The sequence below is a fragment of the Numenius arquata genome, chromosome 6 (assembly GCF_964106895.1).
Source record: "Numenius arquata chromosome 6, bNumArq3.hap1.1, whole genome shotgun sequence".
In the NCBI taxonomy this organism is placed as follows: Eukaryota; Metazoa; Chordata; class Aves; order Charadriiformes; family Scolopacidae; genus Numenius; species Numenius arquata.
In genome coordinates, this window is record NC_133581.1 from 32,846,238 (window position 1) to 33,134,595 (window position 288,358).

At 44.2% G+C, this 288,358-nt stretch overlaps 5 protein-coding genes and 1 pseudogene across 7 annotated transcripts; 3 read left to right on the forward strand and 3 right to left on the reverse strand.

Moving 5' to 3' along the window:
- Positions 1-37,676: 37,676 nt before the first annotated feature.
- SLC38A6 (solute carrier family 38 member 6) lies at positions 37,677-83,022 on the reverse strand. Its single transcript, XM_074149126.1, has 16 exons — positions 82,865-83,022; positions 81,923-82,044; positions 81,074-81,147; positions 76,862-76,914; positions 73,767-73,806; positions 62,553-62,631; positions 57,709-57,791; positions 57,181-57,239; positions 52,483-52,548; positions 52,240-52,293; positions 50,610-50,689; positions 49,782-49,882; positions 45,790-45,914; positions 44,783-44,927; positions 44,588-44,682; positions 37,677-43,573 (listed from the first exon to the last, which is right to left on the reverse strand). The coding sequence occupies exons 1-16, from the start codon at positions 83,003-83,005 to the stop codon at positions 43,493-43,495; spliced, it is 1,398 nt and encodes a 465-aa protein (XP_074005227.1). The 5' UTR covers positions 83,006-83,022; the 3' UTR covers positions 37,677-43,492.
- A 90-nt stretch (positions 83,023-83,112) lies between these two features.
- Positions 83,113-89,587, forward strand: TRMT5 (tRNA methyltransferase 5). The gene is made up of 5 exons (XM_074149636.1): positions 83,113-83,195; positions 84,920-85,569; positions 85,984-86,108; positions 87,642-88,296; positions 89,274-89,587. Exons 1-5 carry the CDS (start codon positions 83,191-83,193, stop codon positions 89,336-89,338), a joined length of 1,500 nt encoding a protein of 499 aa, XP_074005737.1. The 5' UTR covers positions 83,113-83,190; the 3' UTR covers positions 89,339-89,587.
- A 2,529-nt stretch (positions 89,588-92,116) lies between these two features.
- On the reverse strand, positions 92,117-233,208 carry MNAT1 (MNAT1 component of CDK activating kinase). 2 transcript variants are annotated; one of them, XM_074149844.1, is made up of 8 exons: positions 232,582-233,208; positions 195,284-195,436; positions 193,543-193,616; positions 183,529-183,632; positions 175,830-175,970; positions 167,778-167,903; positions 132,059-132,180; positions 92,117-93,348 (listed from the first exon to the last, which is right to left on the reverse strand). In XM_074149844.1, exons 1-8 carry the CDS (start codon positions 232,668-232,670, stop codon positions 93,228-93,230), a joined length of 930 nt encoding a protein of 309 aa, XP_074005945.1. In that variant the 5' UTR covers positions 232,671-233,208; the 3' UTR covers positions 92,117-93,227. The 2 variants fall into 2 exon arrangements, with proteins under 2 accessions (XP_074005945.1, XP_074005946.1); XM_074149845.1 differs by lacking the exon at positions 167,778-167,903 and having other exon boundaries at positions 92,124-93,348; positions 232,582-232,716.
- LOC141465276 (echinoderm microtubule-associated protein-like 1) lies at positions 136,075-139,720 on the reverse strand (annotated as a pseudogene).
- A 414-nt stretch (positions 233,209-233,622) lies between the features above and the next one.
- Positions 233,623-240,189, forward strand: SIX4 (SIX homeobox 4). Its single transcript, XM_074149846.1, has 3 exons — positions 233,623-234,494; positions 236,084-236,772; positions 239,393-240,189. The coding sequence occupies exons 1-3, from the start codon at positions 233,623-233,625 to the stop codon at positions 240,187-240,189; spliced, it is 2,358 nt and encodes a 785-aa protein (XP_074005947.1).
- A 28,057-nt stretch (positions 240,190-268,246) lies between these two features.
- On the forward strand, positions 268,247-270,346 carry LOC141465490 (homeobox protein SIX1). Of its 2 annotated transcripts, none has more exons than XM_074148929.1 (2): positions 268,247-268,806; positions 269,768-270,346. In XM_074148929.1, the coding sequence occupies exons 1-2, from the start codon at positions 268,247-268,249 to the stop codon at positions 270,054-270,056; spliced, it is 849 nt and encodes a 282-aa protein (XP_074005030.1). In that variant the 3' UTR covers positions 270,057-270,346. The 2 variants fall into 2 exon arrangements, with proteins under 2 accessions (XP_074005030.1, XP_074005029.1); XM_074148928.1 differs by having other exon boundaries at positions 268,247-268,812; positions 269,768-270,340.
- The last annotated feature ends 18,012 nt before the right edge of the window (positions 270,347-288,358 follow it).

Here is a 288,358-nt window from a genome sequence, read left to right on the forward strand (position 1 = left end):
TCACCCATATTCTCTCTCCCTTTCTGTGTTATTTTCTCAAGGCTGGCTCTAAGCACACCTCCGGCTGCAGCTCAGGTCCCTCGCTGCCTTTTATGTTTGCTCCCTTGCCCACTCTGATGCTCCTTTCATGTACAGGCACACCATCACAATCAGAGCTGTACACTGTCCTGCTTCTATCGTTAGAGATGGTTTTGTCAAGTTTTTCCATGGAAATTTGAATTTTCCAGTGACAAATATGTCCATATCAAGTACAAGACATGGATATTAAGCTAAGAATAAGTCAACAAATAGCAAGACAGTAAATTATTTCTTAGTCTCTAAGAGCAGAAGTGATAGTTTGACAAGTGTTCTTGCCAGGCTTTAAAGGATGAACAAACCCCATCAACGCTCTAAACACATAGAAAGTAAGTATACACACAAAAAAGTAGGCATATCCTCTAGCAAAAATTTGATTGAGAAACTGCATTGCAAATATATTTTCAAAGCCTGTTCTGTAATTACTCTGCTACATGGGAACACAGCATGAATTTGTGGTCTGCTCCTATTAGTCTTCATCACAAAGCAAGCAAATAAAATCAGCCATTTAGACATGCTGAAATAGCTTTAAGGGCCTGGTAAATTTGCAAGAGCAATCATAGTTGCAAATCAGAAGTTACTTAAAAAAATCAAGGTGCGTCAGTCTAATTCAAGAGCCTTCCAAAGACCTGTTTTCTTATCTACCTCCAAAGTCAGGAAAAATTGAGTGTGATAGGTTCTGATAACAACTTTCACAAGTTCCTTATCTGAGCAGAAATAGCACAGGGACTGTCTCACTAAGGTAACCATAAATCAAAACTGAAACAACAGTTTTAGTGGAGCCTCTGGGATTTGTATCAGCTGAAGAGCAGGCCATACCATTATAGCATATAAGCTGGCCATAAAGACAGTGTTAAATGAATCTTTAAAACTTTGTAAGAGATCCAGTTTACTTTCAGAAATAATCCATGATTTACAGGATTCATATTCCTGTATTATCTTTATTATAATTTTATTGCATAGTTCATCCAGGGTCAATCAAGACTCCAGAGCTCTCTGAAGCTGGGCTGCGCGTGTTGCAGTGGCACGTACAAGACCTAATACTGAGGAAGGGAAGTCCTTTCTGTCTGTCTCATAACTGGGCATACATTTATGCTGGGGACTGGGGTGCTGCTTGATAGGGAAGAGGGTATAGTACTGTGTTGCAGACAGGCAGGTCTGGGGATAACTTCTCTAGAGCATAGCAAACTTTGTGGGTCCCAACAGGAGCACTGAGATTGCCCAAACAGAACTGTTTTCAGCAGCATAAAACACTCTTAGGAGGTACATCCTGCTTGGTTCCTGAGTTACTACTCTGTGGTAATAGAAAATAATCCTATGTAAACTAGAGGATGGTTTGTGGACATCGTCCCACATATCTGCTCAGGTTCATATGAATCTGGTGATCATAATTAAAAAAAAGAAGGACTACATGACACAAGTACACACATGGATATCCTATTCTCATTTAGAAAGGCCAGAAAACCATAATTCCCCAGAAGAAAAATATTGGGCTAAATCCAAAAGACCTCTTTGCTCAAAACCATTCCACAAAGACAAAAAGAGTGTCTGTGGAGGGATCACAAGCCATATCCCTTAGCAAAGCTGAAATAATATGGCAAAGTAGTTTTATAGGCTGCCCTATTGTATACAGTTGGGGAATAAATGTACACAACCAAACCAAATATTGCTTGCTAGTGGCTGAGAAGCAGAGAAGATACAGTTTTGACTCCTTTTTTCGTCTCTTTCTCTCTCTGTGCCATCTTCAGAACAGTTACAGATAGCCATCCAGCAGAAGATATCAATGCTGAAACTGAGTTCTGCAGCCTTTTTGTGGCTCAGTTGTGCTCATTTCTCAAGATACTTTTGATACTTTGAAAAGTATATCAAGATACCTTGTAATAAGTGATGCTTTCATGATTATAAGCAGCAGTTGTCTGGTAGGCTGAAAACAGTCACCTGTTTTACCCAAACTGTGTTTTTGACCCACAGTTGTCACCTGGATAGATGCACTGCACCGTTGAGGTTGTAGCAAGGCGGGGTTTGGTCTCTTTTCCCAAGTAATAGGTGATAGGACAAGTGAAAATGGCCTCAAGTTGCGCCAGGGGAGGTTTAGATTGGGTATTAGGAAAAATTTCTTCACTGAATGGGTTATCAAGCATTGGAACAGGCTGCCCAGGGAGGTGGTTGAGTTGCTGCCCCTGGAGGTATTTAAAAGACATGTAGATGTAAGTGCTGAGGGACATGGTTCAGTGGTAACTTGGGTTAAGCTGGGTTTACAACTTGATGATCTTAAAGGTCTCTCCCAATCAAAACAATTCTATGATTCTATGATCAGTTAGTCCTTATGCCTGGAAAGAGTTTGGTCCCTTCTATCCTAAGCCCTGACAGACAGGTGGACTTTTGCCATCAACCTGGGGGGAAGCTCCCCTTCAATTTCAGATGCATGAAATTAAATCTGTAAATTCTGGTCAGTATTGCCATTGCTGGCTTTCACAGGGTTGTTCAAAAGGGCTGTTTCCCATTGTTTTTCCAAGGACCTGCCCAAAAATGTTTCCATCCAAACCACCATCACACAAGACTCCAGCAGAGGAGTGAAGAACAATAGCACACACGCTTCCAAGTTCAATAGCAATTTCAAGGATTTCAGCTGTCACAGTTAATTAGTGGCAGTTTCTCGCAGGCCTCCTTTGCTTAACCCCTGAAGGATGAGGCTTGGAAAACTGCTGGTTGAGAGGGCAAGAGAGGTCAAAAGACCAATTTTGTAGCAGCCTGGAATTATTAAGAAAGCAAAACTAAAAAACGGAATGTGTTGTGAAGTGAAAATTTCAGACAAAATGAGATTCAACTGCTATTTCCACTTTTGCTAAAGAAAGCGGCATGAGCCTGGAGGGTGGAGTCCGGAGCCTGGATTTTGGGCAGGGTTATTTTAGAAAGCTGAACACAGTCCAACTGTTGTTCTAGGGCAAGCACTTCCCAACTTTAGGGTATTTAAAAAACCCCTGGATCCTGATCTGAAATCTGTGGCTTGGGCTTGTTTCTAAACATTTCTTTTTCTTGCAAAAAAGGAAAGGCATCATATGGTAAGCCGCCGGCTTACTGTAGACACACTGGCACTCTGTTTGCTTACAGGAAACTGCCTCGGCATGCCTTCTCTTCCAAAAGGTGTGGTGTGGCTGCTAGATACAAGTCTGAAAGTCTTGGGAAAAGAAAAATTGGGAAATCCAATGTTCCCAAACACTGATGCACAAACAACTTCTAATGATTGTCATTCTAAATTATTTCATCTGGGATGGAGTTAACTTTTTTTTGCTAGCAGCTGGTGTAATGTTACGTTTTGGATTTGGGATGGGAATACTGTGATAGCGCACTGATGGTTTTGATTGTTGCTAAGCAGTCAAGGCCTTTTCTGCTCCTCATACTGCCCTGCCAGTGAGTAGACTGGAGAGGGACAAGAAGCTGGGAGGAGACACAGCTGGGACAGCTGGCCCAAATGACCAAAGAAATACCCCATGCCATATGACGTTGTGCTCAGTATATAAAGCTGGGGCAAGAAGAAGGAAGGGGGAGGATGTTTGGAGTTATGGCATTTTGTCTTCCCAAGTAACCTTTATGTGTGATGGAGCTGCTTTCTTGGAGATGGCTGAACACCTGCTTGCTGACAGGAAGCAGCGAATAAATTCCTTGTTTTGCTTCGCTTGCGTGCATGGCTTTTGCTCTGTCTATTAAACTGTCTTTATCTGTACCCACAAGTTTTTTCTCACTTTTACTCTTCTGATTCTCTCCCCACCATCCAAACTGGGGGGAGCGAGTGGTTCTAGACGCCAGCTGGGGTTAAACCATGACAACTGATACACCAGAGCAGTTCCTTACTCCTCTGTGTGAATACCACTGACATCCTGAGCAAGCACCTCCATGCAGACTGTGTCGGAGGATGTTGTCTGGGTGCAGCTTCTTCCCTAGCAGCTCAGGGAAGCACTTCTTCCCCAGCAGCTACCAACCTGCACCGTGAGGACTGTTGGCCTCTTGTGGCCACCACCTCCAAAATAATAAGGCCCAGGACACAGTACCCTTACCCCAAGTCCATAGCAAGTCTCATGACAAGGGGCAGTCCCCATCACGTGGACTGACATAGGACAAGCATCACCTAAGCCAGGTTTCATGAGAGTGCCATGTCCCCTTGCTTGGATCAGGAGTCATGGGGATCCCCCTGAAACAAAGAAACCCCTATCACCCCTTATTTCAGGTTTTACCACACAGTGCACATGTCAGGATTAAAACTTGTCCCCTGACACAGCCAGGGGATTTTGAGTGCTCCCCAGGCCAGAGCCTGAGAGAGGGGTCAATGGAGGAAAACATGGCACAGGGATTTCGACCTGCTATATGAGAAGGCCCGTATTTTACGGGAGGTTAGCAGCTCTGCCAGGCATTGCTCGCTATATACAACCCTCTGAGTCAGTTTGTTACTCGTGCAGCAGAGAGGTGGATTAAACCTGTGGGACAGATGGAGCACCTGAAGCAAGCAGAAGACAACAAGACTTAGTGCCTCTGCCTCTCCCAACGCTGAACACGGCCTCGTGCATCATTTAGAATTGTGGAATCATAGAATCATCCAGGTTGGAAGGGACCTTTAAGATCATTGAGTCCAACTGTTAACCTAACACCACCAAAGCCATCACTAAACCATGTAGTCTCCAGACATGTTACTACCCCTGCCCATGGGCTCGTCCAGCCTCTGCAGCTAGTGGCAGGACCTGTCCAGGAGGAGTCCATCGCTGCCCCCTTGTTTCCCCATGCTCACACACAACTGGTGAGCAGAAACAGCAGCTCAGCTCTAGCATAGGGGATCGGTACAATTCTCTGGCACAGTGAGATTGGAGTTTGTCCTAGTCCTAGCTTGTCACGCGTTCCCTACCGGAGTGGGATCAGGCGAGTCCCTTTGCCTGACTAGTGAAACGGGGCACCCTGCCGCTGTCTCACCCCGCTGCCTGTGCAGTGCATTGCAGAGCAGGAAACCGTCAATCCACAGAAGCACTGTCTCTCCAAGAAGCAGCCTGAGCTGGCTCTTTGCCCAGCTTGCTTTTATCCTGAACACAAGTGATGGCAGGGGATCTCTTGTATAACATGGTTTTGCCATGCTTTCCTGCACCTCGCTGGGGTCTGGGAGCCAGCAGTGCCCGGTCTTTGCTGGCCCCATACAACATAGCACTTCGCCCCCTCTGTCTCCATTTTAATGCATTCATTTCCCATGAGCACGAATGGTGTCACAGATGGGAACAGACCAAAATTAGGGGTTGTCCTGCGGGACACAGCAGAGGTAGCTCAGTAAAAATCAAGGGCCTATTCAGAATATCTGCACTTTGGTGCTACCCGAGATACATCGCTTATGGTTGCTGGTGGTATTCCTAAGCCTTCTGTCCATCTTGCAGACAGCAACAGCTGAAGCGTGAGTAAATCCTCCAGTGCATCTCCAGAGAAAACAAGAGGCCCTCACATTCAAGGAGAATGCTTGTCACAGTCTCTCTGTGACAGCTCAGCATTTGATATGAGTGGGGGTGGGGGGAGGGAAGCTTGACAGCAGGTGGAGATTTTTCAGGCTAATTACCTTGAATAATTTGCCTGCAGGTGCTGTGCAGGTGGTCTGAGCCCTTAGGCGTTGACCTAGGAAAAGCAATGGGAATCCTGCACCCGCCACTGCTCCTGTCGGAGCTGCAAGCCTGGGATGCTGAAAAAATCCAGATTCCACATTTTAATTTACAGTTAACAGTTAAGGGTTGTTTCCCTAAATGTTTTGAAGGAGGAGAAAAAAGTTTGATCCCGCGGAAAAGTTTAACTCCATTGGCTTTAGTAGCTTGCTGCATGTCAGCTTTAAAATAACCCCAAAGTGGAGAAGTTTAGAAGGGCATTCAGCAACTAAACCCTGTAGGCGTTTAAAAAGCACACCAAAACACACATTCTTTCCTGAGGCTGGCAAGGCAGCTAGTAGGCGTCACACCCTCTTGAACAACCGGTCTCTGATGTTTTACAGTATTCTGGAGTTTTAGTTAGTGACAAACACTCTGCTTCCTTGTGAGATGTGCTGGAGTTCTTCTCCAGCCTGCTGACTTGAGGGCTACTGTGACTGCGTTAAGTTTTAAAGCTATTTAACAGCTCTTTATTTTAAGCCAGTGTCTCAGTACGTATGAACCTTGAGAGTCACAGTGATCTCTAAGGCGAAGTAGTAATTTATACCAGGGAGAGCTAGACTCTTGGATTATCAGGAAAAAAAAAAAAAAAAAAATCTCATTTCTGGAAACAGATAAAAAAGCTACACCAGTATTCTATGCTTGGACATACAGGAATATGTCGTGAAATAAGGTTATTAGTTTATGCTACATGCTCTGCTGGTTTCTAAAATCAGATACATCACGCATTTTTTAATGTTGCATGTGCAATGCTTCGGGTTTTTCCCAAGAAGCACTTACAAGCCTTTCCAGCCTTTCCAAGCCTGTTCCCGCAGAACGCGTTGGTCGAGACTCAGTATAGGCTGATCCCAAATTTACCAAGAAACTAATGGCTTTGCTTACATGCTCAGGGGCCAAACTTCTGGGTGGGGTAAGACAAATACTTCTTGGGGAGTTCTCATTCAGATTGCAGAAGATTGCCTTAAACCCAGCATGGGTTGGGGATGTGAATTTTCCCCCATGAATTTTAGGGTGAAGAAAATCTAAGTATTCAAAGTCTACTTCAAAATTCACTTTTTTCACAAAAGTTGTCCTCTGGTATCAAAAGCTGAAATGCAACAAGGAGGTACAGAAAAGAATCAAAGGCAATTACTGTTGAAAGAAGTAAAGAGCAGGAATATTGAAACCAAAGAAATTCCAGGATGTTCAGCATATCTGAAATTCATGTTCCTCCTTTACAACTGGGAACTGTCATAAAGAAACCATTATTTTAGCACCCTCTTTGTGATGGGCACCTTGCGCACACAGCGGGCTAGACCAGACCCAGGAGGAGATGGATTTTTAAGGTCTTCGGAGAGAAGCTGAAAGCAAATGGGTTTTTCTTTTGGTGCAGTTACAGGGCAATTCTGTAACATGTAATTTTTCACTAACAAGTATGTGGAGACCTGTAATTGCCAGTGTACGTATATGTGGGTGTCTTATCACCTCCCTCGACCCGGATGGTTTCGGAGTGTTTCCACTAGGAGAACAGATATGCTGAGTTGTCGTCAGATGCCACTTCACTGCTGTTCTGTTTATTTTTAGAAAATGCAAACTGATCCCCATTTGCCAGGACACGGTGGGATCAAACAGCAGGAGGCCACTTCTTTGCTCAACCTTTAGGCCTTGTGCTCGCTACCACGCTGCCCCAGAGCTTTTGTTCTTTGTTCTTTGTCAGGATGTGCCGTATGTTTGCTTTATCCCTTGCTGTTCTTGCCCACTCGGCTCTATCAGATAGCATCAGCTCCTTTTATGATAGGAAATAGAAATGTCCTGGGAATCTCTTGATATCCCTCTAGCCTCACCGCTTGGTGTTTAACCATTTGCCCTATGTTCTGCACTCTTCTGTTCCAGCTGCCACTAAATAAAGGAGCGGTTACGCCACCACCACTAACCTGAGACCAAACATGCTCTTTGGGAGCCTGTTTTCCAGGTGAACAGCAAGCAAGCTCTACCCATCTTCTCCTGCCTCTTGCTGGGTCCACACCAAGCAGAGAAGAGGACCATGGACAGATTAGAAATGGCACAAGCATAATCAGGCAACCACTATTTTTTTGCCTGGATATTTTCATACCACGAACTCAGTCTGAGCTCTCTCCTATATAAACCTCCTGGGGGATTTTTAATCTTCCTGCTTGTTTTTGTTCCATCAGTCTTTTCAGAGAGTCCCTGAGGAATATTTATTCTTTCTTCGGAATCTGCTGTCTCTTTCATAAACTCTTTCTCACTTCTTCTATAAAAACAAATCCAGGACAGAACTCCTTCCAGTTTCCAATTTAATTTTATTCCTGGGTAGTTTATACCCAGTTGTTTCCGTGCTGTGCTTGTGCCTTAACTTGAGTAGCCCTTTTCCATCCCTGGTGTTCTCCCCCACGATGTGTGAAAAGTAAATTATTTCTTTTCAGGGCACCTCACATTTCTTTTTGTTTCAGATGGGCTGCCTTGAGCTTATCACAGACCACTCATGAACAGTTTATGAGTTCCCCTTCAAAGACTTTGGCATGCGTCAGGATATCATCTAGATACAACACACTGGGCAAAAGACACGTACCACGCAGCAGCCTGTTTATTAGTAGATGGTGCGTTTTCAAGCTGAAAGCTATTTCTTTAAATGAGTTCAAGCCTTGTCCTGCACTAAGGGCAGGGATTTCTTTTCCTGTCTTTTGTATCCGCCACTATTTTTCCACATCTAATAAGGAAAGGCTGGCTGAATCTGCTACAGCATTCTAAGCACCATCCCTTCATGCAAGTAATAGCTGCCTTTTAAAATCACTGAATTTAACTTGCCAACATTCACTCGGAAACTCGTGCTGCTGTCTTATTTCACAGTAAAAACTCAATGAAGGTCAGGGCTTGACTGCAGGTTTAATTAGGCTTAGTTAGTCCATATTTTATTTTGTTACTGGTAAGTGTTAAAGGTGATTGGTTAAGGAGCCTGTTTCTGCCAGTAACTGGACCAGTTTTAACACATATGCCTCTACAGGAGCTGGAAAATAAATACCAATTCCTTTTCAGAAAGTGTCTTAGACTGTTGTTGTTCCTCATTTGGAGGTACTGGCCTGTGCTGGCACTAGTCCAAGGACAATTGCGAGAATTTACTTGCACTCCACCTTCCTCTTCAGCCCTTGGTCCCTCTACACACACATCTATGATAGCCGTGTTTTGCAGTCATTCCTCATTTTATAACATTCTGCTGTTTATCAGAAGTGCTCAGTAGGCGAGCAGGAATCCATACTTGCTCCACAAAAGCCCAGATTCCTCAAACCTCTCTGCAGGTCTCAACCAGGTTTCCTCTTGGAAACCTCTCCCAGGAGGGAGCTGTTATGGTTATTTCTGTCCCTGGAGGTGAAAGGAGTCATGCACGGCAAATGAGGTGCACGTACCTGCCCTGCCAACCAGGAACCATACGTTAAAATAGGAATTTCCACCAAATTATTGTGAACACCTTTCCTCACCCTGGCCTAATGAAATTCAGAGCGGTCAGTAATTCCTTTGCTACTTGGTTAATCAGTCATTGGACTCAAACCCCAGAGATCCAGTTTTTAAGCCCAGTTGAAGCTCTTTTTGGACAGATTTTTGGACCCCTTGATCTCTAGCTGTTTTGACGTGCTTATGTCCACTGTCTGTGTGTTCTCCCGACAGTTATGTCCAGTTGCTAGTGTACCTCTCTCCTCTGCTTGACTGCCATTGACCTAAATCTCCATGATCTGACTTTCCAGCTTTGTGTCACCTCCTCTAGGCCTTGTTGGGAGAGGAGCTTGTACTGGGCACTTCTGAAATTCTGTTCTGGATTATTTTTAATGGTTAAAGGCTTTTTCTGCAGCCAGGATTATTTTTTTTTCTTTAATTGCAAATTGAAATACTGTAATAGGACATTTTTTCCTCTTTTTTATGCCAGTGCTGTTTTTCTTGTTTTACAAGGACTGAACAATGTTTCAAGTCACGAGCCACCAACTATTCCCTCTCAGCAGTACTACATTCAGAGCGATCTGCCTGTGTATTCCTCTATAAAAGCTGCTGCTGCTTCTAATGAATAGCTGCAAAGACCAAGTCGTGTTCTGTAAACCATTTTCACAGCCTCTTGGGAGTGCCTTTTTTTCTTTCACTGATACTGAATGTCAAAGCCCCCTTGTGAATTTATAAATAGACCCATTGCCAATTCATCCTGGAAGACCTCACTGTGCCAGGAACACACATTTCCTCTGCTTCTCTGCCCTTTCAAGTAGGGCATCTCCTTTCCCTCCACTTCAAGCTTTTGACTCTTCCCAGGTCAGCTTAGGTTAGTGGCTGGTGCCAAACTATATACCGAGGACTTGCACAAAGTCTAGATAATTCAGATATGATGTTTTTTTTTCAGTCTGGCAGTAAGTCTTGCAGCAACATCAAAGCTGGGCTACTTGAGTCCATGCTTACAAACCCATCTGTGTTCATCCCTCCCAATAATGTTGAGCTAAACTGGAGTCTTCCCCTCCCAGTGCAATTTTGCATCATCTGAGAAAATAAAACCTCCCCTATTCACACTTCTCAGAGTTAGTGATGGGTACAGAAAAATGCTACAAATGTCCTTTTAGCCAAATGCTCTAGCTGGCCCAGCTCTCACACCAGGACGACTGACTTTCACTGGCCTCTCTTACCCTTCTCTTACCTTAGTCAGATGATTTTTCAGCTCCCAAAGAGCAATTGCAGAATCAGGAATTAATTTGCTGCATCATCATCTTCTGCATCAGAAGCTGGAGGATATATACAAAAATACATTGGTCTTTTTTTTAGACTGTATTTTTAGGCTTTTTCAGGTTACATCAATCTATTTTTAAACTAAATAACTAACCTCTTCACTCACCTTCTGCTGGTTAGTCCTGACAGCAGCAGGATTATTCAAAGAGATGTATGTAGTGTATTTGGAGAAGTGAGTGTACAGGGCAGCCTCTCGTCCTCTCTTCCAGCTGCCAGTACTCTTTGTGACAAAGTTGTGCATGGGGAACAAGCATAATGCAAAAAGCATATCTGGCCACAGGAAAGGGAGGAGGGGACCAGCAACCACCACATTTCCTTCCACGTAAAGTTAAAGTAAAAAATGTAGCAGATAGATAGATAGTCATGTTTAAATGTGGGCTGCCATTCACTTGTCAAGAAGGTCCTCAGTGCTTCATAAGAAATGGGAGTTCCTGTAACGCAGCATGATCTGAGATGAGACTGGAATTTGGTTCAAAGTTGGAGTTTGGTTTTGGAAAGAAAAATAAAACCACTCTAAAATCAGTGATGCAGTTTTCTTATACAGTGTAAAATGTCTGAGCAGATGAAGTGGTGGCACATCAAATGGTACTTTAACATAGAAAAAGCCATGGTGAGAAGCAGGGACTAGATATGAAATCTCGGCAAATCCACATGAGCAGCTCTGTACACGTGTTTAAGTGGGGGCCCGTAATCATTGGAGCAATCCCCGGAGGGCAGGGCTTTGTGTCTTGTCATCTCTTCAGATGAAGGGATGGAGTTTGGGGTTAGGGGGAAGTTATGTGTTAGGCAAACACCACATAAGCTTTAGTCAAACCTAAGCTATTTAGCTCAGAAAGGAGGTAAAAGTGGATGAAATGCAATATCTAAGACATTAGAGTAGATGTTAAAGTCCCTCCGGACTCCAGCCTGTCTGTTCATATGTAGTCAAGGATTTTCTAGGTTAGAGCCAGTTTTTCCAGTGCAGCACCTTGCTTGAAAAATCTTTGGGGTCTTTTACTCCTTTGGGACACAACCCAAACACTGCTTATCTGAACTTGTCCACTTTGCTCTTTTCTTTTTGAGAACCCGGCAGGGAACATATGACCCTGTAAAAGCACTGCAGGATGTTGGGGTTCTCCCCCTTCCTGCAACAGAAAGCCCATTACATACCACCAAAACAAAAATCAGTGCAAAAGGAGATGAGTGGTTTATAATCAAGACCCTTTAAATAGTTTTCCTGGCTCCATTTTACAAAATCTGACTCACCCTGGCTCAAGGTGGGAGGAATTAGTGTTCAAACCTGCAGAGATATTATCTGCCTTTGAAATACTTAGGAAAACTCTCAGCCTTATTTGGAAAAGTGAAATCTGACGGGATAAGCAAGGCCTTGATTTTCTCGGAGGAGAGAGGGGTCCTAAACAACTTTGCCCTCCAGATTAACTCCTGCTCTGTCTGTGCAGCACCTTGTGGGGCTGCTGGCACCTTGCACATCTCCTACTTGTTTCCAGAGCACCCCACAATGTCCCAGGCAACCTCCCCGAGACCTAAAGCCCTTTGTCCCCTATTAGTGCAAGACCACGTAGCACACGGTCCATATATGCATGGATGCGCAGCCCTTCTCCCATGCCTGCCCTCCGGGATCAGGGCCACAGGGCTGGGCTCAGGCTGTGGGAGGGAGCCAGGGAACACAGATATTCCCCTTAGCAGCCATAGGATATCACCACCCTAGAGCCTGCATTCTCCAATGTCTCAGTCTACTGCACGCAGCATGGGATGAGAGCTGGACTAGCAGGTCACATGCAGGAATAAAGGACACTTTGGGTCTTCTAGCAGGGACAAGGCTGGAGAGGGGGAGCGTGCCTTCTCCTGAGACACCTTTGACCATAGGGATTCAAGACTTCATCCTCCCTAGCACCACAGTGCCATTGCCCTGCTCTTTGCTGGGGACTCTGCTTTGGCAGGTGGGTTAGACTAGATGATCTCCAGAGGTCCCTTCCAACCCCATAGCATTCTTTGATTCTGTGACTCCAAACACCAGTGGTCCCCCATCAGCTTGAGGTTCCAGCAGGATTACGGTGCGGGGGTCGTGCTGTGACAGCAGGAAAGCCACCCTGGACAGCCAGGGCTGGGAGCTGGGAGCTGGCTGCGCTCACAAGAGCTGGCGGGGTGTGTGTAATGGTTCTGCGTCCAGAAGACTGAGAATATATATCACTTACATTTACATAGTCACCAGTAACACAAGACCTGGCACCTCCTCAAAGATGAGCAGAGGTTTGGAAATCAAAGATATTTTTCATTCCTGAGCATTTCCATCATACCCACTGGGTGTCTTTGATTATATTCTGCAAGGAGAATAATGCAACCAGAAGTGTGTAAAAATGGTGGAAAAATTTGACACAAGTTTTTTACCATTTGCTAGAGGATGGCAACACCTTCCCCCTTAAATATGAGTTTCTTTCATTATTTTTTTTCCTTTAAAAGCCAATGGAATGTGGACAATGAACAATTTCACATTTAGAAGCCAACTTTTCATCAGGGTTTATCCTTTTGATTTGGAAACTGGCTCCTTTAAGCTGGAAAATTCTGTGAAATGTTGCAATAAAAGAGACTCTATTTTTTGCATTAGCTAAAATATGCACACACAGAAACCCAAGTGATACAAAAGCAAGCAAAGCCGTGCCCAGCCCGTAAGCTGCAAGTTGCTTAAAATTTCTTATTTCAAGTACAAATGCCAGATAGATCCTTGCCATCTCTAATAATAATGCAAGCTGCCACCCAACAACAGCATAACATTTCCACTAGGCAGTATATTTTTCCCTGTGAAACATCATAACTTAGCAAATGTGGCTTCAGCTGCCTAAATGTCATCTCAGTCTGTTGCAATCTGCTGAAAACTTTCAAGATACTAGTCATGTGTTACAGACTCACAACAGTTTCTGGATTTGCTTTAGGCCTTAAACGTTCCTGGGTAAAACCAATTCACTAAGGAAGAAATCCTATCCTCTGGGCTTTTTTCCTGATTCCCTAGAAGTAGCCTCTCACTGATATTTTCCCCTTTCTTGCCGACTTCTGCGCATTCCATTTTACTTTATAAATCAGATCCATCCCGGTTCCAGTGATCAGAAATGGGAGTGTCTTGCTTTTTTGTGTTGCAAAGTAGAGCAGTAATTGCACATACTGTTTGAGGAAAAAAAAAAAAAAGAAAAAAAAAAGGAGAATCCAAATCCAGGATAGGCTTCTGGCCAAAGCAGCTCAGATTTTCCATCTCATCTGCAACTGGCATATGAAAAGTGCAGGTTAGGACCGGGCAGCAGCCTCCAACGGCAGAAGCCCCATTTCTGGCAATCTTCTTTCCAAAGTTTGTGCGCGTGACTCAGGTTATGGCTTTCAGACCAAATACAGTAAAGCTAGGTACAAGGATACATTCAGACACTGAATCAAAGTTTGACGGAAGGGTAGGGCTTTTGCATTCATATGAAGCTCAGATATATTTGCCGGCAGATATTTATAGAGGATGACTGTATTGACTTTGATCTACAGTCAAGAAGTGGGATAAGTTACATGAATCCAGTGCTGCCAGTTCAACATAATTTCCTTTCAACACCATGACCAAATTGCCTTGATTTTCACACCTGTAAAAGGGGGATAATGGGTATCCCTTTTACAGGGGATAATGTTATAAACATTAGTTAAAGTATTTGGAGAAGCACTGACTTTGTACTGTAAAATAACTTGATCTGTACTGGGTGATGTTAGACAGGAGGAGCTGAAATCTAAACCAGGAAAGTGCGGGAGAAAGGAAGCATAATTTCCTGTCGGTATGATGTACTCTGCAAGTGCGACGGAGAATAAAAAACCAAGGGACCTTGCGAGAAAAGGTTTTTCAGCCTGCCTCCCCCTTTCACAAAGTTGTGCTCGTGCAACGCCACAGTCCTCAGTAAAGGCATTCCTCATTTACCCAGGGTGAGAGAAGAACCCAGTTCTTTCACCTAAAATTGATTTTCCTTAGATTCCAGAGCAGCTATGGTGCTATGTGCCAGCAGCTCCCTCCTATCTCGCAGTTGTCCCCTCCGGTTGCAGAATAAATTAGAGGAGCCACCACAGTACAGCTGAGAAAGCAATGGAAAATCCAGCCAGCCAGGAAGCTTTTTCTTCTTGATTTCTGTGAAGTTCTCCACATTTGGCAAGCTTTGTAAACTCAGTAGCGGGAACTGAAAATGAAAAACCATCACGTACAATTTTTCTGTGGCTTGCAAAAGTGAAATAAATCAAGAGATAAAACAGCAAGGCATCTGTGATACAAGATTTGGCTTGTGAATGTTCAAAGCATTTAATCATTGTCCCTCTGGCTTCCGGTTCTCATTGCTGGGACTTTATTATTTTACCTATTTTGTAAGGTATAATCACTCATATCTCAAGAATTTTCCGGCTGTGTTCCATATTCCCCTTTCCCGGACGGTGTTAGCGTATTTCCCCTCTGCATGACTTGGATAAATCTCCATAATGCTGTCCATCTGTCCCGCTTTACTGCCTTCTGATTTATCACCTGAAAATTGTCCATGCGACACCAGTGAAGTCCCTCTTACCACCAGTGGGGCCGCCCGTGCCTTCTCCTTATTTCCATCCCTTTACTGCCTCATCAGAGCTAGGCCAGATGGCTCTACCTGACCCACAGTCACTCTGCTCAAGCAGGTGGGCACCCCTGTATCCCCCCATCCAAGGAGAAGACATGACGTGAGCTTACCGTTGCCGCCACAGTCCTGTCCATCCATCTGCTGTGCCATCCTACATCCCCTTTTCCAGCTCTTCACCAGAGGGATGAAAAGTAGTGGAGTTTAGGTTAGCACAGGGGACCTGGGGAGCCACCACAACCCAAGCATGAAGCTGAGGCTTTTCCCCACAGCCCCTGGCCCTGGCAGTCTGTCCCGATGAGACCAGCAAAGAGTGAAAAAGGGTTGGCAGACAGCACAGTATGCATTTGCAAATTAGTGGGAGACCTGAAAATAGACCCTGCTGCTCCACCTTTGTCAGTTCCACAGGGGCTCCTCTCTGTCTCCAAATTCTAGTTACCACAGAGGTCATGCAGGGACCCTGACCCCAGTAGGTCTCTGTCGTGCTCATTGTTAGATCTTGGCTACGGCAGCTTAATTCTCATTAAAGAGCCAAGTTTCTTTTAATCTTCTTCCAAAACAAGGAGCTTAAGCTTTACAACATCTCCTAGGAACTTTCCGCTCTCCTTTGGGGAGATATTCCTTTCTAATGAAGGGAAAATTTCCCAATAACTCTCTCCTGCTGCAGGCGCTGAGACCAGGGGCGGTGCGGTGCCGCTCCCTCATCATTTCCTAAGGGACCCACACAGCCCGGGCTGTGCCCTCTACCTTTAGTTTCCCGTTCTCATTCCAGCCTGTCTGCTTGAATTCATTCCAAGGTGTAAGAAAAAAAAAAAACAAACCAAAAACCTCTTGGGACGGTCTGTCCCACGCTGCACCCACCACCGTAAAACCTCAGCTGCCGTGCTACTGGTTCTTATCAGCCATCACACCTTAAAGTAGAGAAGGTGTGTCTAATACTAGCCAGGAAACGTCGTGGTGAAAACCTGGACTTTTTCAGCTAATCGGTATTAATAACTTCCTATGTTTGAAGACAGCCCGTAGGAAATGCAGCCTGACTCATCTACCCTGTAATTAGATGAACTCCTCGAAAAAGTGCAGGTGGCTGCGCTGCAAAGGCACATTAGCCGAGGTGCAGAATATGCTTCTGACCAAAGGGCAGATAATAGCCGCGATAATTTCCTCCACTGATATGATATAAAAAAGCAGTATTTCTGACAGATTTGGCATCTGGCTGAGGCTGGAAACTCAAGCAGGCATTTTCTTTCCCTCTCTTACCTCACTCAAGGGAAATCTGTAGTATGGCACAAAGCCTTGATTTATTTTTCACACTCTCACAAATTACTGGAAAACAGCTATGCAGTGACATTCCATGAAACACAGAAGATACTCAGGCCTATTTGCTACATAGGTTATACCTCGACTGTGATTCTTGCCAAAGATATTTGTTTCCTGTGTTCTTTTTTCAAGCCAAGTTCAGCCATAGATCACTTTTATGCATCTGAAGGCCGTGCTGTAATGCAATATGGAGCTATGAATGGCATAAGGTTACATATTCTCCATTGATTTTCCGTTGTGTCCATTATCTTTAAGGCAGGAATGCAGGTTAGTGTGAGGGATGGAAGCCTCTGCACCTCCGCGCGCTGACTGCTGCCTTACAAAAAGCATCCCTGGGGAGCAGATAAAATCAGCTGCAGGCTGCAGAGTGGAGACAGGAGTCCCCCAAAGTGTCCAGCTTAATGGGGGAAGCGGGTGGCTCGTCCATCTGTAGGAAAGAGAGAAGGAGAAGGTAGATTCAGGGAGGGGAGGGGGGACAGGAGGGGCTGAGAGGAAACCAGAGAAGGGCTGGAAACGAAGGCAGGGGAAGGAGAAGAGAGAGGGAGAGGAGGGTGCGTGACAGATCTCAGGGCTTCCTGGTGGTGGAGAAATGCTTTTTGCATGTATAACAAAGGAGGAAAAGAAAGAGATTGGTGGTCCATGATGCTGTTGTTCCCTGCTGCGAAGTTCCCCCAGGCGCCACCAGCACTGCCGCCCGGGAGAGCAGCAGGGTGCCAGCCAGGGGATGGGAGGTCCTCAAAAGCTTTTGGCTCCCCAATCTTTCGTCTTGTGAAAGTAAGCTGAGGGCTCACTGCCGTTGCTGCTTGGCCCCGTGGGTCAGGATGAGCAGGGAGGGGGCTTGCAGGCAGCGCCAGAGGCTGCTACCGCAGCAGCTCCAGCCAAAGGCTGAGCGAGGAGGGTGAGTGGGATGGGAGGAAGCAGCTGCATGGTGAAAGCAGGACACTCGGGAGGCTTGCCACCCAGATGGGCCCAATTGCACTGGGACTAGATGTTAACACTAGCTCTCTAACAAGCTTCTCAAATCACATTTTTTTAAGGCCATGTGTTAACAGAAAACAACTGTTCAAATTTAGCAAGTTCCAGCACCACTTTCACCCTCGTTACGTCTGGGCCACAGGCGTAAGAAACACCACTGCCACTTAATTTTTCATTCCTCTTGCAAGGGGTTCGAGTGGTTAGTCCTGCGAGTGGTCGCCTTGGATAATCCCACACAAGCAATCCCAGCAGGACTTCTCCACGTGTGACTAACTGCTCCTCCCTGGAGCTTCCCGTCGGGAAGGCAAGGGACTCTCCATTTTAGCAGGAGAGCTGTCTGCAATCTTAACTCTGCAGTCACCACTGCTGCCCCTGTAATGTATTTTTAAGATCAAAATTCTTCTGCAGGACAAGTGACCTGTTCATCTTTGCCTGACCTTTACTGTTGTGGCTACTCTTGTTGACACCTGCGACTAATTTGTGATCTGTGAAACTGAGCTGTGACCAATACAAAAAATCTTTATTAAAACCCTGTTCGGTTGATAAGCAGGGGTTTCTCAGGAGAGCTGCTCCAGAAGAGCTGGCTCCGAGTAACTCCACGGGATGACGTTTCTGGAACAAGCGTCTCATCCCAGCTTGCCTTGAAGCACAGCAGCTCCCAGCCATGGACGAGCCACCTTCCTTCCTTCACCTGGGGACCCAGCTTAGGGACCTTCAAGCAAATTTTCCTTCACTTACTGGGCCTGGTAAAGAAGAGGCTCAAGCCAACACAGAGCAAACCCTTTCCAACTAGCATGAGAAAAATCCGGTACCTTGCTTTGCTATTTTAGTAGGGGGAGAGCGTGAGCCGGGCTCCTTCCTGCCTGCCCCCTTGCTCTGTGTGTGTGTGTACGTGCATGTGCTGCGCAGCAGGACCCCTTTTCTCATTTAAACAGCCAATTAAAGCCTACTTTGGCACTTAGCACATGACATCAACTTGCAGTACTTAAGCTGCCTAGCACAGTGTGAATTTAATTTGATAAAGGGGCAACTAATAAAGATCTTGGAAGGCTGGTTAAAGTTCATTAAGCCTTTCCTTTCAAGGTACACTTCCCTCCAGTGCAAAAGCTTGTGTCTGGTTGTTTTTTTTTTAAAGTTGTGTTATATCCTGCCACCAGAAAAAGGTGCCTGTGTCACATCCCGACAGGGTATATTTAAAGTCTCACTGTCAAAGTCATGTTGGGCCTTGGTTCTTTGCCCAGAAATGTGCAGAAAGAAAAAATAAAAGCCCCTTTCCCCGAGCGTGGAGCGAGGAGTGCAACACGGGTTGGTGCAGGCAGGCTCCTGAGAGGGGAATTGGGCTTCTGTCACACTGAGCTGCATTCATCCTCCCTCTCTTGAGCCATCCGTAATTCCAGATGGCTTTCATAAACAGATGAGGAGGCTCCTCGGAGTTCACTGGTTTAATGAAGCCCGTATGGCTGACTCATGTAGTAAGTATTTAATCATGCTGATGAAAATAATTTTAAAAACTTCCACCACACACAGTGCCATTCCCTGCACAGCCATGGAGCTGGTAACACAACAGCAGCACAGCAAAGGAAACCCCGTTTTCCAGAGCATCTCCAGCTGCATGCCTTGACTTTCATCCAGGGGTTATAAACGAGCGCATGCGTTTGTGCATCGCCCACCTCTAACAAGGACATGTTCATCTTTGAAAATATTCATCAAATCACCTACAGAAGTGCCACAAAAGGAATTTTTTTTAAAGCTCCACACTCCCTGTGCAGCTGTTTTCAGAGGTCACACAAGTGTTAACACTTCAGTGTTTACATCTTCTCATTAGTTTCTGTTTGTGCTCTCAAATGCCCATGCCTTAAAAATTTGCAGAGCTTAAGTGGTCGCCATTTGTAAACAGAGAAATGCCACAATACCTTGCAAATACTGAGTCATTTTAGGTGGAAATTGCTCCTCTTGTCAGCAGAGGTCATCATCAATGCCATGAAGGACATGGGCCTTCATCACTTCCAGAGCACGGACCTAAATAAACACATGTAAGTCCATCATGTGGCAACTGGCAGTCCACACAATTTCAATATGTTTTAATCTAGCTCCAAGAAGTCATTTCTCCTCCTCTTCTCCAGAGAAAACCCAGAGTTGATGGTCCCTTCAGAGCAGGCTACATGCAGAGGGTGGGGGTGACCCTCCCTGGGGCAAGGTTGGGGCCTTCAGACCTGTTCTCGTGTGCGGTTGTCACCCAAATAGTCCCGTGTGGGCTGGAAGACTCAGTGTCAAGATTTGAACTTATTCCCTGGGGGCCAAGGTCTGTAAATTACTACCTTGGAGGGTCAGGAAGGGCTCGAAAAGTCAATGAGGTCTGAGAACAAGAGCAGGCACCTTGCATGGGCTGTAGCACTGAGAAAGTTCAAGGTGCTCTGCCAGGTGCTGAGTTTGATTCCATGAAAGGCCGAAAGAAGAAATATTAACTCTAGGGCTGGATTCACATTGTGGTGTTTGTCCTTACCGTCACAACGAGCTCGTCACGGTACAGCAGGACCAGTCACTTCTTCTGAGAGCTCTGGGAAAAGGAAGATGACGAAATCCATCCTGTTCTGAACAGACTCCTGGTCACAGAGAGAGGTACCCCTGGTTTTATCTACCTGGAGTTTTGTGGATCAGTCCACATTTTGATGGGCAGATTTTTTTTATCTTCAGTTGAATTAGATTAAAATTCCAGTTCCCAAAATTTTAAGTGTTGGGGGCAAGGTCACTTGAAGAACTTTGATTTGTAAGATTATCTTTTCCAAATTCTAGAAATGTTGAAAGCTGAAGGTGTGTTTGCAGTATGTTATCAGTTACACGATTGCTTACATCTCGATGGAGAAAAGGCTTATTTTCTGACACGAGACCAAGCAAAACCTCCACTTTGTGTCATTAATAGCTGGTTACCTTTTGTAAGAAATTTATTGTTTAAATGACTGGAATATAGCACAGTGTTCATGCCCTTAGAAACTGAGTTTATTTTCACTCACTTGGTTTTACAGTAGACATTTTTTCACTTCTAAACATGCATATATGTTGAAAAGATACCAGTACAGAACAGAAAGATGCCTGCGATCCTGCCTCATCCACTTACAAACAGTGTGCCCAGAAATTACCCCAGGCTTTCTGCCTGACTGAGATGCCCTTTGTGCATAGCCTTTTACAGCTATAAATCCTTGTTTCTTAGTGGTGAGTGTTTAAGTCTTCAGATTGGGAAGTCTTCTGGTTAGCTTTGAGTCAGATTGCTGTAGCACCTAGATATACACAGCTCCAAATAATTGTTGCATTACAGTCTTGAGAGGCTTGGGAACAAAATCCAGAGTTTGCTTTATACAAGTGCTTCATCCTCCCGTTCATGAGCTTATGAATTTTGGAGCTGCAGGATCAAACTCTGCAAGTGCAAGAATTCTGCCCCCCCCTTCTTGTATCTCACTTCAGAGCACCTAATTAAGATGTCCTTGTGACTTTCCAGAATAGCACCTTAAATAGAAAAACACTGGAACAATGGAGAGGTCTCAATTTCCTTGGTTATGACTTCAAACTCCGGAGCTAAAGGACGCCAAGAAGAGAGCTTAATGCCTATAAATCTTGCAGCGTGAACTGATTCATGACTCAGACAAAGTGCCCGAGCCCCTAAGAGTCAGGAGAACAACCCTTTAAAATACAGTTCGCTGCTATCACTGGAAACTTTAACCCACTGGCTTCACACTCAGAGGGTTTAAGCTGCAAATGGCAGGAGAGGATTTATGTGTTCCTCTGAACAAAATACGTCAGGGTAGGAAAACTTGACCCGACAGTTTTGAGACATGCCTGCTGTAAATAACCAATCGATTGGCTGACTCTCAAAGCCATTAGCAGGCGTGAGGTGCCTGCTGAGATTCAGACACCACATAAAACGCTGGAGGTGCCAGCAAAATGGACACGGCAATTTGCTCTGCAGTCATCTTCCAGCAGACTGCGCAGGAGGGCTTCTGAAAAATGGAGAAGCTTTCGTCTCGCTTATTTGACACCACGGCTCTGGAAGGGGATTGCGCGTGGGATACAGCCTGTCATGGGCAAAGGGTGAAGAAAAGAGAGATAAAATGACCACCTTGTGCTTGAGCAGTAAATCATCTGGAGCAATAAAGGTATTTCAAATGAAGTTGGAGATCCTGCCTTGACAGTTGCAGATGATGAGTCTTTTCTTCTGTAAATCACCACAGCTGCCAAGTGGCATTGGTAGGCCTGAGTTAATGGGGCTTTCCACCCCGGGAAAAGTGGCAGCAGCAGTTATAGGAGAAGGGAATTTGATGACTCAGATCACAGGCTGTCAGGTGAGAGGACCAGAGGTTACGTTTTACTGTCTGAGAATGGGACATTTTTACCTTTTCCCTCCATCCCTTTTCCTTCCCCCCAAAATGCACGTGATGCACCCATCTTCACTCTCACTGCTGCAGCCACACTTTCTGGACCTGGGTTGATCTTTTTGCACTCCCACCCTGATGGCAAGGGAAAGGGTAAGAGCAGTGGAAGTCCCCTGGAGCTCTGCCTACCGACTCTTTCATTCTGGAGAAGAGCAGGCACTAGGACACAGAGCAGATGTGATGCTGGTCTACTCCAGGCACTCATTATACCAATCTGAGACATATGCACCATGCAACCGAGTAGGAATCTGGGTGTAAATGGCTACATAAACAGCAGCGCAGTGATGAACCAGAGCCAGCTCCTCAGGGAGACTGCAGCTTCAGGCGTTAGCCTTCAACGAGCAAAGATGAGGCTTTGTTCCACTATCAAACACAAGATGAGAAGGGATGGCTGGGAGATGAAAAGGCAGGTAGGAAGAACGTGGGTATGTGAAATTACATTCAATCTGATCTTTCTCAGAGTTTCAAGTTCTTTCCAAGCTGTTCCTGCTCAAGGAGATAGTGGGCCAGCACACAAGGACCTGCTCCCTGGGTGCGTATGTTCTCCTGTAGTAGCGAGATTGCCTCGGGTACTGGCTTTTAAAGGAGCGAGAAAGTCCTCAGTCCTGGCACCGCCATCACTCAAACCCATTTGCTCTTTCAGAACTAGAGGATTCCTTCACTGTGTAGGACTTGGTTCCCCCAGACAGGTTCTCATTTTATGGATTAGATTCAACAGCTTTTTTTTTTTCCCTGCAGGAGTGAAGGCCCGCAAGGGAAGAATTAGTTCCAAATAACTGCATTTACACAGTATGCAAATATGCACTGGCTGCATATTGACGTGCTGCTGCCCAGGTGGTTTCCTGGTGACTCCTAAAATGTCAGAAATGGTGAGCACCAAGCAAAGGATTCATCTGCTTACAGGAATCTGGCCCTATTCCTATAAACTACAAGCCTGTACAAGCGTGACTCATGGTCAGGTAATAAAACTCAGGTTTTATTACAGTACTGTGCTATCCCAGCAACACCTTTCGAAGAGGCAAAAATACCTTAATCTCTCCAGCCAGCTCTAGTCCCCCTATTTTAATGCCACCAAGGCACATACTTGCATGCAGTGCTGTCAGAAGCAGCATCTGCTTAAAAACAGACCTTCCAGCAGAGCAATCTGCAGGACAACGAGCATTGCTGGAGCGGAGACCTCGTCCATGCTCAAAGCACCGTCCCCGGAACTTACGGCATCGCTTCAGTCAATGCATTCAAACCACCGAGGACTGGCGTTGCTGGAGGCTGGTATTCGTGACACATTGATTTGGCCTGTGGTCTCTAAAACTGGAAGCTGAAGCAACGGGTACAGGAAAAAGAAATCAGCTAAGTATTTCCAGTCTCTGGAATATGAGATGAAAGATGGGAGGTTCCCAGGCTGGATGGGGTGTCTCTGCTATCAGGAAGAAAAGGGAAGAGCAGGTCAAGGGAAGGGAAGTTTGTGTCTGAAAAACACAGAGTAAACTCCTGCCAAATACTTTGAATTTAATCTCCTTTTTTTTTTTTTTTTTTTGTGTGGTTCTTTTTTTCAACTGAAATAAGGCTTAGGGAAGGGATTGGAGGAAAGAAGCTTTGGGATCTTGCTTCTGTTTTGCAGGCAGTATTTCCTTTGAATTCATGGGCTTTTCATAGAAGTTAGGGAGATGAGAATGATCATATTCAATAAGAGCAGGAGCTCAGCGTCTCACCTCTGACAGTAGTTCGGAAACAAGGGGAAGAGGGAAAGGGAAGAGCAGTTGTCCCTCACCCATCCAGCTTCTAGCCTGCAGTGGTGCAAGGTCCTCTCAAGACTGATGTTGCTTGTTATATGGGTATGGCTTCTCAGGGAACAGGCACTGTTTTTGCTGGTTTCCATGACTTTGTTCAATCCTACCCTGTGAAAGTTTTAGCATCACCAGCGGGGCGTTCTGCAGTGCCCTGCAGCTGGTTAGAGAAGTGGTTCCTTTTGCTTGCTTTAACCTTGCTGTTGGGCAATTTCTTTAGGCACCATCTAGTCCTGGTTTTATGGGATAAAGTGAATAATGGCTTCGTGTTCACTTCATAACTACTGAGAGCTCGATCCATGTCCCCTCCTTGCTAGCTTCTTTCCAATAAGCGTCTTGCTCTCTTTGAACTGCCCAGTTTTGGGGAACCTAACACTACATTTTGTACAAATATTTTGCTACAGGAGAGAAAGGACTTGGTTTTGAAAGTGTCATTTTAATACACACAGCGCAAATGTTTATAAATACATACCTGCACACAGACACAGTGCTTGTCAAAACACATTCAAAGGATACCCAGGTTCTTTCATGCATTACATACTCGGAGTAAAAATAACCAGCTATATTTAACCCAGATCCAAGTCCAGACTAAATTATTTTAAAGGTCAATTAAAGAACAGAAAATCTCACTAGCTAAGAGATAAAAAGCTCCCATTCATCTGCAATTCCAAGAGCTTTAACAGAACTAAAGCAGAGCATGAGAAACGATAATTAAGTACAATTTCATATAAAAATCATTGACAACTCCAAGTTTCTATACCTGCCAAGACCTGAATTCAGATGACTGCATTTGGCCTACAGCAGTTGATGGAAACTCCATCACTCACTGCGCTGATGTAGCTGTTTGGAAACCAACGACTCTTGGCAGAGAAAACACATTTCAGCTTCTGTTGAATGACTGCACATGTGATGAGCAGAAGATGAGATAGACCAATAGGCAGCGCTCAAATTTGGATTATGTTCTGGCTGGTGCTTAAAGTTCAGGTCTGAGGCCAAGCGAAGGCTAGAATTTAGCCTGCAATGCAGTCCTGAAATCACATGGACTGATCTCCTCAGGTATTGGACTCGGTGGCAGAGACCTGGGGGTGTTTTCTCCCTTGCGATTGCTAGCCTATCAGTTTGGCAGGTGCCGCTGTGCTTGCTGCATTCCTGTTCTTTGGCCCTATGTGAGTCACTTCTGGAAAACTCTGACTTGACCACAACTGGAAAAGAAAGACAGAAAGAAAAAAGAAACAAGCCAAACCCCACAGATCAGATCTGTAGGCTGGGTTTGAACCACAGAGTCCAGTTTTCTACCCCAACAGCCTGCATGATCTCTGCCCAGAGATACCGGTGCAGTCCCCGTAACAGCCACAAAGAACCGAAGGAAGCACTCATGGAGCAGAGACCTCACTGCAGTCATAGAATCATAGCATGTGTTGGGTTGGAAGGGACCTTTAGAGGTCATCTAGTCCAGCCCCCCTGCAGTGAGCAGGGACATCTTTAACTAGATCAGATTGCTCAGAGCCTCATCCAGCCTGACCTTGAATGTCTCCAGAGATGGGGCCTCCACCACCTCGCCGGGCAACCTGTTCCAGTGTCTCACCACCCTCATTGTAAAGAGCTTCTTCCTAATCTCTAATCTAAACCTACCCTGCTCTAGTTTAAAACCATTGCCCCTCATCCTATCGCTATATGCCCTTGCAAACAGTCCCTCCCCATCTCTCCTGTAGCCTCCTTTAAGTACCGGAAGGCTGCTATAAGGTCTCCCTGGAGCCTTCTCCAGGCTGAACAACCCCAACTCTCAGCCTGTCTTCGTAGGAGAGGTGCTCCATCCCTCTGATCATCCTCCTAGCCCTCCTCTGGACCTGCTCCAACAGGTCCATGTCCTTCTTGTGCTGAGGACTCCAAAGCTGGACGCAGTACTCCAGGTGAGGTCTCACAAGAGCAGAGTAGAGGGGTAGAATCACCTCCCTCGACCTGCTGGCCACACTTCTCTTGATGCAGCCCAGGACGCAGTTGGCTTTCTGGGCTGCAAGCGGACATTGCCAGCTCATGTCCAGCTTTTCATCCACCAGTACCCCCAAATCCTTTTCTGCGGGGCTGCTCTTTATCACATCACCCCCCAGCCTGTACTGATAATGAGGATTGTCTTGATCCAAGTGCAGGACCTTGCACTTGGCCTTGTTGAACTTCATGAGGTTCTGAACAGCCTTGTTGAACTTCATGAACAAACTGAGCCAGACAGGCGACAGCAATCCAAGCAGCAGAGGAATGAATGCAATGAGCCAAATCCCTGAAGAAACACTGGGATTTGTTCTCTCTGGCTGCTTGGAAAAGCTATTTCCAGAACTTATCTCAACACCTTCCTTCAACCTTAGAACATCTCCTTGGGTAAACATAATCACCTTCCAGGTTTGAGCCTTACACAGCAAGAGATCAGTCCACATAGGAATGATATTTAGCACAGGTCACAGTTTAAAATGCCATCAAAAATATCTGGAAGGGCGTTCATGTCTCAGCTTTGCCATCAGCTCTAAGGTGAGGACACCTCGTCACGTCTGCTCAGGACGTGGATTTGTGATGTGCACCAGAACATTTGTGCAATAAGCAGAAATGACAGCCCAGCTCCATTTCTCGTGTAGTCCACAATTTCTTAACGTGTCTGACACACTGGGAACCCATTGGAAAAGCAATAACGGAAAACTTGGAAAGCAAATGGAAGTGAAGAAAAGTCCTTGGTGTAATTTTACAGCGTGTGAAAGACTTAAAGCAAGAAACACAACCAGATGCCACAAGGAAACTACTTTCAATTAGTTCTGCTTTGTGTTATATCTACTGATGAAAAATAAAAACAAATTCATTCTGTCAACAGCTCTATCTATAGCATAATCCTTAAATGAACTCATCCGTCAAACTGGCCTCCTCTGGCAAAACACATTACAGTCCCTGTTTCTCAGCTGTGTGAATCAATCATCTGTTTCCCAAACCCATTGGTCAACATCTTAGGAACCCAATATATTTTTATTGCGCTAACAAGCCAGTTGCAGAGCACCACCTTCACCACACCACCTACATACAAAGTGCTCATCTATTAGCAAACTCGTTGATTTCAGGAGAGCTATTTCCCCATCAAGGTTACATGGTAAATGAGCCTGACCCTGGAATAAAAGCAGACCTCAGCCTCCCTGCCCCAGCAGCGGACATGGGATGTGCTGCTGCTCCCAGCTGATGAAGCAAAAGCACCGAAGAACAAACCAGAGGTTTTTTTCTAGGTAGACAGTTCAGAAAGTGATGTTTGAACTAGAAGATACAGAGGTATATATATGCATTTTTAAGACAGAGTTAACGGTTCACATTGAAGTTGCAGCAGCAGAACCCCACCAAACAGCACAGACATCACTGGCAGTCTTCAGTAGCATTTGCAATATTTTTCAGTTCCCCATCCTTGATGCAGGAGGATCTTGAAGAGGGGCTCCCTTCCCAGGGCTCTGAAGGATGCTGCAGCCCAAGAGCACACCCCTCCTTCAAGGAAAGGGATCCTGTGAGAGGAAGACCTGCTCTCATTCCCGTGTCATCAATGGGAATGTACACATACAGCCATACTCTACCCTGGATGTACAAAGGGATGTAGGGATGGGGTTTCCAAGGATTTCGGTGCCAGGCTGAGAGGCAGAAGTGGCCAGGCTGAGCTGATACGTGCTGTGCTCTGCAGGAGCCACATCAGGATGGTGTGGTCAGAGAACAACTTTAGTCAGCAAGGCCCGAAACATGCCTCAAAGTCATCCTTGATATGCTGTTTCCCACCAAGGCTCGCTCACGCTATGAGCAGAGACTCATGCAGTTGTTGCTTCTGGCTTCACTATATTGGCTGACAGAAAATCTACCAGAAGTGCAATGCAAACCTATTTCTTGCAGACGTATTGGCTTAGCCAGGGAAAACTACAGCAGGGGTTTTTACCTGAGGCCACCTCATGAAAGCTTATTACTTCGTTGTATTTTAGCTGTTAAAATGACAACATTTATCAATGTTGATAAAATAACAACATATATCAAAACAAACTACGATGTAGATATCGGCACAGACATCTAAGGGATTTTGAGCAATGAAGACATGCAAGGACTTTTTGGTCTTACTGTCCCATCAACAGTACCAGCTACTCTTGGTGTTACAGGTGCAGCAATATCTGACCAACACTGTAGGAAGCTGACCAATTTATGATGCTTTAAAAAAAAAAAAAAAAAAAAAAGAGAACATGAACCTCTTAGCCACGTTTATAACAATATCAGTTTTTATTGAAAGGCTGTACTACCAGCAGGTTGGAGAAAAGCAAGGTATGTTCACTGTGTGGCAACCTACCTCTTCAGGATGAAGACTGATCATGGCCAAACGCAAGGGAACTGTGTGTCGCCCACTTCAGCAGGTGCTAAGTCTCTGCTGCAGGGGAACACTCAAGTGTCCAATTGGTGCATAGGATAGCAATAAATTTTACTGCAGAAAGCAGCAAAGGCAACAGGATCATAGTTTGGTGTGGATTTCGACAGCTCAGGCCGGTCTCAGCGCGGGCCTGGCAGCCCGAGGAGGAGGAGAGGAGGAAAAGAGGAATCTGTCTGAGCTGAAACCAAAGTCAGACTTCCCCGAGGAACAAATCCACGGCCCCGGACAGGCGTACGCCAGGGGAATCTCAGGGCAGACAGGTGCCTGCCCACATCCCGCACCAGGGACGGATGGGGAATTTTGTCAGATAAATGTCTCCAGCACCAATACCCTTGGAGGAATGAAAAGTTGCCAATAGCGCTGGCTGCAAAACAAAGCAAACAAGGCACGTATCGCTGGAGGGTCAAATAATGCCCCTGCGGCGAAGCAAGTCAAGTTCGAGGAATGAAACCTCACTGCTCGCAGGCAGTGGCTGCTGAAGGCACATGTGCTGTGGAACCAGCCTCTGGAAAGTCAGCTGGTGTTCACCTTCCCTAAACCCACATATAACCACCCCAAATCCCCTGGCATCGCTGTGAAGAAGCAGCCCCAGTACCCTTCCTCTGTCGGAGGAGCCACACACCCCCCACCCTGCCAGCAGCGGAAGGGATGCGCTTAGCCCTGCCCAGGAGCTACCTTCACTGAAGGACCTGCTGGAAATTCCCTGCCCTGCACCATGGGCTGAGGCCATCCATCCCTCCCTGGCTCATCATGTAAACTGCTCATCTGTAAACGAAGTTCAGAGACCCACTGAGGGCATCACCAAATCCAGGCACTCAAACCCTTACTCATGAACCGGCATGGAACGCCGTGAGGTGTGTGACAACAACGCATTGAACACACCTTTGCTGTCCTTTTCTATGTCCCAGATCTGCTCTACAATCACAAGAAGTAAAACAATTTTTCTTTCCATAGATGAAATTGTGTCTACTGGCAGGACGGACTTCAGAGCCTCCGTGTGAGTACCAGGTATTGCTAATTCATGACGAAGCAGTAAAAATGGGCACCGTGGCACAGTTCTGCTGCTTACCCCAGGGCTCCAGAGGCAGATTTCAGTGCAGACACGGGATCACTTATTAAAAAAAAAAAAAAATCACATCAATGACATTAATGAAGTATCAAGCAGATACTTGAATTCTGATGGAGATAAACATAATCTAGTCTATTCAAGGTGTCCTGGTTTGAAGTAAAACAAACAGAACCAACTTTCTGTTCAGTAATTTTACATCTTAGCCAGGCCTCTTCCAACTCTCTGAAATTAAGGGCGTGTTGTGGAGCAAACTGCTCGTTCCCAGAGCGATAAGACCGATGTTTGTGCTCCATGCCAAGGGATGGTGGGCAGAGAGGCTCCTGCTTATACTTATTGCTGTAACAACCAAGGTCAGCCGATTTCCTTATTTGCCCCGTTAGAGGATTGGAAACGGAAAAGCGTAGAGGGGTCACATCAGTGGGGAGGAGGGGACAGGAGAGGTGACCCAAACCTGATCAACTGGGGTATTCCATCCCATCTGCCCCATGCTCGGTGTAAAAGCTGAGGGATCCAAGGGTCAACTCTCTTCCTTCAACAGCCAACGTCTGAAGAGGACTCTGTCTGTTCATCTGCCTTTGATCCTGATCCGAGCATTCCTGACTCCAGATTCGGAATCCAGCTCCTGTCCATCACCGAGTCCAGCCTGGGACTTTCCGCTGTGCCTGCTGGTGACCTGACTGTCATCCTGGGAGCTTGACATGGTTTTGTATATACTGTATCTATTTTCATTATTTTCGTCTTTTTTTTTTTTATTTTAATATTAATTCTTCATTAAAGTAGTTTAGTTCATTCTAAACTCATGAATCTCCTTATCTCTTCCTCTCCTCTCTTTTGGGGGTGGGGGAGGGCCATCTGTCAAATCTGGTTTTGGTAAATTTGGCTGAAACCATGACACAAGGAAAGGTGAAAAATATCCTAAATGTTTGTAGCCTTTTCAAAAGGAAAAAATTAATTATTTAGACAAGGCAGATGCTGGGGGCAAGGACAACATCTTCCTACCTCAAAACAACCCTCGTTTTGCTGAGTTTTTTTGGCATAACCAAAGCAGCACAACCCAAGGCAAACCATGCAATCCCCAAAACCAGATCAGATCGGCAGGAGGGCAGCTGCTTGCCTGTAACATTGAAGGAGGGCCTGGGGCCGTGCGGGGGACTGTGCCACAGACCCTCCGGCCTTACCCTTGGGACATGCGTGCTCCTGGTCCCTGCCTCCCCCCGTCCTTGGGGAGCTGCCCTGAACACTGGTGCCCTTCGCATCCCCAGGATGGCAGTCGCCCCCCCAGGCCCGGTGCTGAGACGAGCTATAAATACTCCTCCCAACCTTTCCTCATCATTCAAGCCCCTGGCACCCCGGCAGTGGCCGCAGCAGCCCATGGAGCAGCCCGCAGCCCCGGGCCGGCATGGGGGCACCACCTGCTTCCCCCTCCCAGCGGGTTGTCCATGGATGCTCCAAGCCCTGGAGGGGTGACGGGACGGGACATCCCGGCAGGCTCTCCCAGAGACACCGGCAGATTAGCAGCTCTATTTTTCAAGCTGATCCTCTCCCATCCCCTCCAACTTTCATTCAGCTTACTAGAATTTAAGACAACTTGGCAGGACGGACAGGGTCTATATATAAACCCTCAGTGGCCATTTTGTCCAACGAGCCCCCGATGAGCAAATGGCCCCTGTACCTGGAATGCGGGTTGATGCAAATGACAGGTCAGCAAAGCAGCTGCCCTCTTTCCTCACGGCACAATGGGGATAGCAGAGATGCCGGCAGCACTATTTTTTTTTCCTCCCCTGCTGTGCACTAAAAAAAAAAAAAAAAAAAAAAAAAATTATTCTAGGAACATTAGGGAGCAGGGGAGTAAAAATAGATAATGCAGGTTCAGCAAAAGGCTCCCTCCACTCCTTGTGTTTCAACCTTTATCTGCAGATAATAGAAGCGAAAAAGAGTGGTGCTACCCTATTAAACTCTGTGTGTTTGCTCAGCAGCTCCTGATAATGACACTCGCTGCTTCCTGAGGTAATTTTAAAAATTCTTCCAGCAACCTGGGCATTTCTGCAGTTCCAATTAAATTAGAAAAGTTGGGTTTTTAGAAAGATCAGCCTGGGTGGGAAGCGTGAAAACGTTTGCTGTAACGGCCCCACTTGAAGCTGTTTTGCTTATCACTATGGGCAGCAACTAACATTAACAGCATGGTAAATAAGGTAGAAATAAGGTTTACTTTGCTCCAAGACCTCTTGCCCGGGGTGAGCAGCCTGTCTTGGGTATTGGCCCCAGTACCTTGTGCTCTTGCCACTCTGACCCTGAGCCACACACACGTGCCAAGGCCAGGTAGGAGGCAACCCTCAGAGACAGACCTCAGAGGGTTGTTATTAGGGGCACAGAATCTGGCTGGAGGTCTGCAACAAGTGGAGTCCCCCAGGGGTCAGCACTGGGTCCAGTCCTCTTCAATATAGTCATCAATGACCTGGATGAGAGGACATTCAAGTGTACCCTCAGCAAGTTTGCTGATGACAGAAAACTGGGAGGAGTGGCTGACACACCAGAAGGCTGTGCCGCCATCCAGGAAGACCTGGACAGGCTGGAGAGTTGGGCAGAGAGGAACCTGATGAACTTCAACAAAGGCAAGTGTAGGGTGCTGCACCTGGGGAGAAATAACCCCATGCACCAGGACAGGTTGGGGGCTGACCTGCTGGAGAGCAGCTCTGAGGAGAAAGACCTGGGAGTCCTGGTGGACAACAGGATGACCATGAGCCAGCAATGTGCCCTTGTGGCCAAGAAGGCCAATGGCATCCTGGGGGGCATCAGGAAGAGTGTGACCAGCAGGTCGAGAGAGGTCATCCTCCCCCTCTGCTCTGCCCTGGTGAGGCCCCATCTGGAGCACTGGGTCCAGTTCTGGGCTCCCCAGTTCAAGAAGGACAGGGAACTGCTGCAGAGGGTACAGCAGAGGGCTACAAAGATGATGAGGGGCCTGGAGCATCTCTCTTATGAGGAGAGGCTGAGGGACTTGGGTCATTTTAGTCTGGAGAAGAGAATGCTGAGGGGGGATCTGATCAATGCTTACAAATACTTAAAGGGAGGGTGTCAAGAGGAAATGGGCACAAACTTGAATCTAAGAAGTTCCACCTAAACATGAGGAGGAACTTCTTCACTTTGCGGGTGGCAGAGCCCTGGAAGAGGCTGCCCAGGGAGGTGGTGGAGTCTCCTTCTCTGGAGACATTCAAACCCTCCTGGACATGTTCCTGTGCAACCTGCTCTGGGTGGACCTGCTCTGGCAGGGGGGTTGGACTAGATGATCTCCAGAAGTCCCTTCCAACCCCATATCATTCTGTGATTCCTGAGGCAGCTCCCGTAGCTGCTCACTGGAGTTTCAGCTCAGTACAGCTCAGCTGAGAGCAGCCGGCTGGAGCTGCTGGGATGCAGCAGCAAATCCTGTGGCTGCTGGGCGTGCAAATGCCCCTGTCACAGAGGGCTGTGATGGACAACCTTCCCTGGTCCCCAGAGAACTGACCGTGGTTAAATATTCCCAGCATGAACGCTGGTGGAGTCATTTTGGTGAAGCAGCCTGGGAGGTGCCACACTGGCACTGGGAGCATCTCCCACCCACTGAGCCACCCCCTGCAGCTTGTTTAGATGCTCGGGGACAGGCAAGTATGTTTATGGCCAGCTCAGGAGGGACTGAGTGACAGGCTTTGACCTCTCCTTTGGTTTCCTTGAAGGCAGAGAACGAGGCTAGAAATGGGTCACCACAATAGGACCATTGCAGGGGATGGGGGCAGACCAGGCAACCATCACAGGGCGGCGCGGGCAGCTGAGGCATGGAGGGTGACAGAGCAGCGGGGCTGATGTCCCCATTCCAGCCTTGCAGACCCTCTGCACAGCAGGGCCAGTGCCATGTGCTTTTGATCACACGCTCTGCTCTGGGTTGGCAAAACACCACGGTTGCAAGAGGCAACCCTTGCTTCCTCCTCTTTCCCACTCTTGGCCACCTTCCTCCTGCCCCCAGAGACAGTAGGGCTGGGGAACCCCTTTGTCTTGGTGGTCTTTAGCCTTGGCCTCTGCAGCTGGAGCAACCTCCAGTAGTCCTGCAGCTCCAGGACCAGCGTGGTGGTGCCAGAGCCCAGACCGGGCAAAGGGAGCCCCTCTTTAGGAGCTGGATCCCGTAGATTCAGGGTTCATTCTGGCTTTTAGACTCCTAAGTACTTTCCCAGCAGCAGAACACCACCAGAAAAGGTGACAGACCCTTGGGCATCCATGTCACCTGCTCAAGCCCTTTATCATCACTTAGAGCCCCCAGGCTGGCATGGGTCAACAAAGAGCTTTTAAATTCACCAAATTACCAACAAAACCTCGTGTGTTTTTACAGGCAACATCCACCGGACTCTGCTTTTTAGATCTTCCCAGGCAAGCCTGCTCTCTCTGTGGCACAGAAAGGCACTTCAATCCCCAGCTTCCCAAGAGCTTGTTTAACAGCAAGCTGGAGGGACAACAAGGAATTTTAATAGAAGGCAAATTAAGCGCTTTATAACTCACTTCCAAATTGATTTATATGGCCACGGCTGCTACATTCCCCTTTCACGGAGGGAAGATCCCTAAAGCAAACACCTTCAAAGGACCAATCCAGCTCTACTTGAAGTCAGGAAAGGCAAACCCTGCAAGTCAAAAGCTGGGGCTAGAACGTACACAAAACCCCCAAGCCCATCAAAATCGCCATTTGATAGCTCCCTGCAGCTGTCCCCTGAATCCCAGGTGCCATAGGTGGCTAACGCTGGGCTGTCAAAATACTAATGTACATGCAATTTCCTTATGCCTAACGAAAGGCTGCATTTAGCACTACATTTTTAAAAGAGACAGTTTCTCAGCATTAAGGTTCATTTCAAAGCAAGGAATTTCACTTGGGTCTCTCCTGGGACCCCTAAAGCCCTTGTGTTTGTGTTTCACCCCCGCAGAGGGGGCGAGGGGTGGCGGGGAAGTGCTCAAGCCAAATATTTCCCCCTTTGCAGCACCCTTGAGAATGTGCGGTGACACCTCCACTCTCAGGGAAAGGCCTTGTTTAGACAAGACGTGGCAAACACGAGGCCCCTGCCCTGGTGGAACAGCTTCAGTGGCTGGAAGAAGGTCAAATATCAACTTTCAGAATTTGTGGGGGGAAAAAAAAAAAGAAAATCTGCCCATGGTTTCCATGTATCTCCAGCCTTAGGCTTTGCATCCCCTGGGGAAACGTCATTCCTTGGCTTCCGACCCACCAAATTGAACTGTCAGATTAAGGAATGGCAAGACAGACCTCTTTGACTAACACTTGGCAGCCAGGCCGAGACAATGTCTCTCCACCATCATTTGAGTAATCTCCCTTTGGAAAAGGGCCAGGCGAATGTTCCCATTGTTCAGATGGTTCCAGAAGAAACAACTTGTAAACAGCAGCAGAAACCGTGCCAGCAAATACCAAAAGGAAAACTGTACCATTTCAGCAATGATTTTGGAGCCGATTCCAGCAGCAATGCTCTGATTAACATTAAAAATGACCGTATCCGCACAGCTCCCTGTCCCACCACAGCTGCCAGGGACCATCATGGAGCTAACGGGGTGCATCTTGTTGTGCAATGCTGCTCCCCGGGACATGGACCTTTCTCTCTAAGCCCATCTGGTCATCACGTTGTGTAAGAGGGCTGGTTGCCCTTGACGGTGTCATTGCTTGCGTAACTGCTGAGGCTGTTCTTACTCATTGCCACCTCGAACCCTTTCTGACCCTTGGGGCAGGATGTGCTGTGCAGTAACAGCTGGCCACGGGAATGACTCTGGTGGCCTCAGCACCCACCAAACCTGAAGCAGCCCACTTTCATGCAACAGAGTTTATGGATAAATATTCATTGATAAAATAAAAGGGCTTTTAGCTCTTTGCTCCACCTTTCCTTACTACAAGTGTCTGGCAAGCTGCAGTCCGCAAGCAGGACCTCGCTGTGCTGCATCGCTCCTGCATGAGCACACATCCAGGACGGGTAAAGGGACCATCGTCCTGAAGATGCAGCAATATTTGGGGTGTAAATTCCACATATCTTTGTTGAGGAAAATACACATGGTGACCCTGTCAAACACGTAGACAACATCAAAAGGGCAGTGAAAGCCAAAACCCACCTCTGGAGCCCGGGCAGAGCGATCGACTGTGGAAGTGTTGAGCCTTGGATGCTTTCTGGTGACCTAAACTCTTCCTGTTGGAGCAAAGTCACCTGCAAACAGACCTTCCATCTGCATCTCTTACCTACCACATGTGATTTTGCCTACAGCTCTCCATACTGCTGAACTCCAAGCCCTGAAGAACTGTCTCAGCATCCTGTCAGTGAGCAATAGTGGAGATGGCCGTGCACACCTACCCAAAGCTCAGGGGTGAGGCAACCTCCAACGACCACGCAATGACCAGCAATTAAAATGGACCAAGAGGAGGAGAAGGTTCATGTTACTTCAGAATTTCGCCCCAACACCACACCCACGCAGGTTAACCCCCTCAGCACTGCTTCTGCCCACACTGTCTCTCCGTCTGCATTTGGTACCCACCAACACGAACCTCATTCTGTCCCACAGCTCAGGCTCTTCAAAGCTTAGGCCTGAAGGATCAAACATTGATTTAGGCATTTGAAGAAAGAGAATTGAATCATCAGCAATAAAAACCATTAATTCACCTATTTCTCCCTTTAACAGGGATGGAAGCTGTTCATCAAAATTGTGAAGCAAACATCGGAACATGCATCCCACAAGCTATGCCCAGTGCCAGACCTGCAAGAAGCGGTAAAATGCACAGGCTACTTAAACCCTCCCTACAGGGGATTCACAGCCAGGAGCTGCACAACGCCCCTGGGCAAACGCTAGGCTAAAGCCCCGCTTCCAGATCAGTGCACAAAGTGAAACAGCAGAGCACGACTGGAGGAGGCAAGAACAGGGCCCAAGACTTTCACAGCCCTCGATTCCAGCCCTGCGGGTTCTGCACTGTCATAAGCATGTCCCAGATCTTTTCTCCATCCCCTGCATGTAAATCCCATTATCAAGCAGAGCTGCCTGGGAGGGTGGAGAGACCAGGCTCCCAAGAACATCGTCCCACTCCTGTGGACAGAGCAGCGAGACCGGGCTCCTGAAAGGCAACAGCCTGTAACAACCACCCTGAGCTTCCAGGGCTCGTTAACTCTCCTCTGGCCAGATCCGTGATTTGCTACATGATGCGTGGAGCAATGATTTCCACCCTCCATCTCCAGAAAAGTAGTTCTGCAACCCGGGCTGATCAGCCACCGCACCCACCTCCCCATCCGTCATATAAATCTAGTGCCTTCGATTACATCATGCCAGAAAACCGAAATGCAAGTCAGATGGTGAAGGCATTAATGGCAGCACTGTAAAGGCTTGACGATGCAAACCTTCTCAGAACGAACTGTCTTGACCTTCGCTGGGCTGACAATAAAAGTGTGACATCATGTGCAAACAAGCTTTAAATTTAACCCAGGTGCAGAGAGCTGCCTGGCGTCACGGGGCTGCTGTGTGAACCACCAAGATGCGAGGAGCGATGCTGGAGGCAAGAGAAACACCAAGCACAGACAGGACCCACTCGGCAACAAAACCGGGCAGGAGCAGCTGGGGCAGTGCAAGACCAAAGCTTTGTGCTATTTGGTAACGCTTCTGGTTGGGGCAAACGATTTTAAGCAAAACCACAAAATTTGCTGATGCTCATTTCTACGTGTGTGAGTATTTGTACAGCTCTGGAATCGAGCCAGCAGCACCATCATGAGGCTTTTTTTTTTTCCCCCCCATTTTTTGCTTCTATTCAAGACTCCCTTAGACCTCGCAAAGCGCTTGGAGCTGTGCTCACAGGTTGTCCACCACAGCTAGTAGAGAGCACCATGATTTACAGCCAAAAAAAAACACGTCCCTGCCCCAGAGCCCTTCCAGGGGTAGCCCTCATCCCTCATCACTACCCCGTAACGAAGTGTTCTGCCTTCCCTGGCTGACCCTCACCTTGCTGCACAAGAAGGCCCTTCCCAAAGGTGTTTCCGTGAGTTTTTCACCCCACTCTCCGCTGCACAGCCACTGCCTCCCAGATCTCTTCTGCTGCCTCCTGCTTTACAGAGGGGAGCGGAACAGCACAGAAGGGGAGGGTTTGCTGTCAATGAAACCAAGACTCGAGAGGACATCAACTGCAGATCTTGCCAGACAAGTTATTTTCTGCATCCTTTGTGTTTTGGAGAGCACAGTTCAAAGAGCAAGATCAAGCACTGAGAGGAGACAGGTCTGGGAGGAGCAATCGATAACAGCTTCCCTGACCACATCTCGCATCCATTTCAAGCTGGGTGCAGCAAAACACCGCCTGCAGAACTGAGCCAAGGTCACACAGAACTACCTAGGTGAAGGAGAGCACACAGAAGCACATAAACGTGCTACCACCACCAAACCAGGAATGATTTTTTAAGAACGACAGCCTTCCCTGGGGAAAGTGATGCTACAGCCAGAGCTGGGGCTGGCAGCACCACCACTGCACACCAGGAACTGGCTGCAGAGACAACAATGCTTCGTTATTTCACTACGCAGGCACCTCACACACAATTCAAAGATGAAAGTCACGAGTCACGCAAAAACTGTTCTTTATTTTCTGGATTTTTTTTCCCCTGGCTTTTCCCACAGGAAATCTGAGGGAGGGAGAACTCGAAACAAGAAATCTGTCATACAACATACAGGTCTGACATGAGCTAGGCAATTTTTACATATAGATACTTTTTTTTTTTAAAAAAAATTCCAATTCCACATGAGGCATGGTTGAGTGATCACTACTGAAACAGACACAGAAAACACCACCACAAACTGCAGAAATTAGGCAGCACTTCTGAAAATTCTGAAAATTTAATACTGAATAATACTGAAAATTCTCTGCCACTGGCAGTCAGCAGAAAGTAGCAATAAACATGTCCAAAGGTTTTTCAGCCTGCGGAGCAACTACAACTAATGTTTTCAACATGAAAGTCAACTGCAAAACAACAGTTTCAGGTAAAGCATTAAAATTAAACCTAATTGGGAAAGGAGTTCTACAACAATCAATGCTATTTTAGCTTCTGGGCTGATCTGAATTTCAACCTTTAATTACAGAGCACATTAGGATGCCCATTATAGAAATAAGATGATTAATTTTCATCTTCTTAAGTAGGGACACTTGGAAACAACCTGATTAATCTTCAAGTATTTGGTAGTGACATACTGGTAAATATATCCATCTCTTTCCTTTTTTTATAGAAATATCAATGTAAGCCACATGAAGACCCCAGGCTGCTGAACTGGCAGGACTCTGAATTCCAAAGCTCCCCTTGGCTCATTAAGGGCTCAGGAACTGGCCCATCAGGAGAGGCGATGGGGACATCACTGATATTTCTATCCAGAACAGAACTTCTCACCTATCACGTGGAACACTAAATGCACATTGGCTGATGCTAATAAAAGCTTTTTATGTTCAAATAATCAAAAAAACTAATTTTAGGAATTTATTTGAAATGAGATGGGCCATATTGGGGCAGGCAAAATACTGACATAGGTCCATAACCCTGCTCTACTTCTGTCCAAAGGAGATGCCTACAGAGCCTCAAAAGAGACTGAGAGCTCCCCTGCATCCTCACAGCCTCCACGGACTACAGCAGTTGGAGCACTGACTTCATGATCCACACCAAACCAACACTTTGTGCAGCACGAGAAATACAGTAATGAAGGACAAGCCTCTATTCTCTCTCACACAAACAATGTGCACATGAGCTGCTCAAGGATTTAACATTTGCCCCAGCAGCTCAGCCAGACAGATCCCATTGCCCCATTGTGTTTTCATCCTCGTTAGGACGACTGCAAGGGTAGGGAATACGGCACCTTGAGTATATTACAGGTGACATAAATCATTTAAGAACTCCAAATCAGCACAGTCTTCCCACGTTGCAAAGTTCAGGTGTTGCCATGTTTCAAAAAAAAAAAAAAATCTTACAAGAACAGACACAATGGGCACACTAAAAAAGGTCTGCCTACGTGGAACATCGACCTTCAGTGATGATCAGTGGTGGACATTTAGTGAAAATTAAGCCTGCAGGGCACGGCCAAAGCGGTGCTTTCCTAAGCCATACCTTTCACCCAGGCTGCGCTCCCCCTGATGATCATTCGCGCTGCTCAACTAGTGGCACATTCCTGCTCAGTGCCCTGCAACTGGTATTAATGCAAAACTGAAGTGGAGGGGAAGGTGAAAGGAGGGACAAAGACAAGACAGGATAGTTTCACAGTGTCTCAATTTTCACTATACAGGGACGCAAGAGAGAATTTTAAACTTATTGCCATGAAAATCAATACATTAAGTTACAAACTGCCTAGAAACGTGGGAATAAAACATGAGCATCACCCACAATACAAAGGGAGGTTAAGAGTGCTTTTGTTTTGCAGCACTCATTCCTACAATGCTGTTTACAAAAGACACTCTCCACACCCAGCTTACCACAGTCCATCTGAAATTCAAGCAGCCTTCAAATGGACAAGGAATGGAAAGAGGAGAATGAGAGAAAACAAATCAAAGGCTACCAATTAATTTTCATCTCTTACATTGTTGTGCTTGTTCAGTTGGGCAAAGGGAACCTTCCCAAGTGAGTTCAGAAATGCCGTGGGCCCTTTCATCCATTCCTGTCAAGTCCTCAGAAAAGAAGGCTGGAAAATGCTAACTACAGGTAAAAAAGCAGAACCACTGAAATTTATAAATCTGGAAATTCAAGGGGGGGAAAAACCTGTACACAAGAATAATGAAAAAATACATTTAGCAACATGTGAATGAGCAGAGTGTTCCAGATGGAGGCCTGTTTTGCTCAAAAAATTCATGCTGGTGCACAGTTGTTGTGAAACCTTTACACGAACACAACAAACAGAACAGTCTGTGGGAGAGGTGAAGGATAAAAACAGTGTCCTTATTCTGCGTTTTCATTGTGGCAAACACTCATACCTTTTCCTAAATTTGGAAATAGAAATTCTTTTTGACCCTCTCCCTCTCTTCATATTTAAAGTAGCAGTATTTGTAAGTCTTTTTCAGAATAAAGATAACACACATTCTGTAACCCCCGCGCTGCTATCCTTTCTGCACTGCAGCCAAAATGTAACAGAGCTCCAGCAGAGGTGTGAATTGCTTCCATTCATCCTCACCAGAGTATTAACTTCATACATTGGTATTCACCATTCCAAAGTTTACCTATTAGGACAGTTAGTTAATAGCCAAGCTAGTTAGGAAAATACTCAGGGATTAAAAACAATAACGTAGTGATTTCTGTAGCATTACAGGAATCAACTGTAAAATTAACATTGTATTTCAGGTATGTTCTTAGTCACGTTTTTAAGGTGGTGCACACAAACCCAACCGCCTGTGCACGAACAGGGCATTACAGTGCATGGCAAGACAGCTTTTTCAGGGGGAGGAGGAAGAGCAAAAGCTTAGCAAAACTTTGCCAACTTTCTGCACCTTCACAGATAATCTAAGTCTTCAGTGTTAAGAAACTTGCTGGTTACAGTTTCAAAAATTGACTGCAATGATTACATGTATTACTCAACAGCATGCTACAAGAGTGTATGATAAATGAGAAATAACTTCTGTAAAATTTCTAATAAATACTCCTTCTAAATCTTAGTGTCGGAAAAAACCCTATAGTTCATTCACATGAGTGTAAGGTCTCCCGTTCTCCTAAAAAGTTTTCGTTCAGATATGAAAATAATTTCCTGTTGTACAGCTGTCATTGCTTTCTCCAAGGTACACTTTTAAAAGGTAAATATCCAGCTTTTTATACTACTGCCAGAGATCCACCTTGAGTGGCTGAATCGCTGTAGTGTAACAAAGCCTGTGAAACGCTACCGTTCAAGGGCAGCCACAGGCAGGAAGGCAGCTACAGCTGGTTATCAAGAGTTAGACAAGCTGGGAGAACCGCAAGAATAAAGGCAAGATGGGGAGCCTCCCCTATTAATACTCACACACTGCTGAGAAAGTCTGATCAATGCCCTGATCAAAGGAGGCCAGAGACCCCTCAAGTCTGAAGGATCCTCTGTGTGCACACACACGCTTTAACCTGCTGAAGCAAAACTGCTGGGCAGAGCGTGAGAGAAAATGAGAAATATGTGCACTCTAATGGCTGCTGCTGCTCAGAAGGGCGGTCCCACTCCCACCACCCCCTCACTTTTCTCATCCCCTAGGTGAGCTCACTCAGTTCATTTTTTTGGCAGATAACATGTCACATCTCTCAGTCATGGTGGTTTTCTGCTAATTAAACATGCTGACCAGGAGCCACTGCCAGTGCCACAGGAGCAGTCAAGAACTCCTGGCCAAGAGTGGATGTGCTGTCTCTGTGACTGAGTAACTGTTAGGTGGCTCACCTTGCATCACGAAACCTCTGCTAGAAACTTTATGATAAAAGTAACTGCAGTCTTTTCCAGAAGATAGTGTACCAATTCCTGCAGAGTGGGGATCCTACCAAAAATTCTGAGTTAGTTCCCAGGCATCACCATATATATCTATTTCTATATTAACCTCATAAGCAGAATAGTATGCCCCAGGCAAAAAGAATTCCTGAAGCAGTATCAAGCTGCACCACCTGGGTGCCTTCAGGCCATTTATCAAAAAATGAAAAGTATCTATGGATCCTGAGAGAGCCAAGTGATCTGTTGGCATGAGAAATTCTTGTTTGTCAGCACAGGAGGTGGTGATTCCAACTCTGCTATTTTCTCCTTCTCCCTATTAGACAGGTGAGGACCAAGTCCATTCAATCAGGGTTATATTAAAGTTAGCACATCAATCAGTGCTTTCCAAATCCAATGTGACACAATTAAAAAGGTTAATAGCACAGACCCACTGCCAAGAAATTAGAAATGCCAGGCTCTGGGGCATCTCCCCTATCTCAACTGATAAAGCGTAAGTCAACATATTAACAGAACTGTCTCAGCAGGACTTTCTAGCAATAGTCAAGTAATTTGCTAACTGTGCACTTTTTTGACATTTAAATGTATTTAAATGTCATTTAATAGCTGCTTTCATTACTTTGCTATCTTTCACTTGTGTCTTACTCCACTTCTCTGATGTAAAAGTGCTAAGTTAAATTAAAAGAAATATTGCATCTGGAAATAATGAAGAACTTTCCCAATCTCTAAATCTTGCCATTTGATGCTGAGGTCTAATTTCTTTATTTTACACAAGTCACTTCTGTGGAGGCTTAGCTTCCTTAAGGCATAAAGTCTCTGAAGAGATTAGGTTATTTTAAAGACATCACACTCCATCCAATAGAAACAAATTTTAAAAACCTTACCATTATATCAGCCACTGCTTTCATTCTACTAATATGAGAAACTTCCATGGTGGGCACTCGATATCATGCTTAACAGAGCCCAGTTGTTGTTGAAAATTGCCTTAACATTTCATTTAGGAAAAAAAAAAAAAAAAGGAGGGAATTATAAAAGGATACATGGAAGTTTACAAATTTAAGGTAAAATTGGGGTTCCATAAATGTAAAATTCCTTTGTCTTCAACAGAAGCCCAAACCTTCTCTGACACACAATACACAAAATATAGAAACATTCTATTTCAAATACGAAACAACTGTAAAAATGGGAAGAAGAGAAAAAGAGAAAAAGTCTTTCACTGGGGGGAATACTGAGGTACATTGAATAATATTCAAAAGCAGATATTAGCTGAAAAATGTCTATTATTAACTGCAAAATGGAAACACTTTTTAATGCTACTAAATGCTAGATGGGCAAAGCCTTCTAATTTAAAAATTACTTCAGTATGATTCAAGTACACTGAGGTATAAAAACTGTATTAAAAAACCCCACACAATTAACAAGTATTATCATGATGTGCCCATTAAACTGGGCTAAAGCAGTTGGTTTCTGGATCCACGTTAGGATAAATTAGGGTAAGCATCTGGAATCAGGAAGTTCTCTTAATATGAACTGGCTGAAATTTTGGAAATTATTCAAGCAACAGAAGTCCCCCATGGTTTAGGATAATGTATGCATTATCCTAAATGCATACATCATGATATGCACATCATAATTGATGTAATATCTGTCTCACCGTCTTTAAAACAGAAGTTATTTCAAGCTTCTGCTTTTGTTCACCATGCGCACTAAAACATTTTTGCATTGCAAAATTCTCAAGAGATCTTTTTACCTGTCATAATTACATCATTAAAAAGTAATACTTTAGAATGGCAAAGACTAATTGTCCAATAACTGAAGAAGGAACATCACTAGCGCAGTTAAAATAGAGCATTATTTCTTCCAAAGACAGCTTTGGTCAGCGTTTCCTTTAGGATGTCCAGCATTCTTTTCAGTAGCTTTGACAAGTCTCTGGTTCTTGCTGTCCTTCTGAAGCCCAGTTCAGACAGTGACAACAGGCTGTTACTGATTAATCCAATTGAAAATTATTAGAACTAAACTAAGAAGGCCAACACAAATGCCAAAAATAACCAATGCACACGCCTGTGAAGAAAGAAAACCAAAAATTAATGTTTTACTGAAGGAAGCATTTTACATTTCTAAGGCTTATGACTAACAACAGAAAAACCTGTAAGGACACGTTTCAACAGTGTCTTCCATTTGGGAAAAAAAAAAACCAACTATCATTTGCCCTTTACAACTCTGAATGAATTAAGAAATTGAATTTCTATTTTACTCAAAATATAATTTCAATAACAGTGAATTCTTTACATTTTTGAACAACCAGATTATAATAAAACCACATTTCAAGAGCTAGTAGATTGCTGATTTATAACAAGGCCCCAAATCTCTTTGATCTAGTCACGACTTAAATGGTCACAGAGCATCATGATTAGATTTTCTTTCAGATTCCCTATTTTGTCAATACAAGAGCAGCCTTATGAATCTTAAGAATGGCAGAACTATGTATAAGCAGTTTGTCAGCATTTTAGCCACTGTCACGGAGTTGCACTGCTGAGCAGTGGTTAAAATGAAAACAGTTACAGTGCAAAAAGCAGGTTGCTGCACAAATTCCAACTAGAACTTAACCTACTACACCAAAAGAGAAACCATGAAGAGGAAGAAAAAAAACACAGGAAAGGAAAAAAAAAAAATTGATGTTTTTCAGAAGGCGTATATAGAAAACAAGCATAAAAACTGTTTCACTTAAATGCAGTTTGGATTTGTCCCAGCTGCCCAGACATCAGAGTAATGCATAAAAACTGAGGAGAAATTGGATTAAAAAAATCAACATCTGAAATCTATAGGGAAAAGCATGTATTCAGATCAATAATCTGGCACATGGGCAAACTCCTACTCAAAAATCCCTTGTGAAGAAAGAGTTTCAGAAAGACGAGATCTATGATGATCTATCTAGAAAGAAAATGCTCACAGTTTTTGTGAACTGGAATGAAAACAGGAACTCTGTCCCTTGGATTACGTGCTCTACAGTGTATCAAGATGCATCTGAAATGAGCCTGTTTAAGTACAATTAGCACACGTGAATTAAAAGCATACCCCAATTTTCTGTGGCGATAAAAAGTCCTCTCTGCTAAGTTTAAGATAAAATAGTCCAGGATATACAAAAAGCAAACATGTTGATGTGGTTGAACCTTTAAAAAACAGAAAACAAGGTTTTACTCAGAGCAAGAATAATACTGAATTTTTTGAAGAAAAGTTTAAAAAAAAACCCCAACAACCAAAACAACTTACCAACTACTCCAAATACATTTTTTATGTCTGGCACATACATTGCAAACAGAACAACAATTGTATTCAGTGTTAAAGTGACAAGGATATGGCAAATCCACGACACAGGAAGATGAGAGAAAAATACCATCAATACAGCTTTCCTTGCCTACATAATATGAAAAGAAACATTGCATGGGTAAATACATACATATACATATATTTTCACCTTATCTCAATTTCAAAAACTTAAGAATTACATCACTCTAGATGTGAAAGAACATTTTAAAAATCAAAATGCAAAAAATTCACTAATAGCTAAATGTTTTGTCTTTCTGTAGCCTTTACTTTAGTATTAAAGCAGTACTTATCCTGTGGCCATTAGCCTTAAGGAAGTACTCCTCTTTTGCAGGGACAAAAGAAGTCTGGGGGCTAATGCTTTGTCTCTTTGAGCATGCTTGGTAGCAAATGTCAGCATGTTGCCAACTGATACTCAATCCATACACTACTTCTATATACACAGTTTTGCATGCACAATTTTTTTGGTCATAACTGGATGGATTTTCAGCTCTACCATAGTATTGATAAACTCAAGTAGAGTTTTTGGTGAAATAGGTGAATGTGTGTTTTTAATTTACAATTAAATTGAGTTTTCAAGTATAAGTGTGTTTGTGCGTGGGTGCGTGCATGTAGAAAGGAAAAACCAAGTCAGCAAAACTCAATTTAAGAGGGGAAAAAAAAAAAAAAAAAAAATCAAACTAAATAAACTTTAGAAGTTCTGAATTCTCTAAATTAAAAACAATGCTGTGGGCTAGTTTTAGTCTGAAGCCTGTCTCAAAAGAACAAATTAGCTTAGTGGTTAGCTGTTATTTTGGAGCTCTCATGGAACATATGCAAATATGTGGTCTTTGATCAATCACTTGACAAGTGAATAAGATACACAAGACTAGATGCGACTCAAATATTGCAGTCTGCAAAGCATTAGCGTTACCATTGCTTATGCCAGCTTCAAAACATTGAGGAGTACTTACTGGGAAATGGATTAGAGGGACTGTCAAAAGCACAGCAAACAGTATGGCTACTTTAACAGTCATGATGACAGGATCATGGGGCAGGTACCTGCTGTAACCTTGCAGCAATTCAGAGTCCACTTTGTCTAAAAAACAGAAAAATTAATTGCTTTGTTAACGATTTGAGAACTACAATAATTAGCAATGCATATTAAGCTTACATTCCAATGGATCTATATGCTTGTGACTGATGCAGAGTTGAGGGGGGTTGCAGAAATGCGTCACTTTTGCATTACTGATACACCAGGATACATAACCTTGAGAAAACCAAAAAAACTTCAGGAGGTAAGTCTCTGTAGAGACTCAGCTGAAGACAAAGTTCTCAAAAAAGATACAAATATAAAGGAGAAAGCATTAAAAAGAAAGATGATGGGACATGAAGCCAAGTACACAGTTCTGTAAAACTTGGTCTATGTGTCTGAAACAGCCAACGCTAGATTCTTTTGGTTCAAGTAGAAGCCAGAAACAAATTAATTGTGATAAATCGGCTGAATTGCATTTCCTTTTTTATTTTTTCCCCCCAGAAACATTAAGTGATAGCCAAGGTAAAATTTCATTATTTGAAAGAAAAGCTGCAATTCTAATTTAAAGGAAGAAAAAAATGTTTAAAACTACACTAGCGTATGTGCTTTTACTGATGATAGCAATATACTGCTGGATGACATAGAGAAGGGTAACTAGCATCAGCTATACTTCTAAAAGATATTTCTTATTACAAAAAAAAGCCAACAAAACACACCTAAATGATTGACAATTGAGACTGATTTTTTCCCTATGCCTATGAGTAGACAAGTGCAACAGAAGGACACCTGAAGGCTGTTGGTCTGGATTCGTACAGCACCCAGGGAATAACAGCAGACTGTGCTGGCAACACACCCAACAAGGCCAAATGCTTTCACTTGACAGCTCTGGTTTCTTCAGCAGTAAGAATCTCATGTGGTCTCCACCACATGCATATTTAGCTTTACAAAACTGGCCATTCTGGAATTACTATAGTACCATAGTCCATGGACACACCATCACAAGCATTACTTGTGTACTATTCAAGGCAGAAGTGGGGCAAGAAGTGATGAATCCTTTACCTTTTGCCCTGCTAAGAGGAAAATTTTCCTAAGGTAACAGCAAAAGTCAGAGCCCTGAAAAGTAGTCTGCTATCCTGACTTTTTTTTTTTTTTAGCATACCTTAACTCAATGTTTTTTTTGGACCTCATAATGGACCAAAATTTCCACCAAAATCCAGTCGCCCTATGAAGTTTCAAATTCACAGAGAACAGAATCAACCATCTGAACCACAGAAAGATGAAGCATGTCTCATTTCAAAGAGGGAACTCTTTTTTTTTTTTTTGTTTTCAATTTAAAATAAAATGTTTTACATTTTCTCGGACTGGTGTTTTAGGAACAGGGAACAGATTCTCTCCATTTAAAGAAATAAGTTAATTAAACAAGACAACCAAAAAGTGAAAAAGGAGGAGCAGCTTACAAGGGGGAGAAATCTCTTACAGACATCCACTGTTGGTTCCAGTGTTTTAGGCTCTTGAGTCTAAGAGTTACTAAAAGAAACCACTAGAAGACTATGGTCAAGACAGGGTCTTGTCCCAAAGAAATCATGACAGTCAAGCTAACAGGAACTGGGATGGTTTCTAGGACTACCACTGTTTTAGCTTTTTTCCCCTTCCCCCCCCCCCCCCCCCCCCCCCCCCCCGGGCCCCTTTAGAGTTGGAAGGGACCATAGAGATCATCTAGTCCAACTCCCCTGCTGAAGCAGGATTGCTTAGAGAATGCTACTCAGGACTGCATCCAGGCGGGTCTTGAAAATGTCCAAAGAAGGGGACCCCACAACCTCCCTGGGCAGCCTGTTCCAGGGCTCTGTCACCCTCACCGTGAAGAAATTCTCTCTCATATTTGAGTGGAACCTCCTATGTTCCAACTTGTGCCCATAATGTTTTCATGTGCCCACTTAAATGTGCCGCTGAATTTTTTCAGGCAGTTATGGTCAGACATACACTTGTACTTGGGTGGAAAAAAAGTGCAAAATTCCCTAGAAATCTGGAATTGTTAGCTGCTGAAAGCCAATATTCTTGGTGCTTTGTCAAACACTATCTCAACCCCGCGATCAAGAAATACAAAACACTGAAAGGAGAGGAAATCCTAATTGGAACACTTTTGTCTTACTGCCTTGCTGTCCCTTATAAGAATTTTTATTCATTCCAATCAAATCAAGTTAGCATGTGATCATCTCATAAAAAGGGCAAGTTTTCAGAAGACATTAGAAGAATCCTCATAGATGACTGTGATGCATTTACATGACAGCATTTGTACGAAACTACTCCAGAAGACTAATCGCCAAGTAGAGGTGATTCAATTTGACAGTGTGTGCTATGTGAGCAAAACACACCATAACACAAATTTACAGCAGGATACACAGAGCCAAATGGCGTTTCTTAGAAAAGGCGTCACACTGTGATGACAGCGTCATGACTTAACATGACAGAGTACTAAAATTGCTGTATGCAATAGACACTCACCTACTTCTGCCAAGGTTACGACAGACCCTTAAAAAAAGGCCACTGTGTAGGTAAGGGGCCTGAAATCTGTGTACTTGGGAAATGCAAGAATACCAGACAGACGAAGTCCTCTATGTTAAAACTCAACAAAAAAACTGTACTCAGGAGTATTCAAAAATCCAAATGTATTAAAGTTACTAGATTTGTACTGAAGCACATTGCCATGTAAACCCTACAGCAAATGAAAATGTAAGATGTCTGCAGAATTTGGCAGGGCAAGTGCCATAACCCACCCACTTTTCTGTTTGGTAAATAAAAAGGTATATTTACTTTATCAACCATTATGTCAACATCATCTCTAAGAAATGTGCATTTCTTGGTTCAGTGCAAGTATCAAACAGGCATCAACTCTGGGTCAGGAAATGCATGCAACACAAATTACTGAAGATCAGAAGTATGTGCTAGGAAGCCCAACTCAAAGCTCATCCTTTTAAATTTTTAAATCCTTCCCTAGTCTTTTGCCATTGCCCTCCACTAGATAGGTGATTTCTCCAATTCAGACCTGCTGATTTTCTTATGTTCCTTGTAATTTTTTTTCTGGAGTCCTCTAGTTTGTCTTTATATAACACATAAACAAAGGTATAATGAAGAAGTAACTTTGTGCAATCCTTTAAGACAAAGCTTTTCTAAACTGCACGATTCATGGGAAAAAAAAATTTCCCACTTCCAGCAGAAATAGCTAGGGTTAGTTCCAATTAATTTGTAAAAATACAAAACCAAAAGAAAGCCACCATACATGCATCATACCCAAGCTGTATGGGACAGGGAAAACATGCTGCAGACCTTCATGCCTACCGAACGTTAGGGCTGGCTTGCTGTGAAATTCCTCTCATAAAAGGCAACTGCCTCAGAGCTCCTTAGAGGCTACAAATCAAATGTGCTGGAATATCACAGGGTTAATAAATGATAAACGTTGTTAGAAGATAGAGCCTTAGAACAGACCTTTCAGACTTGTTGTACAAGCAGACTATTATCAGATGTCAAAATTTCTCACAGACCATGATAAATCCGTTCGCAGCTTTTAAATGAAAATATTACAAGGTCCAACACCTAGTGGCAATCAGTAGTCTAATTACACAGCATTAGACAACATCAATAGATCATCAGCTGCCGTGCCAGCTATCACTGGTACGTGATACGTACCAGTATCTTGTCTGTATAGCATTTGAGTGCATAACCCCTGCTAAGTTTAGGTACATTACACACTGAGAAGTCAATCAGACTGTAATACTCTGCAGCGTTAGGCATATTCTTAAAAGTCTCCAGGAACAAGATTTCTGAGGATTCAAGCGTATCAATGCCCAAACAAGCCTGAAGTACTCCAGACAGAATGCATTTATCATTTGTTATTAGTCTTTGTTCTAAAGAATACTTGAAGAATATACTTACCATAAAACGTCAGGTATCCAAACAGGGCAGAAACCAAGTAAATCAGGAAACTCAGACCAATTCCTGTGACAGTTACATTCTGCATTCTACTTTTGGATGGACTAAAACATAAAAAAATCCTCAGAAAATTAGTGTTGCTTAATATGTATTGTGGACTATTAAACACAAAGCAATCTACATTAAAAACCAAACACACACACACACACACACACAAACAAAACCAAACACGAAACTGCAGCTTACCTTTCATAAGAAAGCACCCATTTAATTTCTGGCCAGAGTATTCGCTAAGGTCTGTGCTGTCACTGACATTTAGGGGTTTTTAAAGTATTTTTAATCTGGTAATTAAAGGGCACTTTTCATGCAGACAACTAACATTGTCCCTGTCTTGTAGGGAATTTAGATATACCACAGTTATTTTTTTAAATCAAAATTTTGATTTATACAGGATGATACATATTCAGAGCCAGGAACAGAACCTGGGTCAAAACAACCTACCGAATCAGATGTGGCCAAATGCAGATTCAGTTACAGCAATAAAAATTAACTAGAAGTACCTTAGCAAATGATCTTTTTTCTCCAGATTGTCCAGGCCAGGACAATGTGCTGACATTGATGATGGAACCATATTTGCTACTTTTGTCTCCTGTAAGAGGAAAAGCCAGTACAGACTATAGCTGTACATTTCCCCAAAACATGAGAGCTACTTAGTTTGCATTGTTTGATGGCACTGACTTGAAAATAAAAAATTCTCAAGATTAATTTAGGGAAAATATTACAGAAATACTGTAATTATATTTTAATATTGCATGTGTTTTCATACATTACCTTCGGAGCTCACAGTAGATGGGTAAGACTGAGGTATGGCAGAGAAAAGAGAAGGCCATAGTTGGTATTGCATAAGCACTCTACAATAGAAGAGAAACATCTTGTAGGTTTGTTTGTTATTACAGATGGCAGGAAAAGTATCTGGATGAATTCAGAATTCAGTCCAAGCGGTGGAAATTAGTGGAACTCTTTCCACAATAATGCTTTGAGATAAAGCTCCACAACACAGAATGGCGTCTCTGAATCATTCCATGAAAAATGGACCTTTTCAACTAGTGTCTCTTCAAGTGGTGGTAATAGCTTGCCATTTCATGATCAGGAAGGGTCATGCTGTCTGTAAGCCAACAACTGAAAGATTCTTTTTTGGCTATATTGAGGCCAAGTACTTACCTAAAGAGAGCAGGATTTGGCCCCCAGTAAGCGTATCATTCATGAAATTTTCTAACAAGTCTTCTAAATTCTAATATCCATAGCTACCTCTCAAATTACTGATTCCTTCATCCTGACTTCACTATTTTCTTACTACTCCTTCGCAAAAATTTGGATACAGCATCCAGAAAATATTACATGCTTTGGCATCTAAAGTTTTAGGATAGTTATGTAATTAAAGTTGCAACCACACAATTAATGGTATATTATTCCAAAAATTTGTAATAGAAGAGATGAATCATCTAGTATAGCTTACTTCAATTGCCAAGTGGAACAAGCTGAACTGCAACAAACACTTTTGTGCTGACATAATCAGGCCCATACTGGTAAAAATATGCCACTTTCTACTGATAAAATGAAAATGGAAGAAGAAGCAGATATGAGTCCCAAGATTCTTCAAAGCACAAAAGGCCAGAATCTCACAATAGATGTTTCTGGTCAAAGCAAAATTTCTTCTTTGGTCTACAGGTAACATTTGTCTCATGTTTACATTGCACAAGCTCTTCCCCCCCCCCCCCCCCCGCCTTTTTCTTGGGGGTGGATTTTGTTTTTTCAGACAAATGCAACTGTGTCCATCCTAAATTCCATGTTACAGGCCTGTCCCAGAATTGTTCTTCCCTTTTTCCCCTTACTCTTCACATTGAAGAGACTAGAGTTCTACAGGGTATTTCCTCTCCTACAAGCCTTGATGGGTGGTGACATGATTTAAATGCCACATTAATTAACAAATACCAGAGCCGGCATCCAGCAAAACACATAGGATTGCATTTGGTCTGAAGACTTAGCTTCAGGTAAGAAAAAAACTACAGTTAGGTCCAGGCAGTTTCAGGAAACCCATTCTACCTCACAAGGAACTAAAAGTGTGCATACAGCCAAGTGGCACTGACTTCCAGCCCAAGGCATATTAAGGTGGCTTGATCTGACTTCATCGTGAGGCTGATCACCACTGCATCTGTTATACTTTGGTCATATTTGCAAAATATTTTCATAAACGCTAACTTGGACAGCCAGCCTCCACATAAAAAAGAAAGACTGGGCGAGCGAGTGAGACTGGGTAACACTTGGCAACAGGTATAGGAAATATTTCAACAGCCTATAACTACTTTTACAGAAGAATAGCTTACCCTGGCTAGAGTTTAAACCCCAATTCTTTAAAAACCACACCCCCCCTTTAAGTTTGCGTATTGTTAATAGAGATTACCTCTTTTGAAAGATGAAAGAGTTTTGCTTTACAATCCCCAGTCGAATTTGAAACCTGTAAGACATACATGCAAAAAAATGGCACAATGAAAGAATAAGCCCAAACCACAGACATGAAACTTTTTAGTTTCTGTTATGATTAAGAAGGAATTTAAATTACAAGTCATTCTGAAAGTGCTAATGTAAAAAAGGCATTACAGTTACTAATAAAATTAGAAGAACTTCAAAAGAGCACGGACTTTACCTGTAAAGTCTCTATGGCACTATTTAGAGGTAGAGGACAAGGGATTGACCATTTTTTTATCATAACCTGCAAAGACAGCACATTTAATCCATGAACGATACCCTAAAAATGAGTTTAAATTTAGATATACGTAGCTAAAACATCAGACTGTCGGTATACAAAGCAGGGAGTGAGGCCCATAATAAATTAACAGGCTTGACTGGGAGATAGTTAGGCCACAAGGAGACTTGACAGCAAAACTTGTCAGTGCCATTCCGTACAGCTGCTTCCTATGCACAGCTGGCAGCCTTATGGTGTGCCTGTCTGGAGGTAGTGCACTGAAATGAGCTCTGACATGAACTGAAATACAACCAGTGCGCCACAGTCTCTCTCTCTGTGCTCCACGCTAACTGCCACATAGAATAGCTGCTGTGTTAGCTATCCCAGGCTCTTTCCCTAAGTAGACAAGCCCTTAACAGAGATAGAGCAGAGCCTAGGGCTAATCTTAAAAGGCAGAAACATATGGTTTGGACTAGAAAGCAAACGAAAAACAATAAATGCAATTATTGTCCCAGAATGTCATTGGGGCTTTAGCTACACCCTGCTGGTTTAGGGACTGCCAAGGAACAGGGCTGAAAATCAAAAGGAAATTAAAATAAGAAGTGTTACCTCCTTTTTCAGGAGCCTAGTTTAAAATGATAGTTGCATTGCTCTCCTCACCCTAATTAATTTCCTATTGTAGTTGTCTGGCTTTAGAGGTTATAATTCTTTTGAAGCCTAGAGCAAATAATTAAAAACTTTAATTAAAGACTCGGATTCATAAGAAGAATAACATGGAAGAGAGTGCTTCCCCTGGCTCAGAAAAATACTTTTTGCTTGCAGCCAAGTTATTTTTCCCAGAGGAAATGCTCCCTCTTCTCACCAGTGCCAGGAGAAGCAAACAAATGCTACCTCCAGACAAAATGTGGGGAAAGGAAACTGTGGGTACACATCACGCTGAGTCCACTGTGGCAATAATGCACAACAAAGAACAACTCACAACTCAAGGCATGGAACTAGGTAGTAGCTTGCTCAACAGCAGTCTGCAAACTTTGTGAACAAGGATTATCAATGGAAACCCTCCAAGTATATTTCCAACACTAAACTAGCACTGCTTTATACCAGGAGATCCGTTCTTACCTGCTTATTGATTAGCTAAACTGCCTCCCTCTATGCAAGGTGAACTGCAACCTCATCTGAGGAAGGGTCTAAGAAGGGACAAGAACATGCTGGTAGTACGTCAAGAAGTTCAACCAAAGAGCCAGCAAAGGAGGAGGAGGAAAGGACCAAACACTAAAATATAACTTGGCCCTGTGCTGTACATATGCATGACTCCGCCATAGGTCACCTCTGCTTCATCTCCTTTTTGTGCAGTGAGAAGCCATGAGCTGAGACACAGATGCAGACTGCTGCTGCTGCAGGACCAGAACTGAAGCCAGCTGAAGACATTTATGAGGCTGAACGTCATTTTTAACAAGGAGATCTCTGTATTTAAAGGTACCCAGACATGGAAAATGAAGGAGACATTTGAAGGCTCCAAAGCGGAAGGCTTTGTGGGAGCTCTGGCTAAGGTTGGAACAGGCTTCCTGAGCAATGAAAAGGGGAATGAAGCTAAAGTGCAAGCTTTGGGGAATATTGGGGACAGGGTTTCCTGCAAGCTAAAGAGCAAAGATATATATAAACATTGCAGAGGGAGGACAATACAAGCCAAACCTAAAAAGCTGAAGAACATTTTTTCTAAAATGAAATTAATACAGATTAAGAACAGATTAAAATGGAAACAAAAGATGGCAAAATAAAATACACTATGTGCATTCAAAATCTGTAATTATATTTCCCACCTGCTTAATTATTCAAATGTGTTTGAATAGGGTTTCCAACTCTAGTCTGCTCTGTATTTCTAATGAGGTCCCAGCAACAGGAAGAGATTTTTAAGTTGGCAGCACAGCCCAGTTAGCTGAGCAGTTATGGAGACAGCACAATCTTTCTCTGGAACTTTAAGCCTATTTCATATAAACGCTGTCTTTCGAGTATAACAAACATTTGGTTTTAAGTGAAAAAACCTAAAACCTGAAGAGAGGTTCCAGTGGAAATAGGGTATTTTAAATCCCACAACAAAAACATTGCTAAAAAACAAAAGTTAGAGGCTCAAACTGTTATAATATTCTGTGATGCTGTTCTTTGTATCCTGCGGAGGGAAAACAGGAATCCCTTTATTCCAGCAGTACTGGCCGCACTCAGCAAAGAGGGGATCTCTGTGCATAACATCATTCATTACATATGGCAGGTTCCCAATCTGCATCACATTTTGTTCTGGGAACATAAACAAGAGATTTAGAAAAACACCATCAGGAATCATTAACATCTTTGTTGAACAAGCTAGCAATAGGGCTGTCTCCACAAAAAAGAGAAATCTGTCTTTACTCCTCACCAATATTCAATATAGCAAGAGGGGAGGCAATTAAAAAAAAAAAAAAGTTTAACGATCACATTTAATTTCCTTTCACTTAGGATTCAAGTCAGGAAAGTATTCAACAACCAGAAACAAAAGTGCTCAGGACCTCACAGAATACGGCTTTGAATGAACAGTTACATATATTTGTTCTTCTCCCATATCAGCTCACCTCAGCGTTTTCACTTTTTTCCAGAGGACTATAACCAGTATTTAACTTTAAAGAAGAAAGATACTGAAGCACAGGAAGGAGATATGTGCCCTGCCAAAGCCCCACAGCAGAGCACAGCGCACAAAGAGTAGTCTCTAGACCTTTGCTCAGTGCGCCCGCTACACCATACTGACCAAGGTACTATAGACAGCATATGTCTATCTTTTCTGCAGGCTGTATTAAAACTGCAGCTTGCTGGCAAAAAGCTGAACAGATGGTATACACTTGAAAATGCACAGAATTGTTGTATATGCAAAATATAATTGTATTACTTCCATATGACTAACGTAGTTTTCTCCTGGAACAAATTAAAACGTATCTGCTATACAGAAATTAACATTGTGCAAACTAAAACACCATTTCAACAGCACATATCACCCACTTCAAAGCCATTAGATATGAAAACTAAACCGCAGCTAATGCCTTTGAGTTTCAGTGTCTAAAGAAGTTGGAGAAAATATTCTGTGAGGAATATTAGTTTTCTTTAAATATCTGTAATGGCTTTTAAAAATTGTGACCTCAGATTTACTGTGGGTTCTTTTTTGTCACTTAACAACAAAAAGCATGCAAACATAATAATTTCGTAAGAAATCCAGTAGCATTCATTTATACTTTCTACCTACTTTTTTGACAGAGAATCAAAACTAAACCCTAGCTTAAATCATCCCAGCTTGACATGTCTGCACGCAAGTCTTCCTCACACACTTGCCTCTTTTGAGTCCAAAACTGTTTTTGAATGCATCCACCCATTACAACAGCTTTCTCCAGATATGTATACACAGTCCCATTGAAATCCAGGAGATGAACTTGTTTTAAAACTCTTGCAACTACCTTCAGCCAAAGGCCTATTTCAGCAGGCCTCTTTTTTTTTTTTTTAAGATAAATTTTAGGAGAGAGGTCAAAAGGTAAGGTAATTTATAAATATTACAAATGAATTTCCATTAGCTCTGGAGAAGCTGTGGCTGCTTCTCAATGCTCAGCTTAGGAAGTATTCTTCCCAAGGTCCTACAAACTGCAAGTTCCCCAGGGATACCCAAGGGAGATGTTTTGACAGCTTTGAAGTTTGGTTTTATCACATGGTTTAGTTCCTAATGGATTGCCTTGGTCTCCTGGATGGCATGTTTGCTCAACGTGCCTTCAACTCTGTTTATCCCTTTGTAAAACAGGTATTAAATGCAAGTCAGTGCAAGCCAGAATGACAGGGAAGAGGGGGGACATTTTTCCAGGCTCCCAAATAAGATTCTTGTTTGTATACCTAGATGAAAGAGTGTGAGTTGCTTGGTTGTACTACATATTACACATGTGCATTAACACACTTTTTCCCTGTAAAAAGAAAAATAGGGCAACTTAAAGGCACATTTTCCCTCTTAGATCTGCCTAACAGGTCTCACTTTTGATATTTGGAAACATCTACTTCACAGGGGCCTTGAGAGGGTGAACATCAAGGTCAAAAACCCCCATATGGCTCAGAGAAAAGAACTTTTCCTTTCAGAGGGAAAGAAGAATAAGGTCATTGACGTATTAATGAATCTTGTAAACTGCCTTAATGAAGTTCTAGTTTTCTTTGCCTTTTTTTGAACTCTGTCACTCCATTATACACGTAAATTTAATTTATTTGGAGTATATTAAATTTTCTTCTGCACTAGTTGCAGTAAGTAATAGTTAGAAGCTAAGAAAACAGAATTCCATTCCACTACTAGAAGGGAAACAAAAGTATATGTGCCAGCTCTCTTCACTGCACCGTCAGCAAAACAAAAATATTGTTACATTTAGCAGTCCAAAAAAATAATTATTTTAAATATTTTCATATGCTTGAAAGTTCATATACATTTCCATGCCTCAGCAAAACAAATGTAATCTTTCCAAGCAAGCACATACTGAACTAAAGGAAAACTCTAAATTTCACATAAAAAGTTAAGCAGCGAGGGGAAGACAATTCATTTCAAAAAGGGCTTATGAAAACATTCAAACAATAAGAAAAAAAAGTAGATAAGCTGTGCACAGATTTTTAACTTACCACAAGAGCAAAGTACACCATAAAGAAAAATGATAAACTACTTGTGTAGCCAAGAAAGCCTGTAAAATAACAGTAAAAATAAAAGTGCATTTATAAGGAAAGTGATCCTAATGTACAGCTAAAGCTTTACATTTTAGGCATGTTTTCTATTACAGTGCTTGGTATCTGGGGCTTAGGACTCAGAATAACAACATTCCAACTGCCTGTCACAGATCATTTATGTAGTTTTGTAGGGCAGAATTAGAACTGGCTTACCACTAATGGCATGCTGTAAGTAAATGCAGCTCTTTAATGTTCTGCTGTAAAGATTTTATTTTAGTATTGCAGACAAAATACTACTGCAACCCAAGTAATAGGTTAACTAGGCAGGGCTGGAAGGCAGAACACACTACAGCAGCTTAAGTAATCCCCACCATCACCAGCCCCCTGCCAGTTAAAAAAATAAATAACCCATTAAGGTTTTAAAATCTCCAATAGTAATTGCTACTAAAGTAGAATAATATTCGCTTCTCTCCTTTAATTACTTACCAATTTTAGGAAGAAGCGCAAGGGGAAAAACAATGCAGACTGAAGTAATCAGTAACAGCAGTCTCCCATCAAGGTACCAAGACCTGTTGGAAAAATCTATTTACGATTGATACAAAGTTCAAGAGTTCTAAAAACTACGTTCTACTTTAAAACTGTGATCTTAGACAAAATAACCGCTACAACAAGAAAAATAATTTCCTGTCTCACATGCTATTTACATGAATTTGTATCCCTAGTTTCTATATTGTGACATAAAATAGAGTTCCCAGGTAACAAGGAAGCAGAGCACCATCCCATAACAAACCAGCATTGCATGCAATGCTGCATAGGCAAGTGCCTGCTGAGAAATATGCAAATCCCTGCCTTTATTCAAAGCAATGATCAGAGAGGGCAAGGGTATTTCACACTCTACGGATTTCCAAGAGAAGTACTTATACAGTACGCTACATATATCTTGGAGTACACTGAACTGCGTATTTACACAACTGGAAGAAACAGCAACGTTAATTTCCACTTACAGCTGAACTTCCCTTTTAGTTTATTACTCCTACATGACCTTAGTTCCTTACCATTTCCAAGAGATGTGAAATAGAAAGCTAAGCTACCCAACCTACTTGTTGTAAATTGTGAAATTCAGTTGTTTTCTAAACATACCAACTCTCTCTTCTGTCAAAGTTTCATTACACCTATCACCACAGGGTTCAAATAATAGAAGAAAACAAGTAAATCAACTTTCAGTTAATCTGAAATCATGTTTGCTGTCCAGAGGTGGTAAATGAAAGTACAGAAATAAAGAGGACTTTCTTATCTTTAACTCTGCACAAAGTGATCACTCATTCTTTGCATACATCCACACAAGGATTAAAGGACAGAAGGGATGGAAGTTACGATAATGAAATCTGTTATAATGTTTAAGCATAAAACTATGCATATAAAAACCTGACAACATTGTAGAGGCATTTACAATCTAAGTATCAAAATCTCATCTCCAAAGCAAGGGAAGTACAGATGGATAAGCTGTTAAGAAACAGAAACATCTTGAGGGTGGCTCCCCCTAACTTGGTAATAAGCATATTCTGTACTGATAAACATCTTGCACACCAGCCTCCAACTTTACTACCTATAAACACCTCGGCCTTTGAACTTCAAGTTTATTTAGTCCAGGATATGGTTAGCACCTAATAAACAGGCAGCACCTCAAGTTATCATAAAGAAAGTAGCGTAACACCTGTGTTAAAGAAAAATTACCATAGACATATATTAACTACTGTCATACATCATGGACAACCACTAGTGTCACTCATTTGAAAAAATATGCAATACGAACAGAGAAATTTCAAGGTTGAGGGCATCTTCATACCAAAGTAACGCTTAAGTGACAATGTCTGTATTAAAAATTACTCAAAATACATCACTCTTCAAAAAAATGTATTACTAACCTAGGTCTGCTACTGCTACAGTGAAAAAGCAACTTTGCCAAGATCAGCTCCCTGCTGTAGTATTCTTCACATTGTTATCATTCAGCGTTCATTTATTTTTAAGCTTTTTCTTTCTTTCTTTCTCATATGGTGGATGTTCAGATTAGGAGGAACAGCATCATAGCGGTAGGCAAAAGAATAATGAATGCTGCAGTACGCGTACTTGTGGCACCTCTGTTTTAAGTCTCTCAATTGTAAGGATGCAGCAAACCCACAGCTGCCATTGTAGCTCACAAGCTCAGCAGGACAGAGAAAAAAAATTATTTTTGTTACTTTAAAGCAAATGAAAAACCATTTGGGAGGGAAGGAGGGAAGAAAAGAGAGAGGAAAACTGCAACGATGTGACGAGAAGGAGAAAAAATTTTGTAAACTGCTGCATTTTGGAATACCGATTCTTTTATTTAAAATAATCTCAAAAAACTGAATAGTGGACCATTTACAGTTATCAAAAAACATGTCCATTCTTTCTCAAAATACTGCTGTTCCAAATGCAGAATAGATGTTTTGATATTGCCTTTAAAATCAGTTTGATCTGCAAATTTAATCCTGTATGATGAAAGCGTTCCAAATATGAAATATGGCATATAAATCGTTGACTCTACTGAAAATGCTTTGGCATGCAGATGTTCCTCCTCCCTCCCCCATATTTTAACTAAAAGCAGACATTTATAAATCGCTTTAATTTCATTCCTGAATGCAACAGGACAAGAGATTCATATGTTCTAAATTAGGATCTTACTCTCAGTCCATATCAATTATATAACACACAAGCAAGACAACTTAATTGCATCAATCATATCCTCCTGACAGGGTCATTAAATGGTAACAGAGGGCTCACAAATTACAACTTCTTAACACAATCCTTGTTTGAAACTATGTTCATGTCATCAAAACTATGTGGAATTCTTGTTCTGCAGACAGACTGAAACATCTCAACTCGCAATTAACAAGTGTTCATATTGTATGTTTTTTGTTTTTTAATAAAGACATGAAGATGTATTAAGATATGTTACACACCGGCTCTGACCCTTTTTAACATACGCACACCTGCTAGCCTTTATCTATAAAAATAATTCCACACACAAAACATTCTCTAAGTGGCTCTTCCAAATGTATGGCTTGGGAGGGTTTATGCATATAAAATATTTTCAACAGCTAGTTTAACTGACATTTTTGATACATTCTGACTACAGTTAAAGATAAATTCTGCACCCTGATGAAAGCGTATCAGATGCTGTAATGACTTAACAAAACCAGAACAGTTGTGCAAGCACATCTGGAAACAAGTGGTCCAATTATGTAAGTTTGATTAAACTAGTCAATATTTATGCCCTTTACATAAATAAATTGCTACTTAGGCCTGATATTTGATTACCTATTTTTGTTGAACAATTTCCTACAATATAAAAACTCCGTTAGTAAAAAACTACTCTTAACATCTGCAAAGAAATACGCAGAAACAAAAGATTATGATCTACCATGGCAATTAATATGGCAAAATATATTAAATACAGATGCGCGCATTCAGAGGAGGTCAGCTGTGTGCATGTACCTGAAATACAGCTTGACCACTGCATTTGAAACATTTGCTTGGGCAAAGAACAGGGGAGTTCTGTTGTGTCGAATAAACATTTATCAATGGAACAACTCCCAATAACAGAGGCAGAAACAGGGTGAGACCCAGACTGACCATCAGCTTACCGCTTGAGCTGTGGTTAGTATTCCTATGGACATCTTCAGCTCCCTCTAAATGCAAAATTGAACTTCATTCCCATCTCAAACTGTAATTTCAGTCAAGGAAGATGTATGATGCTGGCAGTGCTGACAGTGCACTGAGAATTACAATGGCTCAGAGGACTTGTAATAACCAATTCAACTTCTGTAACCTGTCTGTGCTCACCAGTGTTCACATCCAGAACACCCTGATAAACAGCTAAAGCTGGTGGGAGGGTTATCAAATTAGGCAGCTTAATAAAGAAGTTGTTTATACTACCTTTTTTATACAGATCAATCCTTTGAGCAGTATGCATGCATCCGGGACCTCCAGATTCTACCTAATATGAGTCTTCATAAGCTGTTTGTTCAAAAGCGTACTTTGTTGGTACAAGTCACTTTGCATAAACAGAGCTGACAAAGTTAAAAGCAGTAGTAACTGATGTTATATGCTAAATTTGGGGACAGACGGACTGGAAGAGACATGCAGCAGATACAGTAGCAGGCTCAACACCACTGTCTATGAACAGTGGACTAGAAGTATGATCTTGAAGGAAAAGGTGATAGCACCCGAAAAAAAAAGCTGATGACCACCACAGCTGGAAGAGATACATCAGCAGACTGAAAGCAACATACATAATAATCAAAAAAAGGAAAAAACAAAAAAGGCCCCTTACTAAAAACGTATTATTGCAAGGGCCAGGATGGCAGAAAGACAGAAAGCAAGATTACCACCACACTTTATTTCTCAAAATGTTATAAAATGGAAAAGCTGTAAGTGAGAAAATAAAAAATGAATTAAAGTACCTTTTAAAAAACTAATTTCAAACCTAAAATTCACCCACAACGCTCAGGAATAATACAAGCATCACACAGCCTTGAGATAGTTTCACCACATTTCAATCCAGAGAAAGTTTTGAGCTCAAAACATCTGAAAATAGCAGCCTGGAAAAACAGCCGTAACACAATCTCACAATCTAAGATACACTGTTGTGAATGACAGCAGCACTGGAACAACTCAAACAAGATATTTCAGTGCAGAAGCTGCAATGTTTGTCTTAGCACAGGCACAGATTTCTTGTGACAGTTCTGATAGAAATCTGAGGGACACATTCCTTTCATACAGCTTTAGAGCTCAATTGCGAAGAATTATTTCTTTACTGGGAGCCAAGTTACAGAATTATAAACCAAGTCTGGAAACCTGGCATTTTTCCCAAGACAAGTCCAGTTACTGGAGCAAGACAACAAAATATTTAAATTTAAATGTCTGCTGGTTTTTGTACTGTGGTTTTGAAATATGTGAAGTGATAACATGACAGCAGTTTAAATGTTTCTCCTCCTCTCCCTCCTGTCCCCTCTTGCTTCCCCTTTCAAATTTTTACAGAAGGGAGATTTCTGTAGATGGAGTTTTGCCACTGACTTTAAGGTCGTCTGATAGGAAACTGCTAAGAGGAAAGAATCACACTCTGCGTGTGTGCGCTGCAGGCGGCTTGCACATGCCAAATACATTTCATACCCCAGGAACTCCTCTAAATAACTGATTTTTTTAGCATGTGAGATCAGAGGGAAGTGTCTGTACCCATCTCCTCCAGCAGTCCTGAACCACTTTCTTCTTCAAAACAAACACAGAACGTGTGAAGCATTTTTCCTTACCCACTCTCGTTTCCACTTAAAAACCCCGCAACAGCACCAGGAAGTTCAGACTTCACAATTAAAAGGTAAGATGACATAGCTGCAAACAGAAGCAGAACAGATTTACTAAAGGAATACCAGTATCCCCGTTTGTAACAATTAGCATGGCTTAACCAGAGTGGCTATGACTGGAACATCTCAGCTATATATTAGACACCACGGCACCAGGATCAGAATTTATTTTCTCATATACTTCCTTTAAAAATAGTTGCAAATCCCTGAGTATTGTACTGATGTTAGCTAATACCTCCAAAGAGACTGTTACGATGTGAGTCTCGAAGCAAGGAAAACATAATCCAAAGGATTAAAAGGCAAAACAATATAAAATATAGGCCTGACCTTTTAGCTGGGATTATGGACCTACAGACTAAAGACAGACTACAAGGCTGCACCACTTCTCCTTCCTCTTTACTCTTTATAAGATGTTGTTAATGACAAGAGTAAATAATAAAATCTGTTTCTATCAATACTATAGGAGTTTCTTTTTAAGACTCAGTTTTAATTGTTGCTCAGTCGCTGTTGCACTAAATAAATCTATGACAGAAATTTAGAGACAAAAGTCAGATTTGAAAGGTTCTTTATCTACTGGATGATTTGACTCTTGTAGGTAAGAGGATTATCAGTGACAGATTTCTATTGCTCATGCTAAACCCACCACCAAGAAGATCCCAACAATAACACAAAGTGCAAAGCTATACAGGAACTGTGAATCAGAAGAGAAAATGTTAGTTACTCTTACGGGAGCGTCAACTTGAAATTAAGCATTTATAATTCTATTCAGAAGAAAGCAATGATACATACACATAAATCCAAAAGCTACTTCACTGTAGCACTTTTCTCCTTTACTATATAAAATTATCAAACGCATAAATAAGAGGATTTTTTTTTAAATTACAACTTATACTAATCTGGTACCTTCACACACTGTTCACGTAATGTTTTTCTTTTGCACAAGCAGCAAGTATTTATATGAATAAAAATCAGCAGAAAATTACTCAGAAAAATCAAGCTTTATTAAGAGCTTCAATGAATATCAAAGCCTACATGAAACTCATTTTCATCCTTCAGCAGCAAGCAATTTTAATAATGAGCCAACAGAAGTTTAGTTACATTTAAAGCTTGACAAAAGTTCATCTGTTGTATTCAAACTTTACTGTTCTATATTTATTAATTCTCTAGAATTTTATCGTGGTTTATTTATTAATGCTTTAAAATTAAAACATAAGTTTTAAAAAGGTAAACCAGCAAACTTACATAAACTGATTTTTGAATAAGTTTGCTTGGGTTTTGTGTGGTTTTTTTTTAAAGGAATGTTTTGAACATTAAAAAATGTGTGGACTCAGATACTACTCTATTACAGCAGTTAACGTTAAATTTTGCAGAAAGGGAACGTGGTCTCTATAAAGAAAGCGAATTCTGTTAATACAAAGTGACACCTACCTACCGCAAGGTTAAATTAAAACCATTTGGTAGGTCACCAAATAAGAAAATATTCACTTCTTCATAATTAAAAGCTCTGTTTTTTAAAATATTCAAGTATATTTCCCTGTTGACATGTAGCTGTTCGATTGTGTCTAGTGAGATATTTATCTGCTGTTCTCATTTTACTCTATTTGCATACAACAGAATATAGGTTCAACCACAGAGAACCTTACAACATGTATTTCTAAATCACCAGCATTTGTAAGTAAATTAACACAATTTCTCACACTAAGCTACAGGCAGATGCATATTTCACCCTAAGCAAAGACAGATTTTTTAAAAATTAGGGAGAGGGGGGAGGTAAATTCCTCTAAATTATAATTCAACTTCATTTATCCATTAGCCACCTTTCTTGTATTATTCTTTATATGCAAGCAAGTCAGAATTCACATACATACATATATGACCTTCAGAAAGATTTCAAGATTAGTTCTCTTACAGCCTCAGCTGCAGAAAGCTTTAAATTAATTTCCAGATCAGATTTCCTCCTAATAAGCAATCTGTCACTCTTCCCTTGCATTCCTATTAGCCTCTGGCTAATCATTTGATCACTTATCCTTTGTTGTGCGCTTACTCTTTGTTTTTAAAAGAGGTGTCCTATTTCACTGAATTCCACTCCTAAGTAGGGAGCCAATCATGCACCCAGAAACTTGCACATGCTAAACATTTGTATGCATCTTTCTTCCTTTCCCTGGGCATATGGGAAACAATTTCACATAGTAGGATTTTTTTTCCTCTGTTTATATTCTCGTTTGTTCTAGAAGATGAAGAAAATAAACAATAAATAATTTTATTTATATCATAATGCTTGGATAAGACGAATCTCTTTGTTTTAAAGCTCCAACTGAAACAGCAAAGGGTCTTGAAAAAAGGTATAGCAACTTGAAAAAAAATTATCTCAAGTACAAAATAAAGTGCCTACGGTATGACAGACAAAAGGTCACGTATCCTTCGCTCCAAATAAGAAATTTTACTTAACTTCCCTGACGCCCACCACAACCAAAGGCACATCAAGTTATATTGCAAAAATTAAATGTCAGCTATCCTTAGCAGTCTTAACATATAATGGAAGAAAGAGATTACACAGACACTAGGCTAAACTGTGACACAAGCGAGCACAACAAAATGCCTACCTTGTGCTTTCATTTATTCCACTTTGAGATACTGACTTCCTCTGTTATTTTAAAAATACTTCTACTGTTTTAATGGCTAACTTTTAAGGCACCTTTTATCACTTACAAGAATTACAATAAACATACATTCATCCTTAGAAGTTAAGCATTCAAAAAAAATTAGCATCGTCAGAAGCAACATGCCCTTCAGAGTTCTCCCCTCTTGCATGCACGTGGTACGAGAGAGCAGAACTTACCGCTCTGGCAACCCAGTCTCATCCCCTGAACTGAAAAAGAATGTTATGTTTTCTTCTTGTCCCCCTCTCTTTGCAATGCAATACATCTGTCTTTAGCACTGAATGAGACAAGTTTCCTGCAGAACAAACGGTGTACGGTGATGTAGTTTGAGGCTTTAGCAACACGCAGATGCACCAAGCGCTGAATTACAACCATGGGAGCAACCTTCATATAGTCACTTCCTAATTTTTAGGTCATAATTTTGCATATATTATGTTATAATTAAATAATTTTCAGTATGCAGCAAGAGGTACTTGATGGAAAACTAATGGCCTTGTCACAGAAATGCCATAAAGCAGTATTCTGCAGAAATAAAAAAATTATATTACTACTTTATTATTCAAGAGGCTTACCACTGTCTTGAAGCACCAAGAAATTACATTCTTAAAATACTTACCACTTTGCCATGTTCTGAAAATTTAGTATTAGTTCTTTGACAGAAAAAAAAGATGCTTGTAAAATATAAAATAGGGTACTTGCTTTACACTTTCATTATTATAAACTGCAGTGCCACCATGAGAGATATGGCTTCCTATAAATATACATACCATGCATGTATTATTCAGAACATCCTTATTGTGCTGCAATATTGTTTAACACTGAGCACGTGCCCTACCTGAAAAAACATTAGTGGTTGGAGAAATGGGTAGACAAGGTTGTTTTTTTAAAATAGTCCCCAAAATATCTCTTCTGAGGCAGCCCAATCTTAAAATCAAATATGTGAGTGGCTTTTTGGTTACCAGAAAAGGAAGTGAAACTTTTCCTACACAAAAAAGATCCACAGCAATGATGTAAGAGAATATGTACATTAAACTTATGTGTAAACATGTAATTTATGCCTGCCTTAAAAAATGGCTGGTGATAAATCTCTTCAAATCACTTCCTTGAAGGGCCTGAATCTAACTCTTTTGGTAGTTTTTCCTCATCTACCCCTGCAGCTGATCATATTAGAGTGCTATAAAGATGTCTCACGTTATTAAGCACTGTGCAAAAATGGAACTAAGCTGCCCTCCAAACTTCACCCAGGAGAAGAGACAGGGGGCTGGGGAAAAACAGACTATCAACACAGCCACACTGGCTCTTCAACTCCTACTTAACAAAGAGGAGTGCCAATCTGGGGGTCAGGACAAGTAGACAAAGCAATTTTGATTCTCATCTGTGGGAGTACCAGGTAAGAGATTCTTCACAAATGCCTACAGATAATTAAGATAAAGATGCTTGTAACTCTCAGTCTCTCAAGAGTTCAGTTCCCTATTTTTCCCAAAATACTGAAAAGATTAGAGGCTGGAAGACAGAAATAGGAGAATAAACACTACCGGTCGCTGCACACTCCAGCCCAACCGAGCTGGACCTTTCATAGCAACCGCACATGACAAAGCCCTTTAGGCTTGCGCCTCCCTTTGCTGGTATGGAGGTTGTTTAAAATTTAATCTGTCCTAATCCAAACAATGTGACAAAGTTAAAAGGGAAAGCAGGAAAGGATTTCAAGAAAGAAAGGGAAACTAGAGAGGATTTTGGGGCAAGGTCCCATTTTTCCTCTCAAAGAATTAGAATGGAATAGTAAGATAGGAAGTACTTCAGTATTGTACTGAGCTCCTTGTAAGTAATTTGAGTTGTGGAAAGATCAGGAATGATGCATGGATGCCACTGAAAACCATCAACTATTTAAGGCCCTATGATACAATGGCTAAAGAGCATGCTCTTTTGTTTTCATTTTGCAATGAATCCCCCACGTATTCAATTTTAAGAAGTCTCCCAATTACTTGATGTATTGTTTTTAATATTTCCTCTTAGTGGAAACTTAAAAACAAACAAACAAAAAATTGTTAGGAGCATTAGTTTGGTTTTAAATACAGGTGTAGATTGGGGCGTATCAAGAGAGCGGTAATGCTCGTTCACATGGAGAAGTTCTAACAGCAGAAATCGTTTGTGAACTTCTTTGCCACTCTTCACATCATGGGCACTCATCCTGATGAATTTCCACTCCCCTGATTCCTTTTCCTTCTAAGTCTAGCTTTTATCTGAATTACTATGGCAAGCCTAAATTAAAAAAAAAAAATTAAAAAAGGAAAAAAAGTCCTTATTCTAGTGGGAACACATGGGCAGCAGACTTCTTTTGGTAAAACTTCATTAGTTTAATTGTATTTGTACAGTTATGCTAATAAAACTGAAACGTTTTCTGTGCAGATCATCGTACCTTCCATTCTGAAGTATAGTTCAAGGTTAGGATTTTTTTGTGTGTGGTTTTTTTGTTTTTTTTTTTTTTTTTTTTTTTATTTAAAGCAGGTTTAATTTTCCTTACAATATCAAACCCTGCAACAACCACTCACTGCAATATAAAAACACAAGAGCATGAGTCATCAATTGTTAAATTAGTACAGGAGCTGACAAACCTGCCCTTAATTAAGGCAGCTCTGCACTGGAAATCCTTACTTTGAATCAGTAAGGATAATTAGGCTTTCAGGTCAAAAGCAAACGGCACTGTGAAAACAAACATTCAGGTTTGTCTGAAAACAGAATTAGATTTTCCATACATAAAGGAAGCTCAGTAATTTCTTAAGGTATTAACGATGCAGGTTTCAGCATGTAACAAGCTGCATTTTATTCTTCCATGATTTGCACCATCTGTTTATTTTCAAAGTTTGTAGAGTATTGTACTCTGATTACAAGAAGGAGGATATTCTCATCATCCACTCTCAAAAAAAAAATTTGCTCCATTTAAATTTGAGACAAATTTTGTACATATTTTTAAAACTAAGTTTCAGAATGGATGTACTCAGGGGGTGCAGGGAGTGGGACTGAGAGGAATAACATGCCCAATTGATAAGACAAGGTAGCTTTGGTTGTGGGTTTTTCCTAATACAGGCACAGCATTTATAAGTACTGACAGAGAATACACGTATACCCTCCTTTCCCCGGGCAAATTCCTAAGTTAAATATTTCATTGTCTACCTCACACACACACACAAAAAAAAGCAGGGGAGGAAGGAATAAAGCGGAAGGCTGGAGGTTCCCGGGAGGTGGCCGGGTCGTGCGAGGCCGGGCGATGCCAGCAGAGGGTGGTGCGGGAGCGTGGCTTCTCCCGGCCGGCCTTGCCAGCCCTCAGGATTTACCTCAGGAAGCTTGAAAAATATGAACTACCTAAATGTAAATACGTATTTACCACGTACTACATTCATAGCAGGGTTTCTGTGTATTGTCTGTCACATTGACTGTATTAACGGGCCGTAAAATCCAGCGAAAGCACTAAATCTCCCATCAGAACTAATCCCATAACTTCTATTTACTGCCTAGAGCATTCAGGCAGACCCGAGGATAAAACAGCGCTCGAGGGATACAGAACAATCTTTTTTTTCCCCTCGTTGCTTATTCTTATGAGGAAGAAAAAGGTGTACCTCTGAGGACATGTTAATTGCAGAACAGTGAAACAAAATCCACAAACACCAGAAATTACACTTAATTAAACTGTATTTACACTAGAAAGCAAGTGACTCTTTGTAAAATTAAGACAGCTGACTGGAAAGCTTATCTCCAAAGAGTGACTGCAATGACCATTTCAGCACATGCCAAGACAGGCTCGTTAGTTACTCATACGGATCTGCAGCACTAGAATTCCCCTGTGTATCTCAGCCTATCGAAAGAAATTGAAAAAAAATAGTGTCTGTTGCAAAAAATCCTCCCGCAGACCACCTATGCTACATGGCCGTACTGCAGGTTCTACTGTTGCCCTTAATCCCACTGCTAATAAATTTTAAATAATTAAACTCCTGTTCTCAGCAGTTTCCATGTATGTTTCTGAGTATCACAGCTACCTATGGTACCTCCTGCAGCAGTGACCTTCAGCTGATACCAGCCCGCAGCCCAGAGGAGTGTGCTGTAAAACTGTCCGCATACTTCCTGCTAGACCTCACTGCTGAAGATTTGTTAGTATTGGCAACAGACTGATAGCTGCGCTTGTGCAATACTTTATTGTGTTTGTCTCCATTTTTCCACCAGCCTTGCTAAAATAATTCCTTCTCTAACTTCATCACAGATGCTTTAAGATTCCTACCGATTTTCCCTTGGACACAGCTGTGGACTGTCCTCCTTTTCAGTCACATCCGCAGAGAGAACAATTCCAGGAGGAGAAATTCCTGTCTTCCTTCCCCGCTTCAGAAAGGATCTAGGAAGCTCGCAGAAGTTCCCTGGTGGGAGAGGGGGAAGGGCTGCGTGACGCCGAGCCACGGCTTTGGCCCACTGTGCCTCATCCATCACTTCCTAGAAGCACACCATTAAAACAATAGCGGGGACTCCGTCCAACTCCAGGCGCTCCTGGGAAGGATTACAGAAAGAGCCAACCGAGCTGTACGTCTGAGCATTTTCCATGGCAGCCTTCCTCGCCCCTTCTACACCTCCAGGCGTATGACTTCCCCAAGGGCCCTTGCTGATCTTAGAGGGCATGTGACAAGACGTGAAATCGTCCAAGATCATCTTCTGCATGTGTTGTGGTTTGAGGAACCCACAACAATTTACTGTTGTTTAGACAACTATTCTCTCACCCAATGACCCCTCTGCACCCAGGAAGGGGAATCAGGGAAAAAAAACAAGGAAACCCGAGAGTTGAAATATAAACAGATGTAATAGAGTAAGACTAGATAATTAACATTAATAACACTAAAGAACCAGTATCAATACCAGTATAAAATATACAAGGATTATACTTAGCCAATTCTATCAGCAGGAAGCTGTGCATTCCCACCAAATGTGGGACACTGTGAGCGCTACAGCTTTGAGAGGAAGGGAACGGCTCAGGGGTCCAGCACCGGGGCAAGAAGTTCTTAGGATGGCAGCCATCAAGGGAGAGAGAACTCCTCAGCAAACTTTCTAATTTATATTGAATGCAACGTTCATGGTATGAAATAATCCCATTGGCCAGCTTGGGTGGAGTGCCCAGGTATTGCTCCTCCTCATCCCCACACCTGGTGAGCTCAGAAACACTGAGACCTTGAAACCCACACACCATAGCTGGCTATAAAGTAAATATTTTCACAAATTCAGACACTAGAGTCTTCTAAAAGCACAGTTTTCCCAAGCATTAGAAGAGACCTTACCAAAAAAGTGAAATTACTGAAAGAGAAATTAATCCTGTGCCGCTCAAGCTAGGACAGCTTGGCAGGCAAGAAACGGACATTTGGAAGATCATTCCACTTAGATCTGGGGTGAAAGGAAAGGCTCAGGAGCAGTGGGTGAACAAAATAACAGCCTGGAAGCATGCGATTTGATAGTTTCCTCTCTAGTATCCACTTTGCAAGCCCACAGACACGCTAACTAGCTCTTTCAAGAACACGGCAGTTCACATGTAACTAATCACTAGTTATTTAGACTAATAGGCTGCTGGATTAGGCCAAAATACTGACAAATAGAACAACATACAAATTAGTCGCACTGGCCATCCCATTCAACCCAAATGCCTATACTGCAAGAACAAGTACATACTGATATAAGGAAAGCTAAGCAAATATTCTCAAAGCTTAGTTTGTCCGTGTTCTGTAAAGTCTTTAAATCACAGTATTTAAGATGACCTTAATTTACATTTGGATATTGCAAAGTTACTGCATTATCCTGATGCATCCTTAGTTAATCTTTGATACTGAAATGAATTTTGGTATTTGACTTGTGTTACTTGGATTAATATAACACAGTGTTCCAAGAGACGACTAAAAATCCACAGGAAATTTGAGAACTACTGTTAGAGATACATGTTAAAATTCCAAACAATGTACTTGAAGTAATTTTTTTTAACCTTTTAAATTCCAAATTTGGCTAACTAGTGCTTTCCTGTAACTGTAGAAAGATTTTTTTTTTTCTTCTTCAGGTATCCTGCTAGTAGAAAAATCAACTCCCCTATCTACACAAATCCGTAAGTGTATGCAATTAGGATGTCAAATTCAAATCTGCACTTTAAGCTTTCTTTTTAAAAAGCACAGATGACAAATTGGAAAGCATAAGTACATTAAAATGATTACTAAAAAGCTCTCTCCACCACAAATGAATGCTAATCACTTCCACACTTAAATTATTTTTAGAAGTGATCAGACCAAACTTTAAAAAAGCCCGTATTAGATGCTGAGAGTGACAATAACCCCAGCAAAGTTGCTTATTTTAATCAAACCATCATTCATTACCTCATGCTCTCTAATCACTTTTGAAATAAGATACTGGATGATGCAACATACCCACGTCTGATGGTGGAGGAGGTAACAGAAAACAATTTTATTTTTAGCCTTACTTTGAAATTAAAGATGTTGACAGTCTGGAAGTCTGCCCGACAGGCATGGTGCTGCTGGTTTCTTCAAACGGGCAGAAAAACAAAAAGAGGGGAACTCCCAGAGTGCACCAAGGGCAGAACCTAAGTTTCACAATTAATTCCGGCATGGCTCCCATGCAGGACAAACTATGCTCCCCAGTTTCACCGCTCCAATTTAGAATCTGCAGAAGGACAAGAAAAACTCCTTTCTTTCTATGTATTTCTTCAAGAGTCATCTTCAAAGACAATTCCTCACACAGTGCTGCTCTGCTGACTTGGACTGCAGCATCACAGAACTCTGCCAAAGGCAGTCGTTAAGGAGAAAAATAATGCAGCTGGGAGCTCTGTTCCCAAACAGGAATCTAAATACTAAACAGAAGCTGCAACAGCTCCTTGCAATGACAGCACAAAACATCTTCTGTATGGGAGAAGGTGCCAAGGAGGTCCAACTTGCAACCCACGTTTCCACAGATCACACTTCCTCACGCTTGGACGCCGCTAACACTGACTGACTCAGAGAAGGAAGGTCAGCTTTCTCTTTTCAGTGCATTTGAAGCTAAGCGATCTTTGCAAATGAACATACCGGATGCATGAACTACTACCATTTTCTTACATGAAAGATATTCCCCTTAGAACCAGAAAAAACAAAACGGAGTTTTGAAAGCTTCCATCAAAATGAGTTCACTAAAAATATTTGAAAGAAAAGTTTCAACTTGCAAAAACCTACTTTTTAGCTAGTTAAATGGAAGACCACTGATTGGTAAACCAGGCCCAACTTGTTGGCAGAGAAGCTGCTGCAGAAGATGCAATAAGTAGTTTGATAACATCCAGCATGCAATAGTTTGGGGCTCTAGAGTTACTGACATGAATTTTATCAGAAATGACAGAGAATGTTATGAACTGCTATGAGGAAGAAATGAGTCATATTTCCTCTGACGAGAGTCTTACACGTGATCCCAGAGTCTCCAGAACCTGTACCGTGTATACCTCCTTCTCCACTACTGTTTATTTAAAGGTCCACTCAAACGGGAAAGGAAATTAAAAAGTTTGTTCATTGATACAGAACATCCTCTAAAACCTGTATGAATAAATAATCCTTAATCTTGGAATTAACGTGTACACTCCTGCCCAAAATTAGTGCTTGAGTTCTCATAGCATTTCAATTACACACTTTTTATTATTGAAGCTTTTAGTACAAGAAAAGATTCCAAAGTATCCAAAACATTTATGGCCAAAAAAAAATTTAAAATTGTTCTGTTAAATGCTGCCTATGTTCAGACAAGTAATTTCTAAGGGCACTGTTACTTAGTAACTTTCAAGTACGTGAACATACCTGAGTAAGAGTTTAAATGCTTAGGCGATTTTTTTAATACAAAGACAGCTAGTGTTATTTTATTATGTCATGCACCAAGGAAGACAAAATACAAATAATGTAACTGGACAACCCAGCATATGACAACATAGATTATCAGCTCACACAATGAAAATGAGCAAACTAAACAACCACTCTCAAAAACCAAGGTATTGAACTAACAAGAGAAAAAAGCTACCACTAATAAAGAACATATGAAACTCCATGGCTAAGTAAACATTCCATTGTTACGCAAATCACGAAAATGCATAAGCAAGTTCCAACAGCAAAAACCAAAACACATGAATGATATGATAAAATGTAGCTACCAGATGGAAATATAGAGAACAGTGGAGAGGAGATTATACTTCCTCAGCCCCTTCCAATTAGCAGTGCCAGCTCTAACAGATGTGCTCCACATCCTGTGACGCAGTACCAGGCATCCAGCCCCTGTAACTCCCCCCATCTACCCAACAACTATAACACTTCCGCTTTGCATGATTGCATAAGCCTTTTCTTTAAGTTTTCTGTCCTTTTAAGCTGTGTCTTAAGGATACTTTCATTTACTTATTGCCTTTGGTGTTTGTGGAGCTATGTAGACTGTAGAGGTTATACTCAGTTAATATTGAGCATATGAAGTTTCTTACCTCCAATATTCTGGATAATTATTGTAGTTGCAACAAGGACCTATAAAAAAAATTTATTTCTTTAGAAAGGTAAGGATAACTAAAATCATATGTCTATAGCAGTAATAAAACACATATGTATTATCTTAAACAGACCAGATGTAGAAGCGATGACTAGGGCATCTTCTCTTTACTGAAGAGTTTAACGCATGGAAACCAATGCAATCTAAAATGAATATAAAAGCAAAAAATCCCCCTGAAAATACTGCATTTCCATTCTGAGATGACAAAACAAGAGAAGTTACAGTGTGAAGCCTGTTCTGCATCCTAATTGACACCAGGTCAAATGAAAACAATCAGACAGCAGAGATTTGTACAAACTACTACCTCACTCCAAAAACCTGAGTATTTTTAACTGCCATGAATGTCATTATCCTTTTAAACTACACTAGATAGACTTATCTTTAGCATTTGTGATTATTCATACTGGACTGATGCGGAAGTAAAAATAAACACAGGCTATTAAAATATTTGTCTGAATCCAAAGACTTAACTTCCAACTGAAAAAACCCTAAAAGCGTCTGAAGTTCTCCCAGTGTTTTCTTTTCAGTTCAGTTCTAAAATAGTACAATCGTCTGGTACAGTTTTAGTTTTTACCCGCTGCTCTTCTTGATGTAGCAGGACCTTCCTACGTGAGTGCTACCATTAAGTCAACTTGGAAGAAATTAAGCCACAGTTATGAGAACAAAACCGAATCTGTACTCTTGACTAAAACCTGAAAGCAGAGTTGTCATTTTTTTCAGTTGCTCAGCTAAAAAAATCACATCAGATTTTAAACTAATTCAAAGTCAGTTCAAAAGTCACCAGGAAAAGGAAGGGGAAGAAAAAAAAAAAAAAGTAGTACAGTATCTTGGAATTTGCCATAGATGGAAACAAACACTTCGTGCCTTTGGAAAGGGAGAATCAGCAACCCTCCAACAGCAGAAAATATCCAGTCTCATATATCTCAGAGAAATATTTTTGACAGGAAATCACCATAAGGTTGAATAACTGCTCTACTTTAAGAGCAGGTAACCGGTAGTTTACTGTCAATCTAAGATGCCAGTTCAAGCAAGGTCCTACAGTGGTCTGTCTGTATCATTAGCAAATTACTTGGGTGAGGGAAAAGTACTGCTTTAAAGAAAGGAAAAGAAAAAAAAAAAAGCCATCTGTGCCCAACTAAAGTGAGGAGAGTTCAAGGAAAGGATTAGAATTCAGAATGGTTGTGGTAAACTAGAAAAGTCTAAAAATCAACAAGATCAGTTAAAAGCGATGCGTGTGGGAAGTAGACTTTAAATACACAACAGAGCTATTAGATTACAAATAGATGAAATAGTCTGAGATCACACAATTAGGAGCATTAAGCACCCCCAGAAACAGCAGATCTATTTTTGGGACGTAGTACCAGCCACGTTCTATCTAAAATACAGGTAATAATTACATTTCTTGTCACTGTCAAGTTCTCAGCCAGCTTACTGTGTTCCATTTTGCAGGCCAGTTTTCAGAAAAGTGTACAAATATCAAAGATACTTCAAGAGAGAAAGATAAGTGTTCCAGGAAATATCAGTTCATAAGGAAAGCTTGATGAACTTTGGTTAATTATTTTATCAAAACAACAGCTTCCTAACCCAGAAATATTCCAGCACTCTCCATGCACACTGAAAATAAAAGACCAGATTTTTAGCACAAGTTATTTAAACCGAGAATTATGAAAAAGTATATCAGGGAGAATAAAAAAGGTACTGATGTTGACTACACAGTGAAGCTGTGAAATCTCCTTCACTTAAGTTTTTAAATAACAGATTAGACAAACATCTGCCAAGAGTAGTTTAGGTATGTTTAGCCCTGCAAAGGTAGACTATAGTCACGTTTTAGTATCTCCTTAAGCTCTACATTTCTATGACTTCTGCTTCTAATGGCTTGTGGTTATTGTGTACAGCACAGTTCCTATAAAAATAATTTTATTTCATATCTTGCTAATATCAAGGTTTATTATCTCTTGAGGTTGATCACATCCTAACATTTATCGGTAAACATTGATCCTCACAGACTACACTCATATCTGCTTGTTAATGTTAATGCAAGTCTTACAATCACCTAATAGCTTAAATTTAATTTCCAGTTACATTAAAACAGAAGAAGTCAGACTCTAGCCTGTTAAGCAGAACTCATTTTAAAAAAGAAAATTACATTGTTTCAGTAAACCATTAAAATTGCACTTCTGTGTGGTAGAATCTGCTTTTGGTATCATGTAACAAGCACAGAGCATAGATGTGCAGTATTCACAAGTAGTATTTCCTGTGCACCCAGTATTACTGGACAACATTGCCTACTAGGAAAACCAGACACAGTACACACTACTAAAAAGGCATGGCATTGATTACTTTTATACCAAAACTGGTTAGTTTGCTGGTGGTTTTTTGTTGCGTTTTTTAGGTTTTGCTGGGTTTCTTTGTTGGTTTTTTTTTTGGTTTGGTTTTGGTGGTTTTTTGGGTTTTTTTGTTTTGTGTTTTTTTTTTTTTTTTTTTAATCCTGAGATAAACAACAAGTAAGAAACATTCATCTGAAGTGTTTATTAAACAGAAGAAAAAAATATAACATGCATTAATTGTTCCCACTGTGGAAACTACACGAAAGGCAAACGCTTCTCTTGGATCTCTAACAAATGCTAGAACGCCAAGGGTAAATCACTCACCTGTATCTCAACAGTTTACAGCAGAGGTACGATGGGACTCTAACAAACCTCAAATGGATTGTTGAGCCAACTCGACAACAATGCCAGTGAGCATGTTTTTGTATATCCAACTAAAAAATTGACATACTGACAGGAAAGCAGTACAAAATCTTGTATTTAAGGAACATCTATTTTACAGTTAATTAAGTTTGGGCTTCCACAGATCAGACAAAATAACTGAAACGTAGCAAAATGCTTCAGGACGTAACAGATTTTTCGGTATACTAGGACACAGGAATTTTACTACTTATTTCATTTATATCTCTTTACTATGGAAAGAGCAGTTGTACATCAGAAGCATGAGAGCAAGAACTAAAATATACAGGTAAAAATAAATACTCACCTTTCCAGTTGATCCAAATGCAAACAGGCCAAGGTCTTCATAAGAAGTGACAGCTGTTAGTAAGGAAAAAAAATGCTAAATATTTCTAACTAGAAAAATCACTTAAAAGCTTTACCTTTGCCTTTTTTTTTTTTCCTTTTAAAATGAATGTAATTCAGGACAGAATTAAAAGAGTAATTTATAGTATTTTTATTTACAAAATAGCTTTCATGTATACCTGTACTCCTGTTACAAAATACAGCTATGCTCCACCATTCAGAGACTCTCCAGAAACTCAATTTAATATTAAAAAAGTAGTATTTAAAAAATACATTAATGGCAAGTTGCTTTATCCCAAAGACTTTTGCAAGTAATACTATAAATGAAGAATTCTGAAATTAGCCTCAACAATTAGATACAAGATATTCCCAAATTTTATTTGTTAAAAGGGTACACTTCTTTTTCAAATGAAGATGGCAACAGAGGATTCATTTTCATCTTTCTACGAATATAAACATCAATCACCATCTTGCCAGCTTTAAAAAACTCGGCACTATTTATTTTCAAGAGAGCTGAAGGTAAACACCTTCCTTGGCTGAAATCTATTGCTAAAACCAAAACAAAACAAAAATCCTGCCCTTACCTGCACCTGTCTTACATAATGACATTAAAATAGCCTGTGGTTTCCTGTATGCTTTTGTTGAGTTTTAGCTGAAGCTCACTTCTAATACTGCCGGTAACTCAAACCAATCCCTTCTCAGAAAGAAGGAAGTCGTATTAAACTCTTTCATCGTTGCTCTGTATTTTGTTATTAGAAACTCAAGCGATATCAAAAAGATGAAAGTTTTCTGAGACATACCACTCACTTTCTTGGTATATAATAAAACGGTCCACAGTTGTAAATACCTCAAAGGGTAAAATTAATCTCAAACCCACGTAATTTTATTGTCAAAACACTTGGTTTCTCTTCCTTGGTTCTACTTGGTACACTACTGCTTCTACTCCTGTCACATTTTAATTTAGATGCTGGGGGGAGATCTGCACACCTGAGTGAAGTCCCACTGAAGTAAATAAAACAAGACATAGGAGACACGGGTGGTTCACAAAGATCAGATGATGGGACTGGAGCCTCAGACTGCCAACTGCCCAAGCTTAGGCATTTTTATTTCACTGAAGTTCTGCACATAATCAGATCAATGATCCAGAGGCAAAACAAACAAACAACCCACCCAACAATAAAAACCCAACTCCCCTCCCCCAAAAAACTTCATTAATTTTCTCATATGATTTTCTCAAGGGCAATGTTTCACATTCTGCTCTACTGACACCAACATGCTATGACAAAATAAACAGAAAGACAAAATTGAATGAGCCATAGTCAGTTCTCAGCATAAACCTGGACTAATCTCTTAGCATCAGCCATTACACTGATGCTAGTTATATACAGATACAATTAAACAAGAAGTATGTCTTACTAGATTTTACCCTGTATTTTTCTTAGATTTATATTTATAAAGTTGTTGATCACAAAAAAAAAAAAATGTAGCATTTTAGAAGGCCATCTCCAATGGCATAAAAAAAGAAAAATCAGTAAAACGTTAAACAAATTTAGGAGAGAATTGCTTTTACCACATGGGAACACAGCACACATGTATGAGAAGTTACCAAAAAAGAGAACAAAATCTTCCACACACTTCCAAAACAGCACTATGAAACCTTAGAATATTTTCTATAGTAACTCTGTTTCTGTATCAATTTAATCCTGTGAACACTGGGAAGCCCTAATACTTAATCACATTACTTTCATAATTCAAGAATATATGGAACAACATATTAAGCACAACTGATATAAACGTTTTGCCTGATTGGCTTGATTTCTATTATGTTATTAACATAAATGGGTATTATCCACTTAAATACAAAGTGAAATTGGCAAGTAAAGTATGAGCAATACCCCTGACTAACTAATAAAATGAAAAGGAAAAAAAGCCACGAAACTTCAAAGTACATCCCGCTTAAATTCCCAATTCCTCTGCTTTACAGAATAAGCTTAGCCATTGTCAGCCCAAACCCCAAAACAACGTAGGTCGTGCTGAATTAATACCGGGGGAAAACACTAAGCTAATCCAATTCTAACACTTGACATTTGGGAATATTATTTTTGCTAAGCCTTGTGGTCTACACAAATAGTTTGATTTTGTCAAAGTCCAGACCAAACTGAGACACTTTTTTAAACTATAACTAAAATGCTTGTGCTTAATAAATCCTGGTCTTCTAATGGAATTAAAATTACATCTCCCTTTTCAGAAGGTATTTTATAGGTCAGCTCTTTCCTAGGACTACTTTCAGGTATTCAAATCATAAAAGAACAGTTTACAAACACTTTCAAAGGTTTTTTCTTCTCCACCCGTTGAATTTTTCTAACTCATTTTTTAATGTAAAAGTACTGAAATTTCTTTCCAATTGCTTGCCATGGATTAAGCTTAATACTATAACATTGTTCACAAAGGCATGTAAATTTTATAAAAAAAATGTTCAATTGTCTACTTTGGAAGCAAACACGTACACAGATTTTACTTCATCAATGCATACCCAGTTATATTTCTCACTTTTTAAAGACAACGTTCCAAGGGAAAACTTGGAATGCTATCTAACATTTAATTACTTCAATAGTTTAGAGGAATTACAGTAAATATAATCCGAGAGAAATCTCATTTAAAAAAAAAAATCAGAACACAGAAGGCTGTAAATCCAGCAAATTTATTTAGATAGTAGTTCTGGTGCTGTCAACATTACATTTAATAATTAGTTATCACCTAAAGTGCAAGTTTCAGATGAGAAATACTTCATCCTGTCATTTCAGAGGTATTCCTTGCTTTCAGTTGTGTATTTAAAAAACGCTTTTTTGAGGTGGCATGTTGCCTTTGGACAATAACTGACAAGTTCAACCATTCTTATATACCAGGTCTCCAAGTTCATAACATTGAGACTTTTCTTACTTCAAAAAGCTTAAACCCTTAGTTTTTCCTCTCTCAGCAGTAGTTCTTTTGCAAGGATCTCTTTAATTATTATTTTACCAAACAACAACATAATACCACTTAGTGCCTATTTAACACAAAACTTTTCAGCCTCAAATAAGAGGTAAACTAAAATCATAAGAAATTACCTTGTTTCCCCTTTTTGATGTATCTTTCCAGCTACTTATTTAAGGTTCCAATTCCTTTCTAGTAAGCAGAGCTCCAAGAGGAGAAAAAAATTATCAAAGTCCCAAATCATCAAGCAGCCAACAATATCAACCATAAAAGTAACCCTACCTCTGAAGAATATTTTTTAAGAATGTATGAAGAAGATCACTCAATAGGTGAAGACAGGAGCAGCACATCTAAGAAAAAAATCAGGAAGCAATCATCTGAGAGACCAAAGCTAGCTATAGAAAACAAAGCCAATAAGGAAAGAAACGGAAGCTTTCTCCCACCACCTTTGAAAAGAGAAGAAAACAGATGAGAAGGGAACAATAACCAGGTGACTGAAAGAGATGGAGACCTCCTGCTATAGCGTGATCTTTGTGTACAAGAACTCAAGGAACTAGTCAGTTGTTTCAGTAACAATTAAAAGATGCAAGGACTAAAACATTAGCAGGTTAGATTGCAGATATTAGAATCCACTGTTTGAACATTCTCAAAGCAGTGTAACTTCTAAGGACTGCAATGTGACTTCTCATTCAGTACCAAAAATGCTGTAAAAACCTGCATCTATAAAGTGCCACGAGAACTATGATAATTCAGTATGATTACAAAACCTGAAAGGCATCCATTTCAAACCATAAACAAAATATGTATTACAAGTATAAGAATGAAAGTCTGCTATTTTATTGCTCTTAAGCCTTTTCTGGAAGCAACAGTATACACTGAAGTAGTGTGGTTCAGCCAGCAACAAAATAATTTTGCTACAGAAATACAGGATCTATCTTTTTGGAAAGATGAGAGAGGCACTTCGAAAAAATTAAAACTGAAAATGTAGAAACCAGTCAGTTTAGCATTGACTTTCCATAGGAAGTTTCAAAATCATATTTTTAAATGGTAAACAGTAATTGTTAAAAACGTTAAATATTTCAACATCAGTGAATCAGACACAGCTACCTGTTAACAGGCTGTTAATTATAATAATTATACTGGGTCATGTCTCTGTGATATAGGTGAGGAAGTATTTCAGAAATAAATCCTTTCCACTTACCAGTCTGGGTGCACATACTGAGCAGAAGAAATACAGAGTAAGAAGCAAGGGTGGCGACAATCAGCAGCAAGATACTAAAAAAAATCCAAAACGTTCGCAATTAAAGCACTTTCACAGCACAATACACTTTCTATCTTTAAGAATGCTACTTTTGCAAGAAGTAAGCTACCACAAGACAAGATTTCCTCATCTTATGGCTTACATCCGCTGACTATAGTTCATCTGTCCTCTGACCTTCCCGATAGCTGCTAAGTTCCACTGCTTTTTACGCTGTTCACCAAAAAGCATATCACGTACTATACAGGGCGAAGGTCTGAGGAATTACAAAGAGAACATAAACATAGGAGTGTGTGTATACATATGCACAGACAAGCATGTATCTTCTAATGAAGTAAATCTAATGCTTAGAAAACTGTAAATGTGACAATTCTGGTAACTTTGGCCCTGTTATCCATAGGTTAGTACGTACAGCGAGCGGAAATGCAAGAAAAACCACAAGCTGATGCACATTTTTCAGATATGTAGTCATCCTACTCCAGAAGCTCATTTGTAGAACTCAAGGAGATAGCAGCTTTGAAACCTAACTATTAATCTATTAGGAGTAACGGCCAAGAAATTGGTCAAGAAATTGCCACCATGTGGCAATTTAATGCAATGCCTGGGCAGTACTTCTGTTAGGCCAGATTTGAATGACTAAACCAGAGAGGGAAGATCTTATTCAACAATGCTGGAAGAAGCTATTTGCTTCTTCCTCAGGTTTTGCACAGAAGTCTTAGTAATCAAGCTTCTTTCCATTTAAAACTGCAAGCCGAGTTTAAAAATAAGTGTACATAAAAACCAAGAACTTACCTAAACCCCATGATCCCCGTGTTGGCCATAGCATAGGATAAGCCAAGTATCCCACTTCCCATGACTGCATTCATTAAATTAAATACTGAGAAACCAAAGGAAGAACCATGACTTGGAGGATTCTGTGAAAAAGGCACAACAAAGGACAGTTAGTAGGAGAGGTGTTTTGGTCTTTCATAAAAGGAAATTTAAGGGAGGGAGAGGCAATCAACTTCTCCTTCCTTGGTCTAAATCAGAAAAATCTCAGTCTAAGACCACGCAAACCCCCGTGCACATAAAATAACACGATACTGCCCCATAAGGATGTCTAGATGCCTACAGCCTCCGAGTAGGGCGATACTAGATCGCAAAAGGAGAGCCGCGAGATTTATGCCTAAAAGCTGGCTATGCCTGCCTGCTCGCGGCAGCAGCGAGGGGCAGAGCAGACGGCAGCACTCCCGAGAGCTCTGCAACCCAAGCATCACAAGGGGCAGAAGAATCACCGGGACCAGACGTTCAGCTCCGCAGGCCCCGGCACTGTGCCCTGCTCCTGTGCCCGCTGCCCTCACCAGGTGTGCCCCCGCCAGGAGCCCTCCTGCACGGGCCCGTGCACCCTCCGCCTCCACCAAACCGCATCGATCCGCCCGACCTTTGAGCTCGAGGTCCCCTCCTCTCTCCCTCCCTTCCTTCCCCCGTCCGGGCCGCGCTCCACGAACTTCTCAACACCAAGCACGGCCGGGGGCGGCCGTCCCCGCAGGCTCCCGGCCCGGGGGAGCCGCCAAGCCGCGGGGAGGGGGACCGCCCTGACAAACTACACAGCGCCCGGGGAAGGCAAGCGAAGTAAAACCGGGCCGGCGCCCGTCTCCCCGCGACGGAGCGGACCGGGCAGCCGTGGGGCCGCAGCTCCCCCTCAGGGCGCTCCCCTCAGAGCCTCCCCTCCCCACCGCCGAGCCGCCCCCTCACACTGCCCGGCGGCGGCGGCAGTAGCGGGGCGGACTCCCCGTCCTCCTCCTCCTCCTCCTCCTCCTCTTGCTGTTCGCGGGCCGACAGGTACCAGCCCCGCTCGGCCAGGAGCCGCCCAGCCCCCCGCGGTGGCGGCACCATGACACCCTGCGCCCCGCCGCCTCGCCTCTGAGGGGACCAGGGGGGCGGAGCCACCGCGGGGAGGGCGGGGCCGCCGCTCCAGCCCCGCCCTCCCCCTCCGAGCGGCCACAGGGAGCGGCGCGGCGCGCGCGGTGTGACGGCAGCGATGACGTTCCAGGGCGCCGGCGCGCGTGGCGGGGCTCGGCATGAGGTGAGGGCGAAGGGGGGGCTGGGGGAGCGGTAGCTATGGCGACGGCGCGGCCATGGCGGCGGCCTGCGGGTCCCCGCGGCCTGACCGGCCCCACCGCCCCCGGCCGGGCCTGCAGCCCCCTGGCCGGCGGCGGGAGGCCCAGGCGGTGGTGGGCCTGAGGCGGCGGCTGCCAGCAAGCGCTCCCCTCGGGGAGGGGAGAGGCCCTCGCCCTCACAAGTCTCTCTTCCCTGGGTGAGGCCTGGCCGGCGCCTCTGCGACCCGCCCAGGGGTCTCTGTGCGTGGTGCCCGGTGTGGAGCTGGGGCCGGGCAGAGCGGGTAGCAGCCCTCCAGCAGCACCCCCCGCCCCCGCTTCACCTCAGGTTACTCTGAGGGAAGAATGGGGCAGACCGGGATCTCGCCGGGACCTCGGATACGGGGGAAAGGCGGGTCTTTCCAGAGAGAACGTTGGGAAGATGTTGGTCCTGCGGCGATGGGTGACCTCCAACCAGACCCAGCGCGGGGGCTTTTATCTTGCAGGCTTAACTCATACCGAGAAGCGTGGGCAAACTAGGCCAGCAGTTTCCAGCTAGGGAGAAGGGGAATGCTGAAGAAAAACACTGGGGTGCTCTGGCCTCTGGATGAAGTCTTTCTCCTCTGTGGCAGATGTGAAGAATGTAATGTTTATTTTTGAGTCAACAGGGAAAGGAGGTGTGCTTTGCCAAAACCTTAGCATAGGGAAGTGAGCTGGCTTGGAGATGTCAGGAGCCACAGCGAGGAGCTGTGGTCTGTCGGGGAGGGAGGATGGGAGCAGGACCAGCTCTGCTAAGGGTCGAGCACAGCTCCTTTTGGGAAGAAGAGACAGCATGGCTTGTTACCCTGAAAGGGGGGCAGTGATCTCTAGTTGGGGTGTAGATGTCTGAGGTGGGCAAGAGAACCGGTTTCCTTTCAGAGCTAGTTTGCATCTCTCCTATCAACGCCCAATCTTAAATTTTCCAAGAAGTCAGGAGAAATGTCAGCCTAATACATTATCTAAATCATTGGTTTCTGCCTTCGAGCAGCCAATGCAGAGTCAGAAAATTTGGACCCCTTTGGACTGGCTGTAGTGGAGGAAACCATTTAGAGAAGCATAACGCTACTTTTCAAGTCTCCATCCTGTGAATGAACTGTGGACAGGGGTTCTGTCACTTGAACAGACATTACTAATGTTTCCTTGTACCTTTAGGGGAATTCTGCATTTCATTCATTGTCTTTCTGGCATGCAGCTCATGGAGCAAAGACACTACGGAGTGTGTAATTCCTTACCACTGGGGGTATAGGAGGCAGAAATAGCTGAAGAGTGATTATGACCACTGCTGCTAATAACTGTTTTCTAGCAACCACTGCTTGGTAATGAATTTTATCAGAGACAGAAGGGATCCAACAGTAGGATCAAACCAGAAATTTTTCCATTTGGCTTACTGGGATCAATATCACATTTATTAGAACAAAGAGAGGTCATTGTATTTTGGCAAGGGGGAGATTATTTCAGTGCTTAAAATTAGTTAATGTTTAAATCTAAAAATACATTTGTAAAAGAACAGAAATTCGTAATTTATAAATCATAATAAAGAGCTTTACTAAACTGTTGTGGATTGTTTGGTACAGATGGAAATTCTAGTTTACGAGAACAGCAAATCCATGTGATTTGCAGCCTTTTTAATGGAATGATTACATAATGTCTATAAAATGAATAATTTCTCTTCTAGGACTTTATGGAGATTTGGATACTCTGCCAGACTACTGAAAAATAATCATTTTAGGACAGCTGCATCAAATACATCATTTCCAGCAGTTTGGATGTTATTGACTCAATATTCTGGCAGAATACCTGGGTGCTGTGTAGTAGTTAAAAAAAATAGTTTTTTTACAATGCCTGAAACTGTGGAGGATAAAGCTAATCTAGAACTGTATTCACCGCATCCTGAAGTGCGTGGGATGACACTACTCAACAGGGAAGCTTTTAAAAGGACAGTTGTTGTTCCAGTTCTTAAAGTCAAGAAAGAAATTGTAAATACATTGCTAAAGTCCCTAAAACATACAGTCCTACAGCGTCCTGGTCTAAAGCGCGTGGTTGAGGATCCAGAAGATGAGGACAGTAGACTTGTTATCCTGGATCCTCATAAAATACCAGAATTCTCATTGGGAGAATCGGAGCAAGAGGTATTAAAACAGCTTAATGTTCGTCCTGAGGTGTCCAAGTATAACTTGGAGCTGACTTATGAGAATTTCAAGTCGGAGGAGATCCTACGAGCAGTCCTTCCCGAAGGTCAAGAAGTCACCTCTGGATTTAGCCGTGTTGGTCACATAGCTCATCTTAATCTTCGAGATCATCAGCTACCATACAGATATTTGATTGGTAGGTAAAACAACTCTTCTTAAAAAAGCAATTAATATATTTTGTATATTGTTAAAAAGATACTTTTAACAGTTATTCTACTGGTAAATTATTACTTGTGCAAAGAAAACTTTTGAGCACTTTGGTTTATATTTTGACTTTAAATAGCCCTGTGCTGATGCTGTAGCTGTGCACAGAAGGGACAGTTCTCTCCTTTTACAATAATTGTGGTCTCACTTCACTGAGCGTTGGGTCAGGGTGAAGTATGTACCTTAGAAGGATGTCACATTGGCAATCCTGAATTGTTAGAGGAAGGTTGTTCTAGTACATGCTTACTTTTGTTAATTTAACTGTGAACAGCAGTGTTTGTATCTCTTGTAGAACATTAAGAAGTTGTAGTCCCTTAACCAGAATATCTTTTGCCCTCTCTTTCAGGGCAGGTTATAATTGACAAGAATCCGGGAATCACTTGTGTAGTGAATAAAACCAGTATTATTGACAGCACGTACAGAAATTTTCAAATGGAAGTGCTTGCTGGAGAGAGCAACCTGGTAACCAAGGTACAGTTTTTTTTTTTCCCTTGTTATTTTTAATTTAATATGTTAAAACCCAAAGGCATCTACTGGAAAGATGTAATGAAGAGATGCTATTAAGACCATTCCTTTGCATGTTCTACGTTCATTTGTCCTGGTCTGCCAAGACCAAACTCACAACCATCAGGATCATGAAGATAACATATTCTTTCAAGTTTACAGCCTAGATTTTAATGATAGGTAAAAGCAGCTGAAGTAAACTTTTCTTACAGAGATACTAATTACAAACTTGTAGCGAGGGGTGTTTCTCACTCTGAAGCCAAACTACTTAGTGGATCTAAGAATCTTAGATTTAAGAAAGTGTTGTTTTTTAATTTCACCAACCCTTGTCGAGTGGCTGGTATTGAACATAAGACTGTTTTTAAATCTCACTGGCTTTGCAACTTAGACAAGATTTTGCCTGTGCCTTTTTCCTTTCTGTCAGCAGCAAGACAAACCTCATCTCTCCTGTTTTGACATTTTTCAGGTATAAAGCACTATGTAACTGCCAGCTATTCTTCACGTAGCGTTTCTTGTCTTTAGCTGGAAACTTGGCCACTAGTTTGACCAAGAAGTATTTTTCCTAACTGTTAGCAGTTTTATGCTTTTAGAAGAGAAAATGTTAAATTATCAAAAAAGTTGAGTAGCTTGGTAGAACATCCTGTACGTGCACAGAGAAGGCATTTGAATCGTCAAGGCAGAAGCAGTAATCAAGTATTACGCAGATGGTGTTAGCTCATTAAGCATGCATACCACTGAGCTGCACACCGAGGAGTGCAGATACATTTCAGGATGTTTCTTGCTGGCAAAACAAATGATGCAGTGATTGGGATCTGAAGCTCCTTTACTTCAGAGTCACACAATTCAACTGTGGTGGTGCAAAGTCAGTATTATCTTGCATCCCACTCTCACCTGAATGAATACTGTTTCTTTTTAGGTCTGTTCTTAAGATAGCGGTCATCCCAAAGTTTGGGTTTGGATCAGTTTCCAGACTCTGTCACCTTGAGAGATAAAGCACAGTATTTTTTCAAACTGCAGAATTGGCTCCCAGTGGCTTTGAATTTGTCTGACTGTTGCCATTCTTGTGCCGTATCATTCTCAAACGCTTATTTACTATGTGGACTCTGCTAAGGAGGGCTTGAGGCATCTTCCCAAGGTCTGCTTTCAATAAAGGAGTTGTCAGCTAGCCACAAAGCTCTGGAAAAGCCACATACTTTTTCATACTTTTTTTTTTTTTTTTTTTTTTATGGTCATTTTAAGTTGCTGCTTTATTTCCACCTGATGATTGAGACATGCATAAGCCAGCCATCTGGACTGACAATTAGAACATTCCTTATGGCTATTTCTGATGAGTAGATCTGTTTATACGAGATTCATGTGTACTACTAATGGGACAAATGCCAATGTATGCATTACTTTTTGATAAAGGACCTCGTTTTTTAGCAGTCTTAATTACTGATAATGTTTAAACTTGCCTGGAATTTGAACACAGAGGCTTAAGCAAATGTTTTGGACTTTCAGGTCAAAGAAAATAATATTGCATATGAATTGGACTTTTCCAAGGTCTACTGGAACCCACGTCTTTCCACAGAGCACGGCCGTATCATTGAGCTTTTAAAGCCCGGTGATGTCCTTTTCGATGTCTTTGCTGGGATTGGACCTTTTGCTATTCCAGCAGCAAAGAAACAGTGCCATGTATTTGCAAACGATCTCAATCCTGAATCCTACAGTTGGCTCCTGCACAACTGCAAACTAAACAAAGTAGACAACAAAATAAAAGCATTCAACATGGATGGCAGGGACTTCCTCCTGGGGCCAGTAAGAGAAGAACTAAGTAAAGAGCTCCCACTTCTGAAAGAAGAACAGAAAACCTCTTTTCATGTAGTCATGAATTTGCCAGGTTTGGCTATTGAATTTCTAGATGTTTTCAGGCACCTCTTGGTCGGAGAGCCGTGCAGCACTGCTGGCCTTCCCACAGTGCACTGCTACGGTTTCTCCAAACATGACAACCCCGCCAAAGATATTCAAGAACGAGCTGAAGCTTCACTGGGAACCTCCTTGGATGGACGCTGTTCTACTTACCTGGTTAGAAATGTTGCACCAAACAAGGAGATGCTGTGCATCAGTTTCCAGATTCCGGCAGACGTGCTGTACAAGAGGCCCTGCCCTGATGAAGGTAAGGAATAAGTCTCCCGTGTGGCACTCGGATTTCAGGCAAAACCTTTTGCTGTCTCATGCTGGTCCCACCTTGTCAGCCCTGTGGGCCACTTTAGCAGTGTGACAGCGATTCTGTATTTGGTTGTGAGCAAGGAGGTGGCCGGCAGGACTGAGCGCGCATGTGCAGCAGCTGCAGGGCTTCGTGCGCTCTCAGTAACAGCGGTTCCGCTCCTCTGATCCCAGCGTGAGCCTCCACAGAAAAAATGGTGGACTGGATAGGATCATCCCATAGGCCATAAACCAGGCCATTATGTGTTAGATTCCTACTGGGGGAGGATGGGGTATCTAACATCAAGCACACGTATCCGTTAGCTAAATACTTGAGAACTGGAGCTTCATTTTCACCCAGGGTAGAATGGCGGTGAACTCCCAAGTGACCACTCCCAGTTTTGACTTTCTCCCTTATGCTTGCCCAGGCTCACTTTAGGTCTGGAGTCACTACATCAGCAGAATCTGGGTTCTGTGCAATTTAATTGAGAAATGGATATCCTTAGAGATCTTTAATGTTGAATTTGATTTTTATTTTTCTTTTCATAATTGGTCTTTTCTTGAAGTACTGGTAGAAGGTAGTTGGTTTCAGTGATCTTGGGCTTTGCAGTACGTGACAAGGGGGGAAAGGGAGGAGCCTTTCCGTCTCCATGAACTGGAGGAACAGAGGTTTTGATAAAGCTTTAATGCCATGAAACTTATTTTTAGGCTGTTGTTGGGTAGCACTGAGTTGTAGGTCAAAATGTAGCTCAATACAGGGTTTTTTTAAGTCCTTTCTGGCATTTAGTAAAGATCCCCCATTATTGCTGTAACAGTTTTCATTCACAACTGTTAATCCTGATTTTAACTCTCACCTCTTCCTGTTAAATCCCTTAAGTGTTACATGGCTTGTGGTTTAGTTCTGTTTACTGTACATTAAATAACTTACTTTTTCTAACCTTCTTCCAGCAAAACCAGCCTCTAAACGTCTGTGTACCAGCAAAGATTTTTCTGAAGAAAAGTTACCGAGTTGAAGACTGCGGTAACTACCTTAGTATTTTGCGTAGGGTTTCCTTAGGTTACCTCTGGTTTACCCCTTGAGTTATTTGAAGCAGACCTGTGTCACCCGTCTCAGGTGCCGAGATGTGTAGCGCGTGTCGCAGCTTTCCTTTGTGAGCCTTGCTTCCTGCATTTACCTTTTTTTTTTCTTTTAATTGTGAGATCAATGAGCAGATTGAAATTGTTGTTACTATAAAAAATAAAACTTCACTTTTTTTGTAATAAATGCGTTTTGGTACTTTTCTGCTCTCTATTGTTTCACGCCCCGTGAGAGTTCAGTGGCACAGACTGGGATAGTTTTCTGCTGTGTCATTTCCATAATGTGCGGTTTGTGGCAAAAGCAGATTTTTATGTTCTGTCAGGTCTAGCAGGATGACTCGCAGAACCCTTGTGTTGGATTCTCTTTGACAAATGGTTTTGGCGTTTAAGAATATTGGATTACTTGTTAGCAAATGCACAAACAGCTCTTCTGTAAGCAAGATAACCTTTCTAAACCTTAACCCAAGATACAAAAAGGCCCAAATAGCCATATATACTTGTTCCTAGGCTTTTGGAGTAATAAATGCTTTTTAACACTGAGATTTAGTTAGGGATTGGTTGACTCCTAGCTTAGCGTTTGCCCACCATTAAAGCAGGAAAGACTCTAATGCCATTTGCAGATTAAGTACACGCTTGCGTTGAAGCGCCGGACTGAAACCCAGTACCTGGCGGAACAGTCCTGTCCTCTTGAAACCGCGTCCTCCTGTGGTGGTTGTGCCTCTGCTGTCTCCCAGCTCTCCCCTGCCTCCCCCACTGCTCCTCTGCTGCGGTCCCTGGATGATCTCTCCGACGGGCTGCCTGTATTCTGCAGGGATTCGAAAAGCCTCTGCCTTTGATTTCCTTTTCTTGCCCATCCAAACTATTGTTGGGCAATGTCAACCACAAATAGTTTGTCTGGCCAGAGAGCTTGGATCAGCCTCTCTGTTTCAGGTGTCTTCCTTCGGTCCAAGCTCAGCGCTCACCCCAGCAACTCGGTGACCAGATATCTGTCACCCTCCCTGGCTCTGCTGCTGTGGCTCCATCACTGGGGACTGTACCTCGATGCTTTGGTTCTCACCCAAACAACCGATAAGGCCTGTAGATTTGTTTTGCTCGGTGGCTTTATGCTGTAGCCTCGCCCTTGGCGACGCGGCCGGTGCTTTGGAGCCAGCCTTCACAGCTTGGTTACCGCTAGATCGCGTTTATCAAACCGGGGGAAAAAATTATCATGACTCACTCGTACTATTTTGAAAGCTGCTGTAGAGATTACTTCCCTGGGCTGCCCCTCCAGCCTCAGCATTCCTCCACTGGCCTTTAAAGTGATGGTGCAACAGCTTTAACCTATTTGTCCTCGCTGTCAATGACAGGCACGTCATCTCCTCTTCCCACCAGTCACTGCTCCTCTAAGAGCAAGCGCTGGACTCTTGCCTCCAGCCTGCCGTGCCATCTCTGCTGCCTGTGACATCGGCTACCGCCACCGCCTGCTTTCCTACTGCCGCCCTGTGGGGTTCCCATGGACACCAAAAGCTGCTCTTGTTCTTTCAGAGCCGCCACGGACACGTCTGTAGCGATAAGGCTCTCCACCATCCTGGAATGGTGTGGTCACCTGGTGACCTGTGCCAACACACCTGCCTGTCCTGCCGGAGACGGCAGGTCCCTTGGACTGAGTGCGTTGCCTCACAGTCCAAATTTAGGGCTTCTTGGCACAACTGCACTTGCAGAAACCTGGCTTTGATCCCCGTTTTTGTGTTAAGCAAGTCAACTACGTAACTCATGTTCAGCATGTGACTGAAGTACCCCAGGGCAGGGAAGGATTTTTAGTTCGTAGAAGTTTCGTCCACGTGAGGATTAAATGCCATTGTAGTTTTAGCAGCAGAGCTTTAGTTTGGGTGGCAGTCAGTGGATTAGATCCGGAGCTATACTCCTAACCAGGGGCTTTTCCGTATTTCTGTGCGTTGCCACGTCTGTGTATAACCCTTCTACATGAAATAGCAAACGACAGATAACGTGCATGCAAGTTGTATGAGGGTATTTAAATGATACATATTAATATGCATATGCAGTTCTGCATTCCTGAGGGCGATGACCCGAGGCTGTGCAACCCGAATGTGAAGCAGGTGGTGGGGGAGGTGTCTTCACCAGCCTGAGCGACCCCAAAATTGTACACACAGGCCCCCCCATGGTTCCTGCTACTCCCTCCCAGAGTCCCAAGCAGAATCCCGGAAGGACCATGCTATTCTGTATCGGGGGAGAGGAGACGGGCTGTCAGGCGTGTGTGACAGAGGGAACAAATTCCCTAGCTGGCTGCTAGGAAAACGATCAGCCTGGCGGTGGTGGCAGCCAGCTACCCCCGAGTGAGGGAACAGATAAATACAGGGCATGTCAAGGAAAGGAGGAAGGGCCGCAGGCAGAAAGCAGCGCTCGTCCCTGGGCCAGGCTGCAGCACAGGCGTGCCGGCGGTCTCTGAGCCGCGTTGTGCGGCTACACACAGAATCCTACTACACCCAGCCACAGGCGCGGTGTCTCCAGGCAGGCGACCTGCCCCTGGCAGGGAGCAGCGCTCCACAGGCTACAGCCTGTTCCGCACCCCCGCCTTGTGTGCAACTGTACCTGCGGGCAGCAGTGCCTGTCGGCAACTGGGCTGGGCACAAACAACAGCATTTCAGAGAAAGGGCAATGGGAAAACTGATACCTCCCTCCACTTTCCTTAACATAGGAAGCACCGACTCTGGAAGAAACCTTTTTCTTCTCTTTATTACAACACAGAAAAAATACATTCATTTAGTACACTCCTCGGAGCAGTGTTCAGCAACTGCTAACGGCTGACCCATAAAGCCTGGTCCCGGCTTTCCTCCAGAGGTGCTCGCTGTCCCGGGCCGTTTCCAGGCTCCTGCAGTTTATTCACACTCACAGCGAAGACCAGTCCTGCCACGGGAAGCCCACCTCCGCTGCAATTAGTCTACCTCCCACCACAAGGAGAAGGGAAGGAACATGTAAAAGCAGCAGATCAAGTGGAAAGGGTCATCCCAAAAGCCAGACAAAGGGATGTTCCTGCCTAAAGAAGCTCCTGAACGTGTGACAGGAAAGTTGCAAACGGAGCTAAACAGGAGAAAAAACCTAAGCCAATTTTGACTACTTTAATGACCGAGCCTTGTATCAAGGCTTCTTAGATTGCTTCTACAGGAACAAAGTTGAAAGATTTTGAGCTAAAGATTTGTTTTCCAGACAAAGGTAAGAACCAAGTGACATCAGGAAGGACCCTGCATAAGAGTTGTGTCAGCATAGTTCCAGGGTTTCTCATCTCATCCAGCTGGCAGGAGGAAAAACCCACTTGTGTGGACTGGGGAAACTAGTTTTATGGGAAAAAAATGCAGGCTTGAATATTGACACTAAATGTTATAATCAAAATGGCATTTAAATGCTTGTGCAAATAAAAGCCTGCAATGAGAGTAAAACCACAAACTTCAATAAAAAAGTCTGGCTTTATTTAAAAAAAATTTACAAGTGTATTTCTTTAAACCTCAAACATATACAGCCGAGTTATTCACATCTTCCATTAGATGTGGCTTATTGCTTCAGCCTCCCTCAGCAAAGTGCCACATGACTAACGAGTTTCCCCTCCACAAAAACCTATCTGCCATTTCACAAAGCTCTGGTGCAGATGGGTTGGGGTTTGGTGTTGTGTTTTTTTTTTTCCTTTAACACTTAAACACAGCTGGTTTGACACAGAAAAGTGACCGGAGCTTAGCTGTTGAGCAGATGGCAGCAAATTTACCCGACCTTTGCTGGCCTGACTTGCTTTCCCCTGTGTTCGGTGTCCCCTGGTCACAGGCTGATGCTCACCGGCTAACAGGGCTGCCAGAAAAGGCCACTGAAAGCATCCTGTAAGGCCCGGTGACAAGCAAGAGAAGAAGTGTAGCCTCCAGCAAGATCCTGCGGAGAAACGGCTCGCACGTGGTTGAGATACCTAGAACAAAGAGAAGCATTCTCTTAGAGCGGAAATAAACACCTGCGTAGTTCACGGTACAGGGCGGTCGAGGCTGCTTTTGGGGAGAAAGGGAGGAGACGGAGCTGCCTGCTGTGAGCCACCTACGAAGGTGTCAGCGTGAGACTGCCCTTCGTTAAAACAACGACGATGCTGCTGTACCATCAGACACGCTGCCCCGCCGGCACCGGAAAACATTCCCTCTTCGCAGCAGGTTGCACAGGGTTAAGCACACGCACTGGTTTGTGTTTTCTGTGCTCGTTCCTGGGGAAGGGTTTGCGTTTCTCCCCCCCCAGCAGTTCCTTCTAAGGTGACACCACACAAGCTTTCCCGCGCTCCCACAGGAACCGGGGGGTTTCAGCTCTGCCCAGTTTCTGCTGGGCGCTCCCCAGAGCTGCCTGTGCCGGCTGCTCCCATGGCAACAGGGCTGAACTTTTTGCTCCCGGGCCTATCTATCTGGAGTAAGTCCACCGACAGCAGGGAATTAGATCCGTAGGAGCCCGTCATCAACATTTTGGCTGAAGAAGCCTCTGGACTTCCCGATTAATTAAGCATCGTCAGCCATTTGCAAAGCCAGCTAATTTTACAGCAAACCAGCCAGACTGATGAGTTGACGTTGAAACAGGCTCCCCACGCCGGCGCTGCCGTAAGCTCTTGGCTCCCCTTTAGCTCCTTCTGAGGGCTCCAACCCAGCCGTGCCCACCCAGGGCTCCCATTAAAGGTGTCCGCTCCAGGGGGCTTGAGTGGTTTCATTCAACGCTGGGACCCTATAGTTCTTGCACCCCATGTAAGGCAGGTCCAAGGCCAGATCCTCAGCTAGTTCTGCACCCAAACCCCATCCAATACAGACGGACGCAGGCTGTAGCCTCTCAGGGTCAGCACAACCACCATCTCAAATTCTGAACGCCGGGTAAAACACCACAAATGGGAACCACTCTTCACAGTCACCGCGTCAGCCACTGAGCTTCAGCTGGCTGTTTGGATTCATCACTTGGTACGTGTTGCTCCTGGGAAGGTTGAGTCATTCCACCTCTGGCTTGGCAATTCAAGCATAAACTTGCAGAACGCATACAGCCTTTTATAATGTTATCCCGAGAAACCTAAAACAGCTGCACTTTTGGCAGGAAAATACAGGACCACCAGTAAAATATCCAAAACAGTTCCATCTTTTAATTTATGACTGTACACTGTTTCCATAAAGAGTATATAAAACAGGTCAGATTTTATAGGTAAGACATAATAAACAGTCATACCCATTGATGCCATAAATGTGTAGAAAAAGAGGTTACTTAGAAATGATTAATTACAGTTTTAAAACTTTATTTCTTGCAGCTAATAACCACAATGCACAGACATGAGCAGCGTTTCTGGCTGATTGTTGGTGAGACGCTGAAGCCGGGAGACTGAACTTGCCTCCTGTGGCCAAGTTCAGCCACTTTGTACCAACTCACGCTGGAGTCTGGTCCTCGCTTCTGTGCACGGGTTCCCGTTGGGACGGGCATGGACAGTAGGGGACAAACCCTTTTCAAAGTGTTTAGTCCAAAGGGAATCTACAAACACAGCGGCAAAGCTGGTCCCATCTCTTAATTTGCATGGGAAGACGGTCTGCAGAGGGCTCCTGTTTTGTGGGAGAATGCATTTAATGGATTTTTATTCTTATTTTTAACATTCTTTTTACTTGTCCCTTAATATTTCAGGAGGAAAATCTCATCCTTCCCAAAGGTCTTTTACAACTGCTGTGGGAGACATGAGCTCCTTTTCCCAGCCAGAAGTGATGAAAGGTGACTGACAACAACAAATAATTTCCTTCAAAATACTGGTGTGAAACTACCTCCACCTCCAAACCAGAGAGTCTTATAAAAATCAAATCCCATCTCAGATTTTACTTCTATCGCGTTTATTTCATTGCACAAACTTCACTTTCCACTCATGCACGGAACAGCTCAGAGAAAACGTGATTACTTACATTTCTGTATTAACAATGGTTGGTTCTGTATTTTTCATTACTTTTCTTATCCTTTGTTAGTTATATATCACTAAAAGGAGAGAGGCAGAGTCTATCATAGAATAGTTTGAGTTGGAAGGTATCTTTAAAGGTCATCTTGTCCAATGCCTCTGCAGTGAGCAGGGACATCTTCAACTAGATCACGTTGCTCAGAGCCCCGTCCAGCCTGGCCTTGAATGCTTCCAAGTATGGGGCATCTACCACCTCTCTGGGCAACCTCTTCCAGTGTTTCACCACACACAGCGTAAAAAAATCCTTCCTTATATTTGGTCTGAATCTACCCTCCTTTAGTTTAAAACTATGACCCCTTGCCCTGTTGCAACAGGTCCTGCTGAAAAGTTTGTCCCCATCTTTCTCATAAGCCCCCTTTAAGTACCGAAAGGACACAATAAGGTCTCCCCAAAGCCTTTTCCAGACTGAAGGTCCCCAACTCTCTCAGCCTGTTCTTGTAGGAGAGGTGCTCCAGCCCTCTGAGCATTGTTGTGGCCTCCTCTGGACCTGCTCCAACAGGTCTATATCCTTGGGGGCCCCAGAGCTGGACACAGGACTCCAGGTGGGTTGTCACCAGAGCAGAGTAGAGGGGCAGAATCACCTCCCTTGCCCTGCTGGCCACGCTGCTTCTGGTGCAGCCCAGGATGCAGTTGGCTTTCTAGGCTGTAAGCGCACATTGTTGGCTCATGTCCAGCTTTTCACCGCCAGTACCCTCAAGTCCTTCTCCTCAAGGCTGCTCTCAATCCCTTCATCCCCCAGCCTGTATTGATACCAGGGGCTGCCCTGCCCCAGGTGCCAGACCCTGCACTTGGCCTTGTTGAACCTCATGAGGTTCACATGTGCCCATTTCTCGAGCCTGTCCAGGTCCCTCTGAACGGCATCCTGTCCCTCAGGCATGTCAACTGCACCACTCAGCTTGGTGTCATCGGCAAACTTGCTGAGGGTGCACTCGATCCCACTGTCTATGTTACTGATGAAGACACTGAACAGTACTGGACCCAATACGGACTGCTGAGGGACACCACTCATCACTGATCTCCACCTGGACATTGAGCCGTTGACCACTACCCTCTGGATGTGACCATCCAATTGTTTTCCCTTTTTTTAGGTCATCTGAAATTGGGGTATTAGTTTCATAAGAAGGCCTGATTTACAGCTATTACAGCATTTATAGTTAATTGGTATGTTAATTGATATGTGATATAATTGATATATCACATATCAGTTATACATCATCATTGCCAAAAAAGCTCAGATCAACTTTTACTCCAGCAACCCACGTTAATTCTCCATACTCCTGCGAAACAAGCCCGACGTGCTGCTGGCTGTCAAGTGAGGTCTTTATTTTCTTGTTAAGTATCTAAACTTACTGCTCTTGACCCATTTAATTACTGTGGTACACCAGGCAATTGCAAAGAATCTGCCACGCTGAAGCCACACAATGAGAAGCAAATGTCTCACCGACTTTTCCACACCGATCCCCATCTGCGTTGCCTGAATCCATTCCAGCAGCATCCCTCTGAACCGGGCTCCCGGGGCTCTGGCAGAGCTCAGCGCATCTTTTCACGTACACCTTCACAACGGCAGCAAGAAGAAGCGCTTGCCGAGTTTTATTTCCAAAAAGTCCAGCTCTGTTAGGCCTCGGGACCCAGAGGTAATTGCTCTCACTAGTTAGCAAATTCCAGCACACTGGGTCTGTTTTTCATGGGTTTATTTTAAGTACCTGTAAATCTTATAAGCAGAAACCAGGAAAAAGACGTTTGCTTTTTCTGGTGCAGTTTTTTAATGTAACTTGTTTTTACTGAGGGCAGACTAAACTCTGAAGTTAAAAAAAGCCTGCACTATTATTTTTGAGGAGGGCTGAAGGGCTGTGTGTTCCCTGGCCCAGGGTTTCACACTTCCCCTTCACCGCAATGCCCCCGCTCTGCTGCGGGCTCTGCCCAAACAAGCCCCCTCTCCTCAGCTGCAGCCATTGCATGTTAATCTCCCCCATTAACCTTTCACATCAGTTAAAACACATCGTATTTTGTTCTTCATGAGCCTTTAGGGGGCTCATTCCTGACCTTTAGTTTCTCATCACCATGTGGGGAAAAAAAAAAAAAAAAAAGCCTCCTGTTTCCAAGGCAAGAGGTGTGATTCACACTTGATCCTGACCAGCCTCAGCACCAAGCCGGTCATTCCAGGGGGTGGGTTTCCTTCGTGTTTCCTCTTTTCCAAAGGCCATATCACCATCACTTCATCGGGAACGACTGGGACCGCTGAAGAGTGATGCGGAAGTGCTCGGCGTGGCAGTGGGCACCATCTCCCGTGCCTTTCCACCTCTGCCCAGGCTGCCACAGCACCGCTCGGTATTGCCGTTTGTGAAAGCCAGAGGACCCAGCAGCAGCTCGTCAGATTGCAATGGCCGAGACCAGAGACAACTGCCAAACGTGCCCCCCCAGCTCAACAGAACAGGCTGGCTTCAGAGAAATTCAGGAAAGACTTCAGAAACGGAGAGGATGGAGATACAGCACAATCAAACCAGGCTTAAAAATGCCCCCAAAAAACCAAGCCAAAAAATAAAAACCCAACCTCGAACATGCAACCAAGAAGCCAAATAAACCTCTCTGCACTTTCCTGTACCCACCCAACTGAAAGTATCAGCGCTTGGGATTATTTCACACCATCTTCCACCATCTACCCAAGATAAACACTGCTCCATTGGTGTTTCTGCAGATGCGTTAGCAGAGAGAGACATGGAGTACCCTGTATTTGGCGTCCAGATTTTACTTTTTTTGATCTATTAAGTATTTTATGGGGGTGAAGAAAAGAAAAATCACTCACAAGTTGTTTGACACACAAAAAAAAAAGATAATGTAATGCTATTCCACTGAGCAGATTTACTGCTCATCTGATTATCCACAGTATCCAAGACACAAAGTAATGCGGCAGACATTAGATCTGGGAAATTCTCCAGATTCATCATTTAAAGAATATAGTGGTTGCATGAAAGCAACCCAAATACTCTTGTCTGGAAAACTGTGTAAAGCATTAGCAAGACAGCAGTAAGCAGTGTGTTCCTCAACCTTTCTGGAGACAGTATTTTCATTAGATTTACCAAGTCTCTTAAAGGGGGCTACTGATGCATTATTCAGAGTATTCTCGCAGAGACTGGGGTCTTATCAGATGAGACAGGCACGTAAGAAACTGGATTTTCTCTGGCCTGTTTTTTGTTGAGGAATGTGTGGCCTGGCTTACTCTACAGCCCCTGAGCAGGTGAAAACCGAGCTCCTCCGCTCAACCCTGTTTTTGTTTGAACCAGTTCTACCACAGTCGGTCCATGCAGCCAAAGAAGAATTTGCTTATAAAATGAGCCGAGTTCATTGCTGTTCTTCATTAAATTGCCCTGGGAAATTAATCTGGGAACAGGCTTTCGGCAGGTGCTGTTCAAATGTGGTGTGGCTCTCCCTGTCTAAGGTAGGACAAAACCACAACACACAGGAAGCTGGCACTCAAAGCAATAGCAACTGACACCTCTACAAAATAACCCTGATCCCAAGTCCTCAAAAGTCAAAAAGCTGCCTTTCATCTATTTTAACAGACACTCTTTGGGCACTATTGTCATATTCAAATCTTAAAAAAACGAGCCAGCTATTATTGGTATCAGAAAATCCTGCCAAACACCAGCCAGTACGGCCTGTTCCAACATACAGTGTCACTTTAACACAACCATGAACTCAGCAGAGGCTCCTCACAGCCCAGCTCAGTCCGTCCTGCAGCCCTTGCCCCATGCCTGAGGTCAGGCTTCCAGCCCCGATGGCAGCAAGGCATCTACCATCGGCCACTCTTCTCCACTCTCCAGGACAGCAAGAACTAAACGGGAAAAAAATGTATTATGTTCCCTGTATTGTTCCCTGGAAAGGAGTAGCTCCATGGCTGGCTCAAGGAACCAAGACATCATTTGGTTGATAAATACAGCTTAACCGTTTTAATCACTTTAATTTGAAATAATCCTGTTGGCCAGTCTGAGTCAAATGCCCAGGCCTTGCTCCTCCTCATCCCTGCACCTGGAAAGGCTCGAAAACACTGAGACTTTGAATTCCACATAGCCTTGCTGGCTATAAAGTAAATATTTTCATGAATTCAGACACCAGAGTCTTCTAGAAGTGCAGTTCTCCCCAGCATTAGAAGAAAAGTTAGTCCTGTGTCACTCAGTATTTTTTTCCTCCTTTACTTCAGAGGGAAACTTCAGCCAACTTTCTAATAAGGAAAAGTTAAAGTCTTCATCTTGCAATAAATTCTTCAAAATCAGATTCCTACTGACTCTAATGGGTCTCTATATATTAAAATGAAAATTTAAGAAAAAAATTCTTAATTGGGATTATGAGTTCATGCTTCCTAGAACTTTTATTTTCCAGTTTTAGGTCTTCTAAGTTCTGTTCTACCAGAAATAACTCTTCCCAGCAGAAAAGCCAAGAAACCTCCCAACCCACAAAATCAATAAAAGAAATCTAGGACCTCTAGTGATTCTTTTTAGCCTCGTCCATCTGCTTTTTCTGAATATCAGTTTGTTTCAAATGCTGTCAGATTGTCTCTGGGCAGGAGTACAAGTCAACTGCATGTGATGAAACAAAGTTCTTTAAAATGAAAATAGAACAGGTCTGCCACAGCCCACTTCAGCTAAGACGAACAGCACAAAGGTGTGGTACCGGACACTGAAGGAGAGGAAAAAAAAAAGCCTAGAAAAGTACTCTTAGTCATGAAACAGCTGTCTCTGATAAATCCAGTTCTGACTCTCCAAAGCTAGAGATCACGGATGAGTTATTCCTCCCTCTTTTCCCCTTCTCCCTTATATCAAAGGGCAAACATTTCAGCCACACGTGCCCAGCAGCATCCCGGGGCTCAGTGCTCTTGCTCTGAAAGCAGCAGCTTCACCCCTCACCGTTCAGCTACTGCAGTGATCAATAGAAGAATCTCCGCAGTGTTTAACGCAAAAACTAAGGCACTTTTGCTGTTTCACATAAACTGTTTCCTCTTTTAATGGTGAAACACATACATATACTGTAAGATATATCTAATTATCTGTACCAGAGATTTTATTAAAAATTACCTAGGACATTGTTAACTACAGTTGTGAATCTTGCAGCAAAAAAAAATCTTTAAATGCAAAGACACAAAGTCGAAGAAGCCATGCTTGCTGGGGGGAAGAGAACAGAATCACATTTTCCCATACTGCTTTCCCTGAACACTTCCTCTTTTTGTGATGAAATCCAGACTCCAGAGACCAAACATTTCCACTGGAAAGCTAATACATTGGGGGATGGAATGGAGGGAAATTTTCTTGTGACAGCCATCTCAAAATACATCTTCAGTGCTCCTAAGTGAATGAGTCATAAAAAAACCCCACCAAAACAAAACTCTTCTACTGGTAAAAAAAAAAGTTTAAAGGAAGAAAAATTTGCGAGAGCACCTGGTTCTCCAGTATTTTCCTAGCACTGCAATTCTAATGCTGTTCTAGTTTTTGAGACCAGAATCGGGTACCCACATTTATTTTAACACACAGATCAACAACAGCCTTTGGAGTAACTGAGAAGTCAATGCTGTTGCCTGAAGGTAAGATGAAAAAGCATGGAGAAATGAAGATCAAAGAACAAAGAAAAATGCCTTCTGCCCTACGGAAACTGATATAATTTAAAAAAAAAAAAAAAAAAAAAAGTAGATGTTTTAAAGTGTAAAGACAGGAAACTAATGATGAAAAATGTTTTATAGAAAAAAAGGAAGCTTCATACTACTCTGACCTCATATGCATTTTCTACATTTTCTGTGCCGCAGGCTGAACGACAGTCCCGGGACACCACTCGCAGGTTGTGCGTACAGGTTTCTGCAGTCACTACTGTAACAAAAACTTTTAGACAACTCCAGTCCTGCTGCAGGGTCCTACCTAAGAGGGCGCCAGCCTTGATACAACTATTTCATGTGGAGAAGAACCATAGACTCAAAGTACTAAGGACTATAGACTTACAGACTATTGACTTTAAGCACTGCAGACTATAGACATAAAGCCTACAGACTTAAAGCCCTCTGAAATGGGACATAAACCCCTTAAACAGCACAAATTGACCTATATCCGTCTTCGACAGAACTGAAACTCCAATTACACCTGTAGACAATATGTTAAAAATGTTAACAGGTTAAATAAATCTTTTTTTTTTTCCACCGAGGAATTATCTGAGCTAGAGATTTATATTCAACGAGAATTCACATGTGCAAATCCAGCCTATGTTTGGTAAACACATTTTGCACCCCACGTGAGCCCAGAATTCACTGTGGGCATCTGTGTATTTCCTTTGATAATAAACAAATGCTACATTTAATCAGGTTCTCTTAACATTTGACCCATCACTTGTGTAACAGTTTCAACCTTTGAAAATGTAAATACAAGAGAGCAGCCATTCCCGTCTTTGCAGGAGACTCGGTGATCTGAGCTAACGCTGGAAAGCTCGAACACACTTTCAAAAGTTAAAGCATTGAAAGAGGTCAAATTGTTTTCCTGGGTTTGTTTTTGTTTAAAACAAAAGAAAAAAAAAAGAACGCCCTGAAGCTGCTAGAGGACACCATAATCCCCAACAGGCGAACTTCGGAAGAAGGAGCTGGTCTCTCAGCTGGTCTAAGTCAACTTGTTTATAGATTTCTGTGCCGTTACGGGGCAGATTCAAGACAGCGATTATCTGAAAGTTCTCATTTTAGCAAGTGACTGCCTGTTTGAAAATAAAAATGGGAAATGGAAAGCAGAACCTGCAAACATATTAATCCTTTGCAAGCAAAGGAAAACTAAAGGCTACCCAATTTCTTTTCATTCACGTGTTTCAATGCAATAAAGGATACAAGTTCCATGCTGACTTTTCTTTCTCCAATTGTTAGGGGGCTTCCTCACATCCCACTTTCCTCCCAGTAATTCCTTTAGTTGTTTCAATGGCTCCATGCAAGTCAGCCAAGAACCATCACGGATTATGCTGTGTAAACAGTTTGCATCTTGTTGCCCACAGCCCATCTCAGCACCACGCTCTCCTGCTGGCCTTTCCAACACCATTTCCAAAATATGCACAACCACTACCATTTGGATTAATATTTTTTTTTGGTTTTGTTTTTCTTCAAACTAAAAGGTTTTCTGCCTAAACTCTTTCCCCAATAGCTGCTTGAATCCATTACGCCTGCGTCCTTAGCTGGCAACAAAAGGTTAATGTTGATGTCTAGAAACCTTGCTGGGAGGAAGCTTTCCTTTAGCGCAAGTGACTTCCGTAACTCAGGTTGCTGCGAGCAGAGGGGCTGGGAGCACTCCTGGACCATCGGGGGCACCTGGTCCCCCATTTGTCAACTTCCTGAGGTCACCCACCAGCTGTCTGTCCTCTCAACACCCAGCCCTTGCCACCGCGGCGAAGGCGTTCTCCCTTGCTCGGGTTTCCAGGTCTGAACTTCCAGATACAGTAAATCAATCAGCCACCACAGAAACTGCTCAAACAACTGCAAGTAAGCGTTTTAGCACCCTTGAGCAGCCTCGCCGCGTAACAAGGACACTGCAGTCCCAGCTGGAATCCAACAAAGCACTCGCTCTGCATGACTAGTATAGATTACACTCTGGAGGGCTGCAGAACTGCAGCCACATTTAGTCTGTGACTAAATCAGGCTCCACTCATACTTGACCCCGGGAAGAATGTCATTGAACGCAAGGGCCTTTTCTCAGCTATGATCTTTTCTCTTTTCAATGCCTACATAGACCATTAAGCCATCATTTCTGTAATTGTAAAGTAGTTCTCTTTTTAACATATTGCGGAAATGTTTTGGGATGGCTTGATCTTCCAATTTTTCATCTTTCCCCCCGCCCTCCAACTCCACTCTTCCTCCCACACATTGTGTTCAGGACAAATTCACCAGGAGAACACGGATAGGTTTAAATAATAATTATTACGCTGAGGAAGCCAACCATCGCTTTGTAACTTACTACCTGAGTCAGAATCGTTTTCACAGGCTTATCTTTTTTTTTAAGGGTAGGGCAAGTTCAGTCTTAAAGACATCACTGTGCCTTTCCCCACGGCTAGGGGAACGCTTCCCTGGGTTCAACTCCAGGAATACAGCACCTCTTCTGTAGGTAAAAAAGAGAGAACAGAACTTTTATTCTGAGAAACAGTTCTTTTCGACACACAAATTCTTCTTTTAGGATAAAAATTCCCTACAGTTCCTCACACTCTGCCCTTTTTCTCTGACTTCCACACACCCCACCATGTACCATAAATCCCCCAGCACATGGCAAGCAATCCATACTGATGAACTGGGGCTTTGAGCAAGCTACATGAAAGAGATTCCTCCTGGACCAGCTTCCATGTAAATTATGCAGCTGTGAAGCGAAGGGAGCCCTTTCCGAACAGAGCGCTCAGTCAGGAACACCTACAGAAAGAAGATGGAGATGCACAGAGACTTTTCACCCCCCTTTTTCAGTACATTTTGCTTGATGCACAGCTCTGTGGCAACAGACCGCAAGGACAGTTATGGCTGTACCACGACTGCAGAGCACAGGACGCCCTGCCACAAGCAGAGAGGAGACATTATTGCCCCGGAAGCCTGGTAAGGACCTTGACTTTGGGCCTGAGGCTGGAAAATGGACTGGCTGGCGCAGTATTAGAGTTTTTTTCCAAATTGAAGGAGCATGTTTTAGTCCCAGCAGAGGAGGACAGAGCCCCTGGGTGACTCGGGTGTCAGGCATGGTCACAGCCGGGCTGCATAATAAGGGAGGCCAACAGCCTCCTTCCCCCCTATGCCCTCTCCTGGTTTGCCTCCTCCATCTACCTGCACAGCTCTGAAATGCCACTGCAGGGCACCAACCTCAGCCAGAACCATGAGGCTGGGCCTAAGGGGAAAGAAACATCACCTTCTCCCCGCTGCCAGCATAAAGGACCGAGAGCAGGAAAATAACACCAGAAATACATTTACACAGCCACAGGCTTTACCCCTAAATCACTTCTGGTGGAAAAAACATCATTGGAACAAAGAAAAAGCTGTATATAACCTCAGCTTTGAAAGTACCGTCTCCTCAAGTCAGCCAGTCTATTCTGTTTTCGCTGTGACACAGCATGCTCTGCTCTGACAGAGTAGCAACGAATTCATGTGGTAAGGTAATTCCAGTTTGATATGGCTCAGAAACAAAATAGCAGAAGATGCACAAGAATTTCTAGAGGGTTTTTGACCTCTGACTGATCGGGTAAGTTAAGTCGCCAAACCTAATAATTATCTCAAATGAATAACTACGAGCGCAGAGCAAATTAAAAACTTGCTCTGTGCTTGTAGTTATTCAAGATAATAAGAACCTAAAGTTATTTTCTTTAGGCAGTATTTGAAAAGCATAATTGTCGAAAGCAAAAGATTGCAGTTTGAGCACTATTTAAAGAAGATGAGACTGTTCAGGTCAAAACAAGGTGAAAAAAACAGCCCGCCTGGTATCCCAGCTGACTAATGCTTTAATGCAGCAGACCCTCTGCTTCTTCAGGTTCTGGTTGCTGCTGACCAGGTCAGCATTTCAGCCTGATGCTGACGATCAAGTTTACAGCTCTCAGCCATGCTGGCATCTGCTCCTCGGGAGGGCCTGGGAGAGGTGGGAAGGAGAAGAGAGAAGAGGGCAGGAGCCATGTGCAGCCTTTGGGCTGAGCTCTCCAACCCCAACCTGCAAAGGAACCGTCTGGTCCCCCCTCTTTCCCAGAGCAGTCAAAGCTCCGAGGGGGAGGGGAGAAGGGGAAAGAGTTGTTCTGTTCTCATAAAAATATTTTTACAGGGGAATGAAGGAAAAAAAAACACTCCATCAATCCTAAGCAGTTTCCTCCTATCTGTCAACATATGGTAGGAGCTATTATTGTTTGGCTCAAATATAAAGTATCATCAAGCCTACTTTCCTATTTTAACAGTTTGACATTTCTATTGTGAAACCAGGGTGTAATTCTCTGGATTTTATTGTCCTTCTCTATTGTGCCCTTGTGAAATTTCTAGAGGGCAAAAAGCAGTGATGATGGGAAATTTTCATTTTACTCTTCTAAAAGACAATGAGTTAAGTGTCTAAATGGCACCGTTCTTTGTTTTATATAATTTCTGTTGAATTAGTTTTTATTCTCTGCCACTTTCAGTCTAAGATAATTTCCCGAAACAGCAGGAGCACAGATATCAAAGCAGAAGTGTGCTGAGCTAGGCAAAATCCCTTAGTTTCACCTGGGGGACAAAAGTGCTAACAGAGTTGTTACAGAGGAGTGACATTCACGATTACTGAAATTCTCCATGGGTTACTTCACAACTTGACCCACCTTGTAAACTGCATCCTCAATAAACGTACCCAAAGCAGTTGCACATACTGATGGAATCGATTCTGAAACCCTCTGCCGCAAAACCTGCATTTTTAAACGTTCACAGAGAGTGCCTGGCAGTTGGGGGTGATTATCATTAATAATGACATTTAATAAATTATCTGGTGATACCCTGCTGAGGAGAGAACTCACATTAACACTAGGTGGCAGAAGGCTCTGTCACATTGGAAACACCTGCAACCAGATACACTCATAGACTTAGACTTAAGCCGAGAGCCGATTTTAGAAAAGCTAAAGGAAAAACAGTTGAAAGAAAAATAAGCTATAAAATACCATTTTCCATCCACGCTTCCACTTCTAATTTTGTCTCCTTTATCTTCAGTTCACATCATTTCACTGTTTAAAAGATCTTTCGCTATTCCTGAATCTGAACACACCTTCTAAACCTGAACCCTAAATCACCCCTTATTCAATTCAGGTGAAATTCTGTATGTGACAGGTGATTCCATTACGCTTTTCTTTAAGTAAAAGAGGAATTCACAGTTAAAGATGAGGCCATTAGGGCAAGTACACCATAAAAACATACACTGCTAGTTACCTTGACAGATAACTTGAAACTGAGCTTGTAGTGCTATAGCAAGCACACTTCTGCAGCTGAAAGAAAACCAGCAACCGGCAAGCAAACTCATTCAGAACTTCTCCAGACTCACCGTGGAACAGGGGTCCTAAAAATGGCAGCTGCTCCTTCATGGAGATGCATTTTCAGGAGATACTTTTGTAATTACATATAAAATTCCACGGGGTCAACTGGTTGCTTCTAGTTTTGATTTTCCTTTATTCTGGTCACTCTCTTTTCAACCACTCCGTAAGTTTCTCTCTCATCTAGTTTAAATCTAATACATATACGGAAACAAAAATTTTAATTTGCAGTAAAAAAAGAACAGGTGAAGAAATATCAGCTATCTCAACTCAACGGCAGTATACGAAGAAGAATTTGCTGCATGGGCTCAAACAACCTGGATAGAAAAAAAAAAAAAATAAACAGCAATGTCAGATGTGAGGAGGAAGCTGTAAACAGAGAGGGGAAAAGTGGAAGACAACCGACATCTAGGTGTTGAAAAACAAAAGAGGGTGGGGGGAGAACAACATGCTATTTCCTTAAACAAGTAAGTTAAGAGTTGACAGAAAAGATTTCTTCTGGATCACTGCAGCTCCACTGCTTTTACACTCGCCAACCAGCAACGTCCCAGATTTAGAGTGCTGCAGTTGGGTTCTACAAGTGTAGCTGGTGCCAAGGAAGAGCTCAGTAGCCTTGTGGTGGGTTATTTTGCACCTCTAGACATGGAGGCTCTTTGTGTTTAAATATAGTGTATTTTATCATTCACAGTTGTCAGCAGTGGAAATTGTCATCTAAGCAGTAAAAGATGCTGTTGAAGAAACAGGAGGGCTTGGTTAGAACGTGAAAAATATTTTGGCCGTGACAACTCATCTCACTGCCCATTTTGAGGGTAAGGGATCGAGCCACCCATTGCAAATTGCTGCCTGAGAGTCAGAAAAATCAATAGTAGGTAGGAAAGCCTACTTGCCAAGGCTACAGCCACTGCCAGCAGATTATGAATGCATTTGTTTGCATTCTTTAATGTTTCCTAAGAAGTAACTATGTTAACTGAAAAGGTGTGATGTGTCAGCAGCCCTTCTCTTCTCCCCTCTTCATTTTCTCGCTATATTAAAACCTTGGCTACCAAAGAAAACAATCATGTTTCACCTCATCTTTTCCCAGCTTTTTTGAAGTCCAGTTCCTGCTCTATAGCAATATATACAGTCTAAGTACTATCCCTGACAAGCTGTTTGACAACCCTAAGTTGCACATCTATTATACTCCCGGAGCTTTGGAGTTGGTATGGCTTAGATGGGAAATGGAGGCCAATTAAAACAAACACAGACAATGTCAATGAATTCTTCAGAAACACACTACACAAGCAAAATGAAACACTACTGGCTTTTGCCCACAATTAGAATTCAGCCCATCTCGCAGGCCGAACACTCTGGCTGAGGTCCAGAAAGACACTTATGCACATGTCTTATTTTAAGCATGTGAGCAGTCTCATTGATTTTTCACTCGTGCCAGTAAGAATATTCAATGTGCTTAAAGTTAAGCACATTGTTAAGTGCCTTCCTGGATCAAGGCCAGGCTATTTAGCCCTTGTGAGAGTTAGTCTACAGAATATTTACCACTATTTTAACTTCTCAAGACTTTCTTTGAGATAAAGTTTTATGGTGTATGGATATATTTCATTCATCAAGTATCCTATGAGCAATGACTGGTTTACAGCAACCTTCAGGGAACAAGTATTCTTCCCCTTCCCACATCTTCTGAAGCAGTAACTGGAAGGATTATCAAGACACACAAGCAAATACACTGATAAAGAAAATTAGTTTTGAAAGGGAAGCCAGCAGTCTTACTGATCTGGAAAGCAAAACTAGCATCAGTGAAAACTAATAAAGTCATATGCCAATACTCCGTTCCAATAGCAACTCCTGTACAGCAACTTTGCAAAAGAACCTAACTGTTGATTGAAATGAATTATCACAATAAGCACATATTAAATTCCATTTTTCCTTCTTCCTTTGACATTGAGTTGAATAAAAAATTCAAGGAAAGACCTGTCAGTGCTTCCTCAAGATGATCTCACCACATCAGAGCAATTTACAGAGATCAAAGGCACAACAAACACTATCGCTTTTTGATACAAAGAAGAGAATGCCATTCCTTTTGCTACAGACAATTGGATTAATTGCCTGGTTGGCATTACTCAGCTCCATACTGGTACCCTGGATAACAGCTAGAGAAAGGCGTTTAACATCAGGAAAGCTGTAGCGGGTCAGACCAATGCTCCCTCCACCCCAGCCATCCCTCTCCAAGAGCAGGAAAGGTACCACAGGGGAGCCTGACCACACCATGAGACCAGCAGGACAATACGATGGCTTGCTCCTATTTTATGAGCAGAAGTGGATTTTCATTTCAGTACTTGTTTCCTCCTGGAAAGTTTAAAGGGTGAGGTATGAACAAAGCGAATTTAAGACTAGATCACCTCTTTGAAACCTCAGGTTGACTCATAGCTGTATTACTCACCATGCCTTACACCACTGCACCTCCACTGATTCCACGTCACCAAGCCCATACCTGATGGCCACTGCAAAAAGTAACTATGAAGATAAAGGTAGCCTGCTGACAGACGCCTTCCAGTGGATTCAGGTTTAGAAGTTCTCAATTTGAAGGGAATCACCTCTCTCTTTTTTATATCTAGAGGTATTTTACATGTCTTGATGCTGCGATTATTTGATTAATTTTTGTCATCTTGTCATGCAGAGTCAGAGCAGACAGACATAAAGGCCATAAAGCAGAGAAAGGTGAAGGCTGGAAGGCTCATCTGGAGACCATTCGGTCCAGCTCCCCCGCTCAAAGCAAGTTGCTCAGGACCTTGACCAGTCAAGTTTTTAATATCTCCACGGAGAAAGATTTCACAAACTCTCTGGACAACCTGCTCCATTTTTTGACCTCCCTCACAGTAAACGTTTTAATGGAACTCCCTGTATTTCAATTTGTGCCCACTGCCTCCTGTCCGTTCACCGGGCACCACTGAGAAGAGCCTGGCTCTGTCCCCTTTACTCCCTGCCCTCCATCAGGTATTTTGCACACATTGACAAGATCCTTCCGAGCCTTCCTTTCTCCAGATTAAAGAGTTCCAACCCCCTCAGTCTCACCTCACGTGACAGACACCCCAAGTCCTTACTCCAGTGTGTCCGTGTCTCTCTCACTGGGGAGCCAGGACTGGACACGGCACTCCAGATGCGTCTCACCAGTGCTGAGCAGAGGGGAAGGATCATCTCCCTCCACCTGCCAGTAACACTCTCTCTAGCACAGCCCAGGAGGCTGTTTGCCTTCTTTCCCACCAGGATACATTGCTAGCTCATGGCCAGCTTGGTGTGCTCCAAGGCCTTCTGTGCAAAGCTGCTTTCCAGCCCACCAGTCCCCAGCCTGCACTGGTGTGTGGGGGCCCATTCCTCCCCAGTTGCAGGACTTTTCTCTTTGTTGAGCTTCATGAAGAAGCTCTTCTTATGAAGAAGAGTGGTCAATGGTTCAATGTCCAGTTGGCAGCCAGTGACGAGTGGTGTTCCTCAGGGGTCAGTACTGGGACCAGCGCTGTTCAACATCTTTGTCGGAGACATGGACAGTGGGATAGAGTGCACCCTCAGCAAGTTTGCCGACGACACCAAGCTCGGTGGCGCGGTCGACATGCTGGAGGGAAGGAATGCCATCCAGAGGGACCTGGACAGGCTTGAGAGATGGGCTCGTGCAAACTGCATGAAGTTCAACCAGGCCAAGTGCAAGGTCCTGCACCTGGGTCATGGCAATCCCAAGAACAAATACAGGTTGGGCAGAGAATGGCTGGAGAGCAGCCCAGAGGAGAAGGACTTGGGGGTGTTGGTGGATGAGAAGCTCAACATGAGCCGGCAATGTGCACTGGCAGCCCAGAAAGCCAACCGCATCCTGGGCTGCATCAAGAGAAGTGTGGCCAGCAGGTCACAGGAGGTGATTCTACCCCTCTACTCTGCGTTCGTGAGACCCCACCTGGAATACTGTGTCCAGCTTTGGAGTCCTCAACACAGGAAGGACATGGACCTGTTGGAACGGGTCCAGCGGAGGGCCACGAAGATGATCAGAGGGATGGAGCACCTCCCCTATGAAGACAGGCTGAGAGAGTTGGGGTTGTTCAGCCTGGAGAAGAGAAGGCTCAGGGGAGACCTCACAGCAGCCTTCCAATATCTGAAGGGAGCCTACAGGAGAGCCAGAGACGGGCTCTTTGTCAGGAGATGTAGTGACAGGACAAGGGGTAATGGTTTTAAATTGGAAGAGGGGAGATTTAGATCAGATATTAGGAGGAAATTCTTTACTGTAAGGGTAGTGAAGCACTGGAACAGGTTGCCCAGGGAAGTTGTGGATGCCCCGTATCTCTGGAAGTGTTTAAGGCCAGGCTGGATGGGGCTTTGAGCAGCCTGGTCTAGTGGAGGTGTCCCTGCCCATGGCAGGGGGGTTGGAACTCAATGATCTTTAAGGTCCTTTCCAGCTCTAACCATTCTATGATTCTATGAAAAGAGACTGAAGGAGCTGGGACTGTTTAGTTTGAGGCAGAGGAGGCTGAGGGGAGACCTCATCACTCTCTACAACTACTTGAAAGGACACTGTAGAGAGGTTGGTGCTGGTCTCTTCTCACAGGTCATTAGCGATAGAACAAGAGGGAATGTTTTCAAGCTGCAACAGGGTAGGTTTATACTGGACATTAGGAAACAAGTCTCCACAGAAAGAGTGGTCAGACACTGGAAGAGGCTGCCCAGGGAGGTGGCTGAGTCACCATCCTTGGATGAGTTTAAGAGTTGTTTAGATGTGGTGTTAGGGGATATGGTGTAGGGGAGAACTTTGTAGAGTGGGATTGATGGTTGGACTTGATGATCCCAAGGGTCTTTTCCAACCTGAATGACTCTATGATTCTATGAGATTGCCGTCACACCACTTCCCCAGCCTGCCCAGGACCCTTTGAAGGGTAGCACAACCATCTGGTACACAAGCTGCTCCTCTGAACTCTACATTGCCTGCACACTTGCTGAGGGTGCACTCTTTCCCATCAGCCAGGCTATAATGAAGAGACTAAGCAGTACTGGTCCCAGTATTGACCCCTGAGGTACACCGCTAGGTCCTGGTTTGCTTTAAAATCCACAACATAACAGGTATGTCAATGTCACTAGATTGCATGGGTTTAACTAGTTCCCATTTTTAAATACGATGGTTAAATGAGAGCAATATTTTAATATATGCAAGAATCAAGTTTGTTTCTGAACAATATCTGCTGTCTTAACTCATTCTTAAAAGGGAGTTTCCTTTAAGAAAAGTTCAAAAATAATTTAGGACTTCAGAGGGAAAGAAAGACTTTTCCTTTTGAACTGCTTTAGTCCGTAACTAACCCAAATGGGGGACTTTATTAAGAAATCATTTCTGTGGACAAAATTGCACCTTCACTTGATGAGAGCAACAAGAAAGCTGTATTCCTGAACTGGGATTATAGCCAGTTTATGATGGAAAAACATTGAATGTTTATGGCGTAATTATAATGTTAGAGCATTTGCTGCCAGAATTACAAAAATTATTCTTAAAATTATGCTCTAAATAGAATGTTGTTTAGCTAAACTGAAAGCGCATTCCAAGAAATGTGAAAAAACAAACACACCATGATTCCAAATCTAAATTATGCATACTAAGGGCTTCTTTTAATAAAAGTACACTTAGTGGCTGAATAAAGTTTCTCAAAAAATTATTTTAAAGATAATGAATTCCTGATGTCCAAAGAGTGTCACATGAAATTTCATCATTGACTCATGTAAACTAACCTCAAATTTAACCAGATGCAACTGTGATCAATATTGTGTCAATCTGAAAATATCTGGGTTTTAAGGCAACAAAACCAGATGCAAGGATGAGCAAAAAGTTGGAACCCACAAACTGAATGGAGTTCTTCGCCACTGAAAGGTCTGGAACAGTTATACTGACAGGGGGAAGCCAAAAGAATGGGAAGTTTTGATAGCATTGCCACACTTAGCAAGGAGAGAGTCAACTGCAGGAGAAATAAAAGGGAGCTACTTTGTTCCTGTAGTGTGTTGTTCGGTTGTTTTTTTTTTTTCTTTTTTAAGATGGCATCCTCCACTTTTAGGCAGTCTGAGGCACGGACTGTTCCTCCACATGCCCCTAAATCACTGTACAGTGTCTAGTATGATGGGCTTGCATTGTATGTTCCTTGACACTTCTGTAAAGCCAACGACAGCAATAAATAACAAAAAAAAACAACCACAAAATATAAACACTGTCAGATTTATCAACATGCTCTTGAAGAAGTCACCAGAGTTACTGAACAGTAAGACCCAAAAAGACTGGCTATAATGTAGTAGAGTTGTGCTACAAAAGCAAAAGACATTGGAGACAGATTCTACCTTCACTGCGGAAAAAAAAAAGAAGACTGGGTTGTGATTTATTTTGATCTTTTTTCCCCCAAAAGTGCTGATCACCTCACAGCCTTAATTATTAATGGCAACCACGCTCAGCCTTGGTGACTTAAAGGGTTCATCCAGTGAGAAAGAAACCCATCCAGTGAACAGAAACTTAACGTTTGCCAGCCGGGCAGGTCTTCTTCGCCTGTAAAAAACTAACTCCTGCAATGGTTTCGTATTTGTTGTGCTGCAACATGCGACCACCAGTAGTACTTAGAGGAGAGAGGGAATGAAGTCTAGTTACCCTGACTCACTACAGATCCATTCTCATATATCAGAGAGACACAGATCCTTTTAATTGTAGTTGAGACACCCTGTTGAGCATGCTAAGTGATTGTACAAATGTGTGTACACACATTTGTATGTGTATACGCACATGCGTGTAGTGCCCACCACTGTGCTCTCTTAGGCATCCCAATCTCAGAAGAAAGTGATACAGAATAAAAAGTTGCATACAACAATCCCTTTATATTATTGTCTTTATCATTTCTTGGCAATAATACTTATCATGAGCTGCAGTGGAAAAATTCATGAACTAAAACCAAAAACTGAGCTGAGGGAGGAAAAGGTGTCAGCGGAGAAAATGGAGTTTCATTCCTCGGAACAATAACCCCTACCATGACAGCCTTGCTGGCTCCTTCTCCACCGACAGGAAATTTCTGTAAAAGAATCATGTGGTGCTGGAACACAATCCTGCAGAGCTTCATATATGAGACAGGCTACAGTCCTGACCACGAACAGAGTAAAAAGACCAGTCATCTCTCCTTTGGCTTCCAAATGCTTAAAATCTAGAATGTGACAGAAACCTGTTGACTTTGACAGGGTTTAAGTTATACCAATATGAAGTCAAAGAAGGAGAACAGCTAAAACTGGCAGAGAAATAAAAACTCTATGACTTCCCTGCCTCACAGAGTCTCCTGCAAGTTTCTATCTTCATAAAAATAGGCAGAAAATCCTAGAGGACCATAGAAGGGCAATGGATTTATGAGCTCTGAGAATCCCAAAACAAAGATGCAATTGAGGCAGTTGATTTTATCATTTTATCCCTGAAAGCTTAAATAAAATAATAATTTTTAAAAAGTAAAAATAAAAATACAGCACAGAAAGCAGCTACTAGAAAAGCACAGTGTCGGTATTGTCCTTTAGGCATGTTTCCCTCTCCACCTCTGAAAAGCTCTCTGGCATTTGACATAATTGGGAGGAAGAATCTTCTCCCCTGGCGAAGTCAATTAACTTCACTGTATTTGTATCATCTGTCAGAGCTGAATCTGTTCTCTTCTTCATGTCTGACACAAGCTCCTACACCTACTTGACAGATCAAACGGGTTTAAAAGAAATTACTGTGCTTTAAAGGGAAGTTCCATGGCTATGTCAAGCCAAAAAGCTGCAAGACAAGAGGTGAGTGATTATTATATTAGTATGTGATACGCTCCCCTACAATATTAAAATACAGTGTAACTTTGTACTGGAGTTTAAGTTCTTTCATGCGATTTGCTATTTCATTACAAAACCCCTGTAGTCTTCAATCATCATAAACATCTGTAGCAAGTTAAAGAAGGTCATTTTCCTGCTTTGTGCTATTGAACTGCTTAATTTCTCATATAATTAAGATATAAAACCAACTTGCTATAACAAGAAATTTAAGAAACAGTATGGGCCACTGCTTTAACATATAGCCATAAACAGGTATATGCATGTTTGTGCACAAACATACACTGAATCTTAGAATCAAGCTTTTTTCTTTGTTTAAAGACTACATAAAATATTAGTGCTTTATGTAACACTGTACGACACGATGTCATTAGATGACATGTCATGCCACTCTGGCATCATTAAACCAAGTGCCAGATCTCATCACGTTTTATGGTCACTATAACTCAAGCCCAAACTCATTTCCCATTAGTCCCAATTTAACGTTTGCCTTTGTTGTACATCAGTGTACAAACCTCCTAACTAAAGGCAGCAGAGCAGAGAAAGATAATGTATACTATGTGCTTCATGCAGTTCTTTAGTTAAAACATAAATGAATAAATATGTATCAGCACGGTGGGTAATGCAGGTGTTGAAAAGTCTTCCCTATCAAAACGCATTTGCTCGTAATCAACCATTAAAAGCAACTGGACCAGTAGTGCAGCTCTCCCACATGGCAGCCAGGAACTGGGAGCACTCACTGGGTACATAATGGGACCTATACTTCTTAGTTTTTAAGTCCCCAAACAGCATGGAAGAGTGTATCACAGAAGAAAACCAACCACTCTTACTTGAGCATGGATCTATTCTGAAGTAAAAAGCTATATTACCCTCACCAAAGGCACTCTGACATTCTGGTGAGAAAGAGGGTTTGGTCAAACAAAATTTCTTTACTAACTAAAATAAAGCTAGTAATGTCTAGTGAGCTGGCCAAGCACAGTGCACCACATCTGACAGGCTGCTGATGTGATTCAAGGGAAGAGAGCAAAGGACCATATTGATTTCTCCCATCAGCAGGACGAGCGCTCCGATAAGTTGACTTTAAAACAGCTACACAGAAGTATCGCATTATCTGCCACACAAGTGCTAAGGAGGTTTTCAAAGACTTCAATAATATTTTGGCACATAACTCTACTATGGGCTAATGAGATGCCGTCTGCGACCGAAAACTTCTCGTACTGCAAAGGTTCTACCAGCTGGAGCCATGGAAGAGCAAATACCACAGGAAAAGCAGGGGCGGCTCGTCCCAGACCACCTCTGTGCTACTCCAACGCACACCGGGGCACAGGCAGGTTCAACCTGCCCTAGAAGCCATCTCAGTCGTAGCCCACACACACACACCTTACTTCAAGTGCAGTTTTACACAATTTCCCTATAACTCTTTAAGGAGCTTAAAGCCATATTAATGCAAATTCCTCACTTTTTGTACAAAAAGTACGTTCTATTTTTTTCAAAGAAAAAAAGATTTGGTAAGATTTCCGCAGGAATGCTATGAGTCTCCTTCCGGTGTCGGTTATCTTTCTGCATCAGAGTTATTATCCTTTAATCCCACTAGAGTGCAAAAGCTCCCACTATATGCTCTGTCCATTTAATGCACTGCTGCTGAATATATTCCATGCTGACCTATGGATTTGTGTAACGAACCCTGGTCTCATATTTCTTCATCCCAAGAACTAACACGTGTCAGAGACTCATGTCAATGAAAAGGAAAGATCGAGCTCACCTTTGAGTTTGTAACAAAAACAGCTAGTAATTTTTTTTTCTCAAGGTACCACATTCAAATTAGTTTCATAGGTTCTACACCAAGAAAGTATTTAAGCACAATTTACACCGATAGATCTCAAGAATAAGTGTAAACAGCGATTCATCATCTGATGAGGTATTTTCCCTGCAGGGATCTCATTTTATCCCAGTGATACTCAACACCTTTCATCTACAGTTTAAAAGAAAATATAAAAGTCACCCCTTGTAAAATGCACAGCTGTCAAAAAAATCTGAGGGGGCTGAGACAATGGTAAATTATTCAGGCTAATCTGTAGCACTAACTAATACGGACTTCTTCCAACTAGAGACAGCTTAATAGCAAAGGTCATGCAGCCAGGAGCAAAGAACACAAGACACAGCACTACATAAATTAATTAATACTGGAAACAACACAGAGATAATGGTGGTCAACTTACAAACCGTGAGCTCTGGTTACTGCTGCAGCTAAGGAGGTGGATACATGCACAAAGTAGTATCAAGCAGGGGAATGGGGAGGGTTAAAAAAAAAAAAAAACACAAAAGAGGGGTTACATGTGGAGTGAAGCCAAAGGTATTTTGATGCTTAACTGCCTTAGAGGACTTCAGTCTACCTGACTCAGCAAAGAGGAATCTGAGATAGGATCAGAGCTGATCCATCTCTCCATGTGGTCGGTCTCTTCCTTTGTGGCTCTGCAAGTGCCTTTCCAAACCAACACCTTTCCTTCTCTAGTGCGATTATCCCAAGCTAGTATGTGTTTTTCATCAATTCAGAGCCTACAGTTCATTAAAACCCGCAAGACAGACTCTTTATTCAATTAGTTGCTCTAGAAAATGCTACCTTTGTCTATTCAGTATTCAACCTGTTTTTCTGCAGTAAATTCTCTGAGCGTTACCTTCTCTCTTCTGGGGCAAAACACCTATCTTCAGCTGTAGTTGCTAAAACAATCAATGCATTGACATGCCTACAGAAACACCTAATAATATGACAGCAATAACAACAGTGAGTTATTACAATGTAAATGCAAAATGATATATAACGATATACTCATATATGCACACACACACACACATATATATATCAATATAATAATTCCAATAGAAATCACCAGCTTTTCTTGGGTGCACAGAGCACGCCCTCAAAGCAGCTACTCTTGATGCCCTAAGTCCTACCCTCTTCTTGGAAGAATTAATGGTACCACTGCAGTTTCTTCACCACTTTGCAAGGAAGTAGGGAGTTCTGGGGAGCTCTCATTCCCTCCTACATTTACCCCCACCATGTGGCAGCTATTATTCTGGGACTATCCAAACCTTTTACCAGAAGAAAAGCAAAATTTTCGGACACAGCTCAGTAAGAGAAAATGAAATCAATGAGTTTATGTGTGGTTTGGAGAAAAGAGGGGAAGAAAGAAGGTGAAGGGACTCAAGGAGCACACATGCTTATTTAGATGTCTTTTTCCTAGAAATTTCGCTAAATTTAGCACGTCTTCTGAACCTTTTCTGTTTAGTTTAACGCTTTTTTTTTTTTACATCAGAAGTATTGTAAACCCTGTCTTTTATTTGTATTTCTTGCTTTTCATATTGTTTTTACTTTCTTAAGGAAACTGGCAGCTGAAATGCTGTTCTAAAAACAAGTCACAAACATTTAGCATTGTTGCCATTTCAAACACTAGACTCAGCCTAAACTGCGGTGTGGACAGATGATGCTGTTTCAGCTGTTGGAGCCTTCAGAAAGGGCAAAAAATGCTGAATAAACCCAAAATATAAGTCATGAGTCAACAAAACCTCGGGGATTTGTTGCAAATAACCATCTTTCAAAGCAGCCCAGAAGAGAGGATGTACTATTCTTTGAAACCACCAGCAGCCTGTATTATCACCTCCACCCAGCCACTCCAGCTTACGTGGTCCTCTCTAAGTGCCTAATGTTGACATTTCAAAACAGATAATCCCCGTTTTGCAAATAACAAAACAAAACACTAATGGGGAAAAAGAAAAGAAAAAAAAAAGAGAAAGAAAAAAATAAAAATAAAAATAATTGAAGGGCAGGCCTGTAAGGAGCTTAGACATGTAACTGCCACAGATTTCAGAAATTTGACCTTCCTAGCCTTCCCAAGCTCACCCAAAACCAGCAACATAGTGGGGAAACCAGCTCCCTCTCCAGAGACCTAGACTGGAGCCCTCCTGTCACCCCTCAGCAGGGCTGCTGGGCAGATGCTGACACTTCCATTAAACTCCATCACTGCCCCACTACTCCCATGGAACAGGAGGTGCCCACATACATGAGGAAGGCATGAAATAGTCCCAGATACAAGCACTGAAATCTCATGTATTTGCTATCCTCAGTCACAAAGTATTTTTCTAAGAGGATAAAAACAGCATTAAAAGGCAAGACACTGATTTTATTTTCTTTTCTGATCTTAAATTCTCAGGGTAGACTACCTGTAAAACCTGCCACCGTAGGACATACGGGCAGTTAATTACAGCAGATAGCTCCAGGTGCTTTTTTCAGAATTTCTGGTTTGAAATACAGGAAAGTCAACTAGCAGCCAGTAGCTCCCGGTAAAGCCAAATACCTACTGAGTTGGTCATGCTATCACCCCGATGAAGAGCCTGCAGCACTAGAGCACTGCTTCACTGCTGCGGCTCTCCATCACAGAGGTAGCCACATTCCTTTGCTCCATTTGCAACCATCCCTGGGCCATGCCAAGCACACTCCTCCATTATATGAAAGTGCCTCCGAGCACACACAGCTCATCCACTGTGTTGCAATGCAAAACAAAGTAGTATTCACACATACTGCCTAAGGGGAGGAACCTTAAAGGCACTTCTGTAGGCCTAAACCTATTCCCACTGAATCACAGAATCAATCACATGGGGTTGGAAGGGACCTCTGGAGATCATCTAGTCCAACCCCCCCGCCAAAGCAGGTCCACCCACAGCAGGTTGCACAGGAATGTCTCCGGAGAAGGAGACTCCACCACCTCCTTGGGCAGCCTCTTCCAGGGCTCTGACACCCCCAAAGTGAAGAAGTTCCTCCTCATGTTTAGGTGGAACTTCTTAGATTCAAGTTTGTGCCTGTTTCCTCTTGTCCTGTCCCTGGGCACCACTGAAAAAAGACCGGCACCGTCCTCTTGACACCCACTCCTTAAATATTTGTAAGCATTGATCAGATCCCCCCTCAACCTTCTCTTCTCCAGACTAAAAAGCCCCAAGTCCCTCAGCCTCTCCTCATAAGGGAGATGCTCCAGGCCCCTCATCATCTTTGTAGCCCTCTGCTGTACCCTCTGCAGCAGTTCCCTGTCCTTCTTGAACTGGGGAGCCCAGAACTGGACCCAGTGCTCCAGATGGGGCCTCACCAGGGCAGAGCAGAGAGGGAAGATGACTTCCCTTGATCTGCTGGTCTCACTCTTCCTGATGCACCCCAGGATGCCATTGGCCTTCTTGGCCACAAAGGCACATTGCTGGCTCATGGTCATCCTGTTGTCCACCAGGACTCCCAGGTCTTTCTCCTCAGAGTGCTTTCCAGCAGGTCAGCCCCCAACCTGTACTGAAGCTACTACAAATCCCCTCCGCCAGGGATGAGAGCAGAACTAGACCTATGTTGAGGTTTTTTATTTTTTTATTTTTGGGTCTTGTGTCAAAACTAGAGCCAAAAACAGGCCAGGGAACACATGAACTTCCTACAGCTTTCAGGAGAAGGCAGGGAAGGAGCGTGGTGGCGTTAGCTGCAAGAACACATGAAAACAGTGAGAAGGGCAGTTGCACTGAATTATCATTGCTCTCATCTCCAGGGTCACGACCAGCTGTTAGGACACTAGTGATTGCTCCATATGTTTGTGGAATTAGACACCATCCATTTTATATGTTCTTCTGCTGGCCCATGCTTTTCCAAGCACATTCAAGGGCTAGATAAATTGAGTGAATATAGCAGAACTAAAAAGTCTATAAATCACTTCTGGGTGAGTAAGAACGAGAGAGCAGTTTCACAGAAATAGTAACTTCAATCACTGGTCTTAGACAAAAGCCGAAAGATCAAGAAGAAGGATCCCATGACCTGGGCTGCTCAAGGCAGAGTCCTGCTCATTCACAGCAGGCTCTTGAAAGGAAACTCCCCTATTGTATTCACACCTTCCCAACAATACCTGCTTCTCTTCTGGTGAGAAAAAAGCAGGATGCACCTACATCATGGAATAAGAAATTAAAAAAAAAAAAAAGAAAAAAAAAAGGCAAGATTTTCTTTCCATATTTCAGATTGTTTGCAGACTCTGTATCTGTGAGACTTTTCATTCCAAAATTAACTGTGTGCTGAAGAGATTCTGGAACAGCAGAGGCTTTACGTTTCCAAGTTTTGAGATGGCCTCGGAATGCAGATCTCCTCTCTCAGTTCTGGAATACTTTTTGACAATTAACAGAATCAATGACCACAGAGCAAGACGTCTGCCCAATCCATCAGGGCCTAAATGTGAAAAGAAGAGGAGAGACGGAACCTTCTAACGACAGGAAGGGGAGAAGAGGTGTAGGTTTTTTTGGCTTTATTCATGAGCATTTCCTCCTGAATTCTGGAAGAGAAGCAGGAAGTAAAGACAGCAGCCAGAACTCCACTTTGCCATCTTTTTAAGGGAGAGCAAGCCAAATGCAGCAGTAGCAAATAAGGGAAATACACAAGTAACTTTCACTATGCAAGGGCAGATGCTACCCCAGCACACAGAATCAGCATAAAATCATGGTTTAGAGGTTGTTTGGGAAATTCTTAATAAATATTAAGAACAGTAAGATTCCCAGGTTTAAGGGAAAGAACAAAGAGATGGGAGAAACTACTTGGTATCTTGAATCTCTATTAATGTCTACAGACTCCAGAGAAGAGCATCTGCATTGGAGCCAGGACCACAACAGCTTTTCTGTCCTTCCGGGAAGGCTCACCTGACTCTTTGTAATTAAAGAGCAGAGGTGACTGGACACAGGCCTGGCGGACTGATGCCAGCAACAGCCAACATATGGGACCTCCTCTTTCTACAGGGTTTGCCCTCTTTTCCTTTCTCCTCATCACAGGTATGTGCATTGCTACTCTCCAGCCTACAAGGACAGAGGAGAAGGAAGCAAAAAAGAGACCACTTTGTTTTCAACAGAAGGTGATCCTCGTGCTGTGAAGTTACACAGAAGAATAGCTGAGAGCAAGTAAGGAACCACCACGTGAAATTAGTAGGGCATTAAGAGCATAGAGAATGTGCTCACCTTGAGCAGCGTCTTAGAGGGAACACCCCCTCTCCATCAGGAGAGCAGCTGACTGCATCCCTAAGCAAAAAATTTATCCCTGCAACAAATCGGAATTGATGGGTCATTAAAAAGCATGACTAAAATAGACTTTTTTTTGGTAGAAATATTTAAAATATAGAAAAACACAACCACTTCCAGTATGAAAGTAACCAAGCATGTAGCAAGTGTATTACATCAACTTAAGTAATAAATCTAACCTGCTAAGATTTTCAACGCTATACTTTGTTCTCACACTTTTGAATTACTCTAACACTATTTTTAAACAAATCTTTTCATTGAAGAAAACATCAATAGATCAAAACTATTTTTTAAACTAATGAGTTTCCTCTTTTGCAAAGCAATTATTTTAAGTACTGAAATTTTAAGTACTGAAGAGGTTTCCATGGCACCCTCCACTTCCAAATGACAAGTATCGGCAATAGCTGGATCTAAAACAGACAAACTGAAAACCCCACATCAGCAGCATCTGACTCAAGGAAAAACATTCAATATTTTCAAGCAGAAGAATTGAAAAAACTTATTCTTACTGAAAGAAAAAAAGTATGTACGCACACCTGCTGTTCTATCAATCTAAGCAGGAAACCATTTCACTGTTGCATCATAAGTAGAAGAAAAGTGCTTATTAAAACATTAATCACAGTCCATTATATTCTGACTCCAAGCCAGAAGTTCTCATTACATCACTGAAAATATCTATTAACCAAAACCTGATTCTGACGAGTTACAGAAGTGTAGTGTTTAGGATTTAGTAATGTAAAAGTCAGTTTTAGAAGAACAGTTACACAATTGATTTTGCAGTGGCAAGCAAGTATAATTAATTGTTTTTGTGACATTTATTACTGCAATGGGGTTGATTTAACTGGTGTTTCTACTGTAAAATTATTCAAAAATTATTTCAAACTTCATCTACTTTTATTAAACACATTTATTGTGAAGGTATTTAATACCTGGGGCCGGCTAAACAATTTTAAAATGTGCTGGGTATACTAGTACATGTGAAACCGTATTGTCTTGTGTAAATGTGGGCCTTGTTTAGAACTACGTCTCACAGGAAATTATGCCAAATGAAAACCATCTCCCCTTCTCCTCTCCCACTGGAAAGGATTTATGTTTTTACATTTAATACCAGTTAGGTAAAGAAACAAAAATATGGTGGCATTACCTTCAAGCCTGAGCAATAGCTCATCTGTGAAGTCTGATTATGCTCAGACCCCTATTTGGTTTTAGAAATGTGGCCCAACTCAAATGCCTCCACCTGGGAGAGAAAGAAGTGAACAACTCAATCCTTTCTGGAAGCCTGGCACTACATGGCTTGTTTACCTAGAACAGTTTTCAACTACCTATTAGCAAGGCTTTAAAACCAAAAGCCATGAAAATCGGATCCTAAATGTGTGTATATTATCTCCAGCCAACCAACTTAATTGCAGGTACTCTCCTCAACCCCCTGTAAGCAGCCCCGCTAAAAAATAAAAACGACCAAAAAAAAACCACCCGCCAACAAAAATCTCAAAGCTATAGAGCACGATAGGAAATACGTATTATGTCCCTAATCCAAGGGAGGAGAAAAAAAGGGCTCATTTTAAAAAACGCTGAATTAATCATCGCCTCTGTTGCTGTCAAGTTTAGTGTGACCTATCTTCATGAGACCACTGTTGGTTGAGGGGCCAGTCCTCCTCTTCTCAGCCCCAGCGGGTGCTGCCGCAGGCTCCGTGTGTGTAGACAGACAGGTTTACTGGCCTCGCCGTGGGGTGTACTGGCCTTGCCAAGCACTGCGCAGACGGTACCCCAAACCAGCATCAGCATCTCCAGCGACATTACTGTGTGTGACAAGCAAGCATTAACATCTCAATCGTGTGATACAGAGGCTAATCTGAAATGAAAGAAGGGGATGCTTATAAATGACTGGTATTTAGAGAATTCATTGATTATACCTCCATCCTGCAAATACTGGCATTTAAGAGACTCATTTTGCTAAAGCACCTTGTGTCATTAGTGTTCATGAGGAAAAAAGGAGTCCAGAACACACAAAGGGACTTTTAGGGTGCCCCTCCATATCCAACTGCTCCTTTTCATGCAGCAGCTTGGGTCATAGTTATCCCTGAGATCTCTGCCACTCCATGAAGCGTGACTGCAATCAGCGAACAGATGCACAAACTGCTGGAATGCAGGGAGGTATCAACTCCAGTTCTTGGGGGTAAGACTCCGAGGAAAGTTCTCTAGTTACACTTTTCCAAAAAGTTCCTCCAGCGTGATCTAATCTGGGGGACATCAGGGTTATCAAAAATAAGAAAGCAGAGACTACCAGCCCAACCCTTAAAAATCTCGTCATCCATCGTATCAGGTGTGAGACCAGTTACACACACAGGAACGAATTTATGAATGGAATTACTGACTTTGGCAAATAGCATTCTCCCCTGGGAAAACATCCCTCGCTCCCACCACCTAGCACTCTCCAGAGAAGCTTTAAACTTGTTGACTCCTGATCGCTGTGAAAAATACTACTCCTCAAGAATAAAGCTGCAACAAAGCTACCTGAAGGGGGTTAAAGAACCACAAGCAACAGGTTGAAAAGCTGCATAAAGCTTCAAGCAAGACTCCCCCATGCTTCTCTCTGACATTTCAGGAAAGTTTTAATTCACTTTTTCAGTCATTTGATACCTGAACATGCAATTTTCATTTGGAAGGCTGCTTTACAACTATGTTTATCACTGTCAGAGTCATGAAGGTGCATCATTTCTGGCTTTATTTTCCCTTTAGTGGTCTTTTTTGCAGGCTGCCCCACTCAGTCGAATTATTTTCACTATATGTAACTCCCCCTTCTTGAAACAAACGCTGAAGGGTCTAGGAAGCCTCTCTTGCTTCCTCTTTTTCAGACTTCCTACTTACATTTTTATTAAAATAGATTTTTACAAATGCCTTAGAGGTCCAATTCAAAACAGGATGCTCCTCACCTTTCTACTTCAAGTACATCTGAGACTAAATAATTAATTTAAAAGATTAGTCCATCCAAACAGACTCTTCAGAAAACCATGACAGTGCTTGCCTAGACTGCCCCAGAGCAACTCCTCATCGTGACATGTCTCTGCCGTTCCTTACAGCCAAGTACAAACCAGGAGTGATGCTCAGATGTCGATCAAGAGGATAAGCTCTTTCTCTCAGCAGTGGTCCTCAATGAGCTCCCATGTTCTGTAGGGTTATCATTGGACAGACTTTGCTCCTCATCGCTGAGGTGTTCCCGCCTCTCTCACCAGGCTTAAAGAAAGCATTTTGGTGCTCTGTCCTGGGAAGAACTACAACAGCTGAGGACACCGATGCCCTTCTGTTGCTGAAGAGATAAGCAGGAAAGATCACCCCTGCACATGCAAAATGGATTGTTTTTCTTGTGGCAACTACGCAACTCCCAATGCAATTATACATATGGCTGAGGAGTCACAGAAAGACTCAAAAAGAGCAATATGATGCAGTGCAGGAGCAAGGGAAAAAAAAAAGTAAAGAAAAAGGAAACAGCATAAAAACTACTGACCTCAAACTTACCACATAATTTCAGAGAAGCAGCAGAAGACCCAAAATCTAACTTTTACAAAAATTGTATTTTGCTAAGCTGATGGAGGACAACTAAGGAGTAAAGCCTGCGGACATATGAAGCCACAGGAGAACCATACATCAATAGTGATATCAATGCGGGGCATGAAGGGAAGGATAAAAGCAAAGAAGGGCTTTCAATAACAGATAAGACATATCACAGACCATCAGATATTTTTAAGTGGCTGATTTGGTTTTTTAATTTGGCGAGACCCAAAAGACTGCAGAAAATACGGCATTTGGCCCACACGACGGCAGGATGCCTCCTGCCACGTTAGAATCCACCAGCAGCCAGCTCTGCTGACACCTTCGGCTGCCTGCTTAGCCTCATTGCCTCTGCACCTGCAGAGACAGCTCAGGATTTGTCTCCTACCAACTTTCAATAATAAAGCAAATATCACCATCCTGATTTTTTGAAGCAATTTTAAATATTCACCGGTTAATCCTGTAGCACAGTTTGCCAGGCAATTCTCCTTTCCTTATGCTAAGACTCTGAATATTTTTTTCTTCATATTATATGTATTTTAATAAAGGCATGATTTAGTATTCTGCAAGCCCACACTACAAAAAGACTATTCTGGAATAAATGGTATAATTACATTTCCTACAGCGACCTTGTAATCTCTTGAGTATTTATTCTAGACTAAACAGCCTTACTCAGCTGCCCAGTGTCTGATTGTCGATGAAAGAAGCTTGTTTGACAACTGCTTCGAGCAGAAACATATTTTTTCCATGATTGCACGAAGAAGTAAAAAAACATTACCAGACCAGTATGAGTACAGAAACTCATGTTAGATCGATGAGTTAATTTTGAAGCCAAACGCCAACAAAAACAATTACTATGGACATTCTGCTGTCACGGCCAGCTTTTGAGGTTAATTTAGTGGTACATATACAACTACAGCCAACTTTACATATAAGAAACTACACGGTGTATTCAGGCTTCCTTCTTTGTTTCTTTATATGTTTTCCATATTCTCTGCTTTTATAACCCTCCTGAGACCTTTTACAGTTACAGAACCCACACTATACCCACAGGTGGGAGGGCAGGAAGCAAAACTCTCCATTTCATACGCAGACCACTTTTAATATATTCATTTGCTAATGACCTTGACAGAAGAGCTCCATGCAAAACACCATATACTACAGGGTGTCGTTTGAAATGTTCATAGACATTTTTGCCAGAAAGCTGATTTCTTAAACAGTAAGATTTCAGACTTACTAGAGGCTGCGCTCCTTTCCTCGATTTCCACTCAGTTGGAAAAACTGGCGCTAATCTACCTCTTCTATATTAAATCTGTGTCCTTCTAAAAACGTACAGCAACACCTGTAGGATTTCTGTAGTACACTAAAGCAATAGTTTCTACATCCATGAGATGTAGAAATAGTTTCTATGAGTTTTTACATCAAACCAAATTAAGACGGTTTACACACAGGTCTGTTTTCCTTGTTCCTTTGGCACACTTTGCCATATTCACTATTCCCAAAAAATGCACCCCCCTAGTACTTCTGTTGCCATTCAAAGGTTTTTGCCATTCAATTGCTCATGATAAAATGAGAAAAAAATGCTTCACTTTAAAAGGCTGCATGCAAATGGAGCTGTGTCTTCAAAGCAGTAATAACTTCTTACTTGATAATTCTCATTCATCAGGTGCCTGATTCAAAATGCACTGCGGCCAGCAGAAATCCTTCTGCAGAGATCAGGCTCTGCAGCAGGAGACACTGGGAAATTCAGACCGTATGCCTTGGTAGCCAAGAGAGTTCTGGCAAGAAGGCATGCAGCCCTCTCCACATGCTCTCCAAAGCAAGACAAACTTCCCTTGCTCTTGCTCAATTTTTTGATTCTGACTACTGAGCTCACTGAGAAACTATATTCTGTTCAAAGGAGCAGAATGAATTGACTGTTCAAAAGCAATTGGTCAAAGCAGATCAAGTAAGCCCTTAATTTGTGGCTTTTTCATTTTCCGAGATTCAAGAAATATCTGCATACCCCAATGGCAAAGAGAGCAGATGTGAAAAATCACCTGCTACAACTTTTAAAGCCCAGTGGTTCCTATCACCCATTCAAAATCAATTCTCAGTTATTTCACTGTCTTGAACCCAACACGGACACTGACGGGATTTTAACAAAAACCAATCCAGCCAAAGACCAGATCAACTATGGCTTAAGAAGAGTTTTGAGAGCATCCTTACTATTGCCTCACTTTAAAAAAAAAATATCATCACTATGATTGACAGTAAAGAAGTTACACGAGTCATTTCTAGATTAACTGCCAGAAGTCCACATGTGTTTCAAATTACACTACAACGCGGTACCAGAAAGAAATATGCAGAAATTTTCCACTTGAAATGAAGGTTAAAATTTAAACACTAGCAAAACTCTAACAGATATGAAATCCAACCTCCTCATCTTAATTAGAAATTAAGAATGACTGAGCTGTCCTACACTAGGAAAAAAAAAGGAACGAATCAGGGCAATTTTTTATAAAAAGCACAGGGGGCTAAAACACATTTGTTATATGTACAGACTTCCACAGGACTCTGCTGTACTACTTATCCTCAACTCTTAAAACGACATTTTGCTTAGATTTAACCCTTAAATTATCAAGGTGTACTACCTATTCCCATTAGACTAGTGTTCACCATTGAATTTTATTTTTGCATCATATTTAAACAAAGCACTGATTAACTGCAGTGCTTCTAACGATGTGGTTATACATGAAAACAAATTGATAGATCAAAGGGAATTTACATTCTTCCCTAAACAAAAGCAAAGATTTTTGGAGCAAACTTGATTTTTTTTATACACCCACATATATATTCAGGATGTATCTCTCCAAACTTAAGTAAGCAAACAGAATTTGATTTTAATCAGCCCAGGCTTGACTTGATTACAAGGTCTGCACAAAAGTTTTCTGTTAAGGCGGAGGATTTTTAAGAAACAAAACAGAAATTTTTAGTCTTACTTGTAAATGACATCTGAGAATGGTGAGACTAGAACTGGCACTGTGTTAAGAGCAGAATCTCTTACAAGAGACTGCTTCTAAACTTTAAGACGTGAAATTCACACATCTTTACCCAAAATGTTAATCACATAAGCAGATTTTCAATTTATAGTCAGTTTTGTGTAGCTTGTGTATGGCTCTTCCACAGCTGTAAATACTTGGTGTGAGAAGGCAGTGTTGCTGCTCCTGCGAGCCGTACGTACTTAACAATTAATGCCAAAAATGTCTTTACATTTTTCAGGACCTCAAACAAACATAATTTTGACCCTCGGGGGTTGCTTTGTTTCATTTTGGGGTTTTTTGTTTGTTTTTTTTTAATCAAAACAACACAACAAACATACATTTTTAGAACAGCAAACTAATTTCCCTCCCCATCCTGTTTTGGTTCTTTCACTACTTGGCATGTCAGAGTTTGTTCTAAGTTTCATTTCTTTTGTTTTGCAGCAGAAAAATGCAGACCTCCAACCACACAAATTCAGTGTGCTCAGCTAAAACATGGCGGGGGAGGAGGAAAGGCCTTTTTTGCCTCTCTTAGAAAACCTCAAAGTAAAGTAATTGCAGTGAGTGCCCGAGCATCCAGACCCTCATGCTCTCTCTCTCAACCACATACCTCCTCTCCCCGAAAGCCACGGTAGATCATGCAGCCTTGCAATGACTTCAGCACTTCAACAAATTTGGACCCAATTTGAACAAAAAGATGACACTCCCCACTTTAGTCAAACCACACCACCCCAACCATTTCTGGTGACGGCAGAAGTACCGGTAGCACCTTGACACGGCAGGGCTCTCTAAACATGACTCCCGTCAGCAGGTTGCCTTCAACTCTACCCAGAAACCAACGATTTCTTGACGCACATCACTGACCGTTTCAGTAATTAGGAGCAGTGACCACGTCTAGTAGGTCAATAGTAATGACTATTGATCATTACAGAAGGACATGCAGCTGTAGAGCCTGCCTCCGGGACAGGTACGTTACAGTGATCCAAGACCCCGCTTCTCTCCAAGGACAGACAATACCACAGGTCTGGGAGACGTTCTCATACATGTCTTCTCCCCTTCTTCCTTTCAAGTCACATTTCTGATGGACAGCTGATGGGCATGAGCTCGCCTCACAGGCTGAACACCCAAAGTGACCTCTGCCAGCCAGATCAAACCGGCACCAACCTGAGATGTTCAGCGTGTATTCATGGGACTACCAACCACTAAGACTTCCTTGTAGAAACCTCACGGACATGTAGTCAAGAGACCTTGTATCCGAGGCTGACTCTGAGAAAGGCTCAATGTCCCTAACAGAAGGTTAAATATTGTCTACAAGTTATCATAATACACATTGCTCCCAGAAAGCCATTTAATTCAGGATTATTGCCTATATTTCATTACTTCCAGAAAAATCCTCCTGCACTGAAAAAAAGCATGGTCTTCCCTGAAGGACAGAAACCCCTACACGTTACATCCAACATCTGTGTTGGAAAAAAAATAAATCTATTTATTCGTTATTCTCAGACTTCCAACACAATAGCAAAAAATGCATCACAGGGATGTTAATGGGTTTTTTTGCAGTACATGGAAAGAAGAAAGAGAAAGTGAAAACAAATTTCTAAAAACAGTTTGAACATGAATTTCCTTTTTTGCAAAATATGCAAAATCCATACAGAAGGGCAGTGGGAAGATGCAGAATGAAGTTTACTGGACTGCATGCAAAATTTTCTGTAAAGCCTAATGAGCAAGTACTATGAGTCATCTCAAAAAGCAAATTTTTTAATTACAAAAGATCCCTAACAAATGTTCTAGAAGATCCCTAAAGAATTATCCCTTTGTCTCACTCTGCTAGAAACCTTGCCAGCTGTCTCCCTCACTGCAGCGGTTTACTAGAAAGAACAGCTACGCTGATGCTGAAACCTAAAGCGAGTCTCGAGAAGCTAAGAACTGAATATTCAGAAAGCCCATTCTACTGAATGTTTTGAAGATAACAAACTGTATCTCAAAAAAAAAAAAAAAAAAAAAAGGTCAATAAATTATGCTACCAGAAGTGAATTAACAGTCTCAGCCTGGCAGTGTCTTTGCAATGACTCTGGCTCCAGAAACTCAGACGATAACAGCCAGCCTGCACATTTGCGGGAACTATTTAGCAGCAATAAAGAGCCAGACTGCAAAATTATTTACAAGAATATGAAAAAAGAAGGAAAAACAAACAAACAAAAGTAAATGTAGAGTTAACCTGTCCTTGTATGAGTCCAAACGAACAGAAAACTAAAAATCTTTAGCAGGAGAGGAGAACATCGTGCCCAGCTGTACGCAGCTGCCCGAAAAAACCCGAAGTGAGGAGCGAGGCGCGTTGGTTGAGCATTCATCATCAACAGGAAATGCGCATGAGTTCATATAAACACAGAAACACAGATATATAAACAAATAGCCTTGCATGGTTTAAGATATTTCAGACGCCCCATGGCCCAGGGTTAGAGTTGTACCGGCTGGGAACCCCCAGCATCGGTATGTCTGGTTTAGAATGGCAAACAGCCTCAGGACTCGGGAGAACTCCGCTGGTGGGCACCACCAACCCACCCGCACACCTCCCCTCTTCCCACAGCCACCCAGCACCCCTGCCACTCTTAACTCTTTCATCACCTCCAGAGCCAAGCCCTTCATGCTTGGAGGGGTAAGACGACGCGTGTGTCAAAGTGTCTCCAAGAAAAGGCTGTGAGTGCTGTTTGCAAACCCTGCTCTGACCGTGCTCGTGCACAGATGTTGTAACGCAGCTGCAGGATTTAAAAGATTTTGCTTTGCAAGGTGTTGGGTTGCCTTCAAACCAGTGTCAGGTGGTTAGACGGGACAGACACAGATAGCACAGAGTTCCTGATGGATCTAGACATCGGCACTCACGGGGGCACAGCCGAAGGGACTGGGAATCCTCCCTGCACAAGTCATCTTTCCCCCCGCAAGCATTTTCATTTGTGATGAGGCTTAGGGCTGAGCTCCCCTCAAACTGGAGGTCCCTCACAGCTGTGCTTCATCCAAACAGGTGGGGAACGCTGAGTCTGGCTCTGCCCAAGTTTAAACTGCTAATTAGTATTTGGTCTCAGAAGCTTGGTATCAGATAATAAGTTAGAGGCATCAGGAGGACATGGAAACAACAAAAATGAAGCTAATGAACATTAATTCCAGATAGCCTTGAATTTTTTGAAGCACCATTAGGTTGCTTATTTACTTTTTTAATAATAATAATAGTAGTAGTAATAGTAATAATAATAATAAATCATCTATCTAATTCTATCATTATCTGGATGAGATACAATTTCTCCTGTGCCAGTGAACCAGATGGGGTTTCTGTTTGGGTTTCAGTGGTCTCTGAAACTGCACACTAAAGTGTCTCAACTTTGTTCTGTACTTTGGGGCTTCAGGTTTCCTATATTGCACAGTCAAACACAAACTGCTATTTTTTTTAAACTCTTTCTTGCCTTGCCAGTCTGTGCGTTCATTCTGCCACATACTTTTCCAGCACCACTGTAAGTGCTGCTGACCTTGAAAGTCAGGCCACGATGGGTTGGGTGACACTCACTATCCCCGTGTACACATTTTCAGGTGTCGTTCAGCTCTGAACATATCTCTGGAGAGAAGACACGTCACTTTTGGACTTCCCAGCCCCCATTACCCAGGTACATCAGGCTCCCAAACCCTCTTCCAAACACAGCTGCGCGCCAAGCTGCTGGACCAGCCCTGCATTATATTTTTTGACCAAGCTAAGCTCTGTGCTTCATTTCTCACAAACGCAGTTTGACTGTAGACAGCAGTCGACAAGTAAACCTACTCTTTTCCATGGCAAACAGCCCAACTTTAATATTTTTACTGGCTTACAGCTGGGTAAATTAAGCCCCAGCTTTTTATTTATTTATTTTTTAATACCGTGCAACTGAAAATGAACAGCTACTTCACTACAACTGCCAAGGACAACGTTAAAAACACTAATACAATCCAGTCCAGCTCTCAATAGATCTATAAAGGGTAAAGGACCAAAAATTTCAGCTTATCCACCCAAACAAAACGTTGGTTGGGCAGGAAGTCTAATATTTCGTTGAGATCCTTAAAAAAAAAAAAAAAAAAAAAAAAGAACAAATCAAAAAAGATCCCTACAAGCTGTGGCAAACTGAAGATGGTAATAGTCCCAGCTATAATGCCATGAAATGGGAATTAAAACTTGCTGTGTTACTTACCCCAGCCTTCCCAGCATTTCAAGCTCTGGAACTTGCGGTCCATATGTCTCCACTTGCAGAGGCTGATACTCGTACAAAGTTTCCTCTAGCTTTTGAATGGGAGCTAGTGAAATATGCTGACCCTATTGAAAAGAAAAAACAAATAGTAAAAGATTTCCACATACTGGGTCAAGGTTTTGTTTTGACTTTTTTAAAATGCAATGCAAGAACAAACTTACACCCTTAACCTGGTCCAGACAATGACCATTCAATTAAGAACATACTGTCTACTATATCACTTGTTTCTTCATGATTTAAATATTTTACTGGGACCTCCAGTTTGGAAGTAATGCTTAATTAGCTATACCTGTTTGGACAAGGTAGGAGGAAAGAGGGAAGTTTTATTGGAGGCAGGCTTACCATTACAGAGTGCAGCTGCTTCCAGTGTCACCGGTAAAATTATTATTAGGTAAAAATTTTGTTTATCAGAAGTAATATCAAACAAAGGTCTCCGAGCAACCCTATTTGATTCTGTAATCAATGATTTCCTGAAAGCCCTAATTAGAAAAGGAAGCCGCTTCCATTTCTCTCTGCAGGTTTTGTGAGCTCCCATATATAATGGCTCTCAAGATAGACTTCTACGGCTCAAAACAATTAATTCATTCAGCAAATTCCCACTTGTTTCATAACTAAAAACACAGAAATGTAAAACTTTCATTCCAGATCACAGAATCACAGAATCGCGTAGGCTTCCAAGACTTCCTTTACCCTCTGCAGGTTTATGGTATGCTGAGAAAGATATCTTTAGACTTGGTCTACTCAGTCTTCAACTACAAATACACAATATCCACAAGAATAAAAAAGTAACGCTAGATTTCCTTACCATTTGTTATGAACTGCTAAAATCTTATACGTGTACAGTAATAGCATCATGCTGATTAATATACATATTAGTTAAATATATCAACCACTAATGAGGATGTGGCCAAGCTTTTTTGTTTTGTTTTCAAGAAGAAATTGTTCAAATACAAGTAAAAAGCCTTTTAATTTAAACTCACATGGAATACCTGAACCACACAGACACCTGTAAATCCTGCAAAGATATTCAGGTCAAACTGGGGCATAACTTGCTGGAACACAACTCCTCACAGGTGATACCCAAGGTGTGCTATTCCCAAGAGAACACAAATTTACCAGCAGTCACATTTTCAGGTCTACAACACTAATTTTTGCATCTGCCATCTCAGTTTATACTTTTTGTACCTATTTTGTATGGAAGATGTATTCATCATCCTCCAACAGAAACAACTCGGTACCTTGACACTGTCATAGATTTTTCTAAGCAAGGAGATACACAGTACAAAATGGAGACAGTGAAACAAATAAGCACATATATATAGTCTTTGAAAGGTATTTTTGTGACCATTTTAGCAGTGTTTATAGGAAACATTTAAGACAGTCACATTCATAGATTCATAGATTGGTCCAGGCCGGAAGGGACCTCCAAAGGTCGTCTAGTCCGACCTCCCCACAGTCAGCAGGGACACCCCCAACTAGACCAGGTTGCCCAGGGCCTCGTTGAGCTTCACCTTGAATATCTCAAGGGAAGGGGCCTCAACCACCTCCCTGGGCAACCTGTTCCAGTGCTCCACCACCCTCATGGTAAAGAATTTTTTCCTAATATCCAATCTAAATCTCCCCTTCTCCAACTTAAAACCATTGCCCCTCGTCCTGTCACTACAGGCCTTTGTAAACAGACCCTACCCAGCCTTCCTGCAGGCCCCCCTCAGGTACTGGAAGGCCGCTATGAGGTCTCCCCGGAGCCTCCTCCTCTCCAAGCTAAACAACCCCAGCTCCCTCAGTCTGTCCTCATAGGAGAGGTGCTCCAGCCCCCTGATCATTTTGGTGGCCCTCCTCTGGACCCGCTCCATCAGGTCCATGTCCTTTCTATATTGAGGGCTCCAGACCTGCACACAGTACTCCAGGTGAGGTCTCACCAGAGCAGAGTAAAGTGGCAGAATCACCTCTCTGGATCTGCTGGCAACACTTCTCTTGATGCAGCCCAGGATGCGATTGGCCTTCTGGGCTGCGAGTGCACACTGCCTGCTCATGTCCAGCTTCTCGTCCATCAACACCCCCAAGTCCCTTTCCTCAGGGCTGCTTTCTAATACCTCATCCCCCAGTCTGGATTTATACTGAGGATTGTTTCTTCCCAGGTGCAGAATCCTGCACTTGTTTTTGTTGAACCTCATGAGGTTCAACTGGGCCCACCTCTCCAGCCTGTCCAGGTCCCTCTGGTGTATCGACAACACCACACAGCTTGGTGTCATCTGCAAACTTGCTGATGGTGCTCTCAATCCCTCTGTCTATGTCTTTGATAAAAATGTTAAACAGTACTGGTCCCAGGACGGACCCTTGAGGGACACCACTAGTGACTGCTCTCCATCTGGACTTAAAGCCATTGAGTACCAATGAGTACCAATTCTGTTGATACCACTGCATTGCAAACTGTCAAGCCACATTTCTTATCATAAACTCGTACCGCATTGTATATTGTACGACAGAAGAGAAAATGATCATTCTTAAGGTGTGACACAATGAAAAAAAAAACCAAAAAACACAACAAACCAACACTAGACTGAACTCCCTGGTTCCGGCGGGGCCAGGCTTTGGCAGGGACACAGCTATCCCACACCATCTGCCCCATGCCCCCTCTGCGGCCGGGAGCTGCCGGGGGAGGGGGCTGGGGCATCCTTGGGTGAGTGGTGGTGCCGTAATCCCGTTTGTACATTCCTCTCTCAGCGGTGGTGTGGCCTCCTGGTTCTTTGTTGCTGACTGAGGCCAAACCACTGTCTTTTTTTGTCCTTTTTTGGTGCCCAAGGTGGGGCTCAAAGGGTTGAGATAATGACAGACCTGACTAGAGCATGCTAAAATGAATTTTTGTATGCATTTATTATATTAGTTAAATAGTCACTGGTCACCACGTTACTTCGCTTGTCCTCGTAGCTGTGTTATGTAAATTCCCATATGGTTTATATACTCCTCATGATGCTGTTTGTCACCTCTGGGAGAGGGATCAGCATCATCATTTTGCTGTCCTGTGTGACATCAACTTATGATATGATAGCATCACCGTTCAGACCGTTATGCTGGGGGGTTTATGGGGCGTTGGTGTCCTGCCCATACCTTGGGCACCATCTCTTGAAATTTATTAATAATCACACTCAATCTATGGGGGAAGGGGGATGCTTTCCCCAGCTCTTTCACCTCCCTATTCTCCTGCAGGCCAGGTAGGACAACTTTTGAGAATTTTGAATACCCTTGGAATGTTCAAACTGGCCTGTCTTATTGCTACATCTCCTGAATGTGTTTCAGTTCTTGTCTAGGGTTTAGCAACTATTTAAGACCACCACCCAGAGATCTGCCCCGATGCTGGATAGTCTCGGATGGCACAGCATGTGGGAGAATATGGCAGGTATCTAGAGAGCTTCTCACCTCCAGTGGTCTGGGACTTCATCCCCGAACAACTACAGAACCCTGATTAAGTGATAGAATATTTGAGAGGAAAATGCTGTGGCTCCAGAGAGGCACAATTCCAGAGAGGCACAACTTACTGCACTGTGCTGGGCCCTGGCCAGTATCTACCAAGCACTGCTCGATATTGTACAGCATCCTCAGGGGAAAGAGAAGGAAACCAGACTGACAGACACTGCGGCTACTGCAACCCCTGGGGCAGGGACAACAGGAGAGAAAAAGAAAATAAAAAACCAAACCTTCTTAAGGTGTGACACAATATAAAAAAAAAAAAAACAAAAAAACCAAACCAATACTAGACTAAGGTAACCAGCACAGGGCTTACTTTTCCTGAGGTTTGTACGAGTTTTTAAAAAAAAAAAAAAAAAAAAAAAAATCACAGTGACCAGGCTAAACTGCAACCACACTGTCACATTTTTAATATTCCTAAGTTTATTCCTAAGGTCTGTGCATGGTGAACTCAACTGTGTATGCCCACACTGATGTTTCCTCTAAATGCCTCATCACAGCATAATACTTCTACCTTTTCCGCCTGTGGAGATGATATGGGTGTCTTCACAGAGAAAATCTACATTAGTTACATGACTACTCTGTCCACCACAGACATGGCTTGGAGCCCTAAACTGGATGGATATGAGATGTACTTTGCCAGAACGTTGATAGCAGTTTTCTCCCACGTGATCAACAGACAACGTTGATATCTGTTCCATCTGAACCTCCAGGCTATACACCAAAAACATGGAATCCTGAAGTACAGGTGTAAGTGGCCCATTCTATATCTCTGGCTGTTTCAACACTCACAACTTGTTTACAAGCAGAGAGGATCTAGTATAAGATTTCATAGTCTCCTGAATTAGACACAAGATGCTGTGAATGAACTGACCAATCCAGATGAGTAATGAAGCTGGAACGACACAAACGTTTCCCAATTCTTGGGTACTTTCTTCCATTTTGACTTAGGCCATATATATACAGCTAATATATACGGTATATATATGCAATAAATACAGTTGTCATAGGAACCTATTGCCAAGAAGTTTCCATCTGGTGAGTAAGACATTACAGACAGCTGTTTGTTTCCATCTGTGTGTGCAGTGACCACGGCTTTTGTTGTTTCTGTGTCAAACACAAACCACCTTCTGGTCAACCTTCTGCAACAGCCGATGCTGAAGGATGAAAGCCTGAAGACTCTGCTGGATTCTCTATCACCTTCTTCCAGATATGACAATGAGTGGTAGCATTCTAGAGGGTAATGTATTTGTCATGTCCACAAGTGAAGAACTGAGGTGCAGAGGAATGGTGTAGAGGAAGTCCCCAAAATTCATCAGTGTGATCCTGGGTAATTGGGAAAAAAATTCTCCTGATAGCATGCCCTGTAGGATGAAGTTTCTAGTGGTTCCTATCAATACAACATCCCCTTTACCTTCTCCTACTGCTCTTACTGGGCCAAACTGCTCTGGAATCTCAGTTTTGTGAAGTTTTTGGTAATTTCCATTCCAAGATACCAGCTTTTGGTCTTTTCCACCTCCTGATGCGAGTGTGCCATCTTGCAGCATACACAGCGTAAATATCCCACCTTCATGTGCCCCCTGAATTGCATGGCTTATTCTGTTGGTACCTTCCCCCCAAAACACAATGTTTCTGCTCGAGTGTCCTGTAATAGTATCACCATTTTCAGAAAAGGTCACACAAAGGACAAACTTTGGCTTCTTTTGTTTCTCAAATAATCCTTGCTTTTCCATGAGGGAATGGCCTTCTAGTGTCCAAAAAGAAAAGCGTCATTTTCCACAGGTAACTACTGTATTTGTATGAGTAGGGTGAAAATCTGCAGCAAATACAGCCTCATTAGAGCACTTGACATTTGCCAGCTTTTCTTCTTTCTGCCAGTCCCACACAGAAAGCGCGTGGTCGTTTGAGTCATCCACGGAGCACAGGCTACATCCTCCATTAGATTTAGAAAAAGCAATGCAAGTGACAGCTTCGTCAACAAACCCCATTCTGATGACATGCGGTGTATTCAGAGCTACACAATTCCAGACATGCACCTCTGGTGGCAACTGTTTTCCATCCTTGCATGTCCCTGCAACTTGACCTGTTACTATGGTGGATCCTATTAGGATGGACAGCCAGGCACTTCACATCATCACTACGACCATGTGTAATGTCTCTGAAGTTGCTTTTCAACACTGAAAAACACAACTACAGATGCGATGAAGACAGGTTACTGCAACAGTCCCCACCCCTAGATCCATAGACCCATTCCAGTTTAAGCCTCTTGGCTGGTAGTTCTACTTTTGCTTCCAAATTGTAAGATCCCACTTGCTCTTTGGGCACGTACATGGTAACGAGACATCCACAAAGAAACATCTTTACATATCCTTCCTCTGCACTGAACACTGGTTCCTTCCGTTTGCTTTTACTGTTTTGGCTTTTTTTACCACTAGGTGAACTGCTGGTGGATCCAGTGCGGTTGTGACTCCTGTGGAATCTCCATAGCTTTCCCTCCAACGGCCTGGGGACACACGCTCAGCTGAACTGGTTCTTTCAATGGTGCTTTTTGCTGCTGGTGATACAGTTTCCTTTCTGGTTCCTGATGGGGAAGGTAAAGAGCCACTTTGTTTCCTCGTTAACACAGTTCCATTACTAACAGCAGTTCTTAAAGGCAGGGTTTGTACCTGTGGTCTTGGTCTGGTCTTCCTTTCTTCTTCTGCACAGCTGGCTGTTCCTCCGTAGCATTCGCGTGTCAAACCACGTGAGCTAAGGCAGATTTGAGCCACTGGATATCATCTTCCTGCACCTGGAAACACTGCTCCGGAGAGGCAACGGGATCTGTCACCTCCACACTGGTCGCAGCAAAGGCACTGTCATCGATGGAGGACTGCAGCAGCAAGGAGGTGTCCTGGAGGCTGCTCTTGCCGGAGAAGCCATCCTCTATCCTGCCGCTGCCAACCTCCTCTCCATGGTCCAGTGGCTGCCCGCCTCCTCACCCACAGGCTGGGGGACCAGAGGGAGCTCACGCAGTAGCCAGGGCCACTCGGTTGCCATCACAGCATGGTGACAAGGACAATGCGGGGGCTTCAGACCTCTGAGAAACAGACAGACGTTCCCCCCCCCCCCCCAAGTCCCTATCACTCCATGCTCTCACAAAACAGGAGGCCTGTGGCTGGAAAGGAGGGGTCGGGAGGATATGAGGCAGAGCCAAAATTAACAGATGTTGCTGCGTGACATTCTATGCTTGTTTGTTGATCTTTCACACAGTTTCAATTTTCTGCTGTATTCTATGGTGCTCACAAAATTTAGCAGCAGCAGCAAAAAGACAGAGCACCGTGAGCTCAGCCAGAACAGCCGGCCTTCCCCTGTAGAAACCAAGCTTCACATCTGCAAAATGCAGGCATTTAGGAAAGTTATAGTATTGTTGTTGTAGACATTTTGTCTGCCCCAGGAGATGGGAAGCTTTGCACGGTGTAACGCCGCGTACAACCCCGGCTCCCACTGCTGATCACTCACTGAGCATCACCGCCCTGGGGCTGCTCGTGTCAGCATCTACCCCCTCAAGGAGAAACTAAAGGCTCCTAAGGTGGGACACTGGCTGGGAATTAACTAAGGAGGGGGGGAAAAAAAAAAAAAGTCAGTGGAAGGGATACTGATAATTAAATTTGTGGTTGAGGACAGTTACCTTTCTGAATTTGGAGCATGGATTATTATTTTTTTTAGAGAGTTGCAGAATATAGCTAAGAAAATTGAAGACTTAAGTCCTTGAGATGGATCTAGGCCAATACCTATGGAAATATCAGCAGTACATGTGTACAACCTCCTCTGGTGAGTGAAAAGTCTCAGTCTTTCCAAATCCAGAGCAATTTTATTCCAGGCAGAGAAAAGAAAATTCCATTTCAGGTAAAAATCAAAACCATGGTAAATATTTTGGGAAATCACTTGTATGTGGGAAAAAAGGAGCAGCTCAGATTGCAGGAGCCACATCTCTGGAGAGCATCACCAGAACAGCTGCTGGCTGTTAGTGGAGTTGCCACTGCTGCGTTCCTAATGCTTTTTTTAAGAGAGCGACTTCTGCCAACACCGGCAAAGAGGTATGAGAAGGTTCCTCACAAATGGATCACACTCATCACGAGCCTTTTTCACCACCACCACCATTTACGCTGTTACAGACGCGTATCTCTGTCTGGGAACTCATGGGAGGATGGGATGAAAATGATTCGTCTTCCTCTCCTTCTGGGGTTCCCAAGGCACCAGGGGTCAGAAGGGATCATGATGGTCATTCACTCTTCGATGTGTGAATCTGGTAACTGTGAGGGAGCTGCCCACGCACAGCGGGGAGGCTGACTGTCAGCACTCCAGCTGTATGGTGGGCACCGGGGTATACGTTATGGGGAAAGGAACAGAGCCGCGCCAGGACCTTTCTGTGAAGAGCAGAAATAGAACTATAGAAGAGGAGCAGCATATAGAAAATGTCCATCTTTGAGCTGGTCTGACCTCATGGCCAGCAGAGGCCAGGAGATACTGGGTTCCTGTACAAAGCCCGAGGACTGGCAGTTCAGCCAAAGCACCTTCTTTTCAAAGGCATCCAATATAGACTTAAAGATTTCAGATCATAAAGGTCCAGGAACATCCCCTGGGTAAGTTGTTCCAGTAGTTAATTATCTTCACCATTAATTATTGGCAGCTCATTTTGGGTTCATCAAAACCAGTTTCAAAACATTGGCTCTCTCCTGTGTCTTTCTGGCCTTTGCACTGGGACAAGGTGGAAGCGTTCAGAACCAGTATGTACTTTTATATGGCAAACCAACTGCGTTGGTTTGTGTCCAGCCAGCAGACCCGCACCTCAAGGAGGTTGTGCAGCTGTATGACACAGCTCATTTCTTTTCATTTCCCAAAATCACAACTTCAGCTGATGGGCTTTGGGAACATGGATTACATTCCACTCAGCAACAGGGCCGGGGGGGAAACAAAGCCCCAAAACCACAACCAGCTATTGTTCCTGTCCTATAGCTGTCTGGCCTTTAGGTAAAGGCTTTTTCCTCTAAAGTGGATTTTAGTTTGCCTTCATTTGGGGAGGGTTAGATGGAAGCACAGGAGTTACAATATACATTCCCACCTGAAAGGGGCTGAAGCCTGGTCAAGCCCTGCTACTGCATCAGCTCCGTGGATGTTTTGGATGTGAACAGGCGGTATCTACACTGCTGACTCCTCACAATGCGAGCAGGGTGGCATGGCCACGCAGGCTCCAGAGCTCAGGGGCTTCCAACTTGTTCAGCCCTGCACAGATGATGCTGCACTCACAACACGGGGTCTGGCACAGACTGGTGCGACAAGGCTGGGATGGAAACCAATGAAAACTCCCCAGTGAAAAGTTCTGCTTTTCCTCTTTTCACTGATGTTGTGGTAAGGTACATTTACAGTAACTCTTGTTGAAGTTAATAGATTTAATTTAACCAATATTATCTCAGTTACGAAACATTTGACCAGTAGCATCTCAGTTTTGTGTCCCTGCCCTGAGTGGTCCCTAGCCATTTCATAAAAGACTGGTATAAAGGACACCACAACAGACAGTAACTGTTACTTGTGACTTACACGGCACTTTTACAGATCCAGAAACCATTTTACATCCATGAGGTAAGACTTTTAAATTTCCAGACAGACAGCCTTACCTCTTTCCAGCATTAGGAGGCATTTATCAGCATGCTAAAACCAAAATGAAAGCAGTTGAGTCCAAGATCCTGCTTTTGCATTGCTTTCCCCTGACAAACCTAAGATCTGACGCTGTGGTCACGGGTAAGTATTTCTAATCCCCCTTGGACGCTGTAAGGTTTGTGTAAAAGAAGCTGACAGTATCTAAATGGAGATAGAAAAGGTTTCCGAGAACATAGACAACAGACTTCCCTGCCTCCTCTTCCTCTCCCCACCCCGTATCTTTGTGTCTTACAAGTTTTTTCTCTGGGATTATTTTAGGCACCATAGCCGTCTGTTACGCTTTGGAATGTACAGAACCACAAAACACACTGTTAATTAGAAGGAAGGCATTTGCTTATCCTTATGACTTTGTTTTTGTAAAAGACTGCACAGCAATGGATTTGTGAGCAACTCACTTTCCAGTCATGTACTGAATGGTTTGAGAGGAGAGAAAGACAGGATTAAATTAGGAGGGGAGGTTAAATAATGTCTTTTCATTACTAGTAAAACTGACTGGCTGATTAACTTTTCGCTATCCTAGATTCACTGGTTGAGGCATCTCTCAATTTAAATGATAAGAAAGAAAAGCAGTAGCCAATTTTTGTTTCGGAGTGTGATACAACACAGCATTAAGAAAGAAAAAAAACCATGGATTATATACAGAGAAGAGCTGCCCTTGCAATGACAAGGAGCTTATTTTAAACAAAAAAAACCCCACAATTCTTTTAGAAAAAGTCACAGCTCTTAGAACAACAAAACTACAGTGTATCGGTGCACCTCACACTGGGGTTTGGGGAGGGACTCTTGCCAGGTATATCTGTACCGGCCTGCTAGCAGAAAGAGGTTATTTTAGCACACAGAGCCCAGAAATATCAGCTCAAGGTGCAGCAGTCACACCTCTTTCCATCCTGTCATCTCTCCCTTTCCCTGTCTCCAATACAACGTTGCCTTCCTTCACCTCCTTCCCTCGGCAGCAAGAAGCAATAACAGCTGACAGTCTGCTCAAAACTCTCTCAAGTGCCGAGGAGGAGAAAGGAGACTGACACCAAAAATGTACTACTAAGGGAAAGAGAAGGAACAACTATGCCACAAAAACATCCCCAGGCAAGAGACAGCAGCAGAGACCGGGGTCATTAAAACTTGTCCAGACAAAGCATATTTCTGTGCTAGAAGCGGCTGGAGTAGATGATGTAGCCAATCTTTTTGCTCGCGTAATTTCTCTCTGCTTAGGAACTTGCTCAGGTCTGCTATTGCCACACTACCAGAACACAGCACACATGTCAGACAACAGAAAGAATAATATTTATGTGCTCTCGTTAAGTCAGTTTGCAGCAATGTTATTTTTATTGAAGTCTTTTCACCATCGGGTTGCCCTCCCCAGCCCGGCACAAGGAGCACACGGCTGGCCGACAAGAGACCGAGCACTGGCGGATGCCAGGGCATGATGCTGCTAAAGCATCTCCCGAGCATCGTTTCGATCATATGCAGCACGAGAGAAAGGTTAACACATACCCTTTTTGATACACTGTCATTTCAGCGTGTTATTATCCAAATGCTTTCAAGTGAATGTTAAAACAATACTATGCATTCCTCGAATTTTTCAGTATGAGCAGTCTTATAAAACTATTTTACTGTTAAGTTCACAACAGAACTCAGGTTTTGGAAAGATTTCGTGTTAATAGAATTTCTTACAAAACAATATTAATGCAGATATCTTAGGCAATGCAGTCTGAGCCAAAAGCTGGGGTTTGTTGGGTTGGGTTTTTTCAGTTTCCACCCTCCCAATTCACTATTGATAAATCCATGTCAGCGATGCTAATACGGCTTTCTGATTCTGCTTAACTGCTTACTTTGACTCCAGCACTATTCAGGAAACAGAGAATGAAACTGATAGATTTGGAGGACTCAGTTAATATTATTTTAATCCTCACCCTCTCTGTCTTCCACAGCTTTTATAAATAAACACGAAAAATGTTCAAACTAAAATGCATAATTCCATTCCTTAGTCTACAATTCCTGTGCCAGTGAGGCTTTTCCAAAGATTTAAATATCTGAAACCAACCGCTCTTTCTTCTGTTCTTGAAAGCCAATAATAGATCTAATTTCTTTACTCAATTTTGGAAAGTGCTATGGGAATATCCTGGTAGCAAGACAGAAAGTGAACGAATGATCTGACAAAAACCAACAATATCGATGTATGTTTTCCCATTGATCTCAAAAACAGACTCTGATCACAAGTGGCAGGACAAGAAAGGTAAGACTGACACCCCCATTCTCTCTGGGGTAGATGATTTCAGATGCCTAGTAACAATTTCACTAAATTTTTTACTTACACACACACACAGAGTATCTTCATTTGATTTTTTTAATGCCACACCAGGTTCAAGAGATGTGCTTTCTTTAGGTACGGCAGAAATACAGCAGGAGCTCAACAGCACTGAAGAAGCTATTAACAGTCACACGTATGTGTTTTGTTACATGGGAAATTACCCATGGAGTGACGTGGGCCAAATCACACCATCAGTTCTACTCGCCTCCAAACTTTTCTTTTACAATTTTCTGCCATAAGTAATTACTCAATACAACTTGTCTTTAAGCTCCTGCCAAAAAGCCCCGTTTCTCTAATTTCTCAGAAGAAAACCCATGTCCACCTAACTCACGGGAATACAATTCCTCTGGGTCAGTGCCAGTACCAGGATTTAGTGACTACTCTCTTCGCAGCAAAGCCTGCTGCCCTTTCTTCACATCACTGGGTTGCGGTGCCTGCATGGGACTGTCCACCCCAGCACTGGCTGCTGGAGCTCGGGTGGGATTCAGGGGACAGTCTGGATGTTTGCTGCAACGAGTCACTCAATTCGTTTTCAATGAGAGACTCCAGAGTTCCGGCAGGAACTGCCAAGCTTTCCTCAAAATCTCCGGCACTGTTAAAAGGACACAGCCCAAAACACAAGGCAGCACTGGTTTTGGAAACAAAGAATTAAAACACAACGGCATTTTCACGTAACAAATAATTCCACGGGTCACCCTCCTGGTTTTCAGCTCTTGTTTCTCAATCTTGCTCCCAACTTGGTCCCAGCTTCTAAGCTCTTACTCGCTTTTGTGCGATCCACCATGCTGTAGAGAGTTGTTCAGCTGCTTCCGCACCTTTTGCTCTGGTTCCCACGTGCTCTGCCCTGCACGCAATACCTATTTGGCCACTTCCAGCTAGATTGAAGAGCCAGGCCATGAACTCGCTGCTGTGTGGTATTTGAACACCCTGGGACTGCCAATTGCATTTGCAAACCTCGCTATCAGCTCAGGCATTCTTTTTCCTACTGTGGCTTTCATGGATTCAACGTGGCCCTTCTCAAGAGTACAACCACAGGTTCTTCCCATTTTTCAGAGATAAACTTTCACTTCGGATGACTCAAAGTCAACGTTCAGTTCAGTTTGCTATGCCAATTCTCAATGTGCTGTGTTAGTAATACAGCATTAAGCAGAACTAAGGAAATTTTTGTTGCGTTTCTACCATCAGACTTCTGAAGCCTTGATCATTTTGATCTGGCTATCAACAAAGCACAAGCTCTGCAGCAGCCAGTTTCACTACCGCATTAAAGGCCTTAATATAATATTGTTTTAAATACTCACATTGAGGGCCTATGTTTTTCAAAGGATGTGAAATAGAAATCAATTGGACAAATTCCACTTTGTGTATCCCGATGCATCACATGAAGCAAGGGACAGGCACGGCAGCAGAAGTCAGAGGCCAGCAGTAGCTGCACCGCTGCTCACCAACCAGCGAGAACTCTTTGAGCCTGAATCTGCCTGTGTTCCCATTTGGCTGCAGAAAAGCTGAGCGTTACCTTGATATGATCCCTCCATTACACAAGAAAATTATTTAGGATTTCCTGGAGAGCAGTGGAACCTGCAAAAATTAGCTGCTTTATTAGTAGAACAGAAGCTCATAATGAGCCATGAGCTGCTGAACTCCACTCTCTCCTTCTTCCTGGGACCCTCTGAAGCAGCTCCCCCCCCCATCAAAATAGCCACAGCTATACAATATCCTTTTTAAGGAATGTAAAGTCTGATGGATGATTTAAAAAGAAAGACTGATTAAAATAACAAAACCGAACAGAAAGCTGACTTCAGTCTATAGAAGATGAGAAACTCTGTGTATGTGAAAAATCAGTGACATACTCCCTGTTTCACTGAGCGTACAGCCTAGACCCAGACAAATGTTGATAAAGATGCAGAACACCACATTCAGGATGGCTTATGTCTGCTCGGTAAAGAGAAGAAATAAAGTGAGATTCCTTGAATAGCTAGATTTTAAGGAGGGACCGCTAAAGGTTGATAACTGTCTGGCAAAAGAAAGCAGGGAAGTTTTTATAGCAACAGGGACCAAAAAAGGGGAAGAAAACATGAAGAAAAAGACAATAAATGAAAGGAAGAATATGAACAGAATAGGAAAAACAGGAAGAAAGAACATCAAAAGTAAATTATTAGAAACAGGCAAGAAGATAAAAAGGAGGAATTTAGAAAAACTGAATTTTACAGTAGAAAAATGAAGAAACCTTCATCAGGCATTAGCAGTACGTGAGACACCTTCACAATATTTGTGGACTACATTTGTGGACAATTTTTAAATGTAAACTGAAACCTGTTAGCAACATATGAAAAGTGGAAAGTAGTTTATTTCTAGGCTTTTTTCCTTCATTTGCAGAGTGCACAAGTAGATGTTACAGACATTAGCCGATTATTCTGGGGACAGGAAGAGACACACTGCAAACGTTAACACACAGTTGCTGGCACTGCTTTGAAAATGCACATTAATTTTGTCAAACTAAACAAAAAACCCCCCTGGTGCAGAAGCAACTGCATTTTTAATCTGCACAAAACATAATTTGTCCTTCCAGGGAGGTTTAGTTACTTTCTGTGCAAGCTTCCATCTATGTTTTAAGTGGTTATATCAAAATGATGCTTAAATCTGAACAACAGACGCATGACAGCTTTTAAAGTTGTGTCTACTTCCAGTGGCGCCTGAATTTTAGCTGTACTTTGGACAGGATTTGCAGACCTTCACAGGATCAGAAAGTCTATTTGTAAGACCTGGCTGATCCCAAGAGCCTCACAGAAAGAGTCCCTCCATGAACCCAAGAACTGCCACAGCCTCCTGCATTACTCTGGTTTCAGTGGCTATGGCTTTGTAACTCCATATGCTTTCAAGCGCAATAACCAGAAACATCTAAGACTAACAAAGAAAAAGGAATGGTACCTGACGTGAAAAATCTACAATGTCACTCAGAGAAAATAGAAGCTGGCAGCAAAACAACCATACAATCACACAGTAATTTCACTCAGTCCCAGAAAAATCCTATTTATCTATTTATAAAATAAAGAGATGCCTTATCTGTTTTATTTTGTTCACTGGCTCCTTTGTGAATCCTTTTGCTAAAATACTTGTATCTAAATAAAAAAAAAAAAAAAAAAAGCGTCACCCCAGATTCTGAAAGGGGAGACTGCTGTGAAAGCAACTGCAGCACAAACATCAGGCATTGAGCAAGTTAAAGAGGCTGCCCCAGTATTTCTTGCTATAGGCTTCTAATAAGACAGCTTTGCCTTCAAAACAAGCCTTCCATTGTAGAAAGGAAGATGACTGTATGCTCTGACAGAAGTACTGGATGAACCCACATCAGCGGAATGCCCTGAAACTTAATAATATACAACACGGGGAAAGAAATCACTCAAACGTAGCGTATTGAAGATCAGAGCTTATACTGACATCGTATGCCACAGCTCCTCACTGCTTCTTGGGAAACAACACAAACAAGCTGTAATCCAAGAAAAAGGAGGCCCCAAGAATAAGTATTAAGAACATTTGTTAATCAAAGGACTAACCATATCGGAAGGTTTTCATTTCTTTGACTTTCATATATTATTTCCATACAGTAAAATGTGTACTAAGCCTACTGTCTCCACAGAGGATGCAAATGTCTTATCCTGGCTCTGGGCAGCTGCTGGTCTGGAGAAACAAACCAAAATGAGCTGATCATTTGAATTCCCTTAAAACTCATAATATCGGGCCAAATAAAGCAAAGTAGAGCTTACTATACAGTCTAACAAGCCATGCCTAACTTTTTTGTGCACTTAAAAATAACAATTTAATTAACTTTACCTTACCTGGGGGGAGTGTGAGGGAGAAAAAAAATAAAATACAAACTCATTCTCTCCTCAACTCCGAAAATAGTTCAGGGTCCAAATCCCTATACAAGAAGTAATAAAAATAGTTTGGTTTCTGGTAGCAATAACAAAAAAGAGGGCAAGATTAATTCTTACACTTTTATGGCAAACAATCTAAAGCAGATGTTCAAGACTAAAAGCAAGATGTCAAAGTAGTTAATAAGTGCTTTTCAAAACCAAACACAACAAGACAACTTGCAGCTTTATGTGCGCATATAAAACTAAATCATCTCAGTCGGCTTCCACCCTTAGCCCTTCTCTATTCTATGAAGCTTCACACTTACCAAAAATGTTATATTCAAATCTAAACCACCACGGATTGGTGTCTACTGAAGAAAGGACACGCTAGCGAGGTCTGCTCATAAGAGATCAGCTGCTGAATCTGCCCTTGCAAACAGAAATACGTTTCCAGGGTTAGAATATCCAGGATCTCTGGAATAAAGTCCCTGTCTTTAAGAGACACAGTGTTATTTTAAAAAAGTTCAGACTGTATTTACATTTCTGCTAGAATGCTGCAGTTTTGAGACAGAGATCAAACCTCACATTGTAAGGTCAAAATCAACATAAGCATTCCTTAGAATCAGACTTCAAATATCTGTTTGAAGTTATCCACACTTTCTTGCTTGCGAGTTCAAAGAACTGCTGATCATAAAGCAAACTTGAAGATATTAAATCTTCTAAGTACAAATTTCACGAAAGACAATGTGTGCATGCAGGAGAATTGAGTCCTTCCACATTTAATACGGCAAAAGTTTGTATAAGGTACCCATAAGCACACCCTTTTCAAATGAAACTTGCTTTTATTATGAACACGAAAGACACTGTGTTAACTTAAACCACCGTTCACTTAGATGTGCTTTCCAAAAGGCCTTAAGCAGGATTATATTGATTTAAATAAAGTAAATCAGGCAAGTTTTTGCACTTGAGCTTCCCACAAATAGGATTTGCCAAGCCTTTGGAGTCTAATCAGTGGTACAATCACACAGGTATATAAGAGGCTGACTCGGTGCGCACTCACACCTTTAGACTTACCAGCAAGAGCTGATTTTTGGCTGACCACAGAGAATCGCCTCCCACGCTGGTCAGCCCAAGCCTCCATCTACCTGGAAGCCATCCATCCAGCAACTACTGAGCACCCGTATCACTGTTCCGCTTCATGGCATCGGAGTAACTGAAACCGTATCACTCAAGTCAATGGGAGCAAATCAGAAACTCAGAATACGTAGGAACGATAATAGGTTTTTGTGTTTCCTTTCCCACGTGCTGACAATTTGGAGGGGTATTTCCACCACCACCCTTACTGGACTATAATCACATTAATTTCATTGTGCCAAGGCAAGCCATTCAAGAAGCTTTCACAGTACATTTGGCTTAATAATACAGGGTGAGTTTTGGAAGGGTTGTTTTGATTTGAACTGTCCAAGATTTTATAAGAAAAAGGAAATGAAGGTAAGATGTATAACTCTCCAGAAAATCATATTTCCAGGAAAAGATGACAAGGCAATATCTAAAAGCTTTAACAACCAAACCTTTAAGTCACCAGCAGCCTAAATAACTTTGCCCTAGCTCTGGATGTAAACTTTTATCAACGCATGTTTTCTCCTTTGGTCTCACGTTATTCTTGGGTCACAGTTAAAAACATGACACTGCATCGAACTTTTCTCTCCCCCTGTCTCCTTTTCACAGCCCTTGCTGTGTCAGCTGAAACATTCATTGCTGGGACTGAGCATTGGTAGCTGGTGCATCTAAGAGACCTATAAGGGAAAAAGCCTGCCGGAGCCTGAAAGCAGCCCCCCTGATGAAATCCCCTGAACCCCAGCCTCAGCTACTCCAAGGGCTTTGCCGGTCTTTTCAGGGCATTAGCAAAAGCAGGGAGTTGCAGCGACTGCTTGCTGCTATCAAGTCAAGGAAATGCAGACTTTGTTTAATCTTTCATATCTTAGATTTAGACTAACACTAAAAGACAACCCTCAAGCGCGACAAAGAGTGCTCTGTGATTCATACAAGCAGCTGAGTCACAGCAAACCAGCCGCTCAGCCAGGAGAACACACCGCTCAACGTACCTGCCTTTGTTTCTGACAAGGTCTACAGTTTGCTTTTAATTATTCATAATGCTTTGCAGTGTACTTGGATGTGTATATTGTACATACACACAATGGATTTAATTTTTAAAAAAATAACCAAGTCTCAGTAATTAGAGAGCTGATTGCAGTGCTCAAATCCTGTGGTTTTAAATTAGATGCTTTGTGTGTGCATGGGTGTTTCTGTTATATATGTATACACACAGACACGCAAATAATCAAAGGGTATGACTTAAACAGTTTTTAACAAATACTATCACTGAACGTTTTGCAAGGTCCCGCAATGCCCGAATCCTGCGCAGATTTACACATGGGATTCATTTAAATGCATGTCAATCTAACAAATCTATTTGCTATCAGGAAATTTTATCATACACTTACTTGGGGCTTAGACCCAGATCCAGCTTCAGCTTAGAAAACTACCCAGCTTTAAGCACACAAAGAGCCTCGCAAAGTCAACAGAGCAGTTGCATACCAGTTACTTTGTCTGGATGGTGGCCCACAAGTCCAGCCCAACAGAGCCAAGCAAGCCTAAACCTGACTGCGCAAACTGAGCCCATCTGCTTGGCTGCAATTACCTGTGGCAATAAACACAAGGGTCTGGGAAGCCGAGGCTTGCAGAAACAGGTCTCCAGAGAAACACTCAGCACCCTGACCACACTGGTTTCCGCTCCTCAGCCTTCCATAGACCCTCCCAGCAGCTCACAACCAGGTATTAGACACCAGCATCTGCTGTCGCCTGGTCCAAGGCTGTGCCACGATACACCAACGGCCCTCAGGGAGTGACAGGCAATGAGGACAAAGTAAGAGAGCTGAGGTTAAGGCAAGGCCAACGGCATCCTGGCCTGTATCAGGAACAGCGTGGCCAGCAGGAGCAGGGCAGTGATGGTGCCTCTGTACTGGGCACTGGTGAGGCCTCACCTTGAGTGCTGTGTTCAGTTCTGGGCCCCTCACTACAGGAAGGACATTGAGCTGCTGGACCGTGTCCAGAGGAGAGCCACCAAGCTGGTGAGGGGTCTAGCTCTGACAAGTCATACGAGGAGAGGCTGAGGGAACTGGGCATGTTTAGTTTGGAGAAGAGGAGGCTGAGGGGAGACCTCATTGCCCTCTACAACTCCCTGAAAGGAGGGTGTAGAGAGGTGGGTGTTGGCCTCTTCTCCCAAGGGAATAACAACAGGACCAGAGGAAATGGTCTGAAGTTGGGGCAGGGGAGGTTTAGATTAGATATTAGGAAGAATGACTTTCCTGAGAGAGTGGTCAGGCACTGGAACAGCCTGCCCAGGGAGGTGGTGGAGTCGCCATCCCTGGAGGTATTTAAGGAACGTGTAGACATGGCACTTCAGGGCATGCTCTAGTGCCCGAGATTGTTGGGTTGGGTGTTTTGTTTTGTGGGGGTTGTTTGTTTGTTTTTGTTTGGGTTTTTTTGTGTGTATGGTTGGACTCGATGATCTCAAAGGTCCCTTCCAACCATAAAGATTCTGTGCACATGCTTGCTTACGTTTTAAAGCACACGGATAAGGGTTTGCTGGGTCAAAGCCAAGACAATCCATATCTTACGAGATCAACCACCTCTGCCAGTTTTAGATCAAACATATTAATACGACTATTTCAGTGATAGCATTGACTAGTCCACAAGGGCAAACTTCTGCTCAATCCTCAGGATATGATTAGTAAGATGAATTTCACTAGGCTAGTCAAGTTGCATGGGCCATTTCTGAAGCAAACACCCACTGGTATTGGTATGAGTTTTCTTACTGATTTAAAGGGATGCTTGACCATGCCTCTCTAACTGAGGTGATCATCAAGAGACTAATACAATAATATTAAGAGAGATTTTTCAGATCTATATATAGGGCTTCCAAGTACTCTCTCAAGAGCAGTTATTTATTACATAAATCATCTTAATTTTATTATCTGGGCCTCAATCCCATGGCCTACACAAACTGAGAGAATAGTCCTACTAGAGATGAAATGTAATGGGGTCTGTTATTCGTACAAAATAGCCCAAGTATCCTTAGCAAGCTCATTGACAGAGAAAGTTTCCAAATTTCTCTAATCATGTATTTAAAACCTTAAAAGGAAGACAGGAAGCAATTATAAATCATGCAAACACACAAGCTCAGTAACCCATATAATTTAAAAAAGTAGACTAAATTCTAAGAAATGGTTTACTGAAACAGCCATTGAATTAATTGTATTTATTTCAGTATCATTTTCAAATAAATCATATCTCAGCATCCTTGTACACTTGACAAGTACAAGTACAAGCGTACAAGTACACTTGACATTTGTCTTCCTAGTAAAAAAATTGGAAAAGGCAATGCAGACAAACCACCATCCTCTGTACTCTGACGTTCAGGGGCATAACTGTTTGGTGATGGGGTGCACCTAATCAGATCAAAACAATGAAAGAAAACTTGCTTTCTTTCCAAAGGTACACCATATTTCTTTAATCTCTGCATTTACTAAACTGCACAAGTAGAAAACTGGTGACTGGATGCAAGCAGCACAATGCCATTTAAAGCCTAGCACACCACAGCACTCTAAGTCTTTTTGGAAATACCTCTGCTGCCCAGCAGCACTCACTTTCCACCAGTTGCTGCCCCACATGTTATTGCCAATCAGCTGCATTTGCTGTAGCGCATTCCAAAGTTTACTAATTAATCTCTGCACTAAACCCCACCGATGGCCGGTTGCCATTTGAAATGATCATCATCTTTTATTTAAAGACATAGTGACCCTATGGTGAAACTCGGATCTTATTTGTAAAAAAAGGTGTGCCGAATTCAGGTAACTAAATCCACTTCAATAGCAGTTAGGGTTTTTTGTTTGGTTCTTTCTTTTTTTTTTTTTTAAACTGGATAGAGGCACAATTGTTAATGGTTTGAGAGTGTTTGTATTAGACATACGAAGTTATTTCAATGTTAATTGTCAGGAACCAAGAAAACTCTTGCATTTTGACCTAGAAGCTACATTCAGCAGAGGGTATGAGATGCAAACTTCTGGAGAAAAAGACCATTAATTTCTTGCCAAGCAGCATACGTGCTTTGAAGTCATGTGTTTTAACGATTCCAGCTTATTTCTACATTTCATATGAGGCTTTAAATACTGATTTCGCTCAGCCCAACCTCTTGCAGCACTGTCACAGGCTGCTCTCATTCAGCAGCGCATACTGGCTCTGTGACCTTCACAATGACCTCTGCAAAAGCAGTTGTGCGTTTTACTGTGGTGTAAATCCTCACAGACAAGTCAAACCTGTTCTTTTTGGCATCCAGCCCTTTAGATGAATACTCTGCGGAGATTTATTATGAAAGGGGAATGAAGGGGCATTATTGCACAACATTCATCCCTCACATACGACTAAGTTCCATCTTTTACAATTTCTGAAGGCTTTAAAATAAACAGGTTTTCTTAATTACACAAATCTTTCTTGCTTCTCACCAATTTTCTGTAATTAAAATTCACTGTTGTTTACAAAAAGGTAGACACGCCTGAAAAAAAACACCCCATATGTGCTAAGGTGTTTTATATTATTATTAATAAGTAATATTCATACTTCCTGTTACTATACACGAGGGATTAGTGTTTCCTAGCACACCATTCACTTACAACACTGAAGTATTATTCCACATTGTAGCAACACACACATTGCCCTAAAAGGGTCCATTAATTATTTTTGTAATGCCATGAAGTTCCTGCAGGATATTAGACTGTCTCCATAAGAAATACACGCCTATGGTAAAATGATGAATGATGAAGCTTGCAGGTTTTTAATTAGATTTCAGAATAGTAAGAGAGTATTTACAAAGTTACTTTCTGTGGCCTCAGCTTAATACTTTGTGTGCCCTTATGCAAATAATTTTTAAAAAATCAAGATTAATTGAATCAAAAAAAAATATAAGAGCACGAAAGAATTGTGAAAGGGGCAGATTTTATAAATTTAATGACTGTGCCAAAGTGGTCAGTGTAGTAACCCTATCGTTCACATTATCCACATTCCTTTGGGTTTTCTAATTGTTCCTTCAGCAAAACGTGCCCTGCTAGGGAAGGTGGGGAAAACAAAACAAAACGCACCTAAAGTTGCATTGATACGCCAGTCCAAAAAATCGTGTTCAAACTGGCTTTATCTGATAGTCACTTGCCATCAACTGGAAATGAAGTATTTTGATTGAAGCGGATATTCCCTGATCTAAATCTCAGAATTCCCCTAAAAAGCTCCCTCCCCCAACATCAGCTGTCACGGACAATTGACAATGCACACACACATACATCCGACTGCAAAAATGAAAAACTGCTGTGTGGGTCTCTCCCTGTCACTCACCAGCAATGCCAGGTATGAGGATCTCTCTCCCCTTCCTAAAAGCCTAAATTGGCCATTCCTTAGCTTTCCTGCTCCTCCTGTTCTGCCAGCAAAATCAAAAACAACAGAATGCACAATAGCAACAATTTTCCCATACAAAAATGGAAGAAAATACACTCTCCTCCCGCCTTTCCCAGTCCATACTGCACTTTCACAGCTCCAGAGCTGCAGATGGAGGTTTCCCCAAAAAGAATATGCAGCAATGGGTTTCACCATTTAAATTCACTTCCCACCTGCGGTCCTCATCTGCTGCCTCCAGCACAGCCCACTCCACTTCTAAGCCTGACGCTGCCAGTGAGACGGAGCAGAGATGGGCTGAAGGTAACAGAAGGTAATCCAGCATGGTCACGTAGTGTTGTATTTAACAACAACAATAAAGTACCCCAAGTTCTAAAGAGGGTTTCTTCCTACAGAAGAAATTTCCCATTTTGAAAAGCTACAGTTGCTGTGTACTTTACCTCTTTATAAATAAAAATAAACTAAAAAATTAATTAAAAGTTCAGTCACATTTAGACTTTGTTCTTCACGACAAAGAAAATAACCCAGATACCACCACTATTTTATTCAAGGTCTTTTTTTGAGGAAAAAAAATCCAGATGTTTTCAATTAGGAGATAAACAGACTTATCGCCAAAGTTATACCTGGCACCTCAGCTACAGCTGAAGTTAGTTACACAGAGTTTAAAAGCAACCAACAGTTAAACGGGTACAGCACTCTTCAAGAATATTTCTGTTACTTTAAAAGTGACATATCTGTTTACTTTCGTATTTCAAATTCACCTAACTAACCAGACACAAACCAGGTTAAAAATATGCATAAAGCAGATGTTGCACACAGCACTGTCAATGAAACTAAACCAATAGATTAAGCTTTAGTATAAACTGCACCTTAAGGGTTATTCCCAACAGATTTTAGAAAAATTCTTCACCTAATCCTGTCTAGGCTTCAGATGGTACACAATTTAAACGGGAATTCAAGCTCAAGGCATCATCCCACAAAGAGGCAGATTAAGGTGAGTAAGCGAAAACTGAACGGGTGAAGACAAAGGAAGCATCAAGTTCTCATTGCAATCCCTTCTACATCCTCCCACCAGCCCTCAAGCCAAGCCCTCTTTTTCTCCCCCACAACGAAAGAAAACTCTAATCATGTTTCACTGGGAACAACCACAAAGGAGAACCCTTGGTGTGTGGGCACGGCCAAGACAGCACCAACAGACCTTGAGCACCAGTCTCTAGATGTCAAAGATCTATGCCAAGATCTCCTCTCTCAAGCAGACAACACTGAAGCCCTCCGACTCTATCCACATTAGAGTTTGTGTGTGGCTGGTGGAAAATCCAAAAATAAAACTCCACAGGTTATCACTTTTCTGAACTTGTAGTCATGATCTGGCTCAAATCCCACTCCAAACCAAAATGGAGAAAAACATGGCCACTCCCAGTGTCATTACCATCACACCCTTACAGAAACTGCCACCTTATGGGAAAGGTAGAAAATTCTTCAAATATTTACTAATTGATTATTCCGACCTTGTTTGTCTGAACTCAAAGGGCCTATTGCAGGGAAGCATTACAAGCTGGACATCTTTATATATAGTCTTGGATGTATGTGGCTTTTCTTCTTATTCTAGCCATGTACACATGCCCACAGGTACACAAACAGGGGCAGCCCTGAGCCCTGGTGCCAAAGGCTGCCTAACGATGGCGAGGATCAGATGCCAACATTGATCCCTTTTAGATCTGTCAACACGTCTGCACAGCACAGACCAGCAGCTCTCGTTTGCCTGACCGCTGCCTCCAAGACTTCTGCAGAGGATCACATTTCTACGATTCTCTTTCTATGCTTTGGAGAAGACAGGGGTGCTCTATTTATTTATGCCTCTCTTTCAAGAGATGAATGAGGAGAATGGACCTCAGACCTAAAAATACACGCTGCTCTCCTCCTCTGCACAGTCCTCAGTTTTAAATTGTTCCTCCCTCCAACCTACTTACATTTCCACTGTCTTCCAATTCCACACACACCACTTTTAAACACACCGTCTGTCTCCTGCAGGATCTACTTCACTGTCCCGGAATAATACAAGAATCACTATTCTTAAACAAAGCCATCATTTCATTTTTTACTAATCATTGCAAATGGTGCAAGTTCCACTTTCCTGGCTCCCATCCAGCTAATTTAGATAGATGGTTCCACATGTGCTCTCTGTCTCTCGATTTCCTGCCCATACCACTGCACACATTTGTCTAAGTTAGTCAAAGTAGGTTTCTTTCTAGTCACAATATTCTTACATATTTTATATTTTCAAAAAGAGCCCACATAACATGCAACATATTACCAGGGCTATTATCCGCTTTGCAAGAGACAGGATTTTGCTGCTCTGCCACACATTCTGAACTGTCACGCATGTCACAAACTACACCTGAGCCTCCCATTTCCCCAAAATACAAAAGTTACCTATGTAGCAACGATGTTCAGGCAAAGCAGAACTAAAATAGCCAGTTCTTCACTTTGATATACTCCATTATCCACGATCATCTTCTTTAAAAAACAAAACACAAAAACCAACAAAAAACCAACCAAACAAAAACACCCACAAACCACCACATTTAAGAGGAATAAAAATGAATCAAACTTTCAGAGACCAAGGCACTTTGTCAGGAGGATAATGTCTCTTTCATTAGTAGCCAATGCTGTCAATATTCCTCTCCAGCGACACCTTGACTGACACACTGAGTCCAGACTAGGTATATATGGAGAAATTCACTTTTTGATGTCCAATGCTGATTGCCTAAAACAATATTCCTTTCTCGCACCCTCTGCACCTGAACAAACATTTTTGAGGAGAATTAGTTTTGAAGTCTCCTTAGTACAGAATATTGTCTCTTTGATCCAAAATATCCTTTGCTGCAAGTTCCCTAGCACGATGTGCATCTTGGATGAGTACTGACTATTGAAAACTAGGGCCCCCAACAGCATCTTTATTTTAAAATGTATTTTTCATTTATGAATGTGCTGCTTCAAAGCTCAAAAGTTGACTCCTCTGAGACCCTACAGCAAATATTCATTTATCTGCTATGTTCACTTAGGGATGAGTTGAGGTGCATGAAGGTGGTACGTGCACACACACAGCACAGCCTCAATCAACATGCTGAAGATTTCTTTTTCCTTCTAGGGAATTAACGTATTAGTAAGGCTGGTGTACCTTGTAACAGAGATTAATGCTAAACAGAAGATGCTGTAGGAAACACAAGTCCTGCACGTATCCCCCTGCCTACAGCCATAATCCTTGTTAACAAGTGCCACATTTGAAACCACCCAAGCGTGCACACACCATCTTCTGCTGCCCTTGGAGACCAGGCTTCTTACACAGGAACTAATCCAGAAAGATGAGTACCAGAACCCCAAACTCCCCAGATTCTTCTGTCCCAGTGTTCTCCTGTAGTTCTCAATCCCACACAGGAGTCTCTTAGCCCTTCTTCTTCCTAGAAACTCCCCTGTCCCACTCATCCCCACCTTTCTGCCAAACTCTGCCCCAAACCTCCCCCCTCAGAGCAGTGGCCTCATACCCTGCCATGTTCTCTCCAAAGCACCTCACATGCAAGTCCCCACCTCCTTCCGCACCCCTCCAACCCCATGCTCAACCATGATACCACTGCAGTTGCCAGCACCGGATACCCCGTCACGTTTCTCCCAGCAACTACCTCCCGCGACAGCCATCCCTCTTGTCCTCCCCCTTGGCTCCCCTTGCACGACTTTTTAAGTCTGGCAAAAAACTTCAGGAAAGCCAGTTGTAGGCTGCACTTACCTAAAATTTGTCTGAAGAAGGACGTGAGAACAAGCAAGGAAGAAAATATAGGCATACGGGAGATCTTTCAACTGCACTGCAAGGTCAATACACTCTACAACATCGGCAAATAAGACTAAAGTTGATTGAGAAATGAAATAACAGGAATAAAACTAGCCTGTGAGATACGTCTGCGGACACATGCCTAACAGACAAGTCTCTCAAAGGCAGACAGGCAAGAACCCAACTGCCATTCCAGGTCACCAGCCCTCCTCCAGGTAAACAACAGAGAAGATGAAGGCATGACACAAAACTACTTTGATCAGCACAAACAGAAGAAAGGATTAAAAAAAAGCACATCGTATCCTCAGAAATGCAGACAAGTGCTAAAACGGATCATGGCAGAAAGATATCGCACTCCTCTATGCACATACACAAATTCACTACTTTAGCTTGTCTAAATGGCTTCAAATTGCTCTTACTACAATTCTTTGAATGTTCTTACTGCTCTCTTTAAAAGAATTTCCTCTCTGAAGAGTCCTGTTCTCAGCTGATGAATGTCATTTCACATCTAGTCTGTAGAGTGGAGACAGTCTACCAATGATTGGCAGAACAAATCAATCCTTTTATTGTTAAGTAACAATTAAGGCATTTGAACTATTTTTTTTAAGATCTAAATTCTAAAATATTTAGTTCTGTGAAGTCCTCTTTACACAGTCATCTTCAAGTACATCAAAAGTTCCTACAAAGAGGCAGAGAACAACCTGCTTTCGGCATCTACCTAGGCAGAAAATGAACTTGCTTTGGGTCAAGGAAGCGCACAACTACTAAGTTTCCCCTAAAGTGTAAAAGCAAGGGCACTAAGTGCTACCAGAGGCTGCTCAGGAGACTGCAAAGTCTCCATCTCTGGAGGTCTTTAAGAACAGATTAGACAGGTGCCTCTCATGAAGTGTCCCCCAACTCTGGCTCACAGCAGGAGGGAAGGCCTCCATGACTTCTTGAGACCCTCACCCAGCACTACGATTATACAATTCCCCAAATACCTACTGCAGTTTTGGCACCAAAGCTTCTCATTTTATTCATTTTTCTTTCCCAACTTCAAATTCCACCCTTACAGAGGAGCTTTGTCCGCTCTCGGTTTTTTTATATCATCTCTATCAAGACATAATGAGACCGCTTATACTCATACTTTTAGACAAGCTATTTATTTCTGTGTCACCCTAGAACTACTTTCTGGTATGTTTACTTTTAACCAGTGTAGCAAGCAGCACCGTTTAACAACTTTTTGCATTAAAAATGCGGTTCAATAACTGCACTGCTCATTTAGCACAAACTCTAATATTTAACATTTATGATGTTTGCAACTCTTGGCCAAAGCACAGCATCAAAAGAGTATATACGCACTAAATTGTATCTTGTTAAGAAGAACAGCAGCACTGAAAAAAAGTTATATTGGAACAATCCATAAATGTGTTTACATTATATGAATGATTTGCTGTTCCTTCATAAGGCATGTAGGAAGTCAGCACTTCTCAAATGCGTAAAGTATTTCCATCTGCTTAAAGCATGATCTTTCCAAAACAAACAATGATTGAGAAATTTTTTATTATTCTTTATTTCCCTGCCAGCTGTTTTTTTGGACTCTCCTCTCAGCCACCTTCTTTCTTTCAGTCAGATCTCTCCTTATTGCTCACAGTAACACCTACTCAAGCAACAGCATATTCAGAGCTATAAGACTCAGAAATAGGAAGATCTCCAGCTGATTTAAATGGCATTTTCCTTAGATCACTTTACAACGTGTCTTTGTGCTATCATAGCTGGTGGCAGCTCTGGCTGTTGCTTCAGATGGAATTTGGGCATCCTACATCAGGACCTAAAGCCCAGTTCCTGCTGCTCTGTCCCAGTGGCTGCAGATGACAGCCTGACTGAACCCTTCTGGCTGCTCTTACGGAATCAAACAGGAGATTAAAAAACCCAAACAAAACTAAAAATTAAAACAGAAAAAAGAAAAGATAAAATTAAAAAAAAAAAAAAATTAAAAAAAAAAAACCCTAAGAACAGTTCCATTCCAAAAAGTGACGGCTGAAGGGCAGATCTGCTCCGCTGCCGGCTATGGCCACTTCACTAAGTGCATTTGTCCTGCTGTTGGCTTCTGTAAAATTAACAGTGTTGGCACTATTTCCTTTACTAAATTCCAGTCATTACAGCTGTGCAAACTTATGGGCCTAATTTATATTTATACTAATATGTGTATATAAACATGTGCTGCTTTAGCCATGTGAAGGAGCCTTAAAACAAATGAACAAATATTTATTCTAACAGAACAGTGTAAGAGAGTCCAACCGTAAAACACAATCAGGTCAAGCAGTTCCGATTATGTCTGTCCACCAAACAGCCTCATTTCAACTATGGCATTTTTCCTAAGGCATTCCAAACAGAAATCCTGCAAAGGGACACAGGGAGACGTAGAACGGCATTTTCAAAACCCAGTCTCCTTACCCAAGGCTAGCATTGTGTAAATGAGGGGAGAGGAAATGACAAATACTATCATTTACTTTGCTTCCCCTCCTCCTTTGCCCCTCTCCCCGCCCCCCAAAAAAATCCCAACATTTCTTACCTACATTAAAAAAAAAAGTCATTAAGTCAACATAATGCACTTAATGCTTATGCACTTTGATATAATAGTAATTACTTAGTAAGGTCAGAACCCAATTAAACGTTTTAGACTTCAGTCTGTGGGCTGGAGCACACAGGAAGCATTCCGGTGATAGATCACTTATATAAAGTTTATCTGGCATGCACTTCAAAACCAGGCTTCAAAAACTTTAAGTACAGTTCTGCATGTATGTGCTTGACTCTTAACAGAACACCTTTACTTAAATAGAGGGCTAGAGATCTAGTATGACAAGCGTATTTACTACTGCTAACAATTCTCCATCACACTACTCAGAAGTTGCAGGCGTATTGTATGTATAATCCTGAGATTTAAGTGAGCAGTATGTGGATTACAGGACTCTAGATCGCTGTTAAAATCCAGCACGTTAGCCCTAACTTGAATTCCGTCATTCCGTGTTTTGGTGTCCCTAAATTCATATCCACGTATTGTCAGAGATAGTGGAGATCCAGCAGCCACAATCTATTTTCCTTTTTGCTTTTCGGGAACAGGTATCCTTCTCAGTGGATCAGTGCAATGCTCATGTTAAAAACTGATGACAAAAATTTAAAGCTAAAGCAACACGCAATACTTATTCTTAGTAGGAACCACGAGAAGGTGCTTAGCAACTGCAGAACCCCCTCAGCAGAGCTGGCATTACAGGGCTACATGTGCCCACCCTCCAAACACACACCCGCTGTGCATCTCCAGCTCCAGGGAAGCTGCTCGGCCAGAATGCTGGTTCCCTGAGCATCTTCATCCAGAGACCTGCTGGGAAGAGCTGCAACCCCCCTCTTGCCCTCACATTCATGAGGCTGATGCTCAGCCCAGCGTGTCTTAGCACAGAGCTGGGACACAGCCATCATGCTCCAGGCACCGAGGCTGCAAGGGCAACGCAGTAGAGATTATAGTATAGGTTTACCTTTATGTGCATGCTCTCTAAACAAGTACGTTTATTCCAAGAGGATCTGTATGCCTAGAAACACTGCTTCCTCTTGAAAGTAAGTGTTGTGATTTTGCTGTGATTCTAAACTAACAAAGTGTTGTGAAAAGGGAAATACTGCACCCAGCTGCAAAAAAAGTAACATGCATAGTATGAGCCAAATGAAGATGAAAAACAAAACACCAGTTAAATTCAGACTGGCGTACGTCTCAAAGAAATCACTTCTTTGAGATGTGTTTCAGCCTGAAGATAGACCAGCTGAGCTAACAGTGAAGGAAGGAAATAGGCTTGATTTTTCAATTTATTTTTTTAACTTCAGGCATATACTAAGAGCACTAAAAAAACCCAAAATAAACAACAACAAAAAGCACACAAAAACAACTAAACCAGGGCAGTAAGAATTGGCAAAGCAAGACTGGAAGGCCAAAATGGTCCCTGGTCACCCAGAGAGGGTGGCAAAATGCTCTGGGGACCCACAGAATGGCTGTAGTGCAACAAGCCCTTCACTTACCTCAGAGTACCTGGCATATGTCTAAGCAACTCTGAAGGAGCACAATTGATTACAAAGGTATTTTGACAGACTTCTTTGCATTTGGAACAGGATTTTGGATAATTGCTCCACAAGCTATAAAGAAACAGGCTGAAAAACAGGAGCAGCCGCTGAGCAGTTGTTTGCACAGGAAGCAATATTGCAGGAAAAGGCAATAATGAAGAATAGTTAATTTGACCTGAACTGATGAGGTGAATGTTTTAAAAGAAATAGCTCTACATAACATAAAATAAGAATGTTTTTTCCCATTAGAATAATGCTGCAAATGTAACGCTGCACGAAATCTACTCCCTAACGCTTGTTATGATCAGCTTGGTGGTAAGGTGCATTCCCGAGGTGTGCTAGACATCCTGTGTCTGACACGGATCCCATCCTCTGAAATATCAGTTCAGCTGCTCCCTTCTGCAAGCTCCGGCTGCTTCAGGCTGCACGCTGCTCTCCCAGCATCCAGCTACTAATTGCCTGAAACTACAAGAACCGGAATGAAATCCTGGGAATATTCAGACACGCAGAACATTGAATGTGACACGGCTGGTATGATTCGGCCAGGGAAGCAGAAGCAGGGATTTCACTCTCAATTCACTGCCATTCAGGGGTGCTGTGGGCAGGAGATGGAGCCCAGCTCAGCGGAAGAGAGGTTAGGAATTTCGTAGGGCTGGATCCTATTCCTCCTTCCGCTGCTGTCTAATCCTGGGCAAACACATCCCCGCCGGGCACCTGCTTCCCCTCCCGCCCCGACAAATCTATTTCAACCCCAAACGCAGAGGGTTAGCGACCACCTTGATAACGATGAAGCATGTACAACTTTCCCCACTAATATTTCTATTAATAAATATTCCCACTGCTATTAAGTAATCAAACAAAAACCACCATAGAAATTGAACAGTCAATGATGCATTATATTAGTTTTGAGGTATTTGGTTATAAAATGTAAAAGGCCAGAGAACACCTATGCTCTTTTCCCGCCTATTTGGGCAATCCAGTTAGATGTAACGGAGTTTTTAACTCCATGAAATGATTTCAAGAATACCATCACTAGAGGCTAAGTCTCCTGGGAGACCGGGGGAAGGGACCAAAGGAACATTGTAAAACTGGAAGGCACAGAAAAGGGACAGGGCACGCAGCCTGGAACAGGCTGACGAGAGCATGCAGCTGAGTCAGTCTCAGGCATTCGTATTTTTTACAAACATGTAAATAGCTGGACTGCAGACTCAAAAGTTTGCATGTTCCCAGTTCCCGATGAATTAAAGAGGAGTTAAATACATCCACACTTCTATGCATTTTTAACCACAATGGTAATGTAAAGCAGAGATCTAGAAGCACCAAAAGGCTCCTGCAGTCTTGTAAACACCAGAGACATAAAAAGAAGACTAAATTACTGTAATAAAATTAATTCCTGCTGCATTTGCAAACTGCCGTTTGTGTGTAATGCATATGAGCACCTCTTTTACACATTAAAATTAGCTTCACATTAAAGCCACTTCCCAACCAGAAACGGTCACTATATTCACCAAGAAACAGAAGGGCTCTATTGCCAGACCTTAGATTTGTTTTGTACGGCCTGATAAACCCTAGGAACGTCCTTCATTTCTGACCACTTTTGCTCTTTCTGATGGCTACTAAAATCTGAACTACAAGCACTGACAGGAAATAGTATTTTTAGCACTACTGCAACAATTAAGATTGCTACAGTTTCTTTTGTATCTTTACACTGATTTGAGATTAGATTTAATAAGAATGTTTTAAATATTCAGATAGGCTGAAAGCCCATTCTTAATATGATGAGCATGATAAGCAGAAAACTCTGAAACACTTTTTTCCCCACACTTAGAGGTAAATCAAACTGACTGATTAGGAAGGTATGCTTCATACAAAAAAGATATAATTTACTGAAATAAAATTTAAAAGTTAATGAGCAGACTGAAAAAAAAAAAAAACAAAACCAAACAAACCGCAGCTTCCACTCGAAAGGAGAAAAAAAAAATACAATTTAACAAAAGGAAAAGTGACTGAGAGCCTATCCCCATGAGCTAATTGTCTGTCCTGTGCTATAGGGGATGCTCTTGCTTAGCTTACAAGCGTGACACTCCCCCTCCTCCCCTCCCAAGCACAGGAACTCCACAGCACTGACATGACACCTTAAATAAGCCAGCTTCCTTGAGGGCTGCCCAGGACAGGAGAAGGGGCATGCCTCCAGTCAGGAGCTGAGAAACATCTCCCATTATCAGTCAGGCTGAAGAACACCTCCCACCAAGGCCATCCCAAGGAAAACACCCATGTTCGAGCTGTAAAGAAGACGTAGATCACATATTTTTATAACCTTTGTGCAAACATAAACTGCAGATTACCCAGCACCGTAACCAGCTCTATCCAGATTCCCTCTTTCGAAACAAAATTAAGGAAAACACCCACCAGAAAAGGTTAGTGGCCAAACTATAAGGAAAAAATAAAAGCACAGGGGAAGAAAGTACATAGTGATTCGTTAAATGCGTGCTGCCGAAACTCTAACAGCGAGCACAAAACTGCCTTTTCACTGGAGCTATACTTAATTTGCAGAACTGTTGAGCATTAGTTAGAATTGTATTTCTTAAGAAATTCTCAGTAGTCCCCTGGAGCTGCCCCCAGCAATGTAAGCGCTGTGAAACCCAGGGCTTAGAGAGGAACACAGCTAACGTGACAAGAGAGTCGCAACCAGAGCTCTCCCTGTGAGCACACGCCTATGCAAAAAGAAATGGGCTAAGCATCTCAGGTTTTTAAAAAACACTCAGCCTGGAAAATAAGCATGTTAGAAGGGGAGTGCCAGGTGGATTAATTCACCTTACACTGTCACTAGAATACATTATCACGGACCATCAACCACATCACATCACATACAACGCGCAGTACTGCTTTTTACAAAAATAACTCCGATCTGAGCCAAACAATTTGCATTTGACTACAGTAACTTTCCAAGACACATCCCAGTCCTAATCTGAAAACATCAAGAATCAGAGGTTTCATTGCATTCCAGAGTCAATTTTAACAGTGAGGCCAATTAACCAGTGGAACACTGTGAACTTTAGGTCTTATTTGTTCCTTCAGTTCCTATTTAGATCTTATTTGTTTAACTGGGGTTACTGGTTCTTGCTACATTTACTGTTGTGCTGTTCAGATCTGGCATGTTCTGTGTGAAGGAGGTACTTAATTGTAAATTGAGTCACATCTTAAACCTTCCCTTAAACTAGAGGCAGAACACAGTACAAAACGTACCTTTCTACCTTTGAACGGACCTCTGTGGCTTCTTTTTGCACTCTTTCCGATTACAGAATCGCAGAATGATATGGGGTTGGAAGGGACCTCTGGAGATCATCTAGTCCAACCCCCTGCCAAAGCAGGTCCACCCAGAGCAGGAACGTGTCCGGGCGGGTTTGAATGTCTCCAGAGAAGGAGACTCCACCACCTCCCTGGGCAGCCTCTTCCAGGGCTCTGACACCCCCAAAGTGAAGAAGTTCCTCCTCACGTTTAGGTGGAAATTCTTATACTCAAGTTTGTGCCCCTTTCCTCTTGTCCTGTCACTGGGCACCACTGAAAAAAGACCGGCACCGTCCTCTTGACACCCTCCCTTTAAGTATTTATAGGCATTGATCAGATCCCCCCTCAGCCTTCTCTTCTCCAGACTGAAAAGCCCCAAGTCCCTCAGCCTCTCCTCATAAGAGAGATGTTCCAGTCCCCTCATCATCTCTGTAGCCCTCTGCTGTACCCTCTCCAGCAGTTCCCTGTCCTTCTTGAACTGGGGAGCCCAGAACTGGACCCAGTGCTCCAGATGGGGCCTTTTGCATTCAAATTCCAGTCGGCAGAACTCTTCAGTCCGTAAGTCTCCCCAATACTGCATTCAGTCTATTCCTATTTATTGCTGTACTATTCACATACCCAAGGCCCCCAGACAAACACGTGTGCTGTGGCTAAGGGTCAAACTGGTTTACTTGTTTAGCTAAATTTTTCCAAATCCTCTTCAGAGCTTGTCGTTTTTACTCTTCTACTTATAATTTTACATTTAGTCATATTAAAACACATTTCATTCAGATGAGGCCAGCCTGTCAGAGCAGCCCTGCAAGCTGCCAACTTGCCTGTCATCCACAGAAAATCAACATCTGCTTCCAAATGCTGAGCTGTGTCCTAGCAGGACACCACCGAAATACTTCAATGCTGTGCTAACCAACTGAGCAGAGTCTCAGTGTTGTTATTGTGTAATATGATTTCTACATAATTCTAAAAATCAATGTGATGTAATAGCTAAATCAAGCACTCAACAAAGAAAATATGGAAACATCCATCTTTCTCAACAAAACCTGTAATTTTATCGGTGTAAAAGCTGTTTCACTTGATGTAATCCATTCTCCATAAACAGCAGTCACCAACTTCAAATATTCCAATCCTTAGCTTTATTGTTAACTGTACTTATTCCTAATTTATTTTTTTTTTTAAAGTTGTTCTTTTTTAATCTAGGACTAAGGTCAGTCAGGGTGAGGTATCTTTGTTTGTTTGTCTGGGACTGAAGAAATTAAATTAGTCATGTACGCAGACTTTCTGAACACTGATAAAGTAACAATCCGTTATCTGGAGTATCCCCTATTATTCCAAATGTTAAGATTTAAATGTCACGACACTAGAAATCTCATACAAGTCTTTCACCATCCAGCCAAGTTTACTCAGGGCTGCAGATTTGAAGTGTCCACTACCACACAGTGCATTTAATATCCATTGGCAAAAACGCATTAGGAAGTACTTCTGGTGTCCTCATCATGCAGCACAAGCCAATCTTCCTCCTTTTCCCGGGAGAAAGGCCAACAGCCTTAAGAATTTCTGACGATATATTTTAGCAGCAAGAAAAAATACAGGCATTCAGTTAAGAGTATTTTTGAAACAGAACAAACATTTTCTGTCCTCTAGCTTTTCTACACAAACACAATGTCACACGAAGCATATCAATCTCCTCGAGACTCAGATTTTGAAACAAAAAGGAAGAAGATATAGTTTATACTACAGAAAAAACAAGAAAATCTGCACAACTTTGCAAAAGCTGACACTACTTTTGGAAAAATAAGCTGCAAATGCTTCTACATTGTGAACTCTCTGGGGGATAAGGAACACAGCACAGATATCCTCGACAAAAGGAATTGATTAATTGATGGGAGACTAGTTTGATGCAATGGGTTTTGCTTTGCTGACTTCTTGGTTTATTGAGGAGGGTAAAGAGCACTGGCTATTTTCAAGACATCATTTACCATTATCAATTCTAAAATACAAAGTCTAAAGAAAGTGCAGAGATTTAAAACAGAACAGGAAATCAGTAAGGTGCAAAACTGATCAGAACTTCTGTACCCATCCCTAAATTCGCCCCCCGCCCCCTGACCTTTACACTTCCACACACAGGCTGATGAGTACTTGTACCATGTCGTGATAAAGACCAGGAATGCTGACAGATCTTTAGCTGTCACCTTCGCAGTAACACATTTGCAAAAATACTTACTGCTTCCTAAAGTACAGTAACAATGAAAATAGCATCCTTAACCACTCGGCAGCGTTTGCTAAATTGTCTGTCTCATACTCACAGATTATTTGAGTACTTCAAGTAAACATGAAGAAAGTGCAGCCTATTCTTGAACTCCCATAATTGGTACACAAAGGAGGCAAAAATAATTCAAGGACACCACAACTTTGCAGGGAAAGAGATATAGCTTGTTTTTGTCAACTATGCAATGAAAATATTTTATAGATGCCAATTAGCAGAATGACTAAATTCTTAATTCCTAATTACTTATTTAATTGGAAGAAAACTGTCTATTTCATATAATATGCAGCTCAGGTTTAAATAACCTCTAAATTTCATATGAGGAAATCCTCGGTCTTTTGAAAGGCATTAAAAAAAAAAACCAAAAAACAAGTGAGTCTTACCATTTTGATGCCAGTGGAAAACGTGACTGGTTTGACAGGTTTGGGTTTTTCCAGTTGCATTTCTGGCTGAGCAGTTCTGTCCTTATGCTGAGCTAAAAGTAGCGAAGCAGGAAGACTGGAGCTCTCCTGTAAATATGAGGAACAAAATTCAATGCTAAAACGAAACAAATATTAATTAACTCTGCATATTCTTCAAAACTGCAGACTGTGTCTGAAAGGCCATCACCAGCACAGCAGCGTCATGCTAAGTATCCTCTCTATGAGAAAGTTTACAGAAAACGATCATTTTCAGTAATAAGAAAAAGCTGCAGCAACTTCATAAATCAGAGTAACCTACAAACAACCATTTTTATAGAATCCACATTAAAGACAATATAACAGGCTCCTTATTCCAACTAGCCAATGCAACCATATTTATTAAAATACTAAAAAATTAGAACTTAATCAGAGAAGGAATAATACGAAGTAGTATAACTTGGATCAGATGTTTATCTAAGACACATTCTTTCTACCAATGAACTCAGACCAGTTTGAAATTGTTTCCCATTAGATTTCACCTGAGGCCGTTTGGAAATGATCCTTGCTCTGCTTTGCACAATGGCACTATTGTAAGTGCAACCAACAGCATATTTATTTTCTCCTTTACCAACTTATTTTTTAGGGAAGCCAGCCAATTTAAAAAAAAATAAAAAGATATATAAAACCCAATAAAATTAATAGTTAAGCAAATGAACTACTTAAACCCTCTGAACAGAACAATTCTATAACAGAATGATTATTAACATACATATATGTACTACATTCTTGAGAGAGTCAGAAAATTATTGGCCAAGCAATTTTCTAACAAACTAATGTGACTATCCCACATGCACGCTGAAATCCTCCAGACTTCCTAGCTGGAAAGACTGTAAAGTTGAGAGCAGGGAAGGAGTTCAGCTGAATTCTTCCCAGACGGCTCTAGCACAGCGTATTATTCCTAAAGCCCTCAAATGTCACATATACTTCAGTGTCACAGAACCGAGCAAATACTGAAGTCTGAATCACATTTGTTATTCAAAATAACAAACTTTAACAAACTGCACTGTGAATTATTTAATTTTTTTTCTTAACTTATCCTGTTTTATATATATATATACATATATATATATATCCTTAACTTATAACAGTTCAGGATAAGAAGCTGGAAGTTTTTCATGCTGCGAGATGCCTTGCTGCATGGTATCCTAGACAAATTTTCTGAAGTGATCATGAAGAACAGTCGTGTTGTACACTGACTTTTCACATCCCTCTCCAGTCCTCTTTCCTCTCTATTTTTTTGTTACGCTCACTTTGTGTTAGGACTAGATGGCAAGTGTTAAAAGCAGAAAAAAATCTCACAGGAGGAGATCTGCTCCAGAGTCACAACTACAACTAAGGCACAGAATCCTACTCACATTGCCGTGATTGCCAGCAGTGTGCCCAGGTGGCCAAGAAAGCCAATGGCATCCTGGCTTGTACTAGAAATAGCGTGACCAGCAGAAGTAGGGAGGTGATTGTGCCCCTGTACTCAGCACTGGTGAGGACACACCTGGAGGATCGTGTCCAGTTTTGGGCACCTCAATACAAGAGAGATATGGAGGTGCTGGAGCGGGTGCAGAGGAGGGCAACGAAGCTGGGGAAGGGCCTGGAGAATAAATTGTACGAAGAACGATTGAGGGAGCTGGGACTGTTCAGTTTGAGGACGAGGAGGCTGAGGGGAGACCTCATCACTCTCTACAACTACTTGAAAGGACACTGTAGAGAGGTTGGTGCTGGTCTCTTCTCACAAGCAAACAGCGATAGGACAAGAGGGAATGGCTTCAAGATGCAACAGGGTGGGTTTAGACTGGACATTAGGAAACAATTCTTCACAGAAAGAGTGGTCAGACACTGGAAGAGCCTGCCCAGGGAGGTGGTTGGGTCACCATCCCTGAATGTGTTTAAGAGTCGCTTAGATGTGGTGTTGGGGGATATGGTGTAGGGGAGAACTTTGTAGAGTGGGGTTGATGGTTGGACTCCATGATCCCAAGGGTCTTTTCCAACCTGAATGATTCTATGATTCTACAATTAACGGGGAGAGAAGAGGTTAAAAACCTGTATTGTGACAATAACAGATATCTAATCTCTGTACAACTGGGATAAAATTTGGACCACAAATGCATTAGTTTACAATCTGCATCTTCAAAGCGTTGCACATGTCTGTAACCCCCGTGCAGCAGCACACGCTGCTGGCTGTCAGCAGAGTTTAAGGACATTGGATTCTTTCAATCACCAGATTTAATATGCTCGGGGAGAAGGGAAGAGCATGAAGCGTTCTCTTGTTCATTCTGCCCTCTCATATTCCTTAAACATTCACTGCATTTCTAATACAATAACTAAAGGAAGCCAATTTTTGTACCAACTTCTCAGGAGTTTGCACCATGACGGGTAACGAGATTACACAACTGTGGGAAACCCACACCATGTCAGCAGGGCACCGCATCCGCGATTGGTTCTACTGCGCACATAGCCTGCTTTGGACTGTTAACATGCATGACAGGTCCAATCCTGTAAGCATTTATCCACACTCACCATTTTCTGTATGGGAAAACAAACTGTCTAATGGTATGAACAAAGCCGGTTATATGCAAAAATTTCCGAAATATTTGTCTCCCAAAACCCCGAAGTTCTGGTAAAAGCTGGGATACAATGTCTTTACAGCACCTTGCCCTTTGCTTGACTCCAAGCTATGCCGCAGCCGAGGGAAAACCTGCCCCTGCCCCAGGCTGCAATGCTATTTTGTTCATGCCTGGGAAGTACAGGCTCTTCAAGAGGTAAGGGCAAGTCCCACCACACAGAAGACATCTAAAAGTAGATATATAATCCTCTGTACAAAGGTGAGAGTGTTTATACAGTAAATAAAGGAAGTGCTTTAATATTTTACTCGGCTCCAATTATCCAAGTCTAGAAGGCTAAAAAAAAAAAAAAAAAAACAACTAAAACAAAACACGTAACTCTTCCAGTAATATGTAAAATGCATTTGAGACTACAAGACTAAATTACACCAAGGTGTTGTGCTTTTAAAGTGAAAGGTTTTATTGTAAAAACAGGTCTCCTATAATGAAAGCAATATAAAATCTGCCTAATTTAGTACTGGGAGGCAAAAAAGGTAACAGCTTAGGCAAAGCACCCGACTGCTCTTCCAGGAGCCTGCAGAGACTCACCTGCCCGTGATGGCTCGCTCACCTTCCCAGCAAGTGGCCCCAGCCCTCCCCTCCCCGCTCCCAGCTGGGAACAACTTCATGGAGCCTTGGCCCCACATCCAGGCCTTTCTGCACTCCCCGGGGCTCAGCAGGAACCCAGCCTGCTGCACAGCATTTTAAACACCAAACATTTCTGCACCTTTCTCCTTGCCCCTGGACTACCTAAATTATAAGCTCTTTGAAGATGGGACAGTATTCTCATATATTTTCGTAAGCAACTGAGACCTTTACTCAATATAATAATACCATAAATAATACACGTAAGAAACTGTGAATCTCCTGAGTCATTAGGTTTTAAGCACCAAAGATAAAATTCTCTTCTTGGAAGAGGAAATACCCAACATCTCTACCTACATGACACAAAAAACTTGTCTTAAATTTTCTCTTGCTGCCCAGTGTGTGGGGGGAATCTTGAAAAAAATGATGAAGACCCAGATCAACTGGGCTGTAGGTTCCAAACACCGGGTGATGCAACCAAAAGAGACAAACCAGCTGGTGAAATGTGCCTTCACACCTTCCTCTACACTCACAATCCTGCTGACTCAGTAGTTTTGCCACTGGTAGCCAGAATTTAATCCTTGTTGGTTTAACACAGTACCAGCAACCACAGATATAAAATTTAATTTTTTATTTTTTTTTTTCACATAATTCTTTCATAGAATGTGTTGGGTTGGAAGGGACCTTTAGAGGTCATCTAGTCCAGCCCCCCTGCAGTGAGCAGGGACATCTTTAACTAGATCAGATTGCTCAGAGCCTCATCCAGCCTGACCTTGAATGTCTCCACCACCTCGCTGGGCAACCTGTTCCAGTGTCTCACCACCCTCATTGTAAAGAGCTTCTTCCTAATCTCTAATCTAAACTTACCCTGCTCTAGTTTAAAACCATTGTCCCTCATCCTATTGCTACATGCCCTTGCAAACAGTCCCTCCCCATCTCTCCTGTAGGTGCCCTTCAGGTACTGGAAGAGGCTATAAGGTTTCCCTGGAGCCCTGGAGCCTTTTCTTCTCCAGGCTGAACAACCCCAACTCTCTCAGTGTGTCTTCATAGGAGAGGTGCCCCAGCCCTCTGAGCATCCTCCTGGCCCTCCTCTGGACCCGCTCCAACAGGTCCATGTCCTTCCTGTGCTGAGGGCCCCAGAGTCCAGGTATACTCCAGATGGGGTTTCACCAGAGCAGAGAAGAGGTGCAGAATTACCTCCCTCACTCTGCTGGTCACACTTCTTTTGATGTAATCCAGGATGTGGTTGGCTTTCTGGGCTGTGAGTAGACATTGCCAGCTCATGTTCAGCTTCTCATCCACCAGTACCTCCAAATCCTTTTCCGTGGGGCTGCTCTCTATCACATAATCTCCCAGCCTGTACTGATAACAAGGCTTGTCCTGACCCTTGCACTTGGCCTGGTTGAACTTCATGAGGTTCACACAGGCCCACCTCTCTAGCTTGTCCAGGTCCCTCTGGATGACATCCCATCCCTCTGGCATGTTGACTGCACCACTTAGCTTGGTGTTATCTGCAAACTTGCTGAGGGTGCACTTGATCCCACTGTCTATATCACTGATGAAGATGTTAAACAGCACTGGTCCCAGTACAGATCCCTGAGGGACACCACTTGTCAACCCCCTTCATCTGGACATCAAGCCATTGACCACTACCCTCTGGATGCAACCATCGAGCCAGTTCCTTATCCACCAAACAGTCCACCCATCAAATCTGTATCTCTCCAACTTAGAGAGAAGGATATTGTGGGGGACTCTGTCAAAGGCCTTGCAGAAGTCCATATAGATGACATTCATTGCTTTTCTCTTATCCACTGGTGTAGTCACTCAATTGTAGAAAGCCACTAGGTTGGTCAGGCAGGACTTGTCTTTATTAAAGCTGTGCTGGCTGTCTCAAATCACCTCCCTGTCCTCCACGTCCCTTAGCGTAGCTTCTAGGAGGATCTGTTCCATGATCTTCTCAGGCACAGAGGTGAGGCTGACAGGTCAGTAGTTCCTGGGGTCCTCCCTTCTACCCTTTTTAAAAATGGGTGTAATGTTTCCCTTCTTCCAGTCACTGGGGACTTCACCCAACTGCCATGACTTTTCAAATATCATGAAGAGTGGTTTGGCAACTACATCAGCCAGTTCCCTCAGGGCTCTGGGATGCATCTCATCAGGTCCCATGGACTTGTGTATGTTCAGGTTCCTCCAGTAGTCACAAACCTGATCTTCTCTTACAGTGGGAGGGACTTTGTCCCCCAGGTCCCCCATCTTGTAGTCCTTTACACTGCTACTGCTTATGCTTGGCTTTTGCTGCATAAATTTTACTTATGATCAGCTTCACTTTCAGATTTGCAGCACAGCAACAGAGGGATTTCAGAGACCGTAGGAAATGTTTATTTGTTTAACAACTGCTGGTTTTCCAGAGAATTTATAAGTCATTATACAAACACTTCAGTGCTGGTTTTATGAAACTGTAGTATTACAAAACAAGTTTTGGCTTGAATTTAAGTTGACAGTGCCCCTTCATAAACAGAGACACAACTTAAAGTTGCTCAGTTTCCTTCCTCAGCCTTTAAAAATCACCTTTCTGTTGTTTTTAAGAATATTAAGATATGTTTTAACAGTAATACGTATGCAATCATAGTTAAAACTGCCTAATTTGGTCAAGTTTTAAGGATTATTTATAACCATTCTTTCCTCAAGCCATCTGGTGAAGTTGGTTTCCAGTACAACCAACTGCTCTGTAAAAAAAAAAAAAGTGAAAACCCCAACCAACCACACAAAACCCAAACAAACCAAAAAACACACTGGTCTCTAGTAAATTAAGGGTATGTTTTAGAATAGAATTGAAGTAAATCAGAAACCAGTGAAAAATCCCTATCCTGCTCCATTAGATTCAAGTTCAAGGTAGAGATTTTATTAACTGATCCACTACTCAAACTACTCCTCATTGTGTAGATTGTAAGCACTTTTACCTTTAAAGTGATAAGAGACTGCTGGATTCAAAGTTACAGACTTGAAGGATTTTCACCTTTCTGCTCATCCCTGCTTTTGCCCACAAAAAAATGAAACATCTGCTCCTTTCAGCAAAACCAGTGACAGGTTGCCAGGACCCCTGGCTTAGGAAAGGCAGCTCTTCAGGAGAGCCTCCGAAACTCCTAAATTGCACATCGATGCTCTCTCTTCACGTCAGTGCCTTCTGCACTGGTTCAAAGAGGAACTCTGCTTTTCCAGGAAAGGTAGAAGAGCATCTGTATCTTGAATAACAACTGAGAATACAAAGCAGGAATTACTGCTATATTAATGTGGGAAACAGAAATAAGAGAGAAATTCTGTTTTAAATCTGCCAAGAAGCTTTACACCATATTGACATAGCTGCACACATATATGCACGCATACATACTTCTCCTTTTTCCTGATTTCCTTCAAGGCACACAGAGACTGTTCTCACCAGTGTTAGAGCATGCAAATGTGCGTACATTCATGTCTGTACATACACGTGCATTAAAAAAAATGAGATGTGAATCTTGTTTAAGCAACACATTTATCGAGCTTCTCTATGCCCACACATCATCATTGCATTTCAGATGCAGAATCAGCAATAAATCCAGCCAAAGACAAGATTAACAGAGTTTCCAGAAGTAGCTGAGCTCTTCTTCAGTGGGAGCAACTCATACACAAAAACTTTGCAGTAAGAGAACATGACACATTCAAGGCAAGAAATCTTTTTCTCATAGTAGTTTTCAAATACAAAGGGACCGCTTAATCCTTTAGGTTCTCTGACTCAAAAAAGTTTGACCGATGCTCAAATATTCAAATAGCTCACTAGGTTACTGTCCCCTGTTCTCCACCATCTTCCCCTTGCTGAGATCATGAAGTAGCTCCTGATTACCACTTTGCTTCAACACACCAGATTGTCAACCACTACTCAGGGCTGCTTAACAAGCCAGCAGCAGTAAGAGTTCACATTATGGCTGAACCAACTTAGTATCTCCTTTTACCCCCCTCACATGTTGCATGATCAGCCACACACCAAAGCAGATGCAACTGTCATCAGCTGAAGGCAAAACAAGCAGTTACATGGCCTCAGACGTGAGAGAACCTCACCCATTATACATCTGGTTCAAGGTGGAGTAGTCATCATATCAGCTATGCTAACTCAAGCCATCTTTGGTGACCGTCAAAGCCTGTGGCTTTCATACTGTCAATGAATTAAAAAGAAATCTAGACTTTTATGCTAGCCCTTCTTCAGCTATGGGGTCAAATGTCAACTACAAGTAAACTGGTAGAGTGGCTGGACTCACTGAAGTAATTTCTAAAATATACTTCCACATGCCAATTAGCAACAAGAAAACAGCTTTCAATGGAAGCTCACCAGGAAAAGAAACAAACAAACAAAAATCAAAACAGACAGAATCAGGAAAATAGCCTTCTTCTAAATACCTAAAGAAGCCTTCTGCATTTTTCTTTGCGAGCATCTTACCCAGGATTAATTTTGTGTTGAAACAGTCAAGAATGCTTTCCTAGAATTAACTTCTAACCAGCACTGGACATTCTGGACAGCGAGTCCAATTAAGTCCACAAATCCCAGAAACACTTTTCCTCCAGACCTTAGCTTACCAAAACCAGAGCTATTTGTAAAATTGAAATGAGTGATAGATGAGAGAGTATTAACACAAAACACGCAAGACGGGGAAACAGAAAGGGGCAGATGTGTTAATTCCACACAGTTAACTGTGGTAGAGATGGACATGAATGTACTTGCTGTTTGCTCTGCTACTGAGCATTCAAAGCCTCTGGTTTTGTTACTCACCAGTTCATCCAAGAGTGCCTGCTTATTCTTCCTTTTTATTAGCTGTTGTAGTTGTTCTTCTTTCTGTATGAGCAGTCGCCTCTGTTCGTTTTCCTGTCGCTCGACCTCTAAAGCTTCCTCCAGCTCTTCCTGCTCCCGTGTCTGAAATGGAAATTAGAAACCAGCTTATAGCAACCTTCCTCCTTGGGCGGACAGACTTCACCCACAGCTCTGCTGCCTACCAAAGGACCTAGGACAGGCCAAGCAATAGGAACACAGCCAAATTCTACCTTTTAATAGTCCACCTTTTGAGGTAAAATTTTGGGGTGATTATGATGATTCCACCTCTGCGCATTGTCCAATACAAAGTTATGGTTTTCTCCTTGCTGCTCTCTGTAGCAGGCAGTAACCATTTGCATCTTGGCTCTTTAAACGTTAGAGAATGACAATGGGTTTTCCACCACTCTAAAACGAAGACATCCCTCTCCACTCCCACACACCCTAGTTATCAAGCAGTGTAAGTGGGTGACTGAAAATACAATCCCACAATACCATTCCTGATTGCCCTGATCAGCTGCATCTTGTGTGCAAAGTACACTGTGTGCTTCTTAACACCAGTGTAGAAGAAAAGAGTGAGGTGGATTGAGAGCTGGCTGTGTGACAGAACTCAGGGGGTTGTAATTAATAGAGCAGGGTCGAGTTGGAGGCCTGTAACCAGCGGTGTCCCCCAGGGGTCAATGCTTGGTCCAGTCATGTTCAACATATTCATCAATGACCTGGATGAGGGGACAGAGTGTATCCTCAGCAAGTTCGCTGATGATACCAAACTGGGAGGGGTGGCTGACACTCCAGAGGGCTGTGCCACCATCCAGCATGACCTGAGAGCTGGGCAGAGGTTCAACAAGGGCAAGTGTAGGGTCCTGCACCTAGGGAGGAAGAATGTCAGGTACCAATACAGGTTAGGCGTGGACCTGCTGGAAAGCACTTCTGAGGAGAAGGATCTGAGGGTCCTGGTGGATAGCAAACTATCCATGAGGCAGCAATGTGCCCTTGTGGCCAAGAGGGCCAATGGGATCCTGGGCTGCGTAGGGAAGAGTGTGGCCAGTAGGTCGAGGGAGGTCATTCTCCCCCTCTACTCTGCACTGGTGAGGCCACAACTGGAATACTGTGTCCAGTTCTGGGCTCCCCAGTTCAAGAGAGACAGGGAACTACTGGAGAGAGTCCAACGTAGGGCAACTAAGATGATGGAGGGATTAGAGCACCTTCTTTACGAGGAAAGGCTGAGAGAGCTGGGGCTCTTTAGCCTGGAGAAGAGAAGGCTGAGGGGAGACCTCATCTATGTTTACAAGTACCTAAAGGGTGTGTTGAAGGATGATGGAGCCAGACTCTTTTCAGTGGTTCCCAGCGATAGGACGAGGGGCAACGGGCACAAGCTGGAACATGGGAAGTTCCATTCAAATATGAGGAAGAACTTCTTTCTGGTGAGGGTGCCAGAGCCCTGGAAGAGGCTGCCCAGGGAGGTGGTGGAGTCCCCTTCTCTGGAGACATTCCAAACCCGCCTGGACACGTTCCTGTGAAACCTGCTCTAGGTGGACCTGCTTTGGCAGGGGGTTGGACTAGGGGATCTCTAGGGGTCCCTTCCAGCTCTGACAATTCCATGATTCCATGAAAAATAAAAAGTTACAAATCCGTGAATATTAAGAGAAGCTTCTAAGCTAAAACATATTTAAGCGTGACCTGTAAAAATTCATATTCCCAGAAAATGAGGAATTTTTTCCTAGAACTTGGAATGAAGTCATGTACCACAAGAGAAGAAAAGAAAGAAAGAACTAGTACATAATGACTAGTTTTTGTTTCAGGATTTACTTCTTGAAAAGTCTTTTCTAACCTGTAAACTATTAAGTCATCTATGTCTGAAAATCACAGTGGGAAGAAAAAAAAAAAAAAAAAAAAAAAAGAGGAGGGCTCAAAGACAGGGCGGGGAGGAGGATTACAGCTAAACTTCACGGAGAAGGAGGGAATCACAGGAATGTTAGTTTGGCGGTAAGAAGGTATAGGACAATAACATCAAAAGCATTTTCCAAATCTTCCTCACCAAAAATATTAAAGCAAAGGGCAATTCAGTAAAGACGCAGAGATAATTAAAAATTTATAAAACTTATACGGATGGATTAATCGATGGAAACAGCTTCAGCAAAACATTATCGCAGCCAAAAGCTTAGTAAAATTTGTTCTTGTAACAAAAAGACCTAAATTTACAGCGTAAAGCATAGCGATCCGGTATATGACAGAATATGCTGAAAACCATCCCTTTTCCAGGCAGATCAAGGCAATGGGTCCTAGTGAGGCCCAGCTACTCCTGGATGCAAGAGCTGACAGATCTCATCACATGCCACCGAGGCAACAGAAGCTGCTTTCATCTTGTAACTAGCAGTGACACTGGTAAAGAGCTGCTCGCCAACCAGTGACCACCTGAAACTGGATTCTCTGCATTTGATGAAAGGAAACAAACAAACAAAGAATCCTCAAGTTGCTAATTGAGGTTACGTCTGAGAATTAAGGGATCTAGTTAGTTCAGTCAACAGAACTTAAAAGCTCAAGGTCTTTAAGACATTCCAAGTGTCTTCCACATTTATGTCTAAAGACTGCCTGGAATCTCCACTGAAACAGAGGAAAACTGTCTGGTAACAGACCTCATCTGAAGAGCCAGCCCAGAAGAAAAATAGTCAGAAATAAGTAAACTGATATAAAAACTTAAACCAGATGAGACTACAGGAAAAAGGAAGAGTTATCCCAAGTCAGATCAAATTATTTCTGAAAGGAAGGCCAAGCAAAACAGTAAAACAGAAGACTGTTCAACAGGCAGTGAGGGTTGTGTCAAGCCTGAAGATAATCTAGGTACAGTCCCGCCATCTAAGGATTTGGGAAAGGATTAAGGGGCAGGCCAATATGAGAGCCAGAGTTGTGGGTGTTTATTACTGGCCGCCTGATCGGGATGGGGAAGTTGATGAGACCTTTTACAGTCAGCTCAAAGTAGCCTCGCAATTGCCAGCATTGATTCTCATGGGGGACTTCAGTCACCCTGAGATCTGCTGGGAAGGCTACACAGCCAGACGTGTACAGTCTAGGAGGTTCCTCCAGCGTACTGATGACTCTTCTTGACTCAGGTGGTGGAGAAGCCAACAAGGAGAGGTGTACTGGTGGAGGACATTAAGGTTGGGGGCAGCCTTGGCTGTAGTGATCATGAAAAGATAGAGTTCAGGATCCTGGGTAGTACGCGCAAAACAACAAGTAGGATTGAAACCCTGGACTTCCCAAGGGCTAACTTTGACCTCTTCAAGAAACTGCTTGGAGAAATCCCATGGGTTAGGGCTCTGGAAAGTAGGGTGACTCAAGAGAACTGGTTGATATTCAAATACCACTTTCTCCAAGCTCAGGATTGGCACATCCCTAAGACCAAAAAATCAGGCAAGGGAAGCAGGAGACCTGCATGGTTGAGCAGGAGCTTCTGAAAAAGCCCAAGTGGAAGAAGGAAGTTTACACTGAGTGGAAGAAGGGACTGACCACTTGGGCAAATTACAAGAATGCAAGTATTACAAGTCTGAATAAAGGAAGACTTCCCCTTGGCTGAGGAAGATCAAGTTAGAGATCAATTAAGTAAACTGGATATCCACAAGTCCATGGGTCCTGATGGGATGCACCCAGGAGTGCTGAGGGAGTTGACAGAAGTCATTCCTGGGCCACTCTACATCATCTTTGAAAGGTCCTGGAGAACAGGTGAGGCGCCCAAGGACTGGAGGAAAGCCAATGTCACTCCAGTCTTCAGAAAGGGCAAGGAGGAGGACCCAGGAAACTACAGGCTGGTCAGCCTCACCTCCATCCCTGGAAAGGTGATGGAATGGCTCATTCCGGGCATCATCTCAGAGCATATGGAGGAAAAGAAAGCTACAGAAGTAGTCAACACAGATTCACCAAGGGGAAATCATGTCCGACTAATATGTTAGCTGCCTATGATGGCATGACTGGATGGATAGATGAGCGGAGGGCAGTGGATTTTGTCTACCTTGACTTCAGCAAGGCTTTCAATACCATCTCCCACAGCATCCTCATAGGTAACTTTTGGAAGTGTGGGTTAGAAGAATGAACAGTGAGGTGGACTGAAAACTGGCTGAAAGACAGAGCTCAGAGGGTCGTGATTAGGGGCACAGGATCTAGTTGGAGGTCTGTAACTACTGGTGTTCCCCAGGGGTCAGTCCTGGGTCCAGTCCTCTTCAATAAATTCATCAACGACCTGGATGAGAGGACATTCAAGTGTACCCTCAGCAAGTTTGCTGATGACAGAAAACTGGGAGGAGTGGCTGACACACCAGAAGGCTGTGCCGCCATCCAGGAAGACCTGGACAGGCTGGAGAGTTGGGCAGAGAGGAACCTCATGAACTTCAACAACAGCAAGTGTAGGGTGCTGCACCTGGGGAGAAATAACCCCATGCACCAGGACAGGTTGGGGGCTGACCTGCTGGAGAGCAGCTCTGAGGAGAAAGACCTGGGAGTCCTGGTGGACAACAGGATGACCATGAGCCAACAATGTGCCCTTGTGGCCAAGAAGGCCAATGGCATCCTGGGGTGCATCAGGAAGAGCGTGGCCAGCAGGTCAAGGGAAGTCATCTTCCCTCTCTGCTCTGCCCTGGTGAGGCCCCATCTGGAGCACTGGGTCCAGTTCTGGGCTCCCCAGTTCAAGAAGGAGAGGCAACTGCTGGAGAGGGTACAGCAAAGGGCTACAACGATGATGAGGGGGACTAGAACATCTCTCTTATGAGGAAAGGCTGAGGGACTTGGGGCTTTTCAGTCTAGAGAAGAGAAGTCTGAGGGAGGATCTGATCAATGCCTACAAATACTTAAAGGGTGGGTGTCAAGAGGATGGGGCCAGTCTTTTTTCAGTGGTGCCCAGTGACAGGACAAGAGGAAAGGGGCACAAACTTGAGTATAAAAATTTCCACCTAAACATGAGGAGGAACTTCTTTCCTTTGAGGGTGGTAGAGCCCTGGAAGAGGCTGCCCAGGGAGGTGATGGAGTCCCCTTCTCTGGAGACATTCCAAACCCGCCTGGACACGTTCCTGTGCAACCTGCTCTGGGTGGACCTGCTTTGGCAGGGGGTTGGACTAGATGACCTCCAGAGGTCCTTTCCAATCCCATGTGATTCTGTGAAATAAAGACGATCACGGTGAAACGTGTAGTAAAGTCAAGAAGGCAAATGGTAAGAAGTAAATAGAAAGTGTAATGTTTTGCCACATTCAGGAAAGGACAATCAAGAAAATTCAAACACATTTACATGATGGAGTCCAGACAAAACTATTTCAAGACTGAACAAAGCAGCAAGTGAAATTTAACATCTAATGACAAAGCAGGAAGTAACACGTTGCCTTAAGTATCTGTTGTTCTCCAGTCACAGGAAAACAGCACGTTTGGAAAAACTGGAGCACAGTCAGAGTGCAAGGCTTTATATGTATATAAAAAGTGTGTGTATATATATGCATATAACAAGTGTATACATATATACGTACATATATATAAAAATTTGTAATTACAAGAACCCCTTCTCCAAGAGTTCTTCATCTTTTTATCCAAATCTGTCTACTTAAGCTTTCTCTCTACATGGTCCTGCATAAAATCTACATATCAGATGTACATAAGTGGCAAGGTCATTAGGAACTGGCTACAAAGATGAAGAATATGACTTATATTGGCATAAGAACAAGAAGTTATTCAAATCCTAAGGTTACTGCTTCAGTAACTTACTATTTTGATTTGTGAGAAAGAATCACATACTCATGAGGACAGCAGTAGCAGAGGTGAGATGAATATAACTTACAAGGCCACAGATTTGGAGACATCAATTCATCAGTTAGAAACCTAAGAGGAGAAAACATGATGCACTACTTGACCACTACTGCTTTTGAACCTCTCATATGACTGTGTTACAAGAGAAGGATAGTCTTAGGATCATGTATGCCAACGTATTTCCAGTAGAGATGGGAAAACTGCTCTTTTATCAGAGCCTGTTAAGATCTCAGCTACAATACTGCATTCAATGCTGGTCTCTTCTGCTTGCCAAAGACAAAAACACCAAGAGGGACAGAGAATGTCTATATTCCTCAGAAGCAAACTATTACAGTGGACAGAAAAATTTATGTCAGTCCAAGAATGAAGAGACAATGACAAGCCATAAGAAGGTTAGGTGAGAAATTAGGACACCTTTTGCCATTTAAGGAGTAAAGATATTCCAAAATCTGTCAAAAAAAAAAAAACTAGAGAGAGAAAGCACCCTTTCACCTTTTGGGAGAGGTGTAAATTTATGGGCAAGATCGTGCAGTTTTTGTAATAGCAACTGGGTCAAGTCTATTATTATGTTTCAATTGTTGAAAAAGAAATAAAAGAGATATGTCTCCAGATCTCCAGTAAGTCTGGATTCACGCAGCCCTGCCCAGCTTCCACCAGTCGGCCTCTAGCACAGCAAGACCATCCAGCACAGAAAAGAGAAAGCCCAGGGGCACTCGGGTGGGTACGGTGCATTACTGCGCTGCTCGATACGATCACAGAGCTAGTGCACAGGCTGTCTGCAAGGCACGTACGTCACCGGAAGGTGAGCTGCAGGCAAAGCACGCTATTCTCATGGTGACCCTAGAGGTTGCACCTACATTGTAAAGTAAGACACATAGCCAAAGATTTGGCAGGTCTCTTCAAGCTCTGAAGCATAGGATATTGCACAGTGTCAGAAACAGGATAACAGATCAGAGATGGACCCCTAGGGAAATCTCCTTGCCTTTAGAAGGAAGAGGTTCAAGCAAACATTTTTCAGATTCCAATCTCCTCCTGTGAAATCCTAGAGCTAAAGAAATCACTGGGACTTTTGCCACAGACTTCAGGGGAGTGAGGATTTCACCCCTACTGATTTGAAAGCAAGTTCTTAGTGCAACTGGAATACAAACACAAAACCTTGTTATGTCACACTCTGGACATTTTCCTTCAAGAACCGATAACAATGTGGTTATTTATACTGAAAAAATATTTAACAGATTAAACTTTTATTACAGAAAGTAATGCTTGCAAGTTTATTTTTAAAGAACAAAATGATATTTGAGCCATATTTTAATGAATGAATCTTCAAGGAACCACACACAGATAATGTATAGAATACTCCTGATGTTATTCTTATCTTGAACAAAAGTTTTAAAGTTTGTTTCAACATCTTTCATTTTAAATTTTGCATAAGCCAGACCTGTGCTTTCCCTCAATTTTACAACTCTCTCCTGGGAGCTTCATAATGTCTGTATCTGGATTCCTTTTTTCCTTCGGATGAGAAAGAAATGATTGTCCCAGTATAGGAATGAACTTGGTCTTTCCTGGATATTGTTCAACGACACTGCCAGCACGCACGCCGTGGTGATTTATTAGATGCAGACTTTACTGCCTGTCCCTCTTTTCAAGCCCTTCCCAAAATAAAGCATAACTACATTTCAACTATTAATCTCTTTACACGGCACTAAATATCAGTATCACAGAACATCAGCGTATTACGGTTTTTTAATACGAAGTGAAATCTACATAGTGCCTTCAGCTTTGACTTGTTTTTAAGACATTACAGAAAGTAATCCACTTTGAAAATCCTTTAATTCTTTAACTAATGAATAAAAATTGTAGGGGAGAAGAGAAGTTAACTAACCAGTTTTATCTTATTTTTCTGAATGACTTCTTTGTTATCCTTCTGGTACAGCTCCATTTTCCTTTTGGTGTTCTCCAAATCCACATTGTTGGTCAAGTTAAATACTGCAAAAATATTAGAAAGACGGAAAGCAGAAGTATTAGGTTGGCACGCATGACTATAACCATGAAATGCTACTCATGTTCTGTAACCCTTCTAGCACCAGACATAAACATCACGATAACAGAATTTATTTAGATGTACCCTGTAAAGCAAGACACAATCTGCTAAATCACTGCAAATTTCAACAGAAGCCAGCAGAGTTCTTTTAGGTTTATACATCTGTAGGAGACCAAAATTTGAGGTTTGCATCCTATTTTGTGATACTGATAATGATACACATGAATAATCATATCATTGACCTTTTCAAGTAGCAGTTACAGCTAAGAATGCAGTGATTCCTGTAAAATTAAATTAGACTAGACACATACATATTAAGTCAAGGTAAGAAGTCATTTCATTTCATAAGATTATCTAACGCATAAAGACTAGAGAGACTGTTTGAATTCTCAGGTACATAAAAGAAATCACATTGCTTCATAACTTAAAAGTATGTACCTTTATTATGAGGAATCTGCAGATGCATCCAGATTAATAGGTTAAATGACATTCTTTTGATCTCTCTCAATAGTGACAGGCTATATCTCACATAATTATGAGCAAGCGGGGTCAGCCACCAAGCTCCCTAGTTTAGCACAACATTCCCAATTATCTACACATGGACAAAAGCTACCTCAAGAAATTGAACAGTTTCTATAATCAACAGCTTGAAAGATGTAGATGGTTTGGATGATTAGTAATTTGATACAATCCCCGAGCCTTTCACCTCTAGGTCACAGGTTCAGTTGTGGGTCAAGTGAATTCCAACTGAAAGCCTTTATCACTGGGAAGTCGCTTGGTGATCACCACCCAGAGTGGGTGCTGGGCTCATGCCCATGGCTTTAAAGCTATTGATAACTACTAATGTCCAGCACTCCAAGACTCAAAAAAGTTTTGTCGTGTGGCTACAGTAAATTTGCTAGAGCACTGAAGATATTTGCACTGCCATTGATAAATGCTTTACAACAGCATAGCGATCCTGCTGAGTCAAACCCTGAGGAAGGGAAGGAGGTTACAATCATAGAATCGTTTTGGTTGGAAGGGACCTTTAAGATCGAGTCCAACCATTAACCAAGCAATGCCAAAACCACCACTAAACCACGTCCCTCAGCACCACATCCACACGTCTTTTAAATACCTCCAGGGATGGCGATTCCACCACTTCCTTGGGCAGCCTGTTCCAACATTTGATAAACCTTTCAGGTTCTAGTGAAAACAACAGCACAGAACTTGGAAGATTTTGGTTGAGTTCTCTCTTCCTAGGTTCTCAAGCAACTAGGGCCAAATGAACCCTGCGCACGTGCACCACTGCCAAGTTATTTGTGTAAGTAAGGTTACTAGAGAGACAGAGGGAAGAAGCACAAAGTCTATGTTGTTACTCATCACGGTAGCACACATCTTGGTAAAGATTATACTCCTTCTTCCATCCTCTCCACAGGTAACATGGCAGAAATGAGCTTTTAGGAGCGTTGTAGGTAAATCAAACCATGACAAGCCTAGACTGGCAAACCAGTTGTGAGCAGCAAAGGAAACAGCAAGAAATCATGCTTTAAGCAAGGAGCAAACGGGGAGAAAACGGGGAAAGTCCAAGATGCTAGAGTTGTGGGTTACAGCTCAGTTCTACAAAGCCAGCTGTATAGCAGCTCACTACTACCAATGTCCTGGGAAGGGAAATACTCTCTTTCCAGGAGTACCAAACCACCCCATCATCTTACTCTTATCAAGAGTATTCAGTCCTTCCTTGAACTGCAACAAAAAGGGCTAGGCGAGATACAGCTGAAGAAATTCCTAACCATAAGCAAACAAACAAAATGCTGTATTAATTTTTTTCCCCCCTTTTTCCCAAATAATGAGCAATGTCAAGAAGACTGACATTTTAATTCAGCCTGGCTCCTAAATCAGCTGAACTCTTCCACCCCCACGCCATCATCCTCACTTCACAAGTGATCTGAAATTCAGGTAAACTGTAGTTTAAGCATTTGATTGGGAATCAACACTTGAGTTCCATTTCCAACTTGGCTGCTGTTTCTGGGCAGATCAATGGGCCTTTATACTGGACATCTCCCACCAGTAAGAACCAGGAGTAGGGGAATAAAGCTTTATTTTTCCTATACGTTGTCTGCTTTATCTCCATACTATATCTATGTGCAGCACCTCTCTCTCTAGTCTTGATTTCATCTCAGGTGGAACTTCACGGCACTGCTACAACCGAAACAAGCTGTTCAAAGTTCAGCCTTGAAAGGTTTTTGAAAGTTACTCATTTCAAATGTTGGGGATTTTTTTCTCTCCAAAAGGTGTAACTACATTTTCCAATTTCATATTGCAACATACATACACTTTCTGATTGTAGCAACACTTCATTACTAAAACACATGATTTTAGTCTAAATTTTTAGTATTTTAATGGTGATTTGACCTCCAACTTCCCCGCTAACAAGCAGCTTAATGTTTGAGTATTACCGCAGAGAAGAATTGTCATGTGAAAATGCTGGCATACAATCAGATCAGGGCTCTGCAATGACAGCAGCTGCACGGGAATGTCAGCACTTCCTACAACTTAAATCCACACACCAGCTCTCTGAACTCTTCAATGACGACACAAGAAAGAAATAGCACATGAGACATGCTGCGCTAGCAGGATGCCCAGATGCCACCTTCAGGTGCAAGACAAGGAACAAGATGCGATGCCAAATGCTTTTAGGCTCCTGAACATCTTTGGTATTCCTCTAAAAATAATCCAGCAATAAGCTAATGATCTAGGTTTTGCAACTATTGCTGCTTGAAACATTCTGAGGTTTTTTTTCCTCCTTTCTCAGTTATCTTTAATAGGTTCAACTAGTCACAACCTAGGTTTGTAAAACAATAACCATAATATGTAAAACTCATACTGGGGAAAGTAGGCAAATTTTAGACATGTGCAGATGCCTGCCTTTATTTAAAACTACTTACAAATGCAGGTTTATTTTGCTACTTGATATGAAGTAACATTTCCATGTAAGAGGGAGGTTTCTGCATCAGTGTTTAAGGAATCTTCAATAGCCACCTTAAACACCCACTGCTCTCCTCGCAGCAAGGTGGAAGATGGTTTATTTCCCCTTCTGTTTTCCTGCTGTGGCTGGAATCAAGTCACAGGTAAAACCCTCTCAGTGGTGAGATCTGCTCATACCATGCTGATTCTGCTCTGGCAGTCTTGCTCGACTCTGTCACTTGAGGCTATGGTAGGACACCAGCAATTAGAAAGATTCATACTTACAGCACCCTCAAAGACCAGAACAGATTTCTCCCACTGAATATTAATTCATAGTCATGGAAGAGGAACATTATCTTGGTCCTAAGCACCTGCTGAACACTAAAGCTGTCCACATTTCAAGACATAAAACACTAAAGAGCTACATTTTGTTGCAACAACGTTAAGATCAGGATTTCTCTATATCCACATCACTGTCAAAAGTTGTCCTTTAATAAATCAAAAGAATATATTCCCTCCTACAATAAACACCCTAGTAGCAAAAAAACCTATGCTCTTTGACATTGCATGGTTATCAGTGGTGAACCAGCCAGTCAAAACATCTTCCGGCATATTTTCTAATGTATTTTTCAGAAGTTTCAAATGTCTTTTCATCACTATTTAGAGAATACAAATTCTTGCCATTGTCTCCTTGCAATTACAGCTGACAGGTCCATTTTGTAAGGGGCACTAGGCCACAAAAAAATAATTAAGAGATTATTTCTTTCTCTTCTCTCTTGTCCCCTCCACAGGTTACCTGGCATTTAAAAACCAAAAAGTATCAAATCAAAGAATACAGTCATTAATACTCAACATCTTACCTTTTACACAGCTAGGACTATGCAGGTTTTTCTTCATTTGGTCTGCTTTGGGTTTTGCCAGAAATTTGTTTTAAATATAACTCTTCCAAGTTTTCCCTTTTTAAAAAATACAACAAAATAAAGTATAAAACTAGAAGAACAAAAGAGTTAAAAAACCTGACTCATATGCTACACCTACCCTGAAAAAATATTGGTATAGATCTGAATATGACTGGCAAAGCAGATGGCTAGTTTGAAAAGGTTTCAAAGAGACTTATTTTTGTCCATGTTGAAATACAGCATAAGCCGATGTAAGAGGCCTGAAACCCTTCAGGGAAAAGAAACAGAAGCTGTTTTGTATGCAACAATTATTTATCTACTTATCCATCTCACATTGGTTGATTTATAAAATTACTTGCCTTGAGACATCTGTTGAAGTATAACAGGAAGACTATTGTGTTTTTCTGAAACATTTCATTCTCTTTAGGTAAAACACCCTACTTCTGAAATTCAGCCTCTACAGGGAGACTTTCGCTGCTTTTCAAAGCCCCAACATTCATTATGCAATTCTACAACAAATGGAAAAATATTTTCCTAGTTATGAAAGAAAAAAGAAAATGAGAGAAAAATTGTAATTGCATGGCACAATAGTTTGCCCAGAGACACAGCAGTAGGAATAAATAGTCCTCCGCTGCAGAACTAAGTCCATCAAAATCTCCCCGTTTTAGTCCGAGATACTGCAAATTTTTTGAGACTTCTCATAGTTTCTTAAGAGACAGTAATGTTGCCATGTAAAAATATTTGCTATTCAGATATTAGGAACATTCCCTCTCTGGCAAGAGAGCAGATGATTACTCTGCCAACAGCGTTTGATCTGCATTGCTGGTATGAGACAGCTGAAAGTTTTTAAATTAGTAAGTCTTTATTTTGTTATAAAAAATTATTCCTCCCACCCTACTACAAACAACTTGTTGTTTATCTTCATAAATCACCAGCTAGAGATCAGGAATGGCAGAAGAGCAATCGCTTTGGGCAGAGCGCTATGAAGGGAGACACAACCACATCTTCCATCTGCCTGGGGGGCCCAAAGCAACCGTGGCATCTTCTGTTGGTGCTTTCCACGCCTGAGCCAACCTTGGCCCTTGTACTTTTAAGGGGTGTAGGAGGGGAGTGGGGGGGGTGGGGGGAAAGATGGAAGATATTTTAACAGGTCATCCTTTCCAACCAACACTTCTGCGATTATACAAAAATAATTATCAGAAACAAAAGAAAATCCAGGGCTAAGCCAGAAAAATCTACGTAGATATTAATAATTATTTCTGTTTATCCTCAGATGTCTTTTATTGGGTCAATAATTTTCCAGAAATATACCTTAGCATAGTAATAAATGATTGAAATCACTCAGCCCCATCAGTCTAAGAGAGACCCATTCTGGCTGGAACAGTGTGGTACTGAAGCTTTTGTTCAGATGAGATGACTGAAATGGATCTTTGATAAAGCTGCCTGGTTTCCAGTTGGGTTATTCCCTTTGTCAGGACCAGCTCCTCGTGTACACACACAGAGGGAAGAAAATCCCACAAAACAATTAACAACACAACCCATAAGTGATCAAAGATACCAAAATCCTTTCTATCCCAGGATCATTTGTGAGATAAACGTTCTGAGCAAGACAAGCCACCAGGCAGCTGGTATTGCATAAAGTCTTACAGGATTAACAAGATACAGGAATCCAAAGGGCACGAATACAGTAGCCTCCTTCCAGGTACGTATGAATGTACTGAGTGTTTTTAAAAAGCAGTAATTACTATTAACAATTGTGTTGTGGTAATGCCTAGAGGCCTCATTCAGGTACCAGGAGGATGGTGCCAGGCAGTGTGCACACACATGCGAGGAGGCTGGCCCTGCTCTGGGGAGCTCACATACCAGGTTTTGAAAAACTGGCTACGGAAATCGACAGGGGAAGAAGAAAACCTTGAGAGAAGAAGAAAACCTTGGGGGAAAAGCAAGCAAAATTTGCATTATGTCCAGAGACTGTAACTTGTAGCAACACTCTAAGGTTTAACCTTGCCCCTCTCATCATATGGGCACAGACCTGACTTATTCCGATAGATGCTGTGCACACCTTTCCCAAAGGCACGTTTTAACCCCTTCACTTTATTTTTCTTCCTAGTGTTAATGGCAACAAACTGCGTTTATAATGTTCTCAAATTGTCCAACTGATTTTTCTTCTGAGGAGAAACTTGCTTTAAAATGTGGTTTCTATTTAAAGCCTTGCATAACAAATTCTAGCCCAAAGCATTATTTAGCGGCTACATTTTAAACCACTTCAAAAACGTGTTTTTTTATAACAGGAATCTTAAGAGGTGACTACCCTAATGTTTGTTTGACCTTCCTCCACACACACTTCTGCTGTACCCCCCAACTCTTTCCTTCAAATAGAAAAAGTCTGTAGGTAAAACACGCCTGATATGAAGCGGGGAAATGTGTTTCAAGCGAGGTCATATATTACATCAATGGAATAAGACAGGGCAATTGCTGCAAATGTTGGAGCTAGCCTACAGGAAACATTTGGAAAAACTGTACGAATTATGCCAGGATGACATGAAGTATACCTGTACAGGATGTCTACATTTTGTCTCTGCCAAGGAACTGCTTCATTGAAATACCCACAACTTACGAAACAAAACTTAGCAGCAAAGAGAAAACAGGGTAAAGCTGCACTTCAACCCTCCGACAGAAAACTGGAAATTTGGGGTGGGGGGAGAAAGGGGAAATCCAGTTCTCTGCCTCCCCAGCTTCCGAACCCGGCAGCTTGAACAATCACCACCAGCTACTGCCAACCTGCTCTACGTTGGATCCACAAGGCACAACTTTGCGCTGCATGACTACACCCTTTCTTTCCCGTCTTCCAGCCCAGTTTTTCACATGCACAACCGAGCAGGGAATTCACACACAGACGCGCAAAAAATGAAACAGCTACTGTCAGCAATAAAACGTGAAGTAACCATACAGAGTCCAAGCCACTTTTAACACATTGCTCAGTCACGCCACACACAACATGCACAGCAAATATACTGGAAGAAGTCACACCATCGGTATGTACCAGACAACTGTCGGGTGGAGAACTCTGAGGAGCAGAAGCAGGGAAGGGCTTGGAGAGAGCAAGATGTGTGCAACAAACCTTGTCACCAGGAAAAGAACAGAACTCCTTCTCTGGAGACTTTCAAAACCTGCCTGGACAAGTTCCTGTGCAACCTGGCGCTCTTTAGCCTGGAGAAGAGAAGGCTGAGGGGAGACCTTATTAATGCTTACAAGTATCTAAAAGGTGGGTTGAGGGAGGATGGAGCCAGACTCTTTTCAGTGGTTCCCAGCGATAGGACGAGGGGCAACGGGCACAAGCTGGAACATAGGAAGTTCCATTCAAATATGAGGAAGAACTCCTTTCTGGTGAGGGTGCCAGAGCCCTGGAACAGGCTGCCCAGGGAGGTGGTGGAGTCCCCTTCTCTGGAGATCTTCAAGCCCCACTTGGATGCAGTCCTGAGTGATGTGGTCTGGGCAATCCTGCTTTAGCAGGGGAGTTGGACTAGGGGATCTCTAGGGGTCCCTTCCAGCTCTGACAATCCCATGATCCCGTGACCTGCTCTGGGTGAACCTGGCTGGAAAGCTGCCTGGCAGAAAAGGACCTGGGGGTTCTGATTGACAAGTGGCTGAATATGAGCCAGCAGTGTGCCCAGGTGGCCAAGAAAGCCAATGGCATCCTGGCTTGTACTAGAAATAGTGTGACCAGCAGAAGTAGGGAGGTGATTGTCCCCCTGTACTCAGCACTGGTGAGGACACACCTGGAGGATCGTGTCCAGTTTTGGGCACCTCAATACAAGAGAGATATGGAGGTGCTGGAGCCGGTGCAGAGGAGGGCAACGAAGCTGGGGAAGGGCCTGGAGAATAAATTGTACGAAGAACGATTGAGGGAGCTGGGACTGTTCAGTTTGAGGACGAGGAGGCTGAGGGGAGACCTCATCACTCTCTACAACTACTTGAAAGGACACTGTAGAGAGGTTGTTGCTGGTCTCTTCTCACAAGCAAACAGCGATAGAACAAGAAGGAATGGCTTCAAGCTGCAACAAGGTAGGTTTAGACTGGACATGAGGAAGCAATTCTTCACAGGAGTGGTCAGACACTGGAAGAGGCTGCCCAGGGAGGTGGTTGGGTCACCATCCCTGAATGTGTTTAAGAGTCGCTTAGATGTGGTGTTGGGGGATATGATGTAGGGAAGAACTTTGTAGAGTGGGGTTGATGATTGGACTCGATGATCCCAAGGGTCTTTTCCAACCTGAATGATTCTATGATCTCCAGAGGTCCCTTCCAACCCCACAGCATTCTGTGAGTCTGTGAACAGGGCCTGAATTCTTACCCAAGGTGGTGCTCTTGACTCTAACCTGCCCTCCAGCTTCTGGGTCTGCCTGAAGTTAGTAGATCATAAATGACCCCTTTGACAGTGAAAATTAAAGAGCCTCATGAGTGCACCCCTTCTTGCCTCTCATCACCCTGGCTGTTACACAAAGGAACTATGAGGTAGTCAGACTTCCTATTCCTTTTATTATTTTTCATGTCCCTTTCAGGCAACTAACTCCAATTCCTAACGACTCTATCGAGCTTCTTCATTATGCGTTTGCAGGGCCAGCACAATTAGTGACAAATTCACTGCTCTTCACAAGATTACAAAGACCAGCCATGATTTCTGCTGCTTCTAAACCAAGTTATCAGTGCAGGCTATGGAACCATTTGAAATTTAACAATCTAATCCCAAGATCTGAAGCATCTGCACAAATTGATAAGGGTAAGGGAACCCCAGGCAAAACTTCAACTCCCTTGTTGCAGATGCTGAAAATGCCTGCAACAGCAGTTAGTGGGAAACCTATATTTAATAACATAAAAAGCAGTTTTTCTTTCCATGAGCACACAGATTCTTCCAGGATCTTCTGGCTAAGATGCAACCATCCTTTCTACTCATTCCCTCCTTCCCCCACAGATAATGGGGGGATAATATACAGACAGAACTACACCCACATAGTCTTCTCCAGATATTTGGGCCCATGTGAGTGTGCCTGGTGTTTCCCAGCTACAGGATTTAGCTCTCCAACCTCAGCCTTCTGATGCCAACAAAAACACGATACATTATTCACAGCAGTAAGTAAATGTATTGGATACATTTCTACAGAACAACACAGTGCAAAGAAGAGCAAGGATCCTTGAAGAAACTGAAGGGGAGTGACATCTTCATGTTTTCCTTCAAATCCCATTCACTGCCCCTCCTGCATGTTCTAAGCCACCTCTTCTTCCTCCAGGACAAAAAAAAAAAAAAAAGAAAAGTCTCAGAAGCTCCTAAAGACCAAGAAACAAACCATTTAGGAGTCACCCCTTTGAACAGGAGGTTTTCTAAGCAAAATCCATCACTCCACCATAAATCACAAGTGACCCTAAGTAAGAAGAAAATAAACTCAGTTGATAACATAGTCCCCTCCCAAAGGGCAAAGTTCTGCTTCAACTAACCCAAAGAGAAAGAAATCAATGTCTGTTCCTAAACCCTCTCCTTCTGCACAGCAACATAAAATGCTACCACAGTGGCATGTAAGGTCATCAGCTTCAAAGCAGCTTCAACTACTGTACTTGCAGAAGCAAAAGTGATGAAAGACACCATATGGCTTCTGTCATGGTAGATAAAGCTAATGGAGGCATACAATGAAAATTTCAATTTCTCCTCTCTTTGTTTAATCTTTGCGAGTGAAGCACCGACCCTGCAAGCCTTTCTTTTCCAGCTATAAAGCAGTACTTCCTCTTTGAATCATGTTTTTTCTCTGGCAGATAAAATGTTTTACTAAATGATGTCCTACAGTTCAGCAAATACGATTAAAAATGTACAGAAAAAGAGTAATTAGATAAATATCTGATACTATGATAAATCATATTACAGAAACTCAACTTCAACATCCTCATAGGCAGCTGAGTCACAAGATAAAAGCCTATGGACTCACGCGCACAGCAGATCAAGAACACAAGCATTAAGACTTACCAATTTCTTCTATTTCTTCCAGGAAATCATTATATTCACTTAGACTGGGAAAGTCATCCTCTCTTTTATTGTATCTTTGAGAGAAGAGAAAGAAGTATTTATATAGCACACAGAGCCCCAACTTCAATTCAACAAGGCTCTTGCTGCAAGCTTATTAAGTATTGACCTAGTTTCATCAACTGTGGGCTTTGTGGCTCCCACAATTACCAACGTACAGAATCTGCAAAAGGAGACAGAAGTGCTTGTTTCGAAGGGAAGGAGCCAGGCTGACATAAATCAGTGCTGTCTTTGCCGGCTGTTTGCCGATTCCTTTTCCAGGGTTACAGGTAAACAAGAGCACCGAGGCTGGAATATACTAATCCCAAGCCAGCCCTTCAGCATGAGCAACCTGTTAACAGAGACAACAGGAACACCCACAAGAAAAGCTTCTCTAGAAGTATCAGAAACAGGAGTTTGGCTTTGCGCCAATAACAGAAAGTATATCAGTGGCAAACTGAAAATGCTACACAATTATCTTATTTCATACCAATAGACAATTCCAGAACTCATTTATCCAACTCTTCACAGCTGGGAAAAGTAAAAAGATGAAGGGACAACTGGCTACAACATGGACAACCTCTGAAAGTCAAGACATGCAGGCTTTCCTCCCAAGAAAATATAAAGCTGAGATTCTGCCTTCTCTGGGGGCCAACATACATGACACCCAGGAGTATAAAAATCTAATCCTGAAAACTCGGGCCAAATTCCAATTTGGGGACATTTTTTCTGCCTACCAAAAACTAATCTGGGAAATCCAAGTGGGCCAAGCATTTTACAACATTTTCTGTTCTAACTATGCTTCATTCCGTGTTTAGTCAACTACGTTGGCTTCATTCCAGCTTCACTTTTGTTAATTTCAGTAAACTTTATCATCAAACATCAAAATTATTACTGCTTTCCACATTAGCATCTTGGTATTCAACAACGCGATTTCTCCACATCTCAGCAGCATCGTATCATTCATTTAGGATTGTACTGAGTCTTAGATAAAAGCTGCCAAGATTACAATTTACATATACGTTCATTTTTGCAAGCACAACCCTCTCCAGGTTTGCTACTTCCATCAGACCCTCTTCTAGCAACACATCAACCTGGCTCACTTATTTTCCTTATAAAATGTTGTTTCTTGGCCACAAGGAATGAGATGCAATTTTAGACCTCATTTATCTCAATTTCAAGAGCTCTCAAATATGCATGACAGACTAGCAACAAGGAACCATTTCCACTAACAACTGCTGTGTGAAGTAGAAAACAACATGAACATAGCTTCCCTTTTGTCTATTTTCATTTTGAAGGTAACTGGCCTTCAACTCTCAGAACAAGTCCCCAGGGAACAAAACAATCAAGGTCTTGTTTCTTGCCCCACTTCCATGTTCACCCCCTCACAGGGAGAGCAGCTGTAGTCCTCCAGATCTAATCATCTCCATTTAGGAGGCAAGTCTTTGCCAAAGGAGGGCACACAGAAACACCCAACATTTTCTAATGCTAAGCAGGAATCCCTCAAGGCTAAACTGAGAATTCAGCCCTCAGTTGCTGCATAAAATCAGATTCTCTGAAATTTCTCCATGTTAAGTGGAGCCAAGTCTTATGGGTCGTCACTTAAAAAAAGAAATCTCTGTACTACCGGAGGAATAAGGCAATGTTTTAAAACAGCAATCCATTAAATACATTCACCTTCTGTTATTTAAGCGGTGGCACTCACATTTTCAGCACTTTCTTCCGAATGTCCACTTCCTTGTCAACAGCAGGATCCTCAAAGAGCTGTACCCTGAAGTTACTCTTCCGCAGGGGGGTATCACACTCCTGGCAATTTCCAGCCCCTCTCACGAACAGCAGCTCCACACAGCTCTCACATCTGCAGGAGAAAGGAAGTGGTATAAAGGCACATACATGTTAAACTAACTGAAACACAGGATCGTCCCCCTTTTTTGATATTTCCACACACGCACAAAATAAATACACAGTGCATCTCCCTTTGATGTCACTATTTCTGCAGTACCCACCAGGGGCAAGGCTGAAAGGAAACAATCTCAGCAGCACAAATACATTTATTCTCCCAGCCCAAATGATTCGGCCTCTTTGCTGAGACTTAAAAGTTAATACAAACACAACAATAGGTTTTTTGTCAAGGGGACGCTTGTTTACTGACACCATCAAACTTATTTTGCATGGAGCAGACTGTAATATCCCTATTTTCTTTGAGCACCACCTTGCTGCACAAAAGGCCCCCTTTATTTTCTTGATGTCATTAACGGCACAAGCAGGGATACAAATCTTGCACACAGGCTTCTAAGCATCTATCAATATTACCACGCTATAACAAGCCCGAACAGAACTCCAGCCCAACACACCTAAAAGAATCGAAATAACATTTTAACCAGTAACCAGAATTATGCAGCTCCTTGTACCCTCTGTCAATACTTTAAAATTTACATATAAAATATACTTCACGCAGAGGCTCCACAGAAATAAAGCAAAAATAGCTTTCTGGCTTGCTTTCTTTTGTCTTAATGAAGACTTCAGATTTTAACAAGATGCTTGTTGACCAGTCAGTTGGCATTTAATAAGGGAAGAACACAGACAAAAAGCCAATTTTTAAAAAAGTACTTGGGTACTAATAATGTGCAAATTTCTAGCAGAGGACACCACCTGCTGCAGTCATTTCCTACTGCTGGGGAGGCAAGGGGATGTCTATTTATAGCTTGGCTATATTGAAGCCAAAATAGTTGTACATTAAGGGCTAAGCTGTACTGTACCTTCACAAACCCAGCACAAAAGCTAAACGAGTTAAGAGAAACAATACTGACCTGGTTGCAAAGGATCTTAAACAAAACTTTTCACTCTGCTGACCTACTCCCAACGAAACTGGTTCCAGTACTCACAGAGGCAGAGCTAGCTAGAGCCAACCAGTTTCACCCAGCTTCTGTTTTCAAGATTAGAAAGTGCAAAACAAATGCAATTGTATCTTACAATTTAAAAAAAGAATAGAGCTTTTTTTTCCTTAACACCAGTACAACTACAGTTTCTAAATGCATCTCGCACAGCAGCTGCCAACATTAAAGAGCAAACCTTGAATTCACTTGACATTTTCCTGCTCCAGAATTCTTCTAGTTAGAAAACCAAGCACATTTAAATACAATTTATCTGGGAAGGGAAAGATCGAGTCTTTTTAGCACACTAGGCCTGAAATTCAGAAGTTACTGGGACATCAAGAAGTATGCTGCTTTATGAAAATATTTTAGCTCGCTGCTATCAGAGAAAAAACACTAAATGCCGAAGATGAAAGCAAGGCAGGGAAGGGCTTTCTCGTTCCTCCCCCAGCCTGTCCGTGCTTGCAGCAGCCCAGCACAGTTCCACCGGCTCCTGTGTTTTGGCAGCTCACGCCGTTTGTACACCTCGCTTAACCCAGCAACCAAAGCCCAGCATAAAAACCTGCCTCCTCTCTCCTATTTTTAAGTTACAGAAAAGGGAGTGTAAAGCTACAGAATTTGGCAGGTGGATGCAAGTGCAGGTGTTTGTATTGTTTTTTTTATTTTGGTATTGCCTAAGGAGCAACAGAACAGGGTCTCCATGTGCAAGATGTTAACGCACAGGCAGTAGCACCTGAAACTACTTCACCTTCCCCTCTCCTCCTCCTTCCCTAAATCAAAGACATGTCAAGTTTACACAGGACTTGACTATGGAAAAAATCCCTCCTTGGAAAAGCACTTTGTGCAAGTGCTTCAATGCCTTCCCAGACTGAAATCAGTGTTTCTAAGGCTGGAAAATAGCTTTCCATACAGGAAAAAAAAAAAAAAGAGATGAGTCAACACCTCTCTGTGGAATCCCACATCAGATGGTCACGTTCCTTCTCACTCACTCACGCACATTCACCCTTATATTCATTCATAGATAATTCCTTCTGAATTCAAAAGGGGTTATACAGGACGGGTCAAGGGCAGACCTGGACTCTCTCCAAATCCTACCTCCTCACCATCTCCAGATGGGTTTCATATTTACAGTTAGAACCCAAGCTTACTTCCTAGCAGGTCTGTCATTCTTGCCCCCACGAACCACAGCCACTTTCCCAGTGATGGCAAACATGTCTGTCTGGTCACACATTTCCATCTCATTCTTGAGGAAGGAAAAAAGCCATCTCCCAAATCCCTCCCAAAAAAGTTCCTTTTGGTTTCGCTGCAGACCACTGAAATCAGAGCATATGCAAACACCAAGAAGGCAGATTTCAATAAAAACTGATTAAATAAATTATTTCATGTCTTGAAATAAAGATTTCAAAACATGACTTGAAAAAAATTTTATCTTGCACTGCAAAATTTAAAAACACAGCTTGACAGGTTTTCTGTTTGTTTTGTTGGTTGGTTGTTGGTTGTTTTTTTTTTTTTTTTATGTGGCTTCACCAAAGGTACCCAACTCATCACCCAGAGGTCCCAGGCAGCACATGGGGACACCCAACGCCACAGCTGGCATTACAGAGCTCCCTCATGGCACATAGACCACCCCAATTCAGGCAATCCTTGCATTTCTTTGCAAGTCCAACTCTTCTCCATTTGCCTTAGTATACGGATAGTCTGACTATGAAATCAGGAGATCATTCAGTGATTCAATGCACCTTCTATTGACCAACACATCATATCTGGCTTTCTCCAAATAAGCAAAGTACAGAAACATCTGCTTAACTCCCCTTCAAATCATTGCCAAAACAGGTGGCCATGTGTTTTCTTAAATTAGCAGCCTTAAATCAGTGATTTTTAATATGCATATAGGTAATATGTATGCATACGTGATGCATATATAAACTAATGATGACAAAAGTTGATGCTTAAAAATCAGGTCTATACATTTGTTGAAAACTGCATGTATGAAAACAACAGCTTCACATGAGGTCTAAACAAACACTACAAACACTCAGGGTGTGATATTGCCAATTCTCCTCTTCACATTGATGTTGTACAGCCTCTGTAACCTGTATTCAATTTCACACATTCATTAAAATCTTTCATCACCTTTTGGATTGAAGTTCGTATGCTGAGAATAGGTAATCTGGATTAAGACATCAACAGAAAATACCCAGGGAGCTACTACATTTGCATGGACAACAAGGGAAGACTATGAGTAACGTTCCCCAACAAAAGCAATCACAGCACCTCGAGGAGTAACAGTTTCCTGGTCTTCCACACCAAGATAACGGAAAACGGTACACTCATTTTCATCTCCATGGACACTGGTTTGATCTGTCTTGTTCTTCCCTTTCACCCCCATGAAAAACACGTCTCAATCTCTAAGCAGTCTAGAACAATGCCACATTTTTGAGGAAAGCAAATAATAAAGCCTTTAGATGGTTTGGCACCATCAGTACACAAATAGCACTACGTGCCCTCATGTCAGTGTTCAAGGAGTTCAGGATCGGGATCATATTAAACATGCTTTTGCAGAAAACAAGCAGAGGTTCCTCTCCAGAAAACTGTTAGATATTTATCAACTAAATTACACTTACTGGAACTGAGTGTTTGGACAAAGTGTCTTCAAAGGGTACAAGATTTGTGCCCAGCCCTGCATTCCCCACACATGCACACACACACTTCACGCAGGGATGATGGCAGATAAGGAATCAAGCCACCAAATGGATGAAAACAGCTAACAACTTTAGCATAGCTCGATGGTGCTGCTTACTTTTCTTGCTTGTCTGGCAAGAGAGCAAACAAAACAGAATAAAGAAGAGCTATTTTCTCAAACAGGTGTACAAGATATTATTTCTTTTAAAATTTTAGATTCTGCCGAGCATCGCAAAAATTTGCAGGACTTCAGATACACAGCCATTAATCACTTCAGAGGAAAAAAAAATCTTTATGGCTTTTTCTTTTGGTTAGGAATACTACAGAATGAGTTACTACCCTTCTTTACAAAGGCTATTATTGGTAGATATACTTATTAAACAGTATGAAATATTTAGACTCTCTAAGCCCCTCTTCTTCAGCTTCTATAACCAAGAGGTTTCTGGTATTTAAAGTAACACACAAACCAAATGATCCTTTCTACCATGGAAAAAACAGTTTAGACTAAAAAATAATAATACAGACTTCAACATATATAGCTAAGACCTGAACCACAAACAAATGGAATGGAAAGAATCAGCAAAAAGATGTGTTTTCACTTGTTCCTCAATTCTGATGTCAGAGGGAAATTTACTTACAGAAATTGAATGGCTTTTGATTTATGGCAAGGGAACATTAAAAACCAACGGAAAACACACACACGTGAGAGAGCTTACAGAAAGATATCTAGGTTTTTAAATCAAAAGATGCTTCTAGAAACATTCACAGGCTTTTTGCTTAGCTTGGGTTAGTCAATTTTGTGTTCTGTACAGAGATTCTTGAACTGAGACAAGAACAGCCAAATTTGGACCCAGCAGCTGTCAAACCTGTTTATTTCGCAATCTTCAGTACATTTAGCAAGTCCTCGTCACCCACAGTGGTTTCTGCTACAGAGCCAAGAGTTCATCTGCTATTTGCAGTTGGCTAGCACAAGCTTATTTTCTAGGCTGGTGGACTAATGGGCAGCTCCTAAAAGGCAGGTTCTCCCTCGTCTGTGGCAATGAAGATCTCTGTGATCCAAGAAGCCAAGGGATCTGAGCAAAAGCAATTTTTTTCCCATGTTACAGGTCAGGGATCAAAAGGAGAGAAAAGAGAAAGAAGTGTGACTGCAATGACACCAAATGTTTCTCAGAGCCTCAGAATAAAGGAGCTCATGAGATCAGTACCTCCCAGATGAGAAGGGAGTTGGGGACAAAAGCAAGTCTTTTCCTCTTCACACGTCAGCTTCAGGAATTCAGAAATCCTTACTCAAACACTTGCAGAAGCAGCTGCCTATGTGTTTTGTGCCATCTCTTCCCTGCCCACCAAATACAAGGAGCTGGGAGAAGATACCAATTACTCTTTCCCTCTTTCTCTGTTCAAATTCTGTGAAGTCCTACCAACGAGGATTCTGCTCTTCTCACCTTGAAAGGAGAGAACTTCAGAATGCTTTCAAAACTTTCTTTGGTCAAAAAACCCAGAATGGGTCTGTCTTCAACTAGTAAATAAACAGGTCTCACAAGCAGCCCACATGCCATGTAGAGATTACAGCTCATTATGGCAATAAGAAACATCTCGGGTTTCGAGCAGAAATCACAACTCGATTAATCAAGAGATGAGAATTTTTGGTTTTTGAACACTGTTGAGAAGCTTTTTCCAGTTGTCTGCAGCCCCCTCTGCCCAGCCCACAGTAACATGCACTGCAAGACAAAGTCTCAGAGACTACTTTGCTAACATTTAATTTTTTTTTTCAAAAGTATCGAGACTCCAGAGAGCTGATCTTAACCTCTTCTTTAAACAACAAAGTGAAACCAAAAAGACAGCCTTGTACTCTGCCTGTATCTGTATTATGTCAATTCTCAGCATCATCTGCCAAGCTGCTGAGCTTTAGGCTTCTTTTAGACTATTGATATCTTTTGGGAAAAGGATGCAGGCACACACTTTTGTTTCATTTTTGTTCTGTCAGATGAGTTCTGCTCCCTGTTGCAGAAAGGAGGAGGTTAAAGGAGCTCAGACATCTCAAAAATTTAGGAGACAGTTAACCCTATTTTCCAAACACCAATACACATGCTGTGATATACAGACCAGTCCATCTCACCGCACTCAGCAGAAAGAAAGCAGACCAGGTAGTGGTTAACTACAGCCTTGACCAACTGGCATTTTTAGAAAAAGAAGGAAAAAAAAAAACCCCAAAAAAAAAAAAAAGAGACAAGACACACTGAGTCAATTAATAATAAGCAGAAACATTTCCATCACACATTGTTTCAACATCTCCATTACAAAACCATTTCAAGTGGCTTGGACCTAACAAGCGAGTTTGCAGCAAGCTGAAACTTAACTCCCATTTATCCAGTACAGATGAGCCTTTTCATTTTTCCTGGAAAAAAAAAATTATAGAACCTTTTATAGTATTAACTCTGGATAATACAGAGAAAATATTTCTATAGGTATTTAAATAAAAGCGGTTCTTTATGAGATACTGCTGCCTAGTCAATTAAGCACACAATCATAAAAACCATGGCTTACAGCACAATTATGTCAATTTGGTCAAACAACAGGCCAACACTTGACAGGTCAGTTCTTGACACTTCAAGAGCAGCTGTGTGGCATTGAAAAATAAGTGCTTTTGTAATGACTAGGCACACCAAAATTGACCTAGAATTTACCCAACGTACTAGAACAACTACTTCAAATCCATTACAGTCTACTGGGCAAACACATGCACTAAAATAATAATTCAACTACGTAAATAACCTTTTTATTATGCTTTATTCTCTTTGAGTAAGACCCTTTGCAAGTTTTCAGGGTTCTCAACAAACACCAAATTGCGTAGCTGTGGGGATCAGCAGCTGCCCACAGCACACCTGAACCTAACACACAGTTATGAAATTTTCCACGTCTGCCTAAGATGCAGAAGTTGCACTTGGTTTTTAGATACGATCCTGCTCAGCGTTGCCCGTTGTCTCACAAGACAAACACGCTTATGGTTAACAGGTTTAAGGTCTCACATCGAACTCCACACAAGACTCGTTGCTCCCTTCTCCTTCCGTGTGCATTTGTTCCCTCCTGAGGAAGCCACTGAACCGCCCCCAGCGCTGGCAGGTCCGACTAACCCAAAGTGTTTTGAACATTCACTTACCCGGTCTTACAGACCACCTGTATATGCCAGAAATCCCACGGGAAAAACTAAAACAGACAATAGAAAATAAACACTTTGGGGAGCCAAAACAGTCAAGACAAATCTTTTTGCTTGATCCAAAACAAGGCTCCTACCTTCTGTTCTGTACTTTTAATGCATTTTACAGTGCAACAGCAGCATGCAGCAGCAAGACAAGGAATTGTGGCTATACAGTAAAAAGAAAAAAAAAAAAAATATATTTGTGGCATGATGGAATATGCTGACCACATTACTGAGGGCTTGTCATAAGACACTCCCATATTTCATGTCTAATCTCAGAAAGTAAGAAGATCAAGTTGGTAAGACACACATCTGTAAGAGAACCAGGCATATGACTAAGGTTTTCCATAAAAATAATAGCGGTTTGGGTCTCAATGGGAAATATGCAAGTGTTTAAAACTCTCAAAAATCAAAACCCTTACCAATCCCTCTTGAATGATCTGCACGTGTTGGCTCACCTCACCCAGCTTTTGGGAGGACCTAAACCAAATTTCGGCCAAGAGCATAGACTCGTGAAGCATAAAAAGTACACAGTCCAGTTTCCTTAAACTATTCAAATAGAATCATAGAATTCTCTAGGTTGGAAGGGACCTTTAAGATCATCTAGTCCAACCAACAACCTAACTGATAAAAACGCAACACTGAACCATAGAATCACAGACTCACAGAATCACATAGGGTTGGAAGGGACCTCTGGAGAGCATCTAGTCCAAGTACATCTACATCCAAATACAGAGGAACACGTACGTGGGTGTACGTACACACAATGAAAAACAATTGAAAAAAGCCCAGCTTGTCGGAGCAATCATCTCTTCCAGATCGACTGCATTGTCCACGTTATAGATTGCTTTTTGAGAACTGAAGGTGTTTTCATAGCTATGTGGAATGAAGAACTGTCCTCTCTACCACTAAGCTTGCTTGGTTTGAAAAGACTGCAAGAACTATTTGCCATGACAAAAGGGCTATGAGGGACCTCCTTCATAACTCTTGGCTTATAATACAATAAAATCAACTGTTTCTTTTTACACAATTTGACAGAAATGAGTGACCAAACTCAAAGGTTGACACCAACTCTCATTTTCACGAGTAGCAAAAGTCCTAACAACCTTGAGTTTATATATGCAGCCTAGGAACACCAAAATTGTGTTTCTACATGTTAAGTCAGCACCAGTGCCAAAGAAGCTGCTGTGATCTGCCTTCACAGTGATGTACACTGTCCTTCCGCCGGCCAGAAAAACATTTGTGCAGCCACATGGCTATTTGCTGGGTTTTTCTCAGCCACATGAACTCTCCCATTTGGTTCACCACGTAGTTCACAAATGCTTGTACCAGCACATGGGAATGAGGAAAGTGAAGGTAGGAATGACCAACCAGGCTGAAAAAGCTGAAGCAGGATGTTGTCCAATATAAAATCCCAGGGAAAGCAAGTATATCACACCACTGTCATGAAAGTCTTGAAAGCCAGACACGTTTAAGACTCGTTCATTAGGGAAGTTGAAGCATGAAGCGAACAGGGACTGTGTTTAGTACTGGGCAATGCAGTTAGGTGCCCAGCACCATGGGTAGGCACCACTACACACCTACACAGCTTTGCAGATCTGCTCTGAAAGCAGAACTAGGAGAACCCCCAAGTGAACTCCAGGTCCCAACAAGCTGAACAGCCAAACTTCCTGCAGACTTCAGACAGGTTAGAGTACCCCACAAACAACAATCCCATTCAAGCAGTTTCCACTTGTGTATCGATACAGACGGCTTTGACAAAGGGAGATACCCCAACTGCCATGTGCCCATGACATGAGCACCAGCCCAGTTGGGCTGCAAACCAAGGGAAGAGGACAGCATCACAGCAGACAATCTCCATACAGTTTAGGCTGATGTAGGATCACATCCTGAAGAATTCTGGCAATAAAAGACCCTTCCCCAGCTTTCAGCGCACCCTTTACAAACTTTGTAATAACACCTGAGGCAAGACAACTCAACTCAGGAAAAACACTTCCCCTGGAAGAGGGCTCCTCAACAGTGTTGATGGAAGTAACCACAGTAAATCAAACTTGTGGAGATGCCCAGCACGGTCAGGGATCCCCGGAGAGGTCCCTTCAGTCTGAACAAGACCCCAGGACTAAGTTACCAGGGATAGCATAAAAAGCTGTTCCTCTCTTCCCAAACATTCAATAGCACCCAATGCCGTTTCTTAAAATTTGTCCTTCTCCTCCCTCTTACAAAGCTTTTATGGCATACCCAGCTATTTTAGCTTGATCTGAAAGTATAAGGAGAGAGAACATAACCCACAACACGTCCATCATTATTTCAGGGTACCCTAAAAGCCACTTGATCAACACACCTCTAGAAAGGTGAGTTGAAGCACAGTTACAACACAAGAACGGGTGGCATAGTAGACACAGGATAAGAAGTATTTTTCAGAATTGCTAAAAATAAGAGCCAAAAAAGCACATCACATTATTTCAAAGTATTTTAAACAAAGCATATGAGATTATTTTACAGGTAAGTTCTTCCACAATAGAAACAGGTGGTGATACAACTGAACAAAACAAATTCCTGCATTTGAAACAAGTCACAAAGTCACTGGAATCTCATCATTCGAAGAGCACCAAAGAGAGGAAGACACCCCTACACCAATTAAATAGTAGCTCACAGTCCTTCTGCGATGTGCTGCAGTCATGAAAAGATACGTGCAACCCAAGAATATGTGAGAACAGCTGCTGCTGTCAGAGAGAGAATCCCCAGCAGAATGCAAGGAGACTTCACATGCAATGATGTGCAGTTCTGCTCGCTCACACTCAAAACAGATGAGCTCACCCTATAAATGCAGAAAAGGGCTACTAGAATGACTGCAAGATTGCCTTATCAGAGGAGAAACAGAAGAAAAAAAGCTACTTAAACTAAAACAAACAGGTTCAACCAGTAGACTAAAAGTTTTTACTAGAAATAGTAGTTCTCACCAGCCACAATAGTGAGAGCTTGGAACCATACCCAATACAAGTAACAGGGCAAACATTAGTTTCAAAATGAAGTTCTATAAGCTCATGGGGAAGATGTGATGATCTGTAGTGGGGGGAAAAAGAATAAAAAATATCTTTGACACACAAGATACGTATAATTAAAAAAAAAAATATCTAACAAACCATTCAGGGCTTGCTGAACAAGTTCACTTCAGTGCAATCACACAGAGAAACAGGGGTGCAAGGGACGCTCAGGATCATTCCCTGCATTTCTAGAGCCATGAGTTAGACTGTCCAGAGAAATCTGCAGAACATTTGCCCCTAAAAAGGCCACAGGCCACACAAAAGCCCTGCAGCCCAGCACCAATCTTCATTGTCACCAGTGTAAGTGTGAAGGAGATATTCATTAGAAAATCCCAACAGGAGCAATTCTAACAGCTTCCTGACCTCCCTAGTCTCACTTGGGAATCTCCTACTTCCTACTAGTTTTTAAGGGTCATTCCACACTCCATTTTCTCATAATCCCTAAACAACCATTATCACATCTTTTCTCAGCGTGACATAAAATATAGACCGTGTTTCATAAACAGTGGAGACCTTAAGATTACATTCTTGGTGGGACACAGCATGATAAATATTTCAGGGATATCTTGAAATACCCTATAATATACAACACGTGGCCAGTGAAACCATCTCAAAAACAAATATTTTTTGACTTATTAAAAGAAAAGAAAGGAAAAAGACACCAAAGCTTCCTCCCCCCATCCCATGCTGCCCACTGAGCAGGTCAGATTGCAATTTCCTTTTTAAGGGTGGCAGATCCTGACCTACTTCAAGCCTGGCAGGGAACTTTTGGGGTTTTTTTTGTATTGTAAATTTAATCATTCAAAAAAAACCCACTTTTTCCTCATTCAAAAAAAAAAGCACTTTTTCCTCAAGCTTAAAAATAAACAGCAATTGTTATTTTAGTACATTAAACCAGGTGGTGAACATCACACAAACTTCTTTAAGTTAAATTGTAAGGTCACATTCAATGCAACTAGTTTTACATGAAGGTATTAAACCAACACAGAGGGGACAGAGTGTATCCTTAGCAAGTTCGCTGATGATACCAAACTGGGAGGGGTGGCTAACAGCCCGGAGGGCCATGCTGCCATCCAGAGAGATCTGGACAGGCTGGAGAGTTGGGCAGAGAGGAACCTCATGAACTTCAACAACAGCAAGTGTAGGGTGCTGCACCTGGGGAGAAATAACCCCATGCACCAGGACAGGTTGGGGGCTGACCTGCTGGAGAGCAGCTCTGAGGAGAAAGACCTGGGAGTCCTGGTGGACAACAGGATGACCATGAGCCAGCAATGTGCCCTTGTGGCCAAGAAGGCCAATGGCATCCTGGGGGGCATCAGGAAGAGTGAGACCAGCAGGTTGAGAGAGGTCATCCTCCCCCTCTGCTCTGCCCTGGTGAGGCCCCATCTGGAGCACTGGGTCCAGTTCTGGGCTCCCCAGTTCAAGAAGGACAGGGAACTGCTGCAGAGGGGACAGCACAGGGCTACAAAGATGATGAGCGGCCTGGAGCATCTCTCTTACGAGGAGAGGCTGAGGGACTTGGGACTTTTTAGTCTGGAGAAGACTGAGGGCAGATCTGATCAATGCCTACAAATACTTAAAGGGTGGGTGTCAGGAGGATGGGGCCAGTCTTTTTTCAGTGGTGCCCAGTCACAGGACAAGAGGAAAGGGGCACAAACTTGAATATAAAAATTTCCATCTAAACATGAGGAGGAACTTCTTCACTTTGGGGGTGGCAGAGCCCTGGAAGAGGCTGCCCAGGGAGGTGGTGGAGTCTCCTTCTCTGGAGACATTCCAAACCCGCCTGGACACGCTCCTGTGAAACCTGCTCTGGGTGGACCTGCTTTGGCAGGGGGTTGGACTAGATGATCTCCAGAGGTGCCTTCCAACCCCATATCACTCTGTGATTCTGTGAATTGTCAAATGATTTGAAGTCAAACAAATATCCACAAATCTGTTCTTCATTATGTAGAGTTCCTCCCATGCATAAACACCAAACTGGGAGCACAGATTTGTTAGGGTTCGTGCGTGGCTCGTTATTTGTGTGTGGAAATAGCTTGGAAGAAGTACTTTTGAATGTTTGTTTTAGCATAAACCCCAACTGCCACCCTCCGTAGAACTGGTCTAACTTACTCATTTTGCAGAATATTTTTGTTCATTCCTATCTCTGCATAATCTTAACGGGGCGGGGGGAGAAAAAAAAAAAAAAAGTTCTCAAAATTTCCATTCACTGCTTGAGCTGTAAATATAACACAGCCAACCAAAACCCACTAATATCCATGGCTTCAGCCATATGCTGCATGGCACCATAGCCCACTAGTTTTATTGATTAAGTAAAGAGCCATTGAAAACAAGTAAAGAAATGGAAATCTGGCCCAAGATTCAGATGATCAGTTCCAGACAATATTTGAGCTTATCTATTTTATCCAAACATCAGCTGAAAAGCATTCAACAATGCTGCAGGTTCTCTCATAAACACCACACTGCTCCATAATTATACGGGATCCATGCACGTATTCAAAAGCGGCATTTATTTGGGCTCACAACAGCTGTATTAAAGCCATGTGCAAAGAACATTGTTCCTGGTGTGAACAGTACTTTACTTATCCACATAAATCGCACATAATAAATGCTTGATATTAGCTAGTGCCAGTAAAGCAGTCAAATTAATACAAATCAGGAGAGTATACCCTTGAGTCTGTATCTCTAGGAAGACTGAAAGCATTTGAACAGAGAATTTTACCCTTTGTGAATGCTCCTAGCCTCATTCAAATAATCAGCTTCTACATGATAACGATTTCTTCAACCTCCCCCAACCACCCATTTCAAAATATCTAGTTTACAAATGAATTGATTCTGCAGACCCCCCCAAGAAAGCACTAGCCACTAGCAAATTCCATCATGGTCAGACTGGGGGACACAGTAAAGAAACCCAAAAAAGCAAAGGATCAGTTTTTCAGAAAACAGAGACCCCTCCAATTGCTGCCATTTTGGAGGTGCTCACTTAACATTGAACACCTACAACCTTCCTGGCCAAAGCAAACTCCATATGTGCAAGATTAAAATTTTCTCTACTAGAAAATGAATCTCTAGGGAGTTCCCAGACTGCAAATTATCTACTCTTATCATTTTATGAAATTATATATTACTATGAATGACTGGCCTCAATCCTGCAAGCTTTATGCACAAACCATCCTTGATACCCAACAGGGATAACCTGGCCAAACAAGGCTCCTTCCACCAGCACTTAGGGACTAGTTTGCAGAACAGTTGTGTGAAATTTGAATTTTTCAGATTTGAAAGCATGAGCTCGGTGCTGTGGCACACATTTGGGTAGGTGGTTACTTGTGTGCTGAGGACCATGACTGTTTTATAACATACCTACACAGATAACTTTTTCTATGTAGGGCTTTGCTCCCCCGTTTATAGATAAAACTACAGTTTCAGAAGTTAACCAGTCTAGAAAAATTCCCCAGTAAAAAGCATGCTACAGTCGGTGATGAAAAAAATCACAAACGTTCCAAAGATGACTGAACCCAACGTAGAAAGAAAGACACCTCTATCTGTACTGGTGAAACATAACCATTACCTGCTGCCCTACCATTTACCATCTTCCCTCCGTAATCTAGTTACCTAGGGCAGAGGGGATGTCAGCCCCAGAACTGGAACCATCACTCTACCCTATTTAGCTTCCCAACAGGGGTTGACAGGGTCATTAGAAATAAATAAAGATGTAAATGAATTCAGTGATCCAAGGGATGTACATTAAGAGTCTCCCTTCTTTTCCGTCCTTTTAGAAGGCTCTTATGTGTCACCTTATGCTTTGTGCCATATCACCACTACCACAACATGCTGAGTCTTCAAAACCATTTTGTATTAAAAAATAGAATACATGACTCAGATGGTTTAAAGACGTATACGCTTACTCAAAAAAAATACTCCACCGCAAAATCATAGAATCCTAGAATGGCTCAGGTTGGAAAGGACCTTGAAGATTATCAAGTTCCAATCCCCCTGCCATGGGCAGGGACACAACCCAGGTTGCTCAAATCCCCTTTTGTTGCCCCTCAGCCTGGCCTTGAACACTTCCAGGGATGGGGCAGCCACAACTTCTCTTGGCAACCTGTTCCAGTGTCTCACCACCCTCACAGTAAAGAATTTCTTCCTAATATCTCATCTAAATCTGCCCTCTCAGTTTAAAACCATTAGGCCTTGTCCTATCGCTACACTCCCTGGCAAAGAGTCCCTCCCCATCTCTCCTGTAGGCCCCCTTCAGGTACTGGAAGGGGCTAGGAGGTCACGCCAGAGCCTGCTCTTCTCCAGGCTGAACAACCCCAACCCTCTCAGCCTGTCCTCATAAGAGAGGTGCTCCAGACCTTGGATCATCTTCATTGCCCTCTGCTGGACCCATTCCAACAGGTCCATGTCCTTCCTGTGCTGAGGGCTCCAAAGCTGGACACAGTGGGGTCTCACCAGAGTGGAGCAGATGGGCAGAATCACCTCCCTTGACCTGCTGGCCACACTTCTTTTAATGCAGCCCAGGACGCTGTTGGCTTTCTGGGCTGTTAGCGTACATCAACAGATCGTGTTGAGCTTCTCATCCACCAACACCCCCAAATCCTTCTCCTCAGGGCTCCTCTCCAGCCATTCTCCGCTCAGCCTGTATTTGTGCCCGGGATTGGCCTGACACAGCTGCAAGACCTTGCACTTGGCCTGGTTGAACTTCATAAGGGTTTGCACAGGCCCAACTCTCAAGCCTGTCCATGTCCCTCTGGATGGCATCCCTTCCCTCCAGCGTGTCGACTGTACCACACAGCTTGGTGTCATTGGCAAACTTGCTGAGGGTGCACTCAATCCCACTGTCCATGTCTCCGACAAAGATGCTGAACAGCACTGGTCCCAGTACTGACCCCTGAGAAACGCCACCTGTCACTGGTTTCCACTTTGACATCGAGTCATTGACCACAACCCTTTGAGTGCAGCCACCTAGGCAACTCCTTATCCACCAAGCATCCATCCATCAAATCCATGCCTTTCCAATTTAGAGATCAGGATGTCATGTGGGACAATGTCAAATGCTTTGCATAAGTCCAGGTAAATGATGTCTGTTGCTCTGCCCTTGTCTACCAATGCTGTGGCAACATCATAAAAGGCCACCAAATTTGGCAGGCATGACTTGCCCTTGGTGAAGCCATGTTGGCTGTCACCAATCACCTCCTTATTTTCCATGTGACTTAGCAGAGGTCCCAGGAGGATCTGCTCCATGATCTTGCTGGGCACAGAGGTGAGACTGACCGGCCTGTAGTTCCCTGGGTCTTCCTTTTTTCCCTTTTTGAAAATGGGGGTTATGTTTCCCCTTTTCCAGTCAGCAGGAACTTCACCAGACTGCCATGACTTTTCAAATATAACGGAACTACATCCACCAGCTCCCTCAGGATCTGTGGATGGATTTCATCAGGTCCCATAGACTTAACGTACCTTCAGGTTCCTTAGAAGGTCTCGAACTTGAGCTTCTCCTATAGTGGGTGGTTCTTCATTCTCATAGCCCCTGATTTTGCCTTCTCCAAAACATCACCTCAAATAGCAATTTATATTATAGTTCCCAGAACTGCCAAGTACTAGGCTGCAAAACTTTCAAGTAATTGAACTGAGGCACCTGTGAAATACTGGGTTTTCTTTAAGAACTGCATAAGTCAGCATTATTAAACATCCTGAGGAACTTCCTTGCTCATCGGCCTTGTGTAAATTTAATGCAACTGAATACGAAGATGGTCAATTTTCACCTTTTATCTGAAAGTGCTCCCATGGAAGAAAGACTCTCTCCCTGACAAGGGGATATTCCCTGCTGGCCATTCCCTCTTACCTGGTTGCTGAAGACCTTGACAATACTGATTCTCGCACACTCTTATTTCTCAGGGCAGCCACCCTCAACCACAAAGATACAATCACACTCAGCTGCCACCCAGACTGTATATGTCAAATTCAATCTCCATCAAATGCTCATAGGCTTTAAATGATAAAGCGTTAAAACTGTGGGAATGTGTATAGTAGAGGCAGCCTAAATAACGCTACTTAATTGCATAAAGTTGTGAGTACGCTAATAAAATAATAGTATGTTTTGGTTCTGCTAGCTAGGCAGCAATTCTCACTCTGGGCACAATGTCAAGCAGCTCAAACTGTCACCAGCACCTGCATCAAGCCCCCACCTACACAGCAAACAGCTGACAGCAAAAGACAAACCCATGTGATTTCTGCCCAGCAGCTTTTAGCAAAACCAGATTCAAGTGAAGCTAAATGCTCCATTAAAAGGCCACACCAAAAGAAGTTCTTTGGTTTTGACAACATACAATTAGGTCACTTTTTCCATCTCCAAGATTCTCATTTAAGAAGCATGTTAAAAATCAATACTTCTTTATAGGCAAGTTAAAAATGTGTGTCTCAGCTGTAAACTGTTGCTTAGCCATTCTCAGACATGCTATGTCAAAATGTGAGTACGTTCAGGTCTTTTTTACTATGGAAAAAAAATCTGGCCTAATCCTTCGGGCAGCTACTACTTGAGGCACACTAGCTTCTTGGCTTCTCTGGGAATAGACGTCTCAAGGAAGGAAAGGAAACAAAACCTCAATATCCGGTGGGCTTCAAGGAGGTCTTGGATTCAACTCCATATACTTATTTTAACAGTCTCACAGGTATCACCAGTAAACAAAAACTGTTCATTACTGTTTGCAAGGTCAGACCCCTCAAGACAATAGCCTACTGAAGAAAAAAAAAAGCAAACAAACAAAAAACCACTACACAGAAAGAAGAAAAGAAAAATCAAAAAGACCTTAGAAAATGCTTATTACATGTAGTGGATAATTCCTATATAGCTGGAGTTTTTGCTTTCCCTAGCAACACAGTGTGGATCTAGGACTGCCCAATGTTCCCCTTTGCAAAGCCATACTTTCCCCTAGCAGCAGGGCCATACTTACACCAAATAGTGTGGAAAACTCATCAGGAACTACTTTTGACTTGTTCTCTGCTACAGACAAAGACTCCCGAGTCTTTGTTCAAAAACAAAGGCTATAAAGGAGTAATGGATTATTAAACGGAAACTTAAATGCTCATTCAGAAAAGTGAGAACCTAAATTTGACATAAAACTCAGCAAAACAGCCTACAACTCTCTTCTATTCCACTCAACAATACCAGCAAGGATCTTCCCACCACTAAAAAAAAAGTTATCCTTTTCCGTCTTGCAGAAATGACTTGTCAACCATCAAATTCACATACAGCAGAAAAATGGGAACTGCACTGCCCAAACGACTGGTCCAAGACTCGGAGCCTTTCATTCCCTGTGCTGGAGTCAAAAGTGTACGTATTTTGGGCAAAGCATCAAAAATACAAAGACACTCCCTCTTGGTTGTCCTTCCTGAAGATCACCTTACTGTAAAGGTTGCACAGCAAAAACACTTCCTCTGTATTTCATAGGCTGCTGATGCCACCTGGGGAAAACGTGTCATGCCAGTCACTCCCAGAGTATTAAGGAAAACCAGTTGCAAGACAAAAGCCCTCCTGAACTTTGAGGAGTGTTTACCGATGTGATGAATGCCAGAGTGTGTCCTAGCATGCCAGCTTGAAAGTAAGTCAAGCACCTGGCCCTCAGTACAAAAGGCTGACTCACCTGTCCAACATCTATTATCCCTTGATAAGACCCCAAGTTTATTTATCACTCCGGGGACACAAAGTACTTTCAGGAGGAGCATGACTCTTCCTCATCCTTCTCTCCACCTGCACACACCACAGATCAAAGGTGTGGGCTGGCTTCCCAAGCTAGGGGACAAAGGTGACTTGCATACATGCTGTCACTTCCCAATACTGCACAAACACCCCCTGACACCAGCACACCTCCTCTACTCTAAGGGGGAAAAGGGAAACATCATGAAGCTAAAGAGCCACAAATACAATCACTGACTGGTTAAACCTACACCCGATGAAGCTCTAACATCCCCATTCCATCCTGCAGCTCCACTGAAACATAACACATAATCTGAGCAAGCACTTTAGCAGGAGACTGTCTGTATCAAGGCAGGAGGAAATTGTGCTTTTCTTGTTCCCACTATATCCTCACCTCCCCTGCTCAAATTTGTTTGCTTTTTAGACTACAGCTACTTCAAGTATTTTTCCTTTCCCTGCACCAAGCGATGAGTTGAAACTCACGAAAGGTCTGCTGGCTACTACCAACGTGAACACTGCTCAATTTAAAAAAAAAAAAAAAAAAAGAAGAAGACAGAAGTGAACACTGCTCAATTTAAAAAAAAAAAGACGACAGAAGAGAAAAAGCAGCTTGGTGACAACAGTTGTGATGCATCAAATATCAAACTTGCTTCATTGTCATTCCAACTACAATCCAAACAGATTTTGCTTTGCACTATCTTCACTTTCGTTTATTCAGAGGAAAAAAAAAAATGTGCAAAATGAAAACCACTGCTCTTACAAAGTACCATATTGTGCAGCAATCATTCTCCCGAGTAGTATCTGGTACCAGCTTTTCATTCACGCTGGCGACAGTGCCAGAAGGCCACTGTAAACCAAATCCCCCTGCCCAAACTTTGAAAGGACTATGAAAAGACGTGAATGAGAAGAGAGGTAAAAACTGTCCCCACTTCAAGGAGAAAGTTTTACGCTCCCCAGCATCACTTTTTTTTTTAAATCGCAAGACTTCCAGTAATCCACAAATGATCCTTTTATTCTCTGGAACATAAACTTTACATAACATGAAGAGACAGTTCTTTGCAATTTATTTAAGCTAAATCCAAATCCAAGCTAGACGGTGTTTGAGCAAAAGAAAACCAGAGCCTCTGCATACTTAGGCTGTCAACTAAAACAAACATATTAACTCCCACGGTATGTACCGGGGAAATTGCGTGGGATCATCTGAGATCGAAGGTTTTTTCTGCATGGCTGCCACACACCTACGTGGCCACTTTATGCTGTAGGAATGCTACCAAGACAGTCAGTCTCCTGGCACAGCACTGAAGCCATCAACAAAAAAAGCAGGCAAGCACCTAATACAGATTTCTTTCTTTTATTTTTACTGGCATAACATATGGTTACTGCAAGCGCATGATAGAGTCTAGTCCTACAGTGGCTTATCCTACTTTTATATCTGTGCTGCCATACTTTCCCACCCTATGTTCAAGTCCTAGTGCTTGTACAACAGCACACGTGCCCAGGAACAGTACAAGGAGCTAATTCAGCTGATAACTAGTCTAAAACCCTAAAATGGATCACCTCCCTGAACCGGCTCACCATTCAGTGCCAAAAAAAAAAAAAAAAAAGAGGCAGGAACACAAGGATGGGACAGACATATGAAACAGGGAACATCTGGACTTCAATTATCTGGAGTGGCCATGGAGACTCAAATGGAAATCACACATGTAGCCATTTATTTTATTTTTTTTAAATATATTTTATATTTATAATTATATTTATTTATATATAATATATAAAAATTTATATATTATAGTATATGAACTATATAAATATATTATTTATAGTTATAATTATATTTATTATAATTTTTTTTTTTTTTTTTTACCCACACCACTGCTCATCTTTTCTTCCTGTCACCTACATAAAAGGCAAGACCAGTGATGTCTGATGTCTTCGTGTACAAAGCATAAAACTATTTTGCACCACCAAGGCCAGTCACAAAGCCCGTATTTGCTAGAAGCAGAGTGTGGGAAAAGTCGTAACATTTTGAGCGCACGCAATAACAATACCATTGTAAGGCCACCATCACAGGTGCTTGACAAAGCACAACCCTTCTGTTCATGATTCAGCTTAAAAATGCATAGACAAAACCTGCACGTGAAGGGGCATGGCTGCCAAAGTGTCTCAGAAAACACACACAGGACCCACAGAAGAGACACACAGAGAGGGCGGTTACACAATAGTTTTTCTCTGGTGTGAAAACAGGCCTTGTCACCGCATATCGCCTTCTCCTCCCTGTACCCACACTGGCGCTGCACCTTGCTGCCCTTCAGATGTGCCAATATAACTGTGTCCGAGGCTGGGCAATAAAGCATAACAGAGGAAAAAAAAAAAAAAGGCAAAATAACCCCACGCCCCTAATAACCCCACTCCTTCCGAAACTCTACTGCTTCTTTTTATACCTGATTTCCTTTCCCCCAGGACCAAAACTTCAGTTTTAATCTTGCTCAGTAGCACTGAGATGACCCATTGGATTACTTGCCCAAACACCAGGTTGCACAAATCGCCAGTCATCTATGTGCTCAATGTTGTAACACAAAATAAAACCTCGAAAACACTCCAAAACTATACTGCAGAGCAAAGCTGTAATATAATTACCTTAACTAATGTTAACTACTCTTTTCTGGAATGCCCAACGGCTATTCATTGGACTGGCACAGCTCAAGTTTACCCTTTTTCATTATGAGGCTCTCAAAAGGCTATTATTGCTTGCTGTGGAGGTAGGTTGTGTGTTTGAAGATGACAGGTAGATGGGAAAGAAGTTCTTACATTCCCCTTATAGCACGCTTTGAAATTTACAGATCCCTGTAAATCATGATGATTTTTCTCATTGGTAAGATAGAGGTAGCAATACTTTTATAATCACAGGAGAAATACACAGGCATAAAAGGTTTTATATCCAGAGACACTGAGCACTACAGAAAAGGAAGAAATCAATGATCCTCTTATTCACTGCATATGCCTGATAATGTCCAGCAAATAACTGATGAAAATACTCTCTGAATACGGTACAAAACAGGTCCTACAAGATGAAAAGCAGCATTCTACATCAATAATAGCATACTACTATATATAGAGAGTAACCATGCTACTATATATAGAGAGTAACCATGCTACTATATATAGAGAGTAACCATGCTACTACCGAACAAATAATCCTTTTTTCGGCATTTTTCTAACTTACAGGCGCTAAACTCCAAAATAATGCTGAGAATGCAGCTTTTATGTGCAATTTATACACACATCAAGAGAGCCCAGGTAAAAATACTCCATTATCTTTAAAGAATCTGAAAAAAATCTGCAGAAATTAGGGAAGGAAACAGTTTTATTAAAGTAGTCCCTACAAACTTGCATGAAAAAAACCACTCTCTCATCATGAAGCTGGACTGGTATATTTATTACAACCCCTAGAAGAAAGCTGACCTAGTCAAAAGAGGTTAATGGTTAAGACTGGCAAGTACAATATATAATGTTACTCAGGACAAGATGAGGGACAGCCATTTAAGACCTTTGAACTAGTAATAGTTAAAGAAAAAAACAAAACAAAACAAAAAACTCTACACCTCTCCCTCATCTCAGCCACCTTCAGTTCCTACCGTAAATAGTCCAAGTCAAACGTGCAAAGTGACTGCATTAGGACAAACTCCAAAGCTACTGCTATCAACTTATCTTAAATAAATTGTTTGTCTGTGTTAAGTAAACTATTTGATGGAAAAACAACTGTCAGAAAAAACGATGGATGTTTTTTAGAAGTGAAAATAAATAGTATGGTTTTGATCCTAAAAATAATTGTCACACGAGGAGTCTCACCGTTCCTACGGGGTACTTGCCTGAGCCAGGCTATGCTTGGCATTCAAGCATCTACTGAACCCAGCTAGTCTTGCGCAACAACAGTCTTTTTAACACAGTTCTTTCATTTGTTCTGCTGTTGTACTGCTCGGCATCCAAAATAGCTACGAAACAAGAAGTTTAATTAGAAATTTGTATTTTTTAATTAGCCATCATAAATTCAGTAAATACAGGAGTCAGCACACAGTGTGTTTATCACTGAGACACATCCGACATTGCCCAGCATGAAATGCCCAGGACAGTCTGATACAGCAAACAAATTCACTTGCTACTTCAGGAAATGTCAGGTTTATTTGCCCACACCAGATCTTTTCTAATAAGGGAAGAGTTTCTGAAAGCCTTAAAACTCAGGTAGGGAAGAATTCAGGAGGTAAAAAAAGTAGCGTTCTTGCAGGGACACATGCTGGGGACCAGGAAACCATCAAGAGTGGGGATTACAACCGGGCCTGCCACAGGGACTGCAGGCTGCACTGCATCTGCACCAGCTTCCTCCAGGCAAGGGCTCAAATCACCGCAGAACAGAGCTGGCCGGGGAGGCAAAGACAGGTCACTCCTGCCCCATCCCCGCTGGCTGCCTACGGACATTCTCACAGACTCCGCGAGCCGGTGCCGGTGGCACTCGGAGGGCTGCGCCAAGGACATGGGCTCCAGAGCTGCGCCACCCAAGAGATGCCAGTCCCACAGCTCCTCCTACTCTGCTCCCAGGGGAGACCATGAAGGTCAAGGGTTAAGTCTTGCGAAAGATTGAATGAGATTCTAGGGCTGCTACACATACCTGAGACAGTAAGAATATCCACTTAATTAGTGCCCTGTTCCATTCACGAGGCTGCTAAAATATCCATTAAAAGTTGGATTAAAAAAAATCTGTGGGAAAACATCTGATCAGCCCTGCTAGTGTAATGCATCAACTAAATTAATGCAAGAAAATAAGAATGGTCAAAAGCAATCAGGATAATAACACATGGCGTGCAAGTGTAGCTTTCTCTTGGTACTATATTAAGATTTCATTTTTAAAACTTCTTAATTGATTTATATATCTTTTTTTACATATATATATGTGTGACCTTTTTCGGCAATTAACTTCCAACACACAGATTAAATATTAATGGATAAATGTCAATTATGATTATGAGAAACGATAAAAGGACCCTAAATTAAGTAAACACAGATAAAACAATAAAGTATTTTCACATGATCAAAACAATGTTTTAGTGTTAATGTTTTCTTATTCTAATTGAAAATGTAATTATATACTCATAGGTGGTGTTATTGAATAAAATTTGGTAAACAATATAATCTTTCCAGCATTACAATTCACTCCAGTAAGGAGGAGAAAAGCAAGCCTTGCTGCTTCTTCCAGCAACATTATTTGACGCTTCACAGAAATATTCCGTTTGAGACTGTCCAGAGTGCAGTAGGATATTTTCAGTTATTCCTAGACTATTTCCATCGTCTATAATTAATTATACACAATTCTATATTTTTTTCAGTATTACCCACTCTCCCACACATCCAAAATATTTTCCCACTATTTTACTTTTTAACTAAGGAACTAACCTTAGGCTTGCTAAGAATTAAGAAAAAAAAAAAACAAAAAGAAACCAACAAACCAAACTACGCAACAGAAACACTCAAATATAACACTCAGACAACAACCTCGTTGATTTAAGGTCATTGCTTCTGTTTTCTGAGTCTAATTTTTATTAAAAAACAAATCTGAGACAAAACATCTTCAATAAACTACAAAATGCAGTCAAAAGCCAATTTAAATAGAAGGTGCTTGATGCTGAGACGTACCATTCTGCCTATCCTCTACCACACTGCTCATCAATGACTACTGTACGAATTGTAAATGACACGGGACATGCTGTTCACAAACAATTCAGATTTATTGTTATATTCAGTTGTTCCTGTTACCTGAAATTAGAATTAGAAGCTCATTAAATATGAATGCATTTCAGAGAATGTAGAGGCACAGCATTATATTGATGAAAGCTTCATTAAATTTTCAATGATATAGCTGCTTCTATATTTGTGAAGGAAGGGCACAGAGCAGAAAGAATTAAGTTGGGCAATTCTCCTTCAGCCAACTTTGCATCTTTCTACTACACCTAAAAACCCACGGATTTTAAAACAAACTGTTGGACTAATTAGGTGTAAGATAAAGTGATTGTGGTCCACTACATTCAATGTGATTACTTTCAGATCAGCACTTGTCTTTTGTCATTGTCATTTGTCAATTATACAACTGACGCTCAAGAGGAGGGGAATTGGTAGAAAGCTAGAAATCGGGTTTGAATGATTGAGTTCATATAAAATACAGACTCTGTACGGGTTTCTGTACTCACTTAATAGCACAGTCATATTTTAAAATAGTCACTTAAAAAGACATAACAGGAGTACTGGAAGTGAAGTCTTACCTAGCAAGTACACGCAGTAATACAGCTTTATTTTTACTGCAGAGACAGAAACCTGAAAACCTGTGACAGAAAACAAACTAGACGCTCGAAACCTAGTTGAATACTGAGCTTGTATTATCATCAGCAAGTCAGACAGTTAAAACCTCCATATGTAAAACACCTATAACCAAGCTACGTGAAAGAATGCAGAAACAAAAATGCAAAAGTGAAAATTCAAGTGGTGTGACCCCTCTTGTGGACATGCACTATGGTATAAATGTATTGTATCACCATAGTACGTTATCTCAGTTTCCTTGGGAAAAAGGGCTTACGCGATCAGGCCGTTCCTCAGCTCCTCCCCATCCACTCCCCTTGACATCCACTGCTTCATGTCACCAAACTCAGCCAGCGGGGTAGAGGCCTCCATGCCACATTATCCCTCTGAGAAGTCTGTACAATATATGACCTGGGCTTCACGTCTTTTCCTTATGGTTGGCACGCAGGGCCTGCCAGGAATCAAGACGTACCGTTGCTCTTTCCAACCTGGTAGGACCAGTGAAGACTGCCACCTCCGTCAGCCCTCTGGATAGGCAATGCCCAACGAGCATGCATGCAGACAATGTCGGTTTCTCCTCAGGCCTTGTTTATTCTCCCCTGTTCAAATCCTGCTGTGACATGTGACAGTATAAGAAGGATATGGACCTGATAAAGAGGGTCCAGAGGAGGGCCACTAAAATGATCAGGGGGCTGGAGCACCTCTGCTACGAGGACAGGCTGAGGGAGCTGGGGTTGTTCAGCCTGGAGAAGAGGAGGCTCCGGGGAGACCTCATAGCGGCCTTCCAGTACCTGAGGGGGGCCTGCAGGAAGGCTGGGGAGGGTCTGTTTACAAAGGCCTGCAGTGACAGAACAAGGGGTAATGGCTTTAAACTGGAAAAAAGCAGATTTAGATTAGACATTAGGAATAAGTTCTTTACCATGAGGGTGGTGAAACACTGGAACAGGTTGCCCAGGGAGGTGGTTGAGGCCCCTTCCCTTGAGATATTCAAGGTGAAGCTCGACGAGGCCCTGGGCAACCTGGTCTAGTTGGGGGTGTCCCCGCTGACTGCGGGGGGGGGGTCGGACTAGATGACCTTTGAAGGTCCCTTCCGGCCCAGATGATTCTATGATTCTATGTTTATTTCCCCACCCCCCTCCAGTTTCCTTTGGCATGCGTAGTCAGCATTAAATAACTGACCTTCTCAAAACCACCATGAGGCAGTATTATCCCCATAGCACCAGATAAGGAAATTAAGCCACTATAATTAATGCTTGAAGCGTGCCCAAATTTCACATTCCTGATTTGAGAGTGACTAGCGTTAGCGCTATACAGGATTTCTCTGCCCAAAGCACAGCTCCCGGGGAAGGCGGGAACAGTCGCACAAAGCCTGCGCTTTGGCAGGACAGTCCAGCTGGCACAGCCGAAGCCCCTGGGAGATGCTGGGCCCCAGGAACGTGGCCAGCTCCACCCCAGGGTTCTCCAAAGTCAGTCAAACACCCCAGGTGCTGCTCCAGCCAAACAAGGGAAGGCAAGACATGAGAGCGACAACCCCTTCCGCATCCTTTCTTCTTCCCCAACCAAGACTTTTGGATCCAGGCACAGACTCCTTGCTTAGCTAATTTCCATTTAGACGCCCCCTTCACCACACGTGCAAGCGCAAACACACACACAGATCCTCACTATCCTTACCTCTGATCTTCCCATAGCCACCAGCTCCCCATGCATTCATCCTCCTAGGACCTCACATCTTCCTCTATGGCTTTTTAGCTTGTTTTTCCTCAGTCTTCCCAGATAGCCCTAAATGTTTCTCTAGCCCAGTCATTACTCCTCCTCTCGAGTCCTCATGCAGTCATACCCCTTTCTCCAAACAAGTCTCCCTCATGACCTTTGCTGTTTCATTTACTGCCACACAGCAAGACTGGGAGTCCACCTCCCTTTTCAACTCCACAACAGCATTTCGGTGGCCCCAAAGCCACAAGATGTTTTCCAGTCACACATTCCTTGCAAAACAGAAGGCTCCTTTCCAAAATGTCAGTTGGCAGCAAAGGTTCCCACAGGAACCCATGCAATTCAAGTTCCTTAACCTCATCCCAAGGAACAAATCTCCAAGGGGGGCTGTTCCACTCATACATCACTGAGATGCTGCCCATGTGGAGACAGCTCATTCTGGCCACGTGGGCCATTCCATCTTGTATTACCTTTCCCCAAAGCCAAGAAGACAGAACAAGGACAGAAATCAAGGATTTGTTTAGCAAAATTTTAGGACCGGTTTTGTTTCAGGACTGGAAACCAAAAGGTTCAAACAAGTATAGCAATTCTAGACTATGCTCAACGGACAAGTACTTCTCCAGCTCCTCGATTCCTCCAGCCCTGCCCAGCTGAAAATGTTCACAGCAACATCACATCATCCTGGCATTGCCCTCAGTCCTGTAACCTCTCTCTCTCCCTTTACAGAATACAATCATACCCCCAAAATAAAGATAACTTTTCTTTTTTTTTCCTGGAACAAGGGGATTTGGGGGATTTAAAAGCAGCCTCCCATCTCCAGTTCACAGCACATCAGTCACAGGCTTATCAAACTACACAACTGCCGCAAACAGTCCTTCCTGACGCCGTCCAGGGTATGTAAAGACTATTTTTTTGGTCATCTTAAGCCTGCAGACAGCCACACCCAGAAGAACCTGAACTCTTCTATTTACACAAGGCTATTCATATACTCACACTAAAGATTATCTAGTCATTTGTTACACCTACAGACTGTTCAATTCCTAATCCCCATGGAAGTTATCAATTTTTTTTTTTTTTTTTTTTTTTTTTTTTTTTTTTTACAGAAATCACACAACACATTGCAAGTAAGGATGACAAAGACATTTAATGTTGGTCTGCCTGTACTTGCCTGGGACCAGAGGTCTTCCTTCTTCACCCCAGCTCTGCCAGCAGCTCTTGCGATACCTCTAACCCCAGTGCCAAACTTTCCTCTCTAATTAAGACCTAACACTTCCCATTCTGGCTCAGCAGTCAAAAAGTGTCAACATTAGCGGAACCACTCCCTTGCCTTCTGCTGTCTAGGAACATCAGTCCTTCTTTGCCACCCTGGCAGAGAGACCGAGAGCCTGGCCACGTTGCTTGGCATTAATAAAAAGTGGGGAGCAGAACATTCTTAGGGCTTGGGAACTTTTACCTCAGCATTGCTTCTTTAGAAAAAGAAAAAAAAAAAAAAATCAAACACACAAACACACACACTGTTCCTCACTTTGCACCATCACACTATTTCCTAACTCTCAGCAGAACCACTTACCTTCCTCCTTAAAGAAGTTGTCATGCTCCCATTAAGCCCAGGATTCTCCAAATACTTAGACATATCATTTAACCTTGGTGCCAATCATTGAGCACACAGGACTGTGTGAACAGCAAAAATTATCTACGTTTCCCAATTTGGAGGCAAAATATTTATCTGATGACTTGCTCGTTGTTCCTTTGTGTCAGAGGCATCTTGTTCTCACCTCTCTGAACTTAACTGTATTCCACACAAAAAAACCTGCAAGAATTTCCTAATATGTTCTCTCCCCCAATATGTGTTATATTCAAAGGAAGAACACCTCAGAATATCATCTTCAGAGCACCAAAAAATGTTCTTAGCTATAACAATTAAAGTTTAATTTTGTCATGTATAGAGGCAGTTCCTGCTAAGTTGTTCTGTCAGATCTGGTCCTGTCAAATGTAATTCTTGCAAAACAGTTTTTAAAAAAGAAAAACCAAGTAGACATCACCATAAAATTCAGTTCACTCTTTGGACTAATACTTACAACTTTTATTACAGCCCGAGTGGCCTTTCTGTGAAGAAACACCCACTGCTTCCTGCATATCATTAAATCAAAGAGGGAACCAGCAACATGAAACTTAAGCGTCCCCAGCACAAGCTCAGCACCCTGCCTGTCGCACACCCTGGTAATATCAAGGAAAATTTTTTTATTTCTTAATTTCCTAACCAGAGCTGAACACTGGAATACTCCATTTCCAAAATGCTGACCTAGCTCTTTTTCAAACTGCACCTTCAGTTGACCTGAGGAAAAAAAAACAAAACAAACACAGTCCCAACCAAAGAGCACACACAAATGCAACTTCTGAGTACTCCAAGAGGGCACTTTCAGATCCCTTCTGTGGAGAATTTACAGTTACTGAGACCTGCTTTTTAAAATGCCTCAGGAATATGGTTGCTTAATTTCATAAATATTAAACCCATGCATATCACTTATTAGCGTTTGGGAGCTAATGCAACCACATAGGAGCAAGTCAACATCCTTCTTCCTCACAAACCCACAGAATTATTAGCTTGAATTATAATGCAGCAGATGCAATTAAAAAAAAAAAAAAAGCCTAATATCAAATTGTTTAAAAGGTTATTGCATTTGCCTTCTTTTTGAGAAGCACTTTAACCGTAGACTTTTACCACACCAGTGCTGGACCATTACCTTACTGGACATTTACCACGTTCAACATTACCATGGTAGTAAACGCTACCCGGTAAAAAGGGTAAACTCCTCAAACTGGGTACCCAAACCCATTAGCCATTTTCAGGACCTCAGGCTGCAGATTTTGCCAGACAATTTTCAGAACCAAGGAAAAAGAATTTACTTTTCAATTGACTGATTGGAGATGCAGGTTATAAACGATAGCTTTCCTTTTGCCAAGGTTCCATCTCAGAGCAGAACCACAACTTAAATTTCTGAAAAAGTACTTACAAGCAATGAGGAATAGAGTTCTGCAGGCTTTGCTAAGCAGACAAGTAGCATTACTAAGCAGGCACGCCAACGGATAGCTCAGAGAAAAGAAAAGATTTTCTAAATATGTCAGTTTTAAAACAAAAGAATCATGTAACTGAAGCATTAACACCACTGCATCAGAAGTATTAAGACCATGATGCAGAGCCAAATTTAAAAGCAAATATTCATTGTCAAACTAGATGGCAGAAGGAAATAACCTCTTGGGTATTTCAGCAATGATTTAATCACCTCCCATGACTAACTCAAAGAGTCTTTGGAAGAGTAATGGGATGGAACAGAGTCCAAAGAGCATCTAATCCCAATTAATAAAAACATGACTAACTCCAAAAAGACAAAGAAGAAAGATGACCTAGATTTTTATTCCCAAAGAAGTCAGGAGAAAGCTTGCTTTCTGAGGGAATACATTCCACTTAAAAAAAAAAAAAAGTAATTTTGCTTCTTCCTTTGAGGATGCAGACAGGCCATGATTGTGCAACCATTTCAAACAAGCACCAGTTAACCCAACTTCCCGTGGTACATCTGACAAATAGGATTAACAACCTTCCTGATGGGTCTCCCAACCCACCCAGAAAAAAACTAAGAAAATTCTCTCAGTTGTAAATTGGTGGGAATGACAATAAAGAAAACTAGGTAACATATTATCTCCCCAAAGCAAAGCAGATATTTTTGGGACCAAAGTTCCTCTTCTGGTTGAGATTTTTAGCTATATGGAGTCACAATCTGCTTTAGTCCACCAAGACTCCTTAAATTTTTCCTGTAGGTAAGGATCTACTACCCAGGAATCTAATCTGAGATGTGATCTGGCAAGAGTAGCAAGAAAACTAGAAGCCTAAGAGACAAAATAGAGCACTTGCTCTGCCAGATAAGCCAGCTTTTTAAGCATGCAGCTTCACAAAATGGTGCAAGCTAAATTAACATTGCAGAGGAACGTCCTTCCTTCAATCCTACTCCTACCTTCCTTGCGAACACACATTGCTACAGATGACCTTGCACCACCTTTGATGCCTAACCATTCATAAGCCACTTCAACTCACTAATCCTGTAGAAACACCACCACACTCAAAAAACCTGCTCATTTTCAGCCAGGTTAGCAAACTGGATCAACTCCCACAAGGGTCCAGTAAGTACCAGAGTCTGGTGACTTTTTTCCCTTGTGCCTGCTGCCTATTCACAAGTCCTGCATCCACATGCACGTTTCAATGGTTCAACCAGCACTTCTCATATTGTTCGCACTTACGAGCTTGCACCTCATCTTCTGTATAAACAGAAATATGGTGGCCTAAAAATCACATACATCACAGCCAACCTTTATGTTACAAATGAACAGCCCTGATCATTGTCCTTGTATATCTTGCATTTAAGATACTGTACTTGGAGAAAAAAAAATAATTGCTGAAGAAAATTTAAATATGAGTTTAAGCACCTAATTCCCACATGCTCGATTTAAAAATTGCAGGTCTGACAGTTCCTCACTGCCTACCTCTAGTTAGACTTCTTCACTCAAACTCACCTGGCTGAAATACAGTTTTATGTTATTTTCCATAATCTCCAAGGCTTCCCCCCTATCTTATAAGAAAGGCATTTTCTTGAACCACACTGCAGAGAAGAATGCAGCAGGAAGCCAAGTGATCCTTTCACTTGGAAGAAGTTTAAACAAGAAGATTCCAAACTCTTTTCCAATGACTCCAGCCCCACATGCTGGCATGAGATCCCACTCCCCTGAATTCACCGGGGATGTTCCTAATTCCAGCTCCTGGGGAACTTGACAGACTCAAACCTCCAAACACTCCCAACATTAAAATAAATATGCAAGTAATGAAACCTCTGTTTCTTCATTTTAGCAGCCGTTAGCACCGCAATTAGAGTTCTCATAGGATGTGCTTACTCCCTAATGAATCCCTGAAACGGCTGTAACAGGATGCAGGACAGATACAGAATACCCACAACACAACTCGGGGAATTGATGTCTCCTCTGAGCAACTCAAAGCTGGGCCTAGATATATAAGCGGTGTTATGCCGTCTTCATTTTGATGCCTTATTAACATATTAAGCAAGAAATAAACAGTTATCCCTCTGGGAAAAGGAGAAAAAGGAAAAAAAAAAATATAATAAGGAGCCTAGACACCTTTTTGTAAGTCTCTTGTGGACAGGAAAATGCACCAGAAAAATTTGTAACAGAGCAAGTTCATTAACTACTACCTAAGAGATTGCAGCAGTACATGAATAAACCCAAAACCACTACACTGGCAGCAGCCCATCGGTTTTCTGTGGAGGCTGCTCTTGTACCTGTGTCTCTGTCTCCCAGAGATGTCAAGCATGGGGAAGAGACATCACAACATCTGGTGCAACACTGGGGACGAAAAGGATTTTCTTTGCTTTTGTTGGTCTGCAGATATCTACGTTTCCTCTCTCTACAAGTCAGGATGGGTCACAGGTAGCTGGAATAGCAGGACTGACTCTGAAAAAAGAGCTTGACATACCAGTTTCCCTCCTCCTCCCTACAGCAGACAGTAGGACAACAAAGCTGAAGCAGCAGCCCCAATTAACTACCTTTTTTACCTAAGACTTTTGGATCTTATAGTTGCAGACCATATGGTCCAAGTTTACAGCCAACAGTAAACTTCTTTACCCAGTCCCATTTGCAGTAACAACCCTAACATTCTTTTAATGCAGTTTTCGGTGGATGCATTTCCTTTCCCCTTTATGTAAGTAAATCAGTGGGATACGCTTAACCTGCCTCCTAAAACTCAACACAGGCAATGAAATCCAAGCAGGCAGAGTAAAAGACAATTCATGGTCTCAAATGAAGCCAGGTGGATTACAACTCCACTGGCAAGCACACACCCAGCATCTGTACACTCAGAAAAGACATTAGGAATTATCTGAATAATCAAAAATTGTAATGCGTGCACAAAGGCTTTTGCATATAATTCTTGAGAGTGAACTTTTAAAAGAAGGCAAAGCCATCGGTATACCGTAGAAACTAATGCATCACGGAACTTTAATCAAGCATTGCTCCATAATTAGACACACCTTCCCCTGCACAAGAGCATCTTTAAAGTCAAGTATCTGATGCCTTGAACTTCTGTTATACTTAAGAAAATAAACTTTAAAAGACATTAATTATTCTTGAACTGAGCACTTCCATACTAAGTTCCATCCTAGAACAACTTTTAACTGCTAATTTATCATCCTCCCTCTCAGTGACAGGGATTATTTATAGTGGAAAAGGCTTGTTTCCCATTACTCTAATGCCAAAACCACACGGTATTACACTTTTGGTGATATTGGTAAAGAAGCAATAACCAAGGAAAACAAAAAACTAGGAACCCCTCCCCCTAAAAAAACCCCAAACATTCCCATATTTGTAAGGCTTGGCATGGTTCCATTGGAATAAATTGCAATGGAAGCCCAACTTGAAGGATGTTTACAGCTGAGACCCAATGCCTGATTTCATCCTCTGGCACTCATCTGCCTATCCCTTATCTCCACCACAGCACTGCTGTGCTTATCAGCACACTAACCCCTGCTCTGCCACAAGCAGGCAGGAACACATTCCAGAACCCCACTGGCCACAGGGGAACTGAACACGGCCAACAAGCAGCGTTAGGAGAAAGCCACCGCGGGTTGTTCTGCTGTGAGGTGCCAAGCACACTGACAAAGGAAGAGACACAAGGGAGGAGAAATGCCATCTGCATACGTTGGGGCTAAGATCTAGAATGAGTTTGTTGGCAGGATCCAAGTGACAGTAAAAGAGAGATACTCTAACACAAAGTATCTACCCCAGATGATAGAGATTTAAATTAATGAAGAGGGGAAAAGAAGAATAACCAGCCAAGCCTCCAAAGCAGTGGACTTCATATAGCAAGAGGAACCTTCACTGCAGATGTATGTCAAAAAAGGAGGAACAAACAGGACACACTTGGCCAAACAAGTTCTCAAATACTTTGAGATTAACTTTGTTTCTATAGGAGGTGAAAAGAGGGAAAAAAAAAAAAGAAAGAAGAAAAAAATTATAAAAGGAAGGCTCTTCTAGTTTCATTCTAACCAAAGGGGAGGAACTGGTTAAGAGCGTGAAAGCGAGAACAATTTGGCTGACAGAAGGCGTAAGAAGGCAACTCTCGCAATTCTTCAGAAGGGCAAAAAAAGAGAGCCACAAAATAAAGAAAATGAACTAATGGTAAAACCACAAGCTATCTGAAACCCAGAAGAAAGATCTGAAGCTCACTGACAAATCATCTCAGCTAAGTAAAGGATCTCTAATGATTTGAAATTCAAGATATTTCACACAAGTGCAAATCAAATCACTGAGGGTCACTTAAAGCGAACAGCACAGTTAACGAAACAGGAAAGGTCAAAGCAACTACTGGAAGGCAACACTGACGGTAACATGAAAATGCTCCTTCAGAATGCCTGCAGTGAAAGAAAGAGCAGTTACAGCAGGAGTGCGTTAACCCACTATTCAGTGGGAAGAAAATCTCTAACAGACAACGCCAAAGCACTTGGAGAGTTTTCTGCACCGATCTTCATTCACTAGGATGGATTAACCACCTCATGTAACTCATATTGCAGCAAAAGGAACAAGAACACAGGGCAGAACTGGGAAATGCGTTAGAGCAGTTGCTCCAAACCTCCTGAGCCAACAAAGTCAATCAAGACTCTGAATTTTTCCATGCATATTTACCAGCAGACTTCAAAAAGAAAAGTATGATAAAGACAATATACTCCTGCAGACAACTTAATAAGCTTCCATAAACCTATGGACTAGGGGTTACCGCACTAAAAGAGTACTTCAAGGTTTTCAAATCTAGTAGACATAATATTTAACCCCTGAAAACTGACAAAGGCAGTTATCAAAAATCATCTCTGCTCTCTGCATTAAGTTCCAGCAGCCTGAAAAGGGCAAAAGCACCTGCCTCTAAAGAGCAGGAAACAGAACACACAGGTAAACACAGACCAGTCAGGGTTACTGTCAGCCCCTGGGAAGATGCTGGGGCTGCCTAAATAATGAGGCAAATGACCTACCTCCTGCATATTTCAGATAATGAAGCAGATAAAATCCAACACACAATTTGTTAAGAGCAATTCATATCAAATTAATATAATTTCCCCCAATGACACAGTAACAATGTAGGTAGCGAAACTACAACTAGAGGTAATATAGTTTTGGTTTAAGTGGCCTTTTGACATGCTTAAATCGACGGTCATATAATCTAAACAAATACGGTACATACTGAAGTACTGAGAGATGATTAGAAACCATACCCAGAGAAAAGTTACCATTATTTCAGGCAAAGAGAAAATAGGTGGCAAGCCTGTTCGCGTGGCTCTAATCTTTTAGTATTCTCCACTCTTACAAACAGTAATTGGGGGGGTGGGAAGGTAGGGAAGGCTACTTAGCAAGGATTTGCTGCCAACAACTTTCAAGATCTCCCAGACAACATCTTGTCCACAAATTACACATTGGAACATGCCGAGACAGAAAAGTCTCTCTTTTTTTTTTTTTTTTTTTTTTAAATTAACAGAGGATAATCTGGGACAGTTACAAGCGCTTTGACCAAAGGACTCAGAATCCAAAGTCACTTGAAGCAAGTGCAAAAGTCACCTGAAATAATATGCAGTTTGACAGAGCAAACACATAAGAATAATCAGCTGCATAACACAGCATGGAAGGCAAGGTTAAATAGTTTTCTGCCCAGAGAGGTTGAGCAGTAAAGTGCTACAAAATCTGCGGTTTATGCTGAACATAAATCACACATACCACCACAAAAAATAAAATATACATAAAGACTTATTGTCCTACTGAGATGTATGAAATGCAGGAATCAAAAGAAAAGCACAAGAAGTAATTTTGACTCTGCCTGTTGTAGTAAGGACTCAGATGAAGCACTATGTCCAGTTCCAGGGCTCCACAAAAATGTAAACCAAGTGAAAAAAGAGCCTCAAGAAAAGCAATGACAACAGCCCACAGATGTATATTAAAAAAAATATTTTAAAAAAATCACTGAAGAGACACGATTGAAGAAACAGGATTTAAGTGTGGAAGACAACAAAGAGAAAGCTCCCAAAACATCTGAACATTCCTGCAGAAGACGTGTAATAAAGAGTTCACAAAGCGTATAAAATGCACGTTAGAATTTTTAAATGCTTAAACTATAGCAAATAAATCTAGATAAGAAATTAGGAGAACTATTTTCAATGGTAAGAACAGCAAGCTATCAGAATAGATTGCCTAAGAAGGGTAAATCTCCATCGGAAACTTATGTTAACTCCTTTGCGTTGAGAATTAGTTAGACATTCCTTCCTTGTGCCTGAAACATTGTGAATTTATTAAAGAACAAATGCCAATTACCTCCCTTCTTTCCCCCTCTTATTTCATTCACAGATGCTTCATCTGACCTTCCAGCTTCTAGATCTGTTATTATGAGATTTTATTAACCATTATTAAGAAATTACTTCCAGCATGAAGGCTCTGTAACATATGGAAATAATAATAAAAACACAACCTTAAAGGAGCTATTGGAAGGGTATTACAGAGGAAAAGTGACCCACTTGAACTACGTCAAGATAGAGAGTCCTTGCTTACAACAAAAACAAAGAAATCCAGGGATCCTAGTTACACGGTGACTTCAACTTTACCCTCATACACACATGCTTTAAAGCAGTGGTGCTCAGCTGAAGAGAGACTCTTTGCTGGGAAGGTAAAGGAGGGACTAACAGACCTTGCTGAGTCCAGATAAGGCAAATCTAGGTGGGTCAGCACAGCCCTCTCCTGGCAAGCACCCCGCAGAGATACCTGGCTGGTGCAATCCAGGGCCACACGGATCCAGGCTACTGATTGTCAAATGCAGAACTGTGGGAGCTGGAGGAAGCAGAGGCAGTCCTTTTGCAGATGGGAAGAAACAAGGAAAGCAAGACAGAGAGAGACATCAACCCCAAATAAGGCGTCAGCAGCTGGACCCGGTAAACCACAAAACATGACTAATTTTCTCAAGCGAAGCGAAGCTACAAACAAAAAATAATGAGAGCCAAAGCAGGAGAGCAAACTGAAACATGCTGTCCTCTGCTGGAAGTGACTCTGGAGAAGCTTGAAGGCAGAAGATGATCAAAATCAATTGTCCTTTGATCTTTACTGAAATAGAAGATAGAAACATCATTTTAAAGCTGCACAGCCTTGTCTAAATGCAGCCATTACCTTTTGAACTCCAGCTAACACTGCACTTTTATACAGCCAGTGTCACCGGGGTGCCTGCTGCCTGTCTCTTCTACAGGGGCACTACCAGGAGATTATCTGCTGCTCTCCCACACGCTTTCCCTCGCGGCAACAGAAGTCCCTGCATGGCTGCAGAGAAGAGGATCAGGGAACTGGCTGAAAACTAACGCTTTTTTCTAAAACAAATAACACAAATCCTTTGTTGCAATCCAGTTCCTTTACCCTGCTCCTTTACAACACCTACATCAAGTACAGCAAAGCTTTCAGGCTGTGTTTTTGGAACATAATTCACACGCAGTTTAACAGTTCAAGATATATGTATCACAGGAAAGATGAAAAGACACAAAAAGAAAACAAACCAACCAAGCAGAAAGGGCTGCTGCTGCAGCATGAGGCTTCTGTCGCGTGCATGTAGAAAGGATTTAGAGTAGAGCCTTTAAAACTTCCACACTGAGGAATATCTCCAGATCCGAAAGTGAATGAGTTCAGAGTATGACTGAGATCAGTTGTGAGAATTATCTAAGTGCTCAGCTTTGTGGAGAAATAAAAAAATAAAAATAAAAAAAAAAAAACCACCAAAAACAAAAAGAACAGAATGAGCGAATAGCACCCTCAGCACCGGTTCAGAGGATGTTCTTACAACACTTCAAACAGCATCAAACTTTCAGACACAGCATTCCCCATTCAGGAGAATTATCACGCCAAAAAAAAAATAACACAAATCACCTTTTTTTTTTTTCCCCTTAGTTATTCAAGCACAGTATTAAATACAAATGAGAAACCTTTAAGTTGGTGAGAAATGTATTTTTCTCTACGTTCCCCGTTCCATACCCCGAAACCCCACACGCCTTCGGGACAGGAGCCGGTACCGGACACGCCAAGCCCCGCGTCGCCCCGAGTCACTAACTGCAGAGAAGCGGCCGAAAGCAGCGCTTCAGCCCCACACCGCGACCCAGCCCCCGGCGGAACCGCTGGTTGCCCCCGGGAAAGACACACGAGGGGACGCGAGGGGCCCGGAGCCGCTCCGCAAACACCTGCACCGGGTCTGGCGGAGCCCCGCCGGGCCGGGGGAGCGACCGTTTCCCCTCAGGCCCCGCCGCCCGGTCCCCCCGCAGAGGAGCAGCCCCGGGCGGGGCCGCCCCTCCCCTCACCGCGCCCGTTCCCCCCTCAAAGCGGGGCGGCGGCCCCACTCACAGCGTGTGCCCGCAGACGTTCACCATCAGCTTCAAGGAGGGGTTGCGGTACTTGGTGGTCTTGCACCGCGGGCAGCCCTGATCATCCATGGCCGCTGCTTCCCCCTCCCTCCGTCCGCACCTTCCTTCCGCCTTCCGCCGTGCGGTGCCGCCGCCAAAGCGGCCCGCCGGCAACCACCCACCGCCCCGCGCGTTCCGTTCGCCACGGCTCCCGGCCCGGCCCGCTCCCTTCCCCTTCCCAGGCAGAGCCAGCCGGCGGCGGGGAGGGCCGGGGCGACCGGGCCGAGCAGGTACGAGCCGCCCCGGGCAGCACCTGCCCGGAGGGAGATGGAGTGAGGGGCAGACCGTCCCGCCCGAGAGATGCGGTTGTTACGGGGAGGGGAGCCCGCTGCCGCCCGATGACTAATTAACAGGAGGCCGCTGCGGGCCGGCAGCTCCCCAGCGGGCTTCCCCGCTCCAGGCCCGGGCGAGGTGCCGTCCCTCAGCCCGGGTAACCGCGGCTGCACCGCCTCGCACCCTGAGAGTTTTAATTCTGCCCTCCCCGCCCGGGGAAAGGCGCTTCGCGGCGGGGGGCAGGTGAGGGGACCCACCGCCGCCGCCCCCCTCGGGGGCGTCCCTGCGACGGGGCGCCACGCTCCAGGTGGAGGTGGGGAGGGGAGGGGAGCGGAGCTGAGCGGGGCCGCTTGATTGACGGTTGCCCTGGAGACGCGGGAGCCCCCGCCCCCCCGGTGCGGCGCAGCCAATGGGCGGGCGCGGCCGGGCCAGCAGGCTTCGGTGCCATATAGTATTGCAGCGGGGCGAGGAGTCACGTTGGGGGGAGCTGCGGAGAGGAGCCCGTTTACACTACTTTGCTATAGCAGCTATCTTTAATGGTTATTGCGTGGCCGGGACGAAACCTGATCGGCTAGAGCCGGCCGAGAGCAGGAGGAGGAGTGGACTTTCCAGAGAGATAGGAAGGGGGAGAGGAGGAGAAGGGGACGGGGGGGGAAGGAAAAAAAAAAAAAAAAAAAGACAAAAAAAAAAAAGGAAAACAAACCGAACCATGTCTTCTGCCTCCCCCACGGACGAGATCACGAGCTCGGTGGAGATCAAGCAGGAAAATGTGATGGAAATCCTCTCTGAAGCCAGCAAGGTGCCCCAGGACGGGGCCGCGGCGGGAGCCCTCAACCCCGCGCCGCCGCCCCCTCCCGCCGCTGCCCCGTTCCCCATGGAGCACGCAGGCTCAGCTGCCGCCGGCGAGGAGGGAGCCGCAGACCAGGTACTGCTCCACACGGAACTCCTGGCCAGGAATCACCACGCTACCTCCTCTCCCTCCTCCTCCTCCTCCTCTTCTTCTTCTTCTTCCTCCTCCTCCTCACAGACCCCCCTGGCTTTCTCCCCGGACCACGTCGCCTGCGTGTGCGAGGCGCTGCAGCAAGGTGGGAACCTGGACCGCCTGGCCAGGTTCCTGTGGTCTTTGCCCCCGAGCGATCTGCTACGTGGCAACGAGAGCCTGATGAAAGCCCGGGCGCTGGTGGCTTTCCACCAGGGCATCTACGCCGAGCTCTACAGCATCCTGGAGAGCCACAACTTTGACTCCTCCAACCACCCGCTTCTGCAGGAGCTCTGGTATAAAGCTCGCTACACCGAGGCGGAGCGAGCCCGGGGCAGACCCCTGGGGGCGGTGGACAAGTACAGGCTGCGGAGGAAATACCCTTTGCCCAGGACCATCTGGGACGGCGAGGAGACGGTCTACTGCTTCAAGGAGAAGTCCCGCAACGCGCTGAAGGAGCTCTATATGCAGAACCGGTACCCCTCGCCGGCCGCCAAGCGCAACCTGGCCAAGATCACCGGGCTGTCCCTCACCCAGGTCAGCAACTGGTTCAAGAACCGCAGGCAGCGGGACCGCAACCCCTCCGAGACCCAGTCCAAAAGGTGAGGGCGAACTTTTCCTCCCCGCCCCCCTCTCCCGCCGGCCTGCCTTCCCCTCCCTCTTCCCGGCTCTTTCTTCCCTTGCAAACATGGCGCTTACCTTCGCTGCGCCTCGTCCTCCCCTCCTTCCCCCTCCCGCGTTCCCGACACACACACACCCGGCCCGGGCACGCAGGCACGCCAGGCGGCGAGGAGAAACTTCCCCGGGCCCCGCCGCCCCCTTCCACCTCCCCGCGCTCCCCCTCTCCCGCCGCCACCCCTTCCCCCCGGCCCGGGGGAGCCGGCGGCGCGGCGGGCTCCGCGGAACGGGGCCTGGGGGGGGGTGGGTAAGGAAGTTGTTTGTTCCCCCCACACACCTTGTTTTTATTTAATTGTCGCGCCTGACAGAGTTAATCATTGACGGCGTCCGGAGGACGTGCGGGGGTGTGGGGTCCCGCCGCTCGCTCTGTTTTGAAACCTGACTCGGGAGCGGGCCGGGCTCGGGTTTCAGCAGGGGAGTGGGGCTGGCCGCGCCGGGGCCTCGGCGGTCGCTCCGCCGGGCCCGGCCCCGGCCCCGCCGCAGGCCTCCGCCTCCCGCCCCGCGGCCGTTCGCTCCCCGCCGGGGCGGGAGAGCCTCCGCCCGCGCCCGGCCCGGGGCTCTGCCTGGGCTTCCCCCCCTCCACCCCGCCCTCATCCCGAGGGGGCCGCGGCGGGGGCTCGGCGCCGCGACGCGGGCAGGTGGAGGTGACCTCCCCGCTCCCGCCCCCTTCCTGGGGCAGGGAGGGGAGAGAAAGAGCGGGGAAGGAAAGGAGGGAAAAGGAGAGAGGAAAAAAAAAAAAAAAAAGCCGGCGGAGGGCCCCAAGGCATTTCTCAACCAAGGGCGCGATTGTGCCGCCGCGGCCCCCTCTCCGCGGGACACATCAAAGGGCGAGCGGCCGAGGGGGGGAGGGAGGGAGGGATCGAAAAATGCAGCGGAGGGCGGACCAGCCAGCGAAAAAAACCCGGCGGAGGGGCTCGGCCGGGCAGGGGCGGCGGCGGCCCCGCGGGGCGCGGCACAAAGGCCGTTCCCCTCCATTCCCATCCCCCCCACCGCCTGAGGCACCTGGGGGCAGCGCGGGCCCGGCTCCCGCCGGGGCGTCCCCCCCCCTTCCCGGGGCTGGCGGGGGTCCTGGGGGCGGCGGGCACAGGCCGGGGAAGGTCGGGCGGCGCTTCCCGGCCTGCTCTCACCTCCCGCGGCTGCCGCCCAGCCCTTTGCCAAATGGCTGCGGCCCATCCCAGGCGTGTGGGCGCCCTGGGCCGGCGGAGAGGGGCCCCAGGCAGTCCCCTTCGGTCGCCTGGGACGGGTAGCAGGGAGAGGAGATTTATTTTACACATATGTAACCCGGTCTGTAAAGTTTCTACTCAGCGAGCGGCTGGTTTGATGTGTCCTTTTCTAAGAAATCTTCCCCCTTGACTTTAAATTGGTTTGAAGTGCCTTGTATGGGCAAATCACAGAAAAAAATAATTCGGGGGAAACTCTCACAAACTGCGTCAAAGCAAGGAGTTCCCCCTTGGTGCGGAGCTGGCTGGCCCACCACAGTAATGCAGTGTCATCTCTCCATCTTTTCCCGTAGTGAGTCAGATGGCAACCCTAGCACAGAAGATGAATCCAGTAAGGGCCAGGAGGATTTATCTCCTCATCCGCTCCCCAGTTCATCCGATGGTGTTACCAGCCTCAGCCTTGCCAGCCACATGGAGCCCGTCTATATGCAACAGCTCGGAAACACTAAAATAGCCTTGAGCTCATCTGGCGTCTTGTTGAACGGAAACCTCGTGCCTGCCAGTACCTCTCCCGTCTTTCTCAACGGTAGCTCTTTTCTTCAGGGACCCAACGGTGTCATTCTCAATGGACTCAGCATGGGGGCTTCGCAGACGGTTACCTTAAATTCACCCAAAACCACGTCGAGTGTTGTGAGCAATGGGGTTTCCATTACTGACATACTGTCATCTTCGTCAGAAGATGTTAAGGACTTCAAACTTGTTCAGGCTTCTGTCCCCAATGCCACGGCAGCCACATTCAGCCCCAGCAACATCCCGGTCTCGTTCCCAGGATTGATACCGAGCTCAGAGGTGAAAAGGGAAAGCGTACAAACTGCTGCTTCCCAAGATGGAGGCTCCGTAGTTACTTTTACTGCTCCTGTCCAAATAAACCAGTATGGCATTGTCCAGATCCCCAATTCAGGAACAAATGGCCAGCTGCTGAATGGAAGCATCGGTTTTTCTTCTCTGCAGCTGCCTCCTGTTTCTGTGGCAGCTTCACAAGGTAAAAGTTTTGTCTCTTACAGTAAGAGGTACGAGAAAAAGTTGGGATCCGGCACACTTAGCATTTTAGAAGCCGTGGTGCTTATCCTCAAAGGTACTAGGATTGTATCTCAGCCACAGCCACACACAGTAGTACATCAAATACTACTTTGTGCCTTCCTTTATGTGGGTTCTGCTCGTGGGCGTACTGTTACAGGAGTCTGAGCCCCTCTGCTAAGAGCAGAGAAGGAGGTCTGGTATTTTACACCTCTTTCATCTTGTGCTTTTCTCAGAAGCCTGTGAGACTAATCTTCACAAATATCTGCAAATTTTACACGTTTCAGTAATTCAAAATATTCTCCATTTGCCATTGAATTCTTTTAATGAGAAGATTCATAAAAATGAAAATTGCGGCAGCTGGAAATAGTTATCGTTGTTGTTCTTGTGGTGGTTGTTTTGGTTTTTTCGTTTTTTAACCAAAGCATTTCATAAAAATGAATTTTAAATTACTATAGACACAACAAGACGAAGCAGTTACACTCATACATTTTCTGTCTATAATTAAGAAAGATTAAACTGCAGGGAAACAATAGAAATACACAATAGCTCGCAGATACAAAATGCAAGGGTATTTGGATAAACTGCCCTCAGTTCAAGGGAAATATGTCATCGCAGGTTCATGTGCCAAGTGTGCAGGCTCCTCCCCAAGTTTTCTTTAGTGTTTGTCTTAACATACCATAGACTGAAACTTGGGGCCAGCCCGGAAGAATTCCAGGGAGCGCAAGCCTAGTTCTGGATCCTTGTTTTGAAGCAGGTCAGTTATAAAGCACAACCAAACAGCTTTGTTACTCATTAGCCACTGTATCTTTGATCATGAAAATGATTAAACTTGAATGAATCTCTCTGCTTTCAGGAGCTGTGAGTACTATAATGAAAAATCAAACTGTGCTCATGTCAGCTTATTCGAATTTAATGTGTATAGGGAGTGAATTATTCTTGGCGTTAAAGTAATACAGGGAGGAACAATGAAGCCATACAAACACAGTTTAAATGGGTGCAAAATTACAAGATCCTATAATGTGGCACTTGCAGTCAGTGGCAGTTATTGGTACATAGTTTAACCAAGATGAAAAAGAGAAGACGTTTAGTCTGAATACCACCTCCAATCACAAAAGCTGTTTTAAGTCATGTATTCCAAGGCATAGACTGACAGCCAGCAAAGGTGAAAAGGTTCGGTCCCTTATGTAGTACGGGACTACTGTATTTGAAAGTCCTAAGATTCATAGTAAGTTCCTCTCTGAACGTTTTCCCCATTGTTTAAAAAAAAAAAAACCACAACAGTTGCCACTGGAGAGTTGTCCACCATATGTCTAGTCTGGTACAGAGAAAAGTCCAAGATCTGTATTTGCTGCTTTGATTTCTCTTTTTGTTTGTCTTAACGTGAGAGGGAGCGATAGCTGGCTGCCTATTCTAAGTGAAGTGTACTGCAGGCTATCTTAAGTAAGCTGCAGTAAATGATATCTTATTGCCAGGTAACTTCAAGTTGCCTCGCTTTATTCATTCAGTTTACCCATGAGAGTAACTTCTTCCAAAAAATCATCACTGATTAATGGAAATTAATAGGGAGCTAAAATACTCCCCAAGTGAGAAATGCGTCTTCAGTGCTGTTCCAAAAAAAATTCAGGTGTCTCCAACTGTAGGTCCTTAAAATTAAACTGCTTTTGAGAAAGAGAAGTGTTTGAAAGGGGACCCAGTCGCAAGAGTCAGTATACCTTATTTTAGGAATTATTATAACGACAGCTTACATGGCATGTCTAGTAAAACCAAGTTAAGGTCATCTCTGGCTGCTGCTTCTTACTCTGGCTAGCTACGACATCACGCGAGCTGTGCCATGGCTTTCAGCAAGGGCAGGCAGTCGTTGGGTGCACTTTACACTGCATGGTGGATGTGGTAGGGTTACGCTTTTAGAAATATGTGATAAAGCAAGGTGAAGGGCAATAACATCTGAGCTCTTGACACACTGCCTAGTTAACCTGGTAGAAGTTACTGGATTTTGATATTTTCTTTGCAGGTTGACTCAAGTCGGCTCTGCCCAGCAGTAGTGGATTTCATGTGACGTGTCTCCAGTTCCCACACACAAGCTGTAGTCTGTCACTGAACTATCTTTAATAGCTTTTCATGCTGCTATTCTTAGATAGAAATTGAGTGGTGGCAACTACTGAAAGCCAAAACACATTCATTTTAATCACGTGGCTGGGGACTGTTTGCCCCTTAATAAGAGTCTGAAAGTTACCTAATATACCAGAACTTTTTTTTTTTCTTTCTAAAAGCAGTTTCACTGAATTTCACTGAATTTTTTTTAGAGTTGGAAGGGACCGTATAGATCATCTAGTCCAACTCCCCTGCTGAAGCAGGATTGCTTAGAGAATGCTACTCAGGACTGCATCCAGGTTTCTATTAATGGTTTTATTTCTTCATACCAAATTTTCTCTCACCTGTTATAAACAACGCCGTTCTGTGGAATATCAGCATATGTGTGTACAACAAACATAAAAAAGACCAAAAAGTCTTAACAAAATGCCTGCACAATTCTCTGCCAGCTGTAATACGTGTTTTCCTTTCTTTTGCTTCCCTTTCTCCAGGTAATGTTTCAGTAAATCCCAGCACATCTGATGGAGGAACTTTTACGACTGAGTCTTCAACAGTGCAGCAAGGAAAGGTTTTCTTCAGCCCCCTCACTCCGAGTGCAGTCGTTTACACGGTTCCCAATTCAGGCCAGGCAGTAGGCTCTGTCAAGCAAGAAGGACTAGAAAGAAGCCTTGTGTTTTCTCAGTTGATGCCAGTCAGTCAGAACACGCAACTAAATGTAAACATGTCTTCTGAAAATCTATCCAGCGGAGGACTCCAGTCCCTGGCCTCCTCGTTAGTGAATGTAACGCCCTCGCATAATTTTTCCCTCACACCACCAACTCTTTTAAGTGCTGCAGAACTGAACTCTGGTATCTCGGAGAGCCAGTCCATGTCATTGCCCGTGACCAGTACCTCTACTGTGATATCTATCAGCAACACTAACTATGCAACCCTTCAGAACTGTTCCCTCATTACCAGTCAAGATCTGTTGTCCATTTCTACGGCACAGCCCGCGCTTGGCGAAATAGTTTCTACAAGTGGAGACCGTGTCAGCCATCCCTCTGCACAAGTACATCAAGATTTTGTCAGAGAGCACAGGTTAGTCCTGCAAGCAGTACCTGACGTCAAAGAGAACTTCTTACCTAATTCTGAGAATAAGTCAACCAGCAATTTAATGATGCTGGATTCGAAATCCAAGTATGTTATGAGCAACATGGTTGACACAGTTTGTGAAGAATTGGAAACAGACAAAAAAGAACTTGCCAAACTGCAGACAGTTCAGATGGATGAAGATATGCAAGACTTGTAACTTTTTTTTCTTGCTTTCTGTTTTAGTAGATAAGTCTCCTGTTGAGGCCCTAACAAGCACCAAGTGGGTTTTTGTTTTTTGGTTTTTGGGGTTTTTTTGGTGGGTTGTTTTTTTTTTTTTCATTTAAAGAAAACAGAAGAACATTTGAATGGTCTGAATCGATGTACAGAGGAATGGCCGGCAATGGAATTAGGTTGCCACACTTGGTTTGCATGCAGTATTCTCTTTTAAGCTGATTAAAGGAGAAAGGAAATGCCAGGACAAGTACCAAGCAAATGGGTACAGGTTTGGCTACAAGATACTACCCTGATATTTTAACTAGGCTCTCCATAGTACAATATATTCTCAACAGTAAGTATACACTCCTAACTTTAGATAGAAAACAAAAGTCTTGCTCCGAAAAGGTAGAAAAAATGCACTCGTTTTTGCTGTTTACTTCTAGTCCATGGGCATTGCGAAATTTTTAAGGAACTCTAGACGATACCTCACCGGCTACTTTTATGTTGTTTGAGGTTAAGAAACGAAACAAAATCAAAAATAATATTGTTACTCGTGTGTGTGCTTTTTTCCAGCAGATTTGCATTCAAACCAAAAATCTTGCATCATTTACAGGTTTCTAAATGCTACAGCTAGCATTTTGTCAGTGCACCAGAAAAAGCTTAGTTTGAAACTCTAATTATGCAACTCAGAAGCTTTCTGTCCAATATGAATGTAAATATTGTTTCAGTTCTTATAAAGGAGACTTTTTTTTTTTTTAAATTAGTACAGTGGATTTTATTTATGGTTTATGTTCCCTTTCACTTTAGACACAATGCATTGAAAAGGAAGACATTTTCTGGCTGTTTAATTTATTTTTATTGTTTGAGCAGGAAGTAAACGTAGTTATTTCTGACAAGGTTTTACTTTTTTGTAGGTTTTCAAGCAATAGACTATAAAAGTAAAATGTTAATCACACTGAAACTAGAAAATGAACTCCCAGTCTCAAAAACCCAGGAGGTCCCTGTCTTTACCCTCTCTGTCTTTGTGTTCAGGGTTGGTTTTTTTTTGTTGTTTTGTTAGTAATTTGCAGATTAGTTGAACCTTTTTGTGTCTTTTTTACAGAATTCCACGTGCCTTTCTTCCTAGTGGCCTTATCTTTGTTACTAAAGCACAGTGGCAGGAGGAACGAAAACACTGATTTGCAAATATCCGTCCTCAGGGCCAAATCCTGATGCCTTACTTCTGCAAGTAGACCCGCTGACTTCGGTGCCCCTACTTGCATGAGTAAGAAGAGTTTTAAGTCTTTCGGTCATAGTGGGTGACATTTACTAGTGGTGCAGAGAGCCAAAGATAGGTCCTTCCACACCACGTCAGCAGGGCAGGAGGAGTCCAGAGGGGGACCATGAGCAGAGCTGTCCCACTGAGGGAAAGGTCTTGGCTCCAGCCTTGGGCAGATGAGCAGGGAACATGGGATGGGCAGGCCAGGGAAGGGAGCCCCATGTTTACACGGACCCTTTGGCCAAATAGCCCATGTGGGAGGGCTTCAGCTGCTGTTCAAGCAAGCAAGCTCCCATCCACGAGTGCACTTAAGCGTGTATTTATATATCCTTCCAGAATACGCAGCATGAGGGATGATGGTGGGAACTGCAGCTGCCCAAAGGGCTTGTGGGAGCAGCTGTGGTCTCTGCCTGGCTAGGGATGGGTCTCCTCTCCCTTTGTGCTGCGCTGGGGACAGCAGAAGCAGGCAGGCTCTGGGCAGGTGGAACAGATGTTACCTCTCCTCCAGAGGAGTTTTTGTAGCATGGAAAAGCACATCCTTAAGCTTTAAAATAATAATAAGAGTGCAGATATATAAAAATGACATGCTGTTAATCTTTGTGGGTTTGTTTTCTTTTTTTTATTCTAATGTGAATATATACAGTAACTAAAGCAGGTATTCACCCTCATCAGGAGTCTTGTCTGAAGCCTTTGGAAGGCAATAGAAAATGTTTTCGTAAGCTTCTGTGGGCTCCCAGTGAGGCTCAGGACAAAACAAGATCACTTGTAAAGGACAAAAAAATGGAAAGGAAAGAGAACAGGGGCAGCACATCCCAGTCTGTTTCTGTCTTGGTTGGTAACTGGTTCTGTGGAAAGCCTTTGAGGAATGAAGACTTTTTTTTTTTTTTCTGTGTGCCGTGAACATGTCATAGGCATCCTTGATACTGTTTTGCACTATATTGAATATAGCGTTTTTGGCAAGGTATTCTGTGGAACCTTGAAGCTGAGCTCTGTCGGTAAGCACTGGAGTTCACGCTGTGAGCCAGAGTCTCTAGGGCTGCAGGGAAAATTGCAGGAAAAGGGAAGACCAAGTGTGCAGGGCATGCACTTTGCAGCTGTACCAGTGTCACTGATGCTCTACAAACAGAAGCAGCCCATAAGCAGTTGGCTGTCCCCATGTGACCCCAAGCAAAAAGGGTGTTTAAGGCAAGTGCTTTAAAGTGGAGATTATCACGAGCAGAACATGGAGCTATATGTTCCCTGGCACAACTTCCCTTGGCATTCAGGGGATCTTCACCTGAGCAGGGAATCGGATAGTCCAGAGTTCTCCTCTCTGCTCTGCTCATTTTAGTATTTGCTGGGCTCCAGCACAAGCAATCTGCTTCCCACCTCTTCTTTGCCCATAAAACCAAGACGGTGATGACGATAACAGCAGCTGTATCTGCTTTGCATGAATTTGTTCAACTGTTTGAAAAACTAGGAGGACCCTGTATCATTGTCATATTAATGGAGAACGTGTGCGTGGCTCTGAAGGAGTTCTTTGGGGGTTAACATTTTGTCTGTGAAGCTCAGACTATATTTGGAGGCAAGCTAGAGAGTATTTCAGAGCACTCGCTCAGTTGTTGACGCGATCAGGTCTCATAACTGAAAAGACTGTGGTGTTACGCCAGTACCTGTTACTTTTTTTTTTTTTAATTTTGCATTTGCTGTGTTACTGAGGCTCTGAATTCCATGGCTTTGCAGCACAGTTGATGTGAAAACTGTATGTTGTTACAGTGGCACCTATCTTGGAGCGTCTGGTACTTCTAATAGGAGAATTCCCACTCTTCAGTGGGAGCGGAGGATGTACATAAAAGCAGTGGTTTGGGACAAAGTAAGATTAATCTATTCTAGTCTTCCAGATATCAAGTAACTTATTTTATTATTATGTTTTACTCTTTCTTTCTCCCATTGAAAATAAGTGTCACTCCCTCCAGATAATGTAGTTATAACCTCATGTTTTCTGCAGGTACATATGCACAATATTAAGACTCATTGCACGGTACAGTGTTTTTAAAATAGATATTTAAATAGTAGTTTTACTCCTACTGTAAAATAAGGGTCAGTTTTTATTATGTGGCCCTCAAGCAAGCAGGCTAACTGCTCTAAATAGACAGTACACAAAGCCCCAAAAAGCGTCTGGGGCTGGATCTTTGGCTGCTGTAAATAAGGCATTGCTCCATTGATATCCAAACGGAGGATTTTACGCGGTGTTTAGGGGATATGGATGCTCATCTCCCACACACATGAATGGCAGTGAGCATCCAAGCCCCACAGACAGTCCTTATTATCACATTCTGTTGTTTAAAGGGAAGGTATGTCTATCTGGCATACATGTTCCTTCTACTCTTCCCTCTCTCTTATGGATGAGAATAAAGGATCATTTCAGCTTCACATATGTTTGTAACTTGTAAGTCCACTGGAAATCTTACAGGAAACATTGCCAAATTCTACTACTTTTCTGGTCCCAGACTCAGCTTTGAAAAATACGCTTAAAGTTTAAGCAAATTCCTACAAACCATGATGTTAAAACCCACTTTGTTCTTTACTACTTTTAATTAAGGCTGCCTCTGTTTTGCCCTGAGTTCTGCAGAGAACCAGAAATACATTGAATTGAATGCTCTGTCTGGACTATTTGCAGCATTATTCCTGTGGTCTTACCTAAAAGAACATTTCAGCCGCATAAATCACGGACATCTATTGGCCAGGTCCTCGGCTGGGCTAAACTAGTACAGTTCCATTGACTTTCATGTCCTTTCCCACCAGCTGAGAATATGGTCCATTCATTTCACTGGAGTTGGATCAGCGACAGGTTTGGCCCAGTACATGGTGGCAGGATGAACCAGTGCACAAGGCTGACACTCAGACAGTTGTAACCGAATGGTCGCAGTCTATCAAAGCATATACCTCTTCCCATTTACTGCTTTACCCTGCCTGTGGATTCAGGAAGACGCATTCAGAAAGCTACTTCACCCAGAAGTAAGGCTGGAACCATCTTTATTGTTATTACTATCGATCCAAGATTAATGACAATAACGGACAGATTCTGACTTCAAGTCCTGCAAAATCACCTCAACGACCGTTTTCAGTTAAACTAAGCAGGACAGAATTTGGCCCCGTGTGCACAGGAGCTGTTCCTGTGTGTAGATTTCCGGTGCCTGTCCACTTTTCTTAGCAAGGGCAGATGAACAACCAAGAGGGTGCATCCCTTCAGTTTCGTGTGAAATATGTCTGCAGGACTCCTGGGGGCATGAATCTCCTAGTGCTTGTGGTCAAGAGCATCTCAAATCATAAAGAGAATAGTAATTTTATGAATCTGGAAACAAAAGTAATGACATTTTTACAAGCAAGGAGGCCTGAAGTCTTCCTGTATCTCCTAGCAGTTATTATCTTGAAGGATATTTTATACCTTACTTGTATGTTTCATATAATTTAAAACTAGCTTCTTAAATTTCTGAACTCAAGGAAGGGGGTGAATCTTCTGACTTTCAGGATTCACATTCAGAGGATGTTTGTTCTTTTGCTGCATGTACTGTTTGTCCAGAACTAACCAGTTACTTCTGCGATATGGGTTTATTGTGCCTTACAACAAATATGAAACTTAAGCGGAATGTATGCATTAGGAGGGAATAATCAGAAGTCTTTACTGCACTGTTAGATGATGCCACCCCAGAGTGTATCATCAAACATATCTGTGCTTAATTACCCAACCAAAGAGATCTAAAGTATGTATGTTTGTTGTACTGTAATAGGGGTTTGTGCCTGGACAGTTAAGTGTTTTATTTGTATTCTGAGATGATGTGAACTTATTTTTCTAAACACTATACTGAATAAACTTTATATTTATACACATCTTGTGTAAATATTTCTATTTGGATACAACGTGAGGGCTTTGAATTTTGTGTTGGAAAAGCAATCTGAAGTAGAAACTCAGCTTTTAGTGACTCGTTGTGAAGGTGATGGCAACTGGGGACACCCGTGCTCACCAGGCAGTTGATCTGAAGCCTACTTAAGCTGGACTGAGAGCTTCTGTTGCCTTGAGTGGGTTTTCTCAGACCTTAACTTCGCTTCTAAAATGCTAAATTAAAAACCATAAATCTTCTATTTCATATTGAACCTAGCTATTAAATGTGTCTCAAAACCAAATTTATAACATAATTAGATAGATGCTATTGAAATATATTTCCATGTACTAGTTAGGACTAGTCAGTATTTACTCACAGCTCCCATGGCATTGGAATGCTTTCTATGTCAGGGTTTCTTTTTGGGTAAGTAAATTCCTGTTTGCTATATTTTTGTTTGTTGAAATTTTTCTTTGAAATGTTACACTTGGTATCAGACCTGGGTTTGGCAGACTTTTGAGAGCAGCCTGAACTTTATGTTCCCTTCATATTAAAGGATTAAAACGCATTACTATATTACTTTAGATCTGTGCTCCAAGTACCAGCATTGCCTTGTTACGGTTTTGATGCCAAAATGAATTACGGTTCAAGCAGACTAACCTGTCCAGGTGAAATAGTTTCCCTCACTGAAGCTATATATACATCAGAGATACTTAACAGCCTGCATACACCAGCAGGAAACACCCTTTCACCTCTTATATTGTATTTGGCCATGAGAAGCAAGATGAGGTCTACAAGATGAATTTTTTTTAAATAGTCAGGTCCAGTTGTGCATACCTATTACGTTTTTGATCACCAAGACATTACCTTTCTTTACCATTATTCACCATCCCTGCATCTTTCCCATGTGTCACAGCTGCATCCCACTGGCTCCATGCCGTGCTGCTGATGGTGACCCCAGCGGCAGAGCACAGCGAGCTGCCTCCCAGCCCTGGGAACATCTCTACCCTCTTTGCCCGGGAGTGAGCCACCTTGCGCTCTGCAGCTGCTGAAGTAAATCAGTTACCCGGGAGCAGCCCTAAGGTAGAGAGAGACAATTCCTTTTCCTTCCCAGAAGCACCATACGTGACTCAGTCCTCCTCTTCGTAGCGCTTCCCTTTGCTGTGCTTTAGTTTTGCCTGAGCGGTAGGACTGCGATAGTATTTTCCTGCCCTGCAGATACCAAATTCTTGATAGATCCCTGGACAGCAACTCCATCCAGGCTTTGCTTGGTGCGGGGGCTCAGGGTCTAAAGCCATCCTTCAACCTTTTTCTTCTCTCATTTCTGCCCCCTGACGCAGCGGGAGGGAGAACCACCACTGCTGGGTTGGCTCCAGCTGGGGGAGATCCCCACGAGGAGGGGGTTTCTGGCTGCACAGCCCCCCCTGCGCTTGACCAGACAAAGTGCAGGGGTTTGAGGGCAACCAAGAAGTGAAAAGTCTCAGCTTATGCAAGTGTCAAAATTCTCCCTGAGCAGCCACCCATGCGGTATGCAGGATGAATCATGTCCTAACGGAGCACATTCCTGCTTCTTTGGAGGGCTTTGCAGATGTGTTCCAGGTCACCCTGGGCGAGAAAACCACACACAGCCACGGTTACTTCTTCCATGGCAGCTTGTGCGCAGATGGAGAAAAGGGGGACAGCACCTTCAAAAGGGTAGGCAGCCGGCTCCCCGAGCTCCCCCTTTCATGTGGGGCCTGGGGATGCTGGAGGGAGGACCGGGGGCTGCCAAGGCAGTAGCTGGGATAAAGCTGATAGTAGGGAGTCTCAGCAAGATGGGCAATTGCTCCTGATGTAGCAGGGAGACGAGCTGGGAAGGGAGGCAACATTGGAAGACGGTACTTTTTATCCTCTGTTTCTGGCTGGATTTCCCCCGGTGCCAGATCAGAAGGGAATTTTTCTGCTCCAAGAGGCAGAGGCTGGGTCAGTAAAACAAGATCTTAATGTAAGTGCTCACAGCTTGGAAAGCAGAGGTCTCCTTGCAGGGCTGCATCCTCCCTTGTGGTGATCTCTGGCTGCAGAAATCCATGGCCTGGAATCTTAGGACAGTGTATCTCAGTTATGGATACAGATCACATTTTTAATATAAAAATACATTTTAGAAGAAAAATGATTCCCAGAAATGGGAATTCATCTGCCAAACAATGTGTGCATAACTGACTTTACACTTAGAGGTGCCAGAAAGTTCAGGAATGAGACCAACAATAAAAACCAACACACGTGTGAAAAATCTACTACATTAAAGCCAGATTCAATAAAAATAGCACCTAGTTTATATACTGCAGAAGCTGGCACACGCCTGCGAAAGCCGAAGGAAAAAGATAAAATGTTCAGAAGTTGCATGCAGTCCAGAGGAACTGAGCAGCACTGGAGTAGAGCTGATGGTTACTCAGTACCTCACATACAATATTCTCTTGTGTACGTACTTTAATTCTTCATCCTGCTACTTCTTGGGCAGAAAGACCCAATTTGGAATGCTTCAGGCTAATCAATATGCTTTTTTCGTTGCAGCCAGAGTGCTTTGCAATAGATCTTCTGTTACCCAAAATGGCTCCAGAATGTTACACTGCACCATTTTCTTTTCTACCCTGCAAACTGACAGCCAGGTATTTCGGTTTAGTGATGTCCCTTATACTGCTTGCAGCTCTAAAATGCAGCCTCCCCACCCCGAGGAGCTTTCAGTACACAGAAATAAAAGCCATCCGAGCTGGGAGGGAAGAGGAGGGCAGGGAGAAGAGGTGATGTGCCTGGGGCAGTGCTGGCAGGGGGTAGCAGAGGCAGGTCGCAAAGCCAGGTCTCTGACTCCCCCTGTTGCTTTGCCCACCGGCTCCCGCCGCCTCCCCAGGAGCCCAATCCGGCTCAGATGCAATGCACCCCGACAGCGGCAGGAGGACTTGCTGCTCACGCCAAAGCTGAGTCTGCTTCATTCATTTATTTACTACGTTTACAGCCACCCTTCTGATGCTGACTGATAGCAACGTAAACCTTCCAGCAAAGCCCAGTCAATAAATAGGCTGGCCCTGGGCTGGGATCACTGAGCCTGCAAACACTCCGGCTCCAGAAAAACCGCTCCTGCATGAATCACCCCATCAGGCTGATGCACACACCGGCCCTGACAGACTCCGACGCCACCCGCTTCCAGATCAAGGCAATTTGAGAAAGGTTTGGCTCACTCCCGCCATATCCAAGGAGCTGAGGGAGGGAAGTGAGGATGGGTTAGTCCAGAGCCCAAGCTGTGCGTGCTCTTGTATGTCCTAAGCCAGTGGCTTCTTAAATAATAAATCAAGAACAAATGACAAATATTTGTACCCACGCCCTAGGAAGGTGCTAGGGATTTTGCTATTTACTGCTGCCTAAGAAACAAGGGCAGGCAGCGGGATGAGAAGGCATTTCTGGAAGGCAACACTTTCTATGCTAACCCAAGCACATTTGCAGTGGACGTACAAATACATAGTCTGCCTATGTTAAAATACACTATCTGCTGTCTTGTGTGCATGCAGGTGGAAGTGAGCACTGATCAGATTTAGACTCAAAAAAAAAAAACCCCAACTTTATTTTGAGGTTCACTCTAAGGTTACAGAAGAGGCAGCCTGTGCTCCCTCTTGCAGGCACTATATCATAGAGCCTGGTCCCCAAACTCAATGAGTGAACCGGACTGAGGCTCAAGACCCCCAGGCAGGTTCGGATACCTGGCCTGCTGCTAAACGGCACGAGAGCGTGTTGACCCTTTGCTCAGAGCTTGTGCACAAGAGCAGCAGGAGTTAACTGCCCTGTTAGTGCCGTGCTTGGAGGAGGATCGTGCTCCAGCATTATCAGTAAGAGCAGCAAACTCGAGGGGTGTGATATCATCTACCTGTGGCAGGATTCACGCACATAACACCCCTGTGTAATGACACTAGCTACCTGAAGGCTTCTATAGCCCTTCTCTTTCATGTAATAATGTTCTTCCCAGACCTTCAAAACTGATTGATTGCAGCATTTCTGCTTCCTACATCCCCTGCAAGGCTTCATCTCCCCCAGATTTGGCAAGAAGGCAGCCAACACCAGGCCAGAGAAATTTAGGATGAAGGTTGGGTGAAGGACCACAGCAAGTCCTGCCTCCGCGTCAGAGAGCACTGGGGTGGTTCAGCTGAGCGCCATGGCGTCTTCCCCACAGTTCCTTTTGCTTGGGAACCCTCAGGACCCCACAGATAAATTCCCAGGGAGGTGTTTAGGGGCTGCTGTCATTTGCCATCTTCTCCATAGCCCCTCAGCCCTGCAGACCTCTGTGATATGAAGGAGGTGGGACCCAGGACTCCTAAAAACAACAGTACCTGGAAGCAGGCTGCTGATAGCAGCCTATTTCCAGGTATTGCTTTATCAAGAAGATCTCAGCCTGCCTGGAAGCACTCCCAAGAGCGTGGGGCATGCTGCATACCAGGCACAGTTGCCTTGCACCGGCCAGCAGCACTGCAGGATGCCTGGTCCCAGGATGGAGATTGGGTCATGCCAGCCAGCGCTGCCTGGGCTTGGCCGGGGCACGGCCAACAATTTACTGGCCTGGTAGAGAGGTGCCAGGCAGACATTTGGCACCTCCTGCTATGCAGGGCATTGGGGCTGGCAGTCTCAGTAAACCCCTTCTGGCCTTAGCTTCTAGGAATATCTTCTTATAGCTGCTGGGGGTTTTACGCAAACCAGTGTCAAGCCAGGAGACCTTCATCCCGTTCTTTTGGAAATGTCAGCCCCAGCAAATGGGACTACTTCACCAGTTGCTCTTGGTTTTTTTGTCACCTACTGATGGCAGCAACTAACGCTAACATATACATGGCTCAGAATTGCTCCTGTTCCTTCCAAATTCCCCCCCAGAGATCTGAATCTTTGCAGGTTAGGTTACAAAAGCAAGACTTTTTCACATGAACAATGCCCACACGAACAAGGATTTGACAATGGACCTGGAGAATTAATCCCTCAGATTAAAGAACAGTGTAGAGAATATTTCTGTTCATTTCTTAACTATTCTCAATTCTTAGGATCTTTTTACAAGCCGTAATAAATGAAATATCCTTGTGAAATAAACAGCTACTGTTAACATAGACTCTCAAGATTGGAAGGCAATAGAAGAGCCATACCTAAGCCCAAAACTAGACAATACTCCTGCTTAGGTTTTAGCAGAGCCAAGTCCAGTGGAAGAAATGCCTCCTGCCTTGCAAGCTCTACTTCCACTATAGACACCACAGCCCATGTTTCTGGACAAGGGTCTCCACCTTGTGAAACTCATGCAGAATCACTGCCTTGTCTTCCAGTTTTCCTCACCTTGGTGTAGTTTCCGTAATTAATAACCATGCCTTCTTTTAACACCCAAGATGTTCCTGAAAATCCTGACTAGCACCATGCTGAGTAGAAACCTTTGCTCAAGAGATTGTAGCATTTTGACCCGGAACCACAAGATAATCACTGTTTCAGAACAATTTCCCACCCGTCCTACAGGGGCTTTGCCCAGATCGCATTTCCTCAGTTCATTAGGGCATGGAACAGCATCAAAAGGCTTATGGATGCCAAGTTATGTCACATCTAATGGCTCTTCCCTTTCCAAACGGCGTATCATGTCATCAAAGGCAACTAGGCTGGCATGACATAATTTGAGAAACGCACTTTATAGCTGGTAGAAACTGAATCCTAGTGAGTCTGTCAGTAATGATATGTTCCAGGTAATACAGGATTGAAATCTCCTGGCCCCGGGTCTCAGTCTTAAGCTTAAGCAATGTTCTGATTTGCCAACTTTCACAATTTATGAGCTTTGCAATACGTAGTAGCTGGTGAGAGAGGGGAAGTAGGCAGGGGGATTATGGCCACAGCTTCCTGCTCAACTTCATTCTTAAGTTCCTGGTTTTAAGAAAAAAATCAAAAATCTGGAGGTGCTTAAGTTCTCCAAACCAGAATACTTATAAATACGGATATATCACATTTATCTATCTAACTGTATATAAGCATTTTATCACAAAGTTGGTGTTGCAATTTCAGGGGTAGCCTCATGCTTTCCAGACCTTTGTGTCTGATAACACGATGTGCAACAAGAAGACACTTAAGAGAGCAAGCCAGAATATCCAAAAGGTACAGTTTTAGAAATAAAATAAATAAATGGTCTACAAAATCACAAGAATATTTGTTGAAGCTGCCTTTGGATACAAATTTCCATAAACTGAAAATAAGACTTCTGAGTTAATTTACTACGCTATTGCAGTCTAATCACTAAAGGTCATAGCTGATTTCTAAAAGCCTCTGTATAACTCAAGTTAAGAAACATTTCACTGATCTAAAAACTAACCCCCCAAAATAGCATACAAATGTATTTCTTAAAATCAGCACTTTTAAGACCGGTTTTGTTCTTAAGGAATTCAAGAAAATTCTTTCTACATCCCTGTATAACTCAGGCAGGATTTCCAGAGCATCCCATGCCTGGCAGCTCCCACCAAGACTGGCAGCACAGGCAGTCCCATGCCAGGTTCCTTAGGGCCCTCGTTCAACACCACTCCTAAATACACAACCTGCATTCCAGTCTAGCCATCATTATCACAAGCAAGTGGCTCCCAGTTGTAAGAAATGGTTGTCAGTTGAGATACAACCAATAGCGAAGACAAGATGAACCTCAAGGGCTGTGGGAAAGAAGAGGTTCATAGGGTTCATAGATGAAGGTTCATACCTTCATCACGTGCCCTGTATTAGCTCCCACCTTCAACCCTGGCCCAGGAAAACCCTGGAGCCTCTGTTCTCCCAGAGAAACCAAATCAACCAAATCCTGGGCTGCATAGGGAAGAGTGTGGCCAATAGGTCGAGGGAGGTCATTCTCCCCCTCTACTCTGCACTGGTGAGGCCACAACTGGAGTATTGCATCCAGTTCTGGGCTCCCCAATTCAAGAGGGATAGGGAACTACTGGAAAGAGTCCAGCGAAGGGCAACAAAGATGATTAAGGGATTGGAGCATCTCCCTTATGAAGAAAGGCTAAGAGAGCTGGGACTCTTTAGTCTGGAGAAGAGAAGGCTGAGGGGAGACCTTATTAATGCCTATAAGTATCTCAAGGGTGGGTTGAAGGAGGAGGGAGCCAGACTCTTTTCAGTGGTTCCCAGTGACAGGACAAGGGGCAAAGGGCACAAGTTGGAACATAGGACGTTCCACTCGAATATGAGAGAGAATTTCTTCACGGTGAGGGTGACAGAGCCCTGGAACAGGCTGCCCAGGGAGGTTGTGGGGTCCCCTTCTTTGGACATTTTCAAGACCCGCCTGGATGCAGTCCTGAGTAGCATTCTCTAAGCAATCCTGCTTCAGCAGGGGAGTTGGACTAGATGATCTATATGGTCCCTTCCAACTCTAAAAAAATTCAGTGAAATTCAGTGAAACTTTGGGATTTTTGTTTGCTGCAACGATAACAAGATGCTGCAAGAAGAAAAATCACTGGGCTGCTCAGCTCACTCTGAGTTTTAAAGCTTTGGCCTAAAACAGAAATTTGAAAGAGTAATATTTTTCCTCTGGCCCTGACTGTAATGGGGGTTGAAATGTTCCGAATGCTCGTATCTTTGCAAAATAAGAGGGAGCACAAAGAGAAAGATGGGTTATCCTTTATTTTTCAGTCCTGACTTACAGGCAATTTGAGCTGTAACTGTCTCCCAAGATTAGCTGATGACTAATAATGATGTTGGTTCCACTGGGAACCAAAAATACAGTTCCAAAACATCGGGATTTCCATCTGTACAATGGCAGTAACAGCACTTCCCTCCCTCTTGGGGAGAGGTAAAGCTGGGCTGCAAGTCACCCAGATGGGATGGCATGGTCAAAATATTGAGGGCAGACCCTCCTGATGGAACAGATAATATATATATCTCATATTTACATAAAACATATAATAGATATAATGCATTGTTAGGATGCTATTAAACCTGCCACTTACCCAGATGAATTCTCAAAATTGACCTGGGTGCTCGGTCCCTCCATAAGCTGTGCTAATGGTGCCCACCTCCCTATTCTTGCCCACCTCCTGGACACTGGCACCAGGAAGGAGCGTGACCAGGGCACAGCAATAGCACTGTGCTGCCTGGTCCCTTTGAAGAGGCCTTTTCCTTCCCACTTCAATAACATTTGCCCAATTCCTCTCCTCTCCAGGCCATGTACAGAGAAGGAAAAATTATTTATGAGTCTTTCTTCTTCACATCTTGTTTTAGCTGAGTCAGGAGGATCGCTCTGTACCAGTGGTGATGGAGCCATGCCTGGACACTGCCTTACTGCCTGGTAGTACATTTTAGGAGCCATTGCTTGCACAGACTGGGCTCCTGCTCCTTTCATTGCCTGCCTCCCAAACCTGCCAGCACAGCTCTGCACCCTACAACGTGTTTTCTCCACCTGGGTACCCAGTGGTTGTCACCAACCCACTTGATGGAGCTACCACAGCTTTTCTGAGCAGCCGCTTCCACCATCAAATACAGCACACTCACAAATCACTGCCTGGAAAGTCTGCATAGCATGTGGCTTAATTTTCTTTTCCATAATATGAAATCCAATCTGAAATGCACAGATTAATTTACTAATCTGTGTAAATCCTATTAATAGCATTTACACTGCCGCGCTCCCATTCACGTTCTAACAAATCTGTTTAGAGTGGCTTGGTTTCCCCTCATCTCCTGCAAGATCTTTGCACCTGGTTGCAGTCACGTCTTCATGAAATAGCTTGCCGGGAATGGAAACTTGCGCTTTACAGCCATCTCTCATATTTTAATTCATGTCCCATGGTCCGACGTGTTCTGGATCAAAGCATCAGTGCTGTAAATCACCATGGTGCCATCAAAGCTAAAGGGATTATACAAAGGGTCACACAGCTTCAGTGGGGAAGGGCAGAGCCCATAACCATCCTCTCCCTCGGTATTGCTGGCTTCTGCCCCTGCTCCCACTGCAACGCGCCCCACGCAGCTCCCATCGGCACCACAGCGACTCCCTTCTGCCCCAGGCACCCTGCTCAAAACTGAGCCCGAGCCCGAGCCCAAGCGAAGGACCTGCCTGTGGGAAGGAGGTGATGGACAGCCTCTGGGGCCACCGGACACGTTCACACCAGCTCCACGCACATTCCCCTGTCACCTCTGGGTTTAAGGTATGCCTGGCACTAGGGCTTGCCTCACTGTAGCTCAGCTGTGCGGGCTACAGTCATCCCCCCCCCGAGCTCAGTGTGGCCTTTCAAAGAGAAGGCCCTCTGTTCTGCTATAGAATAAGCCATTCTCTATTTGAAATGACAATATTTACCTTTCCTATAGTGGACTCCAGCAGCTCCCCTCATCGCAGTCACAGCAAGAGGGGTCAGCACCACAAACAGGAGAGAAGAGCGGGGCTCGTGTGCCTGGCTCCAACTTCATCATAAAGCTGTGCATTCATTAGCTAATCCCCCTCCATGTGGCTGTCCCCTTATGCTTCATTTCATCACCGTCCCAGAGTCCTTGTAAGAGAGCACCGTTCAGCCGGAGTGCAGCCCCAGCCTGTCCCACGGCACACCAGCTCCACGACAAACTCTTCACGCAGCCAGGACCACGCTGCTACCTCTGGGTAAGGAGCCCTCCATGCCCTTGGGCCGGGCTGGCATTTGCCAAAACCAGCCCTTGGGATGGGCTCTGTGCTGTGGTCACTCCTGACCTCCTCTGGCAGGCATCTGAGACCTGCTAACGCATCCCACTCCATGTGCCAGGCAGGAGAGGATGGATGCAGGGAGACTCCCCCTCCCCGCAGGCGAACATGGGAACTGTATCCCCCCAAAAATCATCTCAGATGAGGGAGGGGAAAAAAAAAATCTACTCTAAATCACCAAAAGGAAGGGGGTTGAGTTGAAAATTCATTTACAAAAGTCCACAGTAGGACAAAGCTGCTCCTGGTCTCCCTGCCGAGGGCTCCCTGCTCCGTTGGCTCCGCAGTCATGACCATCCAGCTCTCCCCTCGTCCCAGGGCCAAGCAAGGCTCTGAAGTGCTTTAGTAAGCTCAGTAAAAAGCTGTGGTGCAACCCAGGTCCAGCACAGCCCTGACTACATTTCCAAAGGTTTTTCTACTAGCAGGTTAAGCAAATAGTTTAAAGGATTTGAGTCTCCTCTCTTTCCTCCCCCATAGCTGAACTGCATCCACTCCCCATCCAAAAAAATGTGGATCTCTCACCATTGTAGAAACTTTTCAAGGTCAATACAGCTTCGCTCTCTCCTAGTTTCTCCTTAAATGGTTTTAAATCTTTAATTACCTGAATAATTCCTGCTGGTTTGCATGAACGTTAGCTCAGAAATTGTTTGTAGTTCCTCAGTGTTGTGGAAGAAACATTTTTAAAGTATTACCCGCACTCAATAAATTCTCCCCAAGTTCTCTTTTACAAGGGGTTCTTACTTGTTACCTGTGTTAAAGTTTGCCTATGAAGCAGCTGCTTGTTTTTAGACCTTTAATCTCTTTGCAGAGGTGCCTGTTGTGAGATATTAAAATGCCACAGAGGAGAAAAAAAAAAAGACCCCCAAAAAAGAGGAATTTTTAGAGAGCCAACCAGCCAAATATAGTATGTGGCCGGACAGAATCAGGAGCACTGGCTGCAGCACAAACCCAAGAGGCATCAGGCAAACTGCCTCAGCCGCAATGGTAATTGTTCACCAGCAAAAGGGAAGTAGAAAACAAAACGGGGGGAAGACACACACCCCCTTCCTCCTCTGCCTTCCCTTCCAAAGGCTATCTGACATGGCTGATGCCTCTGGTGCATTCGAACGTGCCGCTTCTGGAAGGGCAAATAAGGACTCGCTGGCTGGGAAGCTCTGCCTCCAGTGTTGTACCTGCCTGACCCTGTGGAGGTAAACCCCATGAAAAGGGATGGTTGGCATGCTAAGGGTGAGAGCAGGGGAACACCCCATCTCAGCCCTTGCATACACGCGCTGAGCTCCTTTGTAAAATTGGAAAAGTTTTTATTGCCTTTGCTGCAGAGCACCACATACCACTGGCTGGAGACCTTGTTCCAACGTCCAGCTCGTGCATATTCACAGCCACTCCACGCTCATCTGTCCCTCACCCGTTTTGTCCTTCCCCTTCAACAGCTCTTTCCGCTTGAGGGGACAGCCACTTGCCCATCTCTCGCCTCTGCCTTCACTGGGCTGCCTAACCAAGCTCTGCCAGAGGCTGGCTGGCAAAGAGTGCCTTGGCCTGATGTTAAATCCTGTATCACATCCCACCACAAGCTGAGATGTAGCATACATTGAGGTTATTCAGCCTGGAGAAGAGAAGGCGCTGGGGAGACCTTATAGCAGTCTTTCAGTACCTAAAGGGGGCTACAGGAGAGATGGGGAGGGACCCTGTGAGGGAGTGTAGTGATAGGACAAGGGGTAATGGTTTTAAACTGAAAGAGGGGAGATTTAGATCAGATATTAGGAGGAAATTCTTTACTGTGAGGGTGGTGAGGCACTGGAACAGGTTGGCCAGGGAAGTTGTGTTTGTCCCTTCCCTGGAAATCATAGAATCATGGAATAGTTTGGGTTGGAAGGGACCTTAAAAATCATTGAGTTCCAACCCCCTGCCGTGGGCAGGGACACTTCCCACTAGACCAGGTTGCTCAAAGCCCCTGGTCGAGGTCCAACCTGATCTTTAAGGTCCCTTCCAACCCAAACCATTCTGTGATTCTATACCCTGGAAGAGCCCCATTCGTTTTGTACACCCAAAGGAGCTCATAAGCCACCTTCTTCTCCTGTTGCTCACGGTCCTTGAACAAGCACGCAGGAGAACTCAGCTCACCATCTGCCAGGAGGGTACATCTGAAAGGTGAACTTAACTCTCCACTACTCTTCAAACCCTGCCTGAGGACAGGCTCACAAGCTCCAGCTGCTCGTGCTGGGGTGGTGTCAGGGCTTACTGCCTGTCCCCCCCATGACCTTGTCATGGTCTCAGCAGTGATAGTGATGTGTCCTCTCCATGGTCATCACAGAGTACCTCCTAGTGTACTAATTTACTCTGCAGTACCTGGTGATTTCAGCTAGTACATCGGGTTAGAAATGCAGTTGCTAGGCTTTGTTCTCATGCCTTTGCTATGGGGGACAGAGATCTTTTGGAAGAATAAGACGGACAGGCAAGAGAAGTCACCTCATAAGCCTCCTGAAGCCTAGTAGTGGGGTTAAAAACCCAGATCACAATGAGTTTTCCAGCACTGGGCTTCAGAAATTCAGGGTTCAATCTCCGCTACCAAGTTTGGTGTTGATTCTTGCAACCCACTGCAGCATCTCGGGCTTCTACCCAGCAGTCACCAGGGAGGTGCAGTGGTGCTTCGCGGTCCAGGGGCACACCCCTGGTCCAGGGGCACGCCCCACACAGGTGGGAGGCGGTGGTGTCACAGGGAATATCAGCATCGCCTGATGGAGATGTGCTCTGGGACTAGGGACAGAGAGTTTCCTTCACACCGGCCCTGCAAAACTCTTTTTGACCTACCTGGAGCGTAAGCTTTCTGCCATGGAACAGCCTCTCCTCTGTCTCCAACGCTGAGTTGCACAGGAGCCTGTCTTTAGGGAAACCTCCATGTGTCACAGTGATAAAACTCACTTCCAAATGAATTTTAACCAAAGAATTTAAAACGGGCTCCTGTGTACAGGACCATATGTCCTGGCCCTTGATAACTCCGTGTCCTCCACGTATAAACACAAATAAGCTGCCAACACACTCCTCAAGTGCAGCCTGCAGCTCCAGCAGTCCTGCTGAGGTTTGCACGCTTGGAAAGAAGTTATAGGGGTGCCAGCAGCGGCAATGACCACGCTGTCTTTAAAGCACAGGGATGCTTTGGAAAGTGATTGCGTACAAAAATAATAATAAAAAAATCCCAAATCTTTCATGACATCCTCTTGCTCAGCCCAACAGTTTCTCCAGGCACCCATCTATTGCATCGAGTAATAAAGATGAGTTTCTCCTGTCATGACCTTACCTCAAGAAGCATAAGCCCAAGCAGGCTCATGGATGCGCTTTGGGAGTAAGTGGAATCGCTGAAAAGCTCCCAGAATTGAAGGGACTTCACTTGGTATGAGAAGAGCTGAAGCTAAGGGGAGGGGAGAAAAATACAGCTGGTAGAGTAGGCACTGTGATCCCATCCATTTGAGGCACAAAAGACATTAAACGGAACTGAAATTCAAATTTAATGAAACTGAGTGACAGAAAACCTAGGTGTAATTAGCCTACAGGATTCACTGCCACAAAGTATCATGGAGGCCAAGAGCTTGTCACAGAAATTTTGGAAATATTTATATATATATACACACTTAAATATGTGCATTTACACACACACGCATGTGTATATACATATACCTATGGTCTCTCAGGGCTGGAAAGGACTTAACAACACCATTCAGTCTTTTCCCCAACTCCAAGACAGGATCAAATAAACGTCTGTATTTTCTGACAGATGTTTGTCGAGACCTGTTTTTAACAGAATCTTCCACCTCCCCGGGCAATTTATTCCGACTCTTCCATTTCTTCTTCAGCTTTATACACACACACACACACACACGTATATTTATCTCAGCAGACAAGTGGAGCAGTCTCTGATGACTTGCACATCAAAAGGCTTGTTAACTCATTTCTCATGTCAAGATCTTTATTTATTGCGAATGATGTAGGAGCTCAAAAGATCCCAACCTGACCTGAGATGTGCGGGCTGAGCTTGTGGGACCCGCAGATAGGGTAAGGGGGGCAGGTGGAAAAGGAGGGGGAAATTCATTCCTTTCCTTATTAACCCATCAGGTTTGGTCTGCTGATAAAAGTGAAAGGGACTCTTGCATACTCCATTTTTAGGCTCAAACATTAAGTTCCTCTGCTTTCAGTAAAATAAATACACTTTTGGCTTCCTCAGCAGCCACCTCGGAAGAGATGCTGTCCTGTCAAACTGAAGTAAGGCAAAGGAGGGGATGAGGAATGAGGCTGTGCAGCTGCAATATGCAAATGGAAGGATGGAGAACAGCACTTTTCCAGCCCGCCCTGGATATCTATTACCTCCACTTTTGGACTGACAATGCACCAAATGTTTCATTGCCTTGGGGCCTTACAAAGCCGACCAGCTTTTTTAGCTGAAAGCACTAATGTAGAAAGTCAATTGGGAATTAATTATTTAATGTGGTTCTCGTTGGTAGAAAGCTTCTATCCCTCCTGCTTCTCAGCTACCATTATACATATGTTGCTTTCTTCAGACTCCAGTGATTAGACAGCAGTGGAGAATTATGGCTAAATCCCGTTCCCACTTGCAATGAACTCCATTTAAATCAACAGATTTGCACTCAATAATTAAGAGCACAGTTTAGCCCCAATGCTATGAAAATGTCGTTTGTGACAAAAAACGTAGACCAATCTTGGCATCTCCATTTCTGAAAATAAGTTGTCTCATACCCCCGCTCCTAGCCCCTCTCTTTGACAGGCAGCAGAAGACTATTCCTATTTAAAAATTAAAATCTGTGTAAGCAGCCCTATTAGTAGGAAATCAGAGCAAGCTCCCTTTAATGCGGCCGTTTGGATGCCTCACTAGAGCAGACAGAAAGGTGTATCCTGAGTCCCCACCACATGTTGGTTCAGCTCCAGCTTCTCGGGGATTCTCAGTCCCGAGATAGATATCAGATAGATAAGCATCTATCTCATTTAGAGCCTTTCTAGCAATGATCTGAGCAGAAGCAAACTGTCCTTTTGAAGATCTCTACAGCTGCATGCCAGAAACTCCCGTCCAAGTTACTTTAAGAGTTTAAGAATCAGGCCCCATGTATTTTAAAAATAAAGTCTGCAAAATAAGATTCTGCAGCGGGGCTGAGAAGGGGCACGAAATTATGCTGTCAGCCACAACACATGGATAAACGGTAACTTCTTCCTTGCTGTCACCACCTCCAAATCATTCTGCACGAAGCCCCAACAGGGTCCTACTGAAATGCAATGTAGTGAGTTACACCAGGAATTAATATAACATAATGTGTCTTATATTCCCAAACACAAAATATACCAGGTTTGCTTTTTTTCCAGCTCTTCAGATGAAAGAAATACGACTGTACAGATGTGCTTTTCTCGGATCCAGTGGCATGAAACCTGAAATACCCCAGCAAGACTCGGGAGCGAGAAGTTTTAATCACCATGGAAGCACAGCACTTCTGAAGGTCTATGAAATTATATACCCAGGCCTGAAAAGGTAAACTTACCCATCTGGGCAGATCAGCTGATAAACAGAGACAGCTAATTTTCTCCTGGAAAGCTGCGTTATATGTTGTTTGAAAAAACGATCAGTCATTAGAGACAGATTTATGCTGGGAACAGAAAGAAGAAAAGAAACAAAACCCCCAGTGCTGGGAGAGGTGTTCCGTAAGGGAAAACGAAAAGGCAGCACGTAAGTATTCTTTTCGTTTAAATGATTCCCTGCAAATTCAGGAGGCAGACGATGGGCTGAGCATCTCTCCGGGCCAGACAGTGAGGGTGGCCATGACGGAGGCATATGGACCCCCACGCAGGGCACAGACGGAACAGAGGACCCCCAGACCTCAGCTTACACAAGGTGACCTTTCCCCTCTCTAAAATTTCAAAGCTGGCATTGCTGGAGCTGAACAGACTGTGTGCCATATGTAACATGACCTCCGCTCTCCTCTGCCAAGCCACTGATGGCATCACTAATGAGAGGTGAAAGGTCCCTGGCTCAGAAACCCACCAAGGTGGGGGGTGCAGGATGGGGCCCCCAAACCCTTAATCGCACAGGCAGGCACCCGCTGCCCTGCCACAGGGCCCGGCCACCCTCCCAAAATTACACGCACCCCCATCCAAGGGGCTGGCGGTTCCTCTTCCCTCGGCCCAACCGCAACCGACAGAGTCCCCCAGCAAGGAAAATATTTGTTCAGTGCCTGAATGCAAAGTGTGTGAGCAAACAGAGCCCTGGATGTAAATCCCGTCCCTGGTCCCCGCTGCTGGCATCGGCCAGGTGGGCAAGATGGATTTGGGCTTGAAGATGGCACAGAGGGAGGGGGGACGAAGAGTACCGAAAAGGGCTGGATTTGCACCCCCCTTGTCACACCGCAGCTGCTGGGACAAGGTGGCTGGGCCTTGGGGGGAGCTCTGTGGGAGGGGGGTGGGGACAATGGGGTCACTTTGGTACCCCCCAGAGGCAGCACTGTCCCTGGGCTGCCCCCCTTGACCCAGGGAGGGACTGCAGGAGTGGCGGTGGGGAGCCTGGCAGCCCCCTTTCCAACACAGCTTTTTTTTCCTGACATTTTAATTTATTTTTTTTTTCAGCGTTTTGCAAGAAAACCATTGCAATACCTCGCATTAAAAAAAACAACCACCGCACTCTTTTTTTGGGGGGGAAAATAGGGGGCTAGGGGTTTTTTTGCAGTTTTCCTGGTGTTCAGTGCTCCCCTGCCCCAGCCCTCGCCTAAGGAAGGGATGAACAGGACCTGCTCCTGAGCCCCCGGCTTCCTCCCCTGGACACGCGTGGGGGAGGCCCGGGTGTGCACTGGTGGGTGTCACCGGTGCGTGTGGGTGTTGCACGCGTGGTTAGGGTGTGGACGCGGGGGGGGGTGTGCGGTGTGCGTGCAGAGCGCCGTGGGAGCGTTCCCACGGCTGGGAACGTATACCCGTGAGCGTACGTCTGCAAGTGAGTGGGGGTGCGCAGACAGGGGGGTGCGTGCAGGTGTGCACCCCAGCGTCCCGCGGGTGTGCGCAGGGGCGCAGCACGCAGTGGGGGGGCCGGCAGCGGCGTGTGCCCCCGTCGGCGGTGAGCGCACACCAGAGGGTGCGCACACGGCGAGCGGGGCCGCGGCGCCGCTGACCCGGGGCCCCCCGGGCCCCCCCACCCCCTTCCCCCCGCGGCTCCCAGCTGCGAGCAGCTTCCGCGGGCGGGCCCTCCGCGCCTGCGCTTTGTCCCACGCGGGACGGCGCGGTGCCGGCGGCCTCGCACCGCCGGGGCTGGGGGAAGAGAGGGCGTCCCGGGTTTGTTTCGGTTTTGCGAATGACTCGCTTATGGCAGCCGTGGCAGCGCTGCGGTATAGCGAGGAGCCACACACAAAGGCGTTATCATTTATTGTATTTATCCCACCCGCGGCCGCGCTCCCGCCTCCCCACGCGGGGCCAGACCCCGCGGGAAGAAGGGGCTGTCTTCAAGCCGCGCTGCTTTTCCCCTGCGATTTTTACATCGCATCCTGGCGCGGAGAAATTAAATTATTCGTTTCAAACCCTTATTCCCTCTCCCCCCCCTCTGCCCCCCCGCCCAGAACACCCTCATTTCATCGGAGCGCAGCCCAAGCTGCCCACGCGTGCTGGGGTGCGCCGGGGCGTATTGGGCTGCCGGCCGGAGCGTGGCTGCGGGGGGGCAGAAGGAGGGGGGGCAACCGGGGGGTGTTTGATCTCCCACGGAGGAGCCGCACCTCGGGGGAACCTCCCGCCGGTATCGGGGAAGCTTGTGCCGTGGGCAAGCGGGGATCCATCCCGCGGTAGCCCAGCGCCGGGTTTGGCCGCAGCCTCATCCGAGCTGCATTACATTATTAAATAAAATAAAATAATAATTTATAAAACAAACAAACAAACAAAACCCACAAAAAACCCAACCAAACAAAAGGGATGGGGGCAGAAATCGCAATTATCATTGTCTCGGGTGACGGCAAATGCCATTATGCTGAGAAACGGGAAGGAAAACAATGCCGCGAAAATCGCGAATCGCCTCGCTAATAACGCGCTGCTGCTCCGCGGTCCCTGCGCGCCCGCGGGGGGCTCCCACCCCCCGGCGTGGGGCAGAGCCCCGCGGCTCGGGGGGGAGCGAATCCTCCCGGCGGCATTGCGGGGTGTGGGGAGGCGTGAGCCGCTGGGGACAGGGGAGGTCCCCCCCACCCCTCGGGGGACCGCAACCGGTTGAGGCTGCGGGGATGTGCGGTTACGCGGGGGTCGCGTCACGCACGCGGACCCGAAGAGGCGGGGGAGATGCGGCGTGGCCGGTGGCGGCGGGGAGGGAAGCCGGCGGGCTTCCGTGCGGGAGAGGAGTTAAACCCCGCCGTCGTCCTTTGATTTAGGAAACGGCTCATCCAATTCGGTTCCAGATTGTTCAGGGGCAGGCTGCCTCCCTCGCTCCCCGCTCCAGCCCGAACATCTTGAAGTAATCAGCAGCTGAGAAGGGAGACGTCCCCCTGGCATCTCAGGTTAAAGAAGGAGGTCCAGGAAAATGTGGTAGAGCCATTACAAGAAACCTGAGATGCATTCATCAGAGACTCCAATTGCCATCGCATTAGGATTGATTAGAGACCAGCAGTACCGTAATGACCCGGAAAGAGGGGCATACGGGGATTATTAATATCAGACTTCTTAAAAAAAAAAAAAAAAAAAAAAAAGAGAGAGAAAAAGAAAGGAGGAGGAGGGAAAATTTAAAAAAGACAAAAGGGCATCGCGGGACTGCTACTCGTTTGCAGACCTACCTGAGGAGCACAGACACCGGCCAGCCGCACAGAGGAGAATTTATCTAACTTCTGGGGAAGAAAAAGCAAACAAACATGGAAAAAAACCCCACCTCTGGACACCCTGAAACCGCCCGCTCCCATGCACTGCTCACACCGAACCCCCCCTGCGCTGCAGCCCCGGGGTTCAGCCACCCGGGCCAAAGGAAGCCGGTCCCCGGGCCAGCGACAGCAAGGACAAGTTAAGGAGCCTCCAAGAGGAGCAAGGAGACCTCGGTGGCTCCTCTCCTTCTCAGTTCCCTGCGCCAAAACAACTCAGCCCCTCCTGGTCTCGGTTTAAATGTAGCTTACTGGATAATTAACTCCATCTTTCCAGCCCTGCTTTAACTGTTTATTTAGTGTCACCCCGTATTACCATCACTAGCACTTTCCACTGAACAGGAGGAGCTGGAGGGTTTCACCTCCCAAAAGGAAATTCTTCGTAGCCCAAAAGAATTAGCATCCAGGAGGTACATTAGCGAGCAGGAAAGGGGGGAGGACGAGGAGAAGGGGGTCCCACAGCAAGAGCAGGAGAAAATAAGGGTGTGGGGAGACAGAAAGATGCATCGGCCCTCGGAGAGAAAAAGCCAACGCGTGACCACCTCTAATCCTTTGAAAAATGTCCCGGTAAGTGTGCGAAGAAAGAGCCCTTTGTGCCCTGGGGAATCGCCCCCGCAGGGGCCACGCTGGGAAGGCCTTATCCTTATCCTGCCCCCCGTCCCGTCCCGTCCCGTCCCGTCCCGTCCCGTTCCTCCTGCCGCAGCCCCGGCCCAGCCTGACCTCGCTCGGGGGACAGGAGTCCCTCGTCGCCGGGCACCCCTGGGGCGCGGAGGAGGAGACCTGGGCAGGGACACGGCCCCCGCCCCTCGGACACGGGTTTGTTTTTACAGGTGTCTGGAGGGCAATTTACTAACGAGTAATTAAAGGTTGCACCGGTTTGCAGGCGCGTCGGGCCAAAGGCTCCTGCAAGACAAGAGGGGCGCATATGGAGAGGGGCTCGTCCTTCCTCATTAAAAAATAGAATAATAAAGGTGGGGCAGATAGAGAGGGAGAGAAAGAAAATACAAATCCTGTATTGTTTAGGAATAAGGCGGGGGGGTGGCTGTCTCCCCCGCGCCCCGCATTCGGCGGGGAAGGCAGCGCGGATCCGGTATCACGTTGCAGATCCTCACTCCAGATAACGAAACGCGATCTATTTTTCAGAACAGCAAGTGGATGGGAAAGGAGCCCTCTTACAACACAAACCTCATTGACTTAATGGCTTGGTTTTGGATTTCGCCCTTGGAAAGGTTCGGAAAGCGGCAGCGTTGTGTTACTGCCCCGCCGGCTCCCAGCCCCCGGCCCCGGTTATCAGCGCGGCGAGACGGGGCTCCCAAAAAAACCACCGCTGATTTGATTTTGTTGCGCTGTTTGCTTCCTCCAGACCCTCACACTTACGAAAAAAAAAAATAAAAATTATTTTTTGTTAGGGGAGAACTTTATTTCTAAGGTCGGGGGCGGGGGGATGCAGGGGGAGTCTTGTTCGGGTTATTTTTTTCTTGCTTTGTTTTGGTTTTCTGGTGAAATCGAGGAAAGTCCGCAGAGCGTTGCGTGGGATCCCTCTTCATCCCCGCCCTGCGCGGTATCACCCTGCATCGAATAAATAAGCGAATAAATTAATTTCCCGCACACACGGAGCCGGTGGGCACCGCGGCAAGCGGGGCTCAGCGCAGAGGCCCTCGCGGCCGCGCAACGGCCCCCTCGGCCAGCCGCCGCCTCCCCTCCGCGGGCGCGGAGGTGCCAGGCCCCGAGGGCGGAGGGAACCCCGCCGCGGGGGGGGGGGAAGGGAGGGAGGCGAAGCCAAAGGAGGCTGTTCCTTTTCTGCCGAAAAATAAACGACAAAGAAGCAGCCGGCGGCAGCTCCGCGCCGTTATGTTGTTATTTAGATATTTGCATCTGGCTTTTTTTTTTTTTTTTGAGCGGCTCGAAATCATTTTTTCTGGGTGATTTTCAAGGGGTAAATGGGGTGGAGCGGTTTGCGAATTCATTTACCTCTTCCCGTGGTTTAAAGTGAAAAGTTTCCACTTTTTTAGGAAAACCAGCCCCGGGCAATAATTAACATCTATGCCGACCGGTTCTCGTCTGCAGCCTGTAACGCCCAGGTAGACTCCGGCGAGTCTGTCCCCTCCTTGTGTGAATTTTGGTGACACGGAAGAATCAAGTCCGCTCGGAAATCGCGAGGAAGCCTCGGCTCAGCCCTTGTCCCTGTCAGCTACGCCGCCGGCCGCATCGGGACAATTTTCGTATTCCCAGCAAAAGCGGTGGTTGTTTTGGTCGGCCTTATAAAGGGGAAAAAAAAACCCAGCACAAACAAACAAACAAAAACGAAAAGCAAAAAAAAAAAAAACAAAACAAAAACCAAAAACAAAAAGGAGAAATATGAGGGCAAGAGTAAACCGCTCTCTTTAAAATGGCAAGGACCTTCCTCATCCCCGCTTTGTATTTCTCTCCTCCTCATCCTGAAGGTATAATAAGCCCTCAGGTCCGTGCTTTTCCCGAACGCACTTTATTGGAAAGGGGAAAAAAAATTAAAAAAAACTAATAACAATAAAAAAAGAAGGATGGGGGAGCCCATCTCCCGGGCTGGGCAGGGCACTGCTCCTCCAGGACGTGGCCGCGGGCGGCTGCGAGCTCATGCGTTATAATTCTGCGCACTTGCTCCAGACTTTAGGGTATTAGTTGATTTTAGAGACGGGTTTAAGGCTCCGTTCCGGTCCCCACACAGCTGCCTTGTCAATAAGGATCTGTTCCAAGCAGACATTCCTTCTGGGAGGACATTGCAGCTCTTTAAGACCTCATCTGCAACATCATAAGTACTAAAATAAAATGGCAAGGGAAAATTACCAGACACATGGTGGGGGATATAGAAGAGCCCTGACTCCAGCGCATAGTAAAGTCACTGCGCAGACTGGGTGGCAGGGGCTTATTTTAAACAGCCCCGAGACGCGAAGTACACGGGGAAAAACGACAATCTGGATTCAGGAAAATATCGGAACCGGCCTTTCCCGTAGCGTACCGCCCGGAGGGAGCGGGCAGGGGCTGCGGGCAGGGAGCGGGCAGGGGCTGCGGGCAGGGAGCGGGCAGCGGGAGCGCCGCCGGCCGCCGCTCGGAGCCCTTCTCCGCCTCGGCCGCCGACGGGCTGCTCTTAACTTCGAGCATTTAAAGTCAAATAAATTCGAATGTCTTTAGTGAAGACAAACAGGTTTTAAAGAGCCCCGCGATGGTTATTAGCACCCGCGGAAAAAACTCGTTCTTGAATCAAAAGTGTTCTGGAGGGTGCTTAAAATACTGGTTTCGACTTATCTAATCAGAGATAAATACTGTCATAAAGACACCCTCTTCCCACCGCTCCCCTGCCCTTATCTCACCGCATTGTCCTCATCTCCCTGCCTCTCCTGGCTACTGACAATAGATTATCTTTGCTTAGGGAGCCTAATTGTTTTCTAATTTTTCAAATAATTGCTTTTGAGCGAGGTGTGCGAATGAAGATTAGGCTAATTAACGCGCCGCCGGTCGGTGCGGTTTCGCTGCTCGCCGCCCGCACGGCTTCCTCGGGGGCTCCGCGGGGCCGCCCCGACCTGCCGGGGACCCCCCCCCCCCCCCGCCAAGGCCAAGCGGGGCAAAGCGGGGGGCAGAAGGGCCTCATGGGGGGCGGAGGGGGCGCGCGGCCCCCGCCTATTATTTAGCTATTCACTACGGCATTATTTATTCATCCCCAGCATTAAGGTAATTAAATACGGGCTTACTTGGCAGGGGACAGCGAGCGGGCGGGGGGGGGCGGGGGGGGGGCGGGGGGGGAACAGGCAGGAGTTTGGAGAAAAAAAAAAAAAAGGCAGAAGTTTTGAACAAAGAAAGACAAAAGTCCGCCGGGAGCGGTTTCCTCAGGGATGTGCCCGGGGGGGTGCGGGGCGGCGGGGCGGCGGGACTACCCCCCCCCCACACACACACACCCCGCCACCGCCGCCGCCGGCGGGGCCGCACCCGCGCAGAGGCGGCGGCGGGAAGCACAGCCGCGGCGGCCGGGGCCGGGTCCCCGCCGCCAGGCCCCGCCCGCCCGTGCCGAGGCTCTGCCCGCCGGGCCGGGCCGGGCTGGGCCGGGCCGGGCCCGCCGCGGCGGGGGCCGAGCCGCGGGCGCCCAATCAGCGCGGCGCGGGGGCTCGGGCGCTTTAAGCGCGGCGGCGGCGGAGCGGGGACAAAGTCCCCCCGGCGCCGCGACGAGCATCCCCGCTCGCCCGCCCGCCCCCGGCTGCCGCCGCGCCTCCCCGCTCCGGGGACGGGACCGGCACCGGGACCGGGACCAGTGGGCGGCTCCCCCCCCCCCCCCCCCCCTCCCCGCCCCTCCGCCGCCGCTTTCCCGCGGGGTGCCCGCCGCCGCCGCCGCCGCCTCTTCTTCCTCTTCTTCCTCCCGCCGCCGCCGCGCCCCGGCCATGTCGATGCTGCCGTCGTTTGGCTTCACGCAGGAGCAGGTCGCCTGCGTCTGCGAGGTGCTGCAGCAAGGGGGGAACCTGGAGAGGTTGGGCCGGTTCCTCTGGTCGCTGCCGGCCTGCGACCACCTGCACAAGAACGAGAGCGTCCTGAAGGCCAAGGCGGTGGTGGCCTTCCACCGCGGCAACTTCCGCGAGCTCTACAAGATCCTGGAGAGCCACCAGTTCTCCCCCCACAACCACCCCAAGCTGCAGCAGCTCTGGCTGAAGGCGCACTACGTGGAAGCCGAGAAACTGCGGGGCAGACCCTTGGGTGCCGTCGGCAAATACCGCGTACGCCGAAAATTCCCTTTGCCCCGCACCATCTGGGACGGCGAGGAAACCAGCTACTGCTTCAAGGAGAAATCCCGAGGCGTGCTGCGGGAATGGTACGCCCACAACCCCTACCCGTCCCCCCGGGAGAAGCGGGAGCTGGCAGAAGCCACCGGTCTCACCACCACCCAGGTCAGCAACTGGTTCAAGAACCGGAGGCAGCGCGACCGAGCGGCGGAGGCGAAGGAAAGGTACTTGCCACCCCTCCTTCTCCCCCCCCCCCCCCCCACCTCGATCCCCTCCGTCCCCTCCTTTTCTCCCGGAGCCGGAGCTCCGGCAGCGCGGCGGCCAGCACCCGGCGGCGCCCGGGGAGGGGAGCAGCGAAAATACCTCGCTTCTTCCAAACCCAATTTTTCCTGGATCGCGTTGCATTTTTCCCTTCCGCGGAAACCCGATGGGGTTTTCCACCCGAGATCCACCGGGCCTCGCTCCGCGCCGCCCGACCCCACCTGCCCGGGGGAAACGGCGAGCCCCTCGCCGGCCTCTCCAGGCCCCTGCGCCGCCTTTGTTTGCTGCCTGCCGTCCCGAGCAAACCGGGAGCGACGCCGTCCCGAAGCCTCTGGGATACCGGGCTGGGTATTGCCGGGGATCGGGCAGGGTAGCTCCGAAGTCCGTAGGAGGAGAGAGTTGCGGCCCCGGGATGGAGAGGGGAGGAAGCGGAGGGAGAGCGGAATGGGGACGCGCCGGCCGGGCAGGGGTGGCCTCGGTGGGCGACGGTGGCTCGGCCTGGCGAAGAAGCAGGCAGCCACGGAGGGCATCTCCCCGCTTTTCGTCTACTCCAGCAACCTCCTCACCGAGTTCTCCTAGTGAAAATCCCGCACCCTTCTCGTCCCCGGGCCGCGCTTCCATTTTAACTTAAAAAGAGAAAAATCGCTCCTCCAAATACCCCCCTCCTTCAACTTTACCTCCTCGCCTTAAATTATCAGGCTGTGCGGTATACACCTATTTATAGAAGGGTAAAAAGAAATGGGGACGATCTGTTATGAAAATATTTCTTTTTTCTTTTTTTTTTTTTTTTTTCGCGGGGAGAGGCCTCTGCTCCCACGCTGAAATAAAGCGCAAAGGAGTTTCTGGGGGTACCAGCGTGGCGCCCATCCCCGGCGACTCCCGCCCGCCGTAACATCCCCATTGTGTTTTCTTGCCTTTCCTCAGGGAGAACACGGAAAACAACAACGCGGCCACCAACAAACCGAACCAACTCTCGCCTCTGGATGGGAGCAAACCCCTCATGTCCAGCTCCGAGGAAGAATTTTCTCCTCCCCAAAGCCCGGATCAGAACTCAGTATTGCTCTTGCAGGGGAACCTCAGCCACGCCAGGAGCTCCGGCTATTCCCTGGGCGGCTTAGCCGCATCCCAGACCCCTCACAGCCTCCAAGGCCACCAGCTCCAGGACTCGCTGCTGGGACCCCTCACGTCCAGCCTGGTGGATCTGGGATCCTAAAGGCCGGCGGCAAACGGTCAGAGGAACGGGAGAGGAAGTTCTGCTCGGGGACCGAAGCCCTGGGTTGTACATAGAGGACAGCACCCGGTTTTACAGCTCACCCGCTGATTCTCGACGGGACTCTCGGTTCTTTCACACAACTCCACGTCGGCTCCTGGTCCAGTTCCCTCCCAGTGTCTCCCACTATCACCACGATTTTATTTTATTTTTTCTTCACGTAGCCAAAAGCAACGAGAGGCAGAAACCCTCAGCCCTTCGAGTTCAAACGAGCTGGTCCCAGTGGGAATTACAAAAAAAAAGGAAAAAAAAAATAAACAACAAAAAAAAAAAAACAAAAACAACCAAAAAAACCAAACCCATCTGGATCCGATTCCACCCAAATAAATCCCGGCCCCGCAGGCGCGGTGGGGCAGGGGTGGCCAGCGCATCCCTGCTGTTGCCCGGCCGGGTCCCCATGGGACTAGCGAGGAGCTGGGACAGGGAGGCAGAGGGAGTCAACCGCTGTTCCGAGCCCTGTGTTGTAGCGGGAGGAGGGAGGGGAAGTTACGTTTACATTTTTCATATTTAGCCTTACCAGAAAGATTTCAATGTAGTTTAAATAAAAAATAAATAATAATAATTAAAAAAAAAAAAAGGCAAAAGCTGCAGTATTAGAGTTTTAACAAGTGCCTATGTCTTATTGTGGCTGTGTGAGGTAGTTAGCGAGTGAGCTCCCGTGGGCCCGTGCCCCCTCCGCCTTCCTTTTCCTCCGTGGTGAAATGCATCGATGTAGCTAAAAATGAGGATAATAATAATAAAAGTTGACGGCCGTTTCCTCCTGAACGAGTGTTTCTCGGGCTGCCCTGCCAGCTCCACGTTGCCTTCTCCTGCCCGTCTCTGCTCCCCGCCTTCCTCCCTCGGCTTGCAGAGAGCCCGCTGACGACGCTGTCCGTCTCGAGTATTTGTTACCGAAAATCGCATGTGCTTTCAGGTTTATTTTCTATTGTACCTAAACAGTCTAAATTAAACAACGCTGATAGCAGAACACCCAGGTTGCGCTTTTCTTTGCAGGGGCGAGCCCGTGTCCCTCTGCCCACCCTCATCCCGCGTCCCCAGGCGGGCTGTATCGGAGTCGCTTCGGGGCTGCGAGGGCGACAGCCGGTGCCTTCCCGACTCCAGGGCAGGCCCTTAGCTTCCTAACCGAGGGAGGAGAGGGGACCCACCGAAGCGGCTTGCGCGGGGGTCACCCGGTTGGCATCGCGGCGCCCGGCCGGGAGGGAGCGGCTCGCCCCCGCCGCCCGCCCCGTCGGGGCCTCGCTGGGCCCGGGCCGCTGGTGCCGGTCCCCCCTGTTAGCGTTTTGCATCATTAAGCGAGTGTTTATTTAAGTCGCTGCCGTGTTTGTTCTCGGGGTCTTGGGCCACGGAGAAATGTCACCCTCTGCAGGAGGGTCTTGCCCGGCCGCGGCGCTCCGTGTCCCTCCCGTTCGCTCCCCACACGGGCCCGCCGAGCCCGGCAGCCGGGCACGCTCCGGAGCCCCCCCGCGGATCCCCGACCCGCGCCGGACCGGGCCGGCGAATCCCTCTCCTCTCCCCGCCCCCCCCCCGGTCGCCCTCCTCGGCTCCGGCTGTGGGGGGGGGCGGGGGCTCGACGCTGCGGCTGCTGAGACCGTTTCCCCCCGCTCTCCGGCCTGGCACCGGCCGCACCCTCGGGACGCCCAGCCCGGATCCCGCCGGGCTTCCTGCGCCCACGACCCTTTTGGGGAGGCATGGCCGGGGCGGGGTGGGGACACCTCGCCCCCCGGGCAGGACCCAGCGCGGCTCCGTGGGAGCAGGACCGAGGGCGCAAATACCAGGCGCGGGCGCGCATCTCCGTGCTCTGCGCGCATCCACGACCGCGGGTGGAGCCGGGGCAAAACCCGACTTGGGGTGGGAATAGGGAGCAGCGACCCTGGCAGTCCGGCCCGGGAGGGGGCCTGGAGCCGGGCACCGCTGCGCGCCCCGCGGAGACCTTGGGGGACGGGTCGGTCCGCGTCCTCCGGTCCCGCTTCGCCCTCTGTCCCACCCGGGGGCCCTCATCACCCTTCCCGGGGGACTTAGCCAGCCCCGCCGCGATCCGCCACGGAACAGCGCGGCCCCCTTCAGCCCCTCGAGCTGGGGGAACCCCTACGGTAATAAGGGAGATTTTTAGGGTGAGCAGCCGCGGGCTGTGCTCCCCGGCCATGCGTCAGCTCCAGCTTCGTGGTTTGGATTTTTTTTTTTTAATTTTTTTTTTTTCTTCCCAAGCCACGAGCTCGGTGAAGAGGAAGGATAAATATTGCCCGGGGCTCCAGCCCTGCGCGGAAGGAAAGCCAAGCAGGGACTCGCAAAACAGGGGTTATTTTCAAAGCAAACAGCACAGAGGCGCTTCCTGCGCGCAGGCAGCGGCAGGGCTGACTTTAGGGGGGAAGGGGGAGCTGCCAGGGGGTGTCCCCCTCGCCCAACCCTCCAATCCCTCCTCAGAGCAGACTTGCGGGCCAGGGCCGCCGTTGGGCCCGAGGGCTGCGCATCGGGACCGCGCAGCACCGCACAGGGCCGCGCAGGTTGCGCCCCGCCGCCGCCGCCCCCGCCCCCAAGCCTCAGAGTCGTGCCCACGTCCCGACCCTGCATTTCCCTAACAGGCAGAGGGACGAAGTTGCCGACAGGCGGATGGTGGCAAGCAGGGATGGAGGATGCTGAGGGACCCACCCCTGCAAATAACCCCCTGGCCGGGGGAGGGGCCTGTGGGCAGATTGGACCAGGGAGGACCTGGAGCTGAGCCAGGCGCAGGTCGCTGAGCTCTTCTCAATTAGGCTTGACCTCGCAGCAAGCTTTTCACAGCAAAGGCAGCCTGGGGAGGCAGCCTGGGGCTGTTTCTCACCTCGCTCTGCTTTGTGTTTCCACTGGCAGGAAGGAGTTAATTCGTGGCCTCCCCCCGGCTCACACACCCCCGCCCCCCCCGCCCAGCTCCCGCTCCCTCCCCAGGACAGATTTCACACTGTGTCCAGGTCAGCCAAAAAAAGGGGAGGAAATGGAGAACAGTGGAATGATTAATTCTACCTGCTTTTCCCCTGAGTGATCACCTGCTTTCGGGGTCATGAATAGCAGGTAGCTCTCTCCGTCTCCAGCTCTGAGAGGCTCATTTGTTTGGTGACAGCTGAGTGACAAGACCTGAAACCCGAGCCCTCAACTTTGCCTGATGTGTGGATAAAACCCTGGATGTTCCCTCAAACATTTCAGGAAATGAAAGTTGTAACGCGATCTCTTGTGCGCCCACATCTCCCCCAGCAACACACAAAAGCTCAAAGGAACCTTCTCAGATTAAATTCAGCCTGGAGAGGATGGAAGGAAAATGGAGAGCAGGCTGAGAAAGCTGGAACTGGCAGGCTTTTCTTCAGCACTTATTGGAAATGTCTGTCCAAAGCAGGGATTTAGAAAGGTCACCTCTACCATAAGCGCCTCTTCCTCCGGTGGGGTCCTATGGGCAGCCTGCTTCTCCCCAGCCTACCTCCACGCTGGGGGCAGCCCAGAGAGGAGGGGGTTACACTTAGACTACCCGGGGAGGAAATTCAGTGTACAAAAACAAACGCCCGACGAGAAAGCCAGCCTTCCACCTCTCTCCTCATTTCATTTCCCGGGTCACATTGAGCCAGCATTGTCCCGTGGTACGACCATGCAGGTACGACCCCCCTCTCCGTCCCCATAACTCTGGGCCACGTGCTGGCAAATCCTCCACAGAGGCCCACGGTGAGGAGAGGATGCTCGCTCGCCCAAGGGGTTTAAATGTGATGTTTCCAGGCCTGGCTCCCTAAAGCTCGTGCATCCCCAGCTGCGACACCAGGAGCCCAGAGCCATGATGTGGCTAGGGGACCTTTGTGCTCTGTGTCTTTCAAACCAGGTCTGCTCAGTCAGATGTCAGAGCTTTGTTTGGAGCACACAGGCTGGGAAGCTGGAAGGAGGCAGGGTGTGCGGTACAGGCAGCATTGGGCCAAGGGATCCCGAGTGCCTCCCTCCTGGGTAGATGGCTTTATCGTCCCACCTGTCACTGGGCAGCCAGCAGCTGCTTCCACTGTTATCCGGCCTGAAGATAAAGTACTATTTAACAATTGTGCAACTATTATGGAAGTGCTTCAGGCTCTGCAGGCCCATAAAGGAAACAGCGCATGCCCCAAGATAACTCTTTACCTCTGTGCTTCGCCCATACTCCTGCTTTTCTCCAGGGAGCAGCTCATGGACGCTGCAAAGGCAGAGGTGGAAATCTTGTCTGCCTACCTGGTACACTTCACCGTTGGTAATTTTGCATCCGACAAAGAGCTCACTGTGGGGTGAGGCTGCTGGGGGCTGGGTCTCTGCATGCACTGCCTTCAGGTGCTTTAACCTGCCTGATGCACACAGATGTTTTAGCAGCAGCAGAAGCAGCAAAGGTACAGCCAACACACCGCTTGGCCGACCTGACTGCGGCAATCCATTTTCAAAGGTGAATTTTGCTGTTCCTGCTGGGGCAGAAGCTGTCAGGTTTTCTGAGGGGAGAGCAGAGGTGGCAGAGGCCGTATGTGCAGGAGCTTTGGTTCAGCTCAAGCATACAAAGTAACCTGAGACGCCGTCATATTTCCCAACAGGACACGGACACAATTTTAAATATGGAAATAGAGGGAAATTTTCTTTAATCTTCAAGCAGAAGAGAGCAAATTACCAGGCTCCCCAGGGATTAGCAGTGCTCGCCCCAGCAGCAGCCTGATGCTGTCTGGAAAGAGGGCACCAGGCTGAACCCCCATCGCATGCCACCCTGTCTTTCCTTCCAGCTGGACTTGTCATTTCCTGTCTCTCCAGGCTTCCTAGCATTTGATCCCAATTTTAAACAGAGGTTGAACTTTCTCCAAAGCATATAATCCCAATCCTAATAATGGGGTTGAAGAGGCAAATTTAGTTCAATTACCATTTCCTGTTTTCACTTGTCCACTGCTTTTGGAAAATGCCTCCATGGGCAGAGTATACTGCTCCTTCCTGGCTCTGCCTTAGCTTCTCATCCACGGCCCGGCTCTGCAGGGATCAGGGTTGCTTTGGTAGGGTGCTGTACCTGCTCAGACTCTGATGGCTTTCAGCCATGACAGAAAAGGTACAGCAGATGCTCACACCTGCTTCTCAGGATGGAGGAAAGGGAAAAAAAAACTCGTCTTTGTCTGACTTAAGCGTGGAAAAGCTTTTAAGCTAATAGCTGGAGCAGGTATCAGCCCTGTTTTGCAGGAGGGAAACTGAGACCCAGGGAGACGATAGACCTGCGGAAGGTCAGAGCAAGGCAGATGACGGAGCCAGGAGGGCGGTTGCCCTGTGCTGGCAGCTGGTGCTCTGCGTGCTCACACTGCCTCCCTTTATAGTCCCCATAATAAGCCGCCGCAGCTTATCATTATGTAATATAATATTCCTAATAATGCAAGACAAAACCAATTGACTAAAAAACAATGCCAAATGAGGCTTGTGGCTAACACTCCCTGAAGAAATTGTCTCTTTTCTAGAATTGAAAAAAAAAGAACCCAAGCAAATTAGAAACAATTGAAAAAAATGAAATCACATCTGCAAACCATCAGGGTGCTTCTCCCGAGCCCTGAAGGACGCCTGTCCCCCCACTCCTGGCTCCCACTGCCCAGTGCAGGGCAGTGGGTGTCACGGGGACCCACAGTGTGACCCATGTAGGCACAGGAGGGATTCTGTGGCAGCACCAGGGCTGCAGACAGCCATGACCTCAGTGTCTGCTTCATTCAATAGAAGGGCTATAGCACACTAGAAGAAATCAGGGGTGTATTCAGGGAATTAAGATCTTCGTATGCCTAATCTCCTAGAGCCAGCAGGGAAGTGGGGAGAGAAAGAGTGCAAGAGGGAGAGAGCACCAGTTTAGAAACTGCTGTTCCCTTCCTGGGAACCCTCTGGGGCTGGGCAGAGGTGCTGGCATGAAAAAACTGCAGAACCTGCCCAAGTGCTTGGCCACAGGCTGCTTGGTTCCCAATAGGCAGAAGCTGCCTTCTGCCTGCCTCAGCAGGGCTTCACCTGCATCGCTCCTCTGCAGGAGCAGAACCAAAGCGAGCACGAGCCGGGAACAGCGTGCGGGCTCAGCAGTACTTGGCTGCAGGGGACACTTCTGTCCCCCAGCATGGCTGCTTCCAACCCCATCGACACTCAAGACTGTTGGTGGTCGGCACTATGAGCCCTTTGCAGCAGAGCTGAGGTGGGGATGCCCTGGCTCTGCTCTGAGCTCCTCACCCAGGGCCTGGGCTGAAGGAGATCTTCAGCAAAGGGGCTTTGGGGGCTCTGCTGCTGGTCCACTCAGCTGTCCCAGCCCTTGGGAACTTGGTACTGGGGTGGTAGAGGACAGCGGTGCCCCCAAAGCCTGTGACAGCAGATGTGATGATAATGATGAGGATGGTCATCAGCTGGTCACACCCACTACCCCACTCCGGCCTGCACCCACTCATCACCTAATTCAAGCCTGAAAGGGAGGTGTACTTTTTAGCAGGGAGGAGAATCAACCCTCTACAAAGCCTGTGATGACTTTCTGGGAGATGTTTAGCAGGCTTGATCTGGCCCCATGGCACACCAGGCATCCAACCTTCTCCTCACAGTGATCCCTTCTTGTTTATGGATGTGTCAAATATGGTAATCTAGCCTAGAGAAGGAAAGAAGTGATATTACATGATCTGAAAGTATCAGTACAAGGGAGATTTCTTTAAATTCTCTAAACCAGGAGGAGAAGAGACAAGAGGAGAGCTAGCATCTGAAAGCTGCAAGTAGGACTGAGACATAAGGCTTTCCTGCAGCAAAGGTAATTTGACATCTGGGGAGTTCAACGTGCACACAATGGCTCCCACGCCACTGCAGGATTAACTTCAAACCTAAAATGTTTTCCAAAATACACACTCTGACTTGCATGGTGACTTTTTGTGCCAGGTCCCAGCGAGGTCCCAGAGCCCCAGCAGGGAGGTTGCATGGGTGCAGTCAGCCCCTGCCACCCCTTCCCCTTGGGCGGCATGCAAGGGGCCTGCCCTCGGAGACGAGCATCCTATGGGGTGGGATGGGACCCCCGTGTCAGTGCCAGCTGCAGCACGCGCTGCTCTTGAACGCCAAGCCTCTGAGTCTGCATCTTGCAGCGCTCCGCTGGGTGATGTTTTGGGGGCTTTGCTTTACCCAGAATGTGTCTCTGTCTTCACCCCCCTCTTCTGCCAGGCTTATGTAGCCACAGCTATTTGCTGATGGCCTCCGCGGAAACCATATATCCTGGCTTTGCAGTCAAAGACAAGGTGACCACGCAGTTGGCAGATTTGAAAGAGGAGATTTCAGGAGAGGAAGAGGCCGAACCGGGTGTGCAGAGGGAGCAGGGAATCACACCCATCCCAAGTCAGGGCCCCTCCCATCCTCACTTGGAGAAGAACCATAGTGGGATGGGGAAAAAAAAGCCCCTTTTGCAAGAAATTTCTCAAGGTACCATGCAAGCAGCTGAGGGCTGAGGCCAGATTTAGGTGTAACCTCCTGCCCAGTGATCCATGAGGAAGGCTCGGCTGCTCAAACAATGGGCAGAGAAAGAAAGCTGAAATGATGGTCACCGGGAGAACCTGAAACCCGCAGTGGGGAAAACAAATAAATACAGCGAGAGCAGAGCCTTCCCCATCCCAGCTGAGGCAATCTGTGCTTATGCAACCCTACCAAAAGCTCCCTATCTCTGTGTACAATCTGGGCTGATAAGATTGTTCTCCGCTGAAAATCAAAACCGCAGGGATTCCAGGAGGCTCAGCCGGAGTCAGATTGTCCACCTGAACACCGGGGCACTTTCATGTGGAAAAATAATTGCATGGTTATTTTGCTGAAATAAGGAGGAAGGGAGGTGGGTTGGAGGAGAGAGCTGCCCCAGTGCTGGCTGCGTGCGGCAAGGCAGGGATGCCAGCGAAGGGCACCATACCAAGGGCGAGATGTCCCCGTGGGGTGATGATTGCTGACTAAAGCCCTGCTGTGGAAAAGCAATGGGCTCTTGCCCAAAGCTGAGTGATTTTTTAGGGAAAACTTATTCTAGGGCCCAGGGACTTGCAATTGGCAGCTCTGGTGCAATAAACACACAAACAAATCAGATGAGTGATGGTGGAAGCAGTCATCCCCAGTGAGACTTTGGCCACTTTTACCATTGTTTGTGTGGAACAGTATATGATTAATATCTACACTGAATGGGAGACAGAATACATAGACATATCATATATGCATACATGTATATATAGGGAAAAATGCACTTGATAGAGCCACTCTATAGAAAAACTCACCTGATAAGCCATTTCCATGAGCAAGATGTGCCGCATTAGATCCACATTTGCAGTTATAAAGCAGACATTGGGTTTTTTATGTCTACTGTAGTTAAAAAAGCTGTGGTTTTGGGCATGTGCCTCAGCGCCTGGCTGATCAGATCCTTTCTGCTCTGAATACCAGTTCAGTCCTTCTGTCAAGAAAATACTTGTTATCAAATCCCAGCCAGAAAGTTATTTGGGAAAAACATAGCAGCAAGGGACTGTTTGGTGATCCTGAAGGTGGGACCTCCTTCCACTGAGATGGGAATGGGATGGTTGGATCCTGCCCCCTTCAGAAGAAGCAGGAATGTAAATGCCCACCTGAAACAGCATTTGCATGTATTTTGTGCATTTAGCACCAAGTACCAACTGTTCGTGAATTTTAAATGCTGCTGAGTGCATATGTATAGCAGAAATATGCACTGGGGTATTGGATGAGACAGGCTGGGAGCTTGGATCCCAATCCCCTGCCAGGTCCCTAAACCAGGGACAAATGGAGAACCTAGTGAAAAGCAGTTTTGAGCGCTAGGTCTACTCCTATGTGTGGCTTCCCAATTGGCATTTTCCCGGGGAATTTGTGCCTGGTTTTCTATCTCTCTGCTGCAGGAAAAACCACATGAGCAAGAAGGGGGTTAGCTCAGGTGGGGTCCAACAGCCCAGGTGGGCTCGTCTGGACACATGACTGTGTCACCTGAACAGATTGGCTTGGTTAAAAACAACCAAGAGCCACTGCTTCCTCTGCTCTAACATCCCTTCGCTATCTCCAGGTCCCTTCAGTTATAGCAATCCTGCTACCAAAAAAAAAAAGGAAATCTGTGTCAAATTGCGTTTGCAGATGGAATATATCCCTTTCATCTTGCAGAGCTACTGTGTTCCCACAGCCATCGTTGGCTTATGGACCACTGGGCAGGCAGCACTGTATTTCTACACAGACACACAGACAGAGTTATTTGGGTGACTGTGATGAGTAACAACGTCCTTTAGTCCTGCCCATGGGCGATGCATCCCGCAGTGGTCTTCCTTCTCCAGGGCTTGGTGTTCCTGGCAAAGCTTATGTGAAACGAAAATGCCTATAATTTTCTAAAATTCCTTAATCCTGCTTATTTTCTCCCTTTCCCTGAGAGATCGGAAACCACAGTGGTCTCCTCAAGCCCACCCACTAATTACAAGATATGAGCTCAACCAGCTGCTGGCCAGAAACAACATCACAGGACAAAACACCACTAACCAACACTGAATGCTCACAGCAAACTGCTTGAAAGCAAGTCACAAAGAGCTCAGCAATAATACACCAGCCAAATCAAAGAAAGGAAGAAGGAAAATATCCTTCTTTCCTTCTTCCTGCAGCAATCCCGACTTCCCCTGGGTCACCGACCAACTACTCTGATGTCTGAGTCCTGCTTGTCTGTCTCACCCTGGGATGCTCTTTTAGGTCTCCTCTTCTCTATTTGGCTGACAGTTTTTTCTAAATTTGACCCTATTATCTTTTGAATTTGCTTGAAAAGGTCAACCCCTTCATCAGTGCTGGGGAGAATGGGAGTTTCTAATAGGAGGGTGTCATTTAGCAGAAAAAAATCTTCTCTCCGGAGAAATCAGATCAGATAGAGGCCGAAGGAAGCTGGGCTGAAAATAAAGCCTGAACTCGCAGAATGGCTACAGGATGGGAAGAGGGGCTATGGTGCATCCCTGCTTATATGCTTAGCAGGCATAACTGGAGAGATTGGTATAAATTTACTGGTATAAAGCATGGAAGGATGTTGTTTTGTGTTTGGCTTTGGTTGTTTTTTGGTGGGTTTTTTTGTTTGTTTAATTCTGTGTTCACATTCATGGTTTTGCAGCAACTCAGGTTCCTTCCCTCGGTTTGCGGTGGCTGGCGGTTGCACTTTGTCTGCACCGCCTTCATTTCTTGGACTGCCTGCGTCTTTCTGCTCTCCCTGTTTGCAAGCAACAGGCACCTTCAGCCTCTCGCACCCCAAAAAGCGAGCAGCGAGTGCCATTGCCCCCGGAGTGAGGAGGGGGCTCCCCAACGCCAAGTTTTGTCCCTGGGCTCAAGCAGCACAGGATTTCCCCTCAAAGTCCTGCTCTGCCGTGGGTTAGGAATAATATCTCAAGCTATTCTGCCCAGCAGTGCGTGGAACCATGAGGGTGGATGGGGTTCCACGCAGGGGGAGTGCGGGGGGCGGGATGCCCTGCCCGAGCCCCGGTCCGTGAGGGGGGGGGACGACACACAGCGGCTCCCGGGGCGGCGGCGCGTTCCTGGGGCTGCAGTGCCACCTGCTGTCACCGCCGTCTCGTGCTGGGGACCCCGCTGGCTCCTTGGGCACCGTGGTCTTGGGCACACGCGGGGGGGTGACACACGAGGGACAAACCCGTGTCCCTGCCTGCCCCCTCTCCCCCGCCCCGTCCTAGGGATCAGCGCAGAATTGCTTGGAAAAAAAATCAAGTTAAGCAAGAAAAGGCCAGCGGGAGGAAGGCAGCGTTGGGTCAAAGGGATGGAGTCACATGTGCCCACGGGGCTGGGCTGGGCTCCTTGGGCATGGGGATGTCCCCACACTGTCACAGCACTCCAGGTGAACCCAACTACCCTGCAGGCATCGCCTCTTATCTCCTCAAGTTTGACATGTTCTCTTGCTTTCTTCTGTGCTTAAGCAGGTCTTTTAGGAGTTCTAGCCAGTGTTACCCTGAGTTATTGCTGCTTCTCGCTGGCTTTGTGAAAAACCTGGATTTTCCCCCCCATATTTGTATGCTGATGTGGCCCACGGCAGTTTGCCCAGTCCCACCTCTCCAACTCAAGCTCTTCTCAGACTAAAAAGCCAAGTGTCCCTTCCCAGGTCACCTGGGACTTCTCAGCGAGGAGAAGAGTTTATGCCCTGCAGAAAAGCCCAAAGGAGACACTACTGCCTTCATTTATGTTGGAAAAAAGGATGGAAACCTAAAGAAGAAGTAAAAGAAAAAAGAGAGCAGGGAGATCCTAGCTGCTAAAAATTAAGCATTAGGGGAAAAAAATGCTCAAGAAAGCCAGATCCAGACCAGCCGGGCAGCTTTCAGAAACAACAGCAAAAATGTTTGGAGGAAACCAGATACTCGCCATGAAAATTTACAATTCTTTGTTGAACAAATGTTTCCATGGAAAAGCTCTGTTTACCCGTCACTCATCCCATCGGCTTGCTGGGATGCTGTGCAGCTGGGCAGGCAATACCCAGAGGAGAGGAGGGGAGTGGATGCAGTCCCAGCAAATCTGGATGCAGCTCAGAGGCCTCAGGAGACAGCGGTGAGCCCATGTTTGCTTTTTAATCTTCTGCTCGTGCAGGTTAGTGTAGAAAACGCATTAATTTCTCATGGACAACCTGCTTTTGGGAAGGAGGGATGCAAAGGGCCTGATTCTGAGCAGGTTGTAGGGTGAAGGGTGCAGTTACAGCAGTGTATGACCAGGGGATCGGGGTGTACAGGGGCCAGTGAAGGACCCTGCCGGGATTTTTAGGAGAAACCTATTGGAAAAGCTCAGCAGGTCCAGCCTTGGTGTGGCTGCATGTCCAGAAGTGCATGGACAGAAATGTGGGCTTTTGGGAGGAAAATCTTTGAACACTCGGACTCACATGTTGAAGAAGCTGATTTCCCTTTTCCCCAGTGGAGATATGAAGTCGGCGGTGCGTTTCCATTGCTCCTCTGCAAGCCCATCCCAGCATCCGGCTGGGATCTTGGCGGGTGCAGCTTTCAGAGACAGGGAGGTACCGGCTGCGTCTGACTTCACATTTTCTTACAGCACCACTGGGACCGGTCGGGGAGAGCCGCAAAAGGGAATGGCTGGATTCAAAATCCACCGCTTGGACCCAGACAGAATGAGACAGGGAAAGTAAAAACAAGGGGAAACTTGGCCGCGGCTGCTCCTTTCACAGGCTCCTTGCGTTGGGTCTTAAGAAATCAGCCCCTGGAGAGGCGGGCATGTTACCATCTGCTGTGCCATGTCCTGGGGAGCCGGGGAAAGGGGCCAAGCAGAGACCAGATCCTGGAAAGCAGCCCGTGCTGCCTGCCAGCACGCACTGCCAGAGGTGGGAAGCAGGGAAAGTCACGCATAATCTCCCCATCTCTGCTGCCGCTGGCATGGGGTGGCCGGGGAGGAGCCTGCGGGTTGATGCCCTCACAGGGTGCAGCATGCATGGAGAGCACCTGGGCATCTGCCTGCCCAGCACCAGCATTTCAGCACCCAGCATTGATTTGGGTGTTTTTCCTGCACAGGGCAAAGGGAATTTGGGGCCTTCACCATCCTTTGAACCTCTACTGCTCAGGGTTGGTGCATCACGTGCCAGTCTTGGCTGCATCGCTTTCTTCCTTGCCCCATGGTGATGTGCTCCCTGGCTTGCTGGGAGCCTTTTCCTGCTAGTCCAGAGCCCAGTGCCCTTGATATACTTGGTGGGGACTGTCCCTTGCTCTATGTATCTCCAGCTCTGGTTTTGGTAGGAGCCTGTCTGCAGCAGCCACAGTATTGTCATTTTTGAGGCTGTGCTGACAAATGCCAGCCAAGTCCCTGGTGGGGATATGCCTCAGTCCTCCCCTGCTGCCAGTGCATGTCCATGGTCCAGTGCATGTTTGGGATTTGGCCATCATTAGCACCCTGTCTCGTTCTTGTTCCTGCCCCCTTCTCTGCTTCTCCTCTGCCCCCAAAGACAGTAAGTGCCTCTTCAGTGCGCCCCACTCCAGCGCCTCATCTCAACAGGCCAAGTATTCACTGTGTGCCAAACTGGCAGGCGTCTTGCTTTCCTGGCACGTGGCCTCCTGGCTTCTGGTCCAGACTGATTCCTTTTATTTTTATTGGTTTATTTTCCTTGTCTTTAAAATTCACCATTGGTTTTAATTAGGTGGCCATGGACTTGCAGCCCTGGTGAGACCGGAGGGCTTCCAAGAAAAGGAAAGGGGAGGTCTGGGGTGGAGGGTCCAGTGGCAGAAACACCTGGACCAAACTTGGGGTGACCCAGCTCCTCTTGCTTTCGAGAGAGGGAAACTGCTGTGAGTCAAGAGCCAAGAGGTAGCTAAAGGATTTGCTCTTATTCCAGTGTGCTCCCAGACTCCCTGCAGGTCCTGGAGTCCCACCATGGAAATGCCACCTTGAGGAGCCAGCGCCGGTGTCAGGGTGAGAAGACTGTTGGCAGAGAAAGGCAATGGGTGCAGGTTTCCAGCCCTGAGCAGTGGGTAAAAAATGGGGGAAACCCCAAAGGAAAAGCCAGTGTCTGAATGTCCCAAATAGGGCCTCTGTCCTGGCAGGGTTCGGATCCTCCTTGGAGAGAAGATGCTCATGCTGAGGAGGCCTGTGGTGTGAGAAACTGGAACATAACATGTGGTCAGCTTGGAGAAAGTGGAGGTATGTCCCAGCTCTGCTGCAGCTTCCTGGGGGGAGGTTTAAACCCATCTCTGAATGGGTGCATGTCCCTCTCTGCGATGGCCTCCCCACAGAGGGTTTGTGCACCCCATGCTCCCTGCCCTCATGGGCCAGCCAGGTGCAGAGTCCGTCCTGCACAGCCTCCCTGTCGTGAGCGGAGTTATTTGAAGCACTAGTTAATTCCTTGGGGAAAAACTGGAAAAAAAAAAGAAAATATTTATTTTCTCCTATTGTTTCCATATCATCTAGGCCTAAGGGGCTGAAGCCCTTCAGGGAATCTGGACCAACAAAGGATGTTTCAGGGGGTTGATTTTCAGTGGTTTCATCTCTGGATATAAATTTTGGAGCAAGTGAATGGCTCTGGATTGACAGGATTTACAGAGCTGTCCTGGCACAGTTCCCAGCCTAACCAGGGTCTGGCTCCAGCCAGGACATCACTGATTTGGGGTATATAGGAGACACATTTCCTCCCCCAAGAACTGGGCTGAGCAGATACATGGCCAGAACATGGGCCAGCATGCAGGTGGGTCAGGGGGATGAGCAACATCCATCGGGAGCTGAGAAGGGGTTTGAATGGGGCATCTGCTCCTGGGAGAGTGTCTGCATCCTACTGCTTGGTAGGAGATGAGAAAGGGGTGGGCAACAGGCTGCTGTCATTGTTGCCACCCAAACAACTCCCAGGAGTCCCAGCCTACTCTCTCCATCCTCCCCAACACCTTGGAGAGAAGGCAGTGAGGGGAGAGGTCAGCTCTGCACCAGGGATGAGCTCCACAACTGCAAGATTGAGCCCTGAAAGCCCTACATGCCGTGCCAGTCCCCCGAAATATCTCAGTCCCTCCACCCTGCTTTCATTTTATTTTTAGATCTGCTGCTCCCGTTAGCTCTTTTCTATTTGTTTTTGGTTCTTATTATTCCTGGCTTCTCTCAGTGTTTTGGTTTCCCTTCTCAGCCCTCATCCGGATGTGTTTTCTCGCTGCTTGTTTTTATACTTTCCCAAGGTGCCTCCTGGTTGTAGCTGGGCAGAGGTCTGTGTTTGGACTGGGCAAGTGCTCTCATGTTAGCTGGACTGGAACCAGCTGGAGAAATCGAGCTGGTCCAGGAGAGGAGAAGATCTGGGTGCTGTAGCCCACTTTTCTGCCTGCTCTCTTTCTCACCTGGGCATCTCAGCTGCTTGCCAAGGATGAGCAGAGGGCTCACCCCATTTAGGAGTGTGGCTAGTATATGAATATGGCAGCTCCTTTAATAGAAGAGCTGGGTAAAGAAGAGAGGGGGGAAAAGAGTTAGCCATCTCCGAGGAACTCGCAGAGACAAACACACTGATGTACCCAAGGTCATGCTGAGGATCTCTAGCCAGCCCTGGGAGCTGCTTTTCCCATGTCTCCATTTGGCCTAGTTGCCAGCTGGGTTGTGCCTTGGGGTATCTTGAAAATCAGACATAGCCATTCAGTGCCTCCACCTACTAAAACTTAAAAAGCTATCTTTTTGCCTCATTTTAGGATAAATACACCCAAGTCTGGGTCTGCTCCTTCCACACTCATCACTCTCCCACACATGTTGTGCCTGGATGTCTCTGTGTGTCTTCCTCTCCCTGTTCATCCAGGAATGTTTCTGAGAAGCTTTTTTGGGGCCTCAGCTAAGACACATCCCCATGGAGCAGACGGAAAACCATTACGTTGCTCCATTGACCTACAGGCTAAGAGCACATATGTGACTGAGGTTTATCATTGCCCCCACTTTTGGAGGCAGGGACTGGAGGGTGCACTTGGGCAGAGTGCCGGATGCCAATTGTGCACTCACTCCTCGGAATGAAGCTTTGCCATCAGGGTTACAATAACTCCCCCCCACCTCCCCTTCCCAGCTTTTCCTACATTTTGTGTCGAATTGGGAAGAAAAATGAGTCAGTGTGTAAAAGGTACTGCAATATCTGATGTCAGAGCGCTGTGGTGGCTCTGGGTATTTTATTATGCCCATACATGTCTCAAATCCCCCACCGTGGCTGCTAAATTTCAGATAAACACAAGCACACGCCTGAGTTTGCTGCAAGAACTGTCTCAGCTTCCCTTGTTAAATTATTTATTCCAGTGCAAGGTCACAGATTTTTATTTCTTTTATTCTTCTGGCAGTCATCTGTGTTCCTCTTCCCATCCTACAGCCTTTTCGCTGGTGAAGTGCCCAGAGCTGTGTGGCCATGGGCATACTGTAGCCCTGTGGCTGCACTGGGGGGCGAAGGAGCCCCTGTCAAGGAGATGCTCATATCCCATGGATGGGCTGAGGCCGTTCTCTGGTCTGTGGGTATTTATTTGAAGAATCACTCGCTAGTGAGAGTGGTGAGCAGCCTTCCACATTTTCAGCACGGTTACGGTGAAATTTACATTTGAGACTTTAAAGTGCTGGCAGGGAGCTCTGTGCCTGGATATAGGGACTTTTTTATTGCTTGGCTTCAAAGAGGTTCAATAACAGGAGTGAATGTTCAGGTAGGAAAAAGCTCTTCTTTCCATGTGCAAAAGCGTGCCAGAGGACACAAAGGCATCCCCACACACACAGAGTTACAGAGCTCTGGGGAGGGCTAAAACAGAGCAGGCTGAGGGTTTCGCATCAAAAATATTATTTTTTTGGATGGAAAAGTCGGCCGACACAACAGCCCAAGCTGTCAGGATCCTTTAGGTTGAATGGGGGAGGAATCAAAATGAAAAGCACTTCAGTTTGCTGAAAGGAATCAAAACATAGCAATTTTTGGTCAGTTTGAGGCCAAAGTCCAGCTGCCTGCAGGGCTTCACAACAGCTGGGGTCTGGGTGCCGTGGTCATCAACTCCTTGTGTGGGTTGGACCCAATGCCAGGTCTTACCTCTGGGCCCAGGGTTTCAGCTGCTCTGGGACCATGCACAGGGATGAGGAGCCCCATCTGAGGGCTGACGAGGGCAAGGTGCTCCCAGCTGAGTCTGTCCCCAAGGGCTGGGGCTCCAGCCTGAATTTATTCAGCAGAAGAAATGTAAACATCGCAGGCGGCAAGGCGCATCTCTCCTGCTTGAAAACTTGGCAATAAGTTGGAGTTTGCTCCATTTCTGTGTGCATGTTTTTTCTGCTTTTTTTTTTTTTTGTTTTTATTCCACAGACAGGGCTAATATTTTGGTGCATGCTCACTGCTTGGGCTGAAAGCGAGCATTGGAAAATCACGGGAAAAATTTCATTCATGTTTTAATGTGGAGAAATTTGGGTCATTTGCACTCAGAAAGAGAGCTCGGCCTCCTCCAGGAAATCACGTACAGTGCAGGACATCTCCTGCAATGTGTTTGCAAGCATCCTTCCCTGTCCTTCCTCACGGCAAAAAAAGTCCATTTGTCTCATTCCCCAGTTTCTCTGTTTTGACTCCCTTGTGCACGGGCATGCGCGTATATACATACCAGGGGGATGACTTTGCCCTTGTCCCCGGGTAGGAAAATATCGATTGTCATTGTTCATAGTAGCTGAGAGCTGTAAATATACTGCCACATCTGCACAGGGGCATGTCTCAGACGTCTTCTTATGTTTTTGGCCCTAACCTCTTCCTCCTCCGATTTCCAACCCATCACTGTGGGGTACAGCCCCCAAAAAGGCATCCCTGCACACAGCTCATCATGCTCCAAACAGGCTGAACCTCTCCAAGGCTCAAACAAATTCAGCTTTTCTGTTGAAAGTCGATGGTGTTCTGAGCAGTTCATGAGAAAACGTACAGGCTGAGGTGAGGTCCATCCCCAGGTACTGCCATGCTCCTGGGGCCGATGCCCACTTTTGCTCCGGTGCCTCCATGCACTCACACACTCAGCAGGATCTCTGCTCCTGGCTGGGTCCCCTCCAGAGCTTTTTACTGCTCATGTTAAATTATTTTAAACAGAAATTTCCAGGAGAGGCTGGCACTGGCAGGAGAAGGCAACAGCCCTCCCTCTCTCCACACCGCTCCGTTCTCCACTGCAGACCCCTCTGTAGCTGTTTCCCATCCATGAGCGAGACCCACACACGCCTGCAGATGCTCGATGGCCATTTCTTGTTCTGCCTGCTCCTTGCTCCTGCTCCCTGCACCAGGGAGAGTGAACCAGGGCAGGGCTGAGGGCGAGATTTCTACCACTCAGCAGTTAGCCGTTCTGCTCCCAGGTCGTTTTGCTAAATGGAAATAAAACAAATACAGCAATTCCTGGAGCCCCATGCCAGCCATGTTTGGGGGGGCTGGGAAAGCATCAGGGCAGGGACTGTCTCTTCCTGCAGGCACAGCAGGGCTCTGTTCTGGTGGGGAGGCAATGCCAGCCTCCTCTGAAAAAAAGCGGGTAACATCTCTAAGAAGAGTGACAGTGCTGGAAGGGGGCCTGGTAGCCCATCCGGTTATGGTACGGGGCAGGGGCGGAGGAATGGATGGAGTTATACCCAGTCTCAAATCCCTGCTTTCCTTTTGAACCCTCTTAATTATAAAGAGAAAAGTGGGTGATTTATGACTCCTTATCAGCCCTTTCTATCTCATGGCTGATGCTTTCCCTGTGCCTTTCAACATTCCCCTTCTTCCATCAGTAGCTGTTTGCTGAGATCCTGGGATTGTTCATACTCCATCTCCCTAGTTTTACCGGGATAACCCTCCCTGGAAAGCTCGG

What these genes read in the sequence shown, in the direction of transcription:
- SLC38A6 (XM_074149126.1), bottom strand. Translation starts at nt 83,005, where the DNA reads ATGGTGCCGCCACCGCGGGGGGCTGGGCGGCTCCTGGCCGAGCGGGGC. An exon ending in TGGTGTACTTTGCTCTTGTG is followed by an intron (nt 52,549 to 57,180) that starts GTAAGTTAAAAA and finishes CTGTCTTTGCAG; the next exon opens with GTTATGATAAAAAAATGGTC. An exon ending in ATCTACTGTGAGCTCCGAAG is followed by an intron (nt 49,883 to 50,609) that starts GTAATGTATGAA and finishes TTTATGTTTTAG; the next exon opens with TCCATCCAAAAGTAGAATGC.
- TRMT5 (XM_074149636.1), top strand. An exon ending in AGAGCAACCTGGTAACCAAG is followed by an intron (nt 86,109 to 87,641) that starts GTACAGTTTTTT and finishes TTGGACTTTCAG; the next exon opens with GTCAAAGAAAATAATATTGC. An exon ending in GAGGCCCTGCCCTGATGAAG is followed by an intron (nt 88,297 to 89,273) that starts GTAAGGAATAAG and finishes ACCTTCTTCCAG; the next exon opens with CAAAACCAGCCTCTAAACGT.
- MNAT1 (XM_074149844.1), bottom strand. Translation starts at nt 232,670, where the DNA reads ATGGATGATCAGGGCTGCCCGCGGTGCAAGACCACCAAGTACCGCAAC. An exon ending in CGGAAGAAAGTGCTGAAAAT is followed by an intron (nt 193,617 to 195,283) that starts GTGAGTGCCACC and finishes CTTCTCTCAAAG; the next exon opens with ATACAATAAAAGAGAGGATG. An exon ending in TTTCCACTGGCATCAAAATG is followed by an intron (nt 132,181 to 167,777) that starts GTAAGACTCACT and finishes TCTTTTCAATAG; the next exon opens with GGTCAGCATATTTCACTAGC.
- SIX4 (XM_074149846.1), top strand. Translation starts at nt 233,623, where the DNA reads ATGTCTTCTGCCTCCCCCACGGACGAGATCACGAGCTCGGTGGAGATC. An exon ending in TCCGAGACCCAGTCCAAAAG is followed by an intron (nt 234,495 to 236,083) that starts GTGAGGGCGAAC and finishes CTTTTCCCGTAG; the next exon opens with TGAGTCAGATGGCAACCCTA. An exon ending in TTCTGTGGCAGCTTCACAAG is followed by an intron (nt 236,773 to 239,392) that starts GTAAAAGTTTTG and finishes CCCTTTCTCCAG; the next exon opens with GTAATGTTTCAGTAAATCCC.
- LOC141465490 (XM_074148928.1), top strand. Translation starts at nt 268,247, where the DNA reads ATGTCGATGCTGCCGTCGTTTGGCTTCACGCAGGAGCAGGTCGCCTGC. An exon ending in GAGGCGAAGGAAAGGTACTT is followed by an intron (nt 268,813 to 269,767) that starts GCCACCCCTCCT and finishes GCCTTTCCTCAG; the next exon opens with GGAGAACACGGAAAACAACA.